Consider the following 288,358-nt stretch of genomic DNA (forward strand, 5'->3'; position numbering starts at 1 on the left):
AACTTTGTTAACAAATAAAAAACTGAAAAATTGGGCGTGCAAAATTATTCAGCCCCTTTACTTTCAGTGCAGCAAACTCTCTCCAGAAGTTCAGTGAGGATCTCTGAATGATCCAATGCTGACCTAAATGACTAATGATGATAAATAGAATCCACCTGTGTTTAATCAAGTCTCCGTATAAATGCACCTGCACTGTGATAGTCTCAGAGGTCCGTTTAAAGCGCAGAGAGCATCATGAAAAACAAGGAACACACCAGGCAGGTCCGAGATACTGTTGTGGAGAAGTTTAAAGCTGGATTTGGATACAAAAAGATTTCCCAAGCTTTAAACATCCCAAGGAGCACTGTGCAAGCGATAATATTGAAATGGAAGGAGTATCAGACCACTGCAAATCTACGAAGACCTGGCCGTCCCTCTAAACTTTCAGCTCATACAAGGAGAAGACTGATCAGAGATGCAGCCAAGAGGCCCATGATCACTCTGGATGAACTGCAGAGATGTACAGCTGAGGTGGGAGACTCTGTCCATAGGACAACAATCAGTCGTAAACTGCACAAATCTGGCCTTTATGGAAGGGTGGCAAGAAGAAAGCCATTTCTTAAAGATATCCATAAAAAGTGTCATTTAAAGTTTGCCACAAGCCACCTGGGAGACACACCAAACATGTGGAAGAAGGTGCTCTGGTCAGATGAAACCAAATCAAACTTTTTGGCAACAATGCAAAACTTTATATTTGGCATAAAAGCAACACAGCTCATCACCCTGAACACACCATCCCCACTGTCAAACATGGTGGTGGCAGCATCATGGTTTGGGCCTGCTTTTCTTCAGCAGGGACAGGGAAGATGGTTAAAATTGATGGGAAGGTGGATGGAGCCAAATACAGGACCATTCTGGAAGAAAACCTGATGGAGTCTGCAAAAGACCTGAGACTGGGACGGAGATTTGTCTTCCAACAAGACAATGATCCAAAACATAAAGCAAAATCTACAATGGAATGGTTCACAAATAAACATATCCAGGTGTTAGAATGGCCAACTCAAAGTCCAGACCTGAATCCAATCGAGAATCTGTGGAATGAACTGAAAACTGCTGTTCACAAACGCTCTCCATCCAACCTCACTGAGCTCGAGCTTTTTTGCAAGGAGGAATGGGCAAAAATTTCAGTCTCTCGATGTGCAAAACTGATAGAGACATACTCCAAGCGACTTACAGCTGTAATCGCAGCAAAAGGTGGCACTACAAAGTATTAACTTAAGGGTGTCGAATAATTTTGCATGCCCAATTTTTCAGTTTTTTATTTGTTAAAAAAGTTTGAAATATCCAATAAATTCCCTTTCCACTTCATGATTGTGTCCCACTTGTTGTTGATTCTTCACAAAAAATTACAGTTTTATATCTTTATGTTTGAAGCCTGAAATGTGGCAAAAGGTCGAAAAGTTCAAGGGGGCCGAATACTTTCGCAAGGCACTGTAAGTAACTAAAATATAATAAAGCATGGAGACATGGATGGGTGAATTAAATAGTATTTTTGGTTTGTGCTGCTCAGATGTAGTGTAGTTCCGCTTTAAGGTTTTAAAGAATGAAAACAATTTGCTTGAGCCAGAATGTATTGAGTTCATATGGATTGAGCGTGCATACGAGGTGGTATCAAAAAGTTTAGAGACTAGTTCTGTTTACAAGACAGTGCTTTATTTATCTACATTTACACATTATCATTCCAACTTGCTGTCCATGATGAAGTAGCAAAAATGGTAACAAACGTGGTCAGAATAGCACCAGTTGCACAGCTCCCGATGTACACAGGACAATGTCTTTTGACACACTGACTTATGAAGGTCGGTGCTCCCTGTGACTGTACGTCTGTGATCTGTTGCTACAAAACTAGTCTTGAAACTTTTTGATCTCACCTCGTATATGTGTAATAAATATATAACTTATATAAAATATACAGACAACCTGGCATCAGCAATATCTTAAGCTGGCCATACAAACATCAAGTTTTGGCCAATTCCTGCAGAATCATCTGCAATTCATTCCATGGGTGACCCTGTCTGCAAAACCCAGATCGGCAAAATGTGTTTTTTAAATCAACTTTTCTCGATGAAGCCAGGTAGAAAATTCTTGGACAAAAAGCACCTGGATCCAATCAAAAGAACAAATACAATTGTAAAGAACTTTAGATTGTCTATGAGATCTATCTATGCAGTTATCTGTAGTGAAGGCTAAAAAAAAAAAGTATGATAAATTGTGTAGATTCACTAAAAGTATAATGCCTGTCGTATTTTGGTAACCATGCCTAATTTCCTAATTTTTAAAGGTCTAATTATTTTCAGTTAACTAAAGGTTTTATTGCACAGATCAGCAAGTGGCATTGATTTTTTAGTAATTTATATGTAGAGGTATTTGTACACTTTTAACCACTTCCATACAGAGCAGTTTGACACCCTTCCTGCCCAGACCAATTTTCAGCTTTCAGCACTCTCACACTTTGAATGACAATTGCTCAGTCATGCTACACTGTAACCAAACAAAATTTTTATCATTTTTTTCTCACAAATAGAGCTTTCTTTTGGTGGTATTTGATCACAACTGGGGTTTTTTTTTTTCGTGATATATGCAAAAAAAGAGCAAAAATTTTGAAAAAAAAAACACTTTTTTTTAGTTTCAATTATGAAATTTTGCAAAAAATAAATTTTTCTTCATACATTTGGGCCAAAATGTATACTGCTACATGTCTCTGGTAAAATGAACCCAAATTAGTGTATATTATTTAGTCTGTGTGAAAGTTATTGAGTCTAGAAGCTATGGTACCAATTACTGAAAATTGATCACACCAGATGTACTGACTGCCTATCTCCTTTCTTGAGGCCCTGAAATGTCAGGACAGTACAAATACCGACCAAATGACCCCTTTTTGTAAAGTAGACAGTCCAAGGTATTTAGTAAGAGGCATGGTGAGTTTTTTGAAGTTGTAATTTTTTCCCACAATTCTTGGGAAAATGAAGAAAAAAATTTTTTTTCTTTTTTTTCCCACAAAGTTGTCAATTTATAAGCTATTTCTAACACATAGCATGTACACAGCAAAAATTACACCCAAAAATACATTCTGCTACTCCTTCCGAGTATGGCGATACCACATGTGTGAGACTTTTACACAGCCTGGCCACAAAAAGAGACTCCACGTCCAAGAAGCACATTCAGGCGTTCTAGGAGCATAAATACACATAAAACTTTCTTACTACCTATCACACTTTTCAAGGCCCTAGAGCACCAATACAATGGAAAAGTCCACAAAATGACCCCATTTTGGAAAGCAAACACTCCAACGTATATTCTATGAGGCATTATGGGTCGTTTGAACATATCATTTTTTTCCACAGGTTTTTGGAAAATGTGGGAAAAAAATGAAAACTTTTTTTTTTTACAAAAAGTTGTCAATTTATAGGATATTCCTAACACATAGCATGTACACAGCAAAAATGACACCCCAAAATACATTCTGCCACTCCTCCTGAGTATGGCAATACCACATGTGTGAGACTTTTTCACAGCCTAGCCATATAGAGGGGCCTAACATCCAAGGAGCATCATCATGCATCCTAGCCACTTGCCTAGGCCTATTTTTGACATTTGGTGTTTACAAGCTAAAATCAGTTGTTTTGCTAGAAAACTGCTTAGAACCCCCAAACATTATATATTTTTTTTTAGCAGAGACCCTAGAGAATAAAATGGAGATTATTGCGATATTTTTTATCACACCGTATTTGCGTAGCGGTCTTCCAAACGCAATTTTTTTGGAAAAAATTCACTTTTTTTAATTAAAAAATAAGAAACCAGTAAAGTTAGCCCAATTTTTTTCCATAATGTGAAAGATAATGTTACGCCGAGTAAATAGATACCCAACATGCCATGTTTCAAAATTGCGCACGCTCACGGAATGGTGACAAACTTTGGTACTTAAAAATCCCCATAGGCGACAATTTAAAAATTTCTACAGGTTGCCATCTTTGAGTTACAGAGGAGGTCTAGGGCTCAAATTATTCCCCTTGCTCTAACGATCGCGGCGATACCTCACATGTGTGGTTTGAACACCGTTTACATATGTGGGCGGGGTTTCTGTATGCATTCGGTTCTGCGCGCGAGCTAACGGGGACAGGGCGCTTTAATTTTTTTTTTTTTTTTTTTACTATTTATTTTATTTATTATTTTTTATTTTTACACCGTTTAAAAAAAAAATTGATCATTTTTATTTCTATTAAAAGAAATGTAAATATTCCTCGTAATAGAAATAGGCACGACAGGACCTCTTTTTTGTGAGATCTGGGGTCAAAAAGTCCTCAGATCTCACAAGTACACTAAAAGATAGAAAAAAAAATAATTATAATATAAAATGAAAAAAAAGAAAAAAAGGACCTTTAAACCGGTTGCTAGGCAACAACATTTTCCGTAGCTCCGGTCCTCCAAGACCATAGAGTCAAGTGAGGGCAAGCTTGCCCTCACTCGACATCCTGTCTGTGAGGATTCGGGACCGGATCGTTTTCCCCGCTGCCGGCGGGTCCGGTAAGCGGGGAAAAGGACCGGAACGCTTCGGGAGGGGGGGGGGCGCCTCTTCCGCCATCCCGGAAGGGTGATCCCACAGCGAATCCGCCGCTGGGACCACCCTTATCGGAAAGCCAACCGTCCACCGTTTAAAAAAATACCAGGGTTATGGCAGCTATCTGCTGCCATAACACCGGTATTTAGGTTTAAACGGAGGACGTATATAAACCTTTTTGGACTTGGACATGGTGGCTGTATGAAGGGTGACAGGTACTCGGGTACTTTGTTGGGCAGGTGACAGGTACTCTGGTACTGATGAGCAGGTGGCAGGTACTCGAGTACTCCGATAGGCAGGTGACAGGTACTCGGATACTCTGATGGGCAGGTGACAGGCAGGTGATAGGTACTGATGAGTAGTACTGATACTGATAGGTGATACTGTACTGATGGGTACTGATGATCAGTACTGATACGTGATAGGTACTGATGAGTACTGATAAGTAGTGATGGGTACTGATGAGCAGGCGGCAAGTACTCGGGTACTTCAGGCGTCAGGTACTCTGATGAGCAGGTGGAAGGTACTCAGGTAGTCTGATGACGGGTACTCCGTTGACAGGTACTCAAAGTACCCGAGTACCTGTCATCAGAGTACCCGAGTACCTGTCATCAGAGTACCCGAGTACCTGTCATCAGAGTACCCGAGTACCTGTCATCAGAGTACCCGAGTACCTGTCATCAGAGTACCCGAGTACCTGTCAGAGTACCCGAGTACCCGTCATCTGAGTACCCGTCATCAGAGTACTCGAGTACCTGTCATCAGAGTACCCGAGTACCCGTCATCAGAGTACTCGAGTACCCGTCATCAGAGTACCCGAGTACCCGTCATCAGAGTACTCGAGTACCTGTCATCAGAGTACCCGAGTACCCGTCATCAGAGTACTCGAGTACCCGTCATCAGAGTACCCGAGTACCCGTCATCAGAGTACCCGAGTACCCGTCATCAGAGTACCCGAGTACCCGTCATCAGAGTACCCGAGTACCCGTCATCAGAGTACCCGAGTACCTGTCATCAGAGTACCTGTCATCAGAGTACCCGAGTACCTGTCATCAGAGTACCCGAATACCTGTCACCAGCCCATCAGAGTACCCGAGTACCTGTCATCTGAGTACCTGATGGGCTGATGACAGGTACTCGGGTACTTTGATGGGCTAGTGACAGGTGCTCTTTATTGGGGGGGGGGGCAATCAGTGTGTTTAGGGTGCACTGTAGTTGGTAACTAGCTGTTACCACAATCTCTTCCTCACACAGGATCAGTGTGTGAGGAGGAGAACACGGTGACAGCTAGTTACCTGTTCTCTGTTGACATTTGTGACCGGCTGTGATTGGACACAGCCGGTCACGTGGTAAAGAGCCAATTTCATTGGCTCTTTACCTAGATCGGGGATCGACTCTGTCCGAGGGACGAGCCTCGTCCCCGATCGCTGCTCTGCGCGCCCCCGGGGGAGCGCATTGCAGAGAGAACGAGCGGCTCGTGCTGGAGCCGCTCATGTGATCGGCTGTGATTGACACAGCCGATCACGTGGTAAACAGCCAATTTCTATTGGCTGTTTACCTTGATCAGGGATGGGCTATGTCCGAAGGACGAGCCTCATCCCTGATCGCGCCGCTGCGCACCGCCGGGGGCGCGCAGTAGCAGCTAGAACGGGCCGACGTCATATGACGGCGGCCCGGATCTAGACAACCACTTTGCCGACGTCATTTTACATGACTCGGTATGGAAGTGGTTAAAGTCCAGGTTATCACTTACAGCCCATTTCCAGCTGGGGTAAATAATGAATATATAGATCTCCTACTGCAAACTTCAGTAATTTGTCCTGGTAAGCCACCTGCTTGAGTACAGTTTTTGAAAATATAGTAAATTACCTTAAAAACAATATATAATAATTATTTGTATATTACTTACTTATGATAATTAACCACTTGCCTACTGGGCACTTAAACCCTCTTCCCGCCTAGGCCAATTTTCAGCTTTCAGCGCTGTCGCACTTTGAATGACTTTTGCGCTGTCTTGCAACACCCAAATGAAATTTTTATGATTTTTTTCACATAAACAGAGCTTTCTTTTGGTGGTATTTATTCACTGCTGGGGTTTTTATTTTTTGTTAAACAAACAAAAAAAGGCCAAAAATTCTTTAAAAAACAAAGAGATTTAATAATCCATTATAAAATTTTGCAAACAGGTAATTTTTCTCCTTCATTGATGTGCGCTGGTGAGGTGGCACTGATGATTACTGATAGGCTGCACTGATGGGTACTAATAGGCTGCACTGATAAGATGGCGCTGAAGGTCACTGATGAGGCAGCACTGGTGGGCACTGATAGGTGGCATTGATAGGTGAGACTAATGTGTGGCACTGATGGGCACTCATGTGTGGCACTGAAGGGCACTGATAGGTGGCACTGATGGGCACTGATAGGCACTAGTAGGTGACACTGATAGACACCACTGATGATGAGACCCTGATTGGCAGCACTGATTGGCACTGATAGGTGGCACTGGTGGTCATTGATAGGTGGCACCGGTGGGCACTGATAGGTGGCACTCATGGGCACTGATAGGCCGCATTAATTTGCACTGGAAGGTGGCACTGGTGGGCACTGGTAGGTGGCACTAGTGGGTACAGATGAGGTGACAGTGGCTCTCTCTTCAGGACACTGCCAAAAGTACCAATACCTGGTTTAATTATGATGGTATCACTGTGCCTGATTGGCCAGCATACTCGCCTGACCAAAACGTCATAAAAAATCTGTGGGGTATTGTTGAGAGGAAGATGAGAGACACCAGACACAACAATAGAGAGGAGCTGAAGGCCGCTATCAGTAAAACCTTTCATAACACCTCAGCAGTGCCACAGGCTAATCGCCTCCATGCCAAGCCGCATTCATGCAGTAATTCATGAAAAAGGAGCCCCGACCTAGTATTGAGTACATACTATATTGTACATGGACATACTTTTCAGTAAGCCAACAAAATCTTTTTTTTTTATTGGTCTTATACAATATTCTAACTTTCTGAGATAATGAATTTTGGGTTTACACTAGCTGTAAGCCATAATCATCAAAATTAAAAGAAAGAAATGCTTGAAATATATCACTATGTGTGTAATGCATCTATATAAAATATATGAGTTTCACTTTTTGAATTGAATTACTGAAATCAATTAATATTTGATGATATTCTAATTTTAACAGATGTACCTGTATATATAGCCCCGACAAAGGGAAAGAGAAATGCGTAAGAACAGGCAGAGCTGATAAGAGGGAGATCTTTCCCATCTCCCTGCCTGCACACAGAGCAATAATGCTAATGCGCACAAGGTGATTTAGGTGTGCCCAGGCATACCCTGCACACCCTGTGCGCATGCCTATGTATGGCAGCATAACTCAGTTTCTCCGTTGCTTTCTGTATGCCTTTAATTTTCAGCCTGCCAGTTCTTTATATTCAGTCTTCACAATATCTCGCTCCTACATTACGGTCTTTAGGGTATCTGTTCCCCTGCAGTCACTCTTACACACATGCTCCTGGCAAGCTCTGCATCAAAAGCTACACTCCTACTCCTCCTGCAAAGATTTTGGCTAGAGTGGCTGCTGAGACAGCACTGAATGGTGATCATTTGCACGCTCTTTAACCACTTAAGCCCCAGAAGATTTTACCCTTTCCTGACCAGGGCCTATTTTGCGAATCGTCACTGCGTGACTTTAACGGACAATTGCGCGGTCGTGCAACGCTGTACCCAAATTAAATTGACATCCTTTTTTTCCCACAAACAGAGCTTTCTTTTGGTGGTATTTGATCACCTGTGCGATTTTTTTTTTGATCATGCGCTATAAACAAAAAAAGAGCGACAATTTTGCAAAAATAACTATAATTTTCACATTTGTTTATATGAAATTCCCCCCAAAAAAATGTAAAAATCAAAATGTTTTAACATTTTAGGCCAATTTGTTTTCTGCTACATATGTTTGGTAAAAAAAATCGCAATAAGCGTATTTTGATTGGTTAGCGCAAAAGTTATTGCGTTTACTAACTAAGGGAAAGATTTTTGTTTATTTTTTTTTTAACGAGTAATGACGGCGATCTGCGATTTTTTTTGCGGGACTGCGACATTGCGGCGGACAGATCGGACCCTTGACGGACATTTTTGACACTTTTGGGGGTACCAGTGACATTACTACAGTAATCAGTGCTAAAAATATGCACTGTTACTGTAAAAATGACACTGGCAGGGAAGAGGTTAACTTTATTGGAGAAGGAGGGGTTAAGTGTGTCCCTAGGGGTGTGCTTCTAACTGTTATGGGATGTGGCTGTTTGTGTAACTACAGAGATATACGATCCTACATAGCAGGACCGTATGATCTCTGCACTTACACAGGGGAGAATGACAGGCGGCTTTGTTTACATTAGCCGCCTGCCTTTCTTCCGGTCTAACGGACGATCGTGAGTGACATCAGGTCCGCCGGTCACACGCGTGGGGGGGTCCGTAATTGGAGAAAAATTTAGTATTTGAGACGTGAGCTAAACAAAGTTGAAAAAGTGCTTAACCACTTGCCTACTGGGCACTTAAACCCCCTTCCTGCCCAGGCCAATGTTCAGCTTTCAGTGCTGTCGCACTTTGAATGACAATTGCGCGGTCATGCAACGCTCTACCCAATTTAAACTTTTATCATTTTTTTCCACACAAATAGAGCTTTCTATTGGTGGTATTTAATCACTACTGGGATTTTTATTTTTTTGCTGAACAAGCAAAACATACTGAAAATTCTAAAGAACAAAAACAAAACAAAACTGTTTTTAGAGTTTGTTATAAAATTTTGCAAACAGGTAATTTTTCAACTTCATTGATGTTCGCTGATGAGGCAACACTGATGGACACACTGATAGGCTGCACTGATAGGCTGCACTGATAAGGCAGCACTGATAGGCACTGATAAGGCAGCACTGATAGGTGGCACTGATGGGTGGCACTTATGGGTGGCACCGATGGGCACTGATGGACAACAGTGAAGGGCACTGGTAGGTGGCACTGATAGGCAGCACTGATGATGAGGCACTGATAGGTGGCACTGGTGGGCAATGATTGGTGGCACTGGTGGGTGGCACTGGTGGACACTGGTAGCTGGCACTGACCTGCACTGGTACTTGGCACTGATGGGCACTGGTAGGTATCACTAGTGGGCACAGATGAGGTGGCAGTGGCTCTCCCTCTTCGGGACCGATGTCCCTCTGATAGCAGCTGGTGATCGACTTTTTTTTTCTCCTCACGGAAAAATAAGCCGATTACAGGCTCTGTTTACATCACGTGATCAGCTGTCATTGGCTGATAGCTGATCACATGGTAAGGGGTCGGGACCAGCCCCTTACTCCGATCTGCGATCAACCGAGTCTCATTGACTCACTGATCACAGAGCGGGCCGCACATACGTTCTTGAAATAGAAAGACTTGGTTAAATGACTTTTATTGTGGAAAAGTAACAGTCACACCCCTATGTGATAAACACGTGAACTTTTTGGTGAGGAAATTTTCATGAAATAAAATTATGAAAACCTTTAAAATATCGAATAATCGAATACACGCTTTTACATGTGCTCCTTTTTTTATTTTATTCAGCCTGTAAAAATACCTCTATGTAAATACGCCTGTGTCATGCACACAAATAGGCATTTACAGGCATATTGGAAGAGGAGTGTTTAAAAGCTGAAAAAAAAAAATCCCACCAAAGACGCATGCAGGAGAGGAGCTGAAGAGCAGAAAAGCTGCTAAATGTTCCCAAATTGCGTCTAACCAGGCCTAAAATCTTTCTGGCACGTATGAGTATTAATGCATTCCAATGGCCAGAATAAATTAACATTCTGAATAATGGAATCCATTAACGCTTAAATGGCCGATGCACCTAAACACATATGGAATAAGCGACTTTGGACACATTTTTTTTAAGCAGCTTTTCTCCTGTCAGTGGTTCTAATCAGACACTCTGGGGTGGGGGGGGGGGGGGGTACTAAAGGAAAATAAACTGTGCACTTTGTAAAGTGCAGTTGCACTTGGAAAGTGCTTTTGCTCTAGACCTTAGTAAATGAGGTAAAGCTTTGCAAAGAGTACCCAATCATGTGCAAGGAAAATGAAAAAACAGCATTTTTGCTTGCACATCATTGGATGATGGAAGAGCTTCTGCTCATTTACTAAGCTCTGGAGCAACTGCCCTTGCATAGTGCAACTGCACTTTGCAAAGTGCACAGTTTATTTGCCTTTAGTAAATCAAACCCTCTATGGGCATGAGGCCTTAGTGACCCTGCTGCCCGTGAAGATAGTGCTACTGAAAATGGGAGTAAAGCCTGGGAAGTCTCATCAGGATAATGTAGATGACATTGGGGCTACCAGTAACTGGAATTTTAGAATCTGCCGAAGCGAGGACTACCAGTAAATGGAAAGTGGACACTGTAAAGAAATCAAAGCTGTCCTTTTTCTGGTTTCACATGCATCACATTTAGGCATCTCTCAAACAGGCTACTGGGGGGTGGCAGAAAAAATAGGAGGTTGATCTGTATTTTTACCTCCCTAACAAGGTAAAATTGCTGGCAGACATGTCTGTATGAATTGCCATTATTGCAGTGTGGCACATTTTACACACCATGCCACTTTTGACAGTTGGTACTGATGCCAAATGCACCCCATTCAAGTAAATAAGGGCACCCATCTACTACACCCCCCCCCCCCCCCCCAGGAATCCAGGAGGCTAAATTTTGCTTCTGACCTGCTTGTCAACTGGCTCTGAAAAGTGATCCACTGTGGATTGCTTTTTTGGAGCTGCCAGAAAAAACATCCGCCAGTGTGACGAGGTCTTAGAATGGTAAGTGGAATTACATGGCAGGTAAAGTGGCAATGTAGACAGCAGTGTAGCTCCTACACATTTTATTAACCACTTTACCACCGGAGGATTTTGCTGTCTTCCGTCCAGGCCACTTTTTGCGATTCGGCGCTGTGCGACTTTAACTGACAATTGCGCGGTCGTGCGACGCCGTACCCAAAACGAAATTTACGTCCTTTTTTTTCCCCACAAACAGAGCTTTCTTTTGGTGGTATTTGATCACCTGTGCGATTTTTTTTTTTTGCGCTATAAACAAAAAATAGCGTTTATTTTGAAAAAATAACAATATTTTTAACATTTTTTTATATGAAATTCCCCCCCAAAAAAATTTAAAAACCAATTTTTTAAAAAATTTTGGCCAATTTGTTTTCTGCTACCTATGTTTGGTAAAAAAAATCACAATAAGCGTATTTTGATTGGTTTGCGCAAAAGTTATTGCGTTTACTAACAAAGGGAAAGATTTCTGTAATTTTTGGTGTTTTTTTTTTAACGCGTAATGGCGGCGATCTGCGTTTTTTTTTGCGGGACTGCGACATTGCGGCGGACAGATCGGACCCTTGACTGACATTTTTGACACTTTTGGGGGTACCAGTGACATTACTGCAGTAATCAGTGCTATAAATATGCACTGTTACTGTAAAAATGACACTGGCAGGGAAGGGGTTAATTTTATTGGAGAGGGAGGGGTTAATGTATGCCTGGTGCTTACTGACGTGTGGGGGGGGAGGGGACTGAGTGAGTCATAGACAGATCGGATGTCCAGCTATGCTGAACACTCCGATCTGTCACTCCCTGTCACTATGGAGATCCGCCCGCTCTGTTTACACAGGCGGGCGGATCTCCACACTAGATCCCCGACGATTGGGGGAAGAGCGGCGGCGATCGCCGCTGCTCCTCCCCTGGCCCGACTCCCGCTGTGACTGAAAACAGCGGGAGCGAGCCTCCGGCGGCGCGCAAGCGCCGCCCAGAAGGGGGAGTGTCTGACGACGTAGTACTACGTCGTCAGACGATAACGAGCCACTCTGCCGCAGTAATATTACTGTGGGCGGTGATAAAGTGCTTAAAGGGGGACATCCTATGAAGAAGGCACGCACCCAGAGCATCCCACCTAAAACATTTATAAGCTGGTATAACTTTTTCATTATTTTGTTTCCTTTTATTGGCCACCTCTGAACATTTGTGACTAAACTAAACTAAAAAAGAGTTGTAGGTGTCCAGGGGATGTTGAGAGGAGCCTTTATAGTTCAGGAGTCATGAAACCATCCCTCCTTTCTCTTGCTGGTCCACACAGATGAAAAATCAGTTCTGCATGTGGATCATGTGCTGCCTCCAACAGTGCATTCCATCACTAGTCACTTCTAAAATAATCACATGACACAAGGGGTGGAGCTTATATAAAAGGGGCGCCATCACTTTTAAATGCCAGGGGCAGAATGATGCTTACATAGATCTGGGCCTACATGAAAATGGAAAATGGTCTTAAAGTAGAAATATAAGCAAAACTTTTTTTTTAAGTTTTTGGATAGAGTGGAGAGGGATTAGAGCACCTATCAGACATTTATTGCTGTTTGTGCCCCTGTTTAGGAGATTCATCCCCGCTATTTGTCCTGTTTACTGTTATCATTGACAGTGAAAGAAAATCCTAAATTTTGGGTCATTACCAGAACAGTAACAGAGGGAAAATCTTCTAATGGGGACACTAGTTCTGGTGACCCCAGTGACAATAATGGATTCCCTCACTTTGGAGGGATTTCCTCTCACGTCCTGTTTTGGCTAAAGGACAGGAGGTGAAGGGTGTTTTCATTTTGGCAAATGGAAATAAGTATATTTTGGGACCAGTGGCGTACCAACGGGGTGGTGCAGTGGCAGCTCCTTCAATCCGTGCTGCTTGCGGGGGCGGTGGCCGGCGGGAAAAAGGTGAGCAGCCTCGTGTGTGTGACTGGATAGGAGAGGGGATGGAACAGCTGCATATAGAGGAATTCATCTTTCCGTATTCCTCCTGCTGCCGCTGAATTGCTGATTCTCCTCTCCCTTCTGCAGGCATTCAGTGGCTACAGGAGGAATATGGAAAGATCAAATCATCTATATGCAGCTGTCCCATCCCCCTCCTATACAACTTGCTGGCCCCCTAGTGCTCTCCAGCCCCCCCCAGTGCTCTTAACACCCCCCCCAGAGCTCTTAACACCCTCCCTGCTCTAAACACCCCCCTGCTCTTAACACCCCCCCCCAGTGCTCTTAACACCTCCCCTGCTCTTTACACCCCCCCTGCTCTAAACACCCCCCTGCTCTTAACACCCCCCTGCTCTTAACACCCCCCAGTGCTCTTAACCCCCAGTGCTCTTGCCCCCCTCAGCGCTCCTTAGCCCCCCTGTGCTCTTTAGCCCCCCTAGTGCTCTTTAGCCCCCCATGCTCTTTAGCCCCCCCCCCGTGCTCTTCAGCCCCCCAGTGCTCTTTAACCCCCCCTGGTGCTCTTCAGCTCCCCACAGTGCTTTTCATCTCCCCCCCCTATGCTCTCTGGCTCCCCCAGTGCTCTCCATCCCCCTGTGCTCCCTGGCTCCCCCCTCAGTGATTTCCAGTTCCCCCCCTTCCCCCGTGCTCTTCATCCCCCTGCTTTTCCCTGTCCCCCCCCAGTGCTCTCAACCCCCTGCGCCTTCCAGCCCCCCTGTAATACTTTTCAAACCCCTCTTAATTCTCTCCACTCCCCCCCTCCCCCCGCGCCCTTCAGCTCCTCCAGTGCTCTCTGCTTGCCCTGTGGTCTCCGGCCCCCCTAGTGCTCTTCTATCATGTCTGCAGTCTCTGACCTTCTTTTGTATCATGTCTACAGTCTCTGACCATCTCTTGTATCATGTCCTCAGTCTCTGATCATCTTTTGGATCATGTCCTCAGTCTCTGACCATCTCTTGTATCATGTCTGCAGTCTCTGGCCATCTCTTGTATCACTTCCGCAGTCTCTGATCATCTCTTGTATCACGTCTGCAGTGTCTGACCATCTACTGTATCATGTCCGCAGTCTCTGACCATCTCCTGTATCATGTCTGCAGTCTCTGATCATCTCCTGTATCATGCTTGTAGTCTCTGGTCATCTCCTGTATCATGTCTATAGTCTCTGACCATCTCTTGTTTGATACTGTGTGTTTTTTCAGCGTTTGCGGTGTGACACATGACTCAAAAACTGCACCAAAAACCACTTAGCGTGTGCTTTTTTGATGTGTTTTGGATGCTGTTCCCATTCATTTCAATGGGGAGGAGTGTTTTTGGTGCGCTTATCCTAAGTCACTAACCATGCTCCAAAAATGCAGCAAGCACAATTTTTTTGCACCACAATGGAAGCGCACCGCCCCAGTGTGAACACATACAGTATCATACAGTATCTCACAAAAGTGAGTACACCCCTCACATTTTTGTAAATATTTTATTATATCTTTTCATGTGACACTGAAGAAATGACACTTTGCTACAATGTAAAGTAGTGAGTGTACAGCTTGTATAACAGTGTAAATTTGCTGTCCCCTCAAAATAACTCAACACACAGCCATCAATGTCAAAATCGCTGGCAACAAAAGTGAGTACACCCCTAAGTGAGAAATGTCCAAATTGGGCCCAATTAGTAATTTTCCCTCCCCGGTGTCATGTGACTCGTTAGTGTTACAAGGTCGCAGGTGTGTTAAATTTGGTGTTATGGCTCTCGCTCTCTCATACTGGTCACTGGAAGTTCAACATGGCACCTCATGGCAAATAACTCTCTGAGGATCTGAAAAAAAGGATTGCTGCTCTTCATAAAGATGGCCTAGGCTATAAGAAGATTGCCAAGACCCTGAAACTTAGCTGCAGCATGGTGGCCAAGACCATACATTGGTTTAACAGGATAGGTTCCACTCAGAACAGGCCTCGCCAAAGATGTTGAGTGCACGTGCTCAGCATCATATCCAGAGGTTGTCTTTGGGAAATAGACGTATGAGTGCTGCCAGCATTGCTGCAGAGGTTGAAGGTGTGTGTTTGGGTGGGGGTCAGTCTGTCAGTGCTCAGACCATACGCCGCACACTGCATCAAATTGGTCTGCATGGCTGTCATCCCAGAAGGAAGCCTCTTCTAAAGATGATGCACAAGAAATCCCACAAATAGTTTTCTGAAGACAAGCAGACTAAGGACATGGATTACTGGAACCATGTCCTGTAGTCTAATGAGACCAAGATAAATTTATTTGGTTCAGATGGTGTCAATTGTGTGCGGCGGCAACCAGGTGAGGAGTATAAAGATAAGTGTGTCTTGCCTACAGTCAAGCATGGTGGCGGGAGTGTCATGGTCTGGGACTGCATTAATGCTGCTGGCACTGGGGAGCTACAGTTCATTGAGGGAACCATGAATGCCAACATGTACTGTGACATACTGAAGCAGAGCATGATCCCCTCCCTTCAGAGATTGGGCCGCGGGGCAGTATTCTAACATGATAACGACCAAGACAGGCACTGCCTTGCTAAAGAAGCTGGGGGTAAAGGTAATGGACTGGCCAGGCATGTCTCCAGACCTAAACCCTATTAAGAATCTGTGAGGCATCCTCAAACGGAAGGTGGAGGAGCGCAAGGTCTCTAACATCCACCAGCTCCGTGATGTCGTCATGGAGGAGTGGAAGAGGACTCTAGTGGCCAGTACCAAGGTCACCCAGCGCTCAGAGCAAAAATGCCAAACTGCGTCCCCCCCCTTTACCTTAGGGTTAGGATCAGGCCACCCCCATCCCTGCAATAAGCCATTGCGCACAGGGCAGCCATCCCTCCTGCCCACCCCTTGTCCCGGCCCTGTTAGTGGCAACCTCTGAAGCTCTGGTGAACTCCATGCCAAAGAGGGTTAAGGCAGTGCTGGAAAATAATGGTGGTCGCACAAAATATTGACACTTTGGGCCCAATTTGGACATTTTACCTTAGGGGTGTAATTTCTTCAGTGTTGTCAAATGAAAATATATAATAAAATATTTACAAAAATGTGAGGGGTGTACTCACTTTTGTGAGATACTGTACATTGAATTTAAAGGAAAGCATTTTTCTTGAGCTTTTCACGTGCTTTTTCTTTAACATAAAACTCCTTAGTGTGAAAGCTGCCTTGCTAAGCTCTGGAGAAACTGCACTTTGCAAAGTGCCCAGTCTATTTGCCTTTAGAAAATCAACCCCAATAGGTCCAGAAAGACATGATTCTGGGTGCAATGCTCTGCAGGCTCCAGTGAAATAAAATAAAAATAAATGCAGACTTTTTTTCCTGCAAAAATACGTGCATTTATTATTTTTTATTACAAAGGTGAATTTATCCTTTAATCTGATGTTCTGCCAAGTGCTACTCTGACCAATGCAGATGCATTTTGCATCAAGAAATGCATCCTCGCTGCCAACCTGCATCTCCTGCAAAGAGAAATGCAATGACTAAAGCTGCCCAAGCACTGGTAGATTTTTATATGAATATTTGCATGAAAATCTCACTGGTACATTTAATAATGCCCTCGGAGGCTTGGTGAATGTCATTAGAAAGTACTTCAAAATTTCCTTTGCTTTTAACATTCAGTTTTGGAATGAATGGAATTTTCTGAATGAAAACAACATTCACTGTTATAATTTTATTCATTCAAGAAAAATACTCCATCCTGCTCCTTCTATTTTCATCACGACAGTTGAAAATGATCTTCGATTTGACCCCAATAACTACAAATCCAACAAATGTTCTAAAAATGACAAATTTTGAACAGAATACTACTAATGTATACCCAGCTTAACTGGAATGTAACAAAAAAAGCATTGCAGTACTGTGATTGTGCAAACCCCTCAGGACTTGAAGGGATGCTCCAGTTATTTAACAATATGACGTTGTGCCATTGAGTTGCTGCATCTGTTCTGCTGCAGAAGCGAGCGCAGCGCTGACACTCGGTGGGATTGTGTGGATGGAGGGGATGCCTCCTCCAGTGTTTTCCTCCCCAGGATCTTCCTCTGTGATTTCCCTATACTAGTGCTTCCAGGGGTGGGACTTCTGCAGTCAGTAGGAGGGCTTGAATGAATGCAGTGTGAAGCATCTCCTCTCCATCCCCAGTGTGGTGGTACCCAGTGTAGAGCCCAGTCTGTCTCTGGGATGAGGGGGGCTGACATGTCCCCTGCCTGCTGGATCATGGCTGTGTATAAGAGGACCCATCCACACACACACTGCCTGTAACAAGCCAAAAGCAGATCTGCACTTTCATTATTCCTGCAGCAAACTCTCAGTAAGGTAAGGGGAGCCTTCCCTGACAACTCTGTCCTTCTTCCACCCAAAACATCGCTCACAACTTATAGTACATTGTTACCCAATCACACCGTCACCCTGTGTATGGATACATCATAGACATCGTCCCTTCCTTATATTTCCATGTCTACATGCAATGCATTGTTTATGTGTGTTGCCTGTCAACCTTTCATATGTATATAATATATGTGTATGCATGTGTGTATATTGTGTGTGTTATATGTGTGTGTGTGTGTGTGTGTAGTGCTTATAGTAGAAACTGTTATTTTTGTTTTGAAAAAATGAATTATGAATTTATAAGTATATATGTGTAAGTATAAAGTCATACAATATCCCTCCCTGACCTCCTTGTATAGGCATTTAAATAAGCGTTGTATGTATATTCAAATAGAAGAATGCAACTATTTAAATGCACTGTGTGTGTGTATACATGTATGTGTGTGTATACATGTATGTGTGTGCGTGTGTGTGTGTATACATGTATGTGTGTGTGTATACATATATGTGTGTTTGTGTGTGTATACATGTATGTTTGTGTGTGGATGTTTACATGTTTGCTTGTTAATGTGTGTGTGTGTGTGTGTGTGTGTGAGTTTGTGTCTACATGTGTGTGTATGCATATGTAAATAAGAGAATGCAAATTTGTATATGCACTGTGTGTGTGTGTATGCGTGTGTGTATACATGTATGTGTGTGTGGATGTTTACATGTTTGCTTGTTAATGTGCGTGTGTGTGTGTGTGTGTGTGTGTGTAAGTTTGTATCTACATGTGTGTATACATATGTAAATAAGAGAATGCAACTATTTATATGCACTGTGTGTGTGTGTTTTTGTGTGTGTGTGTTTGTGTATATATGTGTGTATATATATGTGTGTTTGTATACTTGTTTGTGTGTAAAGGTTTGTGTGTGTGTGCTTGTGAATGTGTTTGCATATATATGTGTGTTGTGTGTATACTTTTGTGTGTATACGTGTGTGTGCGTATACTTGTGTGTGTGTGTATATGTGTGTTTGTGTGTGTGTGTGTGTGTAGTTGTTTGTGTGTATATACTTGTGTGTATGTGTTTATAGGTGTATGTGTGCGCATGTATACGTGTTTCTTTGTTGGTCTACAAGTTTGCGAGTGTATATGTGTGTGCCTGAGTGTATGTGTCTGTATGCATGTATGTGTGTGTGTGTGTGTACACATACATACACACACACAACACACATACCACATACATAAACACACACACATTTAAATATACACATACATACTTAAACACACATATACAAACATACACACACAACACACATACTGCATACATACATGCATGCACATATACACATACATACACACACATACTTAGATATGCATACATACACACACAACACACATACCGCATGCATACACATACACATACATACACACACAACACATACCGCATACATACACATACACATACAAACACACACAACACATACTGCATACATACACAAACGCATGTGCACACACAACACACATATTGCATACATACACATATGCATGTACATACACACATTCATAAACACACATACATGCAACGCACATTTGCATGTACATACACACATATACACACAACATACTTCATACAAACACATATGCATGTACACACACACACATACACACACATATATACACACAACACACTTCATACAAACACATATGCATGTACACACACACACACATACACACACACATATACACACAACACACTTCATACAAACACATATGCATGTACACACACACACACATACACACACACATATACACACAACACACTTCATACAAACACATATGCATGTACACACACACACACACATACACACACACACACATACACACAACACACTACATACAAACACATATGCATGTACACACACACACACACACATTCACACACAACACACATATTGCTTACATACACATACGCATGTACATACACACACACATATATACACACACAACACACTTCATACAAACACATATGCATGTACATACACACACACACACATTCACACACAACACACATATCGCTTACATACACATACGCATGTACATACACACACACATATATACACACACACATACACACAATACACATACTTCATACATACACACATATACACACAGGCATACACACATACATAAACACACACTTACATACCACCACTTATGTATTTGTCTCCATTCATATATGATATAAGTATTGTCAGCGGTGTACAGTTTGTCTTTAGATCCCTAGCACAGGAAGTAAATCCCCACCATGACTGTGATTGTTGGATCAATCTGCTTCCCCCATATGTCACTTATCTATATAACCTCAGAAGCACTACACAATGTGTTGCTATTATGTAAATCAATAAACTATACAAGGAGAGACTTTATCTGAGATATTCTGTAGTGTGGAATTGTGTCCTGATCCATTGTACACTTTTGGGGGTCAGCAATAGTTTTTATCTTGTAAAGCAGATTGACTTCATAGAGGAAATCAAATTAAAAAAAAATAATTTCCCTCTCCTCCCTGGGTGTTGGATGCAGGGGAAATATCTACATTCTACACCTTATGCAGATTCTCCTGACTATGGCAGAATTAACTTGTAATATCCATTCCTGCACTACACATGGGGATATGAATCACATTGCAGTAAGGGATCCTTTCCTTTATTTGCTACAACTATCTAGGACTGCATTAAAACAAAGGGGGGGGGGGGGGGATTCAAACTCTTATATGTAATCACATCGACTGTGCTGGGCTGCAGTTACTAAGTTCAAACTTGGTTCAGTGAAGTTCTAATGAAGAAAATGGAAAGTTTTATCAGAGTATATTTAGTTATACATTTTGAAGGGATCCGCTTGTTGTGATTGATATTATGTTTTAATAACTGTGTTTCTATGTGTAGTTTGTAAACAAGTACAGCTTTGGGAGTAGCCATGTTTATACATTGCATAGGCTAAAAACTATGAGCTGCTTGTGCAGCTGATATCCCAATAAGAGCTCCCTCTGGTGGCTGATCTATAAATCTTTATATTTAATACAATCAGAAAATATGGACACGAAAGCATACAAAATGTGTAACTCACAGGAAAACTTCTTTATCCTCGTGGCGTGGGATCCCGCTGGCCCCTTAAGGGATTGTAAATACCCTTTAGAAGTTGCAGGCGGACTTCTTATCACTATGGTCATAAGTTTGAGAGTCCATCCCACAGTGATTTGGAGCTGACGGTAACAGCTCGGTTACTGTACTGGAAGTACACGATATTACCAAAAGTATTGGGACGCCTGCCTTTTACACCCACATGAACTTTAATGGAATCCCAGTCTTAGGATTCATTATTGAGTTTGCCCACCCTTTGCAGCTATAACAGCTTCTCTTCTGGGAAGGCTGTACAAAAGGTTTAGGATTGTGTCTATTGGAATATTTGACCATTCTTCCATAAGCGCATTTGTGAGGTCAGGCACTGATGTTGGATGAGCAGGCCTGGCTCACATCTGCGTTCTAATTCATCCCAAAAGTCCATAAAGACATGGATGAGCGAGTTTGGGGTGGCCTGCACAGAGTCCTGACCTCAACCCAATAGAACACCTTTGGGATGAATTTGAGGGGAGACTGGGAGCCAGGCCTTCTCACCCAACATCAGTGCCTGACCTCACAAATGCGCTTCTGGAAGAAATGTTTTACCTTAATGCATAAAATGCATTAAAGTGATAATTAAACATTTTTTTTTTAATAACAAACATGTAAGACCTGCTTTGTGCAGTTGGTTTTGCACAGAGCAGCCAGGATCCTCCTCTTCCCGGGTCCCACACCAGTGCTCCTGGCTCCTCCCTTCTGCCGGGTGCCACACAGCAAGCAGCTTGTTCTGGGGGCACCCAAGCAGGCATGCTCCTGACACGTGGTCTGTGTGTCCATTCCCTTAGAGAGCCCCGGTTTTGCACTGTCCCCTCCGCCTCCTGATTGGCTCACAGGCTGTGACTGACAGTAGCCGCAACCAATGGCTCCCACTGCTGCCAAATGCCAATCAGGAGTGCGAGTCCCTGGAGTTTCTTGTGGCCAACGCTGGTTAGAGATGGGGCTCAGGTAAGTAACAGGGGGGGGTCTGGGGAATAGAATAGAATGCATGAAGGTAAAAAACCTTGAGCCTTTAGAACCACTTTAACCTCTTCTGGACCGCCCCACGCAGATATACTGCAGCAGGGAAGCTACCTGCGCAAAATCACATATCTGTACGTGATTTTGTGCACTGGGTCTGGGGCGCGTGTGCGCTGCCGTGACCTGCTCCCGCTGTGACTGGACACAGCAGAAGCCAATCAGTGAGTCTGACGGACTCGATGTTCACCGGCACCTGGGGATCTTTTATATTAGAGGTAGAACAGCAGTCCGCCCAGGTAAACAAGGCAGACCGCCATTCTGTGTGAGGGGAAGATGGAGATCTTATGTTTCTGCTAAGCAGGTCTCTGTCTTACCCCAGTCAAAGCAACCCCCCCCCTACAGTTAGAAAGCACTCCCTAGGAGCAAATTTACCTCTTTGATCGTCCCCCTGATGTTAACCCCTTCCCTGCCAGTGTCATTAGTACAGTGACAGCGCATTTTCTTTTTTAGCACTGATCACTGTAGTGGTGTCACTGGTCCCTAAAAAAGTGTCACTTAGAGTCAAATTTGACTGCCGCAATATCGCAGTCCCGCTAAAAATCGCTGATCGACTCCATTACTAGTAAAAATAATAAAAAAATTAATAAAATTCCATAAAAATATCTTATAGTTTGTAGATGCTCTAACTTTTGCGCAAACCAATCAATATACGCTTATTGGGATTTTTTTTTAACCAAAAACATGTAGCAGAATACTTATTTGCTTCCTGATTGGCCAGGAGGAGAATCAGTGTGACAATAGCGAATATTCATCATTCGCTATTGTCATACAACTGGGTGGGCTCGAGGCGCAGTGCTCTGCGCCCAGAGCCCACTCTTTTTTTTTTTAGCTTATTAGAGCCTCTGGCTCTAATCACATGGTAAAAAAAAAAAAAAAGCCTCATTGAACTCCATGCGTCCGGCGCCCTGCATGTAGATTAGGGGGCCGGATGCATGGATGGGGGGCGGCGCCCCCAATTCACCAGCCGCCACTGGTATATACATAGTTACATTGGCCCACCCGTGAACATTATCCATACCTGGAATTCTTTAGGAAGCCTTTTGGAAAGTGTTGTCTTGATAGACCTTTAAGTACAGTAACCTACAACACCCAATCAGAAGTCATCGTTCATGAGAAATCATATCTGATAGTTTGCTATTAATATTTGGAGTTTATGAATTGCTACTGACACTCCTTTGTTGTGCCCTTTGTCCATGTCAATTTGTGTTTATGCCTTTGTGAATGTGAAGGTATTGAAGTGTTATCGCGGTAGACGGAAGGAAGCTCGCTTGTTTTGCTTGTGCTGTAGGAATCTGAGAACAGCTTACAACTGTGAGTTATATAGTCAGTGAAAATGTAGGTCATCCTGCTTGAAGGAAAAAATCAGAACACAAGGGAGCAATGTTTGGATGAACTGTGGATAAATGTGAGATATCTCAGCATACTGTAATATGTTAAGCTTGCTGCGGGCATAATACACATACCATCTTAGCCCACTCTGAGGGTCAAGAAAAACAAACCTGAGCATTTAACCATTTCACTATCAATGCCAGCAGCAAAACATTGTTGCCCATTTAAGGTGGTATTAAACCCAAAACCAAAAATGTAATATATTGCAGCTTACCAGTCATTAGATGTGGTGGCTGCATTCATTTTCTTTTTTTAGGCTTTTTCTTTCCTCTGCTTTTACCTGGTGATTTGGCAAGTAATACACACTCCCTATTAGAGGGACTGAATGAAGGAGCACAGGGGGAACAGTAGACAGCAGCATTTTCAGTCTGGGGGAGAAAGAAGTGTTATGTGTACAACCAGATTTTAAACCATTTAAACAATTTTAAACCATACTCCAGCTCACACTTTATAATCAGTTACAGCACATTTGTAAAAACACAAGGCCTGCGGGCTGAATCTAGCCTGCTAGGCCATTTCATGTGGCCTTTGCACCTCTTCCGCAGCTGCGCAGCTGGCTCATCTCCACCCCCATCTTGTCTCAGCAGTTAGCAGCAGAGAGGAGAACAGAATTCCTCCACCAGATCCTGCGCTTCTATGTACAGCCACAGAATCCCCTCATCTCCATCCCCATCTTGTCTCAGCAGTCAGCATAAGAAAGGAGAACAGAATTCCTCCACCAGATCCTGCACTTCTATGTACAGCCACATAATCCCCTCATCTCCATCCCCATCTTGTCTCAGCAGTCAGCATAAGAAAGGAGAACAACATTCTTCCACCAGATCCTGCAGTTGTATGTGCAGCCGCAGCACCCCCTCATCTCCAAACCCATCTTGTCTCAGCAGTTGGAAGCAGAGAGGAGAACAGAATTCCTCCACCAGATCCTGCACTTCTATGTACAGCCACAGGATCCCCTCATCTCTGCCCCCATCTTGTCTCAGCAGTCAGCATAAGAAAGGAGAACAGAATTCCTCTACCAGATCCTGCAGTTGTATGTGCAGCCACAGCACCCCCTCATCTCCACCCCATTTTGTCTAAGCAGTCGGCAGCAGAGAGGAGAACAGAATTCCTCCACCAGATCCTGCACTTCTATGTGCAGCCGCAGCACCCCCTCATCTCCACCCCCATCTTGTCTCAGCAGTCGGCAGCAGAGAGGAGAACAGAATTCCTCCACCAGATCCTGCACTTTTATGTGCAGCCGCAGCACCCCTTCATCTCCACCCCCATCTTGTCTCTGCAGTCGGCAGCAGAGAGGAGAACAGAATTCCTCCGCCAGATCCTGCACTTCTATGTGCAGCCGCAGCACCCCCTCGTCTCTGCCTCCCCTACAGCTCACAGAACTGTAACATAGGAAACATATTCAGCATGCAGATAATAAAAAACAAGTACAGTCCCAGGGAATAGAGAACTTCCAGAAAACAGGATTGATCTAAAGCAAATGTGTCAAACACAAGGGCTGTGGGCCAAATACAACCCACCAGGCCATTTCATGTGGCCTTTGCACCTCCCCTGCAGTTGCAGAAGCCCCCTTGTCTCTGCCCCCACCAAGTCTCAGCAGTTGTCAGCAGAGAGGAGGACAGAACTCCACTGTTAGATCCGGCACTTCTCTGTGCAGATGCAGAGAGGCTCATCTTTGCCCCCCACCCTCCACCTCAGCAGTTGGCAGAAGAGAAGAGGACATAACTCCTCCTACAGATGCTGCACCTCACTGTGCAGCTGCAGCACCCCCTCGTCTCCCACGCCCCTAATCTCAGCTTTTGGCAAACTTCTGCAGCTGACTCCAGCCCTCCCTTGGTCCTCCTCCAGACCCCGTACTTTCTGCATTCCAGCTCCACCTCCAGCTTCTTCCTGGCAGCAGCACAAGATAGGGGGGTGCACTGTGATGTTAGGGATGGTGGGGGACTCTTGACTTTTGTTGGGGGGGGGGGGTTCTTGACGTCTGATGTAAGAAGGAGTTGGGTGCTCTGGACATCTAATCTTACAGATAAAACTGGCCCTTAGAGAGCAACAATAATGTTGATGCGGCCCACGATTAAATTGAGTTTGTCAACATTTTTTTTTACTTTTGGTATAAAGGTTTTACAATAAATAAAAGCTGATCATTGTAAGCCAACCTGTCTGTGTTAAATGGTTTGTCCCATCCCTGTAAACTGATACATCTGGAAGAGAGCTTGTTCTTTTGAAAAACAACTGACTTAGTGGCTGGATCACCAGGTGAAAATAGAAGAAAACCTAAAAAAGGAAACTGAAGCAGTCATTGCATCTAAGAATTGATATGTTGCAATATAATAAATGTTTGCTTTTGGGTAAAATACCAATTTAATAAAGTACTGGAAAGAGTAATGGTGTGCAGTAAACCCAGTCATGAATCAGAACTCAGTAGCAATTTGTATTTGTGGAAATTGATCTATAGCCGGTTGCTATGGTCTAATGTACTCAATGCTCAGTAGTATGCTATTAAGGACCAATTTCACCTAAGGTTGTTCAGTCGTTGTGTACAGATGAATCTCTGCTGAGCAGATAACAGAAGCAAAGGCTGGGTTCTAGAGAGCCATAGTCTTTCTGTGTTATCCGGTTTGGAGGAGAGGGCGCTACAAACCTTTACTGTGGGGTCTATTTAATAAAAGAAATGCTGTGCAAATGACTGAGAATCACTCATTGAGAATAAGTCCCAATATGTGTCAATTGCCTCGTTTCCACTGAGCGGTACGGTTCACTTCGGTACAGTTCAGTACGGTTCGGTATGGTACACCTTGATCAGGCTTGCGTTTCCACCGCCAACAGTACCTAAGCTCAACAGTATTGCACCACCCTGTTGGTACGGTACCAATGTGCTTGGTACCTCAAGGAAAGGGTACCAAAAAAGTGGTACGGTACAGTTCGGAATTAGGGTACCATTTACAACTTTTGACAATGGAAACGGCAAAAATTACATACCGTACCGAACCGAACTGTACTGTACCGCTCAGTGGAAACGGGGCATAATATGTTTATTCTCTAGAATCGTCAGCTCCTAGGAAATCCTAGTCAGTGGCCATAATGCATTATTTGCCAGATTGAGGTATTTCAGGAAAATATCACATTATGACCACTAGATGGAGCTGATGAGCATAGGAACATTTTAAAGACACTACAGGGATAATCCGGGACACCTGTGCAAATGCCTGAGCAATAAACTCTTTATTTTTATAAATAGATCCCTTGTGCCTGGGGACCTCTTTAGCCAGAAATTACACTCCAGTTTATTTCAGTTCCCAGTCTTTGCAAAGGCAGGTAACCCTTATGTCATATTTGTTAGAGGACATGGACACGTGAGTAACTGGTGTCAGATGGAGCTATGCCAGTACAGACAATGCAAATAGGATTGCTACTCTGTACCTATTGCATTCCTTGCCTAGGAGCCAAAATCGCTACCTTGCCTCAGGCCCTGTTTTGCCCTAGTCCATATTGGGCCCAAGTGTGTTGCTGAACCAGCCACTCTTCGGTGTGTGTGTGTGTAAATATGCTGTCAGTTTGCCCACTAGATGTCATATTTTTTGCCAGATTTACAATTGGTGTGATGATCACCACCATCTCTTTACAATATTTATTAGTGTGCGCTGAGTACTTGTTACAAATCCATTGAGGGAGTGTTACACCATCATTAGGCTTTGTAATGGCCACCTCGGTTGAGCAGAAAAGATATTATTGTAGGGATATCCTGCTACTGGAATCCTGGAGGCATATAAGAAATAGGTATATTATCCTCCTTAGGAAACTGAGATATCACTTTTGGATATAGATTACTTTTATCTGTTCTGACAATGCTAAAGGAGTCTATTGGTGCTTTTCCACTGCATGGAACCGAACGGTTCGGCTCGATTTTGTGCTTTTCCACTGCTGGTACCGCATGGTACGGTGTAGGAACGGTTCGGTACGGTACGGTACGGCGGCGCTTTTCCACTACATGAAACCGAAGGTTCGGCTCGCTTTTGTGCTTTTTCACTGCTGGTACCGCATGGTACGGTGGAGGAACGGTTCGGTACGGTACAGTGCGGCGGCGCTTTTCCACTACATGGAACCGAACGGTACGGCTCTCTAAACAGTACCATAAACAGTACCACCTCAGTTGTGGTTCCAAGAGGGCCGTACCAGTACCATATCCCACAATCCTTTGCATGCAGCCTTGACTGTTTACACTACTAGCCACTGATTGGTCAGAGAATCGTTGTTATCCCACCCACTGACTTTAGTACTACTTTAGTGGAAAAGCATACCATACCGAAACCGTACCGAACCGTTCCAACACCATACCATGCAGTGGAAAACCAAACCGGGCCAAGCAGGGCCGAGTAGAGCGGAGCCGGTACTTGCAGTGGAAAAGTGCCATATGACTCCTGGTAGATACTGGAGCGGTATTTTTATACCCTCAGAATCTGGATTTGTTTCCAAAAAGTCAGAGCTTGTTAGCGCCAAAAGTTTGCCCAGTGCTTTAGAAAATAAAGGGAGACCGTGCAGTTACAATACAAGTCAAGACAAGAGGGTTTGGAGGAACTTATTCAAGAGAGCTTACATCTAAAGGGAAGGGGGAGTGATACCAAAAGGTAGTAACTGCGTGGAGTTGAATTGTTCGAGAAAGAAGGATATAGTTGCTAGCTAGAGGTGGTATAGGCTTCCCCAAAGAGATGAGTTTTTAGAGCTTATCTAATAGTAGACAACATGGGAATTCCAAGGGATTGGAGAAGCTTTGAAGAAGTTCTGGGTCTAGGAAGGAGAGAAGTGAACACTTTGGGTGATATTTTGAGATGATGTTGGTGATATAGCTGGGGGTAGTATTGTGGATGGCTTTGTAAGTTGTTAATATTTTGATTTGGATGGCCGATCAGAAGCCAGTTGAGGGATTGGCAGAGAGGAGTGGTGGACACTAGGTGGTTGGTAAGGTGGATGAGTCTGGCAGCAGCATTCACGATTCCTGGGAACCTCCATGAAGAGAGGGTGTTCCCTCTGTCCACTCGAGCTCTCCTTGTTTTTGGGCTGTTTCAATACAGCCTTCTTGAATTTTTTGCTGCAATCTTTTTCCATTTTGGGCCGTATTTTTTCACCTTGGATGTCTTTCCAAAAAGAGGGATTTGGTTATCGCCTTTCATCTTGGGATCTTATTTATCTGTATCCCGCGGCCCTACAGGAGAACATGGGACAAACCCGGTTCATGATGACCTGGAGTTTCCTTTTTGGGACATTTCTTTCCAGATAAAATGTTTATGTATGGTCTGTTTGGAGGAAAGTTTTTTGTGGATTCTCTCCCCTGTGAGTTGGGAATAGTCCCTGACGAAGAATAGAACTACAAGTTCATATCATGTTTGAAACGCGTTGGATCTTCCCTCTACTAAGGGGCTTTGCATATTGATGTGGTTATTGTCGATGTTAGGAGCTCTGTTGCTCCACCATTTTTAATACATGTTGTTTTTGCTATGTAAATTATTGAATAAAATTTATGAATTTTATATATTTATATCCTCTTCTTTCATTGCCCATAAAATCCCACCCAGAGGAGAAATCTTTTTTATTTCACGATGGACTGTATATCCCACCAGATTTTACCATTCACTTCCCCAATGACTTTAGGACTGAATTCACCAGCAACAGTAAGATCATTTCCAAAAATGGAATCACCACAAATGGACCTGTTGACATGCCACGTCTTTTAGGAATAGAAAGTAGGAGTACCTGATAGTCCTAATAATGTTCACAAAGGTTGAATAATGGAAAATAAGGTTGAGCCTCTCATGGCCTTGTGCAGCAGTCTTGGGTAATACTTTATTTTCTAGTCACAGAATTATGCTCACACCATCTTATTATCTTTCCATCTCACAGAGTGTCTATGGTGCAAGACCTTTCTAAGAATAATAGGCTTAGACTGCTGCTTCTTCACAGCAGAAAGCCTTTATATCTGCTGAGAAGACCACATATAGTATATTATAGGCAAGCGATGTCCAAGGAAAGTCAAACCTGCTTTCCACTGTTCCAATCAAAATTGAAAGACCTCACTACCATGCCAAAAGAAAAGCCAATAATGTCTTATTTTTTACTTGTAGAAGAAGCTGACTGATTACCAAATATTTCAAATGATTCTAAAAGATTTGCATACAGCCCAAAAAATGTTTTTCTTGTAAATGAGTTTTGTTTTTCACTACTGATCAGTAGTACTATAAAATCCCTTTATTTACCCATTCCGTTCTGATGAGCTACTGAAGACAAACTCAAAAGAATGCGTAGTTTCATTTAATAAGCAAGTCATATCCTTGGAGACTCTGTTGCTCGGGAAGACTCAAGCATACAGCAGCAAAGTGTGCCTGTAAATCATATTAAAGGTTGGCAGCTACTGTGAAAATGATGTCTATTTCAAATATACTGTATGTATAATAATGCTTGGGACTTGGTATTTTCCATTGTATAAAAGCGATCTAAACTAGTGATCGACCGATTGGTTTTTCGTTGCCGATACCAATACTGATATTTTGACCATTGCATATCGGTATCGGCCGATATTGGCCGATATTTTCGTACATTTAAAAAATGTTTTATTTTTTATTTTTATCACTTGACAGGTACTCTTGTGGAGGCATCTGGGGGTCTAAAAGACCCCAAACCTCTCCTCTGCACTTACAAACATTCAAAACGTTATGTTTGGCTGTTTTCAATGCTGTCATTTTTTTTAATCTGGCGCCGAGTACCCAGAAGTGATGTCACTTCCGGGTTTTTACATAAAGACCCGATCAGAGCCGATTGCAGCTTTGATCCGGTCTTCGGCGGCTGTGCAGGTTGGTTTCCCGGGTCTCCCGGTTGGACGGGAGACCCAGGCGAGCTGCCTTGTAATGACAGCCAAGCTGCTTCTCAGCCACATCGGTTGTCATTACAAGACAGCCGACCATCGACTATGGACGCCGGTACCGGGGTGATCACGCCAGTACAAGCACTTTCCTGAAATTTCGGCAATAACGATCACCTTGGTGGCCGATTCCGATATATTGTGGTAGGCATCACCATGTGCTTCACATATCAAATATAGTCCCTATATATCCCTATAAATTATTAGCGAAATTCTATCATATTTACAATCTTTCAATAATATTATATATGAACATGTAAAGAGAGCAAAGGACAACCTAAAACAATATGTAATGGAAAAAAACCAAAACAAATGTATACGTTTGACCCTTTTGTACGCTACCCCCGTAGGAGCCGCTTGGTAGTTTGGGCTCTTTGTTTTTTGCCTCAACTCAGGAAACAACCTTGTCCCATCTGACACACCAGATTAAGCGAATAGATACTGCAATACTCTTCAGAGCACAAACTTTAATACCCTTCCCACGGCTATAGTTCAGTGTTAGGAAACAAACACCAGATGATTAGTGGTAAAGGAAATCAATATATTGACACCGAATAAAGTGACTGTAAAGTCTTTTTTTTTTTTTTTTAAAACAAACATGTTATACTTACCTCCTCTGTGCAGTTGGTTTTGCACAGGGCAGCCTGGATCCTCCTCTTCCTGGGTCCCTCATTGCTGCTCCTAGGCCTTCCCTCCTATCGAGTGCCCTCACAGCAAGCAGCTTGCTATGGGGGCACCAGAGCCGAGCTGCAGCTCTGTGTGTCCATTCAGACACAGAGCTGCTGTTTGGCTCCGCCCCCTCTCCTGATTGGCTAACTGACTTTGATGTGTCTCAGCGAATCAGGAGTGAGAGTCTCGGACAACCGAGGGACTCGTGGACATCGCTGGACAGAGAGGGACCTCAGGTAAGTATTAGGGGGTGCTGGGGAGGCTGCTTCACACAGAAGGCTTTTTACCTTAATGCATAGAATGCATAAAAACTTTCTGAATTTACAACTCCTTTAAAGTAGATAGCAGAATAAACATTAATGAGCCAGTAGAGAATTAAATCAGTCACAGTTCCCTAGTTGTCCTAATCTTAATCTCTAGCCCTGGGGCCCAGCCTTTATGGTGGCACACATAGGTCCAGTCTTGGTAAAGTCTGCATGTAGTGGTAAAGGCTGCTAGTCAAATGTCCATTCTCTACTTATATGTCCATAGTAGCAGCACCAAGGTCTATGGCAGCAGTGCCCTCCCACCAGTCCCAGTAGTATGACAGCAAAGGTCCCTCTGTTCAGATGTTCTCTGGATCTGCCTGCAATGGCATAAGTCCTCTGCAGCAAAGGTCTGTGTCCTGCCAATAGCTCAGTCATCAGCCTCTGCCCACTCTGATCTGCACTGTCTCTGGTCTCCAGCGCACAGGACCCCACTCTCTGACTCAGGTTGTGGGCTTGTGTCAGGTGGACATGAAACCAGAAAGACAGGTGTGCTCAGTCTGGTCTTTGTGCAGCAAAAGAGGAGCCTCCTTGGTCGACAACCCGGGAAATACAGCCTTTTCTTCTCCCTCACAGGGTATCCTTGTGGATACTGTAGTGCAGTGGTCCATAGGATTCCACAGCATGGCTCCCATTCAGGTCTTTGAATCGAATGCGGCCAGTATAAATATCTATGGTGCTCCTTTACCTTGTCTGCTCCCCCTGCTGGCTGGAGGGAGACAGTGTTGCTAGATCCAACATGTCAGTTCAGTGAGGGCATAGAGAGCAGCTGCAGCATTGTGTTCTACTCACTATCTATTTAGCCAAGCACCTGACTACACTTTTGAAAATTTGTGACTGATAATAATTTTGAATTTCTATTAGGTTTGCGTCCACTGATTTTCCTTCATTTTCTATTCCAGTGACCACTCAGGAAGTGAGAGGGGTCTCTAAAATGGGACACAGATAGCAATAAAATCACCTTCCAACCCTTCTCCATTCTAGCTAACGTTGGTGTATATTTTGGGGTTATATTTTATTACTTTCTCTTGTGTCAATGGGGCAGAAAGTGAGGGTAAAACTTTTTCTATACTTCCTGTCCTGGTGACAGCTTAGAAAAGAAAAAAAGGGAAATCTAATTATTTATGGCACATATAGCAATATAAACCCAAAAGAGAGTCTAGTCCTTCCCAAAACTGCAATTAATTCCTGGCTGAGTTTCGCAATATTTTATTATATGTTACAATTTTTTTTTTTTTAATTATCATTAATTTTATCACCAGATTACTGTACGTACCAGTGTGCCAGTTATCTTTATGGCTTTGCGTACCACTTCCAGCATTGCAGGTTTCTGTGGGTAACTGTGCAGTACACATTATTCTTTGAATGTATAAGTTGTACCACGCTGCTTGTAAACCATGAAAAAGTGCCCAACATTACTAATCTGGTCATTTTTTCAGTCAATCAATACAGTTAGGTCACCTTCCTGTCCCCAGCCATGTGATTTTTTAGTGATGATGTGCTCTCCCCTACTCTCAAATTGTTCCTTGCCAGTGGCAGTTAGCACACCCAACTGGCCCCTGGTTCAGACCCTCTATGGGTCTGAGCTCTGCTGCACAAGGGGTTACGGAAGACTGGTCCAAGTGCTTACACTAGTCACATTTAAAAATACATTTTATGATTTTCTAAGAACTACATAACTGATTTAGTAGGTGTTGTTTCCTGTCTTAAATTTTAGGTTTTTAGCCCAGGAAACATTGCTGATCCTGTCGCACTGCATTGTTTACTGGTTTCTATGGATGCCAGTACTGGGGTGATGCCTCTAGCTGCAGGCATCACTCCGGTACAGCACTTTCCCTAAATATCGGCAATATCGGTAACCTCAGGCGCCGATTCCGATATATCCTGGAAAGTGCATATCGGCCCCCGATATATTGGCATTGCCAATAATCGGTAGATGCCTAGTTTATGGCATCCCAGTCTTAGTCTGTAAGGTTCAATATTGAGTTGGCCCACCCTTTGCAGCTATAACCACTTCAACTCTCCTGGGAAGGCTGTCCTTAAGGTTTAGGAGTGTGACTATAGGAATGTTTGAACATTCTTCCTGAAGCGCATTTGTGAGGTCGGGCACTGATAGAAAGTCTTCTGTCAGGTTGAGGTCAGGACCTTGTTTGTACATTGGTCCAAATCATTTGGTGGAGGGGGGGGGGGGGATTACGGTGTGGGGTTGTTTTTCAGGAGTTGGGCTTGGCCCCTTAGTTCCAGTGAAGGGAACTCTTAAGGCATCAGCATACCAAGACATTTTGGACAATTTCATGCTCCCAACTTTGTGGGAACAGTTTGGGAATGGCCCCTTCCTGTTCCAACATGACTGCGCACCAGTGCAGAAAGCAAGGTCCATAAACTCATCACCTCAACCCGATAGAACAAATTGCCATTAAAGAACATGTCATAAAAGTTCATGTGCGTGTAAAGGCAGGCGTACCAACACTTTTGGTATTATAGTGTAGCTTGTTAAGGAAATAGTTAAATTCCTGATAATTCTATTGTATATGGCAATAACTCAGTTTTGATACTCTAAATCCTAGAATAGTCTACCCATAAATCTCACTCTTGTGCCTATACTGCAATTTGCTTAATTGTACAGTATTTATAATCCTTTGAAATCAATATTTTACTTCCTAACAAGTAGCACTGGAGGTAATAGCCTTATAAAAGAAGGCTAATACTTTGTACGGATCATTTTGCTGGGAGCTCTCATACAATTCATAATTGTACCTGCACTGCTTTGGGCGCCTTCTCTAATTTTTATCACCAGAGCCCAGACACAGAAAGCAGTGGCTCTTCTTCCTTCACAGCAAGGTTATGCTTTTTAATCCTAATAAAATGCACATAATTGTCCTAGGCTCCATTCACGCCTGAGCATATAGTTTTTCGGGCGTTTTTTAAGGCGTTTTTTGCAGGTGTTTTGAGGCAGGCATTGGGATCTACAAAAACGCTTGTAATCTGCCAAAAAAGAAGCTCATGTACTTTTTGGAGCTTCAGGTGTTTTGCTTCAGACGATGAAATTAATGGGATTTTGCATGTTGGGCGTTTTGAGACTTCAGAGATGAGCGTTTTATGACCTGAAAAACGCTCAGGTGTGAACAGGACCTTAAAGTAGGAGACTACGGCATGGCTATGCTAAAGGTCAAAGAGATATCCATTAGATATCGAGGGAAAGAAAGACCAAGAAGTTTTTAAGTTTCTTATACACTCCAATTGCAACATTCTTCCATTCAGGTATATTTAGAAACTAAGCATACTGGCAAGCATAAAGATTCAATAAATTAGGTCAGTAGCGCTATCCAAGATGAATGTGAGAATGAAAACTAAAGACATTTAGTTAGCAGTCTATGAGCTCAATTCAGAAAGCTTTAAAGCGGAGTTCTGCCTCCCCCTCCACCCCCTCCAAAATATTAGGACACTTACCTGTCCTGGAGTCCAGTGATTTCGGCACCACAGCCGTTGTTTCCATCGGCTGTCGGGTGTTGCCACCGCCATTGCTGGTGAGGGAACCCGGCAGTGAAGCCTTGCGGCTTCACGGGCGGGTCCCTAATGTGAGTGCCCGAAGCGCGCTCCGCATTCAGATTGGTTCGGCGGCGGAGGAGGGGGCCGAACTTCTGAGGGACAGGGCCGCGGCACTGTATCCCGGAAGTGGGGAAGGGTACCTGTCAAAAACAGGTACCCGTTCCCCTTTCCCCCCTGAAAGGTGCCAAATGTGGCACCAGAGGGGGGGGGGGGGGAATAAAAGAGCGGAAGTTCCACTTTTGGGTGGAACTCCGCTTTAACACCAGCCTAAGGGACTTGATTTTCAGCTATGTGACTGTAATTTCTAAATTTCATTGGACTGAATTAAAAATAACTGTCACTTTTTTTTTTGAAAATACCAATCTCGGATTGTTTGCTTTCTGAATTGAGCCTCATGACTCTAGATGCCAAATTCAAGGATTCTCAAGAAGCTAAATGTTTAATTGTAGCGTTTTAATTTTTCTATCCATGTAATGTTTATAGATGTATAGATCTACCATATTCTTCAGGTTACTGGTCATGAACTTCATTTACCGGCTGCTTTTATATTTAAATAGAAACTATGATGGTTTTTGTCACTATTGTTTTTCAAATGAGGGAGTTCATACATTTATAAATGTGTGTTTTTAATCATTTTTAATTATTTGTTTAAATGTTTTTTCTTTACCTGAAAAATATTCATTACCTGGTGCACCCATGATACTCAGTTTGCAAAAATGCTGGGCTTTCCAAAAAGAAAGGCTTGCCTTTTGGGCAGCTTCTGCAGACTAACTGGGATGTTTCCCGCTGTGCTAGTGTATTGAGGGAAGTGTGTGTATCTTCTGATTCATTCAGCATTTGTTTTACAAATGTATGAGAATTGAACAATAAAAAAGCTAATATATATATATATATATATATATATATATATATATATATATATATATATTTATATATTAATAAAAAATTATTCAAATAAAAATCAACATAGTGACAATATTATAAACTGTATACACTGCTGGTTTAATAATGTTTCTGCTTACATTTCACGTATATTAAACTACAACATGAAAATACACTTTATTTTGGAACATTTCTCTGCAGTAATACAATTATTCCCCTGCATTTATTCATCTGAGATTATGTGCAATAACATTACGGCACAATCTCCTTAATTTAGATGGGACAGTGGTTCAATACATCCCCTGAGATAATGTCGTCTTGAACTGGTCCAGGGGTGACTTAGGAGATTTTGCATGCGTGGTAACGATGTCCGCAGCATTCCTGTTTTGTCAGCTAATCTCTTTAGACATTGTATAGATTGCTTCATCCCTCAAAATGTCATTTTCAAATACCCCAGGGAGTTCCGGGAGGGGGAGCTGGGATATACCTTCACAGTCATGCTGTGCATTGCAAAGCTTTTACTATATTGTTTTCATTAAATCCCATCTGTAGTATGAGTAGTAATTCACCATTATGCAAAAAACAAGCTTTGCTTTTCGGTCTATGAAACCTTCATGGATGATGTTTTTTTTTTTATCTAGCTAACATTAAATTACAACTGATATGCTGGAATGTTTAGTTTCTGTCATTTCAGATCTTGAAGAGATCTACAGTTGTCTGGCACTGTTCATCTTAAGCCGTTATACATGTGTACTCCACCTGTATTATTCAATACGTTTGCTTTGGATGATGTGATGCCGGCTATACAGGTACACCTAAAAAAATTAGAATATCATCAAAAAAATTAATTTATTTTAGTAATTAAATTCAATAAGTGAAGCTCATATAATATATAAATTCATTACACACATAGTTATATATCTCAAGCATTTCTTTCTTTTAATTTTGATGATTATGGCTTACAGCTAGTGAAAACCTAAAATTTAGTATCTCAGAAAATTTGAATATTGTGAAAAAGTTCAATATTGTAGACTCATGGTGTCACACTCTAATCATTTAATTAACTCAAAACACCTGTAAAGGTTTCCTGAGCCTTTCAATGGTCTCTCAGTCTGGTTTGATAGGTTATCAAATCGTGGGGAAGACTGCTGACTTGACAGTTGTCCAGAAGATAATCATTGACATCCTCTTCAAGGAGGGTAAGTCACAAAAGGCCATTACTAAAGAAGCTGGCTGCTCATAGAGTGCTGTATTCAAAGCATATTAATGGAAAGTTGAGTTGAAGGAAAAAGTGTGGTAGAAAAAGGTGAGCAAGCAACAGGGATAACCGCAGCCTTGAGAGGATTGAAGCAAATGCCATTCAAGAATTTGAGGGAGATTCACAAGGAGTGGACTACGTCTGGTGACAGTGCTTCATAAGCCACCACACACACACAGGTGTATCCAGGACATGGACTACAACTGTTGCATTCCTTGTGTCAAGCCACTCCTGAACAAGAAACAACATCAGAAGCGTCTTACTTGGGCAAAGGAGAAAAAGGACTGAAATCTTTCTCAGTGGTCCAAAGTTCTCTTTTTGGACAAAAGTACATTTTGCATTTCATTTGGAAATCAAGGTCCTACAGTCTGAAGGAAGAGTGGAGAGGCACAGAATCCAAGTTGCATGAGGTCCAGTGTGAAATTTCCACAGTCAGTGATGATTTGGGGAGCCATGTCAACTGCTGGTATTGGTCCACTGCGTTTTATCAAGTCCAAAGTCAGTGCAGCCCTCTACCAGGAAATTCTAGGGAAATTCTAGGGAAAATTCTAGGGAAATTCAATGCCTCCCTCTGCTGATCAGCTTTATGGAGATGCTGATTTCATTTTCCAGCAGGACTTGGCACCTGCCCACACTGCCAAAAGAACCAATATTTGGTTTAATAATGATTGTATCACTGTGCTTGGTTGGCCTGCAAACTCGCTTGACCTAAACCCCATAGAGAATCTGTGGGGGTATTGTCAAGAGGAAGATGAGAGACACCAGGCCCAACAATGCAGATAAGCTGAAGGCCGCTATCAAAGCAACCTGGGCTTCCATAGCACCTCAGCAGTGCCACAGGCAGATTGCCTTCATGCCACGCCACATTGATGCAGTAATTTATGCAAAAGGAGCCCGTTGACTCTTCCAGGAAATCTTGTCTGTTCATCTTAAATTCATCTGCAATAATGTACTGAATGTACTGCATTGCTCACTGAATGTACACTGTACTGCACACGCGCCAGAGGCAGTGAACAAGTAAATGTTGTCCAACTCTCTTGGATACTTGGCTCTCTAGCAGGGGCTGAGTGGCAACCTTCAACCCAGGGGGCAAGTACAACCCAGAAGCCCATGGCCCTGCTCCCACTATCCCTCTTCCCGGCCTCCTCCTGACCCCCATTTCAGGCTGAAGCTCTGCACCAGGTACTCTCTTACTCACTGGCCGAATCCGGGTTCCTGACCTGGCCAGCAGGGGGCGGTTGGGGGGAGATGAGACAGGTTGATCGGGTTTTGCCAGGGGAGGGGAGTCTCCAGTGGTGCATGAAACTGGCCTCTGTTCAAACACAGTTTACACTATCCATGCTGGGGGGGAGGCCTGCGCTCTGTCCTTGTCTTTATCCCGCACTCAGTAGGTCAGCGGTGGAGCCTTTTATACTTCTCTTCACCAGGAATCATTTAGGAATGTCTGTTGCAGAGGTGATGCAGCCTTTTTACAGGGCATCAGAGTGGCCCGGGGGGCAATTGCCCCCCTGCCCCCTGGCCCAGACCTCTCCTGCTCTCTAGCCTTTAGGCACAGCACCCTGTTTCACACCCTATGGCTCTCATTCGGAGGGCTCTTAGCTCGCTGTAAGTGACTGGGGCTATGAATCCTACTATGGCTTTGAAGCAAAGCATCGAGGCCACAGCAAGTGTACATCCTTGGCTGCTGCCTCTGCTGCTGCTGCCAAAGAGGTAAGGGTTGGGGAGGGGGGTCAGTAAAGGTGTGACTCAAATGTAGCATTTAACTGCCCCCCAAGCACCAGCATGAACAAGCCCAAAGAGATCACATTCATTGCTCCATCAGTGCAGAGGCCACTGTACAGTGACATGCACAGAGCAACTTAAGTTGGCTGCAGGCACACTGCATCAGCACTAGCTTTATTTCCTTCTATTTCCTGCTCTCCCCTGCTTACCCCCCCCCCCCCGACCCTGCCACTTTAACTCTATTTGTTGAGTTCCTGATATGCCACAAAACCCCATCACCTTACTAGGCAGCTTAGACTAATAGTGGCAATGCACTCCTATTCCGCCTACAGTTCTCAACAGTGCAGCAGGTGACATGCAGGCTCCACCTTCAACCCCACCTCCATATCGCTTCTGCAACCAGTCAGAGCAAGTGGAAACATGGAGGCTCCACCTCTGCGTCCCATCTTCAGCCAGCTCTAGAGTGCACTGAGTGGATGGTGAATTAGATTGCAGGGGGTGACAGGGGAGGGGGAACCTTGGCCCACTGGTGTATTCATTATGCGACAGAGGCAGAGACATTGTATTGTCACTGCGGACCTGATCTCAGGATACGGCCATGGCAGCAAAGCTTAATCTTTCAGGCCCGGCTTTCAGGCTGGCTGAAACCCGGACACATGATTCAAAACCCAGACTGTCTGGGTGAATCCCAGACAGGTGACAACCCTAGGGTTACCACCCTACTGCCTGGGACCAGGCAGGGCCTCGGTCGTGTGAAAATCAACACTATGGGCGGACCCTGGCTTAGAAGTGAGCCATACACCTTGTGCATACCTTGTCTTCCAGAATGTAGCATATAGAGGGGGACTCCGCTGAGCCTGTGTTCTGCTCCACCAGTCCAGCATTACACTGGCACCTCACTCCCAGTGACAGAATGGAGTCCTGCCAAACACTAGACGTAGACCTCATGTGTGCACTTCACAACTTTTTTCCCGTACTATGCAGCTAGGACCATGGGGTCTCTGTACCGCGGATTCAGTTCTTATTGCTTCTGGGAAACTGACCACTAGGGAGGGAACCAGAACACTGACCCCTTCTCATTCAGAGGACCTGTTTCCCATGCCTGGTACCACTCTTTGCTGTCTGGCTGCTATTACATTCCAATCAGTTTATGGCTACCCATAGCAACTACACTATTCCAGCCAACCCTGCAATAACAGTTCCTTCCTAACTAGCTAGATCCAGGCTGCCAGGTGCGTACCTTTCCCAAAGGTAAGAGTCCATCATGTGGAAGAGTCCTGTCTCAGGTAGACTTCCATAAGGCAAAACAGGTGTGTAGGCACTACAACCTTCCCACATTACAGCTCCGCTTGGTGCTCAGACCTCGAGGCTGCCGACATCCCCAACATACCAGAATAAGGGAAGGGATGGTTGGCACTCAGGATGACATCTAGAAAACATTACTCCTTTATTGAAAAGACTTGTTCAATGCTATGCATTTCTGACATTAGTCCTTAGTCACAGCCTAACATCCGAAATGTGTAGGCTATTTTTACACCATTGCACATGTCTTTGCAATAAAGGAATACAGTTTTTATGGATGTCATCCTGAGTGCCGACCATCCCTTTCCTTATTCTGAGACTTCCCTAAGGTGCACTCTGTATGCTGCTGGTGGTTACATCCTCAGACTTGACCTCTCGATTCCTTCCCATGCAGACCATGGTAAAGCGTGCCCAGGCCACACCTTTCATCTATTTATTGATAATAAAGGGTGGAGGGCAGAGCTCAGAAATGCCTGGGAAAATGCTAAGCCTAGCTTAACCCCTTCCCCTCAAGGCAGCCTGAAGAAACCAGCTCCATGCAACCAACCTGTAAGCACCTGCTTACTAGAAGACCTGACCGTATATATATACGAATGAGAATTAAGATGCAGCTATTTGGTGGGGGAGATATTCCACTTTCAGTAGAGTCTTTCCTTTCTCCTTTCTCAAATTTAGCTTATGAAGACTTAAGAACGTACATAAGAACGAAAATTAAGATGCAGGCATTTTATGGGAGAAGTTCTGCTTTAACTAGAGTTTTTCCTTTTTCGAATTTAGTATATGAAGACTTCCTCTGTACATGAGAATAAATAAATAAAAAATGGAGATGCAGCATTTGAAGCAGGTTGTGGGTTGGGGCTATGATTGAACAAAACTGTATGACTGAATCAAGTTTAAACCACTTAGCTGTACCTTTAGAGACTGCTCAGCTTTCCCTGTTTTTGCTGCTTCAGCTGCAGGATAATAGGATTTTCTTATGCGACTCTAAGAAGAAAAATGTCATTTTTACTGCCAGCACAATAAATGTGTACTTTTAATGGAACTGAAATAAGGGGTAAATGTACACTGCCAGATTTAATTTTGCAGTTGACAAATCAAATGTTTACTGCTACTGGTGGGAAACGCGTTTCATGAAGAACACGAGGAGGAACTATAAAATCCACTTATGTATTGTTACCATTGTACTCCTGCAAAGCTTACAGTAATCTCCACCTTTTGGGCAGATGTGGAAATGCATCTGCAATGTTTCCCTTAGCATTAATCGGTAGGTATTGGTGCCAGAAACTTGGCACTGGTGGATCGCAGCACAGGAGATAGAGCTTTTGGCTCAGAGACATTTAGCAGTCAATAAGGTAATTGTAGGTTTTTAGGGAATATAGTTAATGGATTGGATTCGTTTAAAGGTAGGGTTTGGGTTTAGGAGTTGTAAGTGTTAGGTTATAGTATAAGTATAACCAAAACTTCTCTTTTCAGTTTTGGATAGCTTATAGAAGAGTTAAACCCCTGTATGGTATTGTCCAGCAACGGATATTTCCTTTCACTTCCTGTCTTGGAGTCGTAATAGAAAGTGAGAGAAAATTTACCAATGAGGGAAATCCCATATTAGACAGTTGTCACCAGAACCTTTGTCCCAGTTGAATGATTTCTCCTTATCTCTTATTCATATAACTATTCCAACATGTAGCATTGCCCTTTATTTTCTGTCTTAGTGACAGTAGTCACTATCAGTAATCATGGATATCAAGGGACATGTTTTAATACACACATGTCACACCTATCCTCTACCTGTTCCCTAGCTGGGTGTTTTTGGTCCTGCACCTTCAGCTCCCAGACCAGACCTTTTTGCTGCCACCGGATGGAAGTGTTGTTTTGCTATCCCGGCTCTGCCGATTTGTAAGTATGGATCCCCATAATCGGGTCCTTAATTAGTTTTTTTTACCTCATTGGCCATCACGATGCATCTGAAATTGACATTATGTATATTTTCTAGATATGTCTATCCGCATCTACTTCTGAAGAAGTGAGCAGTGGTTCACGAAATGCATTGAGTTAGAAAGATGCTTCCATATCATCATGTAACATTATAATTGCAATCTGCAAGCATGTATTTTATCATGTATTTATTACTGACCGGTTTGGCATATGTATATATACTTTATGTATGATGACTTTTTTAATTTGCAAGAAAATTTGATATTACATTTACTCTACACCAAGTGGCCATCCCTGTTCACCTCATTCAAAGTCCCAGGGCAATATTCCTTTTCGTTTATAAACTATGTTGATAAAGGTAAGATGATCAACCACACAAACAGTGTGCATAGCTCCCAACTGTCCCTGATTTTGAGGGACTGTCCCTGATTTTGAGGGACTGTCCCTGATTTGGAACAATGTCCCTCTGTCCCTCTTTTCTCCTCTCTTGTCCCTCATTTTGGTCTGATCTATATAGTTGTATAAAAAAAAAGCACTTTTTATCTTTCAAAAAGTGTTTCCCAGTGCGAAACCTTTCATACATTTTCTAAATTGCTGCATTTGTAAATTTCAAAAGGCAGCATGAAAGAATAGTAGCAGTAAAAAAAAGCACTTGTGGGTTTAGCTAATAATTTTTTCTCCTTTAAGAGGGTGTGGCAGGGGGTGCGTCCTATGCATATGCCTACATACTTTTGCTAATAGGTGTCCCTCATTCCCACCTCAAAATGTTAGGAGGTTTGAGTGTGGTCATCATGCAATTACAATAATATCTTGATATTAGCTACCACCCAGGTTCTATTAGCACACCTTCATTACTCAAAACTTATGGCTGCCATCTTTCTATTTTGAGGGTAAAAGAAAACAATCCTTTCACTACAGTACAAAGTATTTACAAAGATGAGTTGATCTCACTGTTTTCCTTGTAATAGGTAAGACCTCTGCTCACATGTATCTGGCATAGAATTTCTCAAAATACATGTTAAAGAAAAGTGCATTTAGCACAAGGACAAGACCAGCTCCCCTCGTGACTGGGATCCATGCCACCAACTTGGAAGCCTTCAGGGTCTTCATGGTTGTGGGTGGCCTGAGGCCAGATAGCACAACCCATGTATCTCACTTTACACTTGTGGTATTCACATACCCAGCTACTGGTTCTGAGGGATAGCGCTACTTCTTTCAGAACAACCGGCACATTCCATAGGATATTCCCCAGTAAATATACAGTAGAGAGACTTAGTTGGGTCCTTAGCATTTATAGTACAGTTCCACATGCTTCCCACCCATAGACCAGGCCAGGAGTGGAAGAATCAATACTCTAAGTTTCTCATGGAGTTTCATGGCATGGACACTGGCTACCCCAGCCCAACTCTGCAAGTGTGCATACACTCTTAACACTCTTCATCCCAGCTCATTCAGATACGGAATGTACAATCAGATTAGCTTTCCATGAATGTTTTACTTCCATAGTGGTTTATTTAAATAGTCATAATACATGGTATCAATAAGTGAGCGATTTTTCATATATCAGCCTTGAGTGCTTCCCAATGGTCAGGTATTTTTTTAGTTGCTGTCTAGCTAAATGGTAATACAGTCTCTGGTCCCAAATGTGGAAATTCTCTAAATTCCCATAAATTCCCAACAGTGGGGTGAGTTTAGACCCATGATGGTGGGGATGCCGACATAGGGAAAATCTCTAAACTTCTTTCCTCTGTCTTAGACTCCTCCCTACCCCTATATATGAACAAGATGGGCAGGGGCAGCCACCAAAGACTATCAGCAACGAGGGTGGGAGCTTAACTAAAGTGGACTAACACTGCTACATTTGGCTAAGTGGAAGTTTTCCTCTTGTCGCCCATTATTCTCAGTGCAGTGCTAACTAATATGTGATTTCTTTGTACAGTAGGTAGTAAGAAAACTGAAAATTCATTTGGCGGTCTAATTAATTTCTAATACTCTATTGGCATTTCCAAAGTATAGAAAGGCTTTGTCGATTTTTTTGTCCTGCTGTTTGTTTGCTATTTGCTTCGCTTTGCCTTTTATTTCTACTTGAATTTTGATCATAGCAGGAAAGCACCAACACTCCTTTGGAGCATAAAATAAAGGACACACCCAGTGAAATGGTCCATTACTGTATTTTGCTCCTAAACATTCCAAGTTAGAGTCTAGTTTAAATTCAGGTCAGAATGTTTCAGCCTTGGAGAATTTTACTCACCCACACACAACTGAAAGAAAATGTCTCAGCTAAAATCTTGTTTTTTTAATTGAACGGAGTCTAATTAGATCAGCGCTGACATTTCAAGAGGATGATTTTCTGTACACAGCAAAACCACTGCAATTCTCTACTGGCCATTTTGATGCCAAATATGATGTTAAATAGAAAAATGTTATAGGATGCAGCATTTACATCTAGTGTGATGTGCAAAAATGTCCTGTGGCTAAAACCAAATAGGAAGAAAATGTGCTTTTTTTTACAGCTTATGTCAAACCTACAGTGCTTTTTACAGTTATAGTTACATGTTGGCTGCGTCTTCATGTAGTGGCAGATGTTGAATATACAGTATCTCACAAAAGTGAGTACACCCCCACATTTTTGTAAATATTTTATTATATCTTTTCATGTGACAACACTGAAGAAATGACACTTTGCTACAATTTAAAGTAGTACGGGTACAGCTTGTATAACAGTGTAAATTTCCTGTCCCCTCAAAACAACTCAACACACAGCCATTAATGTCTAAACCGCTGAGAACAAAAGTGAGTAAACCCCTAAGAAACAAATTGGGCCCAAAATGTAAATATTTTGTGAGGCCACCATTATTTTCCAGCACTGCCTTAACCCTCTTGGGCATGGAGTTCACCACAGCTTCACAGGTTACCACTGGAGTCCTCTTCTACTCTTCCATGATGACATCACAAAGCTGGTGGATGTTAGAGACCTTGCGCTCCTCCACTTTCCATTCGAGGATGCCCCACAGATGCTTAATAGGGTTTAGATCTGGAAACGTGATTGGCCAGTCCATCACCTTTACACTCAGCTTCTTTAGCAAGGCAGTGGTCATCTTGGAGCTGTGTTTGGGTTTGTTTTTATATTGGAATACTGCCCTGCAGCCCTGTCTCCGAAGGGAGGAGATCATGCTCTGATTTAGTATGTCACAGTACATGTTGGCATTCATGGTTCTCTCAATGAACTGTAGCTCCCCAGTGCCGGCAGCACTCATGCAGCCCCAAACCATGACACTCCCACCACCATGCTTGACTGTAGGCAAGACACACTTGTCTTTGTACTCCTCACCTGGTTGCCTCCACATACGCTTGACACTATCTGAACGAAATAAGTTTATCTTGGTCTCATCAGACTACAGGACACAATTCCAGTAATCCATGTCCTTAGTCTGCTTGTCTTAGGCAAACTGTTTGCAAGCTTTCTTGTGCATCATCTTTAGAAAAGGCTTCCTTCTGGAACGACAGCAATGCAGACCAATTTGATGCAGTGTGCGGCGTACGGTCTGAGCACTGACAGGCTGACCCCCCACCCCTTCAACCTCTGCAGCAATGCTGGCAGCAGTCATACATCTATTTCCCAAAGACAACCTCTGGATATGACACTGAGCACATGCATTCAACTTCTTTGGTCGACCATGGCGAGGCCTGTTCTGAGTGGAACGTGTCCTGTTAAACCGCTGTATGGTCTTGGCCACTGTACTGCAACTCGGTTTCAGGGTCTTGGCAATCTTCTTTTAGCCTAGGCCATCTTTGTGTAGAGCAACAATTCTTTTTTTCAGATCCTCATGGAGTTCTTTGTCATGAGGTGCCATGTTGAACTTCCAGTGACCAGTATGAAAGAGTGAGAGCGATAACACCAAATTTAACACACCTGCTCCCCATTCACACTTGAGACCTTGTAACACTTATGAGTCACATGGCACTGGGGAGGAAAAATGGCTAATTGGGCCCGATTTGGACATTTTCACTTAGGGGTGTACCCACTTTTGTTGCCAGCAGTTTAGACATTAATAACTGTGTGTTGAGTTATTTTGAGGGGACAGTAAATTTACACTGTTATTCAAGCTGTACAGTCACTACTTTACATTGTAGCAAAGTGTAATTTCTTCAGTGTTGTCACATGAAAAGATATAATAAAATATTTACAAAAATGGGAGGGGTGTACTGCCTTTTGTGAGATACTGTACCATGTGAGCTAATTTTTTGCCCCCTCTTACCTCATACTATTGCCCCAAGCAGATGCATGCTCTTTCAAGTGGCTTTAGACTACAGTCAATCATCACTGAGATTCCTACTTGTATATTGTTCTACAAGCTTTTGTAATGTGCATGGCCCAGCCTGCTATTTCTCAGGGCCACAGTATACTCCATCAACCTATTTTCTAACATTTTTAAGTGTAGCACACTCCTTAGCAAATTTTGTTTTTGCTTGTAATCAGCAGAGCATGGTTGTGATTGCTTTGGGCTGCTCTGGGTTCTGGAAGTTGCAGGTTTGACTGGTTCCCCTGTTTTCTGGAGATTTCCAGAATATAGTGAATAGGAGAGTCAAATAGGCATGGGCAGCCTAAATATTTTTGCAGCCTCAGGCAATCCCTTTAGAAGTGGGTCCAGATGGTGGTTTGGGGAGTGTATAAATAGTCTGGGGCCCCAGAGGCCAGGATTATTCCTTCCCTGAAGGAGAGGCTCCCAGTCAGGAGAGCAGCCTGCCTTCCTGCCCATCCAGCTGAAGGACAAAAACAAGGAGACAAGGAGAAATAACTTTTTAAATGACAATAACAATAAGACTATATGAGATTTTAGTGGTTGAGTTTACATACTGTATACTTAAGGCTATACCCAATCACATGCCATTAGAATAAAATAGTAGTTTTGTGGCACATGATTAGATGATTGAATTAAACATAGTTTATTCACTAAGCTAAGTAAACATTTTGCAAAGTAAAAAGTCTCTACTACTTTAGTACATTTACCCCCAAATGTAGAAAAAGTTTAGATATTTTGTTGCTCTAGGCACACCTGAACTGTAACACCTGAACCGGAAGAGTCAGTGAAGTGCGGGGAGAGATAGAGAAAGGACCGCTTTGTGGGGACCTTTCCAGATAGAGAGAGACTTTGCTGCGATACAGATCAGAGTTGCCCCAGGCAACCAAGAGTGAACAGACACCGATCCAGAGGGACCACTGCTGATATGTTGCTGGGTTTGGTGAGAGGCCCTTAACTTGTTGCTACCATTAGAAATTGAGCCCCTTAGGAATTAACTACACAGCAGCTTTACAGCTTTACTACTTTCAGAAGGCCTTTTTGACTGACCTCAAGAACTCCAACTGTGTTATTGGGCCCCAGCACTAGCCGGCTGAAGAGTCAGGACTAATGATTCATCTTTTCTGTTGCCAACCCATATCAATATGTTGAATTCCTCTACCACTAAACAGTCTTGTGTCTATTTTCTAGCATTTTCTTTGCTTGCAGTGGCTTCATTCAACCAGGTGTGCCAAGGGGCTAAGGTTGTTCTTGGAGTAGAGGTGCAGAACAGAGAACCCACAATTACCAAGCAGCTTTTTCGAGGGTAGCACTACACCAGGTGTTCTCTGATTGGACCAGATGTAGAGGTGAGGAAGTGACATTACAATCCCCACCTCATCCAATCAGAGACGCTTTGTTTCCATTGAGAAGGATACAAGATGTTCTGTGAACCACACCTGGGCCAACCGAGTGGCCCACTGTGGTTACTATGCAGCATGAACCCAAAAGACAGTGAGGATCACTGTAGTAGCTGCAACCACTACAAAAATTCTTTGCTTGCACAGCAGTCCCACAGGTATGACATATGCATGCTTACATTCAAGCTGGCCTAAGCAATACAACCCATACCTGGAGTTTAGCTTTAACTTTACAGCTCAACATACAAGAGAAAGAAAAGATTCACATTTTTCTGAACTATGCAGAGAATTTGACTACTCTCATTACTCTGTGAACTTCATATTGTTAGAGACAAAACAAAGCAAATAAGGTTGATAGCAGGTGTAAAGTGCCTTAATGTTGGGCCATTCCGATTCAGCAACGTTTTGGCAATTCCTTGTTGTGATGAGCCAAAAGGAATGGTGAAGTGGTGATAACCAGCAAGCTCCTTCACTACCTGGAAATGCTGAATTTAGCCACAAATTTCCAGAAGTAACCAAAACATGAAACATAAGATAAAAGAGATTATACTTACATGTAGAGGGTTTGTACTGAATCCTCTAACCCTTATACTCAAGCATTGGTCTTATGGTAAATGCAGCCCTGACTGTAGGGAGAATTCAGGACAGTAGAACTTTTTACAAATCAGAAGACTTATATTTCTAAACATTTTTCAAATTCCCTGAAGACGCTGAAGTTTATTTTAATGAGCAAAATCATAAGTCCACTATTTAATATTTAAGCAGGAGCTGTCTGTGCTTGAAAGAGCCATCTTATTAAAGTCACCAGTTTGGCTGCTGATTCGGCTCTGCATTATAATGGCTGGAGCCTCACATGAAACTCTCCAGTGGGTGAAAGAGAAGTATTCTAAGGATTAGCAAATTATACACAAGGGACGATCGGTGCTGTCACAGCAGCTTAGCAGTTTTAAACCCAAAACCAAAAATGTAATATATTGAGGCTTACTAGGTGTAGATGTAGTGGCTGCATCAGTTTTCTTTTCTTTAGCTTTTTTCCCTCTGTTTTCCCGGGTGATCTGGCCAGCATAGGTGTGCGCAGCCTATTGCATTAGGGTGTGCACCCCATAGCTCAAACACACATGTTTTTCACTGGTCAGTGAATGAATGGGAAAATGCTCTGTGCTGAGCGGGTTCCTGTTCATTTACAAATGGAAGCAAATTAAATGCAGTTTAATATGCTTCAATTAATGAATGAACGCCGTGAGTGTGTTTACTGTGGTCATTTAGAAAAGGAATGGTCTGGTAAATGACATATTGACTAGCCGTTTCCCCCACTCTCCATCCTGAAACATCCCCTGCAGTAGCAGGGGGGAGAGGAGAGAAGAAGAGGAAAGCCAGCAGCACTGTGTGGGGGAAGGGGGGGGGGGGCAAAACGGGGAGAAGCCCAGGCAGTAGGAGAAGTCACCACCGCACAGAGTGATTAGGCACACCCCCTGTGCACGCCTATGCTAGCCAGTAACACGCCTCCTGTATTAAAATGCCTCCACTATGGATAAAGAAGCAGAGGGGCACGTTTAGACAGCAGCACTGTGAGTCGGGGGGGGGGGGGGGAGTGTTAAATGTTAAATTGAACCATATAATATGACAGCTTAAATGCCCAACGAAAACCAAATAAAGGTATAAGCTATCCCAAGCGCTTCAAATGAGGACCACTCACCAATAAATAAATTGGCTATGCAGCTACTTAACTAAAACATATGGAGAAAGATATATAATAGATAGATACTCAGCAATATCCCTATATATATATAGTAGCGCAAACTTGTCAAGAAGCAAGTGCCAAAAAAAATACTGTGCCCACTGCACAAAAGTCCGAAATGCAATAAATGTCACATAGGCAGCAGGAAAAAGTTCAGAAATGACTCAAACAGTCCATAATCCTTCACTCTATCTCCTGGGATGATAATGTACGAAGACGTGTTTCTCAAAAGGATCACCACCACCACCGTGCTCCAAGGGGGGAGGAGAATTGCCCACTCACCAGATGCTGTGGCCCAACCCACTTTCGTGTTTGAGCATTCAGGCTTATAATGATGGTCACTGGTCCAGAGTATCCACAACAGGAATCGCACCAGCGCAGTCAAAAAAAGCTCAGCAGCATATGGGGAGGAGAGAACATAATCCCAATAGCGTGATACCGTTTAAAAGGGTTTTATTAAATAAAAATAAAACATAAGGTAACACACTCACATGTCTTGTATGTCATCAAACGCAAAAAAACAGTCACGAATAGGAGAGGGATGCCCTTCGGGAGATGATGTCCAGGCTCCACGCCGTGGACGCCGCGCCTTCTGGGTAATCTGAACTCCTCTTACACAGCCTGGTTACACCGCCTGGTCACGCCCCGACGCGTTTCGTGATTTCCACTTCTTCCCCGGGAGCGTGACCACGGCGGCTTGGCGGTAACCTTAAATACCCATGCCCATCAACCCACAGGGCGGGGCCAGGGTTGACATCATCGGCCATTGGTGGTTGCTCAGGTGTGTCAACCAATCACAGACTAGATTTACAGGATCACTTCCTCTCAATTCACTAATCTCTATGGTACATGGTACCCTATAACCCGGAAGTAGGGTGGTGCCGAGGTTCACACCATCGGTTATTGGTGGATGCCTGTAGAATACTGGCCAATAGCAGGCTAAGACAGCACAGTAACCCTCTATCTCGCCACTATTCACTACAATGGGCCGTCCTACGACCCGGAAGTATAGCACACCGGAAGTTAATTGCACCCTTATGCTGAAAGCAAAAAGACACCAACCACTCAACCACCAATGGACCGATAGTATCCATACAAAATCGCTAGTGTATATACATACTTAAAACGCTGTAAATTACATCACTTTCCATTGGTAGTGACGATCGTGCTCTGACCAATCATAGTGATTCAGCTTTACGCCCAATCAGCTAAAACTTCCTCCTTAATTGACATATGACCCGGAACAATAATAGCACGGATTCCCGGCCGGATGTAAGGTCTTCATGACCCGGAAGAATAATAACATAGAGTCCCGGCCGGATGTATGGACTCCACCCACCAGGAAGACCAAGAAGTTATTTATGTGTACTCAGTACACTATGCACAACAGCGCCATCTACCAATGGAAGTGTAACAGTGTAAGGAAAATTTGTATGGAAGTTTAATCCATATACCAAAAATATCATAATAATAAACAAAAACATGTCACACCAGAAAAAAGAACACGAATCTATTGGAAACTAATAGGCAAAACTAAATATATAAATAAGTAAAATCATTAAAATATTTAAAATAACCCTAAGCCCATAACCAACGCTAGACAGCATGAGTCACAAGCCTAGGGACATTTGTGTGTGCGGACACTTTGGGGGATCACGGTCCTCCCAACGCACATCATCCAAAGATGAAAGATCAAATAACAAAAAAGATCAAGTATAAAATAATATAATATAGAGTTGGGAACTAAAATCAATGATCACTAATAAAACAATTTAAATCCAACTCTATATTTAATCCTACAGGGCTCAAAGATTGGGTCTGGAATATCCATTTTGTTTCGCACTTTGATAGTTCCCTAACCCAATTGGCACCCCTCCACGGGGGTGTCACCCGCTCGACACCCCAGAATTGTAAACAACTGGGGTCCCGTTGGTGATGTGAACGGAAATGGGCTGGGACACTGTGCTCTGTTTTGCCCTTAATAATATTGCTGATGTGCTCCCCAACTCTAATTGTCAAAGTGCGTTTAGTTCGTCCTATATAAATGATTTTGCAGGGACACATTAAAGCATACACCACATGCGTGGTATCACATGTGATGAAATGCCTAATGTCGAAACTCTTGTCAATTGCTGCAACATAAAAGGACTCACGTCTCCTCTGATTTTGGGGGGTATACGAACATGACTTACATCTCCCACATTTGTGAAACCCTCGTCTACCCGGAAAGAAGGAAGTATCCGGGGGATTAAGGATCTTCTTCACCACCCTGTCCCCAAAGCTCGGGGCCCTACGGTAAATGAAGGATGGAACATCGGGCAACACAGGTCCCAATACGGCATCCATCTGCAAGATGTTCCAATGGGTTTTGAAGATGGCTTCTACTTTTTTGTGGTCCTCACAGTAATCAGACAAAAAACTCCATTGTTTATCGTCAGATCCATTTGTGGGTCTCGTCACGTTCTGCAAGCATGCAGCTCGAGGGATATCCAGAATATTTTCAATCTCTTTCTCAAGACATTGTTCGTCATATCCCTTTTGGATAAACCTCTCCTTAAGAACATTGGTTTGGGCGATATAGTCTTCTTCAAATGTACAGTTCCGTCGTACTCGCATGAACTGGCCACGCGGTATATTACGCAGCCAGTTCGGGTGATGTCCACTTTGAATAGACAGGTAACTGTTTCTATCTGTAGACTTGAAGAAGACAGACGTAGTTAGTCTGCCCGAACCCTTCTTTATATTTACGTCCAAGAAGTGGATATCCGTTAAACTCCAATTGAACTTGGGTTTGATGTTATTTGTATTAGTATTCAAATAGCTCATGAAGTTCAATAATGAGGACTCTGTGTCGTTCCATACAAAAATAATATCGTCTATGAATCGACGATAGAAAAGGAGTTCTGGTCTCTCCCTACAAAATACATGTTTGTCCTCCCACTCTGCCATAAAAAGGTTGGCGAGACTGGGAGCGAATTTCGCTCCCATGCCACACCTTTCTTCTGGCTGTAGAAGGACTGATTATACCAGAAATAGTTATGCCCTAGACAAAAGTCCAGGGCATTCCGGATAAACAACTTCTGGTTATGTGGTAAATCATCCCTCTTACTCAGGGCCCAATTAAGGGCCAATAGAGCATCATCATGTTGGATGATGGTGTAGAGGGATGACACGTCCGCCGTTACTAAGAAAGCGGACGAGTCATCCCCCAAGACCACATCATCCAACGATATAAGCAGGTCCTTAGTGTCTTTAAGGTAAGCCCTTGTAGTTACGACACTGGGTTGGAGGAAGGTGTCCAAATATTGGCCCAACCTAGCACACACCGACCCTATCCCGTTAACTATCGGGCGGGGCGGTGGGCAATTCGGATCCTTGTGGACCTTAGGTAGCGTGTACACTATCGGTATTCTGCACGCACTCGGGACCAGGTATTGTTTCTCTTTTTTTGTTAGCACATGGTTTTTGTACCCCTGGTCTACCAAAACTCTGAGGTCACTTTCAAAATCACTAGTTGGATCCATTGACAACAGTACATACGTGGTTTCATCTGCCAACATACCCTGTATTTGTTGGTGATAAAACTCTGGATCCATTATCACCACTCCCCCACCCTTGTCGGCGGGTCGGATGATAATGTCTATCCTTTGTTCAAGGGATTCCAGCCCCTCCTGTATGTGTCTACTTTTGTTCTTAACAGAATGATCAATCGGTAGGTGCTGGAGGTCTTTCAGAACTAAACTTTTGAATATTTCAACTGCCTGGTTGTTTCTAACCGGGGGATTCCATATGGACTTGTTTCTCAAACCACTATTCACCGCCATACCAGAATAAGTATTACTCACGGAATTAATGGGGTTACTAATAAGGTATTTCTTGATGTTAAGTTTGCGTATGTACTTATGTGTGTCAATATAAGTACTAAATTTGTTAAGGGTCCGTTTAGGGGCACACTTCAGGCCCTGGTCCAGTATATGGAGTTCTTTGTCTGTTAGAGTGACAGAGCTAATATTGTAAATGCCCTGTCCTCTCATTCCCTCTTTCTTTTTCTGGCGTTGTATTCGCCGTCCCGCTCTGACTCCTCGTTGTTGCTTGGATACTGATTTGGGTTGGGGTTTGGGTTTCCCCAATGTTCCCCTTGACGTCCCTGGGGTTGGGGTCGACTCTTCCCCCTCCCCCTGCCCCTGCCTCTCCCTAAAAAAGGTTGTCGGCGTGGGGTCCCATCTCCGGTTGCATCCTGTCCCACTAATGGTTGGTAGTAATTGTGTGTATTCACATAATTAGGCTGGGGATAGCCTCTAGTGCCTCCCCTTTGGTTTCCACGGGACCTACCACGTTGTTTATGGTGTCCCTTCCTTGGGGGTCCCGTCCACTGGGGTATTTCAAACGGGGTTTGGGGTCTAGTTGGAAACCTATTCACCACATTCGGTGTCCTGGGTTCATCTCCCTGTTCCATTGTTCCCGATGGAGCTCCGGATGCTCCCACTTCGGGGACTACGGGAACTGGCGGAACTGTTCCATATAAAGAGGGTTCAGCCTGCCAACAATAAACCTGATTTGTTTTGAAATCTTTAAGATCCCTGTTGAATTTTTTAACTTTCTTTAATTGTGTCTCCTTATCAATCAATAAATTGAACCAGTTCCAAATTGTCTCCTGTAACTGCTACAGTGCGGTCCCGCTTTACTGGATCACGTATATATACGTTATGCAGCATTTCTGGGTAGGGAGCATGGGTAGATTACAGTGTCATTTAGTCTTTTTCCACCCAGTGTCAGTTAGTGTTAGATTTTCCGCAGCACTATCACAGTCCCACTATATAATATAAAAAAATTCCAGTATACTGTATATACCATACAGTAGTTTGTAGACACTATAAATTTCATGCAAACCAATTAATATATGCTTTTTGGGATTTTTTTTTTACCAACGACTAGTAGGAGAATACATTATGGGCTAAATTTATGAAGAAATTTGAGTTTTAAAATGTTTTATTTGATATGTTTAATAGCAGTGGGGATTAAATACCACCAAAAGAAAGCATAATTGTGTAAATAAATTCATATACATTTTGTTTGGGTACACTGTTGCATAACTGTGCAATTACTAGTTAAAGTAGCGCAATTCTAAATAGCAAAAAAAATAGTCATGAAGGGGTTAAAACCTTCTAAGAGCATAAGTGGTTAGATACACTGATACACTGATAAACTGAAACCAAAGGCCAAAGGTTTTACATTCGGGGTCGTCAACCCTTTATTGCGATCTACCCGTCGACCACAGCCAGTTGACGGGTAGATAGAGTCTCTGCATTGCCGACCCTGGACTAAACTGCGTCTCCCCAGTGCTGTCAGAGTAAAAGCTGGAGGGAGCAGAGTCAGAAGTTCTGGAGCAGGGAGGAGAGAGCCATGCGAAGCAGGGGAGAAGAGAGCCTGGAGGAAGGCGCAGGGGAGGAGAGAGCCGGGCGGGCAGAGCAGGGGAGGAGACTTGCTTTAAAACTGAGCTTCCTATGTCAATAAAGCTGCAGGTGTGGGTTCACTGAAGTTCCGGAGCAGGGAAGGCGAGAGCTGGGCGAAGCAGGGAAGGAGAGGGCCGGGCGAAGCAGGAAAGAAGATAGCTGGGTGAAGCAAGGAAGGAGAGAGGTGGGAGAAGGGGAGGAGAGAGCCAAGCAGAGCAGGGAAGGAGAGAGCCGGGCGAAGCAGGGAAGGAGAGAGCCGGGCGGAGCAGAGAAGGAGAGAGGTGGGAGGAGCAGAAAATCAGAGAGCAGGGCAGAGCAGGAAGGAGAGAACCGAGCAAAGCAGGGGAGGAGAGAGACAGGTGAAACAGGGGAGGAGAGAGCTGGGCGGAGCAGGGAAGGAGAGAAGTGGGAGGAGCAGGGAAGAAGAGAGCCTGGCAGAGCAGGGAAGGAGAGAGACAGGTGAGACAGGGAAGGAGAGAGGTGGGAGGAAAAGGGAAGGAGAGAGCTGGGCAGAGCAGGGAAGGAGAGAGGTGGGAGAAGTAGCATAGACTTGCTCTTGCACTAAACTACCTCTCTCAATGAAGCTGCAGGTGTGGGTTCAAGTGTTTCTTTAAAGAGATTACATAGTTGAAACAGGGATGTGAACGATAAGTATTAATCAAAATTGTAAAATATTGTAAAATAAATTAATCATTTATTGAACCGTGCATGGCCACCATTAGATTTACTTAAATAATAATAATTAATAGTAATATAAGCACCTACCTAAACTGTCCAATTAATGTGTATTTAATCTGTCAACTACACATTTATTGGTAGGTCAAAAGGAGATTGTACAATCACACTGGATAGTACGTGGTGAACTTTAGGAGTTCTGCAGACTAATATCTTGAATGATATCAATTCCCCATCCATACTAAACAGTGTGGATGGAGGAATCTCCCACTGCCGGCTGATTAGATGCAGCTGCTGTTCGGCTGATGGTTGTCCATCTGGCTTCCCTCATAGTGAAAAAATATTCAACAGATCGACTTCTGTACAACTGCCATGTCAGCTCAGATAAGCATGTGGGTGGGGCCTACTCGCCTTGTAGATGGGAACTACGCCAGGTTGTGAGGCTGGGGCTAAACCACCCCGCTAATGGGGACCACTCTGTGGATGTGCTTACTAGTGCCTGGGACCAGCCAGGACTGGGGTCATGCGAAGATCAGCATTAGGTGGCACCCCGTACTTAAAAGTGAGCTGTCCACCTTGCACAGTAACCAGAGATGTATAGTAACGAAGTAGAACTACTTAAGTACTGTACTTAAGTACCGAAATGCGGTATCTGTACTTTCCTAGAGTAGAATTTTTTTCTCCTACTTCTACTTTTACTTCACTACATTTTTTCGATGATTTCGATACTTCTACTCAAGTATTTTTTTTTTGTGCTGCATAGTTACTCCTTACTTTTAAAAAAATTACCACTGCCAGAACAGTAGATGGCAGGTTGCATAAAGCTCAAAAAAATGTGTATAATGTCATTTGTAAATCAGCGCATACGAAAATAAAGGCTGTGTAATAAAAGCTGCTATACCAAATCTTTCCAATAAAAAGAAAATATGAAACAAACAAATAAATGGTGCTACAGCGCTTAAAGTGCATCAAGAAACTACTAACAAACACAGGTTAATCATTTGAATAAATCATTTGAAATAATAAAAACAATATGATGTTCAAACTTTTGACTTCTTTCTTTAATAACTACATAACACAGTACTTGTACTTCTACTTTCAGTACTTGAGTAGAATTTTTTTTTCAAAACTACTGGTACTTTTTACTTTTAGTACTTAAGTAGCAAATTTTTTGAAAAAACTACTTGCAATACTTAAGTAAAAAAAATGTTGAATACTTTAGTACTTCTACTTAAGTAACTTTTTCTGCAAGCACTTCCACTTCTACTCAAGTCACTTTTTGATCGAGCACTTGTACTTTTACTCAAGTAGAAATTTCGAGTACTTTATACAAGTCTGACAGTAACACATAAACATACAAATGTAGCATTTTAAGGGACACACCGCTGAGCCTGTGTCCCACTTCACCAGCCTAGCTCTCCTGACACCTCACTTCCAGTGGCAGATCAGAGATCCTGCCATGTACTAAGCCCAGACCTTTACAATTGCACAACTAACTCCAAACTCTCCAGTACCTGCGGCTACATTCATAGAGTCTCGATTGCTGTGGTCCCAACTGATGTGAGGCACCAACCGCTAGAAAGAGAGTAAGAGCATTGAGCCCCTTGCTACCAGAGGACCCGTCACCCATGCTAGGTACCACTTTTCCGCTGGCTGGCTGCTATAGCATTCCCAAATGAAAACACTATGTATCACTCCTGCGCTCAGTTGTTGAGATTGGGTGTAAGTGTATGTGTCTCTCTCTCTCTTTTCTGCTTGCCCGACTGTTGCATGTGATGCCAAAGGTCTTGCTGCCCACACAGGACTTGTGGGCATCTTTGCAAGCACTGAAAGCAACAACAAAAGAAAGGGCGCACTGACCTTGGCTCTGAGGAAGAGGGCTTGGCCCACAAAATGGGTTAACCTTTGGATGCTATGAGGGCTTCTCAGGCCACTGGCTTAGCACTTGAGCTTGAGGTGGTCTCCTTGGTACCATTTTACTTGCCTATGCTTGCTAAGAGTTTGTAAGTAGATTACTTTTTAATTTTCAATAAAAATGGTTATGTTGGTAATGCACTAGGTAGGTGCGCCCTTTCTTTTGTTGTTGGTTTCAGTGTTATAGCTCTCCCACCAGTCCTGGTTACCCAAAGCAACTGCATGTAGACATGACTTCCCACAAACTCCTCTGTATTGTTAACTCTTCCTTGGTGGCACTCTTGCTTTTCCTCTTCATCCCCATTGATGTTACAGGCTCTGTACTTTTGATACGCCACGTACCTTAATGCACCCCTTCAATAAACTTCAGACCAGGCATGGAACAGTTAATGAAACTTTACTGAAGCTTCTTTGCCAGTACAAGTTAATATAGCACAGTCTCTCGCAATTCTTCATACACAATCCTAACACTCAGGCTTCCCATGTTCATACCATGCCCAAAGGAAAGTCCATTTAGCTCAGCTCCATTACTGGCAGAGTCCTGGTTTCATTTGCTCCAGTAGGACTACATGGTGCAGCAGTATTTTCTCTGTAATCCCATGTGGAAGAGTGCTCTTGCTCTCAGCCCTCCCATTGTATTTATCTGGCTTACAACAGGGGGCAGGACCCCAGAAAACCCAGGAAAGATCTGAGACAGAGTTAACCCCTTCCCATCCTGGGAAGCCTGAACTAACTTAATAACTGCACAGTGCAATTAATATGACAGCAGAAAAACATTCAATGGTACCCCATAAGCACTTGGCTTACAAGCGCTGACGACTATGTAGCTGACTAATCTATTGGCTGTTTCAGGCTTCATTAACATGACCTCACAGCATGCAGAGCCTGCACGATGACATTCCTGGGACTCAATGCCTGTTGTGTTCAGCTGCATATTGAGATGCATTAGAAGAGGCGGATGTATGCAGATGTGCCCCAAGAGCTGCATAAAGCACTTGCATGCGCACTGGCGTATGCTCTGAATGCAGGCTGTGTGCATTTAGAGTTTACATAAGTGTGCACGTGGGTGCTTTAAGCAAACCCTGGCACACAACAGCCTCCCCTTCTAATGCATCCGAATGGCCAGATGCATCCGGCAGCAGTGGGTCCCAGGAATGTCATTACGCAAACTCTGCACAGAATATGGTCCTGAATTGCTACGTACATAAAGCCAAAAATGTTAAAGTTTATTCTGCCACAATGCAATTAAAAATGATACAGATGTTTGGTGTCACTTATGTAAAACTGAAAAAGTTTCACAAATGTAAAACTGAAAAATGTATTGCTTACATAGATCGGGACTCCTTGACAATGCCTTCATCTGCTTTCATTGGCGCTATCTTTGTTTAAAGCTAGCAACACTTTATACAATTGCCTTGTACAAATTTTTTTTAGATTTACCAAAACCATATAATACGAGGTCAAACTTAAATACTTTCAAATTGTATGGAATCAGGCAGGCCCTTGCACTACATAGCTGAAGGTAAATCTAAAGAAAATTTAACAAAAAGAAATGTATAATGTAAATGTGTAGCCAGGGTGGATTTGATTTAAATAAAGTCGATTTAAATCATGATTTAAATCACTAGAAAAAAGGCTTGATTCAAATCATAATTTTTAAAGAGTAACTGTCATCTCTGTCCTGCAGCGGCTCCTCCTCAGACCTGCTGTTAACTCGCCGACAGTGACATAACAAGGTGAGGGATGTGGCGGTAGCAGGTGAGTGGATGCCCGCTAACAGGCTCTGCTATGATGGACCTGAAATGACAGGTGCTCTTTGAATATAAGGACTCATTCATGCTGAAAGTTAGTGTGAAATTGTGTGAGTGCATCAATGCAGTGCATTTTATCTCAGCTTGCAGAGCTTGGATTCATTGAACGAGTTTACGAAAAATTTTAAATATTGCAGAATATACAGTCTAATGCTATATAACTAAGCTCCATTTCATGCTGAATAATCTAAATTATTATATGTATCCTTAATAGAAAACTGTCTTTAGATAGATGTTTACTCTAAAAGCATTTTATTAAAATAAATTTGATAACATTTAAAAAAATCAGATTTAAATATAAAATTATTATTATTTTTTTTTTTTAATCATCGATTTTTATCCATCCTGTGTGTAGCTAGCTTATAAATCCTCCAGAGTCAGCATCTATTTCCAGGATTGAGATGTTGGCTCAAAGATAACACAATCATAAAAAACCCTGATACCTATGCAGCTATAGGCTGTTTTTATAAATGTTAGACACAGATCAGTCCCCACTGCACACTCTTACCTGCTGCAAAGTTACAAAGTTGCAGTATTAGATTGTAAGCTCTTATGAGCAGGGCCCTCTTGTATTTTATTGTATTGTAACTGTACTGTCTCCCTTTTATATAGTAAAGCGCTGCATAACCTGTTTGTTCTATATACATCCTCTATAATAATAATAATATGATCATGGCAAAGAAGAGACTGAGAAAATGCTTCTTCCTGTCTGCAGCAGACCTATGACGTCATCCTCCTAAATTCCACCTAGGCAAAGTCATTGGACTGCTTTTTAACAATAGACAGGAAAGATTTATGAAATAATACAGTTGCTGTATATTGATATCAGCTGTATAGCATGTCAGGAGTTCCTTTTGCAGATTTGTAAAGCTACTGAGAAGTCACATAGTTACATAGTTGGTCAGGTTGAAAAAAGACACAAGTCCATCTGGCTCAACCAATAAAAAACAAAAAACAGTATTGAAAACCCAACCATACAATCCCATATACACAATCCTATACCCGCAGTTGATCCAGAGGAAGGCGTAAAACCCCCGGCAAAGCATGATCCAATTTGCTACAGTAGGGGAAAAAATTCCTTCCTGATCCCCCGAGAGGCAAATCGGATATTCCCTGGATCAACTTTACCTATAAATATTAGTACCCACTTACTGTATATTATGTACGCCTAGGAAAGGGCTTTTTTTTAAAGCAATCTAGCGAGCTAGCCAGAACCACCTCTGGACATTTTCGCAGCTCTTACAGTGAAGAAACCTTTCCGTATTTGGAGACAAAATCTGTTTTCCTCTAGACATAAGTCCACTTTAACGCAGCTGAGAAAACTGTATAATCCATTTTAGCAATCACATTTTGTTGGAAAATACCAAGTGATGAAAATATTGCACTTTGTTTTGATAGCAGAATGTACTCCTTTTCTCTCTACACTCAGGGACGGTTATTATTGTAAGTAGGTTAATGTGTTTCATGGGGTACAGTTATATTTTCATTGTCCACGGGTGGCTGGCATAGAGGAGCATGTTGGGTTTGGTGGTGCGTCTTTCACATCAGGCTCCAGTCTGTGACAGTATGTGTTTAGTCATCTATTCGTCAGAAGGATTTGGCTTAACACGGAAGATCTTATGTACTGTGCTCTTTTATAGGCAAGCAAAGGGCAATCTGTCATGACAATATTTGATTCAGTTTAATGTGATGGAACGTCTGTTGATATAAAAATGATTATTTTTACTCACTGTAGCTGGAAATCTGGGTGTTGCACGGTTACTGTTATTAGAACATCCACTTAAAAGCATTGAGTGCTATCGTTTTTCCATGTTGTTGGTGACTCTTCATAGAAGAAAAGAAATGTGCTATGTGTTTGTACTCGCTTCTCTGTCCATCCACAAAAATAATAATATCCAATGGGGACACTAGTTCTGGTGACCCTGGTGACAACCAGGGATCTCTACACTTTGGAGGGATTTCCTGTCACTTCCTGTCACACGCAGCCTATTGCGTTAGGGTGTACACCCCAGAGCACAAACACACATGCTTGTATATCAGCAGAGCAGTGGATGGTCTCAGTGGAGCAAATATTGGTGCCAGTAGGGCAGTAGACGGCATCAGTAGTTTTTTATTTTTATCATCTTTTAAAGTATTTTTTACAATATAATTTGTTTCATTTATTTTTTACAATATTCTTTTTTTATTACTCTTTTTTAGGAGCCCCGTTAGAGGGCATTGGTGATTTATCAAGGGTATAAACAGACCCCTAATGTCTCACTTTTGAGGCAGAGAAATAAAACTGAGGGCAGAGAATCCCCTTTCCTTTTCTCTGCAGCCTGCAGTAAACACAGTTTACTATGCTTCAGTTAAGAATGAAGACAGGAGCAATCAGTACAGATCACTCACTGTTATCATTCAGAAAAGGAAGGGCCGGTTAATTAAATATTTACCAGCCCATTCCCTGCTTCTGAGAGGAGCTACAGGGGGGGAGACAGGAAGCCGGAGGAATCTGCACCGCACAAGGTGATTAGGGGGTGCCCAGGCTGTCCCCAGGCTGTCCGCATGCCTATGCTTCCTGTTTTGGCTATGGGACAGGAAGTGAAGGGACACAGATGGTAAAAAAACATTACAGAGGTTAAGCCCTCCCTTACTCTATCCAAAATGAAGAGAAGTTGGATAGTCTTCAGTGGAGGAAAGGTCTGATAATGAGCAACTAATAAATTACTTTAAAGGGAATGAACAGTCTTTTCATTTTATAAATAGTAAATACTTGAGTTTGAGTTAATATCAGCATCTTACAATCTTCTTACAATCTTCAATATAGAAAAGACCAGACTGGGAGAAGGAGGGGCAGCACAACGAGCCAATCAGTTGTGCTGCAGTGCTCACGTACAGTGGTGTATTTAGGATTTGTGCTGCCCTAGGCCTGACAAAATGTGGACACCCCTAATTTAAATATGACCCACCCTTCCTGTAAAGGCCACACCCTTTCCTGTTTATGACCCGCCCTGTCATCTGTAAACCACAGACCACAACCACAGTCTATCATTGCCCATCAGTGCCCATCAGTGCAGCCTCATCAGTTCCCATAAGTTCAGCTTCATCAGTGCCCATCAGTGCATTGTTGGCCAAGATACAGCACTGCTCACGTACCAGCAAGGAATATGCCGATAGAAGGAAAGATTTGTGCTGTGTGGTAGAGCTGTGTAAATCTCATAACTAGACAGACAAAAGTACAAATCATTTGACAATGCAACTCCCTTAAAAGTTAATAATCTGTGTATTTAGCTGTTTGCCTGGAGTTCGGCTTTAAACATGTGAGAGATTAGCTCTCATGGTTAATATGTGTTTATTAAAACCAATGTTTTATTGCATGATTTGTAAGAATGTATATGCAAGCTCTGGTTCCTCCTTTGTGGTGCTACAAATTGGTTATGCTTTACTGCTCCTGCTCATAATGAAGAGCCTGGTGCACACAATGAGATTATCGTACGTTTTTTGATGCATGCTAGTCTGATATCGAGAATGAAGAGGTTACTCAATGACTTTAAATTCTCGTACCACAGCATACAACTTCGGAAGAGAGGTAATGTGTTGAATTGTCTAGTAATGTATTAGTTTATTTTCGAGCATGTGTAGTCTTGCACAAACGATTTTTTTCAGATGAAAACAGTACCAATTGAACCAAAATCAAACGCTGTATTCACTTACGTTAACAATTTTATAGTCTGCACATTCGGGTTTTGTCTTTCCAAAAGTCGGAAGTTGGCTGTCGAAAGCACTATACCTACGATCAGATAATTGGTCGATCATTTGTTGTACAAAATGTTACTTCAGTTTTCTTATCATGTGTACGGGCCTTAAGTCTGTGAGCCATCTGTCTAAAAAACAATGCCCTCCCAAGGTGGCTAAAATTGCATCTGTATCGTAGCGCGATTTCAAAGCCTCACTGGTGTGAACTGTTGGCTTACAGTTCTTCAAAATTGTAAAGAAACTGTAATAATTTTTCATTAGTCTAAAAAAACTGCCACATGACACTAAAAATGGGTATTTGTCATTGGTAATTGTAGTTGGTATCGGCGAATACTTGAGAAAAAGTATCCGTACTTAACAATGGTGCTTACTGCTTACCTAGCTTCCCTCGATGGGTACCCAACAGTAGCTTAAACCATAGAATACAGAAAAGAGTGTCAGTTCAAAATCATATATAAAAGAGTCCAAGATAATTTTAGTTGTTAATAAAAAATAGTTGTGTAAACATAGCCAATACGGGAGAAAACATTGACTTTACAGATCTATATTAGAACCGGTATTGAATGCTGCTCCTGGAAGAACAACTAGACAGCGGTTGCTGAGCAGCAATGGAGCTATGTAGCCATGAAGTAATGTAGCTCAATTAAAGTCAAATATTTATGTGCATGGGTAATACAAGATAATGGGTTCCTTGGGTTCTTCTTCCACCGTGGAGGATGCATGGAAGTACCAGGAGTCTTTTTCATACATGTTGCGTGAGAGTGTAGGAAAACACAAGACTACCCCGAAAAAACTGGACTGTGAACTTCCAACCATTTCTTATACCATTCTCTACCCACTGCATACTGACAATACTGTTATTCTCCTTCTTCTTCCTTCCCAACATAGTGAGCCTAATAGCCCAGACATATGGGGTAGATAAATTAGAATATACCATGAAGTCTTGGCTTTCCATTTTTTTTATTTTTCTGCTAGCTCTGCAACTGGTAATGTCACAGACTAACAGAAGCAGAATGTTTTAGGGCACTGGTGCCCAACCAGGGGTCCATGGGCTACATGTAGCCCTTTGCTACTTACCCCAGTCCTATGTATTGAGAGTGGAACCATTGATTTGTAAAAGGGTAATACCATTGATTTCTACTAGCCTCATGTGATATTGGCAAAAATGATCTTGCCATCAGCTACATTTCTCTGTGCAAACCCTCAGTTTTACTCCTTTAACTGCTTAGGTACATATTGCTTAACCACTTAAGCCCCGGAGGATTTGGCTGCTAAACGACCAGGGGGTATTTTGCGATTCGGCACTGCGTGATTTTAACGGACAATTGCGCGGTCGTGCGACGCTGTACCTAAACGAATTTGGCGTCCTTTTTTTCCCACAAACAGAGCTTTCTTTTGGCGGTATTTGATCACCTGTGCGATTTTTTGATCACGCGCTATAAACAAAAAAAGAGCGTCAATTTTGCAAAAATAGCAATATTTTTCCCTTTTTTTTATATGAAATTCCCCCAAAAAAAAATGTAAAAATCAAAATTTTTTAACATTTTCGGCCAATTTGTTTTATGCTACCTATGTTTGGTAAAAAAAATCGCAAAAAGCGTATTTTGATTGGTTTGCGCAAAAGTTATTGCGTTTACTGACTAAGGGAAAGATTTTTGTCATTTTTGTTGTTTTTTTTTTTAACGCGTAATGGCGGCGATCTGCGATTTTTTTTGCGGTACTGCGACATTGCGGTGGACAGATCGGACCCTTGACTGACATTTTTGACACTTTTGGGGTTACCAGTGACATTTCTACAGTAATCAGTGCTATATATATGCACTGTTACTGTAAAAATACACTGGTAGTGAAGGGGTTAACTTTATTTGAGAGGGAGGGGCTGTGTGTGTCCCTAGGGGCGTGATTCTTACTGTGATTGGCTGTGGCTTCAGCTGTATGCAGAGTGATCAACGAATCTACATAGTAGATCCATATGATCAGCTCTCATACAGAGGGGAGTATGACAGGCAGCTTGTTTACACAAGCTGCCTGACTTTCTCCCTCTCCCCCGCCGATCGCAGAGTGGCCGGCGGACATCGGGTCCGCCGGTCACACGCGCGGGGGGGTCCGTGACCACGCGGGAGCGCGCCTCCGGCGGCGCGCGCTCGCTCCCTAGACCCTCACAAGCTAGTGACGTAGCCCTACGTCACTTTGCCTGTGAGGGGCTGACCGCCGACGTAGATCGGCGTGCGGCGGTCGGCAAGTGGTTAACATTTATTGCATAATTATTTGTTTGGAGGGTAAATTATTATTTTTTTTATTTGTTTTTAGTATATGTGTATTTTCTTTTTCTTGTGTATTTGAAAATAGCTGAATTCCTGGCAAACAGCTAGATATATAGTTTAAATTTTTTTTCCTGGCAAAGGATTTGTACTACTGTTTGTTCGTTCCTGAGATTTACACAGCCTTGCCAGACAGCAAGCCCAGCTGGTGCTCTGAATTTTCTTTGCTCCTGTTGGACGTGCCTCAGTTGTGTATTAAAAATATCCATAGAAATGTAATACCTGCAAAGAAGGAAAGGAATACTTACCTCTTCTGCTAACTGGACCACTGAACACTGCTCTGATGCTACCGTGTTTCTCCAAAAATAAGACTGGGTCTTATATTAATTTTGGCTACAAAAAACACTATAGGGCTTATTTTCAGGGGATGTCTTATTTATTTACGGTATGTACAATGACGATCTTAAAGTGATTGTAACCCTAAAATTAATAAATATCCTGATCCTTTAATGCATGATAGGCAGCACAGTGCTCGTGCTGTGTTATTTAGCCCTCTCTATGTTCTAAGAAACCTGGAATAAAACAATAAAATGTTAAAAAAAGTTCTCTCCCCCGTCAGCACAGGAGTCAGCATTATGACATTCTGTAATCCCAGAAATAAACCTTGGATCATTGTAAAATTATGTAATTGATTTTGTAAAAAGAATATGTAATGTGCAGTGTGTCTCCCTTTTGTAACTTTATTGTGGAAAACCTACCGTTAGTTCACCGGTAACGGTCTTTTCTTACGAGCCTTTCCAGGATGGCCAACATGAGAGATGATAGGCTCCTCCTACCGGAAACACAATCAATTAAGCACATTTAAAAGGCCCCACCTTCCCCTCTAGCCCCAGCTGTAATAGAGTAACTTCCAACAACCAAAGTTTTTGAGGGAAATGTTTTAGACAATATTATAGGTATTATCACTTACACTCATGCATAACATTATGCACCCCTTTAAGATAGGGTGGGTAGGCGGGCCGTCCTGGAAAGGCTCGTAAGAAAAGACCGTTACCGGTGAACTAACGGTAGGTTTTCTCTCCTCACCTTTCCAGGACGGCCAACATGAGAGGATAATAGAGACCTGCCTACCTTAGGGTGGGACCACTGCCTGCAAGACTTTTCGGCCAAAGGCTATGTCTTGTTGAGACAGTATGTCAATGCAGTAATGCTTCAGGAAGGTGTCATGACTAGAACAGGTGGCTGCAGTGCGGATTTGTTCCCATGAGGCTCCTGCCTTCTCAGCCCAGGATGTGGCGATGTCTCTTGTTGAGTGCGCTTTTATCTTGTTTGGAGCAGGAAGGCCTGACAATTCATAAGAAGTGGTAATTGCTTGCCTAATCCACCTTGCTAGTGAAGGTTTTGAAGCCTGCAAACATTTCCTAGGCCCAGAATGAAGGACCAGTAGACGGTTTGATCTCCTGAAAGCTTTTGTTCTTTCTAGATAGGTGAGAAGAGCTCTTCTCACATCTATACAATGGAAAGTTCTTTTCTTGTCATTTTTTGGTCTATCACAAAAGGAAGGTAGATTTATCTCCTGTGTCCTATGAAAGGAGGATGCTACCTTAGGTAAATATAAGGGATCTGGTTTTAGGACTATCCTATCTGGGAAGACCAACATAAAAGGCTCTTTAATAGACAGAGCCTGTAAATCACCTATTCTTCTAGCTGTAGTGATAGCTAAAAAAAGGTTATTTTTAAGGATAGAAACTTTAAAGAAATTTCTTTTATAGGTTCAAAAGGATCTTTAGATAATGTCTCTAAGACCTTATTTAGGTTCCAGGGAGGGAACCTGTCTTTAATAATAGGAGTAACTCTACTCCTGGCTAACAAAAATCTCTTAATTAGTGGATCTTTTGCCAAACTGGTGTCTAGAAAAACGGAAAGAGCTGCAATTTGTACCTTAAGGGTGTTAACTGCCACACCCTTGTCTACTCCATCTTGCAAAAATTCCAAAATAATTGGAGTAGAGGTAGAAGCAAAATTCTTTTGTTTCTGCCAGGTACTGAATCTTTTCCATATTTTAATGTCGATTTTTCTGGTGACAGTTTTTCTACTCAGTAAGAGTGTATCTATCACTCTATCTGAGCATCCCTTTGCTTTAAGCATTTTCCTTTCAGTAACCAGGGAGTCACTGGATGGGACTCTGGTTACTGATGTTGTACTAATCTCTGGGATATAAGGTCCGAGGGAACTGGTTGATGCCACCGGCGAGCCATGGGCATTCGTTTTTGGGATAGGGATCCTGCTCTTTGGGGAGGTCTGGGAATGGACCGAATTAAACTCCATCTTCGATACCTGATCCGTTTGTGGGATATTTCTGGAATGGGTATCAGAGGAGGGAAGACGTTGGCTGGTTTGTGTAGCCACTGTCTGTTTCTGATTTGGTTGGACCTCCACGGTTCCTTGTGCAAGGTTTTTATTTTTCTTGCCCAGAGGGGTTTTTGGAAGGACCTTAGTTCTTCTGCCAGGGGTTGACCCCCTGAAGTGGCTGGGATGCTTCCTGTATTCTTTTGAATCCTGATCTGGTAGTGTCTTTCCGTGGGTCTTGGTGCCACTAAAGAGTGGGAACAAGGCCCTTGTAAATACTGGGTTTTTGGTGCTGGCATGATTACCAGTAACTTCCCTAGTTTTTGAATCCTTGGAAGCATCTTGGGTTTTTCCCCTGCCTTTCTTTTGGGGGTGTGTATATGGGTTGTTCCTGGAGGGACTATAAGAGCAGTTTTTGTATTGTAGTCTATTTGCAGGGAGTTGAGGGAGAAAGGGGAGATTGTCACTTTTTTTGTTGGGAAAAAAAGATCCAGTCCATTCCCTATTATGACTGAAAAGTCATTTTTTGTCCCTAACGGCTGCGGTGGAGGAAGAAGGAAAGTTGTTTCTTGTCTTATCCCTCCGGAAGCTCCAACTTTTTGTAGCTTCTCTCCTATTTTGCTGCTTATTATCCCTAGGACCACGAAAACATTTTTTATTAATCTGTTTTGTTTTTGTGGGAAATTTAACCCCTTTTTCTGAGGACCTAGAAAGGACTTCATCAAGTCCTAAACCAAACAAGAGAGATCCCTCGAATGGAAGACCACAGAGCTTGGTCTTGGATGTGATGTGTCCTTCCCATTCCTTAAGCCAAATGGCCCTTCTGGCCGAGTTCATAAGTGCCCCTGTTTTTGCAGTGGCTTCCACTGATTCTACTCCTGCATCTGCTAGATATGCTACTGCCTTGGCAATTGTTGCCAGGGCGTCTTGGATATCCTGGGTTTTTAGTTGAGTAAAACTTCTATTTAACCTCTCGACCCAGGAGAAGGCATTTCTAGCGACACAGGCAGCTGCTAGGGCTGTCCCCATTGCTTTAGCATTGGAATCCCAAGCTTTTCCCAGCAATGTCTCTACTTTTCTATTCACAGTATCTTTGATACTACCAGCATCTAGAAAGGAAAGATCTGATTTTCTGGAGACCTGTGCTAGGGGGGCATCTATTTTTGGCCTTTTAAGGAATTTGTTTGCATCCTCATCTTTAAAGGGAAACCTTCTTTTCCAAGAATTCCCTTTGCTTAACCTGTTTTCAGGCACTTGCCATTGGTGAAGGATTAGATTCTTTAGGGAATGATGAATGTGAAAAACTCTGGAAGGGTTTCTTCCTATCCCTTTGTAGAGTATGTCTTGTGCTGAGACCTCTTTAGGTAAATCAGGAATCTCTTCTGTAGCATATATAGCTTGAAGAAGACTCTGCATATTTTCTAATCCAAACAGGCTTTTGTAGACTCTATCTCCTCGGAGGTATCTGAATCCCTATTATCCCCATCCTCTGAACAGGATGGGGAATTTGAGCGGTTATCTTCTGGGAATATACTATCTTCATCTTCCACCTGTGCTGATGGAAGACCTTGTGTAGCTGCTGTAGTGGCTGCAGGTCCTGTTATACTGAGAGGGGTTTCTTGATAAGATGTCCCTGCTTTTAAGGAAGGATCTACCTGTTCCTCTCTGATAGCTGTAGCTAAACTAGACCGTACTGCTAACATAGTAGAAAGCATTTGTTCTTGCATATTGTTAAAAAGGCTAAAGTCTGAAGTTTTCCCATCCTGACAATTTATGAATACACTTATAGCAGAATGGTCTAGTGTGGGAACTAGGTAACTTATCTGAACAATAACCACATCTCTTATGCACAGCAGGTACTGAAGTAGCCTCTTGTGAACCGCTTTGGGACTCTGGAAGACAGGATACAATAAACATTTAAGTATCACCCTTCTTAAAAACAATATAAAAAAATAGGGACCATAGAAAGAAGGTAAAACAATCTAATAGGGTCAAGGAAATGAAATAGTTCCAGGCACATGTCGGTTACTAGCAGGCTTTCCCTAGGTCACTAAGGATACGAATTATCACTTACATTGTCCGACCTGGTTCTTGGCTGCCGACACCTGGGACTGTCTCTCCTCCTCCTTCCCCGGAGGTTGAGTCGTGGAGGACCTCATTTCCAAAGCAGGGATCCGAGCTGTGCTAGCTTTGGAATCTGCTTTACCGCTGTCTATCGGTTCCGGCGTCTCCTCCATGCTTCTTTTCCTTCCCATGTCGCGTTCCTCTGACGTCTGCGCCGGAAGTTCCGGTTTGAGAGCGAGGTCTGGAACGCCCGTCCTCTTGATTGCGGCGGCGGGAAATTCAAAATCTTCAAACGGAGGAGAGCTGCTAGCACCGGAGAACATGACCTGGAAACACTAGGAAGTGACCGAGGGCTTGCCAATGGGCGACCTGTGAGTTCCCTCGGGTGGGAGTGCAGGGACTGCTCCGCTCGTAAGGTGTCCCCCCCCCCTCCACTCCAGAGAGCTTCAGCGAGGGGAACCCGTGGCTTTCTGCCGAACCTGGCTCACAGGGTACCTTTTCGACTCCTACGAGTCTGCAGGCAAGTCTTTGTGCTGCATTTCTTTTGATAGGAAGAAACACAATCTAAACTGGGGCTAGAGGGGAAGGTGGGGCCTTTTAAATGTGCTTAATTGATTGTGTTTCTGGTAGGAGGAGCCTATCATCTCTCATGTTGGCCGTCCTGTAAAGGTGAGGAGAGAAAATACCTTATTTACACGTGACCCTCCGGAGCTCTACTTTTCCTCTCCAAATAATGCAGAGGGCTGAGATCAAGGATTTTGCTAGGGCTTATTTTCAGGGTAGGGCTTATATTGCAGACATCCCATGCTGTGTCTTATTTTCGGGGTAGGGCTTATTTTCAGGGAAACAGGGTAAGTAATCTTTGACTAAAATCTCAGACAGAATTCAGTTAAGTAAATGTGTGGGGATCCTCACAATGGTAAGTTTACAAAGATAATTCAGAATATTAGAAGTAGGCTAGAAATAATTGAAATACAATATGGAATTAAATATATGATTTTACATTTGACCATAGATACACTTGAAGGAATACAACTAGGACTTCTCCCTTCCACCAGCACGTGTTTGGCCAGTAAATGAGAAACAGGAGAACTGATCAGCTCATCTCTCTGTCACTCTGCTCTTTCCTCTTTTACCCCTCTTAGCAGGACAGCAGGATAACTGATTGACTTCTAGTACCACTCCTCTCTCTCCCAGTCTGAGCTCTGCAAGGGATTGCAAGAGGCCGATGTCATGTTGAATTAGGACTCTAGTTACTTTTAGAAAAAAAACACTTGATTTTTGAATAACCACATACCTGCATGAATTAGTACTTGTTTTATATCTGCCTGTCTGTTTTACTTTCTGTGGAAAGTAGCATAATGGAGAGAATGAATGTCTAAAATTATTGAAAAGAACTTGTGTAACAGTCATGAGAAATTCCAAACCTTTTTGCAACCTTACAAACCCTAGCCCACCCCCACACAAACATTTTTTGTATTGCCCAATTGACCAAAATGGCAAAATTTCACCAAAATTTTTTAAGTCTTACCAAATGTTTTTGCAAAAGGAAACATTCAGAATTTCACTCATCCTTACAGGACAGTATTGTTTGCTATAGAGGTTTGGAGCCTGAGAAAACAAACTAATTGCATGCATTTGTGTAGCCTACAGATGCATAATAGTGTAGGGACTCGCATCAAATGTGGAGCGTTAAGGACACTGCCACTCGCTTTTTCTTCTTTTTAAGGGCTAGGTTTGCCCATTTTTATTAAAATAAAGTTCAGTAAACAAAACATGAGTTTCCCTAACAGGGGTTTTCAGCATTCCTTTGCTCAGAGTCATCAACATAAACGTCATTCAGCCCTTTTGGCTCTCACTTGCAGCACTGCTGCTCTGGCCTTACATGTCAGGCCCGTGTCTGTCTCCTACAGATTGTTAGCTCACCACACAGATAGCAGCCTCTCGCTGCACTGACTCCCACGTGGAGCCCTTCTGACTCCTGGGCCAGACCTCCTGTCTGCTGGGGTGGAGCCTATAACCTTGGTCCTGTCTTTACTAAAAGACCCAGACACACCATCAGTGTCCTGGCTAATCCTAAACCCTGGTCCCAGGATTGGAGATTTCCTCTCACCCAAATCGCTGCGAAATCTCCAGGCTCCAGGTCCCTAACTGGACTTTACAAAACAATGACGAAACTTAAAAGCCAGTTTTCTCTGCATTAAGCTAACCCCTTGGAGCCCCTCAACCTGTCCGGTTGAGAATTCTGTGTCACAACTTCCTAGACCCTGGCAGGGCAACACTCTGCCACAATCGCTAAAGCTGGCCATATAGTGTTGGCTGTCCGAATGAGGTGGATGGAGGAATTCCCCCTGATGGGACAGTATATTCTGACAGCAGGTCCAGGCTGGCTGCAACAACTGATCTACAAAAGTTTTCCAGTTTGTCCCTGTCACAGTGGGGTTGATTTACTAAAAGCAAATACACTGGGCACTTTGCAAAGTGCAGTTGCACTCTGCAAGGGCAGTTGCTCCAGAGCTTAGTAAATGAGCAAAAGCTCTGCTGACTTCCATCATACAATTATGTGCAAGCAAAAATGCAGTCTTTGTTTTTTCCTTGCACGTGATTGGATTTTTTTTTTTTGCAAAGTGAAGCTTTACCTCATTTACAGTACTAAGCTCTGGAGCAATCTCACTTGCAGAGTGCAACTGCACTTTGCAAAGTGCACAGTCTATTTGCCTTTAGTAAATCAACCTTAAAAGTCGATCAAACAATTACTTTTTGTTGACTGGGGACAGCCACACACTGATCTAAATTGGACTGGTACCAGCTGAATTTCAATCATTGTATGGCCAGCTTAAGGATGGAAGGATCTCATTGTTGCCAAAGCACAATCAGCACATACAATTGATGTTACTTTCCGAACACAACACTTTTTACTTAGTGTAGGCGTGATAGATTTGACAATAATCTATTAAATGAGATGTCTATGATATCATTATGTGGCCCTCCAAACCCAATATCTATGGTAGTCTCTACCTCTATAAACACATCCAGCCCAGATACAAATATTTGCAATCACCAGGTCCTAGTCAATTTTCCATATCTGTTCTGCTCTCCTAAAATATCATAAAAAATAGAAAAGTAAAATTGTATTTTTAAGTACTATCATAATTCCCAACCGTCCTTCATTTCATTTGGAGGTGTCCTTCTTTTGGAACTGAATACATCTATTCCACATTCCTGCTCAGTGGACTCTTTATTTGGTCTGAAATTTAGACTTCAATAAAGAAAAAAATAATATTTAACTATCAAAAGTTTTACTAAACCCTTCATCCAACCTTTACATTATTGAATTTGTTACTCTGAAAAGGAAAATGGGTGGTAAAAAAGCAACTTGTGGGTTTAACCAATCAAATAAATTACCAATTTTTCCATCAAATAAAATACAAAATTAAAATAAAACACTCCATGGTTTCTACCAAGGCTTGTGTGCATTTCCTAATCTCTTCTGACATTTTATCAACATTCACTGCATTAGATAAAATAGCTAGCTTTACTTAGCACAGTAAAAAGCCCTGTACTGTAACCATTATAAGATTTACAGATTGTTATTGACTCTTGGAAAATGTTATTTTCGGCTCTGAAAAGAAGCTTCAACTTTAAGCCTCAGACTTTCTAAGCAAAAGGCCAGTTCACTGGCTTTCAGGCTTTCTCAGGGTAGACTGTGGCCAATGAGAGTAGAATATGCCTTAGCATCAGTGGTCAGTGGGAGTTAAAGTATAACTAAAGACAAAACTTTTTTTTTTTAGTTTTGGATGGAATGGAGAGGGACTTGGGCACCTATCAAGTTTTGATTGCTGTCTGTGCCCCCTGTTTGGGAGATTCACCTGCACTATTGGTCCTTTTTACCATTATCATTGGAAGTGAAAAGAAAAAGAAAATCCCAAATTTTGGTTGGGTTGTCCCCAGAAATGTAGTAAAGAGAAAATCTTCCAACTGGGACTCTGATTCTGGTGACCTGGGGGGCCCCAAGGAATTCCCTTAATTTACAGGGATTTCCTCTCATTTCCTGTTTTGGCTATGGGACAGGAAGTGAAAGTAAATCTATCCAACCGGACAGAGATAGCAAAAAAAAAAATCTAAAAGGGGTAAAAAAAAATGTGCCTATAGTTCTACTTTAACTTTAAATTTAAAATTAAAATAAAGGCCTCCTCATTAAAATGTTCTTTATTTTCCTATATATTTGCCCCAATCTACATACACATTAAGAAGTCAATACATTGAAGGATATACAGTAGAGGCTGTGCAGGAAGCTAGCATGTGTTAAAATACTGCAATCAGTATCTTATTTACCTCTTAGTGTCCATACACTGGTTGTTATGGCTAGATCATGCTTGTGAGAACACCATGTTCAAAAAGAATATGTTTTCCTCAAAATAACTGCCAAAGTCTACAGCTGCAACGACCTTTAGTCTATATGAGGGCTCATCTGCATTCTGTTGCAAATGAAGGATGTGCCACATGACCTCTGCCCTATCAGATCATTGGGGGTGTCCACTTACCTCGTACAGGCACCCCCCCCCCCCCACCAGTTTAGGAATCAATGGATTACACTTCTCTTTCAGAAAGGCATCTACATTAACCGGTTGCCGACCGCCGCAAGTACATATACTGCGGCGGTCAGCCCCGGCCAGGCAAAGTGACGTATGGGTACATCACTCGCCTGTCACTTGCATGTGAGCCAATAGTGGGCGAGCGCGTGCCAGCGGAGGCGCGCGCCCACCCCGGCTCATTCCCTGGGAAGTCCGTGCGTGTGACCGGCGGACCCGATGTCCGCCGGTCACTCGCGATCCTCCGCCGTGAAGGGAGAAAGGCAGGTGGCTAATGTAAACAAGCCGCCTGTCATTCTCCCCTGTGTAGGAATAGTGATCATACAGTTCTACTATGTAGGACCGCTGATCACTGTTCCTACACCAGTAGCCATGTCCAATCACAGTTAGAAGCACGCCCCTAGGGACACACTTAACCCCTCCTTCCCCAATAAAGTTAACCCCCTTCCCTGCCAGTGTCATTTTGCAGTAACAGTGCATACATATAGCACTGATTACTGTAGTAATGTCACTGGTAACCCCAAAAGTGTCAAAAATGTCAGTCAAGGGTCCGATCTGTCCGCCGAAATGTCGCAGTACCGCAAAAAAATCGCAGATCGCCGTCATTGCGCGTTAAAAAAAAAAAACAAAAATGACAGAAATCTTTCCCTTAGTTAGTAAACGCAATAACTTTTGCGCAAACCAGTCAAAATACGCTTTTTGCAATTTTTTTTACCAAACATATGTAGCATAAAACAAATTGGCCTAAAATGTTAAAAAATTTAGATTTTTACATTTTTTTGGGGGGGGATTTCATATAAAAAATGTGAAAAATATTGTTATTTTTGCAAAATTGACGCTCTTTTTTTGTTTATAGCGCAAAAAGTAAAAATCGCATAGGTGATCAAATACCACCAAAAGAAAGCTATGTTTGTGGGAAAAAAAGGACGTCAAATTCGTTTAGGTACAGCGTCGCACGACCGCGCAATTGTCCGTTAAAATCACGCAGTGCCGAATCGCAAAAAAAACCCTGGTCGGAATGGGGGTAAAATCTTCCGGGGCTTAAGTGGTTAAGGGGCAAATGTTTGCTGATTATTCACAATCAAATTGCCTTTGGTCTATTGAATACACATACAAATGCAAATTTGATGCTTGTGCACTCAGTGGACATAGTCTGGTTTGTCACGCATCTGGATTTTCCATTCTTGAACGGGTAATCTTGGTGTTAGCAATATATTAATGGTTATACTGTACAAGCCACCAGACCAGTCTGTTTTGCACATACCCATTTCCATTCTAAGGCTTCATGTACACTAACCTCCCCTGGACTCCTGGTCGCAGAAAAACGCTAAACACTGCAAACATATGTGTAAACCGGTACCGCGGTTTACACAAGTTTTTGCTGCGGCCAGTGGTCTTTGGCCAAAACTTTCCTCTTCTGAACCCAATTATTCCACTTTTAGGAGAGGGAACGCGGCTGCTCCTAAACGCTGCTAAAAGCCTATGTGTACATGGACACACACTGATCGAAAAGTTGTTTTTAGGGGCGTTGGCAAAAAAAACACCAAAAGCTCCTAGACCTGAGTTTAGAAGCAGCCAGTGTACATGAAGTCTTAGCCATTGATTCCTATAGGAAACGCTCTGCACTTGTGCCTGCTTTCCTTTACTTGTTCTCCATTGCTTGCAGTCTTTGCACATAGAATTTGTGCCAATCCTCATTTGCATTCTCCCTCTTTCTTCACTGACCAAGAGTACAGCATTTCTGAATGTGCACAGTGAAAACCTGCTTATAAAATATTTCTCTAAGCTGCTAAAAGCAGATTTTTTATTGGTTACTACGGGTAGTTGTACACAACAGTTTTCAACGTTGTTAAAGACATTCGCGTGCCAAGACTGGTGAAGATCATCTCATGTCATCAGATGAATAGATCATAACATGTAATCTATTATAATAAAATCAGATGCAGCAGAAGGATGCTCTGACTATGAAGCTCCCAGAGAGTGCTGCATTTGTTTCCGATCTCAGGCATGGAATATGTTTTCTGCAGCTACAACCGGGAAAGCTCAGGGTCAATAACCTGCTTTTAACCACAGCATGGCAAAAGGCCGGCTCACAAAGGAATATCAAATTGAAAAACTCATCTTGTTGTCATATTACATGTTAGGCAATTCACAAGAGCTATTAAGACTACCGATAAAAATCAAATGGTGCCATAAAAAGGAAAATTGATTGTACTAAGATGTCAAATGTATGATTTGCGTTTTAATGATGAATTTTTAATTGCCAAGTTATTTCAGTCAATGGTCTTCATAGCTTTTCGTTTAAGAGATCCAGATACAAAGGGGCTCGGCATGCAAACATATTAATTCCATTTTTGGTAGAAGATGGCATTTTGGATCAGGACATTCCAGAGTCAGAATCTCGGGACACAGCATAGGTACCAATCATTGTTTAGAAGCAGGATACGAGTTGTATGCTTCTAAAGGGATTAAGTCAGTGTTTTAGATTTGCTTACAGGTTACGTTAGTGTTAAAGAGTAAATCTGCTTTTGTAAAAAAAATATAGCAAATAAAAAAATAGCATATACAATTGTTACACAAGCCATATTTTAATTTAATGGTATGAAAATTATCTTTCCTTTTCAATCTGCAGCTGCCGTAATTTTATGTAAAATTCAATGCAATATGGCAACTTGGAGGCATTCTGTACATTGTTGGTGTACAGAACTCCCCAGGAAGTATAATTTCTTGCTTGTATGATTGGCCTACTGATTTTCCCATAAATCTGCACTGGCTGAATATAATGAACCAAACCCTCCCATTCAGAATCAGTATCCAAAGGACATAATGGAACAAACAGTTTTCTCTCCAGAGCAGAAAAAGTAGGACTCTACAACAACGTTTGTTAAAATCCATAGATCATCCGGATGGGGATTGATTTTGTCAACAAAAGTGGGATTACTCTTTAAGGCTAATATGTAGATATCATATTAGGGTTAGGGTCCAGGGTGTTAAGATCTATGTTAGATGCTGGGGGGAGGGAGTTATGGTTTACGTTTAGAAGTTAGGTTTTAGGGTCAGGTTAAGTTCAATGGGTAAATTTCAGTCTAAGAGAAAATAAAAAGTGGAGTTTATTTATATGTCATAGGCTGGGAAAGGTTGTGCAAAAAGTTGGGGTCTGTTTTTAAATTACACTTGAATCTACTTTTAGACCCTGGAATAAACAAGACCATAGTTGGCTCTCTTAGTTCCTCCACTCATCACTGACAAAGGCTATTTCATCTAGCGGCTTCCCGTCTACCTCTATGGAGTGGTTACAGAGACATCAGGCCTATCTTCCATTTGCTTTCTCAGTCCACTTTAAGATCTTAATGCTATCCCGACACTTTTTTTAATTACTGCTCCTACACAAGGACCCACAGATGCATACTATATCCCAGCTATTACTCCATTATCCTCCAGATCTCCCCACCTATACACAGGCTTGGGAAAGAGAACTCCAGCTTACTGTTAACAGACTGTGAAAAGAGCTTTATCATGACTCACAAATTATCCTTAGCTACTAAGACACAGGAAAAGGGGTTTAAACTTATAACAAGGTGGTACAAGTGCCCTTCCATTCTCCACTACTTCAATCATACGGTTCCCGACACTTGTTGATGGTGTCATACCACCAAAGGCACCATGTTTTATATCTGGTGGGAATGCACCTCTTCTCATCCTTTCTGGGTGTGAATTCTTACTCTTTACTGTAAGCTTATGGCTACTTAAATTCTCATCCATGTGAGCTCTCCTCTACATGATTCCAGGACCCCTTAAGTCTGCAAAAAAAGAATGTCCTCAGGCATTTCCTATTATGACCAGAACGGTCATACCCCGTCATTGGAAAATAACCTCTATACCTCCTCTTGTGGAATAGGACATTAACCTTGACTCCATCAGAGACCTGCAACATCTGTTGTCGCAGGAAAGCGGGAGAAGAAAGAAGAAAGGGAAGAACAGTTCAGTAAAACCTGGACCTTGTGGTCTATGTTCCGCTATTCTTCTGCATTTCAGGATTGGATTAAGGAAGTCAGTCAATTGATTTGCATCACTTCTTTGGTAAGGGAAACGGGCTTCACTGCTGGTTTCCCTTAACAAAGATGCCCGTTGCCTGTACCCGAAGCCAATTGAAGAATCGGCTTGGGTGCCAACATCACTGGATCCCTGTAAGTGTCCTTCTATTTAAAGCCAGCAGCTACAGTATTTGTAGCTGCTAACTTTAAATTTTTTGGAGGGAGACTGGAGCTCCTCTTTAATAAACTAAGATTGAACTAAATTACACTTAAAGCTGAAGTCCAGCAAGGGAACATTCCCCCCCCCCCCCACTCCCATCAATACCTCCTCTAGCTACTTGCCCCAGTAATTAAAAAGTCTAAATACCAAAAATGCTCAACTGAAAAGAGTTGGTTTGCCATTTTGCTATATTTGGGCTTTAAAGCCCAATTTCAAGCTTCTCCCCACCTTGTTTGCCCCTCCCAACTGAAGAGCCCCCACAACCTTAAAAAATATCAATAAGCAAACCCTTTACTCCAGGTTTATTCAGTCTGGTCAAGTGATGCTGAAGGTCTTCTTACTCCTGTGGTGGGTGGATCCTGAATAGTGCAGGAATTGAAAGGGATCTATGAAATTTCTTTACAGCAGTGGTGGTAAACTTTCTTGATATGGGGGCCTTAAGTGCAGCCCCTGACATCATCAAAGGGCTGCACATAAAATTGAATGAATATTTATTATCAGAGAAAGCAGACAGAGAACAGAATATAGTCAAAGAATATGGGCACAAAACAAGAGATGGTCAGAGTATGTGGACATGATACAAAATATTGTTAGAAACTGTGGTCAGAGACTGTGAACATCCTATAGAAGTTGTGGGAGACTGTGATATGCTTCAAGAGACAGTCATAGACTGGAGACATGTTCCATGAGACTTCTAGAAATCACTACCATAGCATGGCAATAATAAAACACAGATCAGTGTCTGCAGGGGCTCTATGGGCTGCAGGTTGGGCATGGGGGCTCTACAGCATTCTCCTGGGGGTCCAAATTAGGGGGCAGAGCTTTTATATCCTGGGCTCACAGGATGTGGGTTGAATGATGCTGGCCATCATTCAACCTGCAAGAAGAGTGATGCTGGATGAGCAAACAGGTAGATCTGTGGGGGACAACTCTAGAGATAGGGTGAGTTTAGCAGCCAGGACTTCTTTTTCTTCTTTAAATTGCTCCTGGGGATCCACCCTCAAATTAGGCTTTAAGGATAGTTTGGCACACCATGCCAAGAACTGCTGATTTAAAGACTAATAGAACCAGATTTACCTACTAACTTGAAGACAGGATAATATTACGTTCCTAACAAGCAGGAATGAATGTGAATAGCTTGTGAACAAAGCACTACATAATTTGCTGGTGCTCATACATGAGTAAAATAAATTATTATAAAACCGGTCAAAAAAATTGCCCCCCTCTGATCATGATGTTATCTTTTACACTGTTTATTGTTTTAGAAGGGCATGCCAAAGGACAGTAATGGACTGATTTAAAATTGCTCTCAACAACGCAAAAGGGTTCTCCCTATTTGAGTGATCTTAGATCTCTTTACAGCATCATTGTTATAAGAACAAATATTCCCATTGCCCCAGTGACGATGTCTCTTACGACGAAACATAAGTTGGGCGGAGGAAGTAGTGGTGACGTCAGCATGCCTGCCAGGGTGTCGGAGGATTTGTATATGAATGACTAATTTTTTTCTGTAAGTAGATGTCTTTTTAGCTAACAAATGGTTTTATCAGATGTTGCACAATGGGGATCTCTTCCTTCTCTTTCTATCTACTATGCCCCATGTGAATAGTCGTGAGTACTTTCTGGCAAAGTGTCATTGTGAAGGGTGACTAGAGATTGTGTCCATGGCAAGTGAGTATCCATTTAGGCTCCTCTGCTGTGATATACATCATATACCTACAGTGAGGGGGACTCACTAAAAGTGAGGTTAGACCCATTTAGGGTCTCATCTTCTGGTAAGAGGCCAGTTATGTCTGTCTTGTAGTGGGCCACTTTTAACACCAATTGAAGATGTGCACAATTTAATCACTATATCACCATATTCTGATCTTAAACATTTTTGGGGACTTTAATATTTCTCCTTTGAAATCATAATCCTGCGTGATTGCATTGAACTCTTGTTTTTTGAATATCTTGTTTTTTGAATACTTTGAACTTATATGATTTTTGTTTATTTATATTTTTCACATTACATTTTGGTGTAAAATTTTTATGTATACGATAATATTTTTATAATAACTTATATTTTGATGACAGCGCAACAAAACACCTTTTTTTTTATAAAAACAAATATACAGTATCATAAGGTTTCAGCAAAAACCACTGTATAACAAAGAATAAGCTGTAACAAAGAATTATCTATAAGCAATGGACTCTGACCCCCAATTAATCAATTTTTTTTTGTGGTAGGCATGATCATCCATCTGTTTACTAAAAGTGACCAGGTCCATAGCAGGGAAAGGTGTTCACTGGGAGGCTGGCCCTTTGACTTTTACTTTAAAGAAATATATAAATCTAAATGCAAAAGTAACATTCAGAACTATTTATATAAAAAAGTTCTCAATCCTGCCCAGAAAATATTATACAGCATATGGAATTTAGGTAATTTGCTTCACAAGTTCTCCATTAGCTGCCATGTTGTGCTAAAGGAGGCTTTAAAATGACGGTAGACTTCTCTATGAGAGATTGAGAGTAATGGTCAAGAAGTCACTTCTGTGTTTAAAAACAGGTCCATCTACTAGGCCATGGTATTTTTTGATAACTGCCTGAAACCTTGGCATATTCATTTATGCATATTGTTAAAACCTCTTTTTCAGAGACCAGCTTGCAATTTATGTTTAGTGGCTTTTCAAATCTGTTGAGATTATGTGATTATGATGTACTCATTTCATATTTTTTCTTTCTCATTAGGCAAAACCAAAATGAATGCCATGGAGAGCAGAATAATTGACTACCGTATTAGTGGTAGGTATTTTTGTGTTCCTAGAAGAAAAAAATAGTTTTTTTTTTTTGTTGTTAGAAAAAGTGCCAACAATAAGGACAATTCATGAAGTGCATGAGTTCAATTTAATTTCCTTGAAGTTGTATCAGTAAATAATTAATTTGGATTGATTGGTATATGTTTCTGCAATTTCACAATGCCCTTACAAGTATTGAAATATTCTGACAGGCCATTGGTTTAGGGCTTTCACACAGGTGGTCCGATCAGGTCCACCTGTCAGTTTTTTAGGCGGACCAGATTGGACCCTCCATTCACCCCTATGGAGCAGTGGATGTCAGCGGAGACTTGTCCACTGACACCCACTGCTATTTGATCCTATCCGATCCAGTCTGCCAAATCCAGACGGATGGTAACCCTATTTTCTGCAATTTCACAATGCCCTTACAAGTATTGAAGTAATCTAACAGGGCATCAGTCTAGGGTCCTTTCACATGGGTGGCCTGATCAGGTCTGCCTGTCAGTTTTTCAGGCCGACCTGATCGTACTCTCCATTCCCCCCTATGGAGCGGTGGATGTCAGCGGTGACTTGTCCGCTGACACCTGCTGCTATCTGATCCTATGAGAGCCTGTCCGCCAAATCCAGACGGATGGTGACCCTATTTTTTATCCTTCTGGAGGTTTGGATCAGATAAGATTGGGTGAAAACGGACAGGTGGTCTGTTTTCACCCAATTTGCCCATAGAGGTGAGCAGGACTCTATCCATCTCCACTCTGCACAGTGAGAGGAGACGTACCTGTCATCCGCCTGCTCAGCGGGGATCAGTGGTGTGACCATGTGAAAGAATCCTATAGGTTTGAAGTGTACCTGTGACTTAGCTATAAGTTTTAAGGTATTTGCATATTGTTAATAAGCTGTAAAACACTTTAAAACAATCCCTAACTGGCCTCTGAAGCTACAGATACTTTAGAGTAATAATTCATCCTTAAAGATCATGGCACTGACTCTGAAGTGAGGCTTCAGAACATTTCTAGCAGCTTTCAGCACTTGGTGTTTAATTACATTAGAAGGCTGGCAGGCTGCTAAGTCTCTACTGTAAGGGTGCTGATGGCACGGCCACTGGTATGCGCTTAGAAGAATCAGTACCAGGGCGCCGATCCTGACACAGCACACTCTTTAATTTTTCTTCCTTTTTTTGTTACAACTTTAAAGTGATATTTCATTAAAGTAGAACTATACCTCTTTTTGGTGTTGGACAGAGTGGAGAGGGATTCAAACCCCTGTCATTTTTTTATTTCTGTCTGTGCCACGTTAGGGAGATTCACCCTCTCTATTTATCCTAATTAACATTATCATTGAAAGCAGTGCTTTAAGTGGGCCGGTACGCACCGGTACTCAGTACCGCCACTTCTGCAAAAAGCTCTTGAGAGTACCGCCACCTCTGCCTGCGCCCAGAACGTGATTTTAACTTACCGGTACGCAGGGCCGATCCCCTGTTGAAAAGGGGGGGGGGCGCCGCTCTGCAGACAGAACAGTAAATCCATCGATGCTGGCCGCACCGCTGACCGCTCTGCCTGTGCTGTGCTTCCTTCCCTCTGTATCACTGGTGGTTGCTAGATCGCCTACCACTTGGCGTCTAGCAACCAGTGACGTCATACGCCCGGACCGCCGCCCCAGCATTCACAGCGGAGGAGGAACTCCTCCGCGCGCGCCTAAACAGTGCTCCATCCCCCACCCCCTCCAGCAGTGCCCTGCGCGGTGTGGTGTCCTGACTCCTGCGTCTGCCGACTCTGAGGAGAAAGTAAAGCCTGGCTGCCGCTGCTTGTCACCCCACAGTGCCCTAGCTGCCTGCCACCTGCCACCACAGCACCTGCCTGGCCTGCCAGTGCCACCACAGTCAGTGCCCTGCCGTGCCATCCTTCCTGCCACCAGCACAGCACATTAGGTGAGTTACCAGGCCCAAAACCAATGCCAGGCAGGAACTAAGATGAAGCCAGGTTGATAAATTATGTATCCCTAATATTTGTCAAAGCTTTGTCAAGGTCAGAATTTAGTGATAATGATAACCTGCACCTGATGGACACTTGACTGATTATATGGACTATTATTTATGAATTTAATACTTATGAATTTGGAGTATATTTAGTACATGATTTTAAAAAAAATTTATAGGCTATAAAATAGAGTACCGGCACCTCTTTTGGGCCACTTAAAGCACTGATTGAAAGTGAAAGTAAAAGAGGTATCCCCAGAGAAGTAATAGAGGGGAAATCTTCCAATGGGGACATTAGTTATGGTGACCTGGGGGTCCTCAAGGCATTCCCTTTATTTGCAGGGATTTACTCCCACTTCCTCTTTTGGCTATGGGACAGGAAGTAAAGGGAAATCTCCGCAATGGAACATGGATGGAAAAAAATAAACTGACAAGAGTTATGACCCTCTCTTACTCAATTCTAAATTAAAAATGCGGTAGTAGTGTGAACTGACACCATAAGACACACGGCACATTGCATTAACCTTGTCTTGACTTTGGATTGGGACTGCCCTGGGCAAAGGTGCCCACTATAGCTCAACGCAAGCGATGTAAATAAGCTCAATGCAAGTGATGTACAGAAGGGGAGAGGGGCTGCGACTTCTGCTGTAAACTTTGGAGATTAATTTCCCAACGGTTCATGCAGATACAGATATCAGTGATGCCTTGTTTAAAGTGATTTGACTACTTATTAGCAATATATATATACCATTAAGCCTGGGTTCACACTATTGCGAACACAAACATCGCATTTGATTCGCACCACATTGCTGTAGAGATCAAATTTAATGTCTGTGCGAAAAAAAATTCAACCATATAGTTTGTATGGCTGAACTTGCACCCCATTCGCACAATTCCCATTATACTCGCACAAGGCCCATTATACTTTACCTAGAACCTACCTTGTAGGGTGCTACATAAGTGTAAACAATTGCGGCTAGCACCAAGTGAATGTGACTCCACATTAAATATAACCAGGAAAGATGCTGTGCTCATACTACCTAAAAACACAGAAAATAAATGTGAAAAAAATTACATATATATATATATATATATATATATATACACAGTATATAACCTTAATTTCCTCAAGTGATTACTAAATAAAAGTATATAAATATTCAGTGCAGGTATTTCTTATGTGAAATATATCCCATGAATTATAACATTAATAAAATAAAGATAAATATATTACCTAGTCTTCTCATACAATACAATATACCAGTGCTCCAAAATTATATATAAAAAAACTACACAGTCCCAAATAGTGAATAAATTCTTCAGACCTCTTCACTCCATGCCATGATGAAAAAATTCAAATTGTGATTATTTATTTCTGTCACATTCCGTGTTTTACACTCTCCACCATCTCTCATGACTTTTAGTACATGGATGTCCGCTCACCTCAAAGATGGGATCTATACTCTCGTATAGATCAATCAAGCTTATTAGTACACACTCTCTTTTGTGCTGAGATCGCCATTAATCTATCCATGCAGTGTCTCCTGTACTCTTCCTCTCACACTTTGCCTCCCAGATTTTCAGCATATTACGCTTCCTCTCACACTTTGCCTCCCAGATTTTCAGCATATAAAAACAGAGAAGACTCCCATCATGTAAAATGTAACCATTTATTTTAAAAACACAAAGTAGCACTCGCATATAAAAACACGATCATCAGCTAGGACTCCAACCACAGCTTCCTATACAGACTCTCCCGGTCTGGCCGAGACACAGGAGCTCCACGACACCCAAAACTCCTCCCTACGCGTTATGTCCCTGCACACGTGACTTCATCACTCCTAATTTACTGTCAAATGAAGTCTGAGAGGAGCAGCGCACACAACGAGGAACACCCAATCTGATTGCAAGATCCACACACTGGTGCATGGGCTTAGTGTGTCCGTACACACCAGAACAAGACAAATGGTCGAACTGAGCCGGCAACACTGTAGACAATTTATTGGTAACTGGCTGACGCATTTTGGCGGGAGCCTTAGAATTTTTGTTTTATTGTCACTCCTTTGTAACCAGTCACCAATAAATTGTCCTTTAGACTTTAGGGGGAGCTGGAACAGTGGCCAGTGGGGGTAGAAAATGTCCCAGCATCAATGGTATCAGGTGTGGTGGTCAGTGGGAATAAAACAATTACATAGCGCATGTGATCAGTAGGAGGAGGAATAGTATGCCATCATTGGTGTTAGAGGAAGAAATAGTGCACCATTGTTGGTGGTTCATGTGAATAAAAGTGCTCAGTTGTTTATATCCATGGGAAGAATAATTCCCCATCCTTGGTGTCAGTGAAGCAATGGTGCTTCATTGTTGGTGTCAGTGGGAGGAATAGTGCCCCAAAGACCTGGTAAAGACAAGCAAAGGGCTGCATCCAGCCCACAGGCTGGAGACCACTGTTTGAAGTTAATGACAGTGTTAGGGTCCATACACTCTGGCTTAAAAAGCACTGCTTCTACAGGAGTTTTGTGTTCTGCCTGTAGAGGCAGCTCAATGTAATCCTATGTGTCTATGCACATTAGGACAATTAGAGGCATATTTTGAGCTCAAAGTTTAGAGGCAGTAAGAAAAACGAGTACAAATCTTCTGGTTTGCGTTTCTGATTGAAGCTTTTTGGCTGAAAAAACGCAAAACTCTCCTTAACTCGCCTAAACTATATACAAATATGAGCGATTTTTTCTGCCATGGGAACATACATTTTTTTAAAGGAAAAGGAATTGGCAGCAATCCAGGTTGAGTCAAAATCCAGATTTATGGACTGGACATCCAAATATGACAATCGTGACAAGGTAGGCGCCTTTCACACACTGACTGTGTGCTTAATCATTACTCAATCCTTAATGATTAAGCACACAGTCAGTGTGTGAAACGCGTCTACCTTGTCACGATTGTCATATTTGGATGTCCAGTCAATAAATCTGGATTTTGACTCAACCTGGAGTGCTGCCAATTCCTTTTCCTTTATCAAGTTTTCACGGAGGAGAGCCGGGGCATGCACCTGTGTGAGTCATCAGGCAATTACACCACCTTGAGCAGTGAGTTCTTGTCTCTTCAATTACATTTTTTAAGCCCAGTATACATGGAGCCTTAAAACCTGAGGGACAGACAGGGGACTCAAATTTGCTCGATAAGAAGTCAGCATTGGCAGTCTCAATATTTCTCAAATTAACGGTTTTCTTAAGGAGTCATAATCAGTGTTAATTTCGTTGACTAAAACCGACTAAAACTTTTTCGTCGGCTAAATTAACACAATTTTAGTCGACTAAAATACGACTAAAACTAAAACAATTCAGATGACTAAAATACGACTAAAACTAAAATTTCATTTTAGTCTTAAGACTAAAATACGACTAAAACTAAAATGGCATTTTAATCAAAAGACTATAACTAAAACTAAATCGAAATTTGCTGCCAAAATTAACACTGGTGCATGCTCAAAGCTTAATACCATAAATAATAACATATTAGATTTTTCACTCCAGGACCAGCAGTAGTATATAGTGAGTTTGGAAATTGTAGAGAAATGCTTAAATAATGCATTACAAATTACAACTGAACTACACCCATTCGATTATAGATTACTAAAATGAGTTATAGTCGACTAAAATGTAGGACGTTTTAGTCGACTAAAATGTAGGATGTTTTAGTCGACTAAAATGTAGGACGTTTTAGTCGACTAAAATGTAATGGAGTTTTAGTCGACTAAAATGTAATGGAGTTTTAGTCGACTAAATACGACTAAAACTAAAACACTTGCAGAAGACTAAAATGGGACTAAAACTAAAATGTCATTTTAGTCCTAAGACTAAAACTAAATTGAAATTTGCTGCCAAAATTAACACTGGTCATAATACCAGCTTTCACCAGCAAGTGGAGCAGTTGGTGACACCTAGAACTGCAACCCTGGGTATGGTAGACACCAATCAAGTGAAAAAAAGAGGGATTGACTGGATTGACTGTATTGGTTTCTGGGAGTTGACTAAATATGAAACTCCTAGATATGTCCTTCACAGCTAAAGGCACCTGGAATGAGTCACAATCTAATTATCTGATATCAAGTCTTGCTTTTCAAAACAATAAATACTGTCTGTAGAAGCAGAATAGGAAGCATATTATATTACTCCTAAACTGGATTGTTGATCTCATGCTGATAATCGTACACATTGGTTGTTGTCATTTTGTTTTATGTACCATTTATATTTCTTCATAAAAGTACTCACGCTTATTTTATGTGCCACTTTTACAGTCATCACAAGCCCTCCAGAATGGGAAATCGGAATATACATAGCTGGTGCGCTGACGCTGCTTGGTGTGGTGGGTTTATACCTTTGGAAGCTGTATAAATCTGGGGATTATCCATCACCTTCTCCGTTCCCTAACTATGATTATAGATATCTGAAGCAAAAATATGGTACATCGCACTCAGATGTTAAAAAGAAGGTGAGTAGAACTAATGGATCATGTAAACAATTTCCAACTTTGGGTGGATGGTGTTTGGTTTATTTATACCTTGTGAAGACTCTAACAGTGGGATTGTCCTGCTGTATCTGTGCCACCTTCCAAAACCCCATCATGATAGTGATAGTTCTGTTGCAGATAAAATCCACAGTAATTTCTTTTGCATTTTGGAGGATTTTTCCATTTAAATAGCACTGTGTAAAAATATTGAATCCTGATAAATGTATGGGAAATTATAGACCTGTCAGTCTGACCTGTCAGTCTGACATCAATAGTATGTAAACTTCTGGAGGGGATGATAAGGGACTATATCGTAGAGTTCGCTAAAGACAACAACATCATCAGCAGTAATCAGCACGGGTTTACAAATGGGCGTTCTTATCAAACCAATCTCTTAACATTCTACGTGGAGGTGAGCTGTGAGCTAGATAGGGGGAGACCAGTGGATGTGGTGTACCTGGATTTCGCTAAAGCGTTTGATACAGTTCCCCACAAGCGCTTAATTTATAAAATAAGGTCTGCAGGCATCGACCGCAGGTTTTGCTCTTGGATACGGAACTGGCTAAAAGGGCGTGTCCAAAGGGTGGTAATAAACAGCACATACTCAGACTGGTCTGAGGTGGTAAGTGGGGTCCCCCAAGGCCTTAACTATGAAGAGCGTCTGCAATCGCTTGATTTATTCTCCCTGGAGAAGAGACGCCTGAGAGGGGACATGATAGCAATTTATAAATATCTCAATAGTGATCTCAGCATAGAAAAAAAGCTATTCAGCCAAAAGGATTGCATGAGGACTCGAGGACATACAATGCGATTAGAGGAGAAGCATTTTAACCTCAGGCAACGTGGGGGGTTCTTTACTGTTAGGGCTACAAGATTGTGGCATTCTCTACCACAAGAGGTGGTTTCTGCGGGAAGTATGGTGGCTTTCAAAAGACTCTTAGACGTACATCTCAAGGATCAGAACATTCAGGGGTATGAGAGATGATTACGGCCACACACACCTACACAGGTTGAACTGGATGGACTATTGTCTTTATTCAACCTCACCTACTATGTAACTATGTAATATACTCTATGTGACGTGTTCAGTATATTTATTCCTAGTGGAGCAAACTGTACAGCTGAAAGGGGTATTAAACCCAAACCCAAAAATTTAATATATTGCAGCTTACATGGCATCGAGTACGAGATCCAGCACTTCTGGGTAGGGGGTGCACACGCACAGCTGGCACAGGCTTGCTGTGATTAGTCAGCGAGTGTATTATTGGCCAGTACCCGCTGATGATCGGTGAGGAGGAAGACAGGACAGAGCTCTGTCAATGTTAACAATACAGAGCTCTGTCCTGTCAGAGGGGATGTGCTGGTTTTTGTTTCCCTGCAAAGCAGGGAATAAAAGCCGGCACATGTCTTATTAAAAGCAACTCACAGTTCACACATACACACTAGTTAGGCACACATTTAACCCTTTGATCACCCTAGATGTTTAACCCTGTCCCAGCCAGTGTCAGTACAGTGACAGTGCATATTTTTAACACCGATCACTGTATTAGTGTCACTGTTTGCCACAAAGTTTTCAGTTTAGTGTCAGATTTCCTGCCATACTATCGCAGATCCGCTATAAGTCGCTGATCGACACCATTACTAGTATGAAAAATTGAATTCCAGTAAATTTACTATAGTTTGTAGACACAATAACGTTCGCGCAAACTAATCAATATACGCTCTTTGGGGTTTTTTAGCAAAAATATGTAGCAGAGTACATATTGGCCTAAATTTATGAAGACATTTTATTTTTTTAATTTTTTATTGGATATGTCTTATAGCAGAAAGTAAAAAATCTATATATATGTTTAAATTTTTGATCTTTTTTTTGTTTATAGCGCAAAAAAATAAAAAACCCAGTGGTGATCAAATACCACCAAAAGAAAGCTCTATTTGTGTGAAAAAAATGATATACATTTCATTTGTGTACAGTGTTGTATGACCGATCAATTGCTACTTAAAATAACGCAGTGCCAAAAAGCAAAAAAGGGGGGTAAATCTTCCGAAGGTCAAGTGGTTAATACTGCTTTAAAGTGGCTGTGACCAGGGTTGGAACAGACTACATTTACCTTCTATTCAAATGGCTTCAATCTTTTTAAAAAAAATTAACTGCAACTACTGCACCCAGGGTAGTGTTATGGGTTGTCTCAACTTCTTCTGGAAAGCTTGGTGCTGGACCAGGATGAGGGGCAGCACGCTTCAAAAGGATGGTGACGCAAGGAGGCCTTGGCCTGCAACCTGGCTGCTGAAGCAGTTCACAGCTCCTAAATAGGGGAGGTACTGTGTTTCCCCAAAAATAAAAACGGGGTCTTATATTAATTTTGGCTACAAAAAACACACTAGGGCTTATTTTCAGGGGATGTATTATTATTATACGGTATGTACAATAATCTGCATTTATTCATATACAGTTATGTCATGATCCTAAAGTGGTTGGAACCCTAAAAAAATAAAAAATAAATATCCTGATCCTTTAAATCATGATAGACAGCACAGTGCTTGTGCTGTGTCATTTACCCCTCTCTATGTTCTAAAAAACCTGGAGTAAAACAATAAAATAAATTATTTAAAAGTTCCTGTGTCCCATCTTCTCTCCCTCTCTCCCCCTGTCTGCTCAGGAGTCAGCATTATGACATTCTGTAATCCCGAAAATAAACCTTGGTTAACGCATTGTAAAATGATGTAATCCGTTTTGTAAAAAAAGATTATATAATGTGCAATGTGTCTCCTTTTGTAATTTTATAGTGGAAAATACCTTATTTACAGCGCCGCTGGGCGCTCACGTGACCTGCCGGATTACATGTTTTTACAACTGCTTTACCTGGGCTTATTTTTGGGGTGGGGCTTACATGGCAGCCATCCCTGAAAATAAAGTTAGGTCTTTTTTTCCGGGTAGGGCTTATTTTCGGGGAAATGGGGTACTTTGGCCTTGTCCCGACACTGTCTGCATGTAAAAATAAAACTAAAGGCGCCGTGTAAAATTTAAAAAGGAACTGATATACTGAATGCTATCATCACATGTATTAACCTATACTGTTATCAGCATACAGTCACCTTAACTACTCAAATTGATAGTGTTTTGCAAAAGTTTCCCCTCCAGAACCCTGATACTCACCTTTCTCTGTCGCAAACCAGTGCTTCTGGGTATAAGGGAGCATGTAACCTCCACCCATGTGAAGTCTCAGATCTATTAGTTGGTCCAAGCATTGTCAGCTGACAGAGGGATGAATGCCACCGTTCTGCCTAGCCTGCAACACCAGCCAACAATGCCTAAACCTGGTACACATTGGCCGATTACCCGCCAGTATCAGCCAGTTCAACAGAAACCGGCCAACATTCGGCCCATGTGTACACCAGCCTGTCCGACAGAAGCCTCAACGCACAAACATTGTCACTTTGCTCTGTATGGAGAAGGTGACAAGGTCTCTTTAAAGAGACCTTGTCACCAACTTAAACAATTACAAGTAATAGCACAAATAAATCAATATTTAAATACTTTTTTACAACCCATAAACCACTTTTCATTCACTTTCTATTTTTTTTAAAACTTACTAGAGAATTAGACCACTCCAAAAAGATTTGATTTCCTAGCGCATACACAGTTCCTCTCCCTTCTGCCACTTCATAGCCTTCTCCTCTTCTGTCGGAGTCTAATTACTGTCTGTGCTGTCCCAGCTCCTCCACCACTCCTTTGACCTTCCTACATAATCTTTTATATAGCTGTCAGGGGAGTGAAGGCGTATACCATGGTCATAGTGACGGTTCTAGATTTGCTGGAGCAGTTGACTTCACGTCCAAGATTCCAAGATGGCGGAAACCAGCACAGTCTTTGGCCTTTTTGGATGTCAGCAAAAAGGAGCAGCTATACATTTTATTGAAGATTATTAGTGAAATGAATGGTCTGGCAACACGTTATCTTTAACCACTTTACCACCGGAGGATTTTGCTGTCTTACGTCTGGGCCACTTTTTGCGATTCGGCGCTTTACGATTTTAACTGACAATTGCGCGGTCGTGCGACGCCGTACCCAAACTAAATTTATGTCCTTTTTTTTCCCACAAACAGAGCTTTCTTTTGGTGGTATTTGATCACCTGTGCGATTTTTACTTTTTGCGCTATAAACAAAAAAAGAGCGTTTATTTTGAAAAAATAATATTTTTAACATTTTTTTTATATGAAATTCCCCCCCAAAAAAATGTAAAAATCTAAATTTTTTTTAAATTTTTGGCCAATTTGTTTTCTGCTACCTATGTTTGGTAAAAAAAAATCACAATAAGCGTATTTTGATTGGTTTGCGCAAAAGTTATTGCGTTTACTAACTAAGGGAAAGATTTCTGTCATTTTTGGTGGTTTTTTTTTTAACGCGTAATGGCGGGGATCTGAAATTTTTTTTGCGGGACTGCGACATTGTGGCGGACAGATCGGACCCTTGACTGACATTTTTGACACTTTTGGGGGTACCAGTGACATTACTGCAGTAATCAGTGCTATATATATGCACTGTTACTGTAAAAATGACACTGGCAGGGAAGGGGTTAATTTTATTGGAGAGGGAGGGGTTAATGTATGCCTGGTGCTTACTGACATGTGGGGGGGAGGTGACTGAGTGACAGAAGGACAGATCGCATGTTCAGCTATGCTGAACCCTGCAATCTATCACTCCTTGTCACTGAGGAGATCCACCCGCTCTGTTTACACAAGCGGGCGGATCTCCAAACTAGATTCCCCGACGATCGGGGAAGAGCAGCGGCGACCGCCGCCGCTCCTCCCCTGGCCCGACTCCCGCTGTGACTGAAAACAGTGGGAGCGAGCCTCCGGCGGTGCGTGCGCCGCCCTCAAGGGGCGGAGTCCACTGACGTAGGTCTACGTCGCTGGGCGATAACGAGCCACATTGCTGCAGTAGCAGCAATGTGAGCAGTGCTAAAGTGGTTAATCGTTACACAACAATTTGGCTTTGAAATGCTTGGATTGGATCTGAGATAAAAGAGGTCACCAAAAATAATCCCATTTACCTGTGACCTTACCAAACTAAACTATCCTTAGTTTTAGATGAACTTACTCCTACATATGAAAGGGAAATTTGTTACAAACATGTACATCATTCAACAATATGAACAAGATACTACATCTTTCATACGACGCAGAATTTACGTCATATAACATTATAATACTCTTTATAAAAGTTAAGTCCTTCTACCCATGGCAATCGTAGTATCATGACAACGACCAACCAAGATGCTTTTTAATTTACATTTACTAGAAGTGCTGTGTGCATGCTCTACTGGCTCATTACAGTAATGGTCTTTTCTTGGTATGGGTCTATACTCATCTGTAATAGACACTTAATAGAATGTCAGTACTAGAAGCTAGCCGCAGTACAGAGCTTTCCAGTGCATCATCTCTGCAACATTCCAGTCATACAGCAATTACTTCCACAACACAGTGGCACTTATATCTCCAAATCACCCCACTATGTACTATCATTTTAAAATTAACTAGAACTAGGTAATTTCACTTGGCAGATATAATGATATTATAATATTTTCTTCAGAATTCACCACCAGATTATCTTTCAGTCTTCAGTGTTACCTAAAAAGCAATTTGATTTAAAGTATTCCTGTCACTAGATGTTAGCTGCACACAGCTGAGACGACTATTTACATAAAACAGTGATAGGCTACCAGTGGATGGACTTTTAGTTCAATAGCATATAGTGATCTACTGGTTACATAATACTGCTCTAGAAATAGGTATTTCTGTTCTAGATGTAACAGGGTTTTGAGGGCGCCCCCTAGTGTCTTTGGGGTCCCTGAACCTAGTTAACTCACTATGCCTGACAGGCGGATCCTGAGCCTCCGCTATATGGGAGCTGGGGTACATGTCTGCGGCAGTGCCTCCACCCAGTGGGGCATCCGGGGTAGGGATGTGGGGTCCCACTGGGAACATACTTGGTGCAATGAGACTGACACAGCCTAACTGGAACTGACTTTATATAGTAAGTAGCAAATGAACCAACATACATAGGAAAATACAATAGAGTAACACAGATAATAATGCAATGTGGATTTTCCTCACCCACCCACTAGCACACCTGCGTCCCACCCCCTTATATTCGCCCTAGTGGCCGTTGGTGCACATAGGAGAGTTAGGGCCCTTATAAGTCCTGCTCCGCAGGGTCACTGAAGCAGCCTGAGCTGTGCAATGTCTACTCTGGACCTCAGAGTCTTTACTGTGAGTGAGGCGACAGGTGCCCTGTGGTGATACAGGGAGAGGCTTGGCTTACCCTCACAACGCAATTAACCAGGTCAGTCCACTGCAGTCTCCTCTCACTGGATTCACCAGACGTCTGGACTCAGTGCTTGCCTTTGCCAGGGTCCCTCTCTCAGCTGGTGTGGTCTTGGGTAAAGCAAGTTCTCTCAGCAAGATTCTATCTCTGTGCTGCAGTCTCTCCCAGCTAGTAGCATGTCCTTTTTCTGGCTGAGCAATGAGGTAACCTCTAGAAGTCTTCCAGGACCTGCGATGATGTCACAATCATGTGACTGAAAAGGCAGCAAGTCCTGTGATCAATGCTCAATGTTTTATTAACAGCATACTGAGTCCATCTGCCATCTACTGGGCATTTCAGATAATACAGCCTGTGTAACTCCACAGGGCTACATAGAAATAAGTTATTATTACTTTAGTAATAGCTATTACGGCTCTAGAAATGGTTAGCTCATGAAGGGAGGCATAGGCGTGTGCAGGGCTTGTGCTGAGTGTGTGTGGCACAGATTCCCCCTGCTGATATTTCACCAAAGCCCCCAACAGGGCTCCTGAAAAAAATTGTAAAAAAATAATACGAAAGTAAAATATTAAAATTTAAAAACTATTGACAACAACCTCTACCCTACTGACATGTCCACTGCCCTAACATCGTCCATGTTTTAATACATTTTAACCAATTCAATACTGGGCACTTTTACCCCCTTCCTGCCCAGGCCAATTTTCAGCTTTCAACGCTGTCGCACTTTGAAGGACAATTGCGCAGTCATTCAACGCTGTACCCATATGACATTTTTTCTTTCTTTCCCCAAAAATATAGCTTTCTTTTGGTGATATTTGATCATCACTGGCTTGTTTATTTTCTGCGTTGCAAGTAAAAAAAAGACCGAAATTTTTGAAAAACAAAAAAACAAAAACGTTTTTCTTTGTTTTTGTTATAAATTTTTGTAAAAAAGTATGATGAGGCGGCACAGATGAGGTGACACTGATGAGGAGGCACTAATATGCAGCACTGATGGGCACTGATAGGCGACATTGATATGCAGCACTGACGGGCACTGATATGTGGCACTGATAGGCAGCACTCATGGGCATTGATAGGTGGCATTGATGGGCAGCACTGATGGGCAGCAATGATGGGCACTGATGGGGGCACTGATGGGCAATGATCTGCGGCACTGGTAGGCAGCACTGATGAGCAGGCGCTGACAGGCATTACTAATGGGCACTGACTGGCACTACTAATGGGCACTGATTGGCATCCTTTATAGGGACTGATAGGCATCTTTTATGGGTACTGGTTGGTATCCTTGGTGGTGCACCATTGATGTGTCTGCACTGCTAATCAATGCCCTGATTATCCGTGCAAACCCCCCCTGTCAGGAGAGCCACTGATCAGCTCTCCTCTACCCACGCCTTGTGAGCGTGAATGGAGGAAATCTGATACTTGTCACTTCCTGGTTACCATGTGATCAGCTATGATTGGACACAGCTGATCACATGGTAAAGAGCTTACATCATAGGCACTTAGATCAGAGATGCGGTGTGTCGGATCGACACACCACACCACCGATCGCTAAGCTGCGTGTCCCCGGTGGCGGGCACAAGTGGCTTATCCTACTGGAAGTCATATGACGTCCAGTCAGAATAATGTAACCACCCTGCATCTGACATTTTGCATAGACGAGCAGGAAGTGGTTAAAATGTTTTTACATTTATTTATAATAGTTTATGTGTATATATTACACATACATATATACATAGATAAGCACACAAGCACACGTGTTTGAACTTTGGGGTGCACACCCTAACGCAATAGGCTGTGCACACCTATGAAGGTAGGGGGAAAATACTGAGTATAAAACAAGCGGAGAAGTGGTGGGGCTGGATTGTTGAGTGATAAGTTTATTGGGTTATTTTGTAATTATACAGGGGATTGTCTGCTATACCACCATTTAGCTTCATTCACTCAACAATTAACAACCCTAACAGACACAATATCCTCATAAAGTACCATTATTTTTAACTGTAATACTAGATTTTAGCAGTATGTGGTGCATAAAACAAAATTTAGGTCCATGATCTCAAATACAGAAATAAATAGGAACAGACAAAGATAATCCTATCACTGATTACATGAAGAGGTTAAAGTGGAGTTCCACCCTATTTTTATACTTACCTCCATCTTCTCGCTCCGGGTCACCTGAAAAAGAAATGGATAATCGCATATTTTTTTTTTTTTTTTACTTACCTCGTAGCGAAGAAAAAATACTTACCTTACTTCCTTCTTCCTCCTTCCTCGGCCGCGGCCCGTCGTCACTTCCTGGCTCTGCAATGATTCCTGGGAGCTGAACGTCATAGCTCCCAGGAATCATTGCGCCTGCACCGGCCCCGACGTCAGTTCCGCGACCCGGAAGTGACGTCGGGGCCGGCGCAGAGCATCGTGGGACCAAAGAAGGCGGAAGAAGATGCCGAAGGGGATCTCGCTGGCTTCAAGCTGCCCACATCTGAGATGGCAGCGCTGGACAAGACGTTTGCAAGGTAAGTATTTGTCCTAACAGGTAAGTGCAACCCGGGACAGATCAGAGGCTAGCCATTGTGGAATGTACTAGCCCTGACTGTCCCGGGGGTATTAAAAAAAAAAAAAAATCCAGGGTGGAACTCCGCTTTAAGGAAAGTATATTACCCTTAAAAAAAACTAAAAAAAATAATCCTTTTAATAAAATGATTACACGACACCTACCTGTTACATTTTCCAACTTTTTTGTCCAGGAGTCCTTAATCCCAAGGCACTCTTAAATGCATGTGGATGGGTTCTCCAATGTCCTGGATCTCCTATTGGTCATTAAGACTGTCCATTATGTTTAACGACCAATAGAGAACAGGAAAAAAGAGGAACCCTCTACTTTTTTGGAGAAAGTTGGGATTTGTATATCAGAGTTCTTGAATGTAGGGCTTCCTAAGGTGGTAAAGAACCTGGAAAGGAGTATGTGGGGCCACCTGAGAGGTCTTCTTGTGTATTTAAGCTGTTAATGAATTTCTTTTAACCACTTAAGCCCCAGAAGATTTTACCCTCTTCCTGACCAGGGCCTATTTTGCGATTCGGCACTTTGTGAATTTAATGGACAATTGCGCGGTCGTGCGACGCTGTACCTAAACGAATTTGACGTCCTTTTTTTCCCCACAAACAGAGCTTTCTTTTGGTGGTATTTGATCACCTGTGCGATTTTTTGATCATGCGCTATAAACAAAAAAAGAGCATCAATTTTGCAAAAATAACAATATTTTTCACATTTTTTTATATGAAATTCCCCCCAAAAAATGTAAAAATCTAAATTTTTTAACATTTTCAGCCAATTTGTTTTATGCTACATATGTTTGGTAAAAAAAATTGCAAAAAGCGTATTTTGATTGGTTTGCGCAAAAGTTATCGCGTTTACTAACAAAGGGAAAGATTTTTGTCATTTTTGTTGTTTTTTTTTTAACGCGTAATGGCGGCGATCTGCGATTTTTTTTGCGGTACTGCGACATTGCGGCGGACAGATCGAACCCTTGAGTGACATTTTTTACACTTTTGGGGTTACCAGTGACATTTCTACAGTAATCAGTGCTATACATATGCACTGTTACTGTAAATTTACACTGGCAGTGAAGGGGTTAACTTTTTTTGAGAGGGAGGGGTTATGTGTGTCCCTAGGGGCGTGATTCTAACTGTGATTGGCTGTGGCTTGAGGTGTAGGAACAGTGATCAACGGTCCTACATAGTAGAACCGTATGATCACTATTCCTACACAGGGGAGAATGACAGGCGACTTGTTTACTTCAGCCGCCTGCCTTTCTCCCTCTGCACCGACGATCGCCGAGTGACCGGCGGACATCGGGTCCGCCGGTCACAGGCGCGGGGGGGGGGGGGGGGTCCGTGACAGCGAGGGAGCGTGCCTCCGGCGGTGCGCGCTCGCTCCCCAGAGCCTCACAGGCTAGTGACGTACCCATACGTCACTTTGCCTGTGAGGGGCTGACCGCCGCAGTATATGTACTTGCGGCGGTCGGCAAGTGGTTAAGGAAAAGGAAAGGTTCATGTTAAACCAGTTTGTCTTTTCTAGTCCATGAAAGAAGCAAACTGCTTAGGGCTACCTACAGCTATTTTTGGTTGTTCCTGGAAAGATAAACAACCGCACTAGTTTCTTCTATATTGTATCATGGAAACTCTATTGGTGAGATCTCTGTACCTGAGTTTCTGGGTTATCAAACATGCTGCTGTCATTATGGGGTGTTCCCACTCACCCTGCTGAACTGTTTACTTTACATTTTGAAAAATGCAAGAGGAGTGGCAGAAAGGGGCAGATGTGTACAAACCTTTGAAACAACTTTTCAAAACTATTTTTATTTTTAGTGCACCTTCATAGACAGAACTATGGGAGCTGCTACTGATGACAAATTTTTAAAGTTACGGGCTCTGGTACTCTGGGTAACATAAAAATGCCCCAGTAACGTTTTCCACCATGTAGCTGTGGTGCATGTTCACTGCCACCGGGTTCTCTGATCTGCACTGCCTCCCCAGTCATCTAAGTTCTAGAGGTGGGTTCTAACAGGGCTTTTTTTCTTGGAGAATAGGTGCAGGTACTCCCCCCTTCTGAGTCACCCCTTGTTTCCACCCACTACCCTCCTCCGAGCACGGTCCTTTGGTTCTACCCTCTACCACCCACCAGTACCCCCCCCCCCCTTTTTAGAGAATACAGAACCAAGTATGTTGTGGTTATAGGTAACTTGTATGGAATTTGTAATGATAACTAGAAAAGCAGTAAAAGAGATCCCCTGGAATCAGCAACAATAGACCCCTCCCCCCCAACAATAGATCTCCTCAGCAACAATAGCCCCCCAGCAAAAATAGTTCCCCCAAGCAACAATAAATCCTCCACTGCAACAATAGCCCCACCCACAACAAAATGCCCTCCAGCAACAATAGATTCGCCCCAGCAACAATAGATCCCCCAGCAGCCAGCATCAATAGGCCCTTTAGCTCACCCCACTGACCCAAGCACCCCTTTGCCCTTGCATACATTCAGACTGGAGGTGCCAGAACTGCATTCCCGCGCGTTCCCGCTGAAAAAGCTCTGGGTACTAAGAGCTGCAGAGCAATAGGCTCCTGCTGGTGTCAGTCTAATTGCTGGGAATAAGGAACAGGAGCGTGGCTTGCCAGGCACTATGTGTGTCTATGAACAAGCATCTGAACATATTAAATACACCCCAATCAATTCACCCCATCATAATTAACCCCCTGATAGTGAATGTGAACAGTCTCAATCCTCTTTGGGTGTTCCTACTCAGGTTGGACAGGAACATCCAAAACTCCTAAGTGAACAGAAAATGCTTTGGGAAGGCGATCTTGCTGAAGTTGTAACCAAAACACATCAGAAGCCAGGGACAGACTCATGCTACATCCATAAATTAAATAACATTTTGGGTGAAATTAACCTTTATACCAAATCAATACCATATATCAATACCATATAGCAGAATTGAAATTTAAAATGTTTAGCATTGATTTTAGCACAAGACCTAAAGCTCTAAGATTGGCTATTCGAAGGGAGATCATTTACCAAGATCTCATGTTCTGACCGGCTTTACTGAGACCTACAAAGATTTTACATTTTGTAGCCATAAACACTTTGCTGTACATTGGTGGCAATAAAGACCTTATTCCCTGTTCTATAAAGACTTGTTCACAAAAGTACCTCTGTTGTGAACTTTAAAGACACATTTCTTCACAGTGCTTGGAGCTACAGAGATCAATGATGGATTGTTTTAAAGCTCTTTTACTGCATGTTAGGAGTATGCAAACAGTTTGGTATCCATAGTTTGGGCACAGGTTCACCATAAATTGATAGAAAATCATTAAATGCATTTTTACATACAGCTAGTAGTAGTTGAATTGGTCTTGATGCTATCCTCCTGAAAGAGAGAGGTAGAAGTTGGGGCTCTATAACAGTCAGGGCTCTATTGCTTTGCACAGTGATGTACTGTATGTTACAATGTGAACACTCCTACAGGAGGTTAGAAGACATTGATGAATGTATTACTGTGCATCTGCCCTTTGTTATCCATTGATAGATTGCTGTTCATTGTCCATTATTATCTTCGACAGACTATAATGCAGATTTCTCTGCAGAGGGGCCAGGATCTGTTTTCTGGTAGATGATGGTGACAAGGGTGGGGAGGGGGGCTGCAGGGAAGAGTTATAAATTCTTTAGCAGATGACACACATATGTATTTTAACTGTGTTTTCTTGTAGTTGTACTTATAGTTGCCTTGTAGTTGTAGTTCAGAGTTAGTATTCACCAGTATTCACCAGTAGATCGAGCTTCTGCTATATCGGATGAAAATCTACCCAATGGGATCTGGAAATGGTCTGCAACGACTAATCGTGCAGTCTGCAAATGGCTTAAATTCTGTACGCGTATGGCCAGCATTAGAGCGACCACTCCACCTGGTATGAATAATAGTATTAGCTTTAAACCCTTTTTATGAGATGTTTGGAGTTGATCTGTTTCGTTGGATATGTGTGTTTGATCTGCTGGTATTTTATCTTATACTAACAATGTTGCTGATATCCTTACTGTGATTGCTCCTACTCTGCCTTTCCTTGCTATTTTCTTTGCTTATTGTATAGTTTAAGGTATATTGAAAATGCCTATATTCATTTGTTATCTAGATTTAATATATATGGTTTTGTAAAATAATATTTTTGCAGTCTGAGCTGATTGGTGTGAGTTTATAGATAGTCTGTGGACGGGCATATGTGCCCTGGATGTGTTCTTCACAGTGTGTGAGGTTGGGCCTTGGCTCCGCCGGAATGGTCTGTTGCTGCTTCAGCCTCCACCACTGCTCACTGCAATTCGTGCATGCGTAGTGTCGGGGCGCACGTCGTGTGATGTCATTTGGCTGCATCCGCAGCTGTGACGCGGTGCAACGGGGGTATATCAGGATGTGCGGGCAGGAAGAGTTAATGACAGTCTGGGGGGTGAGGCTCCTGGGAGGTTTGTTAGATGAGGTAAGCGCTAGGGTTGAGCGGACACCTAGATGTCCGTGTTCGACGGGTTCGGCCGAACTTTAAAAAAAAGTCCGGGTCCGTGTCCCGGACTTTTACCGAACTTTTCCCGGACACCGAACCCCATTGAAGTCAATGGGGACCCGAACTTTAAGGCACTAAAATGGCTCTAAAACACCAAAGGAAAGGGCTAGAGTGCTGCAAATGGCAGCAAAACGTAATTAAGAGCATGGCAAGTGCTCTGCAAACAAATGTGGATAGGGAAATAACTTAAAACAACAAAAAAAAACAGAAAAATAAAACAATGTTCTTCTTCATCTCTGAAGGACGAGGCCCATATGGAGTAGGAGGGAGGTTGAGGTGGTGGTGGATGTGGCGGTGACATAGGCGTGCGCACAGGGTGTGCTGGGTGTGCCTGGGCACACCCTAATCACCTAGGGCACATAGCATTGCCAGTGAGGAGATGGGAAAGATCTCCCTGGGACCTGCTCTGCTCTATTTCTCCTTGCCTACAGGTACATGGCCCCGATACATTACTCTCCCTGCTGGCAAACACATGCATGTGTATTTCAACTTTGGGGTGCACACCTTAATGCAATAGGCTGCGCACACCTATGGGCGGTGTAGGTGGAAGCGGCGGTGGAGGAGGACCAGGGCCGGATTAACAGCATCATGGGCTTGGTGCTGAGGATTTTGAAGGGCCTTAAGGGCCGTGCCTTGCCATGCACCCAGAGGAGGAAGGGTGCAGCCATGCATGCCTAATTCAACATGGGATGCTGTCTCTGAAGCCCATAAACACATCCATGCATCGCCAACTGTCCCTCCTTGTCCGGCCTTCACGCTGTGTGGGGAGGTTCTGAGGGTGCTGCCTGGGGAAGCGAGCATAGAAGCCAGACTTCTGTGTTTACAAGTGACAGAAGAGCGGTAACAGTGAATATGGCCAACCCGGGGCCTATATAAAAGGTAGGGGCCTGGAGCTGCAGCTCCAATAGCCCCTACATTAATCTGGCCCTGAGGAGGAGGACGAGGTAGCCAACACTGCTTCTTTTCAAAAATTTTAAATGAGGGTACACCCCAAAAGAGTGAGAAAGAGCAAAAATGGAACAATGGGTGGGTAAGGTCGGTATCCATTGCTATTCTGCATAAGGTACGGAAAAGTCCCGTGGGATCCATGCCTGGTTCATTTTAATGAACGTGAGCTTGTCCACATTGTCTCTGGACAGGCGGCTGCGCTTGTCTGTTATAACGCCCCCAGCCGTGCTAAATACCCGTTCAGATAATACACTGGCTGCAGGGCATGCCAGCACCTCCAAGGCGTAAAGGGCAAGCTCAGGCCATGTGCCCAATTTGGAGACCCAGAAGTTGAAGGGGGCAGACCCGTCATTCACTACATGTAGGCGTGTGCACACATACTGCTCCACCATGTTGGTAAAATGCTGCCTCCTGCTAAGACGTTCCATCTGAGCTGCTGGTGCTGCTGTTTGTTGTGGCGTGCTGACAAAGCTTTTCCACATTTCGGCCATGCTAACCCTGCCTTCTGAGGTGCTGGCGGTGCCCTGGTTGCGTTGGCGACCTCCTCCTCCTCCTCCTCTGCCTTGTGCTTCCACTGTGGCCCCGCTGTCAGATGGGAATGCCAGCAGCATGGCGTCTACCAGCGTGCGCTTGTACTCGCGCATCTTGCGATCGCGCTCCAGTGAGTGAATTAAGGACGGTACGTTGTCCTTGTAACGGGGATCCAGCAGCGTGGCCACCCAGTAATCAGCACAAGTTAGAATGTGGGCAACTCGGCGGTCGTTGTGGAGACACTGCAGCATGTAATCGCTCATGTGTGCCAGGCTGCCCAGAGGCAACGAAAGGCTGTCCTCTGTGGGAGGTGTATCGTCCGTGTCCTCTGTATCCCCCCAGCCACGCACCAGTGATGGCCATGAGCTGGCCTGGGTGCCACCCTGCTGTGAACATGGTTCCATCTCCTCCTCCAGCTCCTCCTCCTCCTCATCCTCCTCATCCTCCAGAACTGTGCCCCTGCTGGACAATTGCGTCCCTGGCGTTTGCGTGTGCAGGAACCCACCCTCGGAGCCCCTTGCGAATGACTGCCCTGAAAGCCTTGGAAATGTTACCTCTTCATCCTCCTCCTCCTCCTCATCCTGTGCCACATCCTCTTCCATCATCGCCCGAATTGTTTTTTCAAGGAGGCATAGAAGTGGGATAGTTAAGCTGAGAACGGCGTCATTGCCACTGGCCATGTTGGTGGAGTACTCAAAACAGCGCAACAAGGCACACAGGTCTCGCATGGAGGCCCAGTTAAATTAAATAGCGGAATAGAAAATATGATCCAAAAAAAGTGTATGTATATCACACGTACACAACCACACTAGGCCCCAATTACTATTGTTTGTACCCCTAAAAGGCTAGATGAGGAGTAGGGGGGGTATGGAACAGGCAGCACCCTCAAACCTTCAGAAGTATGAGATGAACCCCAACAACTTGGAAAGGTGGATCTCTCTCACACGTACCAACACAGACTATCCCCCAATTTAACTGATCCCCAAAGGTTTTTGATTAAATAGCGGAATAGAAAATATGATCCCAAAAAAGTGTATGTATATCACACGTACACAACCACACTAGGCCCCAATTACTATTGTTTGTACCCCTAAAAGGCTAGGAGTAGGGGGAGTATGGAACAGGCAGCACCCTCAAACCTTCAGAAGTATGAGATGAACCCCAACAACTTGGAAAGGTGGATCTCTCTCACACGTACCAACACAGACTATCCCCCAATTTAACTGATCCCCAAAGGTTTTTGATTAAATAGCGGAATAGAAAATATGATCCCAAAAAAGTGTATGTATATCACACGTACACAACCACACTAGGCCCCAATTACTATTGTTTGTACCCCTAAAAGGCTAGGAGTAGGGGGAGTATGGAACAGGCAGCACCCTCAAACCTTCAGAAGTATGAGATGAACCCCAACAACTTGGAAAGGTGGATCTCTCTCACACGTACCAACACAGACTATCCCCCAATTTAACTGATCCCCAAAGGTTTTTGATTAAATAGCGGAATAGAAAATATGATCCCAAAAAAGTGTATGTATATCACACGTACACAACCACACTAGGCCCCAATTACTATTGTTTGTACCCCTAAAAGGCTAGGAGTAGGGGGAGTATGGAACAGGCAGCACCCTCAAACCTTCAGAAGTATGAGATGAACCCCAACAACTTGGAAAGGTGGATCTCTCTCACACGTACCAACACAGACTATCCCCCAATTTAACTGATCCCCAAAGGTTTTTGATTAAATAGCGGAATAGAAAATATGATCCCAAAAAAGTGTATGTATATCACACGTACACAACCACACTAGGCCCCAATTACTATTGTTTGTACCCCTAAAAGGCTAGGAGTAGGGGGAGTATGGAACAGGCAGCACCCTCAAACCTTCAGAAGTATGAGATGAACCCCAACAACTTGGAAAGGTGGATCTCTCTCACACGTACCAACACAGACTATCCCCCAATTTAACTGATCCCCAAAGGTTTTTGATTAAATAGCGGAATAGAAAATATGATCCCAAAAAAGTGTATGTATATCACACGTACACAACCACACTAGGCCCCAATTACTATTGTTTGTACCCCTAAAAGGCTAGGAGTAGGGGGAGTATGGAACAGGCAGCACCCTCAAACCTTCAGAAGTATGAGATGAACCCCAACAACTTGGAAAGGTGGATCTCTCTCACACGTACCAACACAGACTATCCCCCAATTTAACTGATCCCCAAAGGTTTTTGATTAAATAGCGGAATAGAAAATATGATCCCAAAAAAGTGTATGTATATCACACGTACACAACCACACTAGGCCCCAATTACTATTGTTTGTACCCCTAAAAGGCTAGATGAGGAGTAGGGGGAGTATGGAACAGGCAGCACCCTCAAACCTTCAGTATGAGATTGTGTTCACTGTACCCCACAAAGATTGAGTTCACTGCACCCCACAATGATTGTGTTCACTGCACCCCACAAAGATTGTGTTCACTGCACCTCACAAAGATTGTGTTCACTGTACCCCCCAAAGATTGTGTTCACTGCACCCCACAAAGATTCTGTTCACTGTACCCCACAAAGATTGTGTTCACTGCACCCCAAAAAGATTGTGTTCACTGCACCCCAAAAAGGATGTTGTTCACTGCACCCCAAAAAGGATGTTGTTCACTCCACCCCAAAAAGATTGTGTTCACTGCACCCCACAAAGATTGTGTTCACTGCACCCCAAAAAGATTGTGTTCACTGCACCCCAAAAATGATTTTGTTCACTGCACCCCAAAAAGGATTTTGTTCACTGCACCCCAAAAAGGATGTTCACTCCACCCCAAAAAGATTGTGTTCACTGCACCCCAAAAAGATTGTGTTCACTGCACCCCACAAAGGATTTTGTTCACTGCACCCCAAAAAGATTGTGTTCACTGCACCCCAAAAAGGATGTTGTTCACTGCACCCCAAAAAGGATTTTGTTCACTGCACCCCAAAAAGATTGTGTTCACTGCACCCCACAAAGGATTTTGTTCACTGCACCCCACAAAGATTGTGTTCACTGCACACCAAAAAGGATTGTGTTCACTGCACCCCAAAAAGATTTTGTTCACTGCACCCCAAAAAGATTGTGTTCACTGCAGCCCAAAAAGATTGTGTTCACTGCAGCCCAAAAAGATTGTGTTCACTGCAGCCCAAAAAGATTGTGTTCACTGCAGCCCAAAAAGATTGTGTTCACTGCAGCTCACACACAGAAAAATGGATGTGGATCACTGACACCTGCCTATCTCCAATCCCACACCACACAGCAATATCGATTGTAGTTTGTAGAACACAGTTTCCCTAAAATTCAGCAGACTCTGTCCCTAACAGGATTGAGAAGAGATCGTAGATCAGGATTGAGTGCAGACCCCACCCCCCACACAGCAATATCGATTGTAGTTTGTAGAAGACACTGACCCTATATAATTCAGCAGACTCTATCCCTAAAATGCCTACAACTCGCCCTGCCTAAACACTCCGACCTGTCCCTCAATTCTATCCGGACACAAATGGTTTTTTCCTGCCTATCTTTCCCTAATCAGCAGCCAGCACGTTGATGTGTGCTCTGTCCCTGAATCTAAGCAGCATAATGACGCCGCTGCGGCTGCCTCGAACTTATAAAGACTTGGTCACATGCTTCAGACGGCCAATCACAGCTACTGAGACATTTGCAGGCATGGCTGGGATGGCTTAAGGCACACCAGTTAAACGATTGTTGATTGGCTGTTGAAAGCCCGCCATGAAAAGAGCGCCAAAGCATGCAAAACCCGGAAATAAAACGACCGAACACGGATTTTTACCCGAACATACAGTAAAGTGTCCGTGTCCGTGTTCGGGTACAAAAAATCCAATTATTCGGTACGAACACGAATAATACAGTCCGTGTTCGCTCAACACTAGTAAGCGCCATTCACTGTGGCTTCTGTGCCCTTATGGGACTACTTGACGATTGGAGCTTACGCTCCTGGCTTAGCTGCATTCTTTCATGCTCCCTCTGATGATTTTTTATTCAGGTCTGATGGACACATTTATGTGGATATTACCATTGTGCTCTTGTTGAATGGTCTATATCTTAAGTAATTATCTATATAGGTAATTGGCTTTAGCTACAGATATCTATTATGTATGTGCAGCATTGCTAATTAGTCCTTTTTAGACTTTTAATGCATTTTACTGGCTATACATATATTTTTGGCCATTGATACATCTGGCTGGCCTATATCTTAGTGTATTGTCGTGAATTGGTGTGCCATTTCTTGCTATTTCATTTTGCATTTGACCCAGTGATACTGCTACTGCTGACGTTTGACAATTTTTACCTTCTAACCTGAATTTTTTAGTAAGTTGCCTGGATAGTATATACATATTTTTCTATATGTCTCTCTGGCTAGTATATATACTAGAATTTTACCATACAATTTAGGGGCATGTTGATTTACAGGATTTATTGACATTCCTCCATTGACGTGTCCTCACCGTCTGTGTCCTAGGACCTGTTGCCCCTGTGCTCGCTCCCAAACTGTATTCTGTCCAACTCACACAATCCACTGCAAAAATTGTACGCATGTCTTAATAACCTAAATTGGAATTTGAATTATGATCTTTACTGGTATTTATATGATGTACTATATGAACACGTATTATCTTCTTCTTTTGTTGTATAATATTCTTAGTGGTGCTCTATCTTGCCATTATTGGGTCCTGAAGAAGCCGTCTTACCGGCAAAACGTTGACCGACCTCGCATCTCGGGCTACCGGAGGCACACAGTTATATGATATGTACTTATGTTCTTCCGGTACCTCAGTAGAGTCTATGTTAATGAATGTTGGTGGATCAGTTTTAGGCTTATATACCTTTGTTTTTTTATGAAGTTTGTATACTACATTGTTGTCTCCTTTGCTGAGCCTATAAAGTCCAATTAGTTATGTGGGCTCCGGCTTACCTGGTCCCACTTTTTGTATGCTATGACACAATGTGGCCCTAGTCAAAAAGTTTCTTCTTGAGAGTTAGTTTGCTGTTGCTTTGGTCCCATTTTCGAATCCTAATCTTTACTAATCACAAAATGGGTTTTTCTTTCTCTTCCCAGAGGACTGTTCATAAAATTTCTTCAAACAATGTGGCAAATCTCAATGACACCTACGAGAGCACAAATGAGTTTGGTCCCATGGAACTGATCAACAAGGATATGGAGATGACACCATATGGGATGTTAAGGAAATCCATCTCCACAGATTCTCTCAGCTCCATCTCTTCTATTGGAAATAACTTTGGCCAGGACTTTACAGTGGGACAGATAGAAGTGACAATGGATTATGATGTGAACTCCAACACACTGCATGTCATGCTAATTCAAGGAAAAGATCTTATGGAGAGGAAAGAGGATGGAAACTTTGAGTCTTGTTTTGTTCATATTTGCCTGCTACCCGATGAACAAATTGTTGGAATTTCAAGGGTATGTATGCACGGAATTTGTACCTTACATTTGTTTTTACAGTTGATCTTTGTACTTTGGTTTACTTTTAGTGCCAACATTATACAGTGGCTATTGATTTCCCTGACTTATCCCTAAAAGTTAAGTTAACTTTACCACTTCACAGTTCTCTATAACAGACTCTAACACCTATCCCTACCCTTTCGAATAAAGCCTTCAATCATAACCTGCATTCTAACACCTAACCAGAACCCTTAACCCAATCCTTATGCTAGATTCACACCTTAGCGTATTCGCAGCCCGCGTTTGCATGGGCATGGCAACCTATTCAAATGAATGGGCTGACATACCTGTGTTTCCACAAAAAACAGGTGCATGTACGTTTTTAGAAACACGGCCGCAGGGAAATCGCATGGTCTTTTTGGCCATCCAATTTCCCTGTGGCCCCTGCAAATGCGCTGCGGGCTGAGATGCATGACCCCCTGAAAGTTTTCTCAGAGCAATGCATTTTCACTGCGGATAGTTGTAGGTGTGGGAAGCGCTGCCACACACATAGCTATAGACCTAGCCTGAAATATGACTCTAAATATTCTAATTCTCACACATAACCCCTAACACTTACTCCTCAACCTGCACTCTAACCCTTAACCTATCATTTTCCCCTTCAACTCTAACCCAACCTTTAACTTAACTTCCTAACCCTTATACCTAGTGTAGCACTGTGCCCATAGGGCTTGCTGTGTGAGGACTTCCCACATCCATCCTTACTCCCAGTTGCTCGTTACTCAATAAACAGTCCAGGGGTTTTGGTTTTTGGTATTTATTGTGGAACTTGGATGGGAGAAGAGAATAGTGGGATACTCCAACTTGAACTATTTACAGTTGATAAGAACAACTCTCACTTGTCCTCACAAGATTAATTGTGTAAGCAGTTACTCTGTTTTAACCATACTGCCATTTGTATGGGAAGGGTTAAGTCTTCTTGCTCTCACTCCAGCAGCAGACTTGATGAACGACATTATCTTCAGGATACTCTCTAGCATCCCCTTTACTGACACCTGTCCGCTGAAGCTGAAGGGATGGCCCCCCTCAGGACAGGCCCCTTGACACAGATCTGTACTCATTGTATGTTAAATCAGATCCTTTCCAGTATCTCCCTTCCAGTCAGCTCTGCAGGACCTCCGGGTTCAGTTCCTCTCTAACTCGTAGGCCATCGGGTCGACAACCTGAGGCCGCATGGCGACTTCTACAGAGAAGGGGCAGCTGCCCCCCTCCCTTTGGGACTCTGTTCTCCAGCTGAAAGACCCAGAGAACATGTGCCCTTGGCATTTATACAGTATCCCAGAATGCAGCGAGGCACTTTCCTCTGCCAATCATAAGGTCTGTAGTAAATGCCTGTGCACTCATTTGTCAGGTTTCCTCCCACTGTCCAATATGCCTCCATATTGAACCAGTGTGAAACACTTCAGACAAACTGAACTGCACCTGAGCACCATGAGCAGACCTCATTAGCAGACCCTGCTGTCTGGTAGGCAGAGACCAATATAGATTTACCTGACAATCTTTCTGGTAAGCAGAAAAGATCCAAAACTATACTCTCTTTCTAGAACCTACCTAGGAGGGTGCTACACTAGCCCAAACCTAAACCTTTTTTTTTAATCCTCACAGTCCTGCAACAACACCTACCAGCACTAAGTCCTATTGGCTGAAAACCGCCTACCCAGAATTTGTATCTACTGCTTTAACCATACCTCCCAACTTTTTTAGATGGGAACAAGGGACACCTAGTAGCAAAAGTATGTAGGCATAAGACACACCCCCTGCCACGCCCCCTTAAAGGAGAATTATACAAAAAAAATGATTAGTTGAACCCACAAGTGCTTTTTTTTAAAAAATCACTATTGTTAATCACTATTGTTACTATTCCTTTATACCGGCTTTTGAAATCTGCAGAGCCAGCAATTTAGAAATTGGATGAAAGGTTTAGCACTGGGAAACACTTTTTAAAAGATAAAAAGTGTAGTTTATATACAAATATATAGATGAGACCAATATGAGGGACAAATGAGGAGGAAAGAGGGACAGAGAGACTTTGTTCCAAATCAGGGACAGTCCCTTGAAATCAGGGACAGTTGGGAGCTATGCATTTACTGATATCAAATATTCATATAAATAAGAAGAATATTGAAATTTAAGCACATTTCTATGGTGCCACTTTAGAAGAAGAAGTTGTAATACAAATATTATGTATGTCCAAGCTGATAACCTACTTCAGCAACCAGGAAACTTCAGGGGTGCATGGACAGTGGTTGTGCCTTCAGAATGTATTAAAGAAAAGGCCAGCACTTCAAAGCTAGTTTTACCTTTTACTTTACATGCAGTTATAAACTGACATCCCGAGGACACGAAGGTGCTCTTTATGAAGGTCGACAGCAGAGGAGGGCTAGCCCTTTCTTCAGCCATGAAGTCCTAGTGCAAACCCATCAAAAAACAAGAAAAAGAGTGTATGTACTCAGTGTATGAGTGTTGCTGCCTGCCTGAAGTGTGAATAACCTCTTTAAATCTTCTGGCAGGCGTATTATCTTATAGATAAAAGGTATTCACTTGAAGAATATGTGAATCAGTCAATGCACACAAAGAGCTTACCATCTAATGTCCTTACTGCAGCCATACAAAAACACATCAACACAATATACAAAGTACAGGAACCAATTAGATTTCCATTTAGTGGAAAAAGGCCATATAATGTATAATTAATTCAAATGATTCCTATGGGGTCCTGCAGTTTCCTTATTGCAAGCTGGCTACAAAAAGCCAGATATCTCCTTGAGAAAAAAGGTCAGGCAGATGTCCTTGATTGACCGCCTGCCTTAAGCCTCGTACACACGCAACGAATTTCCGTCGACCGGTCGTCCATCTTTTGTCCAGAGTGTTGTCTGTTGGTTGGAATGTGCTCTAGACTGCACACTGAATTTTCCTGCACGACAGAATTCTACTTCAGAAGTGATGTCATGTGTTGGATTGCTTTCTTTGTGTTCTTTCATCTCTGAGTATGTCTAGTCTTGCTCATAAGATTTTTCCCCATCGAAATCTGTACTAATGAGACGAAAATCGGACGTGTTTTGACGGTCGACAAAAATTATATAGCCTGCACACCAGGATTTTTTCAGCCGAAAAGTCGGAGTCGGTTGTCGGAAGCACCATACTAGCAGATCGGTCGTCGGATGAAATTTCCCGGCCGAATTTAGACTCGTGTGTACGAGGCTTTAAACCTCAACTGACATTGACAGCAGTTCAGTATTAGCAGTTGAAACCTCTCTCCATGAGATAACAAACCCCTCAGATTGCTGAATATGCCCATTATGACCCTCTACACCTCAGAAATAGCTTGATGCTCGCAAGCAACCCTTAAAACCTGGAGCATTGTTTGCTTTTATCAGCTCAGGCCTGGAAGGTATTGAATAAGCTGAAAAACATGGCATTCATACAAATGCACTGAACAGTAAAGATAAATTGGCCAAATCTTCTGTGATGATTGAATCTTCGGGACATCCACACAGTTTACTGGTTTTAGTTCTATTACATAACCCCTCAGCGTTGATATTTGTACTCGTTACATCTCCCCTTTTAATGGCACCTCCCTTCAGGTTGGGAGACACTGCAGCAGAGGAAAAGTTAAAAGCTACTGAATCGTTCAGACAAGCAGACCATCCTTGGGGGATACTGCTTGCCAGGCTTCCAGCCTCCCTGTGTGCTGCGTGGGTGTATGTGCTACAAGTCTAATACGGGAGATACTCATTAAAAAATGACAGCAGAAAATGTAGTTCAGCTCCTTCTTTGTGCTGCAGGTTTTTTATCCTTCTTAAAAATATAGCGCTTTCATTATAAGAAGTACGTCAGCACAAAGAACTACAAACCAAAGCTGCACGGTGTAGAAAAAAGAAAACAGATGACTTTTTTTGACCTCTTAACGTCATGCTACGCGCAAAAATCCAATTTAGATCTAAACCCAATCACTAAATTCTCAGATACTGTTAAACATGTTATTGTCATTTCGGAAAGTCTTTTTAATCTTTTTTACATTTGTAGCCTAAAGGAGAACTAAAAGCAAAATCTTTTTTTGCATTTTGGGTAGAGTAAGGGAGGGCTATCAGTTTTTTTCCATCTGTGTCCCATTGGGGAGATTTACTTCCTGTCCTATAGCCAAAATAAGTGAAAAGAAATTCCTCTAAGGTGAGGAAATCCCTGGTTATCAATGGGGTCACCAGAACTAATTTCCCCATTGGAAGATTTCTGTTCTGGTGGAAAACCCAAAATTCAGGATTTTCTTTCACTTTAACTCTTAGTGATAACAGGAAACAAGGCAAATAGAGAGGGAGAAGCTTCCCAACGGGGGCACAGATAGCAATAAAAACTGACAGGTGTTCTAATCCCTCTCCACTCTTCCCAAAACAAAAAAAGAATGGTTTGCCATTAGTTATAGTTTAACCACTTGCTGACCGCCAGCAGTACATACATCTGCAAGAAAAAGTATGTGAACCCTTTGGAATGATATGGATTTCTGCACAAATTGGCCATAAAATGTGATCTGATAATCATCTAAGTCACAACAATAGACAATCACAGTCTGCTTAAACTAAATACACAAAGAATGAAATTTTGCCATGTTTTTATTGAACACACCATGTAAACATTCACAGTGCAGGTGGAAAAAGTATGTGAACCCTTGGATTTAATAACTGGTTGAACCTCCTTTGGCAGCAATAACTTCAACCAAACGTTTCCTGTAGTTGCAGATCAGACATGCACAACGGTCAGGAGTAATTCTTGACCATTCCTCTTTACAGAACTGTTTCAGTTCAGCAATATTCTTGGGATGTCTGGTGTGAATCACTTTCTTGAGGTCATGCCACAGCATCTCAATCGGGTTGAGGTCAGGACTCTGACTGGGCCACTTCAGAAGGCGTATTTTCTTCTGTTTAAGCCATTCTATTGTTGATTTACTTCTATGCTTTGGGTCATTGTCCTGTTGAAACACCCATCTTCTGTTGAGCTTCAGCTGGTAGACAGATGGCCTTAAGTTCTCCTGCAAAATGTCTTAATAAACTTGCAGCCCCAAACCATGATGCCCCCACCACCATACTTCACAGTTGGGATGAGGTTTTGATGTTGGTGTGCTGTCCCTCTTTTTCGCCACACATAGTGTTGTGTGATTCTTCCAAACAACTCAACTTTGGTTTCATCTGTCCACAGAATATTTTGCCAGTACTGCTGTGGAACATCCAGGTGCTCTTGTACAAAGTGTAAACGTGCAGCAATGTTTTGTTTGGACAGCAGTGGCTTCCTCTGTGGTATCCTCCCATGAAATCCATTCTTGTTTAGCGTTTTACGTATTGTAGATTCGCTAACAGGGATGTTAGCATTTGCCAGTGGCTTTTGTAGGTCTTCAGCTGTCATCTTTACAGGACGGCCGCTTCTAAGGAGAGTAGCAGCAGTGCTGAAATTTCTCCATTTATAGACAATTTGTCTTACTGTGGACTGATGAACAGCACGGCTTTTGTAGATACTTTTATAACCCTTTTCAGCTTTATGCAAGTCAACAATTCTTAATCGTAGGTCTTCTGAGAGCTCTTTTGTGTGAGGCATCATTCACATCAGACAATGCTTCTTGTGAAAAGCAAACTCAGAACTGGGGTGTGTTTTTTATAGGGCAGGGCAGCTGTAACCAACACCTCCAATCTCATCTCATTGATTGGACTCCAGTTGGCTGACATCACTCCAATTAGCTCCTGGAGATGTCATTAGTCTAGGGGTTCACATACTTTTTCCACCTGAACTGTGAATGTTTACATGGTGTGTTCAATAAAAACATGGCAACATTTCATTCTTTGTGTGTTATTAGTTTAAGCAGACTGTGATTGTCTATTGATGTGACTTATCAGATCACATTTCATGACCAGTTTGTGCAGAAATCCATATTATTCCAAAGGGTTCACATACTTTTTCTTGCAGCTGTATACTGCGGCAGGTCGGCTCTGTCCCGCGAAACTAAATAATCGTACATCGCTTCGTGGGGGCACACCCATTCACCACATGGGAAGCTGATCTGCGGGTCCGGTGGCCGTGATTGTTGCCGGGCACCCGCGATCGCTCCCCGTGGAGACAAAACTGCGTTCTGCCGTTGTAAACACAGCAGACCGCTGTTCTGTCAGTAATGAACATAGGGATCCTGTGTTCCTCCTTTTTTAGGAACATAGGTCTCTGTGTTCATTCCATAAGTACATCCTCCACACAGTTAGAAAGCATCCCCTAGGCTCACATTTAACCCTTTGATCCCCTTGGTGTTAACCCCATCCCCTGCCAGTGTCATTAGTACAGTAACAGTGTATATTTTTAGCACTGATTACTGTAGTAATGTCACTGGTCCCCCCCAAAAGTGTAAAAAATGTCAGTTAGGTGTCCGATCTGTCCGCCGCAATGCCGCAGTCCTGATCGCCGCCATTACTAGTAAAAAAAAATGTAATGAATAAAAATGACATAAATCTTTTGTAGACGCAATAACTTTTGTGCAAACCAAGCAATATACACTTATTGGGATTTTTTTTACCAAAAATATGTAGCAGAATGCAAATTGGCCTAAAATGATGAAAACGTTTTATGTTATATAGCAGAAAGTGAAAAATATATATATTTTTTTTCAGAATCTTTTTTTGTTTATAGCGCAAAAAATAAAAATTGCACAGGTGATCAAATATGACCAAAATAAAGCTCTTTTTGTGGGAAAAAAATGACATCAATTTTCTTTGGGTACAGCACCGCACGACCACGCAATTTTTCAATTAAGATAACACAGTGCCGAATCGCAAAAAATGGCCTGGTCATTAAGTGGGAAAACCTTCCGTTCCAGAAGTGGTTAATAAAAAGAATAGCTTTCGATTCTAATCAGAACTTTCTGACAAAAAAGATGCCAATGATAACAGTGCTTTAGGGAACTACATATCATTCAGTTAGGGGTTAGATCTACTTTATCATTCATTCACACCCGATCGATGTGTCATGCGTTTCCTTAAAGAGGGTTGTACACCTCAAACATGAAATATGAACAAAGCATATCCCTCTATAGCAGCCTTTCTCAACCTTTTCAACACAGAGGAACCCTTGAAATAAATTTCTGGTCTCGGGGAACCCCTGCTAAAAATTAAAAATCTACAACTCATGACACATTAGTGACAGTCTGGGGAAGAATGCTCCTTACTCTTGTCATCATTGGGAAGAATGACCCCCTTACAGATAGCTAAAAGGAACAATGGTGTCATTGGAAACTTGTCTGAGAGGCAGAAATTGCCCATTTCTCAAGGAACCCCCCGCAACCTCAGGAGGAACCCTGGGGTTCCACGGACCCCTCGTTGAGAAACCCTACTCTATAATGTGTACTTGTCTCAATCCAGAGCACTAAGTGTCATTTCTGTCTGCTGCTTCCTTCCTCTGTAAGAATCACTCCTGACAAGTTCTCCTGACACCAAAAGAAAAATGGAGAAGGGGTGGGACCTCCAGCTGATTGACAGCCTCAGCTCTGTTCCTTTGTGCTGTGTGAAGTGGGGGGGGGGGGGCTTATCCCTCCAATCAGCTGTCAGAGCTTTCCTCACTGAGCTCTGCAGAGTGTAACTTCAGCTCTCTGCCCTCTACTTTTCAGAGCTGACAGATTCTGTGTAAATTCTGCACTTTGAATGGATGTAGAGAAGAGAACGTCTGCAGATAAACAGATACATCTTATGTTGGAGGATTTGTTTCATCTCTGTTGATCACCTGAGGATAGTGCCTTCACTAAGTATATGTAAGCGTTTACAACCACTTTAAGCACAAAAGTGCTTAACATGAATATACCCATCATATTTCCCTATTCATGCTGCTTCTTGTTGGTCCATAAAAGCTACATAAAGTTTTTTGTATTTTTTTTCAAGCAGAATCATTTGTTTTTTTTGTCTCATAGACCTCAATTTTAGCATCTAAAAACACACATCACAAGAGCATTTTAGAGCGTTTTTTGCATCGTTTTGTGCCTAACAACCAGTCCCCTCCACCTGTCAACCTTGGCCTGTGATAAAAATGAAGGATTTAGGAGTGCTGGATGTGGAGACTTTCATCCATCTGCTGGTGGCCCACAAGAACCTCTACGACCTTCGTGGTGTCCATTACAAAAACTGTAGTAAGTGACAGAGGGCCTGGAAAGAAACTGGCAATGTGGACATGGCTGAAAGACAAAGATAGCAAAAGACACCCAAACCCAACATTAAAACTAGGAAGCAGATACATGGATGAAGACAACATATGATGTCACATAGCTTTCTATTGGCCAAACTAAAAATGCCTCCTGAAGCTTGAAAACACATGAAAGATGCTTGTGCAGAAAAAGAATGTGCAAAAAAAGCTTCAAAATCACCTTCAAATTCTTGTGTTCAAGTGCAAATGTGGGCATAAACAGTCGATATGGATAGTACAGTCTACTTTAGCTATATCGATCGCTAGTGCAATGGTCTGTCTAGTGAATGTGAAATTTATGTAGGCCCTCACATTACATGGTTTTGGCCCATTATGATTGCAAGTCAGGTCATATGAGAGTTAAAGTTAAAGAGTAACTCCACTTTAGTGGATAAAAAAATATTCCCCTCTGGGTGATCTATGTACATCACAAGGATTATAACAAACTTTGTTGAAGATTCCTACCTTTTGTTGTTCTGAAGAAATCCCTGTGTGTTTTGTCTGTATCCATTTGGGAAAGTGAGTCTAATGGGAGTGATTTTATAATTATCAATCAGCTGTGCACCTGCAGGGCTCTAATGAAGAAAGCTGCATCCCTTTAGACAGGGAGTATCTCACCAAAAGTGACATTTTTGTTCCAGGGGATGCCTGAAATCTGACTTGTATTTGAGTGCAGACTTCTGGGAAAATCAATGAGCCAATCACACAAGGAGGAAATGATGTTTCGGGGGGGGGGGGGGGGTTTCTGTATACATTCTTACGTACTGTGTAAAGAACGCCTCCAGGTAGTCATATTGCATTGTATTTTACAAAAAGTTACAGAGCTGCAGATTGAAAAGGAAAGGTCCTTTTTAATAACATTAAATTACAATATGACATGTCGCAGTTGTATATGTTATATTATTTTTCTTTATTTGCTATTTTTTTCCTCCCTACGAAAGTGGAGTTCTCTTTAACCGGTTGCTGACCGCCGCAAGTACATATACTGCGGCGGTCAGCCCCAGCCAGGCAAAGTGACGTATGGGTACGTCACTCGCCTGTCACTTGCATGTGAGCCAATAGCGGGCGAGCGAGTGCCCGCTGAGGCGCGCCCGCCCGGTTTGTTCGCGGGGAAGTCTGTGCGTGTGACCGGCGGACCCGATGTCCACTGGTCACTCGCGATCGTCCGCCGTGAAGGGAGAAAGGCAGGCGGCTAATGTAAAAAGCTGCCTGTCATTCTCCCCTGTGTAGGAATAGTGATCATACGGTTCTACTATGTAGGACCGTTGATCACTGTTCCTACACCAGTAGCCATGTCCAATCACAGTTAGAAGCACGCCCCTAGGGACACACTTAACCCCTTTCTTTCCCAATAAAGTTAACCCCTTCCCTGCCAGTGTCATTTTGCAGTAACAGTGCATATATATAGCACTGATTACTGTAGTAATGTCACTGGTAACCCCAAAAGTGTCAAAAATGTCAGTCAAGGGTCCGATCTGTCCGCCGCAATGTCGCAGTACCGCAAAAAAAATCGCAGATCGCCGCCATTACGTGTTAAAGAAAAAAACACCAAAAATGACAAAAATCTTTCCCTTAGTAGACGCAATAACTTTTGCGCAAACCAATCAAAATACGCTTTTTGCAATTTTTTTTACCAAACATATGTAGCATAAAACAAATTGGCCTAAAATGTTAAAAAATTTTGATTTTTACATTTTTTTGGGGGGGAATTTCATATAAAAAAATTTGAAAAATATTGTTATTTTTGCAAAATTGACGCTTTTTTTGTTTATAGCGCAAAAAGTAAAAATCGCACAGGTGATCAAATACCACCAAAAGAAAGCTCTGTTTGTGGGAAAAAAAAGGACGTCAAATTCATTTAGGTACAGTGTCGCACGACCGCGCAATTGTCCATTAAAGTCATGCAGTGCCGAATCGCAAAAAAACCCCTGGTCGGAATGGGGATAAAATCTTCCGGGGCTTAAGTGGTTAAGCTAAAAGGTGAACTGTAGAACTTGGATGCCCAAAGAATACCTGCAGCTGTACAGATTGCTGTGATCAGTCACACAGACCTCCTCCATTGATTTGTACCACTAACGATGACAAATGAAGATGCCTCCATTGCCAGTCCTGAGACGTTTGCCTCCCCTGATCATCGACGGTGACATTACAAGGCAATGGTGAAAATGTTTGCAAGATTGATAGACTGTGTAGCTTAGAGTTAAACGTGTTCTATGACTGTCAGTGATTTGAAAGCAATTGGATGTCGTAGAGATGCGATGCATGTAAGATGAGCATGTATACCAGTCATTTGGATCCCTGATCATCATAATTTGATGGGAACCATGTGTCATACAGTTATGACATATGTTCTCTGCATGAGCATTGCATCTTTAAGTTTCCTGAGTTGATGATAAACTCAGTGGTAGGTCTCTTCACACATGGATAGCAAAAATATGTGAGGAAATAAAAAGTCTTCTAATAAAATTTCATTTTATTGAAAACTACTTGGATTAAAATGGCAACGGTGCAAAATCTCATATTTCCTCTCCTAACCATCTACTGATCCACAAGATTTTATGATAATGCAATGCTATAAGTTCAGGTTCAGATAATTGAGTTCAGATAATGAATGGATAGCACAGGGCTGAATAGTAGAGCCATTCAGTGACTAGACTGTATATCCCCTGAGTCATCTGAATGCAAAATGTTCATGTTTGAATGGAGTGTGCCTTGAAATCTGTATTGTGATGGCACAGAGACAGAGTCCATATCGAATTTGCTGTTTACAGTTTTTGGGATAAAGTCGCATTCCACTGTTTATATACTTACATACACAATGTCATGCTGCTGGTCTTTGTATGTACTGATCTGGGATTACCACAGCAGGAGTCACTGATCACTGCTTCATTACAAGCTTAGCCCAATCAATACAGTAAATGGACAAGCAGGCAACAGTAGCATTATTGCATAAAGCAGTTGATTCTCAGGGGAGGTTTAATTAAACTGACCTCGTACTCTGCAAATATCATGAGATAAGCAAAATTGCTTCTGATGCTTATGGGTATACCAGTGGAATTACACAGGAAGCCTAATATAGTAATACAGTTTGTAAAACAAGTGCTACCGTAAGGGATCAAGAGGGTTTTCAATGTTCAGAACATCTTCTTTCTGCACTGTTACGGCTGAGCTCCCTGAAGGTATGCTAGTTCCCTGTTTGTCAGGCTGATTCAGTAGTTACATAGTTAGATTGATAGAAAAAATAGAAAAAAAGAATTAAATAGAAAACCTCCATGTACAAAACGCTACACCCACAGTTGATCCAGAGAAAGGCAAACAATCCTACAAAGCAGTGGTCTCCAAACTGCGGCTTAGGGGCCAGATGCGGCCCTTTGCTTGCCTTTACCTGGCCCATGGGCCCCTGTTCCTCCCACTGATACGAGACACTATTCTAGAATAAAGCCTTCATTTCTAGCTCCACATCTTACTTGGTAGCCAGATCTTATTATTAGTCTATATAGTTGCCAACAGTCCTGATTTGCCCAGGACATTCACAGAATTCAGACCCATGTCCCAGTCTGAGCCTGTCCTGGGCAGAATCCCGGAAACTAGGCTTTGTCACGGGCAGGGGCGGACTGTGCCAAGGGTCTAATACCCCATAAAAAGGCCAAAATCGCTCTGCCGTCACCCGGTGCTATGTGCGCATAGTAGCAAATGGTGTCATCCTGGCCTGCCCACATAGATACTGGGAGGGATGTAAGAGCAAATTGCAGCTACCTATTGGCTGAAGAGGTAGCAGGAGGCAGGCTACACTCTGTCCCAGCCAATGGGTGCACTGTCTGGGCTTCCTGTGTTGTGGCATGGAGCTGCTCTGCAAGGAAGCTACATGAGGTGAGGAAGGAGAAACTCTCATATGTGACTGTAATGACAACTGGTGGTACTTGACTATATAAAGGTTGGCTTATGGTATACCGCCCGGATGGGTTGGTGGCCCACTAATCAACTCCTCCTAAAGACTGCAAAGTCTTGTGCTGGAAGAGGCCCCTTCTTGCACTGGTTCCAATGTGGTGGCCTTTGGTTTGTGGGTTCAGTAGGTCTGGCAGATGTGCTGGACTCACAGCAGCAGCCTCACTATGTTTACAGCAGCGACTCCAGCGATCCCTGCAACCTCAGGCCCACTACTCTCAGTCTCTCTCTCTCTCTCTCTCCCTCTCCCTCTCTCTCTCTCTCCATCCCTCTCCCCCTTTCTATCTCCACCCCCCTCTCCCTTTCTCTCTCTCTCCATCCCTAACTCTTTTCATCCCTCTATCTCTCCATCCCCCTCTTTCTCTTTCAATCCCTCTCCATCACCCTCTCTCTTTCTCTCTCTCTCTCCATCCCTCTCTCTCTCTCAATCTCCCCCTTCTCTCTCTATCTCCCCATCTCCCCCTTGTCTCTCTTTTCATCCCTCTCTCTCTCTCCATTCCACTTTCTCTCTCTCTCTCTTCATCCCTCTATCTCGCTGTCTACCATCCCCCATTTCTCTCTATCCCTCTCTCTATCTCTCCACCCCCTCTATCTTTCAAACCCTCTCTCTCTTCACCCCCTCTCTCTCTCTCTCCATCCCTCTCTCTCTTAATCCCTCTCTCTTCCTCCATCACCTCTCTCTCCAGCCCCCTTTCTATCCACCCCCCCCTTTTCTCTCCATCCCTCTCTCTCAATCTCTCTTTTTCTTTCTTTCTTTCTTTCTTTCTTTCTTTCTTTCTTTCTTTCTTTCTTTCTTTCTTTCTTTCTTTCTTTCTTTCTTTCTTTCTTTCTTTCTTTCTTTCTTTCTTTCTTTCTTTCTTTCTTTCTTTCTCTCTCCCTCCGTCCCTCTTTAGCTTTCTTTCTCTCTCCCTCTGTCCCTCTTTAGCTTTCTTTCTCTCTCCCTCCATCCCTCTTTAGCTTTCTTTCTCTCTCCCTCCATCCCTCTTTAGCTTTCTTTCTCTCTCCCTCCGTCCCTCTTTAGCTTTCTTTCTCTCTCCCTCCATCCCTCTTTAGCTTTCTTTCTCTCTCCCTCTGTCCCTCTTTAGCTTTCTTTCTCTCTCCCTCCATCCCTCTTTCTCTTTTTTCTTTACTTAAATATTACCACAAGTTCCACTATGTAAGTCATCTCAGACTCTATTTAACCACAGCCCTTTAAGCCACAGCCAATATTTTGCATTGTTTAGACTACACCTATTTTTTAGCACGATATGATTCGCATACTGCCTTTTTTTAACACATACAAATGAATGCCCCACCCCTAATTAAAATAATACTCCGCCTACATAAAAAAAATGTCCTCAAACATTTTTGGAGAATCTTACCAACTATGAGTCTCTGGCATCCACAGGCCTTTTTATATGTGAGCTGACTGATGCTCATGGCTTTCTCCCTGCTGTTTTATGAAAAGGCTGACTGCTGACAGGACACTAAAAAAAAGGTACAAGAGCTGTCTGCTAATGTTGAGGAACCCACTGTAGGCTGTTAGTTAGACTGACCTGAGTTTAGTTAGTGGCTCAGATGAGCAGATGTTTTTTTTTTTTTGCTGTATGTATGGACGTGCTGTACGAGGCCCTCCTGTATTAACACTGTGTTTGTTTACTGCCTTGCTGAATAGAAGTGCAAGGCCAACCTGTTTGGACTGTTCCTGGGTGTCCCTGTCTCCTGCATAGTTTACCACTACCAGTACCAGTCAAGTCTATCCCCCCTTATAATATAAATATACAGTATACAAATACAGCTATGTTACTTGACCATTTTCTAAGCCTTTTCATACATGTACAGAATCCATGAGAAAAGAAAGGGGCCAAACTCTAAAGGGTTTCTGCAAAGCCAATGTGACTCTTTTAATCTGAAAAGACACAGTTAATAAACATGGCTTTGTTTTACTTATTTAGGAACAAAAATTACATATTTTGAATCCTGTCAAGAGAATGTATTATTTTTTTGCACAATTTCCATTAAGCATCTTCATAACATATGCACACCATTTTTGTTTTGACAGATACAGAGAAATGCATATTCAGTTTCATTTGATGAGAGGTTTTCCATACCGCTCGATCCATTGGCGCTGGAAGAAAACAGCCTGAGGTTCGCTATTTTTGGAATAGATGGAGATGAAAGGAATGTCAGTACGGGAGTTGCAGAGCTGAAATTGTCAGACTTGGATTTGGTTATGCGACCGTTCAATACCTGGATATACCTACAAGATGTCAATAAGGTATTGTTTTACTGTATACTGAAAAGGTCATTTATTAAAGAAGTTGATTGCTCCCATTTAAAGTGGAACTCAAAAAAAAAAGTTTTCATGTGTTTATTGTTGTTTGTGTGCTAACTAGCAGAGTTGTATAAAGTACTCAAAACCCATACTTGAGTAAAAGTACAAGTGCTCGATCAAAAAGTGACTTGAGTAAAAGTACAAGTGCTCGATCAAAAAGTGACTTGAGTAGAAGTGGAAGTGCTCAATCAAAAAGTGACTTGAGTAGAAAGAACATTTTTTGTACTTAAGTATTGCAAGTAGTTTTTTAAAAAAATTTGCTCCTCAAGTACTGAAAGTAAAAGTACAAGTACTGTGTTATGTAGTTATTAAAGAAAGAAGTCAAAAGTTTGAACATCATATTGTTTTTTATTATTTCAAATGCAGCTTTTATTTATACATACAGTAGCTTTTATTTTCGTATGCGCTGATAATACACATGTTTTGAACTTCATGAAACCTGCCATCTACTGTTCTGGCAGTGGTAATTTTTATAATAATAACGAGTAACTATGCAGCACAAAAATAAAATATCGGAGTAGAAGTATTGAAATCATTGAAAAAATGTAGTGAAGTAAAAGTGGAAGTAGGAGAAAAACATTCTACTCTAGGAAAGTACAGATACCGCCTTTCGGTACTTAAGTACAGTAGTGAAGTAGTTCTACTTAGTTACTATACATCTCTGCTAACTAGTAGGATCTCCTTTGACTTTCTGTGTCAGAGACATGACTATCCATTGTAAGGTGAGGTTCCACCACTCACAGTTGTCCTCATTGGAAGATACCCTGGGGTTGATTGACTTAAACTAGGCAGTGCAAAATCTGGTGCAGCTCTGCATAGGAACCAATCAGCTTCCATGTTTTTTTCTTTTGTCAAAGCTTAATTGAACAAGCTGGAGTTAGAAGCTGATTGGCTACCACGCACAACCGCACCAGTTTTTGCACTCTCCAGTTTTAGTAAATCTAGCCTATTAAATAGCCAATAGTTTTGGGAAACCTGACCATTATACCTAAATGAGCTTTTTAGACATAACAATCTAAAACCATGGGCATTGATGTGGAGTTGTCCTCCACTCTAGAGTAGGTGCTTTCCACAAAAATGTAGATTATGTCTTTGGAAACTTGTGCCTATTCAAGCCGAAAGAGAATTTGTGAGGTCAGCTACTGATGGTGTATGAGTAAACTTGGCTCTTAGTGGGCATACCAATTAATTTCATATGAGTTCAGATGGATTCTGGTCCAGTCACTGTGCAGGGCAGTCTAATTCCTCAAAATCAAATTCATCACCTAGCTTTGTGTCCATTACTAGTATAGGAAATTAATGAGGGAGGAACCTAGACAGCCCATAGATGTTTTTTTTTTCCAACTAGTAAACCACATTTGACATGGATAGGGGATCCTCCCAGCTAAGCCTTTGTAATATGACAGCGGGGAGACATTGATCAGCGCTGTCAGCTATAGCCGGCGGCACTGATCGAGCAGAAGGTTTGTAACAGGGCGGTTGTACAGACGTTCATCTGTAGATTGACTTCTGTATAACTACCCTGCCCATATGTGTGAAGCGCAACCCCGCAGGAGCCACTTGATAATTTTAGCCAGGTCTCCCACTGTTTAATCTGCAGCCAGTCACAGGGTATTTTCTCACAGCCAGGTGCTCACACTCTTCTGCTCATTGTCTCCAATGACCAGTCTAGGGGATGTGTTTTTTTGTTTTATTTGGAGAACTTGGATAGGAGAAGGGATTTAGTATGATACTCCACATTAAACTATTCAAATGCGAGGACAGCTTTCTCAGTAGAACTGTGTAGCAGACTGTACAGAATAGAGCAAAGTCTAATTTTAGTAGAAGGGATTTGTTGGACCCTTGGTGCTTCTTCAAGTCACCAGCTTGTGTCCCCTTTAGCTTACACCCAGCATGCTGGCTTCTAGCACCCAGAGGGAGATTTAGCAGCACCAATCTCTAGGATCCCTTCAGGGGGTCTGTACTCACAAGGCTCCTGAAGCACCAGTGGCAGCCTTCCTCAGTGATACCAGAGAGGATCCATGGGCATCCTCCCTCAGTCAGCTCTCAGAGAGCTATGGGTTTCATCATCAATGTTTCAGGCCCTCGGGTCATCTACCTCAGGCCACATGGCAGCCTGTGCTGGGGAGGGGCGGGCCTCTCCCCACTTAGACCTCTCTCTCTCTGGAGGAAGACCCAGAGTCCATGTGCTCATCAAACATAAATACAGACACCCAGCATGCCTAGGGGCACCTCCCCTTTGTAATTGGCCCGGGCTGTATGAATATTCATGCCACCCACTGTCAACCACTTTCCATTACTACTAGATCAGTGTGAAACTTTAAGACAGCATAAGCAGCACCAGAGCACACTGAGCAGACTCTACTAAACAATCACAGCCTCTGTTAAGCAGACAGCACATACAATTGCCTTGCTGTCTCTCTGTTAGGCAGAGAAACCATAGTTCACTTACTCTATCACCTACCTAGGAGGGTGCTACACATGGCTTTAGAGGTCACAGAATCAGGGGCGTAACTAAAGGGGTTGCAGGGGTTGCAATTGCAACCGGGCCCCATGCTCCAGGGGGCCTGTGCGGCTTCCCTGTACACCTGGATAGGAGGGGCGGCGGGGGCAGCATGTAGAGAAATCACTATCCTCCTTTTTCCTCCTGTAGCTGCAGGAGGAAAATGGAGGAAATTGGGTCCTTTGTATGCTGCCCCCGCCACTCCTCCTATCCAGTTCACTTGTGTTCTGCTGTCTCTGGGCCCCTGTGTGCTCCCCTGGTCCCCCCGCCCCCCACTGTGCTCTCTCCACTCTAGTGAGAGAATCAGGAAGGGTTCGGTAAATATGTAATTTACCTGCTCATTCTTTTTGTGAATGGACAGAGTCATAGTCAGTGACATTGTAAAAAAATAAAATAAAATGCTAAAAAAATAATACAATTAAAATAACAAAAAATAAAAACTACTGACACCAGTGGGTGAACTTCCAGGATCGCAAAGGTCACACTTGCGACCGGGCCCTGGCATTCCACCACCGTGGGGAGGACCCAGGATGGCAGGAAGGGGGCCCACTGCAGAACTTGTGAAAGGGTCCCGCTGCAGGAACGTAATAAAGGGCCCTGCAACGAGAGTAAAGGGCCCCAGGATCACTGGGAAGAGCCCCAGGCTTGAAGGGAAGGACCCCGGCCAGGGGTTCGGGGGGGGGGGGCCTTCATGGTTTCTTGCACTGGGGCCCTGAAAGCTCTAGTTACGCCTCTGCACAGAATCAGATCAAGTCATATTTGTATCATAAGGATAATGCTTGTCTTGGGACAGGCATGAAATTAACCAACCAACATTACTGTAAACTTCTATACATGAGCCATGGTAGAAAACACAACTCCCTTGTTTTTCAGGCTGCAGATGCAGTTGGGGAGATTCTGTTGTCTCTCAGTTACCTCCCAACAGCTGAGCGTCTCACCGTGGTGGTGGTTAAAGGAAAGAACTTGGTGTGGACAGAAGGGAAGACCACAGCAGGTAAGAGATAAGTAATCCTTGTAAAAGTCACATTGATTAGCAAATGTATGTTTACTTTCCTGATATGGTAAAAATAGAAATCTTTGATCAGTAGATACAGTTATCTTTACAGGCACGTACATGTGTATGTAATTGTATGTAGAAAGGCTAATGCACAATTTAATATATATAAAGTCGAGGTGCATTAACCTACAGAACAATAAAGTGTTTGTTACCCCAACATTTCACATTCCTGATGTGTGCCTGTTGTGCCATGTACTTGTATGAGAAATTCTCCTGTTCTCTTTGTATTGTTTCCTTTATGTGAAATCTCTGGTGTTCCTGCCCGTCTCTCTGCTTTCCTATTAAAAAAACTGACCCCACTAGGCATGACAGCACAGCCTGATCCGTTCTCTAGTTATGCTGGGACTCAGCCTGCTCTCCTCCAATGAACAGACTTGTCGTGACAGCACCCCCTGCACAGCCATTCACTGGGAAGCTCAGTGTGCTTTTGCTGTTCCTCCCCCCCAGTTCTTGTACAGCTGAGAACAGAGGGTATGTGATCACTTATAAAATAGGTATTAACAATGTTTTTTTGATATCTATACACAAATTTCCTGCCTTGTATTTCTATTTTTAAACTGAATGGGTCGTTTTACAAGGTGATCATTTACAATCACTTTAATTTAATGTATTGGTTTAAAAGATGAGGCATTACAAAAAGAACATCATTTTGACCGCATGCAGTTAATTTTTATTCTTTTTATTTACATAAAAATACATCTTTAAAGGTACAGTCTGGTAAAGACCGAAGCTTAAACCTTTAGATGCACACGGGGAGTATGGCCTACCTGCTCAGTGTTAAAAGCTGAACTCTAGGTGGATATATAAGAATCAAATATTGCCACTCTTAATTCATTAAATTATCATTAAAATTATTTTTCGTTTAAATATAGGAAGTACCTGAGAATGTTTGTGTATTAGCCTGTAGTAGTTCTTGTACAGCAAAACTCAGAGTGAGAGATGAAGAAACAGCACAAGCAATCAATAAGTTGTGCTGCAGTGCTCATGTGATTAACAAGGGACATGCTGATAGGAGAAGATAGAAGAGTGACAGAAAGATGAGATCATTAGTATGCTCATTGCACTGTCCAGTCACAAGCTGGCGGAGGAGACGTGTTATTTAACAGCAGGTCTCCTGCACAGCCAGGCAGGATTGTGCTGTGCAGCAGAGCTGTGTAAATCTTAGAACTGGACAGAAATATAAATCTTTTGACAAGTATAACAGCTCTCTTACAGCATGCATATTTCATCTGTGTGGATAGACTGTTTGCCTGACATTTAGCTTTTACATTTTTTAACTAGCTATTGCTTCCTTTGTCAGAAATCTGGTGATCTGAGAACCCCCGTTTGTTGTACATGAGAATTATTTCCAAGCACTCCTTGCACTTTTTACGCCTTGCTGCTCTCATATACAGAAAACCTAAAAATTGTCAGGATTGGGAATTTTTTTCAACCATTGATTATATTCATACAGTATATGCTTGTAAGTTTGAATCTGAATGGTGATTCAGAAAACAGGGACTTACATAGTAAACACTTGAGAAAATAGATTCCCAGGGACCTGTTAGGTGTTATATATGGATTCTATGTACAGCGCAGTACATTGAACTTAGATTAAGGTAAAACAGTGAACTTTCTGACATTAGCTTGGTTGCGTTGTTTTATGGCTAACATTAGTAGCTCAATGGGTATGAAATCGGCTGGAATTGCTCTTTAGGTTATAAGCCATTCAGAACATCCCAAAGACAGAGCAAATCTATTTCCTGCAACCACAGGTTGACAGGGGAATCCCTCCCGTGGAGCTATTGTAATAGGGGGGACTATTGCTAGTGGCTATACTAGTTGCTAGTGACAATTGCATGTAAAATCCAGCAAGTTGATTGTACCTAAGTTGATCGATTGATCAGCATGTGTACATTCAGCCTGGACCTGGACTTTTCAGCACTAAACATTTATTGTGTTTATTTAGGACCACTGGATGTTATTGTAGTTTTTTCTTTATGAGTATTAGTACTTTATTTAAATAGGTAATTTCTATTCACTTTTTTGATGTGTGTATATATATATATATATATATATATATACATACAGCCCTCAAATTTTCCACTCGCATTTTGCGAGTGGAAAATTACTTAGGGCGAGCGTGGGGCTGCTCCGGGAAGAGAGTGGAAGAGGAAAGCCGATGGACAGGATTACCATAGGGCCGGGATCATTCCGCTGTAACAGCATTCATTGTAATTGCCGGTCACTCGCCGACACACACACAGTCCCGCCTCCTAGCCCGACTCGTTTGATAGACAGAACACCTGGCCAACCGGGACGTGTGATGTCTATCAAAGGAGTCGGGCTAGGAGGCGGGACTGTGTGTGTCGGCGAGTGCCCGGCAATTACAATGAATGCTGTTACAGCGGAACGATCCCTGCTCTATGGTAATCCCGTCCATCGGCTTTCCTCTTCCACTCTCTTCCCCTGAGCGACACCCGGAGCAGTGCCGGGCCATTCAAATTAAAGCTGTTACAGCGGGACGATCCCGCTTTGTGATTATCCGGCCAGACATCCTCTTCCTCTCCTCTCTCTTTTCTACACTGGTCAGTGCATTGATGGCCCAGGTAAAGCTGCATTGATGGCCCATGTAAAGCTGCATTGATTGCACAGGTGAAGCTGCATTGATGGCCCATGTAACGCTGCATTGATTGCACAGGTGAAGCTGCATTGATGGCCCATGTAAAGCTGCATTGATGGCCCATGTAAAGCTGCATTGATGGCACAGGTGAAGCTGCATTGATGGCCCATGTAAAGCTGCATTGATGGCACAGGTGAAGCTGCATTGATGGCCCATGTAAAGCTGCATTGATGGCACAGGTGAAGCTACATTGATGGCCCATGTAAAGCTGCATTGATGGCACAGGTGAAGCTGCATTGATGGCCCATGTAAAGCTGCATTGATGACACAGGTGAAGCTGCATTGATGGCACAGGTAAAGCTGCATTGATGGCACAGGTGAAGCTGCATTGAAGGGCACAGGTGAAGCTGCATTGAAGGGCACAGGTGGAGCTGCATTACGGGGCCCATGTAAAGCTGCATTGATGGCACAGATGAAGCTGCATTAAAGAGGGCACAGGTGATGATGCATTGAAGGGCACAGGTGATGCTGCATTGATGGGCACAGGGGAGGCTGCATTGATTGGCACAGGGGAGGCTGCATTGATTGGCACAGGGGAGGCTGCATTGATGGGCACAGGGGAGGCTGCATTGATGGGCACAGGGTAGGCAGCATTGATGGGCACTGATCAGGCCACACTGATAAGCTTCATTGATGATGCTGCACTGATGGGCACTGGTAGGCTGCATTGATGGGCACTGATAATGTTGTTATTAATATTTATTTTTATAACTTCTACATTAATACAAAAACATTTAACAGTATCATTCTATGAGATAATTTATCACGGTGTGTTTAGGGGCGGAATTAGGGGGAGGGTAGGAGTTGGGTGGGGCAACTGGTGGCGAGTAACACTTAAGGCCTGGCTAGTAGCTCAGGACTTAAAATTTTGAGCCCTGTATATATATATATATATATATATATATATATATATATATATATATATATATATATATATAGTATTTTTCATTGCAAACATTGATATATCACAGCAGGGCAGCACTCTTTATATATTTGTAGCTGTTGACTTTTAAATTCTTTTTAGCCCAGACTGGAGCTCCTCTTTAATATCACTTTAAGGAGGCAGGTGATGTATAGTGATTAACAAATTTCATTTGTATTTAGCTTAAACAATATGATATACTGTATAAGGATATATAAGGTGTATAACGTTAATTTTCTCATTTTTCTCTATGTAATATGCTGCATATGACTCATACATCCTCCATTTGTTTTTGCTTCATAGAGCAAGGATGCACCACATATATAGACTGTGAGACAATGTACGCTTGTTTCCATGGAACCAGATTCTAATGTGTACATTGTCAGCGGAGCCATCTTCTCCTCCTACCTACAGTGTCTCTTCCCTGTCAGTTGACCCCCATAAATACTTTATCGTATAATCATTTATGTAGTGATCAGGTTTGGCCTGTAGGAGGTATTCTCATGGAGAGTTCTCTCTCAAGAATACATTGTGGTGGTACCATGGTGGTTCTAGTTCAGTGCTTTTCAGCTTCGGTACTCCAAGTACTGCTTTCCTCAGTGGGAAAAGCCAATGCAAATACTGATCTGGGGAAAGAAATGTAATCATCCTATAGAATTTAAAAAAAAATAAAAATTTCTAGGCAACCATAGGCGTGCGCACAGGGTGTGCCGGATGTGCCTGGGCACACCCTAATCACCTAGGGCACATAGCATTATCGCTCTGTTTGCCAGTGAGGAGATGGGAAAGATCTCCCTCGGACCTGCTCTGCTCTATTTCACTTTGCCAGCAGGGAGAGTAATGTATCGGGGCCATGTACATGTAGGCAAACACATGCATGTGTATTTCAACTTTGGGGTGCACACCCTAATGCAATAGGCTGCGCACACCTATGTAGGCAACGTCTAGGACTATCCGGTAAACACAGAAAAAGAGAACTTCAATGTATATACTTTTGAAAAATTATAGAATATCTTTAACCAGTCTTTCATTGAATCAGTATGCCAGGTAAGTTCAAACAGTCTTCATAGAATCCCTTAAATAGAGTATAGGCAAGAGGTCTGATAATTTATTGATATTTATTAAAGCTAAAAGATTAAGGTAAAAGATTAACATGGTCTTTGTGGAATACCCTAGTTGAATAGATTTCAGAGAGTGTCTTCTTCTTTGGTACTGTTCAGTCCTATCCTGCACAGCAGACCTTCTCGAATTATGCTTTCACAGCCATATAATACTGCCAGTGCAACTATTGAACATTTGCATCTTCTATCCTACCTAAATGTTAATTGTGCAGATTACTACCAAGCCAAAATATCAGTGGGGGGCCATATAGATGCCAATTATATGTATAAAAGGTCTCAAACAAACCATCTGTTCAGATAACCTTCAAACAAATATAGTACCTTCATAGTGTGGCTACCTAAAAGATTTATTCTGTGGCCTTATTGAAGAACCCTGAACCACATCAGTCATATATGGGTGTTGGGTAATATGGATTAAAACTCATCTGTGGATTGGGATTTTTCCTGGCATCAAGGCTATGAATTTTAAAAAAATAAATTTTTTATTGTCACATATTATAATAACACATCAATTAAAAATGACATAGACAAGTGTTAAAATGAGGGATCATAGCAACTGCTTGGGTATACAAAAAATATAGTGCAGCGTTAAAGTAAAAAAAAAAAAAAAAACACAATGAATATAAAATCAATAAATTCATAAAATATGCATAAAAATACATATAAGTAAGTATAAGTGGAAGAACAATGTCCATGGAAAAAATAGATGGCAGAGTCTTGGATCATTGATCCATATGAAGAAACACCACCACCGATAGAAAGGGTGATGAATAATGTAGATAAAGTGGGCACAGGGAAGTAGGTTTCCCTCAAACCATGTACACTGGATTCACTCAGAAGACTCGATCAACTCTCAAAAAACAAAAAAGTCAAAAAGCGCTACCTAGCGCTACTAGTGCAGTATACATAATAACGCTTTATTGATGAAATAAAAGATTGCACTTACACGATCCAATAGTGCATGGCATCATAAAACCGTGTAGGCGAACATCTGAAGTGTGCTGCGTTCCTACGGGTTTGCCTTCGGGCTCAAACAAAGAACCAACCATTTGGGTAGAAATTGTCTCCGTCGTAGGCCCCACCCTACGCATGGAATCTATGACCACCGATGTGCAGCTAAATGATGGTATGCTTCCACTGAGGGAGGCTACCAAGCCAAAATATCAGTGGGGGGGGGGGGGCATATATTATATATATATATATATATATATGTATAAAAGGTCTCAAACAAACCATCTGTTCAGATAACCTTCAAAAAATATAGTACCTTCACAGTGTGGCTATCTAAAAGATTTATTCTGTGGCCCTATTAAAGAACTCTGAACCACATCAGTCATATATGGGTGTTGGGTAATATAGATTAAAACTCATCTGTGGATTGGGATTTTTCCTGGCATCCAGACTATTACTTCATAAAAATACATTTTTTATTGTCACGTAATATAACCCATCAATTAAAAATGACATAGACAAGTGTTAAAATGATAAGTGATCATAGCAACTGCTTGGGTATAGTATTCCTAAATATCAACACGTTTCGAGACACTCTCTTCTTCAAGGGAACAGAGAAGGTACAGAAGAAACTAAGAAAATAATTTTCATAGTTAAATGTGAAAAAATGTTCTGGTGCGCTAAATACAATAAATTGTCCTTATGTATGTATTAAACACAAGAGCAATTATTTTTTATATTGCAGCTTACCATTTCTTAGATGTGATGTGATTCATTTTCCTTTTTAGGCTTTCTTGCCATTATTTTCTGATCCAACCAGTAAGTCTATTGTTTTTCAAAAAAACAAGCTCTCCAGGAAGAATGTATTCGTTTTGGAGATGAGACAAACCATTTAACACTAACACGAGTGCTTACAATGGTCAGCTTTTATTTATGTAAAACCTTCAAGCCCCGTACACACGTACCGATTGTCGGCCGTAAATATTTGGCCGCCGAACGATCGGCCGATTGTCGGCTTGTTAGTATGATGCTTCCGACAACCGACAGCGACTTTTCGGCCGAACAGAATCGGGTGTGCAGGCTATAAAATTTTTGTTGGCCGACAAACAGCAGATTAGCAAGACTGGGCATGCTCAGAAAAGAAAAAACACAGGGAAAGTTAACCATCACATGACATCACTTCTGCAGTTGGCTGTTGTTGGCCGACAAAATTCGTGTGCAGTCTTTTGCACTTTTCAGCCAACAGGACAGCACCGGACAAAAGACGGCCGATCGTTCGGCCGACATTCGGTACGTGTGTACGGGGCTTTAATCCAAAAATATTAAAGTGTTAGCTGGAGTTTGACTTCAATTTGTTAGTGTATTTAAATCTGATAGCATATTTAACACTCCCCTCTCCCCAGATTGACAATGCTGCTTTCCAAAGGTACCCCTCTTTGCGCATTCATCCAGAGTTGTGCCCCACTAATAAAGGGGGTATGTTACTGGCCAGATCACCAGGTGAAAATAGAGGGGGAAAAAAGCCTAAAAAAAAAGAAAACGGATAAGACCACCACATCTAATAATTAATAAGCTGCAATATAAAACATTTTTGGTTTAATCGCTTTAATGAATAGTTGTGCCCCAGCTATTATTAAAAGATTGGGATTGAACTCCCTAGAAAAGCGCAGGTCCCCTCTGTGCGAATAATGTTTTTCTGCAGTAACCTAATTCTTCCTGAATGATTTTTGGACTCTTTCTCCTAATAGACCACGATGCGTAAACCCCAATGTTAACCACTATGCCAAATATGTGTTTTTATTTATTGCCATGACCGCCAACTCGTTACAGCTCAAGGCTTCAAAACATTTCAGCAGTTTAGGCATGACTTTGATATTGCCAGAACAATTTTCTGTAATTAATTACAAATCAAACAATACTACCAGGGCTTAACCTGGATCTATGAATTCTGGATTAACACACATTGCTAATTCTGCTCATTGATTTTGAGCAATGCTTTACTTTTCACAATATCCTGCCCAGAGGCCTGACTCTTGAGCATATTGGGCAATTTAAATAAGCTAAGCATATATTCTAAAGCGGAGTTGCAGCCCCCAAATCAAATTTTTTTTAAACTCTGCTGTAATTTGATCAACTTTATACGCCACATTTAGCTGGTGTCTATAGTGTATTTCTTTTTGTTTCAGTTTAACCACTTGCCGACCAGCCACTGCAGTTATAGTCGGCAGGTTCCCACGAAACACCGTACCTGTACTGCGGTCCGCGGAAGCGATCCTGGGGGCATGCGTGCCCACTCGCCAGCGGGGGGGCTGATCCACAGGGCCGGCGGCTGCAATTCGCCGGACACCCGCGAATGCTCCCCGTGAAGAGAGAACGGCGGTCTGCTGTTGTAAACACAGCAGACCGTTGTTCTCTCAGCTATCAACACAGAGCCCCTGTGTTCCTCCTATTTACAATCACAGGTCTCTGTATTGATTTCTCAAGCCCAACCCCCACAGTTAGAAAACACCCCCTAGGCTCACATTTAACCCTTTGATCTCCCCTGGATTAACCCCTTTCCTGCCAGTGTCAATATTTAACAGTAACAGTGTATATTTTTAGCACTGATTACTGTAGTAATGTCACTGGTCCCTCCAAAAGTGTCAAAAATGTTAGTTAGGGGTTCGATCTGTCTGCCTCAATGTCACTGTCTCTAAATAAAAATGACATCTTTCCCCTAGTTAGTAGACACAATAACTTTTGCACAACCCAATCAAAATACACTTATTGGGATTTTTTTTTTAACAAAAATATGTGGCAAAGTACAAATTGGCCTAAAATGATGAAAAAATTTGATTTTCAAATTTTTTTTATTGGGAATGTTATATACGTAGCAGAAAGTAATAATATTGATTTTTTTTTTCAGAATTGTCGCTCTTTTTTTGTTTATAGCGTAGAAAAAAAAATTGCACGCAAAAAAAAAAAATTGCACAGGTGATCAAATACCACCAAAAAAAGGCTCTATTTGTGGGAAAAAAGGACATCAATTTTATTTGGGTACAGTGCCACACGTGCAATTGTCCATTAAAGTAATGCAGTGCTAAATCTGAAAACAATGGCCTGGTCATTAAGGGGGGAAATCTTTCAGTCCAGAAGTGGTTAAATAAAGAACAACTACCTGTGATCTCAGAAGCTGGCAGGGTCCATGTCCACTGTGGGCATCTGAAGCCCTCTAGAATCTATTTCCAGGATTAGGTGCAGCTGGCTACCCACCCAGTATGCACCTCCCGTTCTCGCGCCTGCGCAGTAATGTCACCGCGCGGCTCGCCTACCTCCTGACACGTTGCCATAGCAATGACAGCGTCGGCGGAAGTTCCAGCCTTTTGCTATAGGAACATGTCAATCATGACATCCCGGTCCTCTCAAGCGTGTCATTTCTGGTCTGCAAATAACACAAAGTTTTGTCATTAGGTGATTCACAAGGACTCCTGGGATACATGACGCCACTATCCCAGAAACCCTTGCAATCGCCTAGTGACGTAATCGCCTAGGCAGAGGCACCAGGAAGTGCATCCGACAAAAGAAGAAAAAAATTATTTTATTGCAAAAATAAAAATTAGCATTTAAGAAAGTGCTTGTAATGCTTAAAACGCACATTATAAAAAGAAAAAATGGGTGGAACTCCGCTTTAAGCATTTTTCAGATGTTTTGATATTATGCCTAAAAATATTCTGAAATAGAAACAAAGCTATGCATTTACTTTCTCTGAATTCATCTCATTAAGGCGATAGTAAAGGTTGTTTTTTTTTAAATAAATAAGATGTTATACTTACCTGCTGAGTGCTATCGTATTGCCCTGAGCGATCCCTTACCTCCGTTTTTGGAAATCCCCTGCCAGCGCTCTCTGGCAGGATCTGGCAGGGGACAGGAGCTGGGCTGTGAGTGTCCATAGCCACACACACAATGCAGGTCGCCCACAACCTCTGCTCCCTCCTCATACGATTTGACTGGCAGCACCAGGAGCCCTTTGGCTCTCCACATTCTTGGTGTCTCCTGTGAGACGAGAAAGGGGGAGCAGCAGTGCTACAGCCGGGACAGCACTAGATCGGTGGCGGAGTCAGGTGTTTGGGAGGGGCACAACAAGTAGTGGGCCATTTTTAGCCTTAATGTAGGAAATGCATTAGGGTAAAAAAAAGTTTTAACTTTAGAACCACTTCTAGATTCCATTCACACTAGGTGTGGTGGGACTGCATTGAGCAGCTATTCCAGCACAGTCCCACCACAAGACAAGGCAAACACAGTAATGTTGTAATGCAGCAGCTGGTGTAAATGGACGCGAATTTGAGCTAATCCATGCATAAAATTACATATGAGATGCAATATTACCCCCAAAAAAATGATTAAAATGTATCTAAAGTTGTGGCAAGGGTTTAGAACCCTTGTCAGGTTTTTATTGCTATCTGTGTCTCTACTAGAGAGATTTGCCCTCTCTATTTGTCAGGGTGACCACTTTACCTGGAAATTGAGGGAAATGTTGCCACCAGAGCAGAATTGAAGGAGAAACCTTCCAATGGGGACACTTATTTCAGTGTCAACTGAAAAGGATACTTCTCACCAGGGCTTTTTTTCTCACAGAATAGGTGCAGGAACTCCTCTTTCTGAGTTAATTCCTGTATCTGCCCCCTACCTATTTCCAAGCACCATTTCTTGATTACACCCCCCATCCAACTCTCCACACTGGGCCTTTTGGAGAATACACAGCCAAGTATCATTTTGTGGTGCTAAGTAATTTGTATGGAATTTGTCAATGATAACAAGAAAGGCAGTAAAATAGATCTCCTGCAGCCAGCAGCAATAGACCCTTCCCAGCAACAATAGATTTCCCCCAGCAACAATGGACCCCTGAAAAAAAATACCAATCCATCAATAACAGACCTTGAGCAGCAACAACAGATCTCTCAGCAGCTGGTATCAATGGTCCCCCACCTCAACAGCAGATCCCTTCCAGCAACAATTGACCCCCCTAACATAAACCCACCCACCCCCAGCAAACCAGCAACAGTAGACCTCTCTAGCAACAATAGACCACGATGCAACAATAGATCCCCCAGCAGCCAGCATCAGTAGACCCTCCCACACACCCCAGCACCCCTTGCAATTACATACAGCAGATTCAGTACTGGAGGTGCCGGAACTGCGTTCCCCTGCGTTCCCGCTGAAAAAAAGCCCTGCTTCTCACACACCAGAGTTTAACTTTCATTTTCTGTTGTGGCTACAAGACAGGAAGTGTCCCCAAAGGGAGACCTGACAGGCATTAATGGTTAAGTGCACTTAAAACAAGGTGCACTTATTTATTTATTTTTTGCCCCCTTCCCATGACCTAACCCAATCTTGAGCAGATTGATGGACTTTATGGAAATAATTGATTTACCTCTAGGTGTTTCCATCTATAGTATTTTTATCCTAATTTTTGTGACTCCCGGAATTTTTAATGTTGTAAACACTTTGTTGACATCAGTGCAGACAGTGTTGCTGGTTGATAAAGGAGATCTATTGGTCACAGCGTATATTTTCATTTTTTAACATCAGCATTGTTATAAAGATACAAACAATTGTTTTTATTGACAACCTAATATAAGCTTAATAGAAAAATCTCTGCCTGTCTGCTTGCAATCTCTTTCCACAGTTTCCTGGATTCCCTGCACACTTTTAAGCTTCTCCTGCTATATACTTGTGATTTCTAAAGACTATATGTCCCATGGTACCTCACTGCCTGCAAGCAGTGATTCCTATACTGACTCTGCTTCCTAAAAGTGCCACCCTAACAGCATCATGTGTCCTTGGGCAAAGTAATGCAGTGGGGCTCTATGGGAGATGGCGACCTGCGGCAAGCATAGTCTGCCGTGGCACACAGTTGGTGTGGCTACATTATACCAAATATACTTTTTAGTCTGATTAGAAATTTTAGTCTGATTTTTACACATATTTAATTTTTTTTTTTTTTTTTTTACAATTTGCTTTTATTTAAATAAAGTCTCACTTTTGATATTCCCCAGTCCCTTTCTCTGTAGCCTCAGCTACACTGCAGGTGAACCAACAGGAGGCAGAGGTTGCTGTCCATTCATAAACTTAAGCATAGTGTCTGCAGCTGCTGTTGGTGGGAGAAGGAAGGTGGGAAGCCGGCAGTGCTGCAGGAGAGGGGAAAGGCAGGCAGCGAGAGAAATTCAGTTTCGGTGCACAGGGGACCCTTGCAGCCCCCCAACAGGGGGGATCCTGTGTGTAGTCAATACAGCAGATGATCAATGCAGTGGATGGGGGAAATAACTGAAATTGATCTTTTGTGGCTCTCAGTGCAGCAGTTTTTAGCTGCTGCAGTGAGAGCCATAAAGGATCGGTTCCAGCTATTTCCACCTCCCGATGCACTCATCACCTGCTGTGTTCACTACACACATGATCCCCCCTGTTGGGGGGGAGGGACTGCGGGCATCCCCTATGCACCTGGAGCCCCTGGGCATAGCCCAAGGATATGACTAAGCCCTGGTAGGTGGGGCAACATGCATCAGGGTGTGTGATTTGATGGAGACATGTAGGCTGAGGCCGCACCTTATCATTTATTCAGCTGGGCTGATCGGGAGTAACTCCTCTTTACAGCGGTGCTTACTTACAGGGCTTAGTGAATACGTGTCACAGAATTCAAGGAAGTAAATGTGTGCAGATCTTTAGAAAAAAGTTTACAAACTTTAAAATTATTCAAATTAATAGAAATAGGCTAGAAATAATTGAAACTCGATGTCAAAATAAATATATTATTTTATATTTTGACCATAGATATGCTTCAAATTCATACACTATATTACCAAAAGTATTGGGATGTCTGCCTTTACACGCACATGAACTTTATTGGCACCCCGGTCTTAGTCTTTCGGGTTTAATATCGAGTGGACCCACCCTTTGCAGCTATAACAGATTCAGCTCTTCTGGGAAGGCTGTCCACAAGGTTTAGGAGTGTCTATGGCAATGTTTGACCATTCTTCCAGGAGGCACATTTGTGAGGTCAGGCAATGATGTTGGAGAGTAGGCCTGGCTTGCAGTCTCCACTCTAATTTATCCCAAAGATTTTCTATCGGGTTGAGGTTAGGACTCTGTACAGGCCAGTTAAATTCCTCCACCCAAATCTCCCTCATCCATGTCTTTATGGACCTTGCTTTGTGCACTGGTGTGCAGTCATGTTGGAACAGGAAAGGACCAATGCCAAACTGTTCCCACAAAGTTGGGAACATGAAATTGTCCAAAATGTCTTGGTATGATGACGCCTTAAGAGTTCCCTTCACTGGAACTAAGGGGCCAAGCCCAATCCCTGAAAAACAACCCCCCATCATAATCCCCCCTCCTCCAAATGATTTGGGCCAGTGCACAAAGCAAGGTCCATAAAGACATGAATGAGCGAGTTTTAAAAGTATAAAACACCTCCCCTAAGTTTGGGATTTTAGGGGCAAAAATCAATAGCATATATTAAAAAAGCTTGTATTTTTTTAATTTATAGAAAAAAAGGAAAATACATACATATCCACATCATAGACATGAAGATTGAATTTACTGTTCAATAACATTTGTTGAGGTAGTATGGTTGTTTTTCACCCATTTGTGAAAAAATCCCCCAGGGAGAAAATGTTGAATGATAAGACCAGAACGGTCCGCAAGAAGAGGGAATGTCTGGACAAGCTTTTTTAATATATGCTATTGATTTTTACCCCTAAAATCCCAAACTTAGAGGAGATGTTTTACACTTTTAAAGTTTTTCAAGATTTATGGGATGGTGGCAACATACACCCTCATCCATCTGAGACTACATTATTAGTGGATGAGCGAGTTTGGGGTGGAGGAACTTGACTGGCCTGACCTCAACCAGATAGAACACCTTTGGAATTAATTTGAGTGGAGACTGTGAGCCAGGCCTTCTCATCCAACACCAGTGCCTGACCTCACAAATGCGCTTCTGGAAGAATGGTCAAACATTGTCATAGACACACTCCTAAACCTTGTGGACTGCCTTCCCGAAAGAGTTGAAGCTGTAATAGCTCCAAAGTGTGGGCCAACTCAATATTGAACCCTTTGGACTAAGACTGGGGAGCCATTAAAGTTTACGTGGGTGAAAGGCAGGTGTCCCAATACTTTTCATAATATAGTGTATGTTTAATATTTTCTGAACATCAATTAACATAATTTTTTTGGAATAATAGTTCTCATTTAAATAAAAAGGGATTATAAATTGCCAGTCATAATTAGCCCACGGTTTCCTCAATAATCAGCACAGCTATCTATCATTAAAGCTTTGGAAAGATGGTTGAGGTCACTGAGGCTCGGGTTATTATGAAAGCTTGTATTATTTAAAGGTTTATATATAGCTTTTATATATTTTGTACTACCGCATTGAGAATGAAGTCAACCACTTGTGGTCAAGGAAATCTTTTATTTGTAATATAATATATCTTCCCTCATTCAAATCTTTACAAAGGATTAGGTTTTGTGTTGAGATGTTTTCATTTTATAGTTCGAAATATGAGCGGCAAGGGTTAATGCTTGGGAGTTCAAGACTTCTAGAGCTAGAAAGCACAATACAGATGATAGAGACTAAATAGGAGCTCCAAATCCCCAAAAAAGGAGGTTGTATGGGATTGGTAGCCTGACAGTAAAGGTTTCCGAATGGAGAATAGAGATTATAGATTACACAGTGAGAGAAGAGCCACATAATCCAGGAACAGGCCCATAGTTTGACTTGTATATATTTTTTTCTGTATAATAGTTTGATTTGAACTAGTTATACATACTGATATGTAGCCCCCCACCAACTACGGTAATTACTGCACAACCAGCCCACCCAAGCCTAGGCAAATAAAGCTGTTAGGATATAGCATATGAAGGCAAAGTGAGCAAAGGATTGAAGGGTGCAGCAGGGGAACAAGGATAACAAAGACCAATGAAGGCAATGACAGAGATCAGATTGCAGTATGAGATGCCTCTGAGAATGTAATTGGAAGCACAAACTGGATAAAAAGGTTAAACCAGCGCTTCTTAATCTTTTTTAAGTCACCTTTTAAAATGATATACAACCTCAAGGCACCCCATTTTAAAAATGTACAAAACTAAACTAATATTTTTACATAATGCAGCAACATCTCCAGATGTAAGATACCCAACATTCGAGGTTTAGAAATAAAAAGGACAGGGGGCCATTGGGAGGCACATTGGGCAACCTCAATAATACAACAATGCCGTGTCCCAAAATAATTCTAAATGAATAAGTGAGTCGGTAGGGGACCTCTCGCAGGGTGGACACTCTTTCCAGGCCTTCCCATTTGTGCCCTATCCTTGGCCTATTTGTAGCCTCATTTTTGGTGGTTTCCCAGTTTGGGCATCAGCACGTATATATCTATCGTGCAGGTATTTGTGATTTTCAGGGGGCATACCGTGATGTATGACAGGTATTCTGTTGGGAAGGAATTATTGGAACAAGAGGATTAATTATGAGGGTCTTTCTTTACTTCTGTGTGTAAATTTACCATATTCTTACCTGATTTTGAATGGACCCTGGGCCGTTGATCCTCTGTTGGGCATGCTATGCCTAGGATTGTCCCCATTCGATGTTAGTTTTGCATTCTTTTTTGATCAAAACAAACTCTTTATTGTATAAAGAAGGGACATACATACTGTATAATAGTGCAATAGGCACCATATATAAAGTGTACACAGTGAGAATGTCATACAGAGCTGGTTCTTCGCTTGCATTACCAAGAAGAGAGTGCAGAGAAATGACAAGTATTGATGATAATAAACAAAAAAAATATCAGAAGCCTCAGTTTACATGATTAAACCCATATACCCATATAGAAGCTTACTGTAGGTGTGGGGTGTGTATGGGGAGCCCACAATGATTACACAGTAAAGTTTACAAGGTGGCTCATTCCTAATCTGCACAAGTAGAGACATTCTCCAGCTATCGATCCCAAATTTTATGATATTTGTTAGGGCAGCTTTCTGTGGATATATAAAGCTTTTTTTGTAAGGGAAGGTGGCATTGACAGCCAGGATCCATTGCTGGATGGTCAGGGATGACCCCCTGATCCAGGTCATAGCGATCAGCATTCTGGTCATAAACAATGACTCTTGTAGGAAAATATTGAGATGTTTATCCTGCTCAGAAGTGGAGAGGAGACACAATGGACATTGTTTGGGGAAGAGGGTTAGAGCGGAGCGCATTTGGTCATGCAGAAATTTGACCACATGTGTCCAGTACCCTTCGATGGAGGGGAAGGACCATAGGAAGTGGTAAAACTTGCCTCTAGGGTCGCCATACCTGGGTCATGCTGGATTGTAATCCGGCCGGTATTTGGAGAGGCGCAATTGGCATTAAGTAGGACCTGTGTAGAATGTATAAATGAGTAAGGCTGTCAGAAGGTTTGGGAGATACTATTTTGCAGATGTCTAAGACATTCTCCCCATCCTCGTCCGCTATTTCTCCTACGCCATTATGGTAACATTCTTATGTTAGCAACTTAGCTCCTGAAGAGGCAAAACTTGCGAAACATGTTGAGCTTTATATGAAATGGTGGAGGAGCCCCATATTATCCTTGACTTATAGTCTGCAATTCAATAGGACTTGTAAACATTTCAGTGTAATACATTCTACATGTTGGTTCACCACCTTTAACGATATATGGTGCATAATGCTACATTGGTTTTTAATTTGAAGTTTTAACCCTCTAATGTGCATCAATAAAACTTTGTTTATTTTATCCTATCTGGTGTGGTTGTGCCTACAAAGTCCTTGAACTGTGGTTCAACTTCTGTGATTATCCATTTAAAATGTTAGAGATTATTTATCGTTCCAAAGCAAATACACTTTTGTACACTGGAATGGACTAGTACTCCAGTGTGTCTCACTTAGCTAATGTGACCCCAGTGCTGACAGAGAGGGGAAGGGGAGGGACATGCAAGGATGTTGTGCAGGCACCTGAAGTCCTCCTTATCAACCAAAGATTTAATAGGATATTAGGACACTGGCGGTAAGGAGGTTGTAATGATGCACAATGAAAACTTGTGGCTTTGTGTAACTAAAAGGCAGGCTTGATCCCCCTGCTGGCTTGTATACATTTATGGGCAATTTTTAGGAGTTTTGCCAAGGCACCCCTGAAGGTGCCTGGGCACCCTGGTTGAAAAAGGGTGGGTTAGACACAGATAAAAACTGAAGAGTAGCGGAGAAGCATTGGGTTAAAGACAGAGTAACAGAACAGGGACTAGAATGCAGAAACAGCGCCAGGAAACAGGACAGGGTAGATGCAACCCAAAAGCAAAACTTGGACAAGAATTAAAGGCATAAACCTTATCTTAGTAAGGCAAGCATCTAAGTCTGTGATGCAGGGAGAATTCATAAAAATAACACACAATATTTAGGAAAAAAATTGAAACAAGGCGCAAAAAAAGATAGGGCAGAACCGAAAAAATAGATACTGTATACACCTATGGCACAACACCTACAGAAGTGTCACAAGATAACCGGGCTGAGGCTGCAAAAACCAGTCTGTTATGACCCACTAGGATAGACCTACATATCCTGATCATTTGTCAATCATCAAAGGCACTGACTGAATTATGATATAATGAGGCAAGGCATGGTGACTCTTAGGTTGCTCAACCTGAACTTTGGTTATCCGCTGATTTGTTTGTTCTTCCAGATTTTGGTTGTCTACAACCAAAAATACCATCTCTTTTACCTGAAATCCCACATATTGTGCTGCAAGTTTAAAAAAGGCTGGTTAACCTATTGTTAGACTTGCCAGGCTTCACAAGTTTGTTGTACCATTGCAGCAAGTCTGCATTGCATGACTCCAGATCAACTTTCTTTGCAAACCTTCTGCAAGTCTGCTGCAAGTTCTGGTTCAGGTATGTTGTGCAATAGTCATCCCACCACATGGGGTCACTGTGGCTGTAGACTTGCAGAGCTGTTGCTGTAGACTTGCAGAGCTGTTACTGTAGACTCAATACTGCAACTTTGCTCTTGCTAGAGACTTGCCACGCAAATTTGCTACAAATTGGAAAAGTGTCAACTAGAACTTGTGCTTTAAGTCATGTCAACAGACTTACAATTCAACACTGCCACAAATTTGTGGCAAGTTATCCTTGCTATCTGTCAGCCTTTAAATTCAAAAACACAACACATAGACCTAAAGCAGGGGTATCCATACATAAGGGGTATGGGAACCAAATAATGGGAATATGGAACTCTCTGAATAACTGAAAACAAAATCAAACCAGGATTCTGAATTATTGTACCTGAAGTCAAACTATAATGATGTGTTAGATGACACGCAGGTAACATTGTCAGTAACTATACTTTGATTCTATCCTTTCATTGTACAAAAACAGCAGTAACAATCTCACTAGTGGTAACTAAGCTGTGTATTTATGGTTAGCCATTTTAATATTAATAAATATGATAAAAGCTCTATGATTTACCTTCAGCTGTGCTTTTCCAAGCTTTCCATATGTAAAATAAAAGCTAATGACATATTTAAATGGCATATACTGGTATCTAATAGGACTAGTGATTATGATAATTTTGACAAATATGGCTAAGGGAATATGGAGAAAAATCACCAACCTTGGAGGATTGTAACCATTAAAAGGTTGAGAACCCATGATCTTAAAAACAATTCTGCCTAATAATCAGTACATTTAGTATATTTTTTCCTTTTTTCCTAGTTTTCAAGAACAAAAACGACATATTTTATGTTGGATGAGGCATGTGGAATTTTGTAGCCATAAAGATCTCTTTCTCATAGAAGGACGTAGAATAAAGCCTTTGTGGGGTGGGAAGAGGTCACATAATAGAAACCTGACCCTGGGTAGAATAGAAGGCCGCCATCTTTGGAACACCATTGACATAAGTTCTCCCAGATATATTTTCATTATTTGTATTGCACTACCGCAGCAATACTACAAAACTTGCCAGGCAGAAGAGCCAATAGGGGTGATATATGTGTCTAATGGCGTGTTCCTGAATATTAAGGTGACTACAAAAGTAATGATCTCAAGTGTTAGCATTAAGGAAATATGTTGGCTGGAAATCCATCCTAGAGCCCAGGCATTGTATTTATCAACTTGCAGAACTGTTTTTGGCTAGCAGATATATTACAGCTTGGCTTCTGGCATATTTAACATGTCACTCCTAGAATACCAATAAGCATTAAGAAGTTTTCTAAATGTGAGTTCTGGTTGTTTCTGTCTAGTTATTTATATTTAAGAGAGAACAGGCTGGAGTAAGAATAATGAGACTGCTTTGCTATGTAAGACAAATCACTTTCTATTAGATTTTCCTAACGACAATGTTTTCAACGGCAGCTGGTTTGACTGCAGGTTTCATAAAGTCTACTGGCCAGGAGAACAAAACCTTTTTTCTATATTTAATTTGGCTGTGCTTGGCCCAAAACTGATAGGAAAGGGGGTTTAGGGTGCCCCACTTTACTGTTAACCACACTAACCCCTTTGGCATTTTTAGAGCTGCCAGATGGCCCATCAACCTTAGAAGAGCAGAAAACAAAAAACAGAAACTGGCAAAATTGAACCATAGGGCAGAGATTCAGCTGACACTTTGAGCTGCCTAAACATTACAGTCTATTTGTACAAAATGCACATATTTTTTTTTTTTTAGATTTACAAAAACTATGTAATGTGAGGAATTTTATTAAATCCTATCACTTAGTACCCAGTGTTAGTGGCCATCATCCCGATAGATAGATACAAAAAGGGTACCCCCAATAGTTTGGGACTTTGTATGCCACTAAGACACTGAAAAAAAGAGACCTGTCCTGTCCGGTTCTTTCCACCAATGGTGCCTAGGAGTCTTCTGTATGGATACTGGTCTGTCCTTGCATGCAGGTTTTAATTTCACATATATCTAGTTGTTTGCTAGATATATACATGTCTATGTATGATTTTTTTTGATTTCTTATGTAATAAAATTGTAATTAATTTATACACGGTTGTATCTTTTTTTCAGTGTCTTAGTGGCATACAAAGTCCCAAACTATTGGGGGTACCATTTTTGTATGTAATGTGAGGATTTTCCTAAACAGCCCATCAGTTTATATAGAATCAGACAGGTTCTTTTCTTGAACTACATAAATAATGGTAAAGTAAGGTGACCTGATTTTCCAAATGAAATCTGGGGACACCCCACTGACCATGCCCACTTTTTTTGGGGGTGGAACAAGGATGGAGCATGGGGTGTGGATAACAGTAGCATTCAAAGCATGCTACAATAAATGATGGGTCTGGCCAAATTATGCAAAGAGTGTGAGTGTCTTAAAGGGGTATAGTTTATTAACATCTATGCCTACTTTGCTCTGAGTCAAAAGTGCGTAACATGCAAAGTAGTAGTAGAGTGTGGGGGCCAAAATGAAGTCACAGAGGGCCTCCCAATCAAAAATTCCTCCCTCCTCCTGCTCCAAGTGTTGGTAAGGCAGATTACCCTGCACCTGGCAGGGACACCATTATTAAAGCTGGAAAGATATCAGGAATACAATTAGGGACACTTTTTCCTAGGGACTGTCCCCTGAAGCGGGGACATCTGGCCACCCTATGGTACAGCAAAAGACAATAATACAGTCAGATGTATAGTCACCCAATACAAGTAACATACATTTTCAGCTTTACATGGAGATCAAAAAGAGTAAATAAAAAAGTTACTGTAAATTGAAAAATGATATTTATTCAAAAATATATTTTAAATTAATAAGCACTGTTCGTATTTATAATGGTCATGAAAAATACTGTATCTTTGGAAGCTTATATACTTCCAGACATTCGGGCATTTCAGTTTGTGCCTCCGCTACACTCTTTGTTAAGGTTTTGCAGGTCACAAGCAAAATCTGCTTTTTTGGTGTCAGCAGACAGTGCAGACAGACTCTTGATCCAAATGAATGTGTTTCTTTTTATTCCCAGATCCATTTGTAAAGGTGTACCTTCTGCAAGACGGCAGAAAGATCAGCAAGAAAAAGACCGCAGTGAAGCGGGACGACAGAAATCCGGTCTTTAATGAAGCCATGATTTTCTCTGTACCAGCCATAGTACTGCAGGTGAGTCATCACAATCATACGTAAAAGGCCGTACTCCTCTCAACAGAATCCTCAGAATAGCAGCTCCCAGGGAGCCTGAGATTGAAAATGTGGCTGTGAATACATTGTGCTATTTTTCAAAAGGAACATTTGTATTCCTGGCTTATTGTAGCTTTAGCTCATGCTCAACCCTCATGACATAGCTAGATAAATGTATTAAATTACATTTATAAGAAGAACAGGATAATACAGTTAACCATTTATTGCTTATCTACTACCGAACCCTCAATTCTATTTACAGATAGCTTTCTTAGAATCCTTCTGCTTCCACCATTGTCACCTAGGGGTTAATTTACTAAAGGCAAATAGGTTGTTAACTTTGCAAGGGAATTTTTCCCAGTGCTTAGTAAATGTGGTGAAATTTCACTTAGCAAAGAATACCCAGTCATGTGTAAGGGGGATTCAAAAAACAAAACAGCATTTTTGAGTTCCATCATGATTAGATGATGGAACTAAGCAGAGCTTTACTTTGCTCATTAGGCTCTGGGGATAATGCCCTTGCAAAGAGCAACTTTGCTTTCAAAATGAACAGCCTGTTTGCCTTTGCTTTATAGAGTTAAAGGGATAGATTTGTCTTTTGATTTTCAATATTTAGTTACTATATTGTTAATGTTAAAAGACAAAAACCACAAGCATATCTTTATATTTGAGATTCTACCTGTCTACCACTGGAGCTCCTTGAGGTTACTATGCAAATACTTACTTTATGATGTGCAGTACTTGCATAGACACAACCCTTGACACCCATATGGCATGATTGGGCTTGGAAATTACAGATCCCTTAAAAACCTGCCACTGCAATAAGGCATGATCTGGCATTGTTTGCCTACTACATCTTAGCCTTTTAAAGGTGCCCATAGACAGTAGGACAGTAGATGGCAGAAAATGTCTGGAGCAGATAAATGATCCATGGATCAGGCTTTTCATGCACTTAACCAATCATCTCTGGGAGGCAAAGAGGTTAGACATGATGGTTTTTCAACCTAATATTTTTCCAAAAATAAGTAGGTGTTGGAACCATTTGTGTGTGCTCTTTCTTCCTTTCTACACTTCCTAACCATAAAGCATTCCTGATTAGGATAGAAGCTGATCTGTCCCAGTTATTGTTGACAACTTAGCTCATCTCTTTAGCTTTTCTACTCTTCCATCACAGTGACGATCACAACTAACCAATAGTGGTGCTCCGAGGATAGAATCATGTAGGCAACGCTGGCTGCATGACAGTATACCCCAATATTTGGGGTCAATGGGGGTGTGATGAGAATGCCAAATGGGCACCCCAAAACTGGGTAAGAGATCAGGTATATTTTTTAAATAAGATACAGAGCAGCTGTAACCCTCCCCCCTTTCAGAACTAGCTATAATCCCAAGAGTGCATCTCTATAGGTTTTTAATTTCAGTAAACAGTTGCTAAGGGTCTGGACACGTCACAAGAATATTGGGATAGCAGAAACCATTCTGCTGACCATTACTTAGGAAGGCCATACATGGAGCAAATATCTATCCTGCAATCCATGGAAATTCGCACGATTGCCCCCATCAACACAGGCAGTGTTGGCAGGGGAATCTATCCTGCTGTGGGGGGGGGGGTGAGCAATCCCCACCGAGAGAAGACAGTGATTATCGCTAGCAGCTATAGCAGCCGCTAGCAATAATTGCAAGAGAATTTGGCAGGCTGGTTGTACCAAAGTTGATCAATGAATTTGGTACATTCAGCCTGCCCAATAACAATTTGAATCTCGGACGGTTCCTGCTAACCCAGGCCGAGATTCAACCATGTATGGGCTGCCTTATCAGATAACTAATAAACAGGGATTTGCTAAAGCTGTGAATAGCTAATCGAATGCTTTTGCAGGAAATTAGTAACAGACCACTGCAGTATGTCAGAGTTTGCCTATCATCTCAATGTCTGTTAGAAATAAAAATATGCCAAGGTTATCAGCACTTCTCACTGGGAGAAATAAGTCTTAGCCCATTGTAAACCTGTAAAAAAGTTAGTTTTGCCATGCTTTAAACCCTTAGGGAATTTAAAGCCATTAGGACTACATGGCGTGCAATAAAATGTTTTACGCAGGGTTCATTGATAACCTAAAAGCCATTTAGACCTGTATGCTGACAGATATTCTTCTTGACTCGCAAAAGAACCCTTCTCCAACTCAAAGTTTCAAAATCTACACATAAATAAAAACATACATGATAAAGTTACATTACTATTTATTATATATTCGACTGTGGAAGAAAATACTGAACAGATCAAGATCACACGTCTAGGCTATCGTATACAGAAAGCAAAATAGACATCTTCCACCACCTGGGTGACTTGCCTATCTGAGGGATATAATATTTAGTATCTCTGGAATGGAAATTGCATGCTGTAAAAATATGCGCTTTACCAGATCATGACAATAGATATACTTGAAATATTATTACATTTAAAAAAACGGTATCTAAGGGTGTGACAGCTGAATAATTGTAAATGCAGTGACATCCATCTGCAACTCCTCAGACCTTCTCACTGGTAAGATCATTTCTGTCAACACCCTCCTCAGGGACCAGAAAAGGGAGACTGTTGAGTATTTTGTAGCTCTCTTTAACCATCAAACAAGGAACATCTTAAAAAATTTTCAAAAAAACAAGACAAAAACAAGGAACATCAGCCACAATTTATGAGAGCCACTGATCCATCTTGCCCATTGGCTGGACTTTGCTAAACCAGGACTTTGTTAAAGCGATTGTAAAGTCTCTTTTTTTTTTTTTTTGTTCAAAGAAATTATAATAAACATGTTATACTTACCGCCTCTGTGCAAATAGTTTTGCTTAGAGCAGCCAGATCTTTCTCTTTTAGGGTCCCTCTTTGGCTCTTCTGGCCCCTTCCTCCCATTGAGTGCCCCCACAGCAAGCAGCTTGCTATGGGGGCACCCGAGCCGAGCCACGGCTCTGTGTATCTATTCAGACACAAAGCCGTGGTTCGCCCCCCCCCCTCCTCATTGGCTACCTGACTTTGATTGGCAGGAGCCAGTGGCCCCGCTGCTGTGGCTTAATCAATGAGGAGGGGAGCCCCAGATGGCTGAGACAGTCATGAACATCACTGGATCAAGAGGGGGCTCACATGAGCATTGGGGGGGGGGGGGGGACTGCTGCACACAGGTTTTTTTTTATCTTAATGCAGAGAATGCATTAAGATAAAAAACCTTCTGACTTTACACCCCCTTTAAGTATTTATTCATATTTCTTCTTAAACCTTTTTGGTTTTTCTGTTGCATTATTATTTTTTTTTCTTTTGTACTACTTTTTTCTTTCTGTAAATATTTTGTTTGCACCGTTTTATCTTTATGTTTTTTTTAAGCAGTTGGAATGATAATGCACTGAGACAGAATTAGAATTTTAGGAGTCCCAGTCTCTGAAGAGCGCTATTGTACTTTAAGGCTGGCCATATATGGTCAATGCTCTTGTACAATTTTCCTTTAGATTTACCTTAAACTATGTAGTGCAAGGGCTTGTCCTAATTGAACACAAATGAAAGTTGTTAAGATTTGAGCTCATATTATATGGTTTTTCTAAAGGAAAATTGTACAAGTGAATTGAACATGTATGGCCAGCCTAAATCTCTGGATACTTCTGCCTGTGGTGACAGTGGATATTACAGACATTTTTTAAGAGTAGTTCTTGTTACTGTGAATGTTGATATTTATCATATTTGGTGGCAGTGATTGATTTGGGGCATAACGGATTAGCTGGGTAGTTAACGAAATCCAACGATCGCTTTTAGTCTGCTGGTGCTTAAATTGTGGTTCCGTGAGCTGGAAAATCATTGTGCAGGGTGAGGCTGAGAGTGCCATCATTGTGTGTCAGGGACAGCGAGTTTGATCAGCCATTCGTCACAAGTTGGTGAAGGTGGCCGGTGGTCGGTGCGTCCTACACAGGGGCCCATCTTCAGAAAATCTGAATGGACATTCAGGCATCTCAAGATGCATTTACTACACAGGTATTGATGGTTTAGTAGTGGTTACATTCACAGATTTGCTTTAAGGGTAGTCCCATTATTGACAAATGTACAACTGAAAATAACCTTTTGATCACTGAATCCTTTCACAGTAATCTGATAGAAGTTCTGGAACTGCATGTGCATGTATTTTATCCTAAATTGTTTGTGTGTATGCTATATTTGGCTGAATAAACCATTATTCAGATAGATGGTGCTGGTCCCATGTGCTTTAGTTTATGCCCCTGGGTCATATTCACTTCTGTGAGGTTAGTCCAGTGAACTGATGTCTAAATTGCCAGAATCTATGATGTCCTCTTCCAGGTCCTGCTGTTATTTGCTGTCTGAGTGAGTCTGAGAGAAATGTAATCTTAAACGTGTAGGAGATGTTCTGACAAGAAGACTAAAGGACAGACTGTAGCAGATGTGGGAGAGAACAAATTTGTTTTAATGGTCAAAAGGTCTGCCATTATGGAGTGATAATGGAGTGTAGCCCCCCTCATCACGAAAATGGAAAATAGGGACATGAACACGTTTTACCATAGAATAACTTTTTCACAGCTCATACTTTTTAAAGCGGTTGTAAAGGCAGAAGGTTTTTTGTTTTTTTTCTTATCTTACTGCATTCTATGCAGTAAGATAAAAAAAATTCTGTGTGAAGCAGCCATCCTAATACTTACCTGAGCCCTTCTTTATCCAGCGATGTTGCAGGAGTTTCTCAGCTGCCTGGGATTCCCCTCCTCATTGGCTGAGACAGCAGTGAGACTCAATAGATTCCTGCTGCTGTCAATCAAAGTCAGTCAGCCAATAAGGAGGGAGAGGGGCAGGGCCGGGTTGCGGCTCCATGTCTGAATGGACACAGGGAGCTGTGACTTGGCTCGGGTGCCCTCACAGGAAGCTGCTTGCTGTGGGGGCACTCAACAGAAGGGAGGGGCCAGGAGCAGAGAAGTGGGACCCGGGAAGAGGAGGACCCTGGCCACTCTGTGCAAAACCAACTGCACAGAGCAGGTAAGTATAACATGTTTGTTATTTAAAAAAAAAAAAAAAGAGACTTTACAATCCCTTTAGGTCTTTTACTGTCAGAAAAATATGTAGCATAAAATTCATTGTAATGTAAGAAATGGGAGCTGAGCCCCCCCCCCCCCCCCCAGCCTTTTGCAGTAAATTTTCCCAAAGTAAAGATTTTCCCAAAATAGCCTCTATTATTTTCTATCATGCTGTCCTCAATGCTCTGGAAGTGTTTTATAGCATGGTTCTTTATTTGCTTTTAAAATCAGTGAAAAAATTATAATGTTCCTGAAGAAACCTTAAAATGAATTCAATTAAAGCTGGGTAGTCTTTCAGCTAATTTAATTTATGGGAAATGACTAAGCCCTTTCTTTTATTGTTCAACCATTTGCTCAAGAAGGAGCAAGTATTTGCTTTTTTTAGGAATACCAGTCCAGTTTACCTTTAGATTGCTGTCTCCCAGTCTACCCTATTAAATATCTGCTTAGGCCTGGATTAAATGGGATGGAAATTTTGACTACTACTTAGCAGGTATCTTGTTTTCAAAAGCATTTTTGGCACATAAAAATGTCCTGTTTATTTAAACCAGGCAAACTGTGGGATTCTGCTGGTTCGATTGTAAGCGCAATGCACTGTTTAATTAGTGTCAGTTTGTGTTGCCGTGACACAACTAAACTGGCCATGTTCACAAATATCAAATGCTCAACCAAGTTCTAGGCGTTCAATATAAGTCTGCCAGCTTCGGTGGCCCCAAAACTTTAACTTTTGGCCCACACATATTTGACTATCATTGTATGATCCGGTTGTTCTGATGGCCATCTTAAAGTGTATTTTCACTTTTGCAGCCAAATTGGAAGAACACCTACTTTATATCTGTTACTTGTTCTCATTTACATGTTGTTGTTGCTCTTGTTCAGTAATTTAGTCGTGTCTGACTCTTCATGACCTCATGGTCCATAGCACGCCAGGGCTTTTCTATCCTCCACTGCCTCCCGGAGCTTGCTTAACTTTGTTTATTGTTTCGATGATGCTATCTATCCATCTTGTTTCTGTCGTCCTCTTCTCGTTTTTCCTTTTATGTTTCCCAGCATCAGGGTGTTTTCCAATGAGTCCTCTCTTCACCTTAGGTGACCAGCATCAGGGTCTTTTCCAATGAGTCCTCTCTTCACCTTAGGTGATCAGCATCAGGGTCTTTTCCAATGAGTCCTCTCTTCACCTTAGGTGATCAGCATCAGGGTCTTTTCCAATGAGTCCTCTCTTCACCTTAGGTGACCAGCATCAGGGTCTTTTCCAATGAGTCCTCTCTTCACCTTAGGTAATCAGCATCAGGGTCTTTTCCAATGAGTCCTCTCTTCACCTTAGGTGATCAGCATCAGGGTCTTTTCCAATGAGTCCTCTCTTCACCTTAGGTGACCAGCATCAAGGTCTTTTCCAATGAGTCCTCTCTTCACCTTAAGTGACCAGCATCAGGGTCTTTTCCACTGAGTCCTCTCTTCACCTTAAGTGACCAGCATCAGGGTCTTTTCCAATGAGTCCTCTCTTCACCTTAGGTGACCAGCATCAGGGTCTTTTCCAGTGAGTCCTCTCTTCACCTTAGGTGACCAGCATCAGGGTCTTTTCCAATGAGTCCTCTCTTCACCTTAGGTGACCAGCATCAGGGTCTTTTCCAATGAGTCCTCTCTTCACCTTAGGTAATCAGCATCAGGGTCTTTTCCAATGAGTCCTCTCTTCACCTTAGGTGATCAGCATCAGGGTATTTTCCAATGAGTCCTCTCTTCACCTTAGGTGACCAGCATCAGGGTCTTTTCCAATGAGTCCTCTCTTCACCTTAAGTGACCAGCATCAGGGTCTTTTCCACTGAGTCCTCTCTTCACCTTAAGTGACCAGCATCAGGGTCTTTTCCAATGAGTCCTCTCTTCACCTTAGGTGACCAGCATCAGGGTCTTTTCCAGTGAGTCCTCTCTTCACCTTAGGTGACCAGCATCAGGGTCTTTTCCAATGAGTCCTCTCTTCACCTTAAGTGACCAGCATCAGGGTCTTTTCCAATGAGTCCTCTCTTTACCTTAAGTGACCAGCATCAGGGTCTTTTTCCACTGAGTCCTCTCTTCACCTTAGGTGACCAGCATCAGGGTCTTTTCCAATGAGTCCTCTCTTCACCCTAAGTGACCAGCATCAGGGTCTTTTCCAATGAGTCCTCTCTTCACCCTAAGTGACCAGCATCAGGGTCTTTTCCAGTAGTGAGTCCTCTCTTCACCTTAAGTGACCAGCATCAGGGTCTTTTTCCACTGAGTTCCCTCTTCGCCTTAAGTGACCAGCATCAGGGTCTTTTCCAGTGAGTCCTCTCTTCACCTTAGGTGACCAGCATCAGGGTCTTTTCCAATGAGTCCTCTCTTCACCCTAAGTGACCAGCATCAGGGTCTTTTCCAGTGAGTCCTCTCTTCACCTTAGGTGACCAGCATCAGGGTCTTTTCCAATGAGTCCTCTCTTCACCTTAAGTGACCAGCATCAGGGTCTTTTCCAATGAGTCCTCTCTTCACCTTAAGTGACCAGCATCAGGGTCTTTTTCCACTGAGTCCTCTCTTCACCTTAGGTGACCAGCATCAGGGTCTTTTCCAATGAGTCCTCTCTTCACCCTAAGTGACCAGCATCAGGGTCTTTTCCAGTGAGTCCTCTCTTCACCTTAGGTGACCAGCATCAGGGTCTTTTCCAATGAGTCCTCTCTTCGCCTTAAGTGACCAGCATCAGGGTCTTTTCCAGTGAGTCCTCTCTTCACCTTAGGTGACCAGCATCAGGGTCTTTTCCAATGAGTCCTCTCTTCACCTTAAGTGACCAGCATCAGGGTCTTTTCCAATGAGTCCTCTCTTCACCTTAAGTGACCAGCATCAGGGTCTTTTTCCACTGAGTCCTCTCTTCACCTTAGGTGACCAGCATCAGGGTCTTTTCCAATGAGTCCTCTCTTCACCCTAAGTGACCAGCATCAGGGTCTTTTCCAGTGAGTCCTCTCTTCACCTTAAGTGACCAGCATCAGGGTCTTTTTCCACTGAGTCCTCTCTTCACCTTAAGTGACCAGCATTAGGGTCTTTTCCAGTGAGTCCTCTCTTCACCTTAGGTAACCAGCATCAGGGTCTTTTCCAATGAGTCCTCTCTTCACCTTAAGTGACCAGCATCAGGGTCTTTTCCAATGAGTCCTCTCTTCACCTTAGGTGACCAGCAACAGGGTCTTTTCCAATGAGTCCTCTCTTCACCTTAGGTGACCAGCATCAGGGTCTTTTCCAGTGAGTCCTCTCTTCACATAAGGTGGCCAAAGTATTTGAGTTTCAGCTTCAGGATCTGTCCTTCCAGTGAATATTAAGGGTTTATAAACAATTCCTAGATGTGATTGCTGCATTAGTCTTCTTTTTTTTTTGGTTTTCTTTTGTTTTATATTCAACTGACAATCATGTCAGTAAGTCAATTGTTTTTTCGACAGAAAAAGCTCTCTTGCAAATGTATCAGTCAAGAGTGTTGAGACAAACCATTTACTACTGATAGGGGTGCTTACAATGATCAGCTATTCATTCATGTTAAGTGTGAGCTCGAGTTTGGTTTTAATTTGTTAGTGTTTCTATATCAGCTAGTCCATCTAACACTCCCCTCCCTCTAGATTACCAATGCTGCTGTCTTCTGAGCCCCTGTGTTCTTTCATCCAGGGTAGGGGTACACTAATACAGACGGTGTGTTACTGGCCAGAACACCAGGTGAAAACAAAGGGAAAAACTCTAATAAAAAACTATTTCAGTCACCACATCTAATGATTGGTAAGCCACAATATATTACAGTTTTGGATTTAATACCGCTTTAAAGTGGATGTACACCCTCACATATACCATAGTGAAATGAACAGCCTCAGATGATACACAGAGATATGGCAAATCTCCCTACATACATTTTACATGTATATCTGCTGTCTTCAGCTTCCTATATTCTTTCAAAAGTGCACATTTTGTTACAAATTTTTCTTCCAGCTTCAGTAGTGGGAGGGGAGTCTAGGTATACACTGAGTGTGAGCTGATTGGAGGAAAGGCACCCCCCCCCTTCACAGGCAGAGGTGGGAAGACAATGTAATAGAGCAGCACGAAATGCCAGCAGAATGCTTGGATGTATAGGGAGAGGTATAAGCAGTAGAAAGAGAGAAGTGCTTATGCCGCTGTACAGAACACTGGTGAGACCTCACGGAGTATTGTGCACAGTACTGGAGGCCATATCTCCAGAAGGATATAGATACTCTAGAGAGAGTTCAGAGAAGAGCTACTAAACTAGTACATGGATTGCAGGAAAAAACTTACCAGGAAAGGTTAAAGGACCTTAACATGTATAGCTTGGAAGAAAGAAGAGACAGAGGGGATATGATAGAAACTTTTAAATACATAAAGGGAATCAACTCAGTAAAGGAGGAGAGCATATTTAAAAGAAGAAAAACTACCACAAGAGGACACAGTTTTAAATTAGAGGGGCAAAGGTTTAAAAGTAATATGAGGAAGTATTACTTTACTGAGAGAGTAGTGGATGCATGGAATAACCTTCCTGCAGAAGTGGTAGCTGCAAATACAGTGAAGGAGTTTAAGCATGCATGGGATAGGCATAAGGCTATCCTTCATATAAGATAGGGCCAGGGACTATTCATAGGATTCAGATATATTGGGCAGACTAGATGGGCCAAATGGTTCTTATCTGCCGACACATTCTATGTTTCTATGAAGAAACTTGCAGAGTTGTGCTGTGAATAGACCAGTTCTCTGCTTAACTATTTCTAGGTCCCTTCCCCGACACAAATTTTCAGCTGCTTTTATCTCCTGTGTTGAAGAACTTGTCAGAAGTTATCATGCTGATAACAGAGGAATGGAGCAGCAGAAGGCACAGGACTTAGGGCTTTGAAGAGAGATAAGTAAACACTACAGATATATGTACTCAGGTCAGATTTCATGAATGGGGTTTACATCCAGGCTGCACAGGAGACATAGCAAAACTCTCTTGATAATCTCATCCATGTAACTACTTTGAGAATGGATTTTCCATGCTGCTAGAATGATATCCAAGACTATAGCAAATAGAACTAGTGATAAGTACATAACCTCTAAATGCCCATTAGTAGAAGCTCCAAACAGCAATTAGAGTCAACCTGTTCCTCCAAACAGGCATGTTATACACTGGTGGATATGCAGATTTCCAAATGCTGGGACATGATATAATGATTTTGTTTTTCTAGGACTTGTCTCTAAGGGTGACAGTAGCAGAATGTTGTGATGATGGCAGAACAGAAAATATCGGGCATGTGATCATCGGACCTTCAGTCAGTGGGATGGGCATGACCCACTGGAACCAAATGCTGGCTACCCTAAGAAAGCCTGTGTCGATGTGGCACCAGCTACGACAAAACTAACTGCAAAGTCAAATCATGATAAGAAAATTGTTGGTAATAATAATGTTACTGAACCAAAAAGCAAAGCATAAACTTATCTTGACTCTCTGTAAACATATTCATGTACAAAAATACTCTGTGTAAATATCTAGCATGAGATTTCTTTCCTAATATTTCAGGCTGTAAATTCTGCTAAGATTTTACTATGATTTTCTGTTTCCAACATAATTTAAATTCAGGCTGTATATTGCCAAAATAATTGCTAACATTTAAAGACTTATCATCAGTGTTTGCTTTGCTACACAAGATATTCTACTGAGAATTATGAAACAATTATATTTTGCTGACAGTTACAATATTTAGAGGATATAAAAAATACCTTGGGGGTTAGCTTGTTATTATGTAACAGCTACCTCTAGCCAAAGCCATATGTGTATTGCCACAGAAATATTAATGATCAGCTTCTAAACGTAAGAAGTAAATATTTTACATTTTTAAATCTTAAAACAAATTTCCATTCTTCATCATGAATAATAAAACAGAAAAAAAAAACTACATGAGTATAATGTTTATATCTTCTTAAAATGTTATTACTTATCTATTAATAAATTATGCAGCAGAGCCTTAACTGAGATTTGAAATCCAGCAGCTTGGGGGCAGGACATGAGAACTGAAATCCAGCACTATGTGGGCGGGGCAGCAGGATAGAAATCCAGCACCTCAAGGGCGGGACATTATTTTTCTCACTAAAGCAAGTACTCTGCCGCTCTTTCCGCCATGCATCAAGTCAAGCTAATCTCAGTGAGTGCATTTTGTCAGCACAGCCTACATTTCTTGTCCAATGTCCCCTTTTGCGGTTTTGTGATACATGCTAAGCTGCATAGATATGTGGCATATACAGATACGTATGTGGAGGGTGTTGATTTTAAATTTTTTTATGGGTTAAGATTGTATTTTCTTGAACCAATATAATTGAAAAGGTGATTTATTAGGTTAGCATTGCAGCTAATTTGTCTGATGGGGTTTCGTTTTGGATTAAAAGTAAATAATTGCCCCCACCCTGCACGCTATGGTGGTGCAGTTCAACTAAATTTTGTAATATACAGAGATATGGAATGAACTGAAATTTCTGCTGTTTACATTTTAACTGTAAAAAGCATCATATGTATTTGATGTCCCTGTTGCCCCTTACTCTCCTGTGATGTATAATAGAGAAGCATCACTACATTTCCATTGCTTTCTCACAATTTTTAGAAAACCAGTATATCTGGCTAATTGATTTATGTGCAAAGAGTCACTTACTGCATGCATTAAATAAGGTTCACAACTGAATGCCATTCATAGATCACAATTGTGTTACACCCACTTGCACCCTAAAAGAAGGGTTGATTAGGATAGTGAACAATTTCATAAATGTTTTTTTTAAGCAGGTGATAAAGGAATAATGTTAATAGAAGTTTCTGCTGAATTACTTGAGTAAAATAAAACTAAAAAAAATTACGATCCACAGATTTATAAAAAAAAGTTTTAACCTGTAAATAGTTAAGAGTATATAATGCAAAAATTTTCAGATTATCTTTTCTAACAATCATTGAATCTGCCACTTGTGACTTACTCTGAAGCAGGATATTGGTTAAAAAAGGGAGGGCTGAATCTCTGATTGGAAAATTCGTTTTGAAAGTCTGATATTCTATTGGTGTGTATTTTGTGTACACGCCCAGGCAGCTGACACATTTGTATTTTTCAAAATAAATAAAAAATCATAGCTGCAGTTCATTGTATTTTTCTACATTAACTTCCACAATGTTAGTGAATAGTGTTGAGCGAACACGGACTGTATTATTCGTGTTCGTACCGAATAATTGGATTTTTTGTACCCGAACACGGACACGGACACTTTACTGTATGTTCGGGTAAAAATCCGTGTTCGGTCGTTTTATTTCCGGGTTTTGCATGCTTTGGCGCTCTTTTCATGGCGGGCTTTCAACAGCCAATCAACAATCGTTTAACTGGTGTGCCTTAAGCCATCCCAGCCATGCCTGCAAATGTCTCAGTAGCTGTGATTGGCCGTCTGAAGCATGTGACCAAGTCTTTATAAGTTCGAGGCAGCCGCAGCGGCGTCATTATGCTGCTTAGATTCAGGGACAGAGCACACATCAACGTGCTGGCTGCTGATTAGGGAAAGATAGGCAGGAAAAAACCATTTGTGTCCGGATAGAATTGAGGGACAGGTCGGAGTGTTTAGGCAGGGCGAGTTGTAGGCATTTTAGGGATAGAGTCTGCTGAATTATATAGGGTCAGTGTCTTCTACAAACTACAATCGATATTGCTGTGTGGGGGGTGGGGTCTGCACTCAATCCTGATCTACGATCTCTTCTCAATCCTGTTAGGGACAGAGTCTGCTGAATTTTAGGGAAACTGTGTTCTACAAACTACAATCGATATTGCTGTGTGGTGTGGGATTGGAGATAGGCAGGTGTCAGTGATCCACATCCATTTTTCTGTGTGTGAGCTGCAGTGAACACAATCTTTTTGGGCTGCAGTGAACACAATCTTTTTGGGCTGCAGTGAACACAATCTTTTTGGGCTGCAGTGAACACAATCTTTTTGGGCTGCAGTGAACACAATCTTTTTGGGGTGCAGTGAACAAAATCTTTTTGGGGTGCAGTGAACACAATCCTTTTTGGTGTGCAGTGAACACAATCTTTGTGGGGTGCAGTGAACAAAATCCTTTGTGGGGTGCAGTGAACACAATCTTTTTGGGGTGCAGTGAACAAAATCCTTTTTGGGGTGCAGTGAACAACATCCTTTTTGGGGTGCAGTGAACACAATCTTTTTGGGGTGCAGTGAACAAAATCCTTTGTGGGGTGCAGTGAACACAATCTTTTTGGGGTGCAGTGAACACAATCTTTTTGGGGTGGAGTGAACAACATCCTTTTTGGGGTGCAGTGAACAAAATCCTTTTTGGGGTGCAGTGAACAAAATCATTTTTGGGGTGCAGTGAACACAATCTTTTTGGGGTGCAGTGAACACAATCTTTGTGGGGTGCAGTGAACACAATCTTTTTGGGGTGGAGTGAACAACATCCTTTTTGGGGTGCAGTGAACAACATCCTTTTTGGGGTGCAGTGAACACAATCTTTTTGGGGTGCAGTGAACACAATCTTTGTGGGGTACAGTGAACAGAATCTTTGTGGGGTGCAGTGAACACAATCTTTGGGGGGTACAGTGAACACAATCTTTGTGAGGTGCAGTGAACACAATCTTTGTGGGGTGCAGTGAACACAATCATTGTGGGGTGCAGTGAACTCAATCTTTGTGGGGTACAGTGAACACAATCTCATACTGAAGGTTTGAGGGTGCTGCCTGTTCCATACTCCCCCTACTCCTCATCTAGCCTTTTAGGGGTACAAACAATAGTAATTGGGGCCTAGTGTGGTTGTGTACGTGTGATATACATACACTTTTTTGGGATCATATTTTCTATTCCGCTATTTAATCAAAAACCTTTGGGGATCAGTTAAATTGGGGGATAGTCTGTGTTGGTACGTGTGAGAGAGATCCACCTTTCCAAGTTGTTGGGGTTCATCTCATACTTCTGAAGGTTTGAGGGTGCTGCCTGTTCCATACTCCCCCTACTCCTAGCCTTTTAGGGGTACAAACAATAGTAATTGGGGCCTAGTGTGGTTGTGTACGTGTGATATACATACACTTTTTTGGGATCATATTTTCTATTCCGCTATTTAATCAAAAACCTTTGGGGATCAGTTAAATTGGGGGATAGTCTGTGTTGGTACGTGTGAGAGAGATCCACCTTTCCAAGTTGTTGGGGTTCATCTCATACTTCTGAAGGTTTGAGGGTGCTGCCTGTTCCATACTCCCCCTACTCCTAGCCTTTTAGGGGTACAAACAATAGTAATTGGGGCCTAGTGTGGTTGTGTACGTGTGATATACATACACTTTTTTGGGATCATATTTTCTATTCCGCTATTTAATCAAAAACCTCTGGGGATCAGTTAAATTGGGGGATAGTCTGTGTTGGTACGTGTGAGAGAGATCCACCTTTCCAAGTTGTTGGGGTTCATCTCATACTTCTGAAGGTTTGAGGGTGCTGCCTGTTCCATACTCCCCCTACTCCTAGCCTTTTAGGGGTACAAACAATAGTAATTGGGGCCTAGTGTGGTTGTGTACGTGTGATATACATACACTTTTTTGGGATCATATTTTCTATTCCGCTATTTAATCAAAAACCTTTGGGGATCAGTTAAATTGGGGGATAGTCTGTGTTGGTACGTGTGAGAGAGATCCACCTTTCCAAGTTGTTGGGGTTCATCTCATACTTCTGAAGGTTTGAGGGTGCTGCCTGTTCCATACTCCCCCTACTCCTAGCCTTTTAGGGGTACAAACAATAGTAATTGGGGCCTAGTGTGGTTGTGTACGTGTGATATACATACACTTTTTTGGGATCATATTTTCTATTCCGCTATTTAATCAAAAACCTCTGGGGATCAGTTAAATTGGGGGATAGTCTGTGTTGGTACGTGTGAGAGAGATCCACCTTTCCAAGTTGTTGGGGTTCATCTCATACTTCTGAAGGTTTGAGGGTGCTGCCTGTTCCATACCCCCCCTACTCCTCATCTAGCCTTTTAGGGGTACAAACAATAGTAATTGGGGCCTAGTGTGGTTGTGTACGTGCGAGATACATACACTTTTTTTGATCATATTTCCTATTCCGCTATTCAATAAAAACCTTTGAGGATCAATTGAATTGCGGGATAGTCTGTGTCGGTACGTGTGAGAGAGATCCACCTTTCCAAGTTGTTGGGGTTCATCTCATACTTCTGAAGGTTTGAGGGTGCTGCCTGTTCCATACTCCCCCTACTCCTAGCCTTTTAGGGGTACAAACAATAGTAATTGGGGCCTAGTGTGGTTGTGTACGTGTGATATACATACACTTTTTTGGGATCATATTTTCTATTCCGCTATTTAATCAAAAACCTCTGGGGATCAGTTAAATTGGGGGATAGTCTGTGTTGGTACGTGTGAGAGAGATCCACCTTTCCAAGTTGTTGGGGTTCATCTCATACTTCTGAAGGTTTGAGGGTGCTGCCTGTTCCATACTCCCCCTACTCCTAGCCTTTTAGGGGTACAAACAATAGTAATTGGGGCCTAGTGTGGTTGTGTACGTGTGATATACATACACTTTTTTGGGATCATATTTTCTATTCCGCTATTTAATCAAAAACCTTTGGGGATCAGTTAAATTGGGGGATAGTCTGTGTTGGTACGTGTGAGAGAGATCCACCTTTCCAAGTTGTTGGGGTTCATCTCATACTTCTGAAGGTTTGAGGGTGCTGCCTGTTCCATATTCCCCCTACTCCTAGCCTTTTAGGGGTACAAACAATAGTAATTGGGGCCTAGTGTGGTTGTGTACGTGTGATATACATACACTTTTTTGGGATCATATTTTCTATTCCGCTATTTAATCAAAAACCTCTGGGGATCAGTTAAATTGGGGGATAGTCTGTGTTGGTACGTGTGAGAGAGATCCACCTTTCCAAGTTGTTGGGGTTCATCTCATACTTCTGAAGGTTTGAGGGTGCTGCCTGTTCCATACTCCCCCTACTCCTAGCCTTTTAGGGGTACAAACAATAGTAATTGGGGCCTAGTGTGGTTGTGTACGTGTGATATACATACACTTTTTTGGGATCATATTTTCTATTCCGCTATTTAATCAAAAACCTTTGGGGATCAGTTAAATTGGGGGATAGTCTGTGTTGGTACGTGTGAGAGAGATCCACCTTTCCAAGTTGTTGGGGTTCATCTCATACTTCTGAAGGTTTGAGGGTGCTGCCTGTTCCATACTCCCCCTACTCCTAGCCTTTTAGGGGTACAAACAATAGTAATTGGGGCCTAGTGTGGTTGTGTACGTGTGATATACATACACTTTTTTGGGATCATATTTTCTATTCCGCTATTTAATCAAAAACCTCTGGGGATCAGTTAAATTGGGGGATAGTCTGTGTTGGTACGTGTGAGAGAGATCCACCTTTCCAAGTTGTTGGGGTTCATCTCATACTTCTGAAGGTTTGAGGGTGCTGCCTGTTCCATACTCCCCCTACTCCTAGCCTTTTAGGGGTACAAACAATAGTAATTGGGGCCTAGTGTGGTTGTGTACGTGTGATATACATACACTTTTTTTGGATCATATTTTCTATTCCGCTATTTAATCAAAAACCTTTGGGGATCAGTTAAATTGGGGGATAGTCTGTGTTGGTACGTGTGAGAGAGATCCACCTTTCCAAGTTGTTGGGGTTCATCTCATACTTCTGAAGGTTTGAGGGTGCTGCCTGTTCCATACCCCCCCTACTCCTCATCTAGCCTTTTAGGGGTACAAACAATAGTAATTGGGGCCTAGTGTGGTTGTGTACGTGCGAGATACATACACTTTTTTTGATCATATTTCCTATTCCGCTATTCAATAAAAACCTTTGAGGATCAATTGAATTGCGGGATAGTCTGTGTCGGTACGTGTGAGAGAGATCCACCTTTCCAAGTTGTTGGGGTTCATCTCATACTTCTGAAGGTTTGAGGGTGCTGCCTGTTCCATACCCCCCCTACTCCTCATCTAGCCTTTTAGGGGTACAAACAATAGTAATTGGGGCCTAGTGTGGTTGTGTACGTGCGAGATACATACACTTTTTTTGATCATATTTCCTATTCCGCTATTCAATAAAAACCTTTGAGGATCAATTGAATTGCGGGATAGTCTGTGTCGGTACGTGTGAGAGAGATCCACCTTTCCAAGTTGTTGGGGTTCATCTCATACTTCTGAAGGTTTGAGGGTGCTGCCTGTTCCATACCCCCCCTACTCCTCATCTAGCCTTTTAGGGGTACAAACAATAGTAATTGGGGCCTAGTGTGGTTGTGTACGTGCGAGATACATACACTTTTTTTGATCATATTTCCTATTCCGCTATTCAATAAAAACCTTTGAGGATCAATTGAATTGCGGGATAGTCTGTGTCGGTACGTGTGAGAGAGATCCACCTTTCCAAGTTGTTGGGGTTCATCTCATACTTCTGAAGGTTTGAGGGTGCTGCCTGTTCCATACCCCCCCTACTCCTCATCTAGCCTTTTAGGGGTACAAACAATAGTAATTGGGGCCTAGTGTGGTTGTGTACGTGCGAGATACATACACTTTTTTTGATCATATTTCCTATTCCGCTATTCAATAAAAACCTTTGAGGATCAATTGAATTGCGGGATAGTCTGTGTCGGTACGTGTGAGAGAGATCCACCTTTCCAAGTTGTTGGGGTTCATCTCATACTTCTGAAGGTTTGAGGGTGCTGCCTGTTCCATACCCCCCCTACTCCTCATCTAGCCTTTTAGGGGTACAAACAATAGTAATTGGGGCCTAGTGTGGTTGTGTACGTGCGAGATACATACACTTTTTTTGATCATATTTCCTATTCCGCTATTCAATAAAAACCTTTGAGGATCAATTGAATTGCGGGATAGTCTGTGTCGGTACGTGTGAGAGAGATCCACCTTTCCAAGTTGTTGGGGTTCATCTCATACTTCTGAAGGTTTGAGGGTGCTGCCTGTTCCATACCCCCCCTACTCCTCATCTAGCCTTTTAGGGGTACAAACAATAGTAATTGGGGCCTAGTGTGGTTGTGTACGTGCGAGATACATACACTTTTTTTGATCATATTTCCTATTCCGCTATTCAATAAAAACCTTTGAGGATCAATTGAATTGCGGGATAGTCTGTGTCGGTACGTGTGAGAGAGATCCACCTTTCCAAGTTGTTGGGGTTCATCTCATACTTCTGAAGGTTTGAGGGTGCTGCCTGTTCCATACCCCCCCTACTCCTCATCTAGCCTTTTAGGGGTACAAACAATAGTAATTGGGGCCTAGTGTGGTTGTGTACGTGCGAGATACATACACTTTTTTTGATCATATTTCCTATTCCGCTATTCAATAAAAACCTTTGAGGATCAATTGAATTGCGGGATAGTCTGTGTCGGTACGTGTGAGAGAGATCCACCTTTCCAAGTTGTTGGGGTTCATCTCATACTTCTGAAGGTTTGAGGGTGCTGCCTGTTCCATACTCCCCCTACTCCTCATCTAGCCTTTTAGGGGTACAAACAATAGTAATTGGGGCCTAGTGTGGTTGTGTACGTGTGATATACATACACTTTTTTTGGATCATATTTTCTATTCCGCTATTTAATTTAACTGGGCCTCCATGCGAGACCTGTGTGCCTTGTTGCGCTGTTTTGAGTACTCCACCAACATGGCCAGTGGCAATGACGCCGTTCTCAGCTTAACTATCCCACTTCTATGCCTCCTTGAAAAAACAATTCGGGCGATGATGGAAGAGGATGTGGCACAGGATGAGGAGGAGGAGGAGGATGAAGAGGTAACATTTCCAAGGCTTTCAGGGCAGTCATTCGCAAGGGGCTCCGAGGGTGGGTTCCTGCACACGCAAACGCCAGGGACGCAATTGTCCAGCAGGGGCACAGTTCTGGAGGATGAGGAGGATGAGGAGGAGGAGGAGCTGGAGGAGGAGATGGAACCATGTTCACAGCAGGGTGGCACCCAGGCCAGCTCATGGCCATCACTGGTGCGTGGCTGGGGGGATACAGAGGACACGGACCATACACCTCCCACAGAGGACAGCCTTTCGTTGCCTCTGGGCAGCCTGGCACACATGAGCGATTACATGCTGCAGTGTCTCCACAACGACCGCCGAGTTGCCCACATTCTAACTTGTGCTGATTACTGGGTGGCCACGCTGCTGGATCCCCGTTACAAGGACAACGTACCGTCCTTAATTCACTCACTGGAGCGCGATCGCAAGATGCGCGAGTACAAGCGCACGCTGGTAGACGCCATGCTGCTGGCATTCCCATCTGACAGCGGGGCCACAGTGGAAGCACAAGGCAGAGGAGGAGGAGGAGGAGGTCGCCAACGCAACCAGGGCACCGCCAGCACCTCAGAAGGCAGGGTTAGCATGGCCGAAATGTGGAAAAGCTTTGTCAGCACGCCACAACAAACAGCAGCACCAGCAGCTCAGATGGAACGTCTTAGCAGGAGGCAGCATTTTACCAACATGGTGGAGCAGTATGTGTGCACACGCCTACATGTAGTGAATGACGGGTCTGCCCCCTTCAACTTCTGGGTCTCCAAATTGGGCACATGGCCTGAGCTTGCCCTTTACGCCTTGGAGGTGCTGGCGTGCCCTGCAGCCAGTGTATTATCTGAACGGGTATTTAGCACGGCTGGGGGCGTTATAACAGACAAGCGCAGCCGCCTGTCCAGAGACAATGTGGACAAGCTCACGTTCATTAAAATGAACCAGGCATGGATCCCACGGGACTTTTCCGTACCTTATGCAGAATAGCAATGGATACCGACCTTACCCACCCATTGTTCCATTTTTGCTCTTTCTCACTCTTTTGGGGTGTACCCTCATTTAAAATTTGTGAAAAGAAGCAGTGTTGGCTACCTCGTCCTCCTCCTCAGGGCCAGATTAATGTAGGGGCTATTGGAGCTGCAGCTCCAGGCCCCTACCTTTTATATAGGCCCCGGGTTGGCCATATTCACTGTTACCGCTCTTCTGTCACTTGTAAACACAGAAGTCTGGCTTCTATGCTCGCTTCCCCAGGCAGCACCCTCAGAACCTCCCCACACAGCGTGAAGGCCGGACAAGGAGGGACAGTTGGCGATGCATGGATGTGTTTATGGGCTTCAGAGACAGCATCCCATGTTGAATTAGGCATGCATGGCTGCACCCTTCCTCCTCTGGGTGCATGGCAAGGCATGGCCCTAAGGCCCTTCAAAATCCTCAGCACCAAGCCCATGATGCTGTTAATCCGGCCCTGGTCCTCCTCCACCGCCGCTTCCACCTACACCGCCCATAGGTGTGCGCAGCCTATTGCATTAAGGTGTGCACCCCAAAGTTGAAATACACATGCATGTGTTTGCCAGCAGGGAGAGTAATGTATCGGGGCCATGTACCTGTAGGCAAGGAGAAATAGAGCAGAGCAGGTCCCAGGGAGATCTTTCCCATCTCCTCACTGGCAATGCTATGTGCCCTAGGTGATTAGGGTGTGCCCAGGCACACCCAGCACACCCTGTGCGCACGCCTATGTCACCGCCACATCCACCACCACCTTAACCTCCCTCCTACTCCATATGGGCCTCGTCCTTCAGAGATGAAGAAGAACATTGTTTTATTTTTCTGTTTTTTTTTGTTGTTTTAAGTTATTTCCCTATCCACATTTGTTTGCAGAGCACTTGCCATGCTCTTAATTACGTTTTGCTGCCATTTGCAGCACTCTAGCCCTTTCCTTTGGTGTTTTAGAGCCATTTTAGTGCCTTAAAGTTCGGGTCCCCATTGACTTCAATGGGGTTCGGCGTCCGGGAAAAGTTCGGTAAAAGTCCGGGACACGGACCCGGACTTTTTTTTAAAGTTCGGCCGAACCCGTCGAACACGGACATCTAGGTGTTCGCTCAACCCTATTAGTGAATAAATATAAAGTCAAATGGTTTGCAACTAAAGTCAACCCATTGTGCTTTTCTCCCTATCAACACAATCAAGGACAGGCAAATGAGAAAATGTCTCAGATTTTCATTATTTAAATGTATAGTTTAAAAGGAAACCTGTTCAAAGAGAAGCTTGGAGGTGATATTTACTTGTTGCCTATATGTCATGCTGACCCTCATTCATCAATACTCAGAATAAGTTTTCAGGTAAAGACTTCTTATATGTATACTTTTTTCTGAATCAGTGACTAAAGCTGGCCACACTAGAAGATTTTCAAATGAACGTCTGTACAAACATTTGTACGAAAATCCTCAGTACATTTGACAGCTTGATAAATGTCTTTGGAAAGGACTTTACTTAACAAATACACTACATACACTGTAAAAGGTTTGTTCCATCTTGCTCTTGTGAATTTTCTAGTCATTGCCATTGAAATCCAATGTTGATTTGACCCCACTGATGATTAGGAAATTGAACAAATGCCCTTGTTCAATCAGGTTTTATTGGGAAAAAAAAAATACAGATAAAGGCTTATATACACAAAGTATAAGCAAAAATGTATTAATAAGGTAGAAAGAATATGATCTCTCAAATACAAAATCAGGCTCATATATTCAGATATTAGAGGGATGCAGGCGATTGTATGAAGCAGACAGAAACCAGGACAAAAATGAGGGTGCAAAGCGCCAACATTGGCAGCACATTCAACTACATTGAAACAAATAAGGAGTCTTGAACTACATTGAAACACAGTTACTTCTGAGAAAGGAGTATGCTGGAGGAATCACACACTGACATAAATGGACAATGTTAGTTTACAAAATGAGTGGTCTTAAGGCCTCTGAAAGGTACATAGACTAAAGCACTGTACACACGGGCCAAATGCTGGCCGACATCGGCCGGTTCAAAAAATAAAATGGCCGACATTCAGGCCATGTGTATGGCACCCTGTTCGACAAAAGCCGGCTGGCTCCTGTTGGACGAGCATGCTGGAAAACCAGCAGCTGACTGGCTCCAGGTTAGCGCTCTCAGCCATGAGTGGAGAGCACTGATCGAAGTGTGCTGGCGGGGGGGCCTTCTCCCTGTCAGAACACAACAGCTCAGAGTGGGAAATCACTGTAGTAGCATCGAGTCAATAGTACAGTGGCTCCAACTGGAGTTGACAGGTTTTTTTTCATTCAACCAAGCGGAAAAAATGAAGTGTGTACCAGGCATTAGAAAGAGGGAGAAAGCAGGAAGAGAAAAATGACATAAGTAAGCAGGAAAGGGTAAACTCCAACAAGGCTATAAAGGCGGTGGCCCCAGAGTCACCTTCAGCCCATGAGACAAACCCCAAAGAGTAGCGAAACACGGACCATGAGGTCCAGGTGAGGAAAACTGCTCTTCATTCCCAGCTTCCTGAGCCAACCGATTTTCCAGGTCTCTTACATAGTCCACCTCAATTGCCCAGTCCCCCAGGGAAGGTATAGTTGTCGATCTCCAGTAGCGGGCAATAACTAACCTTGCCACAGTCAGGAAGTGTCGTAAGCAGTCCTTCTTTACAGATTTGAAGAGTCCAGGAAGCATAGAACAAATGCTCCTAAAATGAAATTTTTTAAATTAAATTCTCCTAGTGTATAGCCAGCTTTAGGAAATATTATAGCCAGAGGATCAACTTATTAGTCCAGTAACTGTCATTTTAGAAGGAGGTTAGCAAATGCAGTATTTTTTTTTATACTAGGGTCACGCTAAAGTGATCGTCACAGTTTCTGATTTTTCTAATTTAAAGTGCATCTATACAGACATTCCTCACTTAACAACCTACCTGTTTAATGACCATTCAGACTTATGACCTGATCAGTCGGCTTTGTATGCTATATGAGAACTTTGGTTGATGAAACAGCAGTACACTATATATTTATATATACTTTATATATTTATAAACGTTATATAAAAAAATGGTGAAAAGGTGACAATAAAATAATATGGTTAAAGATGGTTGACACAAACCCTCTACCAGTCCAGTTATGCTTGAAAAGTTGGTAAAGGGGCGCTCCTCAATTAGTGACCAATTCACCTAATGACCTATTCAGATGAACAGAAAGGGTATCTGTATACAAAACCTTTTTTTTTTTTTTTTTTTTTAGTTTTGGGGGGAAGGGTTAGATTTGTCCGTTTCTGTTGCTGTCCATGAGCCGATTGGGAAGATTCACCCTTCCATTTGCCAATAAAAGCGAGGAAAAAGCCAACATTTTTAATTGTCAGCAGAACAGAATCAAAAGGAAAGTATAGCGATTGGAACATCTGATGCAGAGTCAATGAAGAGAGAATTTCACTTTGGAAAGGTTTTTCTTTTTTCCTGTTGTTACTACAGGACAGGAAGTGAAGGGACATCTCCACAGGCTTTTACCCTTTCCTTCTCTATCCAAAGCTAAAAAAATAAATAAAAAAGGTTTGGGTTTAGATATCTAAAACTTTTAAATGCTCCTGTACCAAAGCAAAAATTTTAATCTTTTTTAAATTACATGCATTCTGGGGAGTACCAGATCTTACTAACGCCCCCCCCGACACATGGCTATCTGCAAACCGCCAATACTAACCGTGTGAGCAGCTTGCATGTAGTTTCAGAGAGACTCAGCAGTTGACTCCTGTTGCAGTGGGTCCATGGAGCCTTGCCAAATGCCTATTCTAACAGTGGAAAATGTTTGCAGATAGCTGTAACTAAGGTTTTCTCATGCAGCCCTAACAGTTCCAGACTGAGTATGTGTAATGACAGTACTTGCATTATCTACATGCAGCTTCTACTGTCAGTATCACCTCATTAGATGGAGCCGTGACATAGCATTGATAGGTAGCAGCAATTAGTAGGATCTGACACCTCCACCAAAAGTGTTGATTCCTTTTAAACTTTTCAAGGCTTTTATTTATTAAAGGCAGCAGCGAGTTTTAAAAAAATACCAAGGATGTACTATTTTTGCTTTAATAAAAGCAGTTAAATAAAAATATCAGAAATGTTGGCAAGGTCTCCTTCAATGGAGTGTATACATGCATATAAACAGATATAAACAACTTAACTGTAAAACTGCTTACAATAAAATGGCTGGAATCTATCTAGCTCCAAAGGTTTGATTTATGTCATGCATAAGTGTTTCTGGTGACCTTTGTTTAAAATTAATTTAAATAGGAGTTTTCTATGTAATTGGCATCGGTGTTAATGCATTATTTTGAACCATACACACATTATTTGAAGGCTTTCCACTCTTGAAAATTTTTTTTTTTTTTTTATAGTTTTTATAGTTTATCCCTGGTTGCACCCAACAATCTTACAAAATTGCTTTGGTCTCTGTATGTTATGTGGAACTGAGCCTCACCACCAGTAACAAGTTTGATTTTCCTACATATTAATTTTCAATGTCTTAAATATTTTTAGGGTTAAACCTGTGCAGACGTTTTCTCTTGAGGTAGAAAGTAAAGGCGCACATCTCTTAGTTCTTCTCAGAACCATTATCATTGGTTTGAAAACACTGGCATACATCTTAAAAAGTGTTCAGACTTGAATCTCAAATTCATGTTTCAGTTACGATCTCTATGCTTGTGTAATGAAAAAGTAAGTCTTGGACCACTATCACCACCCTATGAATAACTGAAAACCCATCTCCAACCTAAATTTATATATTGTTTTGTTTTGAGTAGAGTGGCAAAGGATTCAAATTCTGATCAGGTTTTCATTGCTGTCTGTGGCTCCACTGTAAAGATTGTTGCTTGTTGTGTGTCTCATTGAAATATGGGGTCTGAAGGGATAGAAAGGCACAGAGCAATAAAAACCTGACTAAGGTGCTAACCTTTCCTTGTTGTACCAAAAAAAAAAAATGGATTTTTGTAAAATCTTACCGTAAAATCCTTTTCTCTTAAGCTCATTGACAGACGCAGTCCTCTTGATTAATATCAAATCAGGTTATACTGCCCTCTACAGGAGTAGGACACTAGGCAGAAGGAAAACGTTCTGGCCACACCTTAGGGGCAGTCCCAGAGGGTATATCCTCTCTCTCCCTGCTACAGGATGTCAGTTATGTCACAAAGCAGTGTCAGAGAATTTAACCCAATCCAACTCAAAAGTAGAGGGGCGGGTACTGCGTCTTATGAGCTTAAGAGAAAAGGATTTTACGGTAAGATTTTACAAAAATCCATTTTTCTCTGTCGCTCATTGACAGACGCAGTCCTCTTGATTAATATCAAATCGGGACGTCCCAAAGCAGTGCCACAAATGAGGGGTGGGATAACAGAAATCAAAAACCAATCTAGAAGGCCCAACTGGTGCCGACTAGAAGTCTTAAAGGCTCATCAGTCAAACAGATGAGACTCTCAACAGGAAAAACCCTCGAGGTAGACCAACGGTCTCCTCATGACTGACATCCTGTAGCAGGGAGAGGGAGGATATACCCTCTGGGACTGCCCCTAAGGTGTGGCCAGAACGTTTTCCTTCTGCCTAGTGTCCTACTCCTGTAGAGGGCAGTATAACCCGATTTGATATTAATCAAGAGGACTGCGTCTGTCAATGAGCGACAGAGAAAAAGTATTTTTATTGCAGTCCCTACCCTTATTGGAGAAGTTTTCCATCACTTCCTGTCCTTCTGAATCCCTATGACAGAGAGGAAGTGAAAGGAGATCTCCACAATGGGACCACAGAGGACAATAGGTCCTCAAGAAAAGTTATCATCCTCCACTGTATTACAAATAAAAGAAAAGTTTAGGCTTGAGATGGGCTCAAGTATTGTATAACAAGATGTGGCTAAACAACTTATTAATGTGTAAAACAAAAATCAAAATCAAACCTTTGGACCGTGCCATTCTTTCAATCCAATACACTCCTCTCAAACGGATAAAAAAAAAAAAAAGTAAAGGGTAATTTTTGTGATGCTGGAGGTAAATTAATATTTTTTGAAATATATGTTTATGTTGCGCATACTCAACTATTTGAAGTTATTTAACATAGATTTTTCTATAACAAAGTAGGTTGGACTGTCGTGACTGAAACTGAAAATTCAGCATTGCCACAGTAACATAACTCACAAATATGTGAAAATTGATGTGTATAAAACACTAATAAAAAATATAATTATATTTTGCATGTATTCAGTGTTTAAAATATATTTCTAATGAATATTTGAAGAATACTGTCAATGATAACAACAGCTTTATTAAGTGCAATAAAAATATTTTCATGAAAACATATTACGTGTCATGTCATCTGACCTTGGGCTTCAGGACGGGATTGTGGGTTTGACACAAACAGTGCAGCTTGGCCCCATCCCCCCTCTCCCTCCCTCTATCCAGGATTTGATAGACAGCAGCAGGAGCCAAGGAATCACTGCTGCCATTATGTCCAGCGCGTAGGGAGAGGAGTGCGCCTTGGTTCTCAGGCACAGTGCTGGATCAAGATCAGGTTAAGATAAGTATTTAGGGGGGCTGGGTGGAGCTAACAATGTAAGGTTTTCCACCTTAATGGAGAGGATGAATTAAGGTGGAAAAACCTTAAGCCTTTAGAACTACTTTAACCACCTCCCACCCGGTCACTGTACATATATGGCCGGATGGGAGTCTCGTCCTTCTGATCAAACGTTCCCGAAGCCCTGCAGAAGGAATGGGATTGCGCCGCCGCAGGCACGCGCAGCGGCGCAATCTTGATGTGCTTGTGTCCCTCGGACACATAGCAACAAGTTTTGGCAGGAGGGCCCTGTGATTGGCCCTCCTGATCACATGACGGCTGTGTCCAATCACAGCCGTCATGTAATGTAAATACAGCCGTTGTAACGGCTTTGATCTCTTCTTCTCCTCACACAGATCCTGTCAGTGAGGAGAAGAAGAGACGATCTGTGCTGCAGCCAGGGGATCTGTGAGTTTGAAGCATTTTTTTGCTAATTACTCACTGATAACAGGGGGGGGGGGCTGTGCTGGTAATCAGAACATTGATTACCAATGCAGACCCTGGGGGGGGGGGTGCCACTAGATCCACCAGGGATGCCCACCCATGATCACCAGGGATGCCCACCATGGCCACCAGGGATGCCCACCATGGCCAGGGATGGCAATCAGGGCTCAGGGAGTCTGCCAGTGGTGCCCTCCCTATCAATGCTGCCCACCATTGCCATTTATCAGTGCTGCCCACCAGTGCCCATCAGTGCTGCCTATCAGTGCCCATTAGTGCTGCCTATCAGTGCCCAACAATGCTGCATATCAGTGCGGCCTCATCAGTACTCATCAGTGCAGGAAAAAAACGTAACTATTTACAAAATTTGTTAACAAACAAAAAATTTTTTTTTTTTTTTCAAACTTTTCGGTATTTTTTTATTTGTGTACCAAAAAAGAAAAAACCTTGCGGTGATCAAATACCACCAAAGAGAACTCTATTTGTGGGGAAAAAATTACATAAATTTGGTTTAGGTACAGTGTTGCATGACCGTGCAATTGTCATTCAAAATGCAACAGTGCTAAAAGCTGAAAATTGGCCTGGGCAGGAAGGGGGTGTAACTGTCCTGTATGGAAGTGGTTAAAGAACAAAGGTTATCAGTTTATGGCAGGTTTTAAAGCATCCTCTACAACAAAAAATTCATTTTTGGTGAGATACTCTCAAAGGGTGAATCATTTCTAAAGGGATGCAAACCTTGCAACTTTCCTAATTAGAACAAGGCAAGTGCATCAGCTGATTAACAGTTTCCAACATGAGCCATTGTAAAATAACACCCAAGCGGGAGCCCTATAGTTCTAGGACGACGTCATATGACGCCCTTCCCAAAACATGCCTCACGCATGCCCCGTGCTCCGGCATGATCCGTCACCGGCTGTGTCCATCGGACACAGCTGATGACAGATTACTGTGCTTGCCCGCTGCCCCTACCATGTGATCACTGTGGCCAATCACAACAGATCACATGACAATTGTCCTCAACAAATGAGATCGGCCATCAGTACATCAGGATTGATCAGCTTTCATATATATATATATATATATATATATATATATATATATATATATATATATATATCAGTTTGTGGATTATAACCTTCCTACAGACTAAATAATAAACACGGATTTGGGTTATTTTCACCAAAGAAATGTAGCAGAATACACGTTGGCCTAAATTTATGAAGAAAAATGATTTATTTGCAAAATTTTACAGCAAAAAAAAGAAAAAAAAATTTTTTCTTCAACTTTTTTGGCTTTTTTTAGTTTATGAAAATGAAAACCCCAGTGGTGATTAAATACCATCAAAATAAAGCTCTATATACAGTGGGTACGGAAAGTATTCAGACCCCCTTAAATTTTTCACTCTTTGTTATATTGCAGCCATTTGATAAAATCATTTAAGTTCATTCTTCTTCCTCATGAATGTACACATAGCACCCCATACTGACAGAAAAACACAGAATTGTTGACATTGTTGCAGATTTATTAAAAAAGAAAAACTGAAATATCACATGGTCCTAAGTATTCAGACCCTTTGCTCAGTATTTAGTAGAAGCCCCCTTTTGATCTAATACAGCCAGGAGTCTTTTTGGGAAAGATGCAAAAAGTCTTTCACACCTGGATTTGGGGATCCTCTGCCATTCCTCCTTGCAGATCCTCTCCAGTTCTGTCAGGTTGGATGGTAAACGTTGGTGGACAGCCATTTTTAGGTCTCTCCAGAGATGCTCAATTGGGTTTAAGTCAGGGCTCTGGCTGGGCCATTCAAGAACAGTCACGGAGTTGTTGTGAAGCCACTCCTTCGTTATTTTAGCTGTGTGCTTAGGGTCATTGTCTTGTTGGAAGGTAAACCTTCGGCCCAGTCTGAGGTCCAGAGCACTCTGGAGAAGGTTTTTGTCCAGGATATCCCTGTACTTGGCCGCATTCATCTTTCCCTCGATTGCAACCAGTCGTCCTGTCCCTGCAGCTGAAAAACACCCCCACAGCATGATGCTGCCACCACCATGCTTCACTGTTGGGACTGTATTGGACAGGTGATGAGCAGTGCCTGGTTTTCTCCACACATACCGCTTAGAATTAAGGCCAAAAAGTTCTATTTTGGTCTCATCAGACCAGAGAATCTTATTTCTCACCATCTTGGAGTCCTTCAGGTGTTTTTTAGCAAACTCCATGCAGGCTTTCATGTGTCTTACACTGAGGAGAGGCTTCCGTCGGGCCACTCTGCCATAAAGCCCCGACTGGTGGAGGGCTGCAGTGATGGTTGACTTTCTACAACTTTCTCCCATCTCCTGACTGGATCTCTGGAGCTCAGCCACAGTGATCTTTGGGTTCTTCTTTACCTCTCTCACCAAGGCTCTTCTCCCCCGATAGCTCAGTTTGGCCGGACGGCCAGCTCTAGGAAGGGTTCTGGTCGTCCCAAATGTCTTCCATTTGAGGATTATGGAGGCCACTGTGCTCTTAGGAACCTTAAGTGCAGCAGAAATCTTTTTGTAACCTTGGCCAGATCTGTGCCTTGCCACAATTCTGTCTGTGAGCTCTTCAGGCAGTTCCTTTGACCTCATGATTCTCTCTGACATGCATTGTGATCTGGAAGGTCTTATATAGACAGGTGTGTGGCTTTCCTAATCAAGTCCAATCAGTATAATCAATCAAACACAGCTGGACTCAAATGAAGGTGTAGAACCATCTCAAGGATGATCAGAAGAAATAAAAAATATGAGTGTCACAGCAAAGGGTCTGAATACTTAGGACCATGTGATATTTCAGTTTTTCTTTTTTAATAAATCTGCAACAATGCCAACAATTCTGTGTTTTTCTGTCAGTATGGGGTGCTATGTGTACATTCATGAGGAAGAAGAATGAACTTAAATGATTTTAGCAAATGGCTGCAATATAACAAAGAGTGAAAAATTTAAGGGGGTCTGAATACTTTCCGTACCCACTGTATGTGTGAAAAAAATGATAACAATTTCCTATGAGTACAGTGTTGCATGACAGGGCTGAAAGATGAAAATTGGCCTGGGCAGGAAAGGGGTAAAAGTGTCTGGTATTGAAGCGGTTAATAATGAAAAAGTCACTCCCATTTAAATTTAACTCTGAACATTGACATAATGAAACAATCAGCTATCTCTTCAGAGCAGAAACAAAGACAAATCATTGCAATGTACATGGATCACCCAGAGCGGATTCTTTTTTTTGCAACAAAAGTCTATTTATTCTTTAAGATTGCTTTCCAGCTTTGGTTTTAAATAGATCTTTCTATACTTTCCTGGCACTGGGAGCAGCTGCAGCAACTCTGCAGTTATAAACCCGTATTTCTCTTTGTCCCTTTAGAATAATGGTACTATGAAAATGCTCATGCTGTGTCTTTTGACACCAATGATGAGGTGGGAACCCTCAATATCATTACATTAAGTGGTTCAAACCAAATCAGCTAGGTCACCGTTCCAGTCTCTGCCTGTGACTGGGCAGTGAAAAAGAAGCAATACATTGTTGAGATTCTCTCTGCTCTCCTGTCAGCATATGGCAGAGCAGAGCACCTGACTGGCCCCACAGAATACTGCAAGTCAAATTCAGGCATTTTAATTAGCTGCATTTAACCACTTTACAGGGTTCATACACATTTTCACCAATAAAATTCCATGACTTTACGTAAATATACATGACCTAATGTTTCATGAAATGTCTATGTATACATGTTAAATAAGAACAAAATCCATATCACACCCAGCATATTTTTACTAAAATAAATGACAATCTTTGTAGTGTACAGTACCTCTGCAGTTAGGGTTTCGTTTCTGGATACAGCGTGACTCAAAATGGTCCCTTGTTTTACAGTGGATGAGATGGAAGCACCGCTGCCGCAGCTGGGAGCCGGTGTCACTTCAGGCGCACGGGTGAAAAAGCCAGCGATCCGATTGGAAGCTGTCAAGCACGCAGCTGCAGACTGGTGCTTTGCACCTTTAGCGTGGCTAGACAGTGCTGCCTCTCCCATGTTCGAAATGTCAAACGTTTTATGACAAACACTGTACATTTAGCGGACATGATACAGGAGAAGGTCAGAGGCTGCGGACATGATACAGGACAAGGTCAGAGGCTGCGGACATGAAACAGGAGGTGGTCAGAGACTGCAGATATGATACAAGAGAAGGTCAGAGACTGCAGACATGATACAGGAGGTGGTCAGAGACTGCGGACATGATACAAGAGGTGGTCAGAGGCTGCGGACATGATACAGGAGGTGGTCAGAGGCTGCGGACATGATACAGGAGGTGGTCAGAGGCTGCGGACATGATACAGGAGGTGGTCAGAGGCTGCGGACATGATACAGAAGGTAGTCAGAGGCTGCGGACATAATACAGGAGGTAGTCAGAGGCTGCGGACATGATACAGGAGGTAGTCAGAGGCTGCGGACATGATACAAGAGAAGGTCAGAGGCTGCAGACATGTTAGAAGATAGAAGAGCACAGGGGAAGCAGAGAGCACTGGAGGAGCTGAAGGGCATGGGGGGGGGGGTACTGGAGAGAATTAAGGGGGGGTTTGGAAAGCATTTCAGGGGGGTTGGAAGGCGCGGGGGGAGCATGGAAAACCAGGGGGATGGAGAGCACAAGGGGTTACCGCCCCCTTCCGCGTTGTCATCACGTTCATGCGGCCGGCCCGCCCCCCAGTGACGCTTCCGCTGCCTCATTGCTTGATAATCTCCCGGCTGTTACTGCTTCTGCTAGCCAGTCACAGTGTCTCCTGGCAAACCGCGGCCGGCCCTCCCCGCTGCCTGATTGGGTCATCTCTTCGGCTGCTGCTGGCCAATGACAGCACGCGCATACCGCGGACCCGGAAGGACGCTAATACAGCGAAATGTAAATACAGTATGTGGCAATATAATTATCATAAAATAATTAAAATAATTAAGCATCCGCTCCCTGCCGCTCCTCCACAGTAATTTAATTCCATGACTTTTCCAAAACCTAGTGTGTTTCCTAATTTTCCATGACCTTTCCAGGCCTGGAAAGTGTCATCTAAAAATTCCAAAAATTTTCCAGGATTTCCAGGACCGTATGAACCCTGACTTTAAGACCGGAAGGATTTCCCCCCTTAATGAACAGGCCCTATTTTGCGATTCGGCACTGTGTTATTTAACGGACAATTGCGTGGTCGTGCGGCGCTGTACCCAAATAAAATTGACATCCTTTTTCCCCACAAATAGAGCTTTGTTTTGGTCACCTGTGCGATTTTTATTTTTTGCGCTATAAACAAAAAAAGAGTGAAAATTCTGAAAAAAAAAAAAAAAAAAAAAACAATATTTTTCACATTCTGCTATATGACATTCTCAAAAAAAAAAAATTAAAAATCAAATTTTTTTAACATTTTAGGCCAATTTGTTTTCTGCTACATATTTTTGGTTTGCGCAAAAGTTATTGCGCCTACTAACTATGGGAAAGATTTATGTCATTTTTATTGTTTTTTTTACTAGTAATGGCGGCGATCTGTGATTTTTTTGCAGGACTGCGACATTGCGGCAGACAGATCGGACCCCTGACTGACATTTTTGACACTTTTAGGGGTACCAGTGACATTACTACAGTAATCAGTGCTAAAAATATGTAGTTACTGTAATAATTACACTGGCGGGGAAGGGGTTAACAGTATTGGTGATCAAGGGGTTAAATGTGACCCTAGGGGAGTGATTCTAACTGTGGGGGGCGTGGCTTCTGAGATGACCACAGAGACATGTGATTCTATATAGAAGGATCACATGAGCTATATGATCATTTTAGGGAGAAGGACGGTCGGCTGTGTTTACAACAGCCGACCATCCTTCTCTCTCAGCGGGGCCCGATCGCGAGTGTCAGGCGGCAATCCGAGCCACCTGACACCCGCATCAGCTTCCCCGCTGACGATCGGGGGCGGGAGCGCACCGTCGGCACCGCGCGCTCGCCCCCTAGATCTACGTTGCTTTGCCTGTACGAGCCAGCCTGCCGCAGTAAATATACAGGAGGCAGTCGTCAACTGGTTAAAATAAAAAAAATTTAACCAATGCATATACATAACTGTATTCATTGTTGTTTAAATACCTGTCTAGAGTTCAGTTTTAACCCCTGCCCACCACCCATGCTCTTTAAGAGAATCTAAATGGCAGGAGGTGGAGGCGGGCATTCCAATTATGTGAACACTGTGATTGGCTGTCACAGCAGTCATAATATTGGAAATGCCTGATTGCAGGTATGCATCGGAAGCTTCCCATGACATTTTAGTCATTGTACTGGGAGTGCGCTCCCAGCACAGAAAACCATTCCCTATTGACGCACACTGTATATACATCCGCTCAGTGTTAAAGCCTTCTCGCCCAGCAGCCACATATATGTCTACAGCCAGCGGAAAAAGGTTAGGGCCCAAATGTTTACTGACCTTCTCTTTACACAACCACCACTTCATTAACTTCAAGGTTTGAAGACAAAAGTGTGGCAGCGTGTCACCTGCTCCCATTCCAGTGAAAGCACTGGTTCTTAGCAATTGGCCACTCAGGCCATCAAAGGCGTCATGAGAGGGTCCTCAGCTCTGTGTATAGTCAAACCAGGATTAACTTATGCAAGGCTACTTCTCCTTGTTCCCCGCAGTGGACAGAAAGGCAGGTGAGTAAACGTAAGCTACTACAGGGCTCAGCGCTAAAGTAAACCTGCTGCTTTTCCTTGCATAGCCAAAGCACAGGTTCACTTTAAAGCACCCTTCAGCTCTTGTCCAGGATGCATTGAAAACAGATTCAGACTGTGAAAATAATGTAGAAATCAAAAAATAATTTATTTTTCCTTCTTAACTTTTCTTTGACTTGACATTTCAATAATTTTTTTATCTAGTTTTCTCTGCAAGTGAGCTTTCTTTGTAGGGTCTAGGGAGTGGTCTTTGTGGCCGCTTCCTGCATAGATCACGCCTTCTCGACTGATTCTTGTCCGGGCTTGTGCTTTGGCTCTTTCACCACAACCATGGACCTGCAATAAAGCATTAAGAGTAATTGTTTAATTAGAAAAAATTAACAGTTGCAACGTCATACAGAACTCTACATTGCCTTTGGAAGAAGGATCTCAGGGAGGTACTTCTTTCAGACAATGTACAAAATAAGTTATCCAGAGGTCATCGAGGCCATGTATGAAATGTTATCTTTCCTGACTGTAATAAAAGGCTGGAATACTTTACAGTTCCAGAAAATTAATACTGTTGTTTCTGCCATAGTACAGCTCCCAGTATACTTCTGACCCACTCTGGTTATAACAGCTGTGTGTTCCATCCACATATGGATGCATTAGTGTAATTTCTGTGTGCTCCCCTCCACTTGGCCAATCACAGAATTTTGTGTAATCGATGCCCCATTTAATAGAAATTCTGGCTGCTGATCAATAATGCGAAATGGTAAATCACACCTGATTAAAATAATCTAGTCTTACACATACTCTAGGAAAGCATGTTTAATACTGGAGGGGGGGGGGGGGCATGTAACTATAAACCAAGCAGTAGTATAGCTGAGTAGGCAAGGATAACTATATGAACATATTTAACATCCCATAGTGAGGTTAGTTTGGCGGCAGTGTGATGTGGCTTGACCACTAGACCATGGCAGGAGGGGGAAGAAGAGGAACCATAGCATGGACATAAATTCATTTTAATGAGCTTATTTACTATTTGAACATAAGTTTCCTGTGAGCATTCGGGCAAGCATCCAAGACCTAAAGACTAATTAAAATACCGACTGCAGTACAATCAGTATATTATATTTAAAGGTTTGGCATGTGAACTTTTTTTGCCATGTGTACAAGTGGGGAAGAATGCATGTTCAACATCTTCTATAGGGGAATAAGCCTCTGGTTTAGGACAATTATTTCATAATCTAATTAAACCTCCAGTATGTTTAATCATGGAGGGAACCTAGAATATCCAGAGCTAAACCAATCAAGCAGTGGGGACTGCAAAAACTTTATATACAGATAGGGACCGGATTGGAAAATTATTGAAGGAAAATAGTGCTACCGACTGAACCATCTACTCAAGTTCTGATTTACAGTGTCTCACAAAAGTGATTACACCCCTCACAATTTTGTAAATATTTTATTATATCTTTTCATGAGACAACACTAAAGAAGTGACACGTTGCTACAATATAAAGTAGTGAGTGTACAGCTTGTATAACAGTGTAAATTGCTGTCCCTTCAAAATAAATCAACACACAGCTATTAATGTCTAAATCGCTGGCAACAAAACTGAGTACACACCTAAGTGAAAATTTCCAAATTGGGCCCAATTAGCCATTTTCCCTCCCTAGTGTGATGTGACTCAGTGTTACAAGGTCTCAGGTGTGAATGGGGAGCAGGTGTGATAAATTTGGTGTTATCGCTCTCACTCACTCATACTGATCACTGGAAGTTCAACAAGGCACCTGATGGCAAAGAACTCTCTGATGGTCTGAAAAAAGGAATTGTTGCTCTACATAAAGATGGCCTAGGCTATAAGAAGATTGCCAAAACTAGGAAACTGAGCTGCGACACAGTGGCCAAGACCATACAGTGGTTTAACAGGACAGGTTCCACTCAGAACAGGCCCCACCATGGTCGACCAAAGAAGTTGAGTACACGTGCTCAGTGTCATATCCAGAGGTTGTCTTTTGAAAATAGACGTATGAGTACTGCCAGAATTGCTGCAGAGGTTGAAGGGGTGGGGAGTCAGCCTGTCAGTGCTCAGACTATACGGCGCACACTGCATCAAATTGGTCTGCATGGCTGTCGTCCAAGAAGGAAGCCTCTTTTAAAGATGATGCATAAGAAAGCCTACAAACAGTTTGCTGAAGAAAAGCAGACTAAGGACATGGATTACTGGAACCATGTCCTCTGGTCTGATGAGACCAAGATAAACTTATTTGGTTCAGATGGTGTCAAGCGTGTGTGGCGGCAACCAGGTGAGGAGTACAAAGAGAAGTGTGTCTTGCCTACAGTCAAGCATGGTGGTGGGAGTGTCATGGTCTGGGGCTGCATAAGTGCTTTTGGCACTGGGGAGCTACGGTTCATTGAGGGAACCATGAATGCCAATATGTACTGTGACATACTGAAGCAAAACATGATCCCCTCCCTTCGGAGACTGGGCTGCAGGGCAGTATTCCAACATGATAATGACCCCAAACACACCTCCAAGACAACCACTGTGTTGCTAAAGAAGCTGAGGGTAAAGGTGATGGATTGGCCAAGCATGTCTCCAGGCCTAAACCCTATTGAGCATCTGTGGGGCATCCTCAAAACAGAAGGAGGAGGAGCGCAAGGTCTCTAACATCCACCAGTCCATGATGTCTCCATGGAGGAGTGGAAGAGGACTCCAGTGGCAACCTGTGAAGCTCTGGTGAACTGCATGACCAAGAGGGTTAAGGCAGTGCTTGAAAAAAAATGGTGGCGATACAAAATATTGAGACTTTGCCCCCAATTTGGACATTTTCACTTAGGGGTGTACTCACTTTTGTTGCCAGTGGTTTAGACATTAATGGCTGTGTGTTGATTTATTTTGAGTGGACAGAAAATGTACACTGTTATACAAGCTGTACGTTCACTACTTTACATTGTAGCAAAGTGGCATTTCTTCAATGTTGTCACACGAAAAGATATAATAAAATATTTACAAAAATGTGAGGGGTGTACTCACTTTTGTGAGTTACTGAAAATCAATAGTAAGCAAAATATGAGAACGGTGAATGTAGCAATAAAGTGTAATGATATAGAAGCTCTGTCCTTGACCTGCAGTCCCTCTATTCGTGACATTATGCTCAGGCAGATAAACTGATCATAAAGTTTACACTAAATCAATTCAATTTTATAGGTTTACTAAGTAATCCTTAAAATCAGATAATACAAATAATACGTTATATTGTGAAATAAAAAAAACAGAGTGTCAACTGGCTATATTTTTATGATGTTCAGTGCAGTTAAAGGGGGTGTATTCATGAAGGTTTCCTCACAAGATTCAAACAACTTTCTATCAAGATTCACAAATTTGGATTCAATTGGTACAATGCATAAATCCTGGGTTAAAGTTAAGTAAAAAAACATTTATAAAACAGACCTCAAAAAGGGCCAGTCCATCCAAAATTGCTATTGGTGAAGCCTTGCAAGTTAAGTCAGCCCCTGGCTTCTTGTAGGCCTTAGATAATCCAATTGCAAAATGTCATCAATAGAGTCCATTACAGACATTAGGTACTATCAGTAAACTGTCATATTTGGCAAAGCCCTCTGAGCACAAATTCATTCAAGCAATACATGGGTATAATATAAGTGTGTTGTCCAATTTAAAAAAAAGTTATATCAAAGGTCCCTGCAATAGAATATATTTTATTCTCACCTCTAGCTGACAGTGGGGGAGATTTACTAAAACTGGAAAGTGTAAAATCTGGTGCAGCTGTGCATTATAGCCAATCAGCTTCTAACTTCAGCTTGTTCAATTAACCACTTAACGACCAGCCACGTAGATCTACGTCGGCTGACTTTGAGTGGTTATACCGGGATGATGCCTCTAGCTAGAGGCATCATCCCGGTACCGTTGTTTGAAGCCGACGGTCGGCTTTCCGTCGGTAACGATCGATGCGGCTCGGGAGCCGCTCGATCGTTACCCGGGGGGGCGGAAGGGGACGTCCCCCCCTCCCACCGCCTTCCGCGGCTTTGCTCGGGGCTCCCGTCCCACCGGGAGCCCCGAGCACCCAGCCGGCGCGTCTGCCGGCTGGATGGAGTCCCGATGAATGCCGGAAACGGCATCGATCGGGTCTCCGATGACGTAACCCATGACGTCACATCCGGGTTACTGTGCTGCAAAAGGCGGCAGATTTGAAAAACGGCTGTATGCAAAAATGCCGTTTTCGGCGTTTTACATACAGGGAAGTGTAGTGGAGGGGTCTAGGGTCTTTTAGACCCTCGATCCCTCCATAAAGTGTACCTGTCACACATATTGGTGTCACAAGGGATGTTTACATTGCTTGTGACAGCAATAAAAGTGATCAGATTTTTTTTTTTTTTAAAAAAAACTGTAATAAAGTTAAAAAAAAAAGAAAAAATAAATAGGAAAAAAAAGAAAAAAAAAAATTTAGCCGCCCCCCGTCACCGTTAGCTCGCGCACAAAAAAAAACGTATACGCAAGTCGAGCCGCAAATGAAATCGCTGTTCAAACCACACATGTGAGGTATCGCCGCGATCGCCAGAGCGTGGGCAATAATTTAAAAAAAAGATCTACACTCTAACTCTAAACTGGTAACCGTTAAATAAATTTAAAGCATCGCAGATTGAGATCTCTATTGAGCGCAATTTTAAACCGTAACATGTTTGGTTATCTATTTACTCGGCGTGACATCATCTTTCACAATATACAAAAAAAATGGGCTAACTTTACTGTTTAGTATTTTTTAAATGCAGTGAAATGTGATTTTTCAAATTTTTTCCAAAAAAATGGCGTTTTAAAGACCGCTGCGCAAATACCGCGTGACAAAATTTTTGCAATGACCGACATTTTATTCTCCAGAGTCTTTGCTAAAAAATTATATATAATGTTTGGGGGTTCTAAGTAGTTTTCTAGGAAAAAATACTGGTTTTAACTTGTGAACAAAAAGTGTCCGAAATAGGGCTGGGGGTAAAGTGGTTAAGCTTTAACAAAAAAAAAAAAATGGAAGACGATTGGTTTCTTTGCAGAACTGCACCCGATTTTACACTTTCCAGTTTTACTAAATGAGCCCCAGTGTCTCCTACTTTCCCCCTCTATTCCAGTGTTAGCCATGGTCAGACTCTTCAGCATTCAACACCTCTGGAAGTGCTGGATGCCTGTGCCCCAGCTGCTTACCCGATTGACTCCCTACATCACTGCTGTGTCCTGAAATGACTTACGGGTCGGAAATTTGAATCACAGCAGGGAAACGGGCATCCAACACTTCCTGAAGTGTCATATGCCAAAGAGTCTTCCAGATTTCTGATTACCCTGGCAGGATCACTTTAAAATGTTAAAAGTGTGAATATAACATTAATGAGGTCCCTTTCTCTGGCTAGCAGTGCTGACTGCTAGGGAAATCATTTTATGTACTTGTATTTAACAGCTGCCCCTGCATACACCTTTCTTGCTAGTTATAAATTGATAAGCTGCTTGTCATTTTTTTTTTTTGCAGTGTTTTGACAACCACTTCATTAGTTTGTGCTCCATAAATGCAAAGGCTGAAGTAGGATTGTGCCAAAATCTCCTGCATCATGTAACATGAAATCCACAAGATATATGGTACTCTTATAAAAGTCACAAGGCTCGTAAAGACACTTACAATAATGGGAGCTATTATCTTATGCGTTCTGTGTTCTAGTGGTTACAATATAAGAAGTACACAGCAGGGCCACTGTGTCCAGAACAATGATTACCCATCATGCTGTGGAATATCAACTACAGATCATGCTGTCACTAAAATACAGGAATTCAGATAAAAATGACAAAGCAGGAGGCCATTCAAGTAGTTACTCGCTTCCACTCTGTTTGTCCCGCACATCAATAGAAGTGCTAGTCAATGTGTGATGTCTGTCAGTATATCGTGCTGATCTATGGATTGCTCAGCGGTGCAGACGTGCCCTGAATGGGAAGATCATGTGCAGGCTGATTCCTCATGATGACATCAATAATACTACTGAATGGGGAGGAAATGACAAAGCCACTATCTGGATATATAAATCTGAAAATATTACTACAGTAAAAGCAAATTCAATATTAAACAGACACTTTTATTATTAGGGAAATACTCAAAAGGAAATTAATTAAATCTCAGTTCTGTTCCCTAATATGATTATAAACAATGATAGGATTTAGAGAAGACAGAACTTTATATTAAGATTCTTCAGCTTTTGTTTAGCCCAGATCTCGAGTAATAATCATTTACAGGGGTTTCTTCCACCTGCTTTATGTCAAAGTCACCTCTCTCCCATAATGCATTCTGTCAGTACCTAGAACGCACACGAGGGGGGTCAGAAAGGCAGCACTGTAGGCTATTAAAAACAAACATAAAAAAAAAAAAAAAAAAAAAACTTACAGAAATAGTTTCTACTAAAATCAAACCCTGACAGATAGATGAGGCCTGTTTAAAGTGTATGTAAAGCCTAATATCTTTTTTGCTCAATTTTTCAAAATCAGTTGAATATACTATTTATAAGGGTTTTGTTACATCTGTTCGATAAGTGACGAAAATACCTGGTAATCCTTACAGAAATCCAGTGGGCTTCTAATTTCTGCCCATCATGAGGGGTGGGAAGACCATGCAAAAAAGCCATAATTCCCCAAAGGCTAAACTACCGACCAGGTAACACAACAGGAGCTCACCCAGAAAAAACATACACCCTCAAAGAGAAACAAAAAAAGATTCTCTTACAACAGCAGCCTGTAAAACCTTGCGGCCAAAGGAAGCATCTGAAGATGCCAACACATCAACTTTGTAGAATTTGTAGACCCTTCAGTGAATAAGGCTGAACCACCATCTGCCTGATCCATCTTGATGTGGTTGCAGCAGACGCAGCCAATCCTTTTTGAGGTCCTTCAGTAAGGACAAAAAGAGTGAGAGTTTACCTGGCGGCTACTGAATCTTTCCGAAAATCAAATTGCCCGAACCACATCCAAAGAATGCAAAGCAACTATCCTGCGGAGAAGCCTCAGCAGGACTTTCAGCGGAGGGAACGCATAGATCAGCAAATACTGACCAAGAAGCCACCATTGCATCGGCTAGAGGATCTTGAGACCTGGCTACGAACCACTGCACCTTCTTGTTGATATGAGAAATCTCGGCCACCTCCCTGGCTGCCAAGACGCTTTTGGTGCCTCCCTGGTGATTGATGTAAGCCACAGCCGCGGCGTTGTCCGATTGAATCCGAACCAGACAATCTTGCAGACGAGTCCGCCAGTGGCTCAGACAAAGCTTTATTGCTCTGAGCTCCAAAAGATTTATCGGCAGTTTGGACTCTTCTACTGTCCAGGTTCCTAGGACACAGAACTTCCCCAGTACCCCACCCCAGCCCGACAGGCTGACGTCCGTGGTCACCACAGTCCATAACAATGGGAGGAAGGACTTGCCCTGGCACCTTATTCGAGAATGGAGCCACCATAACAGAGCAGATCTCGTTTTGTGGTTTAACCGAAACAAAATGTCCAAGGACTTTGGATTCTTGTTCCATTTGACAAGAATCTCTCTTTGCAATGGTCTGGTATGGAACTGAGCAAACGGAACCGCCTCGAAGGGTAAAACCATCAGACCCAAGGCCCGCATGCAAGTTCGCAGAGAGGACAGATTGTTTTCCAACAACAACCAGATCGCCCCCTGCAACTTTTGCAGCTTGTCCGTGGGAAGAATTACCTTGCCAAAGCTGAATTCAGAGTCAGGCCCAGATAATTCAGTCTCAAGGAAGGTATCAGGGCGGATTTCTTGAAATTGATGTTCCATCCAAACTTCTGTAGGGAGCACACAGTAATCGTCAGGTTTCTCATCAGGGCTGAATGGGAGTCTGCTCTCAACAGGAGATCGTCCCCAGTACCACTATCCCCCATTGGCGCAATAATGCCAACACCAGGGCCAGTACTTTGGTAAACACCCTGGGAGCGGAGGCGAGACCAAAGGGTAACGCCACAAATTGATAATGCTCTTCTGCTATGGCAAAACAAAGAAACTGCTGGTGTCCAGCGTAGATAGGGATGTGTAGATATGCGTCCTTGATATCTATGGAGACCAAGAAGTCTCCCTGGTGTAGTGACGCCACCACCCTACGAATGGATTCCATACGAAACCTCTGAACCCGCATGAAGCGGTTCAGAGCCTTGAGAACCAGAATTGGACACACTTTGTCCTCTTTCCGAGGCACAGTAAACAGTTTTGAATAAAAACTTTGAAAGCGTTCCTGAGAGGGAACTGGCACAATCAACCCTTGAGACAGCAGATCTTGTACCGCCTCCCGTAGATCCCTTAACCAATCTGGAGATAGGCGCACATTGGACGGGAAGAATCTGTCCGACGGACCAAACTGGAATTCGATCTTGTACCCTGATCGGATCAGTTCTTGAACCCATTTGTCCAATCTGAATCAAGGAAGTCCAAGGTTCCGGATAGAAGGGAAGGTGTCCCCCCACCCCTGAAGCATGTGAGGGTGCCCCTTCATGCAGACAAGGATTTGTCTGCAGATCCGGACTGGCCAGTCTTTGATTTATCTGACCGTGGCTCCTTGAAACTCCCAGAAGACCTGAATGGCTTTCTTTTGTCTTGCGAACCAGAGGTAAAAAGCAGCTTATAAACAGTAAAAGAAGGCCCCTGCCTAGGACGCTGCACATTAGCCTTAGAGGATTTGAGAAGAAATCAGAGTCACTTTATTCAACCTGGAAACCGGGTGATCCACCTTCGGCGTTACAGTCCACCTACTGGACTGTAACGGCGTGCAAAACGCTTAGGCACCACGAGCATATGCTTAATGCGCCACCATTGTTCATCTACAATATTGTGAAACAATTCTGGACAAGGGGACACCAGCGTACCCGGCGCTGTGGAGTCATCAGCCAATTTTAAAGTTTCCCACACGGAAATTATAAGGGCTTCCACCAATGCATGTTCCCGCGCGGCGGCTGAGGAGCACAGGTCCTCTTCACCATCAGAATGCGAAGACACCTCAAGGTGGGCTATGTCTGCGGCAGCCACATCTCCCTCAGAGTCCGAGGACCCCGCTGATGGAGGCGAAGGCAGAGAATGTTTGCGGCTGGCAACACTTGAAATTACAAAATCCACCTTAGACATCATATTTTGCAAAAAAGTTGCAATTTCAGGCTGGGACTGTGACCCAGAAGGCTCCTCAGTCGCTCCCAGGGGGTCTGCAGGTGAAAATTTATCCTGGTACTCCATGTCACACTGATTTTAAAATTAGAGCAGTGTCCCTTTAAGAACCGCCAAAAGGCAATCCCACAGCAATTACAGCGGACCCTTAATCCCTGACTAATAGAACTAATAGCAGAGGGGATGAGGAAAAAACTACAGGGAACCCCAGAAAAATGTTACCAGACCGTTCAGGAGACTGCCAGCATGTGCTTATGCAAACCGAAAGTGACACTGATTGCACAGGAAGAGGAAAAAGAAACTATGCCTCTACATTTAAAAAATCTTGTGGACCTCTGGAAAATGGCCGCTCAATGCATTTTCAATGGGAAACTATAGAAAATGGCTGCAGCTGCAATACAATAGGAACAGAAACATACATGATCCACAGCAAAATGGCGGCCCCCCACAGCATGCCATATGGTCTCCAGGACCTCCAAAAGGGGTCCCAGAAAGTAGGCATCGGAAGGTCCCCAAACAAGGACCCCATCAGGACCAGCCACCCCCACCACAGCAGCGCCACAATGGCTGCAATATTACTGCCCCCCAAGGTAAACTGCTAGGCATAAGTGAGTGCTGAGGGGCATACAGGCCCAGTCCTCAGAGAGGCCAGGGGAATGGAGGGAGCCCCTTGGGTCCGACTATTCCAGGGGGGGGGGGCCCACGTCCACCCCGAGATTGTCAGAGGTTTTGGGGGGACAATCTACTCACCATACAATGTGGCGCTACACCGAAACAGAACATACCCCACCCGGAATGGGGATGCTGTCGGCCAGGGGGAAGCTGCAACACAGGGCGTTTCAGGTTGTCACGTCCCAGCGAGACGGTCCACTCACAGGCTTGTCCCCATCCGTCAGGACACAGTCATGACGAAGCCTAGTTCTGGACTATAACCTGCTCATGCTCGCTGGCCAGGCTGGAAGACCTTAAAGATCTAGATTATCCAGTGCGAAACCACAGCCCGCTGTTGCTTGCAGTTCCTCAGGACGTCCCAGCAGGGAGCTAGGTCCTATTCCTAAAACTAGGCAGAAACAAACTGAGTGTGTGGGGTTATGCCTGCAGGGACAGCCCCATAGGCTTGGTTAAGCTTTTTTCCTGCCTAGTGCCTTTTCCTGATTTGAGGAGCATAACCCTATAGTCTCTGAAGAGATGGAGGTGTGTCTGTCAATGAACGATAGAGAAATGTATAGATTCACTGATCAATGGGTCTAAAGCCTGGTACACACTAATAGTTTTTTTTTCATTCAATCCAACAGGGCTGAAGGAAAAAAAAAAAACTGACAGCTCAGGAGGAGCCACTCTATTAACTATCTGATGTTAGTACAGCGATCTCCCCTGCTGTTCTATTGTGTTCGGACAGGGGGTGGACCCTTCACCAGAACACTCTGGTCAGCGATTTCAGCCATTGACTGAGAATGCTGATCGGGAGCCATTCGGCAGCCTTTTTTCCTTCATGCCCCTGTTTCCAGTACATTGACTCCAGTGCACATGGGTCGAATGTTGGCCAGTTTCTATTGAACAGACCAATGCTGTCTGACATTCGGCCTGTACTAAGCTTAAGACTATCCCATCTAACACCACCTGTGCTCAGAGGCTGGTGTAGGCTCTTCTATTGATTGCCCCCTCTCTCTGAAACTGTAAAAATTGACTTAACCTTCAGAAGTCAGATATGCTGGATGGTAGAGTGTAACTGGGTAGTGAGTCTACAGGGATACAATGACATGGGGTTTCAAAAATGTATCAGAGAGCTATCAAGATGGCCATACAATGTTAGTTTTTTATTTTCGATCAGCCAAAAAACAGATTCCTCCATCCACACAAATGAAGGGGATGAAGAAATCCCCAGGACAATGTATTCTGACAGCAGGACCTGCCATCTGCCAAAACCTTTCCAGCATGTCCCTTTGACAGAAGTTGACCAAACAATAGACTTCCGACAAGTGGGGACAGCCACACACTGACATTTGGCTGGTCCCCGCTGAACCGGACAAATTTCAATCAGTTTATGGCTAGCTTTAGTGGACATAAACATGAGGGCTCCCCTGGGGCGTGCAGGACATGCACTGATACCAGGCATATAGTGGTGTCTGCTAGAGTGCGGGCAGCTTAACTTACTGTTAGCTGACAGGTTCATATTGTGTACTGGTTTACACACAACAACAACTGCAGAAATAAGATAATTTGGGAGGGTGGGGAATTTTAGTCTATTTGGGTGCATGCATGACAACCTGCAGTGGTGTGACTTCAACATAATTTTTGAGACAGAAAAAGAAAGGATTTAAAACTGAACTCAAGACAAACTATGCATACACCATTGAAATACATATATGGGAGTTTTTCTACCTGCCAAGGAATTTGCTTTTCTGTCATTCAATCTGTCAAACCTGACAGACAGCACAGCCAGCTTACTGACCTGATTTTTGTCTGCAACACAGCTAGGTCACCTGCTAATCCCTGCCTGTGAATAAACAGGAAATGAGCAGCGACAGAATGATGGGGACATTTATCTGCTCCCTCCTCCTGTAAGCACATTCCTTGTCTGCAGACCCCCGATTGGCACAGTTCCCTCTCCTTCTCCCTCTCCCAGTCTGAGTGCTCTTGTACAGAGATAATAAAAGGATGAAATTGACTCATATTCTGGTTTTTATACAAATTGCATTTAAATTACATAACTGCATTTCTTTTTACAATATCTGTCTGGAGTTAAATGCTAATGATTGGGCATCGTTTTAATGTATAATATATATTCATATGGTGTACAAGCATATAGGGGTCTATACTCTGGCCTTGAAAAGCAGGGTTCTTTATTTTAAAGTCAAGCTATTCTTTCTTTGAATTATTCTGCTCTGCATAGTGAAGAAAACAGCCATTACAGGAAAAAAGAACCACATTATAGTAATAAATGGAGAACTAAGAAACCCATTTGAGAGCTTTTGGTTTGCATGTTAATATAATATTAGTTAGTAATCCACTAAACACAGTCTAATTAGAGCTTCCCACAGGACAGCATGGGGAACAGCTGTGCTCTTCCAGAGCGTGTAGGCATTTATAGAGGTCATGTGATTTGGCAAATCGCACCCAGCTGGATCGGGAGGCATTTAGGGACATGTCCATGAACACTTTCTTGCACAGGGGCAGATTCTGCTGAGTTATCGGCCCCAGTACTTGGCAGGAACAGTATGTGCTATTGCTGCTCAGTGCTGTCCTCAGCTGCCTCTCACCTGACACTATTTAGCCTGGAAAAATATATCAGCTGTGTCACAAAAATAAATGATCCTTCTGCTTCTAGAAAGGATTTCTGCTTCAAAAATCTTTACATTAATTAAATGGCAGGGTTTCCTGATACTGTTATAGTACTGCCTATCATTGCATTGATTTTAAAGGTGAATGGAAATTAATGTATTGATTGTGTCTAATGTTGCACTCAAATCTAGGGTTTAACATAAAACATGGTCACAATTTGCAGCTACCCACCCCTAAACCGCCATCTCCACTAAAAACAGGGGGTTCTTGTCTCTGCAGGCTCCTGTCATTTTTAAATTCAGGGTAGCTTTGGCTCTTGTAGCTCTGTCCACACAGCTGCAGCATCCAGTCAGGGATCTGTGACTGGAAACATGACAAGTCCCATCTGCCAACATGGTGGAAGGACTCCTAGATCTCAACAGGGCACAAGTGCTGAAATGTCACTGCACTTGTAGTCAATTATTACGTAATCCAGCCCCACGACCTAAGGTCTGCACCTCAATATGGACCTGCAGCTGGAGAAATAGTCTACAGGAGCCTATGCATTGTACCTGCGAACAACTGGTCGCAGCTGCAATGCTTGCAGGCTCTAATGAAAAAAAATAAATGTACATTTCAATGTAGGTGCATTAAGAAATACTTTGGAAAAGTGGGATATGACTAAGTACAGTGTTGCTTGACTTTGTTCAGAGAATAATGCAGTAGAACTCTTTTTATAAAAACCTATTTATTGACTTGGGTGGCATGTGGCAGGACTGATCCTGTGCTGAGTATTTACCGCTTTTTGGCACAGGTAGATCTCTCTCCTTCTCTTGCATAGCTGTGAAAGGTTGCATTTGGCTTTTCACCTCAGTGATCGGTGTCTCCTGCTGGAATACAATCTTCAAAATATTCAACTGAAGACACCATGTGTAATAAAAAGTAGCTCCCTTAGAAGTGTGCATTTCCCTTGCAGAGCAAAGCATATTGTTTCCTTTAAAGGGGAACTTCACCCAAAAAGAAAAGTTCCGCTTGTCTGCCTCCTCCTCCTCTTTAAATTTGGAACCCCCTGTCCTTCCCCCACAGTCTTCTGGGACACGTCACAGGTCCCAGAAAGCTGCGGGACCATTCACAAAGCACAGTGTGGCTCGAGCATGTGCAGCGGGAAGCAGGCATGCCAGCGCCTGGACCCACAGATGGCCGAAGAGTCAGTTTGGGTAAGAACAGTGCTGGATTCCTGGATAGGTAAATGTCCTATTATTAAAAGTCAGCAGCTACATTGTATTTGTAGCTACTGACTTTGAATTCTTTGTTTCTAGGTTGAAGAACTGCTTTAATATAGACCTTCTCTGCAGCATATACTTGCCTTCCTTTTACTCCCCTGCTACTTCTATTAGCTGTCAGGGGTAAAGGAAGTTCTTGAGTCACTGGAGTTGTAGCTCAAACTACTCATATCACTTGGCCCATCGTTGCACCTTGATGTGGATCACATGCTGCTCCATACAAAGAAGTACCGGCTATGTCCTTTTTTTTCCTATTGCTGAACAGAATAATAGGGGAATGAAGGAAAGAAAAGTTTATGCTGGGAAGCGTTGATGGGTTAAATCAAACCTGTTGCATTGCTTTGAATGACAACAATTGACAATAAGACATCAGCTACTGGAACTCCTAAAACCATTCACAGCCTTTTCCCTGACTAATGACAACGTGTAGCATGAGGGGTGCAGGCCTTGCTTTTTTTTTTTTTTTTTCTCCAAAGAAAAGGGAATAGAAAATTAGCTATGCAGAGCTGTCCCAGCAAAAAACTATTAAATGATGAATATTTCCAGCTCTGCAATAAACATATCATTACTCTTCCTCTATTTAGATATGACCTTAATTGACCGAATCATTGCAAATGATGATGCATTATTTTGCATTGCTTGTTTTTTATTGGGTTGTGTATACCCAACCCAACATCTAGTTCAGCAGTACCTCAAGAAGACTGCAAAAAATGTTATAGAACATTACACCATTAAGGATTCTGATAGATTACTTCAAGAGAACAGGTCTAATAAATGTACTGAAAAGGCAGGAAGGCTAATCACAGCATTGATTACCTCTGGAATATGGTGACTGAGGCAGAAGCGTTTATTGCAGTGTATGCAGAAATCCCCTACTGTTACTACACTGGCTTTACATTTTCCAAAGCCACAAGTATTGTCTGCTTTCACGACCTCAGCTAGCAGAGCATCAAAGCTGTCCAGGCCTGATCTCTCTGGCTCGGGTTTATTTCCACCTTTACCTGTAAGTGACAAAAAGAAAACCACAAAATTATAGATCAAATATATGCAAAATAAGCGGAAATGTAAAAAGTTTTAAGTCTTGACTGAATGAGATTTATTTTGCTAAAGCATTATCTTCTTTTAAACCAATACTTGTTTTCACCTTATTTTCCTACGTTGTGGCACCTCAGTGTTGCAGATCTCATGCAAATCCTTTAGCCCCAGCTCATACCAAATAGCAATTGGAATGCGTTTTGCAATCTGCTGTGGGAGCATTTTTTCTGAACCAAATAACATGGGTATAAACACTGATCCACTGAGAGCCTGAGCCAGCTTCTTCTGTCCCCTCCACAGCCCAGTGCTCCAGTTAGTACTGGAGGGGAGAGCAGAGAGCTGCTGACTGACAGTCGAGGCTCTCTGCTCAGAGAGGAGGGGGAGAACCGAGCGATCAGTGTTGTTTGATTGCTCAGTTCTCACTGCAAAGCCAGCGGGGGACCTAGGCGAGTATAATTGTTTTTTTTTTAAATCCTGAACTTCTCTTTGAAAGATCACCTAAAGAAAGGTTGCCTCTGACTACTAGTCTCAAAGATATGGAGTTCAGTTTTGTGATGTCACTACTATGCTGCTCACTGTTCTGCATGCTGGAGAGAAGCTGTACCTGAGGACCTGCAGGTGCTAGGAGTTCTCTGCTTCTACCCATGTTTTTTCTGTGGATCTATTCTTTTTGAACATCTCCTGTTTCTTCTTGAATATTTCCCCCAGTGGTCATTAGGTCCCCAGTCATCATCAGGTCGCTCCAAAATTAACAATCAAAGCCCTACTCCTCTACCAAGAAGGCCCCTTCCACATAGAAACAGTGCAGAACAAGGCATAAGACATGAATGGAGAACATTTTAGCTGCAGTAATCCTACAGACAATACTGGTTTCTTATCATTTGCCTATTTTTTGGCCACAGTTCAGTTAACTTGCACTTTTTATAATATTCTGTACTGTGTTAGGTCTGTAGTTGATTCATATTGGATAATAACTATTATAATTTTCCACTTTCAACAACAAAGTGGTAACCCGTTTACCCACTGGCCAGTGAACAAAATTGTAGCTAGCCCTGCCAGGTGCTCAAACACCCAGTGGCGTAGCATGGGGGGTGCAGAGGGGGCAACTGGCACCGGGTGCAATATTTAGGGGGGCGCATTCCACGCCCGCCATCCGCTGGATCATAGTGTCCCTTTACAGACATCTCAAGTCTCCCGCATTTCGCCCTGCACTTACGGACACCTGCGAGCACAGGGCGATATCCCGGCAGGGCTGAGGACGTCAGTATCGGAGGCGAGCTCAGATGTCATGACTGAGAAGGGAGCCGCTATTTCCTCCGTAGTACCGGCTCACAGGGGGGAGTGATATGAAGTGCACTCCGCCTGTGGGAGGAGGAGCCAGAGGAAGCACGCGGCTCTGCTCTCTGCTGCAGCCATGTGCTTCCTCTGTATGACTCCTCCTCTCACAGGCAAAGTGCACTTTACATCACTCTACCTGTGAGCCGGTAATCCGCCTCTGTAGTCTCCCTCGGCTGTCCGTGCCGGCCGCCGACATGCTATCTCTCCCCTATGTTCTGGATCCCCTCCTTGAGTCGCCAGTGTCTGGACACAGAACAAGGTAAGTGATGTGCTGCCTGCCCCCCAGGGGGCCCAGGGAAGTAACATGGGGGGGGGGGGGTGTCAGTATAGGTGTCAGTGTAGGGGGTGTTAGTGTAGGGGTCAGTGTATGGGGGGGTCAGTATAGGTGTCAGCGTAAGGGGGAGTCAGTGTAGGGGTGTCAGTATAGGTGTTAGTGTAGGGGTCAGTGTATGTGGAAATGTAGGGGGGGGGGGAGTCAGTGTAGGGGGGGGGGTCAGTGTATGTGGAAATGTAGGGGGGGATCAGTGTATGGGGGGGGGTCAGTGTATGGGGGGGGGGGTCAGTGTAGGTGTCTGTGTATTGGGGAGTCAGTGTATGGGGGGTTAGTGTAAGGGTATCAGTATAGTGTAGGGGTCAGTGTAGGGGGGGTCAGTGTATGTGGAAATGGAGGGGGGGGTTAGTGTATGTGGAAATGTAGGGGGGTCAGTATAGGTGACAGTGTATGGGGGTATCAGTGTAAGGGGGTCAGTGTAGGTGTCAGTGTACGGGGGGGTCAGTGTAGGGGGGTGTGAGTGTATGGGTGTCAGTGTAGGGGTCAGTGTATGGGGGGGTCAGTGTATGTGGAAATGTGGGGGGTCAGTGTATGTGTCAGTGAAGGGGGGTCAGTTTAGGTGTCAGTGTATGTGGGAATGTGGGGGGTCAGTGTGGGGGGGGGTCAGTGTCGGTGTCAGTGTAGGGGGGGTCAGTATAGGAGGGTAAGTGTAGGGGGGTCAGTGTAAAAGGGAATGTAGAGGTTGTCAGCGTGGGGGGGGGGGGGGGTCAGTGTAGGTGTCAATGTAGGGGGTGGTCAGTGTATGGGGGGGGGTCAGTGAGGGTGTCAGTGAAGGGGGGTCAGTGTGTCGGATCAGTGTAAGTGTCAGTGAAGGGGTCAGTGTATGGGGGGGTCAGTGTAGGTGTCAGTGTAGGTGTCAGTATAGTAATCAGGTAGGTCAGTGTAGGAATAAGGTAGGTCTCTGTAGTGGTCAGCAAGGTCAGTGTAGGTGTCAGTGTAGTGGTCTGTGTAATGGTCTAGTAAGTTTCTGTAGGGGGCGCAAATTACTTACCTTGCCCCGGGCGCTGACAACCCACGCTAAGCCACTGCAAACACCAGGTCATTTTCGTTCTTTGGAAACCCACTAACACAAAACCACAGATCTGAAGAAAAAAGTAAACCTACGTTTCACATCCGATGGCTTCTTTTCAGCAACTTTTGGCACTGAAGCTTCCTTCTTTGTTTTTTCCTTAATCTTATCTTTCTCCCTCTGCATGCGTTCCATGTGTAAGTGCTTCAAATCAAGGGTATTGGAAGAAGCTTTATGTTGGATTTCTTTTTCCATTGGTTCTTTTTGTGATGTCTGTGCCTGAAAAGGTTTCTGTGCAACAGAATCATCTATTTTCTGCGATACGGCATCAGCTGAAATGACTTTGTGCTTGGAAAGTGTAATACATCTATTTCTGCCTTCTCCCGTGCTTACATGTTGTAGTCCATATTTCTCTGCTATCTGGTGAACCAGTAATCGGCCATGCGAAGTGAGTGTTGATGGGAACGTTAACTGGGTTTTATCATGGTCTGCTATGAAGTCCTCAATCTCTTCCTGTAGTTTTTCCTTGGCTGAACTTTCTGTTTGGTCATCTAAGTTCTTAGATTGTGGGTAGTACTTAGAGTTTATTGTCTTCTCCTTTGCCTGAGACTCAGTAGTAGTGTTGAGCTTATGACTGCTCAAGTTTGAATTTCCTGATTTTTTGGACTTTGCTTTGCTGTCTTTATTAACAGTAGTTTCTGGTTTACAACTTTCATTCTCATGGGAATATTTCTCGGGGATGATGTCATCAAGGTATTCAAAAGCAGTTCGGACCTCACCGTGTTCATTGAAGTAAGTCACAAGGTCTTTGAGAAATTTGCTGTTGCTGACTGTATGGGAATCACAAATAACAGTAACATGGCGACGAGCACGGGTTACGGCTACGTTGATTCTTCGCTCTTCGGCCAAAAAGCCCACTTCACCTACATATGACAGCAAAACAATTTTATGAAATAATGTAAAACAGCACATTTTCTTTAAACTTTCTCTGGTCAACTGTATAAGGTTGTACTCCCGGAGAAAGAGCTGAATGCACAGTTAAAATATATACAATTTGCTAAAAGATGTTTATTTCTGTCCATCCAGTCCTGTGATTATTACAGACTGTCAGACACCACTTCTGACTGACTACTGCAGTGACGCTATAAAATTCAGTTACCAGACCGGCCTTCCCAAAACCCGTCATTGAACAGTGAAGAAGCAACATTTTTTGATGGGCTCACCCCCTCCTTCTATCTGCATGTTCTTAGACAGCACATGTGCATGCAGCAGAATTGACTGGCTCCAAGCACTGTCCCTCTCTCGTCCAGTCTGAATTTTACTGTACAGGAGATTATATGAGGTGGACATCAAGACAATATTAAGCACGTCTGCCTAGACTTCAGCTTTATGGAAAGATTCAACCTATTCTGTGTTGTTGTTACATTATTTCACAATTACCACAAGTAAGGTAAATGTATAAAACCATTACCTGTGTTGTTCTGTGGCATAGAGAACGAATATGCCAGCTCTTTGGTGACAGTACCTGGTACACTAGTGATGTGAGGTGTGATCTCAGCAATTTAGTTTCTTCTCACAGCCCTAAGGAGCTCATACCTGTCTGTCTGTCTGTCTGAAGATTCACAAGATTTCAAAGGCAGCGACTGCAATATGATATAGAAATATGGCAGCTGCAGAGTACATGGATTGTATAGAGCTGACATTACCGACTCTTTCATGCACTCAAATTAATCAACTCACAAAAGAAAAGTAATGTGTGTGTATTATATTATTGGTTGATGTGGATTTTTGTTGGTAAGAGTCAACTCAAAAAATTATCAGATGGGTTTTGGATGCAAAAAATATTGCTAGTTTGGATTATACTCCAAAAAAAATGGTGAGTGTCTTAAGGGATAAACAACTGCTATTTGATAAAATATGGAACCCCTGACTCTCTTACTTACAGGTCCTGGATACCTAGAGTTAGTCCCCTTGGTGGGATGGTGTCGGACTCCTGGATCTTTGGACAGACATTCCGTGTTTTCCTTCTTCCCCTTCTTTTCTCTTCCTGCTTTAGCTTTTTTAAGATTTCCTTTCTAAATTGTTTTTGATAATAATGTTGAGATTTTTACCCTGACTTTTAAATCTATCGGAGGTTTATCACAGTACAAAACCTGTCATATTTTCAAATTTATATTGTTGAAATTTTTGATGGGTTAACTTTGGGTCTATATCCTTGAGCTAGTCCCTTGCGGCTGTTAGACTAACAGTTGCGAATAATACCTGCTCGAAACATGGGACTATACCGGTATCCCTTGACTTTTACAGTTCTTAACAGCCTCAGCAATATGAAAATGTCTACTAAATTGTATTATTCTCTGTTGTAAAACTAATAAAAATGCTTTTTTTTTTAGGGAAGATTAGCCTTTACTTCCTGTCCAGCAAATTCATCAAGAAAATCTCTTCAGCATGACCGGAATTCCCATCTAAGATTAGTTGTCATTGGAACAGGTGTTTCCATTGGAGGATTTTACCTTAACTCTTGCTCTGATGACAACTCAAAATATTGGATTTCCCCTCTTTCTGTCTAGGTGACAAATCATAAACATCTGTATCTTAATACAGTTGTGCTGTGTGTAGCCAGGATCGGACTACCAATATATATATATATATATATACATACATATACACACACATACATACATACATACACACACATATAAACACTTATCGTTGTTGTTGGAATTGTTCTTGTGCCCCTTCCTTTGAGACTAGACATCTCACAGGAAATGGATGGAAGAACAGGATTGTGGGAGACAGAGAGATGATCATTATCTGGATTATTGGGGGAACTATCTTCCCATAAAGCAATGGGGGAGCGGAGGCTCATGGGGGAAGATATAAAACTATCTGCTCCACAGTTTGAGAACTCTCTTGCTCCCAGGACCCATTGAGTGCACATCAGCCTGCTGAGTGTATGTGACTGACTGCAGTTGCGGCCTAGTGCACGAGGCCTGACCTGTTCTTGCAAATCTGAATACTAAAAGGCATCTTCCCCAACCAAAAAGGGCTCTACCAAAATGGAAGGGGAAGATGCCTTTTAGTATTCAGAGGTCAGTTGTTGATATTTCTGTCATCCTATGGGTGCCCTAGGAACTGCTGTATGCAATCCTTGATTAAGCAGGAGCAATCTAAGGTATTTATTCTTGATATCCTAACTATGAAAAAGAGATCTGGAAATTACCAGGCACTAACAATATTAAATTAAATTAAAAAAGCCATCAAAAGAGTCCTGTATAATTATTCCAAACCCTTTGTTTTCCCTAGGTGTTCAGATTCCGACCCCAAGTACTTCTTATGGTACACTGATATCCCCCTCTACGTGCACTTATTTGGTTAAAATCCTAATTGTCCTTCACCTGGTTCTAACAGCCACGGGCTGTCCTCTGAAAATTTGAAGGTGCAGTGATTAAGTGGGATACAACGTTTCCTGTATGGACCCAGTAAATGTAAGCATAACTGTTCTATTGGGTAACACAATTTGTGTCATATATGTGTGGCTGTTTGTCATGTGGACATTGTGGTAATTATGTAACAAGTAATAATATATTAATTTATCATTAGCTTATGTGGACAATATCCAGACAAAAACTCCTGAAGAAGCTATGAATAGCTAGCGAAACATGTCGAGGAAGTTTCGTTTATCGACATATGCAATTGACAACTGTTTTATGAGAGGAATTCTTAATATGTTTAATAAAGACATTTTTGTAATTCTAAACATTGTTTGTTTAAAAAAATCTTTTTGATAGCACCTTAAAAACCCTAAAATCACAAACTGCTTTATTTGTTACAAATCTCAGGGTGTGGTGCATGTAATCAAATGGGCCACTCATTCATCTAGCATCAATTGCTACATATTAGTTCTTAAAGGGGACACGTCTTATTTCATTGTAGTATTACTAGTGAGGGCAGTGACAGTATAGAGTGTCATAAAGTTCTTCTTTAATCTAAATATTGCCTCATTTTCATTGAGAGTATCAGTTATATTTCAGATAATAGAAAGTTGTCTCGCCTCCACTAACTCTTCCAAACAATCCCTATCAAAGTCCCCGCTTCCTTCTTCCAAACATTTAAACAAATCTGTTCCTTTGGAACCACAAACGCCCTAGACTCTCTTACAAGCTCTTAATCAGACCCAAATGCATTGGAGGAATTGGTTTACCAGATCTGAAAAAATACCACTGGGCGTACCACCCAACTAGAATAATAGACTGGTCCATCCACAAACACAATAAAGATTGGGTGGACCTGGAAAGTTCTCTATCTAATTTGCCCATACACACAACACCTTGGATAGCTTCATCCCATCTTCCACGTTCCATCCGAGACCATCCCTTAATAGGCGCAACATTAAGAATTGTCAAAGGATCTGCGGGAAGAGGTAGTTGAACTGTATAACACAGGAAAGATATCCAAGGAATTGAGAATGCCAATCAGCAATGTTCAAACTACAATCAAGAAGTGGAAAATGAGGGGTTCTGTTGAAACCAAACCACGGTCTTGTAGACCAACTAAAATTTCAGGCACAACTGCCAGGAAAATTGTTTGGGATGCAAAGAAAAACCCACAAATAACGTCAGGTGAAATACAGGACTCTCTGAAAACATGTGGTGTGGCTGTTTCAAGATGCACAATAAGGAGGCACTTAAAGAAAGATGGACTGCATGATCTGAGTTGCCAGAAGAAAGCCATTACTACGCAAATGCCACAAAGTATCCCGCTTACAATATCCCAAACAGCACAGAGACAAGCCTCAAACTTTCTGCCACAAAGTAATTTGGAGGGATGAGACCAAATTTAAGCTTTTTGGCCACATCAATAAACGCTACATTTGGAGAGGAGTCAACAAGGCCTATGATAAAAGGTACACCATTCCTAGTGTGGATCACTGATGTTTTGGGGATGCGTGACCTACAAAGGCACAGAAAATTTAGTCAGAATTGATGGCAAGATGAATGCAGTATTTTATCAAACAATACTGGAGGAAAATTTGCATTCAGCCCAGAAGCTGCGCATGGGACGTACTTAAACATTCCAACATGACAATGATCCTAAACACAAGGCCAAGTCAACCTGTCATTGGCTACAGCAGAATAAAGTGAAGGATCTGGAGTGGCCATCTCAGTCTCCTGTCCTCAATATCATTGAGCCAATCTGGGGAGATCTCAAACGTGCAGTTCATGCAAGACAGCACAAGAATTTACAGGAACTGGAGGCTTTTTGACAGGAAGAATGGGCAGCTTTACCATCTGAGAAGAAAAAGAGCCTCATCCACAAATACCACAAAAGACTTCAAGTTGTCATTGATGTTAAAAGGGGAAATACACTGTATTAAGAACTGGGGTATGTAAACTTGTGATCAGGGTCATTTGGATAGTTTCTGTTGTCATTATGATTTCAAATACTAAACACAGTTGATTGATAATAAATGGCTTCAGCCAAACACTAACTATGAGTGAAAGAAAAGTTTTTGTGGCATCATTAATTTTCTCTGCAAAATGGCCAAGAAATCATAAATTCTGCCAGGGTATGTAAACTTATGAGCACAACTGTATATAGTTTAGTAATTTTCTGCATTTTTTTACATTAGGAATTGTTGAATGTTATGTGTGAAATGTATCTGTTCCAATGTGTTGCTGTTAAACAGAAGGCTTTAGAGCTATTTTAAGCCTTACCCGCTGGTGCAAGCCTTACCCCCTACCAGTCAGTTGTCAACTATCAGAGACTCTGTGGCTAGTAGAGGTTCTGACATTTAATAGATGAATAGCAGCGGATGGAATTTAATGCCCTTATTTTGCGAATTGGCAGCACATACAGATGAAAGACAAATGAAAGAAGAAGGGTCTTAATTTATTGTAAATAATAAAACTAAACCACTGAATTTTGTGGAAAACAGAACCCTATTTTTTAAATTGTTAAGAACAAGCTGATAAATATCGAACAGATAGATACAAAACATGTTTTAAAAAAGAGTAGCTATCTGAAGGTATTTCACTACTCTAAAATGTTATATATAGTAAAAACAAAAGAAGAATACTGGTCACTACAGAGAAGGTGGTAGGTGAAGCCAAATAGAAATTTTATTCTAAGGCTCCATTCACATCTAGGCGTTTTTTGGTAAATTTTCTGCTCCAAGTCTCAGCTCTAAAAACGCCCAAGACAAATCCCATAATTTCAATGGCCCCTGTTCATATTTCATACGTTCTGTCGCCTTAAGAAAAAAGCCCTTCGCTTAAAGTACATGAGCTTTTTTTGGCAGATTACAGGCATTCTACTGCCTTTCATTGGTCACTTGTTAACTCAAAACGCCTGCACAAAAAAACGCTGTAAAAAATGCTGCACAAACGCTGCAAAAACACCAGAAAATACACCCGAAAAATGCCTCTAAAAATAGCAACTCCTAGATGTGAACTGAGCCAAACCTCTTGAATTTACTGAGGCCAAGAGCTGAAATACAGAGTTTGCATGAGAAATATAAGCGGATGTGTAATTTAACTTGACTATATAAAATAAAAAAATCTAAATGGTTGACGAGAACTCATAATAGTCACAACATTGTCAAGTGACTTCACTCTCCAGCAGCTACCAGTATAGGATGGACTGACGCAGGTGGACTGACCTTATAAGCAGATCTGTTTGCTGGTTTGAAAAGCGGCTCAGAATATAAAATACATCTTAAAATGCAGATCGTTTGTAATTAAAAGTATAATGTGCACAGGGGAAAGCCCAGCGTACACTAACAGACAGCTGCTAACAGCCACTGCTATGGAATGCCCATGAGGATGAGAAGCCACACTACACTATAATTTGATCTATAAAAGAACGTTCTCAGAGTCGCTGTGCACAGAGGCTCACAGCTCAATCAGAGTAATTAAACTGTTACCAAGATTAACTCTTAAGCATAGAAACTGCTTATGTATAACAATGGAAATGATCAAAGACTGAAAACTAGTAAAAAAACAAAAAATAAAAAGTAAAAAAAAAACATTTTTCTTGGCTGTGAGTATGGGACATAGGCATTTTTAATCCTTACAACTGGGGTATATGCAGCTACCTTCAGGGGTTCAGACCATGGCAAAAAAGCTGGTGGGACATCGCCTTAGATAACAGCTCCCACTTCCAGTTAGTCTCAGTTTTGCAGAAGGGTCCTCTGTCCTGTACTGCAAAAGAGGGGTATTTTACCGGTAGATTTAAAAATCCTTTTTTCCCTGATCACAAAGTACGGGACACAGGCTTCTTTAAACCTCACAACTGGGAAGTCCAAAAGCAGTCCAACTGAGGAGTGGGCAACATAGCGAACAATCCCAACAGGTCCGCATAACATCCAACAGTTTGAGATGGCTCAGACAGCAGCCTGTAACATTTTCCCCCGAAATTGGCATCAGAAGAGGCTTGCACACCATCTGGTAGAAACAAATGCATAAGCAGAAGCCCAGGTGGCAGTCTTGCAAATCTGGTATGTCACAGATGCCTGGTGCTGATAAGCCCATGAAGCACTGATAGATCTGGTTCAATGTGCCTGCCAGGCACTGAATCACACACTGAGAGCACTGGGTTTTCCAGATGTGAAGATGTAATTCCAGTGTCCGCAAGCACGTGTCTCCCAGTGGCCAGCAGATTCCAGCAATTAGTCACCACCTGATGCTTGCTGGCTGAGGATTTTTAGCCCCTCCTGAAGCTTTCCACAGTGCCTCAGCAGTTTTCCATGTGTCCCAAGCATTTTGATCCTGCTTCTGTACCTGTTACCCTGATCCTTGCGGCGTTGTACCTTCTACCCTGATCCTGCTGCCTCTAGCCCTTATACCTGATCCCCAGCTTTGGCCCTGGCCTGTCTCGCCCACTGTTCCTTGTACCTGCTGTCTGACCCTGCCTTACCTGATCTCTCCCCTTGCTTGTAAATAGTTAAGTGGTTCTAAAGGCCAGACATTTTTAAACTTTAACCACTTGCTGACCATATAACCTAGATATACGGCGGCAAAGCGGCTCGGCTGCTCCGGATTACGTACCTAGTACGTGACCTGACACTTCTGGGTAGGGGGCGTGGGCGCGCACTGCCGGCGACCCGGTCATGTTGTGAATAAACACAGCAGATGTCGATCTAATGCACATGCAGGGTTGGGAAGGGGTTAAAAATCTAGGGCAATAAAAGGGTTAAATGTGTGCCTAGCCAGTGTTTGTGTGTACTTTGTGTGGAGCGCTCACTAGGGGAAGTAGATTTTATTCCCCGATTTGCAGGGAAAGAAAATCTATTACTTCCCAGATGATAGGCAGAGCCCTGTCCTGTGTAAATTCATAACGATTGCCAGGTGCTAACAAACAAGAAGCAGGACTGGCCCTTGGGACAGGAACTCCGGAAATGCCCACAGAGTATTTGCCAAGAGTCTGAGAACGTTGGAGTACCAGGTCAATATCCGGCAAATTTAGCGTGATGACAAATCACCTGGACACTCTTCATTTCCTTTCTGGAAAAAAGGCAGTGAAGAATCTGGAGGGGTCAAATCAAAGATCTGACTGAACTGATCCCACAGAGTCATCAGATTGGCCACTGAGAATACTTAAAGGTCCCTGAACCTGGCGACAAATCTGTTCAGTTTATTGTTGAATGTCGATGCCAATAGATCAGCATCCAGCATCCCCATTCTGCTGCAAAGGCTTTGAAAGACCTGGGTCTAGACATTGAAGACTGACAAAGTCCACCAGCCAGTTTTACAGGCCTGGGATGTGGGCAGCAATGTGTTGCCCATGAGAGGATTAGGTCTGCTTCTTTTTGAGTGGTGTGGCTACTTATGCCCCCTTGATGTCTTTTGTTGGCCACAGCCATGGCATTGTCTGACTGGATTCTTAGTAGGTGTCCTCTCAGAAGGGGAGTTTAAAATTTCCAGAATGCTGGTGGGAAGCCAAGCTTACAAAACAGCACATATCCTGGACATACAGGGTGACAGGCTAGCACTTTTTGTGAGAATTTGCCACAAATGAGGGGGAAAAGAACTTCCTAACTCCAGTGCTGGGTTGTAAACTCAGCATGCTATGAAGAGCTTGGCTCTAAGATTTACATTTATGGGATGGTCCAATGATAACAGTTTGTTTATCCTACACTCCCAGAATCTTGCATTGCAACAGTCTGGAGTGAAACCGCCTGGGAGGAGGCAACCATGAGGCCCAGAACTGTCATGCAGGCCCAATCAAAAAACAGAGAAAAACAGAGAGGAAACTCACCTGCTGCCAACTCTAAAGTAAACAAATATAAAACCCAAAAGCTGCTGTAGACACCCCAAAAGTAATCCCAAGCCTTGAAAAACAAAACACAAATGGCACTGCTTGCTATAATGAATAATATGATCCTAGCAATGAACACCCTACAGAGGTAGTACCCCTGAGAAAATCAGCCATTCCTTTGTCACGAAATGTGCTTAGATGAATAAACAGTGACAAAATAATTAATAAAGAACAATCATCGGTGTAAAAATAAAAATATAAAAAAAGGTAGTATAAACCTTCCAGAAGGAAAATAATCCAAAGTGCATATGGATATATATATATATATATATATATATAGCAGGAAAAGGGACAATAAACACCCTCCATGGGTGTAATCACAAACACATCAACTCTAGTATTACTTTAAACATAAAACTTTACAAAATGAAGTAGTGCAAAATACAAATGAATCAAATGTCCATTATATAAAAAGTCCAAACGTGTAGATGGTGTTACTTCATATCCAATACCGGTGCTTCATATATCACACAACGTGACTGTGAACCTCCACCGGCCAGCACGCACTTACCTCCAGCAAACGGCCCCAAGGGTCACTAAACATTTTCTTAATCAAACTCCAATGCTCCCCGCTACGCTTGGCAAAGGATGGAATAAATCCACTCTCCTAATAGTCCCAGGGTGTTCAGCTCAAATGAATAAGAGAGGCGCTTCCATAGTGCAGTAAATGTATTAAAAGGTTAAAAACATAGTAAAAACTAAGCCACTCACATGGTTCGTCTTCTGAGCCCAGTGGGACAGAAGTTTGCCCTGGAGCCGAAAGATCCTGGATAGGGTCATATCTAGATACAGGCCCAGATACTCCAACCTGTAAGATGGGTGCAGTGATGATTTCCTTAGACAGAGTATCCAGTGGAAACCCTGCAGAATTTCTACAGTCTGTCAGATGTGGTCCCTCAGGGCAGGGAAGACTGGTCTTTCAGCAGCAGATCGTCCCCAACAACATGAATTCCTCCAAGTGCAGAGTGGATTTAATACCAGGGCAAGCACCTTGGGGAAAACTTGAAGGTCCGAGGACAGATCAAAAGGAAGGGTAACAAACTGGAAGTTCTTGTTGTCCAACACAAACCCAGATAAAGATAGATATGCTTGTTATTGTGATGTCCATTGGGGGCCAGAACATTTCCTGAAAAAAGGGGAAGCAATGACTGCCCTGGAATTCTCCATGCAAATCTTTTGCACCCATGGGAACAAGTTGAGAACCATAGGGAATAGGACCTGAACTAGATCTTTCTGGATGAAAGGTGCCAAAACACTTACTATGCTGGAACAGTGGCCAAACAATATAACAATATAAAATAAACCCTAAAAGGTAAGAAAATATACAGAAGAGTACAATGGGTGAATGCTTACAGACCTTCTACCCATGAACTTATCCATCAGGTGCAGGGACATGGGGGTTTAACCTCTTTAAGGCTTTGTCGTCCTGGATGGGCATACTCCTACAAGTGTCTTCAGAATCTGGCCTCTGCGCCAGGCAGATTGTAGACTCTGGACCTGTACATTACCCTGAGGAACACTCTACACGTTGCACTGCATGACAAGGGCAGCAGAATCCAGCGTAAAAGCAACATCACAGACCCCCCCCCACATTGTCAGTGGGGTGGGTTCCAGGTAAGGCTTCCCAAGGTGCAGCCGAGGAGACAGTTGATCCAGAAGCTGCCAAAATCGCTATGGTGCAGCCAAGATTCAGTAGATTGAAAAAAGGGAAAAAAACTAGTGTGGAGGCAATCTTCTGTTAGTATAAAAATGGGTTACATCACCTAAAGAGACTAACAAAACACTGATGCTAGCTGGGAGTGTGAGGGGTTAATAGGAAGATTTCAGCAGCTTTTTTCAGTGTCCAATCACCTAAAGGCAACAGCATAAAACCCAGTTGTAAGGATCAAAGAAGCCTGTGTCCTGTACTGCATGATCAGGAAAAGGGTTTATATATTGTTTAATGCCTAAATAACAGAAGTACTTAAAGTGGATTGTAAAGATTGATTTTTTTCTTAAAATAATAAACACATTATAGTTACCTGCTCTGTGCAAAGTTTTGCACAGAACGGCCTTGAACCTCCCTTCTTCTGGGGTCGCCCACCAGTGCTCTTGGCTCCTTCTCTTTTTTGTGTGTCCCCATAGAAAGTGGAATGCTATTCAGGCTCAATCCTGAGCCAGGCTGTGTGCATCTATTGACACACACACACACAGTGGCTGAGCCCTGCCCCTGCTTACTTTGACTGACAGCACCAATGGCTCCTGCCTCTGTGAGCAGAGAAAGAGGAGAGAGCAACTGCAGACAGGCACAAAGTTGGATCAAGATAGAAATCGGGTACATATTTAGGGGGGCTGTGGAGCTGATAATGGAAGGTTTTTACAACCACTTTAACTTCATAAGTGTTGGAGTTCTGGTTAAACAAGATAAGGCAAACTATAGGTCAGGGCAAGGTAAAAAAATCTCAGGAGGTGTTGTCTAAAAGCAGCATGGAACAAAGTTGGCACTTTGCTGCACTGTCTTAATGTACCCTGAGTGGGGAAATGCAAGCAGTGTACTAGTAAAAAAAAACATCCAGCTATAAAAGCCTACATTTACATAAGCAGTATGGAATCTTTGGGTAACATCCCTGCTGGCAGATTTTAACGGAATGCAAAGTAAAGTGAAAACCAGTAACTCAATGGTGGTTTGACTGTGGTGTGTGTACCACTAAGCTCAGCTGTCTTGGAACTGCCCAGCATACATAATTACCGTATTTATCGGTGTATAACACACACTTTTTCCTCCTAAAAATGGAGGAAAAAGTAGCTGTGTGTGTTATACGCCGATATAAAAAAAAAATGTCCAGAAAGCAGCGCCGAGAGGTAGAAGGGGGCAGGCGGCGCCGATGAGAAGGAAGGACGCGCGGTCATCAGAAGTCCCGCCTCCTATGCCGACGTCAATCATAGGCGCCGGGACTTCCGATGAGAGCGCGTCCTTCCTTTTCCTCGGCGCCGCCTGCCCCCTTCTACCTCTCGGCGCTGCTTTCTGGACATTTTTTAAAAGTGATGTGTATAGTGGAGCTGACGAGGCTGCAATAATGGGCGCTGGCGAGGCTGCAATTATGGGCACTGGCGCTGGCGAGGCTGCAATTATGGGCACTGGCGCTGACAAGGCTGCAATTATGGGCACTGGCGAAGGCTGCAATTATGGGCACTGGCGAAGGCTGCATGTATGGGCACTGGCGCTGGCGAGGCTGCAATTATGGGCACTGGCGCTGACAAGGCTGCAATTATGGGCACTGGCGAAGGCTGCATGTATGGGCACTGGCGAGGCTGCAATTATGGGCGCTGGCGAGGCTGTAATTAAGGGGACTGGCGCTGGCGAGGCTGCATGTATGGGCACTGCGCTGGCGAGGCTGCATGTATTGGCACTGCGCTGGCGAGGCTGCAATTATGGGCATTGGTGCTGGCGAGGCTGCAATTATGAGCACTGGCGAGGCTGCATGTATGGGCACTGGCAAGGCTGCATGTATGGGTACTGCACTGGCGAGGCTGCAGACAGGCACAAAGTTGGATCAAGATAGAAATCGGGTACATATTTAGGGGGGCTGTGGAGCTGATAATGGAAGGTTTTTACAACCACTTTAACTTCATAAGTGTTGGAGTTCTGGTTAAACAAGATAAGGCAAACTATAGGTCAGGGCAAGGTAAAAAAATCTCAGGAGGTGTTGTCTAAAAGCAGCATGGAACAAAGTTGGCACTTTGCTGCACTGTCTTAATGTACCCTGAGTGGGGAAATGCAAGCAGTGTACTAGTAAAAAAAAACATCCAGCTATAAAAGCCTACATTTACATAAGCAGTATGGAATCTTTGGGTAACATCCCTGCTGGCAGATTTTAACGGAATGCAAAGTAAAGTGAAAACCAGTAACTCAATGGTGGTTTGACTGTGGTGTGTGTACCACTAAGCTCAGCTGTCTTGGAACTGCCCAGCATACATAATTACCGTATTTATCGGTGTATAACACACACTTTTTCCTCCTAAAAATGGAGGAAAAAGTAGCTGTGTGTGTTATACGCCGATATAAAAAAAAAATGTCCAGAAAGCAGCGCCGAGAGGTAGAAGGGGGCAGGCGGCGCCGATGAGAAGGAAGGACGCGCGGTCATCAGAAGTCCCGCCTCCTATGCCGACGTCAATCATAGGCGCCGGGACTTCCGATGAGAGCGCGTCCTTCCTTTTCCTCGGCGCCGCCTGCCCCCTTCTACCTCTCGGCGCTGCTTTCTGGACATTTTTTAAAAGTGATGTGTATAGTGGAGCTGACGAGGCTGCAATAATGGGCGCTGGCGAGGCTGCAATTATGGGCACTGGCGCTGGCGAGGCTGCAATTATGGGCACTGGCGCTGACAAGGCTGCAATTATGGGCACTGGCGAAGGCTGCAATTATGGGCACTGGCGAAGGCTGCATGTATGGGCACTGGCGCTGGCGAGGCTGCAATTATGGGCACTGGCGCTGACAAGGCTGCAATTATGGGCACTGGCGAAGGCTGCATGTATGGGCACTGGCGAGGCTGCAATTATGGGCGCTGGCGAGGCTGTAATTAAGGGGACTGGCGCTGGCGAGGCTGCATGTATGGGCACTGCGCTGGCGAGGCTGCATGTATTGGCACTGCGCTGGCGAGGCTGCAATTATGGGCATTGGTGCTGGCGAGGCTGCAATTATGAGCACTGGCGAGGCTGCATGTATGGGCACTGGCAAGGCTGCATGTATGGGTACTGCACTGGCGAGGCTGCATGTATGGGCACTGCACTGGCGAGGCTGCATTTAAGGACACTGCGCTGATGAGGCTGCATTCGTGGGCACTGGTAAGACTACATTTAATTTTAAAAAAATATTCTGAGTTCAAAGCTGTTTATTTTAAATTTCAGCTTTTTTCCTGAAATTTCTGCCCTAAAATTTATGTGCGTGTTATACGCCTATAAATACGGTAGATATGAAATAAGTGGGACTAGCAGTAAGGAAATGGCTCTTTTTCAGGGATTCAGTAGCTGCTTGTAGCATCTATCGGATGTAAGCTGCTCTTGTGCCCACCCAACAGCGCCCTCATGATAATGGAAGCAGTTAGCTTGTGGTAATTCGTTTTTAAACTAGGTTCACCATAGTTTGCTTATTTGCTGTTTACTAGGCATTTTGTTGTTACAAATGCCATGAAATTAGTTGGGAATGAATTGAGCAATTTAACAACCTTCTGTGAGTACTGAAATTAGGATTGTTATCTTAAGCACTTGTGGATCTTAGGCATGCTATACACGTTAAAAAAAAAAAATTTAATCAAAGTACACAGGGCATCTGTAGTATGCTTTGCCCTTTTGCTGCACCCACCTTGCATTTGATGGAAATTTCTGGCTAACATTTTTAGGAGTTGCTGTGTAAAGATAGCAGCTGCGGTTAAAAAAATACTTTCTAAAACAGTCAAAAACATTATATATGTATTACTTTGTTAGTTGCTTTAAGCAATGACAAAGGTATTGCTAAATAAACAGGCCCATAGCAAAAATGTACAATTCTCTTGGTCCATGAGGGCGGGTATACAGGTGTGAGAGCCGAAGTGCTCCCCGCCAGCTTTTTGTGTGATTTTGTCCGGTTTACAGTCCAACTGTGCCCTCAATTATTTGCCACAAATACTACTGCTATGTTCACTTGATGTTTGCATTTGTACTCTGTACCCATGGATGTACCTTCTTTTGTATCTTACGTCTTTTGGTTTGATTACCTTGGAAACTGCCTTTTCTTAACACATTTGTGAAAAAAAAAAAAAAAAAAGCCTGAGATTGCCAATCTATGTGGGCCGTTCATATACAATTCACTGACCTTTAGAATTGGATCTCACAAAGGACAATATAACAGCTTCCTTCTCTCTTCCTTGAAAACCGTCCACAGACTTAATTTCAAGACCAGGATACCTGTGCTGTAGACACTGGCGTAGCAAATCCACCTGAGCAACAAAAGGCAAAAGATGATATATTCCTGATAATAGCCTAGTGGTAAGGACAGTACTTGTGCAGAGCTTTGGTGCAAAGCTTACCACAGCCACAATACACATGGACACAAAAAGTTCTTCATAAGCTTGTGTGTGTTTTTGTCTTGTCCTAAAACATATCAGATGATGATTTGGCTTTGACTACATTCCTAATGTGTGTAAATAGAGATGGTAGAATCAGACTTCATTTTTGTACTTTGAGGCAAGCAGTGTGCATTGACAAATCAGTCACAAACAAGTCATATTGTGTGTATGTATCATTAGATAAAGTGCACATCACATTTTTTCCTTCACTTCTCTTTTGATTTCTCTTACTATGTAAAATTATCTTGGCTTTATAGAACCACCATGTACTACATACTAAAACAGCTTTATTTAAATAAAGAATATAAAATCCACAGAAAAAAAAAAAAAAAAAAATCAAACTACATATAACATGTCTGGTAGTCGGACATAGCCAGATGTGTCCTCAGTACTCCACCAGAATATTTTTTAGTTCTTAATGGAGTTGATAGAGTTGCTTTTCCCATCAGCTCATTACAGTTTTCTGCAGTCATGGCAAGGAATATTTCTCCCAGCCCTAAATTGCACAAAGCGTACTGCTTGGCCGAAGTACAAGTTCCTGTTATCCCTATGCCTAGCTGATATCGCCATATATTCCTTGAGAGAACCCACTAGAGGGCGACTGGCACAGAAATGCTGCAGGCTTGCCTCAGTATATCAGCACCACCCTCCTCGTAATACCTTTTCCTCAGAAATATACACTACAGACAACTAATTCAGTTTGGCAGGCGAACACTCAGTTCAGCAGCAGTTATCGCCGGCATACCAAGAGTTGAGAGATACGAAGGTCAAGAGCTGCACAGACCTGGAGCGTAATCAAATCCTGACAGAATCACAGTTTGAGTGGACCCCTCAAAGAATCTACATTTGTAAAAAACAATATAATAGAAAGGAAACCTGCGCTAATGGGCACTGGTGAGGCTGTGCTGATGGGCACGGATGAGGCTGCGCTGATGGGCATGGATGAGGCTGCGCTGATGGGCACGGATGAGGCTGCGCTGATGGGCACGGATGAGGCTGCGCTGATGGGCACGGATGAGGCTGTGCTGATGGGCACTGGTGAGGCTGCGCTGATGGGCACTGGTGAGGCTGCGCTGATGGGCACTGGTGAGGCTGCGCTGATGGGCACGGATGAGGCTGGGCTGATGGGCACGGATGAGGCTGGGCTGATGGGCATGGATGAGGCTGCGCTGATGGGCGCGGATGAGGCTGCGCTGATGGGCACTGGCGAGGCTGCGCTGATGGGCACTGGCGAGGCTGCACTGATGGGCACGGATGAGGCTGCGCTGATGGGCACTGGCGAGGCTGCGCTGCTGGGCACTGGCGAGGCTGCGCTGATGGGCACTGGCGAGGCTGCGCTGATGGGCACTGGCGAGGCTGCGCTGATGGGCACTGGCGAGGCTGCGCTGATGAGGAGGCGCTAATGGGCACTGGTGAGGCTGCGCTGATAGACACTGATGAGGCTGTATTGATAAGCACTGATAAAGTTGTTGATATTTATTTTTGTAACTTAATTCTGCATAAAACATTTACCAGTGTCATTTCATGAGATGATTTAGGAGGCCGTGTTTAGGGCTTTGGTGGAGCAACTAGTGGCGAGTAACCCTAAAGGTCTGTATAGTAGCTCAGGGCTTGAAATTTTTAGCCCTGATTTTAAGTATACATAACTAAGGGCAGTTACATTTGCTCATTCAATGTACATGATTTTCTTCCAGCTTACTAATTAAGCACAATAATAGTTTTTTACTGGCTAGAACTCAGTAGCTTTGGTTGCTTTAGGGGGCCCCATTCATTTTAGTGAATGATCCAGGACTCAGATAAGTCATGTGAGAGGGATCTCCTCAAATTCTGGACTGTTGTCTTAATCCGAGAGCACTGTTTGGCAGATAATGTTCCACCTGGCTCAGACAATTTTTTAATCAACTTGTCGAGTCTAGTGGTTCTTGCGGCTTAAATTTTTGTTGACTCACACGGAATCAGCTGAAATTTGAGCTTTTTTTGTCAATTCAATCTTTTCCCAGTGCACACCCTGTAATAATACCATTGGCAGCAAGTTAGAGCTATGCCAAGTTTTTATACACCCTAAGAAATGCATCATCGTGGTTGACATCATAAAGCAAAGGAAGGATATCTACTATTGATACATAATAGTAGAGCTTCTTTTATTTTAATTATTTAACCGAATTCTGGAAGCTGTGCCCAAAAAGCAGTAATGTCTGTAGTCTCCCTGTAGCTGAATGTTCCCTATTACTTACAATGCCCTATAATACACTGTTTGAAGGTGGCCATCTTGGTAAAAACAGTAAAGCAGCACAGCAGTAACATCAATAAGTCCCACTCCAAATCTCCTGAGACTTGCAGACAGAGGCAGCAGTGCCCAGACACACTCACATACCAGGAAGTACACTGCTATTTTTCAGAAGGAATTTTAGACAAAAAAATAGATTTTTCAAAATAGTGCATTCCTGGCTCCCCCTACCTGCCGAATGCTGACATAGCAAGCCGCTTGCTATAAGGGCACTCGTGTGTGCTCGCTTTCAAGTCCTGCTTGTCCATTCCACACACAGAGCAGGTTTCAGCCCCGCTCCCTGTCTGATTGACAATGGCTCCTGCTGCTGTATCTGAGCCAATGAAGAACAAGAGAGCCTTGGCTCTCATGAACATTTCTAGATTTAGATCGGGCGCAGGTATGTATCTGGGGGGGGGGGGGGGGGTTGAATGCAGAAGGTTTTTTACCTTACTTTATAGAATGCAGTAAGGTAAAAATGTTCTGCCTTTACAACCACTTTAATTCTTCCACATAAGTTTGACTTATTAGAGTCATGAACATCGCTAAAAGAATAAAAAAAATACAGCTTTAGCAATGAGAACACAGTGTTCTCATTGCTAAAACTGTATTGAAGTTCTTGTAGGCAGTTCAGATGCAAAATAATGCTTAGAAGGGTTCTGCTTTTTAGAAGTGTCCTCACCTGCAGGTTGTAGGGGGATATTACGGCAATATCCCGAGCTTTCAAACCAGCACTAGTCAGTGCCTGAATGTGTAAGTCCACCAGCCGAACCTCACCTGGCAAGAGAAAAAGCAAGGCCATGAATCCTGCAATTCAAGTAGATCTGCACTCAGTCACTAAAATCTCATATCAGCTTTATCACGGTAATGTAAATAAAGTTGTTTTTAACTTATGTAAATCTGCAGCTTTCTTTAAAATATTGTCTGGTGATCCTACTGTAACGGTCCTTATTCAGGCACTTATTCTTCTGGGTGTCAGCTGTCCCTCAATTGTGCTTCGGTGTTGTCACCCTCTCACATGCATTCCTAATGAAGACTACAAGTAGCATTCTTTTGGCATACATTGCACAGGTATGGTCACAATTGGTAAACTAACCAGAGCAATGATGTGCAGCTAATGCAGGTGAAAAGGCGTATAGACAGGTAGTGGCTAAGCAAGACTGGAGGAGATCAGCAGAACCATGATGCAAAAGAGGATAGAACCTGTTTTTTATTAAAAAATGCCAATGTTTCATGTTGAACTCTGGAAAAAAAATATTTTTATATATTTGCTATGTACCAATAAATCACTTCTAAAGAGGTGTGTCCAAAAAGTGTGGATGGTTGCTACATTGGTTTCATTCAGTTGTAACAGTTCATTAAGTGCTGCATTTATGGAGCCAAGACTTACAATTCTGGCTTTCATACAACGCACACCATAAAGGCTATGTGGTTCACTCACACTCCACCTCCTCCATTCATAAAATGTTTTGTATTATTTTCACCAAATTAAATCCCACAGAATCCCTCTTGTTAATGTATTTCACCAAATTCAAAAAGCATTTGCGACATTTTGGTTCTGACAGCGACTCGTGCACCAAATTCAGGAAGTTCTAAAATGCGCCACTTTTACATTGTGTTGCACTGAATGTGCTAAATGTAAAAGTGGAGCTAATTAAGGCCAACTCTCTATTGGCGTTCAGATAAAAACGGTCTCAAACAGATTTTACTAAAGTGTCTCATGCACATTCTAAAAGTGGTGCAGCAGGAGCGAAATTTGAATAAATGTTCTGAACAGGTATAGGAATTTGGTAAAACCACGCCCCTGACGACATCATTGTTGACGAAACGCCGCGTCGGACGGGCTACGGAGCGTGTGACGTCATTGCGTCGGAGGACGCAGCGGCCATCATCTTGGAAGGAAATAACCCACACTGTTTATACGCTGAAGCCATCCTGATAGAATGTGAGTGTATTTTCTGATTTAATAAAGCACTACTTTAATTTAACTTACTGCACTATGAGCCTTTTCACTATTTTTGGAGCCATATGAGGATCTGTGACTCATCTGCCATCATGTTCCTGAGAACTTATGGAGATCTGTGGTAAAGTTTGGATGAACCAGCGTGGAGATTATTTATCTGGTGCAGTCTTATCAGCCTGACAGTAAGGGTCAGTGTGTTTGGTGACATCTGGTGGTGGTGATATGTTTAACCCAGCAATACCATCTTGGAATCACAGACATTTGCTGATTTAAACCGAATAGGGCTACACACGGATTTTTTGAAACTTTTATACGCTTGTTCTCTAGCGCTGCACCTATTACTTTATATATGAATTTGGTGCATTCTTCACCACTTTTAGAATGTACAAGAGACACGCGCAAAATCTGACTGCACAATTTTTTATGAATTCCAGAGTGTGTTCAGTGAAAAGAATACAAGTTGCTTTATGAATGGAAAAGAATGTGTGCGAGTGATGCAAAAATTCTCAATGTATCCGCTGTATGAGAGCCAGAATGGTAAAATTTGGCACTTACTGTACTGTCGGGGCTGAATGAAACTAATCTTTTTAAGAAAACGCACAGCCATCCAAACATGGAACACACATTAGAGGAGATTTATTGGTATATAGCAAATAGCCTAAAATACTTTTTACTGTAGTTCAGCTTTAATGATACACAGCGCTTTAGCAAGCAAAATGTTCACTTGAGGTTGAAATCTACAACAAGGACTAAGCTGCTTTGCAAAAGCATGATATGTGAAAGGACTGTTGCCAGGAAAAATGTTATCCAAAATGGCACTGTTTATTGTCAGTGATGTGCATGACTGCATATGCAACAAAAAGCATGATATATCAAGAAATGTCAGTTTTAGGAGAGAAATATTTAAAGGATTAGTTCACTTTTATCAAAAACCTTCCTATGCAGATAAGGGGTGTCTGTAGATATATAAACAGACTGTGCAGCTTTAACTAAAGTTGAATAATGCCCTTGCTGTTGGTGTAGGCCATTTACGTAGCTTATGAAACTGGACCTGAAAACTCCCAGGATATTGCTAGGACATTGTTAGGCTACTGCATCAGGGGAGAGAAAGCAAATGTGATGAGGAACAAGCTCACTCCTATGATGGTGAATGTAAACTGTAATATCTAGGCCTCGCTTAGCAACGCCCTGGGAGTTTTCAGGTCAGCCTTCATGAGGTACGTAAATGGTCTACATCTATAGCAGGGCATTATTTTACTTTAGACAAAGCAGTTTGTTTTTATCTACAGACGCCTCGTATTAGTTTAAGCCGTTTTTTGGTAAAGGTGAACTAAACCATTAAGAAACCGTATTACCTGGATTCCCTTTTGACTGCTCATCTTCAACTTCCATCTCAAACAGCCCGCAGTGTGCCGTGTCTATAAGTAGTAAGGGTATACTGGTCTCCTCAGTTAATGTCACCCCAGGCAAATCTCTAGGATGTTCAGCAAAAAAAGCATAGTTAATATCTCTCACTTTTTCATGCAAAGTTCATACATTATAATCTTCTAGGCCGATATCATATTAGTTAACCTGTTGGTGAGAGCAATTCACCAGTGACAGGATTGCAAACAGAGCAGGTAGAATGTTCCCCTTCTACAGCGCATCTCCTCTGTTGTCCAAGTTAGCCAATTTTTACTCCTAATCCCTCACTGGAGAGTGAGATTCTATAATATTTTTGCCAATTGTAGCAGCAGGTCATTAGCCTCTTTAGCAATTCTGTTGCTGGCAATTTGCTGCCAGATCTCCAGTGTGGTTAGTTATTATATGACCAATGACAATATTTTACAAGTTAACGAACCAAACTGCTGCTTCTATACAAGCTGCTATGATGTCACCATCTATAGAAGCCCTACCTTACACATAATACCTGTATAGATTTTGTTTGCTTGTACATACATATTTTATGGTTTACAATAATATGCAAAGTCCAGTCTAATTAACAAAAAAAACAGCATATTTATAAAAAAAAAAAAAAACAAATGTCTCTAGTTACAAATTACAAATGTTTAACAATTAAATGGTTTACCTTTTTTCCTTGAAATAGGACGCCAAGTCCAGTTCCTAAAATGTGTACAAAGGTTGTATCTAAACTCTCTCCCCTACACTGTAAGCTTGCATTGCATCAAGGGACTGAAAGGAAATTACTTGACTGTTTAGGGGCATTGGGATACCATAAAAAGTAAGTTTCATTCACAGGCATTGGGTACTGTTCACTAAAGGTTATTGCATGCGTGATGACGATCACGTGACCACTTAACGCATGCGATAATGAAATTGTAAATTCACCATCGCTCGTTTGCGGTATTTAGCACAAACATCAAAAACACTTGTTAAATACTGCATTCAAAACAAGTACACAGGAAGTAAAGCTGCTCTGAATGCCATTTTTGCCATTTTAGTTAGCAAAGGCAGCCTATGTTTCTTTTCGACAGGTTATACAAGTGCATGTGATGAGCAGATCGAATTACACACAGCGGTCTCGACCGCAATGGATGTCCCCTCCCCCTTCGAAGGGGGAGGGGCCGGTGACGTCACCCGCCATCCATTGCGGTCGAGACCGCTGTGTGTAATTCGATCTGTTCATCACATGCACTTGTATAGTGCTTTACAAGGTAATTTTATGATTTTATGCTATGTTCAATAAAGTAATTGATTGCGGTAATGCATTATGTCCGGACCTTTGTTTTCCTATGGACCTGTGACCCGCTTTATGGACCTGTGATCTGTTACCTGTGAGCCTTATTTTCTGATGAAGAGGAATACTGATCTGATCTATATTGGTGATATTCTTGGAGAAAGTTTTCATGTCTTACTAGCCCGTCTGAGGTGAGAGGCTAATGAGACTGGGTGGAAGATTACCAGCACATTGAAGAGCACTGAATGTTTATATCTTGTGCATGATTCACCATAACTTGCACCTGTGGACTGCTCTCCTCAATATCATCTTCATAATCCATATTTGATAGCGCTGCACTTTTTGTTATATATTTGTTATTGGGACTTTTGGTTTATTGATCCTTTAGTGCATAGCAGCTTTCTATTATTATTTTACACAGTTGCGCTGAATTTGTATTTATTATTACATAATCAGTAATAGCCTCCTGCAGCTCAGAGATCAGTGAAACTTTAGTTGGCATTGTCTGTAACAAGTTTGTACCCTTTGAGCACCAATCTTTGTTAAGCTGGTCATACATGGTTAGATTTTCGTTCAAACGTTCATAAGAAAAATCATTCTTTAGAACAGTCAATGTATGAAAATATGTTTTTTTACTAAATGAAAACCACATTAAAATTTAGTTTGTTCTAGCAAACTTTCCTATCCTGTTCCTTCAAATGTTCTTAATAAAGTGAAAAAATTGGCAATTTGACCCCACTAACAACTGGAAAATCAAATGCACATTTTTTTTTTTTAATTCTGTATGGCCAGCTTTACAATAAATTAGCTATCATGAGAACATGAGCAACCAAAATAATAAAAATCATTTTAAAATCTACTTTTCATCTTTTGCCATATACAAGGAACATGTATTTCCAACTTTATTAGGATGAGATATTTATTCTTGTATTTACTCATGGAAAGGGTTTACTGTGTTGAAAACATCTCTGAATAGTTTGCACACACCTACCTATAATACAACGGTGCCTTACCTACAAGAAACTAATATGTACATCACAACTTACTTGAGCAAATGGTGTACAACAGAAGAGTGCGCAGTCAGCTTGCCTCCATACAATGCTTGTGAAGCCCACTGCATTATCGAGTCATTCATACGATACTGCACTGTCAGCATTTTCACCAATCTGTCCCCATACTTCTCTATTAGCCGCTCCATCAAGCTGAGGGACAGACCCTTAGATGCAGCCCTGAAGAAAAATACAACATGGGTAAAGCATTATTAGAATAGTTAGTGCACTACACATGAACTGCAAGGACTTTCTGAAATTACAAGAAAAAAATAAACTTACTTCATAAATGTTCAATTCAAAACCAGAAATACAGAAGACTTACTGCCAGAAATAGTTAAAGTAGAACACCAGCTTGGGGACAGGTTAAAACACTAATCACATGTTTAGTGCTGTGTTCCTGCTGGGTATTATCTCCCCTAACTTAAGCTGGCCATAGATGGATAAAATCTTGGCTTGTTTACAAGGGACCAGCTGAGATTCGAACCATCTATGGGAAAGCTGGCCGTTCCACTGACCAACTTCAGTATAAGCAGCCTGTACATTTTTTTATGTGATCACTGCCGGTAGCTATAGCAGCCAACAGTGATCATTGTGTTCTGCTGGCAGGGAAGGCTCCCCTGCCAGCAGAACACAAGAGCGCTGAGGAAAGGATTCCCCTATCAACACTGACTGTGTTGATGGGGAAATAGAGCAATTTTCTTTCCCACAGTGGAAGGAAAGAAAATTGTATAATCTTTGGGCTGTTCTACTATATAGTGTAGGAAGGAGAGTGCCACAACTCTTTAGAGAGGTTGTAAACCGAAAAAAAATGTTTTTTTTTTTTTCACCCTGAAAGAGAAAGACAATGTGCTAGTATGCATCGCATACTAGCTCATTATGAAATACTTACTGTATTTTCCGGCGTATAAGACGACTGGGCGTATAAGACGACCCCCCATGTTTTCAAGTTAAAACATAGGTTTTGGGCTATACTCGCCGTATAAGACTACCCCCCTTCCGAAGCAAGGCAACACCATTGAAAAACATCAGATTTCTCATAGATCTAACGAGCAGGGCCCTCTAGTTCCTCCTGTTTTGAACTGTATTGTAACTGTATTGTCTTCCTTCACATTGTAAAGCGCTGCGCAAACTGTTGGCGCTATATAAATCCTGTATAATAATAATAATAATAATAATAATAATAGATCTCCAAGGTACCCCAAGTACTGTAATACATGTAATCTCTCATAATATCTCCAATGTACCCTAAGTATTACCAGTAGATGTAATTTCAAGACGCTGGCTGTGTGGGAATCCTGTACCGGTATACCGTATGTACCGTAGCTTCGGCTACATACAATATACCACGCTGAGCCAATCACAGTGAGCGATGTATTCTATTATTGAATGCAAAGCCTGCTCTGAGTCAAAGAGGCGGGCTGATGTTACTCCGCCAATCCGAGCAGGCTTTGCATTCAATAATAGAATACATCGCTCACTGTGATTGGCTCAGCGCGGTACACTGTATGTAGCCGAAGCTACGGTACATACGGTATACCAGTACAGGATTCCCACACAGCCAGCGTCTTAAGAGATTACATCTACCGGTAATACTTATACTTAGGTTACCTTGGAGATATTATACTCGGCATATAAGACGACCCCCCATTTTTGGGGGATTTTTTTGAGGTTCAAAAGTAGTCTTATACGCCAGAAAATACAGTACCTTAGAACGAGCCCCCGCCGTGCCGCCCGCTTACCTCTATGACGGGCGACATGTTCAGTCGCCCATCTTCTGGGATCCGGCCATCTGATTGGCCGGAGCCGCGGTGACGTCACTCCCGCACACGCGCGTGGGAGCCGACGGTCACGGCACGGGACTCTAAACGAACGGCACGAGCGGCCCTTCCTTCAGAGCGCATGCGCCAGTGGCGTCACTGGCTGCATGTAAGGTAAATATCTCCTAAACGGTACATGTTTAGGAGATATTTACAGTACCTATAGATAAGCCTTATCATAGGCTTACCTATAGGTACAACTTGCAGAGGAGGGTTTACTTCCTCTTTAAATAATAGTCCAGTAAATCCAACACATTTTAGAAGCTCAACTTTCCCCTTTTATCAGGGCTGATAACATAAAAGAACATACAAAATGACACATATTCTATCCAATTAATAGCAAAATAGATATGCATGTAAAAGCATACATCAGCATACTTTTACAAACACATTTTTTTTTTTTTTACTGATATTTGGATAGGAGTCATATTAGTTGAAGTATATTGACAAAACTTTTCTTTTTTTTTTTTTTTTTTTTTTTTTTTTATTAATATAAAGCAAAATGTGTTTAAAACCGGTCAGCTTTTTTTTCTTATGTCAGCTGTCCTATTGGGGAAATGTCACTTTACTTCTTATTCCAGACACACAAGAGGAGGTGAGAAGAATTCCCCTTTTAGATAGTTGCCATTGAAAGATTACTGATCTTGTAATAACTGTAAAGTTTTGACTTTAGATGTACTTTAACTACTGCAGAGAAAAACGGAGGTAACTGCCCTAAAAGGGATCACAAGACTGGCCAAGCACAATTACAAATCTATTGACTGGCAAAACAGATCACATATATCAACTGTTTATTTTGCTTTTGTAAAGCAATAAAATAAGTAAGATGTACTGGAGACGGAATGAGAAGACTGAAGTATTGACGATATTGAGACAAATGGAAATCACTGCAGTGCTTGCCTCCCTACTTGTGAGATATGATGGTGGGTGGTAGCTGTTTGTGATCTCCGGCCAAGATACACTTTCTGGCCTGCAGTAGAGCGATCCAGCAGCTGGCCTCTAATGCCTGAGCGCACTCATCAATCACCACCAGGTCAAAGTAATTATCAGGAAGCAGTTTCAGCGGGCCGTCCGGGGAAGCACCTGGCAAAGAAAGGGGTTTGGAAACAGATCAATGTGTATACAAGTCCGTAATTTCAGAATGAACTATTGGTAATTAGGATGGAAATCCACTTTCCTAAATGAAACACTGAAGTTGCATGACTTGATGCCAGAATTCTGAGATCCGACAATCTGTTTTGCAAGGATTAGGTGGGGGGGCGCCAAACTTGAAGCCAAGACAAGTCACCAATCTTATGGAGAGGACATCAGTCATGTGTAAAGACTTTGTGGGAAAAATGATCCACAAATCCAATATACAAGTAACCTTTACCTAAAAGGAGACACTAAAACAATTTCTATATATGTGTAAAACTTAAAGTAGTATTAAAAAACCCTCATGAACCCTAAAGGCGATAATGAAAGCTTTTTTTCTCTTTGAAACTCTTATTAATGTTCGCCTATAGTCTTTGCGCTATAGTAACTGAACAGAGGTAACAACAGCAGGCTTAAGTACAAAGCCAACGGTTTAAAAATGATAAACCCTCAGTTCTTAAAGGATACGTTCACTTTTTGGAAAAAAAATAAATGCACATTTTTTTGCAGGGAAAAAAAATGTGCATTTATTTTTATTTTTTTTGAGCCCGTAAAGCATTGCACCAGCGATCGGCAGATTAGCTTCACAGATTGAGCACATTGAAATAAACATTCCCCAATAAACTATTTGTTAAAATTCTTACCCCAGTGCTTGCAGTTTACAATGGTCAATGCTCCTGCCTCCTCTCTCATTGCTGCTTCTCTGAATTTATGCTCATTACAGGAAAGAGTTAACAGCGGGCAGTGCAGTCTCTAGCTTAGAGAAAAGGGCAGAAGAGAAGGAAGAGTAAGGGGTGCCTTGCTATCCTATACTAAGGTCTTGTATATTTCTATTGATGCACACAGTGTGGGGAGGGAAAGCTCTAGCATGCAAAGGTGGCTCCACAGGAAGCTGCAAGAGAAAGAAGCCACCCTGAAACAGGAAATCTGGTGCAGCGGTCATGGCACCAGCCTGAACAGGAACATAGGCAAGGAATAAAAGATAAAGAATCTGCATACTCAGTGAGTTATTAAATCAGCTGCTGAAAGTCCGTAAAAGCATAAATTCACCTTTCGTAACATGTTACATCCATACATATTGAGGAACGGCCCCACCACCTCCCTGATCCCTGCTGAGAAAGTTAGCAGGGTTCTTCTCACTCCCTGCTAGCTGTCACAATTTAAAATAGGGCTATGTGCATGGAAAACTACAAGGTCTGGCAGCCTTTGTGGATGTAGGCTTGTAGTTTTTTGAATGAACTACCATGGCGCTGTGGAGTGCTGTGGTAGTTCATTCATGCTTCCTGTCAGATTGTATCTGCTTACCCATACGGGATATACGGGGAAGTGGATACACTGGCAGATCTGCTGGAGACCTGCATGGCACCCGTGATCTGCTGATCTCTGGTGCACTGCTTTACAAGCTCCAAAAATAATAAAAATAAATGGACATTTTTTTTCCCTACAAAAAAATGTGCATTTCTTTTTTCCCAAAAAGTGAACGTACCCTTTAAGAACTGAGGGTTTAATATAATTTTTAAACAGTTGGCTTTGTACTTACGCCTGCTGTTGTTACCGCTGTTCAGTCACTATAGCGCAAAGACTATAGGCGAACATTAATAAGAGTTTCAAAGAGAAAAAAGTTTAACCTTTAGGGCTTTTGAACACTGCAGCTAAAAAAAAAAAAAAAAAAAATAGCTGCTTTTACAGTCATTTGAGCTTTTATTTCAGCTTGAAGAGTCTTGTACTTTTTTGGGCTCTTTTGCACCTTTTTTTGAGCTTCTTTGAGCTTAAGCATTTTTTTTTTTTTACAAACCCTCCCCTTAGTTCATTTTTACAATTTTCTTTTGTGCATTCTTTGAGCTCTTTTTATGCTCATTCATGCTTTTTAAACGCATTTTTGGGCACTAAGACATCTTTTCTGCTCGAAAGCTCCTCTTATAAATGCGAGTTTGGTGGGGTTTATTTTCTGCCTGTAAACGCCATAGTGTGCATGGACACATTGGCTAACATGAAGGGGAGATTCCAGGCAGAAAAACGAAGAGCTCAAAAAAGCTCAAAAGCCTGTAGGAGCCGCTTCTGTGAGCTGCAGTGTGCATGAGTCCTTACATTGTATGCATGTATAGTATATATCTGTTTAGTCGTATCCGACTCTTGGCATTTCTATGGGCCAGCTTTTTGGCCCCTGTGTCTGATGTGCTTGCGATCCTTTCCCATATTATTTTCTTGCCAATTTTTTTTTTTTTAAATGAGGTAGGTGGTAGGTCTTTCCTCAACTCTCCCAAATTGCTCAGCTTAGGGCTAGCTTGCAGAATGTGATAATACATGTACATGGACAATTTGTAGTCACATATTATGTCTAATCTAGACAGTGGCCAATTACCTTCCAGCATTTGGCGTGTGGGATGAAACTGTTATAACCAGAGGGAACCCATACAAGCTAGTATTCTGCATGAACCAAAGACCCCAGTGCTGCATGGCAAACGTTCTAGCCACTAAGCCGCTAACCTTCACATTATCACTTATAAACTCAAAGGAAAATTAGGATCCTTGGTTTGCCTGTAAAACCCTTTTCTCTGATTAGTGACCTGTGCTCTAAATAATCAGAATATTTTAAGTAATGTTGCCAGCTAACACCAATTAAGTTAATTCACACTCAATAACAACATAAAATGAATAAAAAAAGCAGTGTGGAAATCTGCCAAAATCTACCATAGACCAAAAAACTATACTACAAAAAATGTGAAAATTCCAATAAACTTAAATTATACTTCATACTCATTACTACTTGGGTTATGCTGCCACATTCAGGTGAATGGACAATGGGCAAAAAAAAAAAAGCAGGTTTCTACTCCCAGGCATAACCCCAAGCCTAATGCTTTCCAAACCTTTGAGAAAATAAGAGAACTGTTCCTGCAGACCAGAAATGACCACTGAGAGTTCAAAGGTAGCAGAGGACTGTGCCCCTGGAGCAAATACCAGATAAGGGAAAATATTCAAAGCTCATCTGACCTGTAGGTGATCCATTACAGAGCGAACTGTGTAGGGTTATCTTCCCACTAAATACAGGGTTTTGGGAGCCCACCCCATAGTCCTGACCCCTGCCTGAGCACCACCATGGCCTGTTACCCCAGGTACAAGAAGGTCACTCAGTTAAGAGGAGCCAAGACACCTAATGTGGCAAGAAACTTCTGCACAAAAAAGTTCCCCAAATACTTGCAGACAATGAGCTGCTGTTACTGTGTTGCTAGAGCTGTGCCTATGCCACTGTTGAAGGAGTTAGTGACTTGTGTGTATCAGGACACACCAAACCAAAGCGTGTTTGCCAGCACCAGCCAATGACATCACAGTGTTGTGCAGTCTGGTACCACCCCATTTAAACACCTCTCCACTGGCAGAGCAGCACAGCCACTCAAATTTGAGCCCCATGTCAGTATACAGCCAGGTACACCAGTACACCAGGGAACACTAAGGGGATTGCACACCACAGGAATCCACCTAACACGTACACTCCCAAGTCCCCATTCTATGGCCTTGGGCCCAAACTTTACCCATCACGGCCCGCATATCCAAAAGGGCCTTTAGGGACACAACTGTCCCACAGGGGATCACAACCTTGGACCTCTAAAGCACTTAGCCAGCATGCTCACTGGATTTCAGGTACCCTGAAGATCACTGAGTGCATAAAGGTTCCAGTGCCAATTGAGGACATTACAGGATGTCTCGGATCTACCATAACGGGGTCTGGGTACTGTCCATCACCCTAGGGCAGTGATGGCGAACCTTGGCACCCCAGATGTTTTGGAACTACTTTTCCCATGATACTCATCCACTCTGCAGTGCAGTTGAGCATCATGGGAAATGTAGTTCCAAAACATCTGGGGTGCCAAGGTTAGCCATCACTGCCCTAGGGCCATAGGCAACTGATCCAGATAAAGCCTTTCCACAGCAGGAGTGTACAGAGCAGGCTAGGAAGAAAACTACAGGTAAAAGCCACAAAATAAAACCCTCAGATAGACTTCACAGATGCATTCATCACCAAAAAACAGCACAAATCTGGGGTTTGGTGAGCAGCGAAGGGTTATGCCCGAGTGTGGACACCTGCCATTTTCTTGGCTGTGTCATTCAACTGAAGATGGCAGCATAAGCCAGGCAGCCATGAATATGAAGCCCTGTGTTCTGTGATATATGCCTACTGCAGTCAATAAGCTTTTCTCTTCCACACTACCATACTACTCTGAAGAATTAAAGGGAGAAAAGGATTGGTTTTGAAGGACAATACAGACTGTCAGAAGAAGTTTGATAACTGTGACCCCTATATATGTATATTTCAAAAAGTATTAAAGAGTTTTGCAATTGTAATTGCACTTGAGAAAGCCTTATTGTGTTCTAAGACATTGCCTTACTCCTGTGAGCTGTGTAATGCTTCAATAAATAGGATAACCTTGTAAAACTTGCTGAGCCTTTAGTATGGGTTTCTTCAGGTAATTTGCAGTGCCCCCTGCTGTTGGATCCAGCACTGGGACTTATTTGTTCTAATATAAGGGCGTTCTACATAAAAAAAAATATAATCAAAAGCAGGACGGTGACTTCTCTGTTGCCCACAAGGAAGGCGATAACAATTCTGTTACAGCTTGATGAATCAGATTCTAAGAAGATTGTTTTCCGTGCCACTGGAAAAAATGCAACTTAAAGGCCAGTCCACCCAAAACGTATATTTTATTTAAAGCTTGGGGTATAAACCATGCCATGGCTTCTTATACATTGGAGGGACTTTACTAGTGACATCTCTATGTGAGTTAAAATTTATGTCAAGTCAAAAACCTTTCCTCTACTTTTGGACAGAGTGGAGGAATGAAACTCTTGTTGGGTTTTTACTGCTTTCTGGTGCTCTATTAGACAGCTTTACTCTCACTTTCTGTCCTGCTAGCAATGGTTTTACCAGACATTAAGGGAAAGTCTGCTACGGGGACATGGACAGAAATTCCAATCTTACAGGGGTTCTATTCTTCCCCTACTCTAATAAAGAAAAGCTATTTTATTTTTGTTTGTGTTCCTTTAGGAGTTCCCCTTACTTCCTGTCTAGTAAAACATTGTCAGCAGGGCAGGAAGTGAGGGGAAATTCCTCGAACGCAGCCTTGCTCAACTTTTTTTAACATGGAGAACCCTTGAAATTATTATTGGGCTTCAGGGAACCCCTGGTATTAATTATTACATTTACAGCTCACAGTACATTAGTGTGATGGTCAGTGGGCAGAATGCTCCTTGCGTTGGTGGTCATTGGGAAGATTCACCCCCATACAGATATAGCTAGAAAGCTCAATGGTATCAGTGGTTACTCATCTGAGAGGTAGAAATTGCTTATTGATAAAGGTTCTAACTCTTCCCCTCTCTATCCAGAACTGAGACAAGTCCAGGACACTCTCTTTGATCATTTATTTATTTTATGTTGTGGAGAATGCAGGAAATGCTAGAACAAAAATAGAAACAGCAATATTATGGCGCTCTACTAGTATAGACAGGGCTGCAGGTATATGATATGGACAACTGTTGGGGATGGGACAGGTGGTACAAAAGTCCAAGACTGTAGTCAGATGACAATGGTGGTTATATAGTCCAAATAAGTGAGGCTGTACTTAGTGGCTGCCAGCAGGAGCGAGGAAAGGCTCTACATGAAAGGAGAAAGCAAAAAGCAGCGCTTACGGATGGAAGCTGCTGTTTCGATCAGCTAAAGGCTGTCAGCGTCTTCCACTGGAAGACGCTGAGAACCATCAGCATATCAACACAGCCGCTTTCATCTGTTACCAGCCTAGAGAGACCCTGCAGATGAACTATTCCACTTACTATGCTGGCATATCCTTTACCCTAGTGAGTGTACTATTTCTTTTAACCCTCATTGAACTGTACATGCTACATTTAGTAGGCGCTGCTTTTCTGCTTTCTTCTGGAACACACATAGGTGGATGGAACAGCCCAAATGTCCAAGTGGACACAAAAAGAGTCGGTAGTTATGCCATGGAGATCTCCCTGTTGGGATCAGCCACGAAACATATAAAGACAGGAGGTTGACTCAGCCCACCAGGCTTCTCCTATAACTAAAAGATCACTTTTTCGTATACATAGCCTTTGAATTAAGTCTTCTGCTTTGAAATATTTGCAAGGAAAAAAGGGCATATGAACCTTTCCCCTTAAGTAACATAGTGCAGGTTGTATATTGACTTTAACAGACAAACATATAAATGTTTCAGTATATCACCTTCACAGTCATTAAATAGAAAGAAGGCTTCTGCAGCCACGATATATCAGACACCTCTGTTAGGAGAGATATGAGTCATTCTGACATTCTATTTATATTCTTTAGAAAATATCTTTCACAAATGGTATATGAATCATAGGGCAAGAAGTCTATTTTAGCAAGGAATCAATAGCAGCTGTAGTAAGTAAATGTGATGGAAACAAGCTCATACATCATTATAGTATTGTGTGCTGGAAAAGGCTGCAGCCCTGACTAACCTGTCGTTGTGCAGAGGATAACATTGGCAGATTTCAATGTTTCGATCATTGCTGCCTCCTCGCGTTCTTTCAGTTCTTTCCTAAGAGCTTTAATTTCTGTTCTGAAGCTGCCCTTTTCTTCTTTGCGTGGCAGTTTTCTCATTTTTGCCTAGAAAACATAACAATAAAATGAATATGAAAATAAGTGTAATGCAAAATGAAAGCGAAAACACCTAAGCAACATCTATACATCAAAATTATGACATTTTATTGGAATTAAATTTATTACTAGAGCCATTTTTTCTGTTTTGGGTTGGAGCAGATCTTCACTGGATCTCAGCACCACAAACCAAAAACACTATTTAATTCATTTTGAATGATCAAAGCAAACTCCCCCATCCATCCATGTCTCCATGCTTTATTTTGTTGAGAAATCACTTTGAAAAACACCCCCTAGCATTCCTGGCTGTGGCCATCTCAAGAAAGGACATTTGCTTCCTGGAATACATCTGCCCTTAGCTTAAGCATGCATGCAGGAGGGTGTGCTTAGTTGAGAAAACCACTTCTTCTCTCCTAAGGACCCCTGGGAGGTTTGACATGATTTTTCTGGGGAAAGAAACCAGGAAGTAACTAAAGAAATGTAAAAAAAAAAAACAACAAGTAAATATGATATACTTTCTTGTCTATTTACTAATGTTAGCAGCATGAGTAAATAAAAATAGTCAATATTGATTGGGGGAGTGAAGTTCCACTTTAAAAGGATTGTAAAGTCTATTTTTTTTTCCCTATAAAAATAACAAACATGTTATCCTTACCTCCTCTGTGCAGTTGGTTTTGCACAGAGAGGCCCGGATCCTACTCTTCTCAGGTCCCTCTTCTGTGTTCCTTGCCCCTCCCTCCTGTTGAGTGCCCCCACAGCAAACAGCTTGCTATGGGGGCACCTGAGCCAAGTCACAGCCCCCTGTGTCCATTCAGACACGGAGCTCCGACCCCTCTCCGCCCTTTCTCTTCTGATTGGCTATCTGACTTTGACTGACAGCAGCAGCCAATGGCACCAGCTGCTGTGTCTCAGCCAATCAGGAGGGAGAATCTCGGACGGCTGACACAATTGTGGACATTGCTGGACAGAAAGGAACCTCAGGTAAATGTTGAGGGGGGGGGGCAAGGGGGGCTGCTGCACACAGAAGATTTTTTATCATAATGCATAGAATGCATTAAGATAAAAAAACCTTCTGACTTAACAACCCCTTTAGGTATGAGAAGGTGAAAATCCCTGTCAGTTTTTTTTCATGTCTATGTAACTTTGTTTGCTGTCATGCTGACACAACAGGAAAAGAGAAGAAATCTCTCCAAAGGGAGGGAAATTCTCCTTTAGAAAGTTGTCAATGCAACAAGTGTACCAACTGAATCATTTCCCCTCTATTGGTGTTCTGGTGAATTCCCTCATTTTCAGCCTGTGACAGTGGTTAGTAGGAAAAACAGAAGGGTTTAATTCTACCGGGGGGGGGGGGGGGGGGGGACACAAACCGCAATAAAAAAAACTGATGGGGTGGCCAAACCTTCCCTATTCTATTCATTTCTTTTTTTAAATAAAACAATTATGGTATAATCTATTATAACACTAAATCTATATGCTGTGTCCGTTCAGATTTTGAGTTAAAGTGGTAGCTGTAGGTGGCAGGTATGCCTTCTCTGAAAAATATAATTTAAGCTTATATTTCTGTGCCAAGAAAAAAAAAGACTTCTTTCAATTTTATGCACTTATATGCTGCCCGCACGTGGTCCAGTCTTCGTAAATGACAGCCATTGACTGAATCCTTTGTTATAAATGGGTGTGTATCAGTCTATGAAGTGGCTTCTACTGCGGAAATCCTTGTTCCTGCTCACACGTTCGAAAACGATTTTTTGTGAGCTTGCACAGTCTGTTCTTATTTTTTTAAATGAAAAGAGAATTTCACTGCGATAATTCACATTCATAAGAGCAGCATTCACTCATTAGCCAAGTCAGAGAAAGTTATGACGAAAGCCCTGTTCTCGCAGCATTGCCAGACAGAACAGGCAGATACAGTACCTCTATTTTCTCAATGTACCTCTCTATTCTCAATGCCTTTCTAGAGCCAGACTTAGGCAGGCCACACTTTATGAAATTTTCCTACCTTAATACACAGGTTAAAGGAAGAAAATTGCTTGATTTCCCCATCAACACAGTTTGTGTTGATGGAGGAATCCCTCCTGCAGCGCTTTTGTGTTCTGCCAATGGGGAGCGCAGAGAGCCTTCCCCACCGGCATAATACAATAATGACTGCTGGTGGCTATAGCTGCAATGTGCACAGAACAGTTGAACTTGCTTCATTTCCCAAATACCATGTTTGGGCTGTGGCTTGGCAATGGCTTTACACTGTCTCTCCTTAAGAACACCTGGATTGGCAGCAGAGTGTGGCCAAGGCCCTGGCATTAAATATTCTGCATCCAGCATCTGTGTATGCCAGGTCTGAGGCTCAAGCTTTGTGGATTTTTTTTAAATCAAGCAAATGCGCCAGAACACACTGATCTGATTAGCGCTTACAGCCATTGGCTGGTGTTCCAGCATTCCTGTTCAAAAAGTTGATTGTTAGACTGGCTCCCGTCAAACAGGCTGCTGTATACAAGGACCGAATGTCAGCTGGTTCAACAGAAACAATATTCGACCCATGTGTACCAGCCTTAAAAGTACTGCTGTGTTTTCCAATGATTGATAAAAGAAAATCAGTCACAAGTCACCTAACAACTGCATTGTCTTTCATAATCAATTGTGGAGTTAACCTGCTTGTATGGAGATATGAATTTTAGTAAAGCACAATCCCCTTGTTGTGGTGCTTACAAAAAAAAAATTCTAAAATCTTTGAAAAAAATAAATAAATACTTACAAACGTCAGGTCAATATCTTTGCGTATGTCAGCAACGATCTGAGAGTTATCACTATGTGCCAGCATAGCATCCAGAGAGTGATGCTGTAGGGATTCCAGAAGACGTGCAGGGTGCCCCAAACGTAATATTCGCTCTTTATAAGCAGCCAAGCGCTCAACTAGATTGTCCACAGCTACATTGGAAGGAGCGCAGCAAAGGACCTGGAGAAAAAAGTATGGGACATCTTAGTGCATACTGGCCAGAAGATCTGGCCTATGGTAGTGTAAGGCCACTCATAGCAGATGTCTCATAGAGAAAAGAGCTGGTTATTTATAATCGTATTTAGTGCAGCAGCAGTACAGCTTATTCAAGAACACAACAGTGATAATTCATCACTCTTTTTAACATGTTGTTCACTGTCATTATATGTGCAATCCAGCAGAGCATTACTTCTCCTATTCTAGCCTCAAAGCTGCTGTATCTAGGAATACAAGAAGCGAACATCAAGATTAAATGTACACTATAGTTGCATTTAAAATTCATTTAGGGCCTGTTAACACCATGTCCTTACGTTACGGCACCGTTTATTGCAATGCACAATAATTGCATTGGTGCGATTCTGTGTCATTATTTCTGAATGGCATCCCTACGCACCTGCCAATGGATGTGAATTGCAGTGCAAACAATATGCAGCGACGCACTATTGCGTCTTGCGATGCACTGCCAAAAAAATGCACCAATGCTTTGGGATCGCACATTAGTGCATTGGGTGAAATGCGCTGCAGTGCACATCAGTTGCCAGGTGTGTGGGGATGCCATTCAGAATGACATGGTGTAAACAAGCCCTTAATGATTTCCTAATAAATACAAGTCAGCATTTAGCTAGTCTTTTACAGCTCAAATGTAAAGCTGAATGCCAAGCAAATATACAGTAAATGACACATTATTGCAGCTCTGTAATTATTACTATATCATTGAATGTATTTTTTTAATGCAACCAATACCCCAGTTTGGCTTGGTATCAATATCTTGCAGCCTCCTTTCCAGCAAAGCTTAGTTGTGTTGCAGTGCTCATATGTGAATACAGGACATGCTGATAAGAAGGAGCAGAGAGACAGAGAGAGGACAGGGCTGTACTGCGAGGCAGAGTTGAGTGCATCTCAGGACAAAGTGGACAGAAATAAAAAATCTGCCTTATATGTATTTCTGTGAATTTGGATATTTGCTTAGAACTTGGCTTTAAATTAGAACCTTTCTGGGAATAACCTCTGTTGGGATTTTATTGGTATCTAAAGCCCTGTTGGGGAGACTTCCTATCGAATCCTCTCCTGCTGGCAACACTACCAGTAAAAGAAACTTAATTTAAAACTGAACGTTTTTTTTTTTCAGTTTTACTAGGCAATGGGTCTGTGCCCACACTGCACAGAGTGGGGTAACTGCTAGTTTTGGTCTAGGGCAGTGATGGCAAACCTTGGCCCCCCAGATGTTTTGGAACTACATTTCCCATAATGCTCAAATTCACTGCAGAGTGCATGAGCCTCATGGGAAATGTAGTTCCAAAACATCTGGGGTGCCAAGGTTCGCCATCACTGGTCTAGGGGTTCGGACAGACAAGATATACTCACAAGACCGGTTCCTTTGGCTCCTGCCCCTTCGCAGTCCAGTGGTCTGGGCAGTGGACTGTTCCTGAGGTCATCGCACTCAAAGACCATCTCTGGAACTGAAGACATCATTAATAGTATACCGCTGGACAGGAGGAGCGCCGTTTTCCACAGGATCGGGTGAGTATGGTCCACCTCTAGACAAAATGAGCAGTTATGCCATGCAGTGTGGGCATAGACCCAATGCATGGGGAAAAATTATATATATATATATATATATCTTCCTGGAGTTAGGCTTTGCCATGAATCACGTAGAATTTCATTAGAAAATGTTTGTTTTTAGAACGTTCATTCAGTTTTCTAGGACTTAATGGGGACAAATCAAAAAATTGTTTGACCATAGTGAGCTGGAGAATCAAAGGATAACAAAAATTTCTTGATTCTTATCTGAACAAATAAAAATTCCATTTGTGGATGTGGTCCCTAGCTGGAAAAATCAATTTGCATGTGTTAGGAAAACTTTAATCCGGTGGTAGAACTTTCGTGATCACGAACATTCGTTCATTTGTGTAAGCTATCGTATATGTTATAGGAATGTATGAAAGGTCAAAAAGGTAGATAAAATCTTCCGCGTAGTATATTGAGTTTATTCAAGTGCATTGAAGGATATTTTAATACATTTAGAATATTCAGTATTTCTGAATGTTAGAAATCAACAACGGTATGGCAATCAAACAAAGTATAGGAAATTTGTTAAGTCCACGATACCATTGTATGCTCCCAAGAAAGATTTTGCTGAACTTTTGTATGAATACCTAAAGTAGAAGTCCAGGCCAGGTAAACCTGCTCCTGTCCCCATTTCTCAAGCCTAGTACATATGGGCAGAATGTCGGGTGACATCGGCCGGTTCACTGGCCGACATTCGGCCCATGTGTATGGCAGCCGGTCTGACAGAAGCTGGCCTTTTTGCTGGCTTCTGTCGGACAAGCAAGCTGGAAAGCCAGCAGCCGAACAGCTCCTGATCAGCGCTCTTAGCCATTGGCATGGGGTCAGAACACAAAAGAACATCATGGGAGATCGCTGCACTAACATTGTGGGGTTAAAAAAAAAAACTAGTGGTGTGTACTAGGCTTAAGCCTCATACTAACTACTCTGTAAAGAAAAGATGTCTATACTTACCGACTCTGAGGGGGTTCCTGTACGATCCCATGATCCTGAAGCAGTCCATTGATGAACGGAGCCTTCCCGGCCAGCAGAACACAATAGGGTTGATTTACTAAAACTGGAGAGCACAAAATCTGGTGCAGCTCTGCATGGTAGCCAGTTTCTAACTTCAGTCTGTTTAAGCTTTAACAAAAAGCCTGGAATACAGTCGGACTGGATTCTAGGCAGAGCTGCACCAGATTTTGCACTCTCCAGTTTTAGCAAATCAACCCCAATGATTACTGCTCGCAGTTAAAGCAGTCAGCAGTAATCACATGTAAAATTTTCAACAGGTTGGTTGTACCAAAGTCGATCGATGGACTGATTGGATACAATCAGCCTGCCCACACATGGATCGAATCTCAGCTGGTCCCAGGTGAATTTTGATGCATATATGGCCAGCTTAAAGAGGTTGTAATCCTCAGAATTAAGAAAAAAAAACACCTGAAAGACAAACACATAATGAGCTAGTATGCATCGCATACTAGCTCATTATGAGATACTTACCTTAGAACGAAGCCCCGAAGTGCTGACCGCTCACCTCTCTCATGGGTGACATGTGTCGCCCTTCTTCCGAGTTTGCGGCATCCGGCCATCCAATTGGCTGGAGCTGCGATGACGTCACTCGCGTGCGGGAGCCGATGGCCACGGCATGGGGCTCTGAAGGAACGGCACGAGCGGCCGTTCCTTCAGAGCGCATGCGCCAGTGATGTCACTGGCTGCATGAAAAGTACATATCTCCTAAACAGTGCATAGGCTTACCTATAGGTACAAGTTGCAGAGGAGGGTTTACTTCCTCTTTAAGTCTATGAGTGACATCACCATCCAGGCATTGCAGCGGTTGTCGACAATCTCTCCTCTTTACTGAAGCTGGCTGCTGGGGAGATCATGTGACCAGACTGGGGCATCAACAAAATAGGTAAGTATAGACATATTTTGCCTTATTATGTACATTGCCTGTCAGTTTCCTTAGCGCTTCAACGTAAATAAGAAAATATAGAACAATCATTGACTGACAGATTTTTTTCCCCAATGTACTTCAGTATTTTTTCTTCCATAAACTGGTTTACTGGCAAGAACACAACATTGGCTTTATAATCACATTTTTAATTCACTGAAGACATGTCACTGCCTGCTAGTCTAGGCCCAACAAACAATATTTCTGTGGTAAGCAGTGGTAGGCTCAGCAGCAGGTGTCCTAATGAAAGTGATTGAATTTAGCATTGTAATATAACACATAACTGTTTACTGGGAAGAACAGAGTTCTGACAAGCATGACCCTCTTCTCACCTTTAGTTCTTGCTTCACAGCTTGTAGGATGATTTCCACCACCGTTGTCGTCTTACCGGTACCAGGGGGGCCGTGAATAATTGCAACTTCTCTCTGGTTTAAAGAAAAAACAACCGCCTCCTTCTGTGAATCATCCAAAGATGGATTGAGAAATTCCACTGGTCCTAGAGGCACAAGAGAAACATTAACTGAAAATGCCAAGTAAACCTAAAACAAAGGCTGATTTAAAATGAACCTGTGCTGATGCACACTGTAAACTAAGGATTTTCCTGGAGAGAAGGCAGCATAAGAAGTAATGAATGCTAGATATCCAATTCTCTTTAACTGCCTATTTACAATGCATAGCTTTTTTGTTTTTTAAAGGGACTCTGTTACTTTAAAACAAAACAAAAAAAAATAAATTGCCAACAGATGTAAAGTGCAGGCACCACACATGCTTACAGCAGCTTCTAGTCCTGCATGCTGTCCAATTGTCACACTGTTCTGATCTGAGAAACCTTTGGCACTTCCTGGTAGTGTCAAAGCATGCCCACCTCCTCCTATCCCCTACACCAGAGATCCTAAAACTACGGCCCTCTAAATGTTGTGGAACTACAAGTCCCATGAGGCATTGTAAAACTCTGACATTCACAGACATGACTAGGCATGATGGGAATTGTAGTTCCTGAACAACTGGAGGGCCATAGTTTGAAGACCCCTGCCCTACACGTTTCCATTGACCAGTGAGGCAGCTCAACAAAGTGCTGGGCTAAAAGAAATGTATGGGGGGATGGGAGGAGCAGTCAGGCTGTGACACTACCACGAAGTGTCAAAACATTGCCCAAGGGTACTAAAACCTTCAGGCGCCTTATATCCATCAGATGTTTTTTATCATTAGAGAATCACTTTTCAGATCTTTGCTGTTTGCCAAACAGCATACAGGGGTTGATTTACTAAAGCTGGAGAGTGCAAAATCTGGTGCAGCGTTGCATGGTAGCCAATCGGCTTCTAACCTAAGCTTGTTCAATTAAAGCGGAGTTCCGGGCACAAAAACAGTTTTTCAATAAACATACCCCCGGGACAGTCAGGGCTAGTACATTCCACAATGGCTAGCCTCTGATCTATCCCGGTTCGCACTTACCTGCAAGAAGAAATACTCACTTATAAAATTTCTTCTCCAGCGTTGCCATCTCTGTTGTGGGCAGCTGAAGCCGGCGCGATCCTCTTCTGCGTCCTCTTCCGCGTCTTCTTCTCCCAGAATGCGCCTGCACCGGTCCCTCTCGTCACTTCCGGTGCGGCGCCGCATTCCTCCACAGCTTCTGGGCATGCCCAGAAGCTGTTTAGCAGGGAATGCGGCGTCGCCCCGGAAGTGACGAGCGGGGCCGGTGCCGTCGCATTGATTCCTGGGAGCGATGACGTTCAGCTCCCAAGAATCATCGCAAAGAGGAAGTGACGGCGGAGCCGCGGCACAGAGGGAGGAAGTGAAGAATAGGTGAGTATTTTCTATCTACAATTACAAGGTGAGTAAAAAAAAAAAAATATATACCTAACTATCCAATTCCTTTTCAGGTGAAGAAGAGCCAGCGGATGGGCACAAAATCGATTAGGTCGATTTTGTGCCCGGAACTCCGCTTTAAGCTTTGACAAAAAAAAACCTGGAAGCTGATTGGTTACTATGCAGAACTGCACCAGAATTTACTCGCTCCAGTTTTAGTAAATCAACCCCACAGTGTCATGGCATAAGTTTAATTTTAATTTCCTATGCAGAGTGCTCCTGGAGCCTTGACTAAAGTGTCTAACAAAAAAGCAAAGCGTTGGCATACCCCCATGAGACTTATGAACAGAAGTTGCCGGTCATTTGGAAAATAGGGGATACATATTACTACGCAGAAGGGTCACATAGTGTGGGGGTTTTTGATGTAATTATGCTGGGAAATTACTGCAGATGGAACATGTCAGATAAATAAGAAGCTAGGGCTGACTCAGCTCACCAGGCTCCACCAACAACTAAATTATTATGTTTTGGTGGGCTGAATCTGAAAAGGAAGCTTCCACCAAATAGTAAAACAAAAAGTACGTATGTATCTGCCATAACGATACAAAGGTGATCTTAAAAATCTTTGACTTTGAAAAGCTCATCAAGCTGCCCCAGACTTTTGTGCGTTACAAAAGGATTACCATCTATACAAATCAAATGGTAATTTATTTAAAGCTGTTCTTTATTGGAAACGACTGACAGGAGCTGTGTTTTTGTGTCTATACACACTCATTCTGCCATATAGGTTTAGTTTACTTTATCCATGTGCTGTCTGCTTACTGGTTACATGTTTTAAAAGCTATTCCCCCAAAACTGAAATGCATATAGTGGGTGTATACCAATGTGGTTAAAGCTGGATTTGGGCTTTATGAACCACTGGAAAATACAAAAATACAATTTGCAAAACATTTGAATAAAAATGCAAACTGTATTTAGATGTTAGTAGTGATTGTACTGGCTGTTGAAGTGATCCTATGGAAGTCAACAGACGAAACATGTAGGGGTTGGCTTGTAGTGATACATAATTTCCTGTTTGCTGTGCTGGGTCTCTGATGTGTGCTGGGAGTTTGTTACTGCAGTTGGCGCCATCTTGGATACGAACATTACTAGTAAGATTGTTGGATACCATTTATAATTGAAGTCTGCTTGTACCAACAGTGTTGTGATGCCCATTTAAAATGTTAGTATTATTTTATTCTTTTGCTGAGCCAAATAAAAAACAATATTACACTATTTAGTTTCCTTTCTTACAACCCAAAAAAAAACAGAATGCAATGATTTTCTCATAAACCCAATTTTTATTCAAAATAGAAAAAATGAAACATTATAAATGTTTAAACTGATAAAATGTACCATTTTAAGAAAAAAAATAAGTTTTTATTTTTTTAAATTGATGACAGCAACAAGTCTCAAAAAAGTTGGGGACAGGACAACAAAAAACTGGCAAAGCACAACCCCAATTTCAAAGAAAGTTGGGGTAGGGCCATGTTTACCACAGTGTAGCATCCCCTCTTCTTTTAACAACACTCTGTAAATGTCTGGGAACTGAGGATACCAGTTGATGGAGTTTATGCTGCTCTAAAACCTGAATATAATCTTTCAGCACTGATGGTACCTTTCCAGAAAGAGTAAATAGCCCTGTTTTTTCATATTATCAGTTCAAGGTTCACTGTGCATTTAAAAGCAGCTTTTCAGAAGTAACATAGGCTATTCATAGACAATGATATATTTTTCGGAGAGAGAGAGAAGAGAGAGAGGAGAGAGGAGAGAGGAGAGAGGAGAGAGAGGAGAGAGGAGAGAGAGGAGAGATAATTAAGTTTGGGGGTTCTTGATCTTTGTTGAAAGGGAGGATCAGAAGTCAGACAGAGCAATCCTTCCCAACAGCAGGGAGGCCTTTGCTTTTGGTCATGTGAACAACACTGGAAGGAGAATGGAGCAGTATATTCTCCAGAAAAGGCAAATGCCTGAACCTTTCCATTACTTGTGTTTGCCCTTTAGCATCTCATGTGCAGATAATAACAAATGCATTTTTATGATTGTCTCACTTGCCAACCCAGCACTGCTCGGTTCAGATAACCCAAAAAGGACATCTATTATGGAAGTTGCAGGTCCTGTGTGGTACTGATTCAGTGTAATCAAAGCCCTGTAGAAAAATGAAGAAACAATATTTGAATGTAAAATGTAAGGTTAGTACAATTACCTGTCTGCTTATTTACTTTGAGATTAGTCTACATGCAATGCCTTGGACAAAAATAGGATTCAAGCGAAATAAAAAAATAACAAATGCCTCTTATAATAAAAAGTCCCTCCTATTGGTATTAATTAATCAGCTCTCACAGAGTATTCCTGCCCACGCACCAGGAAAGCTAGGGACAATGCCTAAAAACATTTAGGACTTTATTAAGCCTTGGTTCACACTGAATGCAGGTTTGAAATCTGAACTTGCACAATTTCAAACTAGCATTTCAGTCCGACTTTGGGGGTGATTTGAGAGACATTTTGTGCGGGTTTATGTACAGATGTCTATTGAAATCACCCCTGAAGTCGGCAAAAGTAGTGCAGAAACTACTTTTTGGAATCTGTGCAGCGCCACAAGGTAGGCATAGCACCGATTCGGACAGTGCTGGCATTAGGCTCCGATTTGACATGTGAACGGGGGCTAAAGTAAATTTGTTTGATGTGTGTTTTTTTTTACTTCTAGGAAGGGGTGGCTTCTTAGTGGCTCCGTCTATACTGCAGTAAATAGCTAAGCAGGGGTGTCCCAGCTTTTTTCAAAGAGGCCCAGCTCTGATGAAGTGAACATCCGTGAGGGCCGACCATTTCACCTGACATTCTTTGGACCATTCAAATTAAATACAAACAAACAATTTTATGCAAAGTTTATTGCAAACGGCATACTTTTCCTTTCATCACATGGATGACAAATCTAAACGGATGTTAAATCACTCTGCCTTTCATATCTGAAGGCCAGAGGAGAAAAAAATCCAGCAAGCTGAAATATACGTCAGGAACATTGTAAAGTACATTACATATTATTGGTAATAAAAGTCGTCTGTCAACTTTTAAGTTAAAAAAAAATATGAACAGGAACATAACACCAAGTATACATGTTGTGTTCAAATATATTGATAACTAATTTAGACCAACTGACGTTAACTGAGATGCAATCAGTCACACAAGGGTTAACCACATATAAGCGCTATATGAACCCACCGATGATGATTAATGATGGCAGCAAAAAAAAGTCATGAATGATGCCAATGTATTTTTCCAAATTACCTGTGGGGCCGTATAAAAGCAGCCCGGGGGCCACATTTGGCCCGCGGGCCGGACTTAGGACATGCCTGCGCTAAAGGAAGCACAAAAAAAAAGAATCAACTGATAGAAATCACCCTACTCTATGCTCCTATAGTCAATCTATTACTTCCATACTTCCTGGACCTAAAAAGCGTCCTGACTGCAATATAATACTGACTCCTGGCCACTGAGAACTACGAGATATGAGAGCAACCTAGAAATAAAAACCCTCCCCACCAACCAAAATACCATATCTAAACATGATTGTGCACCTAAACTCACTAAGAAAAAGAAAATACTCTACGGCTCCATGTACACGGGACGTTAGAAAAAACGTGCTGCAAAGCAAGTTCTGACGCTGGGAAAAAGCAGCTGTTAAACGTGCTTTCAGTAGCTTTTTCCATTAACGTTATTGCACGTTTGGCCACGTTGCTAGCAGCGTTTTTTCTGCCTCCATTCAAAATCAATGGTTCCCTATGGGAGCCTATTGATATGAATGGAAGTTGCACCGCAAGTCGGATCAGGATGATCCGACTTGCGGCGCGACTTGCGCTGTGAGAATCTTAAGGGGGAACTCCACGGCAAAAATGGGAAAAAAAAAGGCGTGGGGGTCCCCCCCAGGTTCCAAACCAGGCCCTTCGGGTCCGGTATGGAATTTGAGGGTAGCCCCACGCCGAAAAAACGGCGTGGGGTCCCCCCCAAAATCCGTACTAGACCCTTATCCGAGCATGCAGCCCGGTAGGGCAGGAAGGGGGAGGGGACGAGCGAGCAGCCCCACCCCCCCTGGACCATACCAGGCCACATGCCCTCAACATGGGGGGGTGTTGGTGCTTTGGGGCAGGGGTAGCTCTGCACCCCCCACCTCAAAGCGCCTTGCCCCCATGTTGATGAGGACAAGGGCCTCATCCCCACAACCCTGGCCGGTGGTTCTGCGGGCAGGGGGCTCATCGGAATCTGGAAGCCTCCTTTAACAAGGGGGCCCCCCAGATCCCGGACCCCCTCCCTATGTGAATGGGTATGGGGGTACACTGCACCCCTACCCATTCACCCCATAAAAGGCAGTGTGTGTAAATAATGACGAGACGTTTTGGAAAGTTTATTAAAAATCTTCATCCGGCCTTCTCCTGCTCTGGTCTTCTCCCTCTCCAGTCTTCTGGTATTCTGCTCTTTTGCTGTCCGCTCTTCTGCTGTCCAATCTTCTGCTCTTTTGCCTCCTCTGGTCTTCTTCTTCTTCCTCCGGTCCTCCTCCGACGATGTCTCCGGTGATTATGCCGGTCTCTGCAGCTTGTTATATAACATTGTGGGCGTGGTCTCCCGGTGACGTGACCGGGAGGCCCCTCCCCCTTATGTCACAGATGACGTCATCTGTGACATAAGGGGTGGGGCCTCCCGGTGACGTCACCAGGAGGACACGCCCACAATGGCTATATAACAAGCTGCAGAGACCGGAATAATCACCGGAGACATCGTCGGAGGTGGACCGGAGGAAGAAGAAGAAGAAGACCAGAGGAGGCAAAAGAGCAGAAGAAGATTGGACAGCAGAAGAGCGGACAGCAAAAGAGCAGAAGACCAGAGCAGGAGAAGGCCGGATGAAGATTTTTAATAAACTTTCCAAAACGTCTCCTGTCATTATTTACATACACTGCCTTTTATGGGGTGAATGGGTAGGGGTACAGTGTACCCCCATACCCTTTCACATAGGAAGGGGGTCCGGGATCTGGGGGGCCCGCTTGTTAAAAGGGGGCTTTCAGATTCCGATGAGCCCCCTGCCCGCAGACCCCCACAACCACCGGCCAGGGTTGAGGGGATGAGGCCCTTGTCCTCATCAACATGGGGGCAAGGTGCTTTGAGGTGGGGGGTGCAGAGCTCCCCCTGCCCCAAAGCACCAACACCCCCCTCATGTTGAGGGCATGTGGCCTGGTATGGTCCAGGGGGGGTGAGGCCGCTCGCTCGTCCCCTCCCCCTTCCTGCCCTACCAGGCTGCATGCTCGGATAAGGGTCTGGTACGGATTTTGGGGGGGACCCCATGCCATTTTTTTGGCGTGGGGATACCCTCAAATTCCATACCGGACCCGAAGGGCCTGGTTTGGAACCTGGGGGAGGGGGACCCCCATGCTGTTTTTTTTCTATTTTTGGCGTGGAGTTCCCACTTAAGATTCTCACAGCGCAAGTCGCGCCACAAGTCGGATCATCCTGATCCGACTTGCGATGCGACTTCCATTCAAATCAATAGGCTCCCATAGGGAACCATTGATTTTGAATGGAAGAAAAAAAACGTATAACGTGGCTGAACGTATGTTCATCACGTTCGGTCACGTTTGGTCGTGTTCGGCCACGTTTCTGCGTTTCAAACGCCAGGAAACACACGTTCGAACGCAAATAATTGTGTTCCAAAAAACGTCCCTGAACTCAACTGCCTGCAAATGACTGTAAACGACCCTGTGTACATGGGCAGATAAGATAAAATGTAGATAGGTTCAGGGGCTTCTAAAAAAAACGCCCAACTGCTCCTAAACGGCCATTTCCAACGTCCCGTGTACATGGAGCCTACATGTTTCACTCTAAGAAAGAGCTTTGTCAGGGGTGTATAAAATAAAATAAGTGCTCAAAATTAAAAGTGCTGTAACCACCACATGGCTAATGGCCAAATGATTAAAAAAATAAAAAAAAGCCTGACACTACAGTTGTTTACATTCATTTTTTTTTATCATTCATCTACACTCAATACCCCTATAGTGAAGTGAAAACAGAATTTTAGAAATGTCTGTAAATTTATGAAAAAGAAAACACCGAAATATCACATGCACTTAAATATGCAGACACTATATTTTGTTGAAGCACCTTTAGGAGCAGTTACAACCCTCAAGTCTTTTTGGGTATGACACAACAAGCTTTGCACACCAGGACTGGGGGACTGGTTGATTTTCTGCCACCCTTCTCTGCAAATCCTCTCAAGCTCAGTCAAGTTGGATGGGGAACATCAGTGGACAGCTATTTTCAGGTCTTTCCAGAGATGTTCAATGGGGTTAAAGTCGGTGCTCTGGACGGGCCACTCTAGGACATTCACAGAGTCCCTAAGCCACTCCTGTGATTAGGACCATTGTTATGTTGGAAGGTGAACCATTGAGGACATCTCTGTACTTTGCTCCATATAGCTTTCCCTCAACCCTGACGAGTCTCCCATTCCTTGCTGCTGAGAAACCCCTCCAAAGCATGATGATGCCACCACCATGCTTCACTGATGGGTCTTGGGAAGGTGATGAGCAGTGCCTGGTTTTCTCCAGACATAACATTTAGAACTGACAAGGCCAAACAGTTAAATCTTGGTTTCATCAGATCAGAGAATCTTGTTCCTCACAGTGCGAGAGCCCTTCAGGTGCTTTTTTGCAAACACTAAGGTGGCTTTCATGTGTTTTGCAGTGGATTTCTGTCTAGCCAAAAGCCCAGATCAGTGGAGGGTTGCAGTGATGGTTGTTCTAGCAGTGATGGTTGTTCTAGAACACAGCGATGCGACACCTTAACAGACACAGCATTGACAACCACTCTTTTGATTGAAACGAAGGTAAGCCCTGTAGATTCCACATACTGGGGATGTATATTCAGATTTAAACATTTATTTTTCTGGATACTCACATTTTTTTTTTTACAGGCTTTGCTGCTATACTTAACGGATATTAACTCTTACCCCTATGTACCTATTATAGGGATAGGACTGTGTGTGGGGGGCCGTTTATGAGCTGGAAATTGTACCATCCACCCCAAAGGCTAAATGCTGTAGAGACCTTCAGACTAGACCGCACAGGTTCTCACTGTTTTCACCTTGTTTTCTCACATCTATAACTCAATTTAAACTAACATAAGGACCAGATGTTCCCTTTACATATTATCATCTCTTACTAATTTAAAATTTCAAATATACACCCTGATACTAGGTTATAATACATCCCTGGTCACTTATGTCTCATAGAAAGACTCTTCTTGGGACACTTGGACACATTCGGTCCCGTTTTTGTGGGGACCTCCATGGAATGCTGATGAGGGTCTGGTGATGCTGACTCCCCCACCTCACGCTTTTGGCACGGTAGAGACAACTGTATCTTTCCCTTCCTCTCTTCTGGCACGGCATGTCACTATCTGGACTATCTCTGATGGTAGGCAGTAAACTATTTGGTAATTAAGGTCTCATTTGCTATACATTTGAACCATCATTTCAATGTCATATTTTTTTCTATTAATAGAATGTTTGAAAATTTGTATCTCCATCCACAATATCCCTGAAGAAAGGTTATACCTGAAATGCATCGGGTAGTTTGAAGAAAATTACATTCACAGATGCTCAACTCATTCAGATAATTTCTCAAATTGAGCCGTGATCTTTTTATACTTATTTGTTTGTATAGAAATTCTTTATATTTTTGTACTTTTGTTATTACCTCCTGCATTGAATTTTAATATGAACCAATAAATCTATGTTTTTATTTAAACTGACGTTTGGTTGCCTTCAAATTCCCACCTACCAATGGGGTTTTTTGCTTCTACATCCTTCTGGAATGTCGTAACATCTCCACTCAAGATCTCTGGAGCTCAGTCAGAATGACCATCGGGTTCTTGGTCACGTCTCTCACTAAATTTGACTGGGTGACCAGCTCTTGAAGAGTCCCGGTTGTGCCAAACTTCCTCCCTTTGATATTTATGGAGGTCACTGTGCTCTTGGGAACCTTCAGTGCAGCGGAATTTTTTGTAGACTTCCCCAGATCTGTGCATTGCAATAATCCTGCCTCGAAGCTCTGAAGGCAATTTCTTTAACCTCATAGCTTTTGTTGTGATACAGTATGAATTGTAACCTGTGCCATTCCAAATCCTGTCCAATCAATTTAATTTACCACAGGTGGACTCCAAACAAAGCGTAGAAACATCTCATCATTGATCAAGAGAAATAGGAGGCACCTGAGCTAAAATTTCAAGTGTTGTTGCAAGGGGTCTGAATACTTAGGCCCCTTTCACACAGGCGGACCGTTCAGATCCGCCTGTCAGTTTTTCAGGCGGCTCTGAACGGATGTCCCATGCATCTCTATGGGGCATTGGATGTCAGCGGAGACATGTCCGCTGACATCCGATCCATCAAATCTGGACAGATGGAAAATCTATTTTCCATCTGTCCAGTGGATCGGATGAGAACGGACAGACAGTCTGTTCCCATCCGATTCCCCCATAGAGAACAGCGGGACCTGACAGCTCTGTCTCCGCACACAGCGTGGAGACACAGCTGCCAACCGCCTGCTCAGGGGGGGATCAGCAGCTCGATCCCCCGCTAAGATAAAAAGAGTCCGCCGACGGACCGGAATGTGTGAAAGGTGCCTTTATGCCAATGTGATATTTCAGTTTTTCCTTTTTCATACATTTGCAAACATTTCTAAAATTCTGTTTCCACTTTGTCATTATGGGGGACCAAAGGCACACACGTACCGATACGTACACACGTACCGATTGTCGGCCGCAAATATTCGGCCAACGTCCGATCGGCCGATTGTCGGCTTGTTAGTATGATGCTTCCGACAACCGACTGCGACTTTTCGGCAGAACAAAATCTGGTGTGCAGGCTATAACATTTTTGTAGGCCAACAAAGAACGGCCGATTGTTCGCCAGTCAGTACAGATTTCGGCCGACAAAAAGCAGATGATCAAGACTGGGCATGCTCAGAGAAGAAAAAACACACGGAAAGTGAACCATCACATGACATCACTTCTGCAGTCGGTTGTTTTTGGCCGACAAAATTCGTGTGCAGTCTTTAGCACTTTTCAACCTACACGACAGCACCGGACAAAAGACGGCCGAACGGTCGGCCGACAATCGGTGCGTGTGTACAGGGCTATAGTGTAGATTAATGAATAATAAAAAAAAAAAATGAATGTAAACAACTGTAGTATCAGGCTACAACATAACAAAATTGAAAAAAAGTGAAGGGGGGGTTGAATACTTTATGAATGCACTATATATACATATATAATTTATTTCAGTAATTCAATTCAAAAAGTGAAACTCATATTTTATATCGATGCATTACACAGAGTGATATATTTCAAGAATTTCTTTCCTTTAATTTTGATGATTATGGCTTACAGCTAGTGAAAACCCTAAATTCAGTATCTCAGAAAATTAGAATATTACACAAAACCAATAAATAATGGATTTTTAATACAGAAATGTTGGCTTACTGAAAAGTATGTCCAGTACAGTATAGTATGTACTGAACACTTGTTCGGGGATTCTTTTGCATGAATTACTGCATGAATCAACATTTTTCCTTTTGAGGAGTTCGCATGGGAAAATGCTTGAGCTTTTGGTCAATGCATGGCACAGGGTGGACCCTGTAACAACACATTTTCTCCAGAAACGTATTTCAGCCCTTCTATTAGTGTTGGCAGTCCAAAAAGAGTGTTAGTTTTCAGCCCTTAGCTTGGGCAGATGAAAAGTTAGCCTCCATGGTAACATTACTGCTATTTCTGCTCCAACAGGAAGAGTATAAAAAAAAAGTAACAGCATCCACACCTAGGCCTAAGGCTCGGTTCACACTTGTGCGATGCGGGAACGCTGCTAATATGCAGTGTTTTCCCGCATCGCATCCGCACATCTGGCAGCTCACACTGCCATATGCGATAAGCAGGGGGTGTCAATTAAAAGTTAACGACACCCCCAGTTTGATTGCATATCGCAGTGCGATCTGCAAGTACACACAGAATCGGATCGCACAAGTGTGAACCACTGTGCGATCCGATTTTGATGCGGCTCAAAAAATGCCTCCTGTGCGTCTTTGGTGCGGATACAGTGCAAATTCAGCCATAAAAAGTGTATGGCTGAAATTCGCACCGCACATGAGATCGCATGTAATGAAGGAGCAGTGCGCTCCGAATTACATGCGATCTCCGCAGCCGCACAAGTGTGAACCGGCACTTAAAGATAAGGCTGCACTAACATACCAAATTAAGCAGAGAATCATAAATGTTTTTCTTTTTAAAATAATCCAGAAAATAAAACTCAATCCATGATTCGGGCTATTGAAAAAAAAAACAAAAAAAAAAATACGAGAAATGCGTAGGTTATAAAATAAACAAACGGCACTTACTTTTTTATTCTTTTATAAGTAACATCATTTGCCAGCTTCAGAAGCCTGTATGTATTATCGCTACTCAGATTTAAAGCCTCGCTATGACTTTCATCAAAGGCGACATTGATAACTTTTTGTGTGAGACCAGACACAATACCAGTAGCAAGAGGCTCACTTGGGCTGTTGGATTCATAAACACCCACAATGTCCCCTGCAACAGAGAAGTACAAGAATGGGATACAGCAGCATAAAGCATCTGTAAAAGGTAATCATGTTTTAAACAAAATAACAAACATGTTATACATCACTGCTCTGTGCAATGGTTTTGCACAGAGCGGCCCTGAACCTCCTCTTCTAGAGTGCCCCGCTGGCATTGTCTGCTCCTCCCCTTCTCCAGCTGCCCCTATAGCAAACTCTTGCTACGAAGGCAGATATGCGGGCTTGATCATGAGCTGGGCCGTGTGTGTCTATTGACAAACACAGTGCAGCTCAGCCCTGCCCCCCGCTCACAGGATTTGACTGACAGCAGCTTCTGCTGCCTCTGTGAGCAGAGAGAGAGAGAGGAGAGGAGAGAGCCAATGCAGATGGGCACAGTGCTTAATTGAGATAGGACTGCAAACACTGGGACATTTTTTACCTTAATGCAAGGAATGCATTAAGCTAAAAAACGTGAAGGCTTTAGAACCACTTTAAAATAAATAACTCACCTTACTCCCAGCAATCATTAAGGACTTGTTTACACAATGTGTGCTGATCTATAATGATCAATGCAGGCTCAATGCAAGGACATTGAAAATAAACTGTTCTCTATGTGCCTTGTTCCAACCATTCTAAAGTGTGGTGCATGAAAATGCAGCATTTCTGCAGTGCACAACTATGGCTTACGATGCACTACTGTGCTACAGTTAAATGCAGTATTAGTTAAACAGGGCTTGAGAAATTTGCTTTGAATTTAAGAGCCAGCCAGCGTGGGTTGTAAGCACCTGTGGCAAGTAGTTTGCGCCCCCTAATCCCTCCTACTTACAGCAGAGCCGCCAGCCACAATAACCCAAACATAAAGCTGTTACATCAGGGTTATAGGCTGGCTGCAAAAAAGGAGGTGAGAGAGAGAGAGAGAGAGAGATGGTGAGAGTAGGAGTGAGGGGGAGAGAGAAAGTGTGGGGGAGTGAGGGGGTGTAAGATAGAGAGAGGGGGGGAGAGAGAGAAAGTGTGAGAGAGAGAGGGGGTAAGAGTGAGGTGGGTGAGAAAGAAGGGGGGATAACAATAAAGGGGTGGGGGAACTGAGAGAGAGGGGGGGGGGGTAGGAGAAAAGCAGTGAGGGGAGGTGAAAGAGGGGGGGGGTGAGAGAGGAAGGGGTTCAGAGTAAGTGAAAGAGGGGGGTGGAAGGGGTCACGGGTATTAGTACTTGCACTTTGAGCACGGACACCGTTTTGTGGGACTATCGTGTGCATACACCACCCAACATGTGCTATTTCACACCGGGCTCATAACTACACCCAACCCTCGGGTTTGTGAGCACAATAAAACAAAATAAAATGTATTCATCACAATTTAAAAGGTAGCTTTAGCACTTTTTTTTTTTAAACTTTGTTTATTTAATCACTGTTTACAAGGCACTTACCACTTTAGGAGTGTATTGAATAGCCACTAAGAGCCTGTGTGGCCCACTGGAAGGTACCATATTATATATTCTATATACTTCTGGAATCAATCAAGCATACTGGCACTTTATTATTTCAGCACTGAGTCTTTTATTTGTATTTCAACTACAGCATTGGTTGAACACTGGTTCAGAAGGATCTGTATCCATTACTTAGCACTTTGACACTTTATTTTTATAGCACTGTGCACTTTTTATGGTTCAACGCAACTTAGTTGTTCTTTATATTTTATACTGCACACTATCTATGTGATTTTATGCTCATTATATGGGGTAGGACCCAATATTTTAGCATATTGCACAGTTTTTGCTCTATCCCACACATAGAAGACAGTTTATGATTTTATGAGTTCTATGCAGTGGTGTGCTGCTTTATGAAGTGGTAGCGCCATTTACCAACAACCCATCACCCCTATTTAGTGCACTGCATGTGTTTGCTGTGTGTTAAATGTGTAGACCACAATCGGAGTCAAAATATTTATATTTTTTGTATCTTGATAGAGGTGTTCTGTTGCCATGTGTTTTGATGCATTTTGATACAGGAAAATTTTACATGGCTACATTATATTATTATACAAGAATGTAGATTAGGAAAGTTGAATTTCCTCATGATGATATAGGAATGAATGAATATGGTGAGGAGGAAAAGGAACCAAAAACATTTGCAATGGTTCAGTGGAGGTTTTTTTTTATTTTTTTCCCCCTATGACCGGTCTTGGTGTACTTTCACTGATGATGGCCTAGAAGCCTGTAAGAGTTTTTTAACCACTTTACCACCGGAGGATTTTGCTGTCTTCCGTCCAGGCCACTTTTTGCGATTCGGCGCTGTGCGACTTTAACTGACAATTGCGCGGTCGTGCGACGCCGTACCCAAACGAAATTTACGTCGTTTTTTTCCCACAAACAGAGCTTTCTTTTGGTGGTATTTGATCACCTGTGCAATTTTTACTTTTTGCGCTATAAACAAAAAAAGAGCGTTTATTTTGAAAAAATAACAATATTTTTCACATTTTTTTATAGGAAATTCCCCCCCAAAAAAATGTAAAAATCAAATTTTTTTTAAATTTTTGGCCAATTTGTTTTCTGCTACCCATGTTTAGTAAAAAAAAATTTGCAATAAGCGTATTTTGATTGGTTTGCGCAAAAGTTATTGCGTTTACTAACTAAGGGAAAGATTTCTGTCATTTTTGGTGTTTTTTTTTTTAACGCGTAATGGCGGTGATCTGCGATTTTTTTTGCGGGACTGCGACATTGCGGCAGACAGATCGGACCCTTGACTGACATTTTTGACACTTTTGGGGGTACCAGTGACATTTCTACAGTAATCAGTGCTATATATATGCACTGTTACTGTAAAAATGACACTGGCAGGGAAGGGGTTAATTTTATTTTGGAGAGGGAGGGGTTAATGTATGCCTGGTGCTTACTGACGTGTGGGGGGGGAGGTGACTGAGTGACGCAGGGACAGATCGGATGTCCAGCTATGCTGAACACTCCGATCTGTCACTCCCTGTCACTATGGAGATCCGCCCGCTGTGTTTACACACAGCGGGCGGATCTCCAGACTCGATCCCCGACGATCGGGGCAGAGCAGCGGCAATCGCCGCTGCTCCTCCGCTGGCCCAACTCCCGCTCTGAATGAACACAGCGGGAGCGAGCCTCCGGCGGTGCGCGAGCGCCGCCCACAAGGGGCGGAGTCCAGCGACGTAGGTCTACGTCGCTGGACGGGATCGCGGCACTTTGCCGCAGTAGCCTCCATGTGAGCGGAGGTAAAGTGGTTAAAGTTTGAAGTTTGGTATAAATTGCTTTATAATATCAGGCTGTTTGTGTACACCAGTTTTTCTGCATGCATTGTAAATGGACGTTATAATATACTCATCGGAAGTCCCACCTCCTATGCCAACGTCAATCATAGGCGCCGGGACTTCCGATGAGAGCGCATCCTTCCTTCTCCTCGGCGCCGCCCGCCCCCTTCTACCTCTCGGTGCCGCCCGCCCCCTTCTACCTCTCGGCACTGCTTTCTGGAGATCTTTAGTGATGTGTATAGTGGCGCTGGCGAGGCTGCAATTATGGGCGCTGGCGAGGCTGCATGTATGGGCACTGGCAAAGGCTGCATGTATGGGCACTGGCAAAGGCTGCATGTATGGGCACTGGCAAAGGCTGCATGTATGGGCACTGGCAAAGGCTGCATGTATGGGCACTGGCAAAGGCTGCATGTATGGGCACTGGCAAAGGCTACATGTATGGGCACTGGCAAAGGCTACATGTATGGGCACTGGCGATGGCGAGGCTGCAATTATGGGCGCTGGTGAGGCTGCATGTATGGGCACTGGCAAGGCTGCATGTATGGGTACTGCAGTGACGAGGCTGCATGTATGGGCACTGCACTGGCGAGGCTGCATTTAAGGACACTGCGCTGATGAGGCTGCATTTGTGGGCACTGGTAAGACTACATTTAATTTAAAAAAAATGTTCTGAGTTTAAAGCTGTTTATTTTAAATTTCAGCTTTTTTCCTGAAATTTCTGCCCTAAAATTTAGGTGCGTGTTATACGCCGATAAATACGGTAAATACTCCTCAGTAGGTGGTGGTACATTGTTGGTTGGTACGATGGCTTTGCTGCTGTAAAAGAAAATGGGTGCATCTTACGTACCTGATCCGAAGCAGTTACTCGGCAGCACTGCCTCAGCGTCATACTTCCTGGGTGTGAAGGTAACCAGAAGGCGCCCGTACAGCCCTGTTTTTTGATTGGCTACCTTCAGTTTCAGCAGGCAGACTCCCTTTCTCTGTAATTCCTTTAAAGAGATATTTTCCTGCCAGGTCCTGCAGATACAAAAAAAAAAAAAAAGATACAAAAAGATAAGTTACTGTAAATGTAGCTGCTCTCACATATAAAATAACTGGGAACCATACTGTCACTGCAGAGGGCTCACTTCACACTCTCCATGACACAGGCTCTACAAGGCACTATGTGGCAAAATGGAGCCAACATGGCATAACTGCCTATGACTTAAAGCTGTATTAAACCCCAAAACAAACATTTACTATATTGCAGCTTACCAAATCTTAGATGCTGCAATCGTTTTCTTTTTAGACTTCTATTTTCATCTGGTGATCTAGCCAGAAAGTCTGCTATGTTTCACAAGCTCAAGCTCTCCAGCAGAATGTATCAGTTTACATGGATAAGATAAACCACTTAACACTGGCAAAGGTGAACGAGCAGCTTTTATTTATTAATGCAAAACTTCCCAATAGGCCAAAAACTGTTTTTTGTAACCAATTATAAAGTGCGAGGTGGAGTCATGTTATAATTTTTTTTAGAAGTTCTTAACCGGTTGCCGACTGCGCACAGTATATTTACTGCGGCAGTCGGCCCCGGCCAGGCAGAGTGACGTAGGTCTACGTCGCTCGCCTGTCACTCCTTCTAGAGCCAATAGCGGGCGGGCGCGCGCCCGCCTCGGCTCATTCACGGAGGAGTGCGGGAGTGTGACTGGCGGACCCGATGTCCGCCAGTCACACTACGATCGCCGGTACAGCGGGAGAAAGACAGAGCGGCTTATGTAAACAAGCCGCCTGTCAGTTCTCCCTGTGTAAAAGTGAAGATCAGACAGTTCTACTATGTAGAACTGTTGATCTTTGTTTTTACACTAGTAGACCTGTCCCTACACAGTTAGAAGCACGCCCCTAGGACACACTTAACCCCTCCCTGTCCAATACTGTTAACCCCTTCCCTGCCAGTGTCATTTTTGCAGTAACAGTGCATATATATAGCACTGATTACTGCAGTAATGTCACTGGTACCCCCAAAAGTGTCAAAAATGTCAGTCAAGGGTCCGATCTGTCCGCGGCAATGTCGCAGTACCGCAAAAAAAAAAATCGCAGATCGCCGCCATTACTTGTTAAAAAAAAAAACACCAAAAATGACAAAAATCTTTCCCTTTGTTAGTAAACGCGATAACTTTTGCGCAAACCAATCAAAATACGCTTTTTGCGATTTTTTTTACCAAACATAGGTAGCGTAAAACAAATTGGCCAAAAATGTTAAAAAATTTTGATTTTTACATTTTTTTGGGGGGGAATTTCATATAAAAAAAAAGTGAAAAATATTGTTGTTTTTGCAAAAATTACGCTCTTTTTTTGTTTATAGCGCGTGATCAAAAAAAAAAATCGCACAGGTGATCAAATACCACCAAAAGAAAGCTCTGTTTGTGGGAAAAAAAGGACGTGAAATTCGTTTAGGTACAGCGTCGCACGACCGCGCAATTGTCCGTTAAAGTCACGCAGTAAAAAAATCGCAAAAAAAACCCTGGTCTTTTAGCAGGAAAATCCTCCGGTGGTAAAGTGGTTAATCTGATAATACATTTAAAACTCCCCATCCCCCCCAGACTGACAATACTGCTGTCTGATGTGCCTCCTCTTCTCTTTCATCCAGAGTGGTGTCTCACTAATACAGGTGTGTTACTGGTCAGATTATCAGGTGAAAACAAAAGAGGTAAAAGAGACAAAGAAAAGAAAACGGATGCAGCCACCACATCTAATAATTGGTAATTATATACTTAATAATAATATATAATATATTATATTTTTGGTTTGGCGTTTAATACTGCTTGAGATATTCCATCGTTTTTGTAACCACAGTCTTTCCCATCTTTATATCTGACCAGATTTATTATAACATGGAGTGGAATATAATGACAATATATTTGGTTCACTTTTGAACATAAAGGCTGCATTCACACTTGAGCGTAGCGTTTTTTACCGCGATTTTTACCGCGATTTTTTCAGGCGTTTTTCATTGACATCTATCAAAAACGCTGGTAATCAGCCCAAAAAGAAGCTCATGTACTTTTTTCAGCTACAGGCGTTTTGCAAAACGCTCAGATGTGAACAGGGGCCATTTAAATGAATGGGGTTTTACTTGTTGGGCGTTTTGGAAGCGTTTCTTTTGAGCGTTTTTGGAGCTGAAAACGCCCAGGTGTGAATGGAGCCTTAATGCAGAGGAATATAAAAATATGGAGCATCTCCTTCATATGACATTCTCCTAATGAGAACACAGGATCACTTCACTGGATCTTACCTCACTTGGCACTTTAATGTGGAGCTCTGCTTTAAGCCCAAGGGGGAGGCAAACAAGTGGAGCTCTGCTTTAAGCCCAATGCATGCTATAGGTAAAGAAAACGATTGTGTTGTAACCTATAGATCATGTATATGGAAGTGGCAAGTGACTGAACTAGCATTCCTGAAGAAAAGATACTACATACAACTGACCCATTATTTACATCAGCTGAATACACCAAATGGAGTTTGCAGAGTTCCTCATAAGCCAAAGGCCCCTTTCACATGGACTTTCCTGAAAAACTGACAGGCGGACCTGATTGGATGCTCCATGCGGCCCTATGGAGCGGCAGATGTCAGCGGTGACATGTCTGCTGACACCCGCTGCTACCCGATCCGATCCTATTTTCCATCCGTCTGGATAATCGGATCAGATGAAAACAGGCAGGCAGTCCATTCGCATCTGATCTCCCATTGAGAGGAGAGGGGATCTGACAGCTCTGTCTCTGCAAAGTAAGCAGAGACGGAGCTGTCACCTGCCTGCTCAGCAAGGATCAGCAGATCGATCCCCGCTGAGCAAAGCGGAGTCCGTTGAGTGCACTGCTCGTGTGAAAGGACCCTTAGTGTGGACTGTTCTTGTCTGCAACTAACCAGACTCTGACCTTTTTGTTCCCTGTGCATCATGGGAAAATGATCAGAAAAGTACAGCTTCCAACTAGATCTTTCTTATTCTCCCATGATCCACTAGGAAAGCCAAAGTCAGAGTCTGCTTAGTTGTCGACAAGAACAGCTCTGCCTTTAGGACACTTTTAGTTATGGGAACGCAGTGACTAACACTGTGGGGCTGATTTACTAAAACTGGAGAGTGCAGAATCGGACACAGCTCTGCAGAGAAACCAATCAGCTTCTAAGTTTCATTGTCAAAGCTTAAAGTGCTTGTAAACTTGAATAATCACAATAAAATAAACAGTTTATCTCATACACTAAAGCATCAGAAGCCATCTGTCCCCAGTCTTGCTAAGAAAGGAGCATCCAGGAAACTGAAATCCTCTCCGCTTTCCTGCAGCAATAAAACCCGGCACATCCAAAAATTAGTGTCGCCACAACCCCGCTCTTGTGACTGACAGACTGTGTAGTTCTCTTATGTATGAGCATGAGAGAAGGGTGAGTGTAATCAGCATTTCATCACAGATCGCTCCCCCTACCTCCTCCTGCACACCCAGGATTGGCTGCTCCATGCTTCAGCATTATTGGACTATACCAGTGGTCCCCAAAACTGTGGCCCTTTGCTTGACTCCATCCAGCCCTTGGGATACTATTCCTCCAACTGACACCAATGATGAGGCACTATTCCTCCCGCTGACACCATTGATGGGGCACTATTCCTCCCACTGGCACCATTAATGGGGAACTATTCCTCCCACTGGCACCATTAATGGGGAACTATTCCTCCCACTGACACCATTAATGGGGTACTATTCCTCTCACTGACACCATTAATGGGTACTATTCCTCCCACTGACACCATTAATGGGGTACTATTCCTCCCACTGACACCATTAATGGGGCATTATTCCTCCAACTGACACCAATGATGAGGCACTATTCCTCCCACTGACACCATTGATGGGGCACTATTCCTCCCACTGACACCTTTAATGGGGTACTATTCCTCTCACTGACACCATTAATGGGGTACTATTCCTCCCACTGACACCATTAATGGGGTACTATTCCTCCCACTGACACCATTGATGGGGCACTATTCCTCCCACTGGCACCATTAATGGGGAACTATTCCTCCCACTGACATCATTAATGGGGTTCTATTCCTCCCACTGAAACCATTAATGGGGTACTATTCCTCCCACTGACACCATTAATGGGGAACTATTCCTCCCACTGACACCTTTAATGGGGTACTATTCCTCTCACTGACACCATTAACGGGGTACTATTCCTCCCACTGACACGATTAATGGGGTACTATTCCTCCCACTGACACCATTAATGGGGTACTATTCCTCCCACTGACACCATTAATGGGGTACTATTCCTCCCACTGACACCTTTAATGGGGTACTATTCCTCTCACTGACACCATTAACGGGGTACTATTCCTCCCACTGACCATATTAATGGGGTACTATTCCTCCCACTGACACCATTAATGGGGTACTATTTCTCCCACTGACACCATTAATGGGGTACTATTCCTCCCACTGACACCATTAATGGGGAACTATTCCTCCCACTGACACCTTTAATGGGGTACTATTCCTCTCACTGACACCATTAATGGGGTACTATTCCTCCCACTGACACGATTAATGGGGTAATATTCCTCCCACTGACACCATTAATGGGGTACTATTCCTCCCACTTACACCTTTAATGGGGTACTATTCCTCTCACTGACACCATTAACGGGGTACTATTCCTCCCACTGACACCATTAATGGGGTACTATTCCTCCCACTGACACCATTAATGGGGTACTATTCCTCCCACTGACACCATTAATGGGGTACTATTCCTCCCACTGACACCATTAATGGGGAACTATTCCTCCCACTGACACCTTTAATGGGGTACTATTCCTCTCACTGACACCATTAATGGGGTACTATTCCTCCCACTGACACCATTAATGGGGTACTATTCCTCCCACTGACACCATTAATGGGGTACTATTCCTCCCACTTACACCATTAATGGGGAACTATTCCTCCCACTGACACCTTTAATGGGGTACTATTCCTCTCACTGACACCATTAATGGGGTACTATTCCTCCCACTGACACCATTAATGGGGCATTATTCCTCCCACTGACACCATTAATGGGGCATTATTCCTCCCACTGACACCATCAATGGGGCACTATTTCTCCCACTGACACCATTAATGGGGTACTATTCCTCCCACTGACACCATTAATGGGGCACTATTCCTCCCACTGACACCATTAATGGGGCACTATTCCTCCCACTGACACCATTAATGGGGCACTATTCCTCCCACTGACACCATTAATGGGGCACTATTCTATACTCGTTCGGTTTAGTGTCAGGCCAGTCTCGGAGTGCAGGGATGACAGCCTCCTGTGCTTGCGCGGTTCATTTTACAGTGCCGGGTTGGTCTCTAAATGCAGGAATGATGACCTCCTGTGCATGCGCAGTTCAGCTTATAGTTCTGGACCGGTCTCTGAGTGCAGGGATGAAGCCTCCTGCATATGTGCAAGAGTGACATCACCCCCCCCCCCACCAGCCAATTAAGTAACCCGAATAACCAGCACTCAGAAGCAGATGCGGGCACAGGACCAGTGAACAAGTATGGAGACTTTAGTTCTGCACTGATGTGCGTTTATTTGGATGGGCAGCCAAATACACCAAAAAAGGGGCATGCACTATTTTTTGTAACTTGGCTGCAACGCGCCTGCATTGATGAGGTGCACTGGAGTGCCATTAACGTGTGCATGCACAGCTCAGTGTACACTGCTACAGATCACTGCAATCAGGCATTTAGGTTTATATTCATTTGTATTGCAGACAATGCATGTCTCTTCTGTAACAGGGAGCCTGCCTGCCTTTAGTTCCACTTTAAGAATGAATGGCACCGCAGTCCAATAACACACACGTCTGTGAAAACCTGGAGAGGATTTCCTTTATTTGAAGAGATTTAATGTCACTTCCTGCTGCTTTTACAGGACAGGAAATGTGAGAAAATCTCCCCAATGGGGGAAAAAACACCTGACATGCCATTTCACCCTTCATTACTCCATCCAAAGTGAAAACAAAGCTTTGGGGATTAGTTATATATTAATAATGATTATTGGGTGGGATAACTTTCCCACAGGCTTAGTACATATCTGCCCTCCCCACCCCACTGACGAGCAGTTACATACTGGTGTGTGTGTGTATTGTGTGCACAGGAAAAGTCATTCCTCTCATACCTGGCCTCTTCGATTTCAGCTTCTCTCTCCTCCTTCAGGAGCTCTAGATGGGTTTTAATGAACTCTTCCATGCCGGTCCCAGCACACTATTATCTCAGGGAGCTGTCTGCCTGCACCTTGTTCACTCAGACATATTCCATGACATTTCCTGTGTAAGCGGAACTGCCTGTCTGCTCCGTGTTTCCGGGGGTCGGTGTTTGCGGGTGCACGCTGTACGGAAGCAGTGACAGCGGCGCAGTGTACGGAAGGCGGAGTGGCATGGCACTGGCAGGGTGCAGAATGCTGGTGCGGAGTGTGCTGGGTGCAAGGGGTGTCGGGGCTGCTGCTGCAGCAGGTAAGGGGGAGGGGTGGGTGGTCGCAGGACTTGTAGCTGGGTAACTTTTACACAGTACACGGGGGTCATTCCCCTATGTCAGGGATTCTAGTAGTAGAGGGTCACCTTCCATGGTCACAGAATGCAGCCTCCTATTTCCCTGAATGAAGGATGCTGATAATTCACCTCTTCCCATCCGGCCAAGTCTGACACTTCACTCCTACATGGGAAAATTTACTCTTTTTTTTTTTTTTTCCAAAAAATTACTTAGAACCCCAAACATTATATATATATATATATTAGCAGAGACTTATGGCGATCATTGCAATTATTATGTTACACTGTATTTGCGCAGCGGTTTTTTCAAACGCACTTTTATTATTTAAAAAAAAAATATATATTTACCCCATTTTTTGTGAAGGATGATGATACACCGAGGAAATAGATACCTAACATGTTACGCTTTAAAATTGCGCTCGCCCAAGGAATGGCGGCAAACTACGGTGCTTAAAATTCTCCATAGGCGTTGCTTTAGCCACTTGCCGTCCAGCCGCCGTCAATATACAGCAGCAAGTTCCCGCAAATCGCCGCAGCGACCTTGGGGGCGCACGCCCCAATTTGCCAGTGGAAAAGCCGATTCACGGGGCCGCCGGCGGCCGCGATTGCTGCTGGGCACCCGCGATCGCTCCCCGTGGAGAGAGAACGGCGGTCTGCTGATGTAAACACGGCAGACCGTTGTTCTCTCAGGAATCAACACAGAGCTCCTGTTTTCCTCCTATTTAGGAACACGGGTCTCTGTGTTGATTCCATAAACCCATCCCCCTCACAGTTAGACAGCACCCCCTAGGCCGGTGATGGCAAACCTTGGCACCCAAAATGTTTTGGAACTACATTTCCCATGATCCTCAGCTACACTGCAGAGTGCATGAGCATCATGGGAAATGTAGTTCCAAAACATCTGGGGGGTGCCAAGGTTCGCCATCACTGCTCTAGGCTCACATTTAACCCTTTGATCGCCCCCGGGTTAACCCCTTCCCTGCCAGTTTCATTATTACAGTAACAGTGCATATTTTTAGCACTGATTACTGTAGTAATGTCACTGATCCCCCCCCCCCCCCCCCAAAAGTGTCAGAAATGTCAGTTAAGGGTTCGATCTGTCCGCCGCAATGTCACCGTCCCGCTAAAAATCACAGATCGTCGCCATTACTAGTAAAAATAAATAAATAAAAATGCCATAACTCTATCCCCTAGTTTGTAGACGCGATAACTTTTACGCAAACCAATCAAAATACGCTTATTGGAATTTTTTTTTCACCAAAAATATGTAGCAGAATACAAATTGGCCTAAAATGATGAAAAAATTAGATTTTTACATTTTTTTTATTGGGAATGTTTTATAGCAGAAAGTAATAAATATATATATATATTTTTTTTTTTTTTCAGAATTGTTGCTCCTTTTTTTGTTTATAGCGCAAAACATGAAAATTGCACAGGTGATCAAATACCACCAAAAGAAAGCTCTGTTTGTGGGAAAAAAGGAAATCAATTTTATTTGGGTGTGGCATCGCACGGCTGTGCAGTTGTCAGTTAAAGTAACGCAGTGCCTGGTCATTAAGGGGGAAAATCTTCCGGTCTAGAAGTGGTTAAACGCCTTTACAGGTTACCAGTTTAGAGTTGCACAGGAAGTCTGGTTCTATAATTATTGCTCTCACTCGGATGTTAGCAGCCATACCTCACGTGTGGTGCATTCACTGTTTACATATGCGTAACCTATGCATATGCATTTGCGCGTAAGCATGTGGGGGATGGGGTTGCTTTCATTTTTAGTTTTATACCAAACTTTATTTTTTATCCTTTTTTTTTTTTTTATAACTTTATTGCTATCACAAGGGATGAACGACATCCCTTGTGATAACATGGGCCGTGACAGGTCCTCTTTATCTAGAGATCTATGATCTATTGGACCCCAAATCTCTCCTCTAGCCTCCCATGCAGCCAATCAGACACAGATCAGTCTGATCAGCTGCTAAAGGCCAGGTAAACAAAGGGGCGGAACCGGAAGTGACGACATACTTGTTGATCCCAGGTTTCTGGGGTCACAGAGAGAGGAACAACGTCAGTTCCTCTCACGCTGCTCTGTGAAGCCATCGCCACCGGTCACATCACTCCCGTGCTCCGCGATCGGACGGTAGAACCCGGAAGAGGCGGTGGCAGAATGGGGGTGGGATCCCCTTCCGCCACCCGCAGAAGTGATCCATTGGCTATTTAGCCACTCATATCACTTCTGCTACAAAGGGAATCGCTGGCAGAAAAAATGAGATATCAGGATGATTCCTGTAGGTGGCAAGTAATTAAAGCGAACCTGTCACCAGCCAACCAGAACAGTATTAGTGTATTCCTTTATAATGTGGCTTTTTAAGAAAAAGTCATTTCCCAGCACAGTCCGCTTCCTCCTCACACATCATAGCCCCTCCTCTTCTGGGAGTGTCTAAATACTGTCTGTGTTGGCCCAGCTCCTCCACCTCTCTCCTCCCTACATAACGTATGTAGCTGTGGGGGGGGGGGGGGGGAGGATTGAGGGTAATATTATAGTGTGCAACTTAGGTGACAGCTCTGAGCGGGGCGGGGCCGGATGACATCACATCCAAGATGGCGGCACTCAGCAGCAGTCTTAGGGCATTTGGTTATCTACACAAGGGAAGATCTTATTCTTGGAACTCAGACCCCATTCACACCTATGTGTTGTGCTTATGTGCATCAGCATAGAGCAGCTCTTTTACTTGAATGGGCTGCCCTACATGCACCAAAGTAGCTCTTGCACCTTTTATTCTGCGGTGAGCTTTGTGTGTTTGTACTGCGTGTTTTAGCGCAACAAAATGCGCATCTGCTTGCCACCTTTGGAGTGCCATTTATAATGATACCACAAGCGCAATATGTTCCCGAAATAAAGGGTTGCACCGATACCTGTGTTTTTTTTTTTTTTTTTTTTATCAGCAAGTATGTGTACCAATACTTTCGGTCAAGTACTTGCCGATACCCGAGTACTAGGGCTGCATGATATTGGGGAAAAAAGAACATTGCGATATTTCGTTTTCAACTATAAATATCGCAATATTTCTCTTTGTGGAATGCAGAAGACGGATTAGGCAGAGTCGGGACTCACAGTGGTGGTAGGAGGTAGAAGAACACAGCCCGACATGACATCTGTCCCACACGTTCCCTCTGCCGCCCTGGAGCTAGTTCTCTGGACGGAGCGGTGAGCGCGGCACAGCGAACCAATCACGTGGTGGCGGCGGCACAGGGAACAAATCAGATGTGCAGGCATTATATATATATATATATATATATATATATATATATATATATATATATATATATATATATAATCAGCTTTTAACATGTATGTGAGAAATGTCAGAATTGGCCTGGGAAGAAAGGGGTTAAGAGGACACATCACTAGCTACAAAGGGAACACTACAAACATGCAAACTATCCCACATCCTTTATTCTTTAACTTCAACTCACTGTTCACACTTAGTAAGCTGTAGATTTAGATAATATTAGCAGGGGTTCCCTTATCTAAAAAATAAGTTTGAGAATGGCTGCTATAGACAGTCACTTCAAGTGGTTGTAAACCCCCGATATGAAATGTGAACAAAGCATATATCTCTATAGTGTGTACTTGTCTCAATTAAGAGCACTAAGTGTCATTTCTGTCTTCCTCTATCTGCATGAATCACCTCTGAGAAGTTTACCTGACACCAAGAGAAAAATGGTGACAAGGGAGGGAACTCCAGCACACAGCCTGTGATTGACAGCCTCAGCACTGTTGCTGCGTGAAGGGGGTGTGTCCCTTCCCTCCAATCAGCTCTTCTCACTGAGCTTTGCAGAGCATGGCTTCAGTTTTCTGCCCTCTTTCATGGTTGAAGGTCCACTTTAACCTGGGATACTCGTAGTAAAAATAAGAAGGCGATATTTGTAGAGGTTTAGGATTGATAACATTTAGAATGACATTGTGGTTGATGCTGTACAAGAAACACAAATGTCATATTGATGTTCAAATGTAGGTAGTGGACCTTAATTACGAAGAGCGTTTAGAAGTGCTTGATTTATTCTCCCTGGAGAAGAGACGCCTGAGAGGGGACATGATAGCAATTTACAAATACCTCAACGGTGATCTCAGCATAAAAAAAAAAAAACTATTCTGTCGCAAGGAATACATGAGGACACGAGGCCATACAATGCGATTAGAGGAGAAGTGCTTTAACCTCAGGCAACGTGGGGGGTTCTTTACAGTAAGGGCTACAAGACTGTGGAATTCTCTACCGCAAACGGTGGTAACTGCGGGAAGTATGGCTACTTTAAGACTCTTGAAAGTACATCTCAAGGATAAAAACATTCAGGGTTATGGGAAATGATTCACACCTACACAGGTTGATCTGGATGGACTATTGTCTTTATTCAACCTCACCTACTATGTAACTAGTGGGACTTGGGGATCGTTGTGAAGAGAGATTTTGTTTCAGTTGCTTCTTTTTTTTTTTTTTTTCTGTCCAGGAGCTGCTTAGTGATGAAGCAGACAGGAGGAGAGTAGAATATTGTGAGTGATTCTCACAACAGCAAGATTAAAGTGGTATTAAAGGTTCGGGTTTAAAAAAAAAAAAAGTCATACTTACTTGCTCTGTGCAGTGCACAGAGCAGCTACGATCTTCTTCTCAGGTCCACCGCTGACGCTCCTGGCTCCTCCCTCTTGACCAGTACTCCCAAATTGGTTTGTGCTTGCCCCTGAGTCCTGCTCCATGCGTCCTTAGGACACACACAGCCACAGCTCGGCCCTGCCCCTGCTCTCCCCTCATTGGCTCACTGGCTGTGATTGACAGCAGTGGGAACCAGTGGCTCCTGCTGCTGTCAGCCAGTGAGGAGAGGGAGTCCCGGGACAGCCGAGGCTCTTGTGCACATCAAGGTTTTAGGTGAGTATTGGGGGGAGCTGCACACGTTTTTTTTTTTTTCACCTATAGAATGCCTTTACAACCACTTTAAAGTGGAGTTCCACCCAAAAGAGTCATATGTGCTCCTGACCCCCTGAGATGCCACATTTGGCATGTCATTTTTTTGGGGGTGGTAGGGGGGGAGCGGGTACCTAGATTTGACAGGTAGTAAAACAAGATAACGCAGCGCTTGCAAAAAGACATGACTATCCAAACATGTGGTAAATTAACCACTTGCCGACCGCCGCACGACTATCTACGTCGGCGGTCAGCCCCTCACAGGCAAAGTGATGTAGGGCTACGTCGCTTGCTTGTGAGGGTCTAGGGAGCGAGCGCCCCCGGCGGCGCGCTCCCACGTGGTCACGGACCCCCCCCCCCGCGCGTGTGACTGGCGGACCCGATGTCCGTCGGCCACTCTGCGATCGGCGGGGGAGAGGGAGAAAGTCAGGCAGCTTGTGTAAACAAGCCACCTGTCATTCTCCTCGGTGTAAAAACACTGATCACATGGATCTACTATGTAGATCCCTTGATCAGTGTCCTTACAGCTCAAGCCACAGCCAATCACAGTAGAAAGCACGCCCCTAGGGACACACACAGCCCCTCCCTCTCAAATAAAGTTAACCCCTTCACTACCAGTGTATTTTTACAGTAACAGTGCATATGTATAGCACTGATTACTGCAGTAATGTCACTGGTAACCCCAAAAGTGTCAAAAATGTCAGTCAAGGGTCCGATCTGTCCGCCGCAATGTCGCAGTACCGCAAAAAAAATCGCAGATCGCCGCCATTACGCGTTAAAAAAAAAAAACAACAAAAATGACAAAAATCTTTCCCTTTGTTAGTAAACAATATAACTTTTACGCGATAACTTTTACGCAAACCAATCAAAATACGCTTTTTGCGATTTTCTTTTTACCAAACATATGTAGCATAAAACAAATTGGCCGAAAATGTTAAAAAATTTTGATTTTTACATTTTTTTGGGGGGGAATTTCATATAAAAAAAAGTGAAAAATATTGCTATTTTTGCAAAATGTACGCTCTTTTTTTGTTTATAGCGCATGATCAAAAAATCGCACAGGTGATCAAATACCACCAAAAGAAAGCTCTGTTTGTGGGAAAAAAAGGACGCCAAATTCGTTTAGGTACAGCGTCGCACGACCGCGCAATTGTCCGTTAAAGTCACGCAGTGCCGAATCGCAAAATACCCCCTGGTCAGGAAGGGGGTAAAATCTTCCGGGGCTTAAGTGGTTAAAAAGGTGCAAAATATTTCATGTATAAAATACAATATTTGATCACAGATATAATAACTAATAATAATGTCCAATGAATTTAAAAAGTCCGCAAATAAAATTCTCAGTGTAATATAACTATAATTATCAAAGTGCAATAAGGTGCTCCAGTGCAAAATATAAAGGTGCTGAAAGATGATCACTCGTGCCCTTGTGCCAGGTGACTTGAACCCCTTCAGGAACCCTACTCACCAGAATGGATGGACCCTTGTTAGGGGTCAAAGGCGCTTGTATATAAGTAGGGTCATCTAATCTGTATTTATAGTTGGTGAAGTAAATGGCATGCCAGACCTTCTCCTTGATAGGATGAGCTGTATGGTATCCTTTCAAATTTGGTGGCCCTGGATGGCTCCAACGAAATAACACCAAATGCCAGAATAGTGAAGCCCGTTTAAAAGATTTTTATTATTAATATATAGGCAGAGATATACTCATATATATATATTATAGTTATATTGCACTGCAGTGCACTGAAAATTTTATTTGCGGACTTTTTAATTCATTAGACATTATTATTAGTTATTATATCTGTGATCACATATTGTATTTTATACATGAAATATTTTGCACCTTTTTAATTTGCCACATGTTTGGATAGTCATGTCTTTTTGCAAGCGCTGCATTATCTTGTTTTACTATTTCTTCCAAGTTTTTACTTGGTGAGCAGCAGCTGCAACATGTGTTTATGTGTTTAAATGAGTTTCTATTGTTTTGAAAGTGTGTTTAAAGACCTTAAAATGCTTTTACACGTACAGTGACAGTAAAAAAAAAACATGCCTACAATGCATTTTAATAGGGTTTTTCTATTTCGCGGAATTTCACTTTTCACGGCTGGGTCCGGAACGTAACCCCCGCAATGGAGGGGGGTTTACTGTATATAGATTTGACCCGCTCCCACTTCCGCTAGGCGGCCTGAGCCGAAGTTCTCCTATCCCCCTCAGTCTCTGCAATCTTCTGGGACATGTCACAGGTCCCAGAAGATAACCGGCCATTCACGATGTGCTGCTCACGCATGCACGGTGCGCACCTGGCTGGGAAGCAGCAAGCTGTCACAGCCGGGTGCCCACACTAGTGATGCCGCCGCCAGGGAGAGCCGAGGGAGAGAAGTGAGGCTTCGAGTGGCCGCATTGTGGGATTGTGGGACAGGTGAGTGTGTGTTTATTAAAAGTCAGCAGATACACTTTTTGTATCTGCTGGCTTTTAATAAACACAAAAACGTCTGGAACTCCGCTTTAAGTGCCGGTTCACATTTGTGCGATGCGGGAACGCTGCGAATATGCATCGTGATCCCGCATCGCATCCGCACCCTGGCAGTTCACACTGCCATATGCGATACGCAGGGGGTTTCAATTAAAAGTTAAAGACACCCCCAGTTGTGATCGCAAATCGCAGGGCGATCTGCAAGTTTGCACAGAATCGGATCGCACTAGTGTGAACCACTATGCGATCCGCTTCTGCTGCATATAAAAAAAAGCCTCATGTGCGAGTTTAGTGCGGATGCGGTGCAAATTCAGCCATACAAAGTGTATGGCTGAAATTCGCACAGCACATGAGATCGCATGTAATTTAGGAGAAGTGTGCTCCGAATTACATGCGATCTCTGCAATCCCACAAATGTGAACCGGGGCTAATGGTGTGTTACAATGGTGAAGCTTTGTTTCATCCCAACGGTAGTGCCAACTGGCACAATGCACTTTACTGGTCTGAAAGCAACCCTTGGGATTGCTGAAGGCCATATTCAACCTGATCCTGGAATTTTGGTTTGATTGGGGATCTTTGGTGACACGTTATTAGGCCATATGTTTTTGATAGTAATGTAAGCGGAAACTTTCCTCTGTACATTGGTCTTTTCTTGTCTCTCAATTAGATGATACTTCTTTGTTGGAACAACGTAAAATAAATGCTTTCAGTAAATGGTGCCCCACTACAATTTGCTGATGCTGTTAGAAATGTTTTAAATCAAAGATTTTCATGTAAGTGGATTGGAAGTCTGAGGTCGAGTGATGCAGAACTAAGATGATGATGATTAGGGGGTAACTTCTCTGTACACAGCACAATGCAGAAAACGTTTTTTTACCTTAATTTTTTTTTATTTTTTTTTTTTCCAAAATTGCTTTGAATTTTTTTGGATTTGTGCTGGGTGTGCTGACTCATAAATACCCTCTTTACAGGGCAATACTGTACTTTGCAGATGTGATTTTAACATAATTTTGCTGAAGATAATTATGAGAAATGATTGTTCTAATTTAGACCTTTACACAACACGGTTTTAGGAATGGTGATGTAATGAGAGCAGTACTGTATATCTTATGGGTAGCATATGGTTCCATTTGCTTGAATGAATAATGAATTGGATTTTAATCGTTATATAAGCTAACGTCACATTATCACTTTCCTGCTAATTACGGATTTCTCCTTTTTCATTTCAGTCACGTTGCTCCGGCCATCTCTTAGATATCTCTGCTCAGAAAGCTCTTCTCTGCAGCCTAGGTAAATGTCACATCTTATTCCCTCAGGATTAAAATATTACATTTCATATAAGCATTGTTTGCCGCTGATAATTGTAATAGACTGGATGTATATAATAAACTCCATTTAGAATTGAAGATGTAGCTGTGAAATGCATACAGTTCATACAGCCTGCCTCTTCCTTCTGTTTTTTATTCGGGCTGTGACCATAAAATCATTTTGTTGCAGTGTTTTGGGAAGTCCATTGTTTAAGGTACATTCACATGGGCAGTTGCCGATGCAAATCAGTGGATTCTTGCTGGCAGAGCTAATGGATATCCGTATAGTTGCAGCGCCATTCCAGGAACAATATTGAATTGTTCAGAGAGCTCTTCAGCCATTCATAGGAAGCTTTGTATTTTTTGAAATCCCCTGATTGGTTGTAGTGGAGAGTCGGGTGGATAACGTCACCATCTCCACCTCAGCCAATCAGAGGAAACCTTATATTGAGTCTTAGAATACAAAGCTTCCTACGAACGGCTGAACAGTGCTCAGTTCGACTCAATTTTGTTCTGGGTAACGGGACGGGAGGTACTTGTCCCACTGACAGAATGCAGTACTGTATACCCACTTCAAGACCCCCTAATGTACATTTACGTTATGGGTTTGAAGTGGTTTATCGGGGGTTATGGCTGAAGCTATGAGCCATAACCCCAGTATTTATTTTTCCAGCCAGCGATTCTTTTTCAGATAAAATTCATACAAATGATTGGTTAGCTGCTGGATCGCTTTTAGAAGCAGCAGAAGGGGTCGTCTGCTCTGAGTTTTTTTTTTTTTTTGGGGGGGGGGCTTACCAATCTCACCGGCGAGCCTGGGAAACGATCAGGAGGTTTGTGCCTCTGGACACAAAGGTGAGGAGAGACCAGATCGTCTCGGATCACCTCTATGATCTAGGAAGACCAGAACAAAGTCATGATATCACTTCCGGTCTAGGGCAGATGTAAACAGATGTTTTATTTTTTAACCACTTACGGACCGGACCGCCCACCGTGTATTTATGTTGGTACTTTGATGTTAAATACCGAGGTTCGCTGCAGGAGCACTGTTATGGGGGGTGGGAGAGGTCCCCAACCGCCCATTAAAACAAACAGATACCGTAAAGCTAGAATTAGGCTTTAGGCTCCATTCACACTTGTGCATCTTGTCATGCAACTTTGGACATCAAAGTCCCTAACAAATTCCCAGTCAGTCTATGTAATATTATGAACCTCCCCTCATGAATTGTGATAGTGCAGCCTTACTCCTCTGGCATTACTTGATTTTTTAATTATATGCTTTCCCTTTATGTGAAAACATGTTACTATAAAAAAGTTGAACATATTACTTTTATGTGCTGTTTTGGATTGAAAAGAATGTTTCAATAAACGACTACACTCAAATCCTATTAACTACTTGCCGCGACCACCCCACGCAGATATACTGCGGCAGGGCGGCTCGGCTGCGCAAAATCACGTATATCTACGTGATTATGTGCACGCGGTCTCAGTGGCAGGCTTAGGCTTAGGCTGATTAGACATAGCGGAAGGCAGCCTGCGGGAGGAGAAGCAGCGATCGCCGCCGGCCTCCCAGGATCGTCAGAGAAACTGACAGAAGACCCGCCTTATGTAAACAAAGCAGATGAGTCTTCCTTCACACAGGCAGGGAGAGATGAGGAGTTTTAGCTAAGCTGAAACCCTGACCTCTCTGTGCCTGTCAGAGTCCCCCCCCCCCCCCCCCCCACAGTCAGTAAGCACAGTTAGGCATACATTAACCCCTTTGATCACCCCCAGTGTTAACCCGTTCCCTGTCAGTGTCATTTATACAGTAACAGTGCATATTATTTAGCACTGATTACTGTATCAATGTCACTGGTTTCCAAAAAGTGTCAAATGTCAGGGGTCCAATCTGTCCGCCGCAGTCCCGCTAAAAATCGCTGATCGCCGCCATTACTAATAAAAATAAAAAGTCCAAAAAGCTATCCCGTAGATTGTATATGCTATAACTTTTGCGCAAACCAATTAAAATACACTTTTTGGGATTTTGTTTACCAAAAATATGTAGCAGACTACAAATTGGCCTAAACTGATAAAAAAATGTGACTTTTTAAATTTTTTTATTGGGAATGTTATATAGCAGAAAGTAAAAAAATATTGTTTTTTCAAAATTGTCGCTCTTTTTTTTGTTTATAGCACAAAATCTAAAAACCGCAGAGGTGATCAAATACCACCAAAAGAAATCTCTGGACATGGCCTAGTCTGACTGATTGATGCTGGTCATGGCTAGGCCCCTTACTTTACTTTTCCTTTAACTGTGACAGAGTCCTGTTAGCTTCCTAAGGTACTCCTTTTCTGAGGTAGCTATACTTTAGTAGACTGTACTGCTGAGTAACTTCAGGTTAGGAGTAACTTTGAGGTAAGTGGAGATAACTTGCTGCTGGGTCAGTATGTCCGCCGGCCCATGAGAGGAACAAACCAGACCAGCCAAAAATGTTGGCAACGCATCAAAGACCATGTCACAGATATCCAAAGCGGCATAGTGGAAAAACTATTGATTTGGTCTTTAGGGGTTCTGAGGAAGCTGTTTGGCCACAAAACCTTTAGACCAGGCATGTCCAACCTGCGGCCCGAGGGCCGCATGCGGCCCGGAACCTCAGGCAATGCGGCCCACTGCCCCCTGACAATTTTTGCTGGGGAGGAAGGAAGTCAGGTCGGTGGCACGGCCACAGCAGCTTCCAACTAACAGTTGGCAGAGGCTGCCTCAGAGGAGAGGGGAGCATGTGCAGTGTTTCTGACTCCTACCACCATGACCACTTGAAATCACTGAAGTGGTCATGGTGGTTAGAGTGTTCCTTTATTATCATTTAGAAGAAGTAAACCTCTGTATACTGATTCAATTTCATTTGATCATCCTCTAGTTGTGTTAAATTAGTGCGGGGGCCGCGGTGGCGTGGGAAGGGCGCGTCGGCATTTTTTTACTTGTATACCTTAACTATAGTATATACTTTATATGCGGCCCGAGAAAATTTCTCTACACTCAATGTGGCCCAGAGAAGCGAAAAAGGTTGGACACCTATGGTTTAGACCCTCTATCTCAAGGACATACATCGAAAGTGTAATGATTTACTATAACACAAGCTTTTATGATGTCTTAAAAATGTCTTTTAATTGATTGTGAATAAAATTTGTCATTTTTTCACTAATTGGATATTGATATTGCTAAAGATATATTTAAAGTCCCACTATATTTTGCTCTTTCATTATAAATCCATGGGACATGGTCGTCAAGGAAGTCCAGACTTCCCATTAGGACTGGGCGATAAAACGATACCGATAGGTATCGCGATAGTCCCGTGCTCGATAGCAATAAAAGGCTTTGAACGATAAAACGAAAAGTCCGCTCCGACGGGTTTAAACTTTAAAAATGGCGCCGCCCGTCGCATACATGTCACCGCGCACGCGCCGCCGCCGCTCGGGAGAGGCCGGGAATAGCCGAAATTACACGAGCGGTGGCGGCGCGTGCGCAATGATGTGTAGGCGCCGGGCGGCGCCATTTTTAAAATGAAGGCGCCTCTGGAACAGGTAAGTGAAACAGCTTCACTACCTGCCATTATGCAGGGCTGCGGGCACACTACAAGGGATGCAGTGCTGCGGGCATGGTCTACCTGTACCATGCCCACAGCACTGCATCTCCTGTAGTATGCCCACAACCCCGGATCCTCTTGTACCATGCCAGTACCCTGCATTCTCCTGCACCATGCCAGTGCCCTGCATTCTCCTGCACCATGCCAGTGCCCTGCATTCTCCTGCACCATGCCAGTACCCTGCATTCTCCTGCACCATGCCAGTACCCTGCATTCTCCTGCACCATGCCAGTGCCCTGCATTCTCCTGCACCATGCCAGTGCCCTGCATTCTCCTGCACCATGCCAGTACCCTGCATTCTCCTGCACCATGCCAGTGCCCTGCATTCTCCTGCATCATGCCAGTGCCCTGCATTCTCCTGCATCATGCCAGTACCTTGCATTCTCCTGCATCATGTCAGTACCCTGCATTCTCCTGCATCATGTCAGTACCCTGCATTCTCCTGCACCATGCCAGTCACCCTGCATTCTCCTGTACCATGCCCGCCGCCCTGCATTCTCACCCTAGGGTCCTTATTTTAAATGGGTAATAAAAAATATCAATAATTATCGATATCGACCGATATGAAACACTGATATCATGAAACAGTTTTCAGCCATATCGCCCAAGCCCTACTTCCCATAGACATTCTCCAAGTATGTGTTTTCTCCTATTGTGAGTGGCTCCTGAGTTTATGAGCTTTTCCTGGGAAAAATACATTTATGCTAAAGTAGTGTTGGTGGTCTATTTTTGATGGAATTTTCTAGTAAACATTTTTATTGAATTATAGTTTTCTGTTTAAAACCACAGTTCTTGATCTCAGGACAGCCAACCAAGAACAGATTAAGGGATTTTTGTTCCCACTGGAAAATGTCTTTAACTATTTGAAGACCTGCTGTGTTATACACATGTTCTGGGGGATGTTACTTTACAGAACTACAGGGCCCACTAACAGGCCAGATTTGCAAGATAACTGAAAAAAATCCCAGGTGATATAATTTGCTGCTCTGTGATTGCAGTACTCTAGTCTGCATCTCCCCAAGGTAATACTTAAAATCTGGCCTGTTAGTGGGCCCTGAGGACCGGAGTTGAGGACCACTGTTCTAAACTATCACTAGAATACATTTTCTGCAGGGGCAATGTTTTATTCAAGTCATTTAGGTATGTTGGGTCATAAGTGTGAGAAGTCCAATGCTAGATTTTACTATACAGTGGGTACGGAAAGTATTCAGACCCCCTTAAATTTTTCACTCTTTGTTATATTGCAGCCATTTGCTAAAATCATTTAAGTTCATTCTTCTTCCTCATGAATGTACACATAGCACCCCATACTGACAGAAAAACACAGAATTGTTGACATTGTTGCAGATTTATTAAAAAAGAAAAACTGAAATATCACATGGTCCTAAGTATTCAGACCCTTTGCTCAGTATTTAGTAGAAGCCCCCTTTTGATCTAATACAGCCAGGAGTCTTTTTGGTAAAGATGCAACAAGTCTTTCACACCTGGATTTGGGGATCCTCTGCCATTCCTCCTTGCAGATCCTCTCCAGTTCTGTCAGGTTGGATGGTAAACGTTGGTGGACAGCCATTTTTAGGTCTCTCCAGAGATGCTCAATTGGGTTTAAGTCAGGGCTCTGGGTGGGCCATTCAAGAACAGTCACGGAGTTGTTGTGAAGCCACTCCTTCGTTATTTTAGCTGTGTGCTTAGGGTCATTGTCTTGTTGGAAGGTAAACCTTCGGCCCAGTCTGAGGTCCAGAGCACTCTGGAGAAGGTTTTTGTCCAGGATATCCCTGTACTTGGCCGCATTCATCTTTCCCTCGATTGCAACCAGTCGTCCTGTCCCTGCAGCTGAAAAACACCCCCACAGCATGATGCTGCCACCACCATGCTTCACTGTTGAGACTGTATTGGACAGGTGATGAGCAGTGCCTGGTTTTCTCCACACATACCGCTTAGAATTAAGGCCAAAAAGTTCTATTTTGGTCTCATCAGACCAGAGAATCTTATTTCTCACCATCTTGGAGTCCTTCAGGTGTTTTTTTAGCAAACTCCATGCGGGCTTTCATGTGTCTTACACTGAGGAGAGGCTTCCGTCGGGCCACTCTGCCATAAAGCCCCGACTGGTGGAGGGCTGCAGTGATGGTTGACTTTCTACAACTTTCTCCCATCTCCTGACTGCATCTCTGGAGCTCAGCCACGGTGATCTTTGGGTTCTTCTTTACCTCTCTCACCAAGGCTCTTCTCCCCCGATAGCTCAGTTTGGCCGGACGGCCAGCTCTAGGAAGGGTTCTGGTCGTCCCAAACATCTTCCATTTGAGGATTATGGAGGCCACTGTGCTCTTAGGAACCTTAAGTGCAGCAGAAATCTTTTTGTAACCTTGGCCAGATCTGTGCCTTGCCACAATTCTGTCTCTGAGCTCTTCAGGCAGTTCCTTTGACCTCATGATTCTCATTTGCTCTGACATGCATTGTGATCTGGAAGGTCTTATATAGACAGGTGTGTGGCTTTCCTAATCAAGTCCAATCAGTATAATCAAACACAGCTGGACTCAAATGAAGGTGTAGAACCATCTCAAGGATGATCAGAAGAAATGGAAAGCACCTGAGTTAAATATATGAGTGTCACAGCAAAGGGTCTGAATACTTAGGACCATGTGATATTTCAGTTTTTCTTTTTTAATAAATCTGCAACAATGTCAACAATTCTGTGTTTTTCTGTCAGTATGGGGTGCTATGTGTACATTCATGAGGAAGAAGAATGAACTTAAATGATTTTAGCAAATGGCTGCAATATAACAAAGAGTGAAAAATTTAAGGGGGTCTGAATACTTTCCGTACCCACTGTATGTGCTGTATTGAAGTGAGCAAGCCACCGTCAGTGCCTGCTAGGGAGTTTGTTCAGCCTAATGCACTTGGGGGTGGATGCATGCATATGCCCTTTGGTTTGCATTCTGACAAAAAGAAATGTATCAAACCCTTATTTTTCTTTTTTACATTGAAAGTTAATTAAAGTCCATTCAAAGGAAACGGATTGATTAATGCCTCTTTCACACGGGGCGGATCGCTTTTCACAGACTCTGCTTGCTCAGCGGGGATCGCTCCGTTGATCCCCACTGAGCAGGCAGATGACAGGCCTGTCTCCGCTCACTGTGCAGAGATGGACCTGTCAGAGTCCCGCTTTCCTCTATGGGGAGATCGGATGAAAATGTACAACCTGTCCGTTTTCATCCAATCCGAGCTGCTGGATGGATAGCGAACGTATCGCCGTCCATCTGCTTTCAGTGTATCTTTTCAGATCGGATGCCAGGCGGGTGTCAGTGGATGTCCACTGACATTCGCCTCCCCATAGAGTAGAATGGGTGGCCCGATCAAGTCCACCTGAAAAACGGACAGGAGGACCTGATCGGTCCAATCATGTGAAAGGGGCCTAACGCAGTGCACCTCAATGAATGAAATTGCTTGTATTGTAGTAAATGGGCCATCAAGTACTATTTTGCTATCTCATGTGATTGTTGATTCTGATTTTGAAATAATTCAGTGTGATTCTGCCTTTCAGCTATGTACCTAAAACTTCCTTATCTGAACCACCTTGGCCAAAGATCGAACTACCAGATCCCATTGAAGAGACAGAACATCATAGAGGTTAGAACACAATGTTTTCATATTATGATGCTGTCATTTTTTAATGTCATTTAAGTGTGTGTGATAATGAAATGGTGATTTCCATGGCAAACTGGGGAGAGGAGACACCTCCACCCCTTCCTCTTATCAAGGAGGCTGTCTTTATTATGAGGAAGCAGTGCGCTGCCAGAAAAAGTCATCTGAGCCAACTGATTGCCCATTAGAATATTGTACCTGGGGCTGTCTGCAGACTTAAAGTGGTTGTAAACTCTGTTACACCACTTGTACCTACAATAATAAGGGTTACCTTACCTGTAGGTACTGTGAATATATCCTTTGAACTGTGAACTTGCACAATTTAGGAGATATTCAGAGTGCATGGTCCCCGAAAGCCTGGCTTACCGTGCCGTACCTTCAGAGCCTGTGCTGTAAACGGCAGCTCCTGTGTGCATGCGCAGGAGTGGCTTTATTGCGGCTCCAGCTACTCACAGCATTGGAGCCCACAAACCCAGGAGAATCACCGGGAAAGATGTCAGCCGTCTCAGCGGTGAGCTGGCGCCGCTGGAAGGGCTTCGTTCTAAGCTAAGTATTTCATAATGAGCTAGTATGCATCATTATGCCGTTGTATTACAGGTTTGTTTGTTTTTTTTTTTTTTTTTTTCTTCTAGGCTTTACAACCTCTTTAAAGGCTGGTAAACATGGGCCGAATATTGTTCGTTATTGTCCGGTTTAACAGAAACCCTCTGACATTCAGCCACAGCAGGCTGTCTGACAGAAGCCAGTCTAATGAATGGCTTTCTTTGAACATGCATGCTGGAAAACCAGCATCCGACCAGTGCTTGCAGCCAATGGCTGTGAGCGCTAATCAATGTGTTCTGGTTGGGGGGGCAGCCCCCCTGTCAGTCTCCCTGTCAGAACATAATAGCACAGCAGGGAGATTGCTGTACTAACATCAGTTGTGTTATTTATTTTTGCATTCAGCCTGCTGGGTTGAATGAAAAAAAATAATAACTCCACGTGTGTACCAGGCATCATCAGTCTCTTTGGATTGTCTTTCTGATTGAGTTCCTAGATCTGCACACCTACTGTGACCATTCTGAGGGATCTGTGACACTTCTTGTTGGGGTTTTATTCATTTCATGTAATTAGTGCAGTAGACGTTGATGAGACATCCCCAGGGGGGACAGGTGTTGAAATACCCAGGACATAAGAATCCAAAGACTGGATGAATTCACCAGACCTCACTTGTAGCTAAAATATCACTTTTGGGTCGATTCATCTTTTAGTGTTTGTTGTTTTTATGAAAAAAGGGCACTCAAAATTCCTGTACAGGCCTGCAAAAATATACCTGTAAAAGAAGACTGTAAATACTTACCTTTCCTTTTGTCTGCACCACCAAACACTTCCAGGAGTGTCAATCTTGTTTGGTCCCCCGCAGCTCCCATTGGTTTCTGCTGCACCACCAAACACTTCCAGGAGTGTCAATCTTGTTTGGTCCCCCGCCGCTCCCATTGGTTCCTGCTGCACCACCAAACACCTCCAGGAGTGTCAATCTTGTTTGGTCCCCCCCCGTAGCTCCCATTGGTTCCTGCTGCACCACCAAACACCTCTAGGAGTGTCAATCTTGTTTGGTCCCCCGCCGCTCCCATTGGTTCCTGCTGCACCACCAAACACCTCCAGGAGTGTCAATCTTGTTTGGTCCCCCGCAGCTCCCATTGATTCCTGCTGCACCACCAAACACCTCCAGGAGTGTCGATCTTGTTTGGTCCCCTGCAGCTCCCATTGGTTCCTGCTGCTGACCTTCAAGTCACTACAGGAGAGATTAGTGACATGGAGGTCAGCAGAAAGACCAGAAGAGCCAGTGAGAAAGCCAACCATCAAGGTTCTATCATGAGGGGATTCCTTTATTGTGCGTTGTACATTACCATTGCTCAGTGCCCTGCTATATTGTGCCTATCTTACAGCAACGTATAAACATATTTATTTGTGAGAATTGCCTTTGCTTGCTTCAGTATTTATTCACTGAAAAATATCTACTGAAGAAAACAGATGTTATAGTAACAATCCTGACTGTGTTTTTTTTGCATTTATCATGTCCAACGGCCTTTTATTTAAGATGTAAATAAATAGTTCTGTCTTTTTGTTTTATTCAGTTCTTTTTTTTTTCCTTCTTCTTTTTGTAGAGTTAGTTAAAAATGTAAACAACCTCATCGCCACAGGACAGTTTGGGCGTCTTTTTGCCATCATCCATTTTGCAAGTAAACAGTGGAAAGTCACTAATGAGGACCTTGTTTTAATTAATGGCTCAGTTGAAGCACAGTGTGGAGACAAAATCCGGTTAGAAAAGGTATTTTTCTTCCACTCCATTTTTTTTAAAGAGAATCCGAATTGATTGTTGATGTTAAACCATGTGCAGGGATATGTCTGAACATTGTTTTATTTGGAACAAGTTCTGAGGACTGTTGACTGTATGCTAACCACCCATCTATCTTGAACCATAAACCATGCATTTGGATCATATGTTAGCAGACTGGGTCATAGGAGGGTCAATATGTTTATTACAGTAGTTCTAAAGGCTAACTGTTTTTTTCCCCAAAGCAAAACTAAAGTTCCTCTGTTGTTTGCTGTGATCAGGTGGGTTTTTATTGCAGAAAAGACATGGAATGTCTCTTCTGCAATAAAGTGCACTTACCTGCCTGTTTGCAGAGTCCCCCAGCATGTACACAGCTGCATATGCACAGCTCAGTTTAACCACTTAAGCCCCGGAAGATTTTACCCCCTTCCTGACCAGGGCCTATTTTGCGATTCGGCACTGTGTGACTTTAACGGACGATTGCGCGGTCGTGCGACGCTGTACCTAAACTAATTTGACGTCCTTTTTTTCCCACAAACAGAGCTTTCTTTTGGTGGTATTTGATCAGCTGTGCGATCTTTTGATCATGCGCTATAAACAAAAAAAGAGCGTCAATTTTGCAAAAATAGCAATATTTTTCACATTTTTTTATATGAAATTCCCCCAAAAAAAATGTAAAAATCTAAATTTTTTAACATTTTCGGCCAATTTGTTTTATACTACATATGTTTGGTAAAAAAAATCGCAAAAAGCATATTTTGATTGGTTTGCGCAAAAGTTATCGCGTTTACTAACAAAGGGAAAGATTTTTGTCTTTTTTTTTTTTTTTTTTTTTTAACGCATAATGGCGGCGATCTGCGTTTTTTTTCATCATCAGAGTGAAAGCAATAATTCTAGTAAAAGACCTCTTCTGTAACTCTAAACTGGTAACTGTTCAACATTTTTAAAGCATCGCCTATGGAGACTTTTAAGTACCGTAGTTTGTTGCCATTCCATGAGTGTGTGCAATTTGAAACCGTAACATGTCAGGTATCTATTTACTCAGCGAGACATCATCTTTCACAATATACAAAAAAATTTGGGCTTACTTTACGGATTCGTTTTTTTATTTTTTTTTAATTCAGTTAAGTGTATTTTTTCCCCAAAAAAATGCATTTGAAAGACCGCTGCACAAATACCGTGTGACATAAAATATTGCAAGGACCACTATTTTATTCTCCAGAGTCTTTGCTAATAAAATATATGTTTGGGGGGTTCTAAGTAATTTTATAGCAAAAAATACTGATTTCAGCATGTGTCAGAAATAGGCTTGGTCCTTGGTGGTTAAAGAGGAGTTCCAGCTGTGGGAAAAAAAAAAAAATCAAAGTTAGTAGCTACAAATACTGTAGCTGCTGACTTTTAATATAAAGACACTTGCCTGTCCAGGGAGCCCACGATGTCAGCACCCCAGTCCTGCTGCTGCTGCCATTCACTGTAAGGAAAACCGGCAATAAAGCCTTTCAGCTTCACGGCCGGCTCCCTACTGCACATGCACGCTGCGCATTCTGATTGGCACAGCAGAGGAAGGAGAAGCTGAATGGAACTTCCAAAGGACGGCGCTGTCTCCCGGAATTGGGGAAGGGTACCTGTCAAAAACAGGGAGGAAGCAAATGAGCGGAAGTCCTGCTTTTGGGTGGAACTCCGCTTTGTTAGCTTTTACTGTTTCTCTTGATAAGGTTGACAGATGACCTACAGTAATACCTTGGTTTGCAAGTAACTTTGTTTACGAGCATTTTGAAAGACGAGCAAAATTTTTTTAAAAAATCTGTCTTGATATGCGAGTACCTTCTTGATATACGAGCAGTTTAGTACACTATAAGCATGCCATCTCCTCTGTTAATGCCCTCTGTTACATACCATTATGTGTCCCTGTGTCTGTACTGTATATAAAGATGCTGATTTCTACTGTTTCAGACCGTCTCCCGGCGCTCGTGTGACTCCTCGTCTCTCTGCTCGTCTCCCTGCTTTCCCCGGCGGGCAGGGCCGATCACTCACGCTGACGTCATCTGAGAATGAGGGGAGGAGAGAAGCCGAGAGCTGAGGAGTCACACGAGCGCCGGAGACTCTCTAATACAGTATAAATCGGCATCTTTATATACAGTACAGACAGAGGGACACATAATTTTATTTAACAGAGGAGATGGCATGCTTATACTGTACAGTACTGTCATTTAGATCTGATGGTAGCATATCTTTATTCATAAAAGTGAGTGTGGAGGTAAGTGGCGCTGCCACAAGTTAAATAAAAGAGGATGGGTAGGGAATCCACATATGATTGAACTCTGGGGTCAATGAATAAGTAAAGTGCAAATAATGCAAACTAAGGTGCCGTTAGTGGTCTAAAACCAATATTAGTGTACATACGATAAAAACATAAGTGTACTATACTAGTGGTCATAAGTTAAGTAAATATGTGGGTGTAATCAATAAATGTTAATAATTATATGTGGATATGTGATATCAAAATACATAAAATACACAAATATAAAATTAAACAATACATTTGGTGTTCCAATTACTCAATCCGGCACCTGTTCAAGGTGATTCTAGGTAATCATATAAAGTGCATATAACAAAAACCATGGTGTTCCAATAAAGTGCAAATAGTGCTCAGACAGCATATAAATACGTGTATAAATCGAATGACCTCAGAAAAAAACAAAAAAAGTTAATAAAAAGTCAGCAGCAATAAATAGAAATATTAGCACATTTGAGTCCATACACCAAATAAATATAAATCCAGAGAGGGTGAGGAAAAAGTGGATCCCGGGTGATCTGTTAAGGTGGACCGGATGTGCGGCTCAATCACAGGGTAGCGGAACTGAAGGATCTATCTGGGATTAAGTGGATATCTGGCTGACTATTGGAGGGACCCCCAGGAGAGATAAAACACGCTGGTTACCCCTGTAGGGGTATTGCCCTCTGGTGAGTGCGGGATCAAAAGGAGGGGAGCACCTATTCCTTTATTGAGCACCGCCACCTTAACAGATCACCCGGGATCCACTTTTTCCTCACCCTCTCTGGATTTATATTTATTTGGTGTATGGACTCAAATGTGCTAATATTTCTATTTATTGCTGCTGACTTTTTATGAACTTTTTTTGTTTTTTTTCTGAGGTCATTCGATTTATACATGTATTTATATGCTGTCTGAGCACTATTTGCACTTTATTGGAACACCATTGTTTTTGTTATATGCACTTTATATGATTACCTAGAATCACCTTGAACAGGTGCCGGATTGAGTAATTGGAACACCAAATATATTGTTTAATTTTATATTTGTGTATTTTATGTATTTTGATATCACATATCCACATATAATTATTAACATTTATTGATTACACCCACATATTTGCTTAACTTATGACCACTAGTATAGTACACTTATGTTTTTATCGTATGTACACAAATATTGGTTTTAGACCACTAACGGCACCTTAGTTTGCATTATTTGCACTTTACTTATTCATTGACCCCAGAGTTCAATCATATGTGGATCCCCTACCCATCCTCTTTTATTTAACTTGTGGCAGCGCCACTTACCTCCACACTCACTTTTATACACTTGATATAGCTTTGCTATATTTTGAGGTAGGCTGCAGCCAGTTTCATTAAACCATAAGCGCGGAAATCTTTCATTCCTTTAATATCTTTATTCATACCATTAAATGCTTGTGGAACGAATCATCTGAGTTTCCATGATTTCTTATGGGAAAACTTGCTTTGATATACGAGTGTTTTGGATTACAAGCAAGCTGCTGGAACGAATTATACTCGCAAACCAAGATATTACTGTATTTGCTATTTATGTGAAGTGGGAGTTTATTAGAAGGTTACATTTAAACAGCCTTCTTTGTACATTTCTCTATATAGTGGACTAATTCTTAAATATTTTGCCTTTTTTCAGGTGCTCTTAGTTGGCAGTGATAATTTCACGCTTGTAGGAAAGCCTCTACTAGGGTAAGCTATTCAATGTCCTCATAATCATTTTTCTCTAAACCTAACCCTTAATTTTGGATAGATTGGGGAAAGGTTATAATTTCTGTCAATTTTTATTTGCGCTTTGTGTCAGATAGAACATGAACTTAGTGAAAATCTTCATTATAAGGAAGCCTTCCCCCTCATTTCCTGTGCATGTCGTGGGTGTCAGACAGAATAGGAAATATGGGAAATACTGAACTCGATGTAAGTAGTGTATCTGATATCTAGAGGGCCACTAGGGATGCTATGCTGTAAATCGCTGTAATTGGTGCTACATACCGTGAGAGCTTTGATCTTTATGGGTCCTGTTCCAAGCGGCTTCCTCTCTGCAAACTGACCATAGGGGTCACTCGCTCAGCCATGTGCCATTTGTAGAACACATTGTATTTTTTTTTTTTTTTTTTAGGGAATACATGGCAATCTCTGACTGGACAAGGTGGAGATGGGTACCACCACACCTCTTCCTTCCAATGGGAGATCACCTTTAAGTCACTAAAAAAATGGAAAGGCATTCCTATTATTGGAGGAGGTACCAAACAAATGACCCTCTGTTATCAGGATAGAGAGGGGAAGCAGACAGAACCTGTGAGATCATGACTCTCTGGCTCTCATTATATATAGTGCAAACCTACTAACATGCAATACTTGCATCAAGCCAGTTTGGCTTTCAAAAAGAGGGTATGGATTTCAACAGGGTGGCACACACATAATCTAAAACAGAGATTCTAACCCTTTCCTTACCTATGCAAATCGAAAAAAAAAAAAGGCTGGATTAGGCTTTGAACATAATACTTTTTATTAACCTGTAACTCCCCCCCCATCCCCCCCTGGCTGTTTTGACTGCTGTAATTTTTTTGAATCAGACAGTACACGGAAGTGATGTCACTCATGATATCACTTCCAGGTTTTTGCATGGAGACCCGATCAGAGCCGAATGCGGCTTTGATCGGGTCTTCGGCGGCTGTGCAGGCTGGTTGCCTGGGTCTCCCGGTGGGACGGGAGTCCCGGTCGAGCTGCGGAAGGTGGCGAGAGGAGGGAGATGTCCCCTCCTGCTCCTTGTAATGACAGCCAAGCGGCTTCCCACCCACATCGGTTGTCATTACAAGACAGCCGACCATCGGCTATTGACGCCGGTACCGGGGTGATGCAGGCATCACTCCGGTACAAGCATTTTCCCCAAATATCCCAAAATATCAGTCACCTTGGTGGCCGATTCTGATATATCGCGGAAAGTGCATATCGGCCCTCGATATATCGGCTTTGCCGATAATCGGTCGATCTCTAGTACACAGGACATTGTGGATGTCAATCACAGGCTGTGTGCTGGAGCTCTTCTCCTCATTACCAATTATCTCTTGGAGTCAGAAAAAGGTGCAATACTGTAATTGACTTGTGCATATAACAGTGGAAAGAGACAGCAAAGAGCAATCCCACTCAGTGCTTTGGATAGAGACAGGTACACAGTACACAAGGATGTGCTTTGCTCATATTTCATGTCTGAGGTTTACAACCACTCTAAGAACAACAGATTCAGCTATCACATTTTGGGGGATCAAGTTCCCCTCACCTTCTTTAGGACCTGGACAATGACTGGTGATATAATCTGGATGAAATGAAATCCTATGAGATGGCTCAAAACTAGCATGTCCAGCTGGTTGTTCACTTGTCATTAGGACATGTTAGGCTCTTTATATCATAATATCCTGATAATATCGCCCATCATTGCCCAATCTCTGAAGATGGGGAATTCCTATCCCATGAAACCTCTTGCCTGTTTTGGTATTCCTTTCACATAAAGATCTTAAATGCATTTCACGCGAGATAGATGTTTGCACTAAGCACTCCAAATTACATTCCTAGAAGTAGTGATGGATGGGGGGGGGGGAGGGAATGGTCAGAGCCAGTGAGCACATGAGGTGGTTTCTGTTTGCATGTCAGAGCTATTTTGTTATTTAAGGTTTTTTGGTACTTTGCAAAAAATTCTAAGTAAAATTAAATCCATGTGGGGACACAGCTCTCAGGCCATGCATCTGCACGGATGTCAGGTTGGGAGCAGCGTCTGTGTCTGCAGCCACTGTGTCCAAAGTGAAATCAGTGGGGCCACTTGAATGGGGATGCTCAGAACATCTGCGTACACTTTAGTACGCCCCATGTGAACGAAGACTTCCTGGTGATTTTATTTATTATTTTGGATACTTTTATATAGCGCCATCAATTTACACAGCGTATTACACACACATACATATATATATATATATATGTGTATATGTGTGTAAATATAATTTTTTTTTTTTCACATTGGTCCCCGCTCTCAAGGAGCTTACTATCTAGGTTCCCTAACATACATACACATACTAGGGCCAGTTTAGACAGGAGCCAATTACGATACAAGCATGTCTTTGGAGGAAACAGGAATACCCAGAGGAAACCCATGCAGGCACAGGGAGAACATGCCAACTCCAGGCAGGTAGTGCTGTGGTTGGGATTTAAAACTGATGACTAAGAAGTGCTAACCACTTAGCCACTGTGCTGCCCATTGACTGTAGCTTACTTTAAACAATTTTTAGTAACTATGACTGTATAAAAACAAGAAAAGATACAATTTTTTAAATGTTTTATATTATATGATAAAGAAAATTAGTAAAAGATGCAGTGGTAATTAGATAAAATCCAGGATAGTTTCCAAAGCGTTATGTCGGAAGTCTGTAAATTCGGAAACTATTTTTGCCATGTGTATTTTGACATTAACTTGTTTCTAGGAAAGATTTAGTGCGAGTTGAAGCCACAGTGATTGAAAAAACAGACTCCCATCCCAAGGTCAACATGAAGTTTTGGAGGCGACACAGATACCAAAAGAAGAAAAGTAAGGGCGTGCACTGCTATAAATAAAGCTGCTACAAACATTGGTTTTTAGCACAGGAAATTTGTGTGGCGTTGTTGTGACATGTTTGTGCGTTTTTAGATTTTAAATACCTTTAGGGCTAGTATGCACAGAGATTCATGATCAGTTAACGCCAGTTTGACGTCAGCTAATGCTTTGCTTGTTTTCCCCCTCCGTGCAACGCACAATATAAATAAAGGGAAAACAAATGATAAATGCAACACTCCTGTGTACTCTAGCCTTAAATGTGGGGCACAGTGGGTTCTTGTAAGGATTGCACAATGGTGGTCTGATACACATTATCTGCTCCGTCTGTTTAACCCTTTCACTGCCACCAGCGGAAGGCTGCTACAGCAACTGGGAGTGTGTATCTTTCACAAGCCGACTGTCAGCTTTCTCTGACCTCCAGAAATGTGCCCTTATGTGATGTAAATAAAGTTTTATTTAGGAAAAAACTGTCCAGAAATAAAGTTACATCCAAGTATTTAGCCCCCCCTAGAAAAAAAAAAAATGTAAGTCAGCCCTGCCCCTTTGTACATGCACACACGGACATTAACACATCTGTATGTCATTTGCGCTTCTTAAAGTAAGAATTCTAGGGCTGTTATTCATGGTTACCTCTATGTGATGACCCGCAGGGGCTTTTAAAGTGTCACCTATTGAAAATTTAGGGTACTGAAGTTTATCATGTTACAGCCATGCACAATTTCAAAGCTTGACCTGTTTGGTATCTATTTACTCAGTGCAACCTTATCTTTTATACTTTACCAAAAATTGGGTAATATATTGCGTTAGTGTGCCCTAAAATAAATTTGCGTTTATCTTTTACTGAAAATTTGCGCTTGATATACCATTGCACAAATATCGTATGACATAAAATTTGGAACCGCCACTGTTTTTCTGCTCCAGGGTGTGCACTTTCAGAAAATCTAAAATGCCGATGGGTTTTTACTAATCTTCTGGCCTAAAAAGATTTTTAAACAAGTGCAAAAAATGCAAAAACAGCTCAGGCAGCGGAAGAATTAAAAGCCAATATTTGGTCAATCTTACTCCATGTTGTGCTGCCAGTAGTTGTAGCAAAATAATTCTTTACAAACACAAATGAGGGTACTGCAATGAAATTTTGATGCTGCCTGATTACAGGAAAGTTGGTAAGTGTTCATTAAAATGTATTTCTGGGCAAAAAAAAATGTTGCAGTACAGCTCTACAGTACACAAACATTTCTCCATGTTTTTTTTTTTTTTTCTTTAAATACACTGCAGGAACAGAAATTATCTGACCTGCCAGAAATCCAGTGCTTTCCTGTTTGAGCTGACAACATACTGTCCTTATTACACTGAAATCCCAGAAAGATACCTTGAGCTACTGAGCACCTCCTTCATAGGTTATGGAGTGGGGGATGTGTTCTGCAGTCCACAAGAAGAGATTTGTGCGGGACTGACAACACTAGTTTAGGTTTTCAGTCCCTGTGTTGTCAGCTCAAACAAAGTTTGAAGCATACTTGGTTTCTTGCATGTCATCAAGTATTCTGTTCTTGCAACATTTTTAAAGAGACAAAACATGGGTAAATCAACATATAGCAGAGATGTACTGCATATGTTGTTTTTTTCCTCTGACATACACTTTAATGATTGCAAATGTTTTCTATTTTACAACAGGAACCTGCTATTAATGCAGAACTTGGGACAAACGCAAAAAAAAAAATACTTATATCATGCATTCTATCAGTAGCATAAACACCGCAGATTGGTTTTCCAGAGTCCCTGCTGTAACATAACATTCTTATGTTTTGATCCTACCAGTAGATCAGTTGATTGTACACTTTCTGTAATAGGGAGACAACGCTGTTTGTTCTGCAGTGAAATTACTACAGCGTTGTCAGCCTGTGAACAGTGTAGTTTTCAATGAACTTTTAGGAAAGAGAACAACAAATATTAAGTGTAAGTTCATTTTTTCAGAAAAAAAGGAAAAGGTGAACCAACCACATACACCCTCCCACCTCAATTCCAGTCCCCAGTGCAGCTGTCTTGGGGTTTGAAAACCACGCTACTCTTTCATCTCTTTCCCTAGAGATGCGGGGACAAATCAGAGGGGTTCTGATCGGTCAGCACTGGCACATGACTGTACTGACCAATCAAAACTGCTTTGATCCGTCCCAGTGTCCCTAGGGAAAGAAGAATAAAAACAGCATGGTTTTCAAACCCCAGGCTGTGTGCATGGTGAAACTACAGAGGTTGGACAAAATTATGGAAACTCTAGGTAAAAGAACGATATTGTTACCTAATATGGTGTTGGACCACCTTTGGCATACAAGAAGATGACCTGAATTATCCTGGGAATTGATAAATATAAGTCTTGGATGGTGAATACTGGACTCCTATACCACTCTTCATACAAAAATTGTCCCAGTTCTCGCAGAGATGCCGGAGGCGGAAAACGAGCCCGAACCTTGTTCTCCCAAATTGACCATACCAGGTCTATGATATTGAAGTCCAGCGACTGTGGCGCCCAGGGAAGGTGCGAGACTTTGCATGCTCATCAAACCACAATTTGGCAACACCAGCTGTGTGAATTGGAGCATTATGGTTTTGG

The 288,358-nt window shown here is 42.7% G+C and overlaps 3 protein-coding genes across 3 annotated transcripts in view; 2 read left to right on the top strand and 1 right to left on the bottom strand.

The window, feature by feature from the left end:
- The first annotated feature begins 17,331 nt into the window (after nt 1-17,331).
- SYT12 (synaptotagmin 12) lies at nt 17,332-158,012 on the top strand. Its single transcript, XM_082270719.1, has 8 exons — nt 17,332-17,707; nt 81,088-81,141; nt 87,404-87,597; nt 107,635-108,000; nt 122,225-122,440; nt 125,874-125,994; nt 146,693-146,826; nt 157,101-158,012. The coding sequence occupies exons 2-8, from the start codon at nt 81,099-81,101 to the stop codon at nt 157,272-157,274; spliced, it is 1,248 nt and encodes a 415-aa protein (XP_082126845.1). The 5' UTR covers nt 17,332-17,707; nt 81,088-81,098; the 3' UTR covers nt 157,275-158,012.
- A 22,446-nt stretch (nt 158,013-180,458) lies between these two features.
- IGHMBP2 (immunoglobulin mu DNA binding protein 2) lies at nt 180,459-260,315 on the bottom strand. Its single transcript, XM_082270244.1, has 15 exons — nt 260,187-260,315; nt 253,831-254,000; nt 249,537-249,729; nt 241,161-241,258; nt 237,600-237,763; nt 233,526-233,726; nt 230,641-230,788; nt 223,923-224,097; nt 221,192-221,374; nt 218,824-218,942; nt 216,188-216,282; nt 212,987-213,110; nt 197,937-198,764; nt 194,945-195,129; nt 180,459-180,735 (listed from the first exon to the last, which is right to left on the bottom strand). Exons 1-15 carry the CDS (start codon nt 260,255-260,257, stop codon nt 180,547-180,549), a joined length of 2,943 nt encoding a protein of 980 aa, XP_082126370.1. The 5' UTR covers nt 260,258-260,315; the 3' UTR covers nt 180,459-180,546.
- Nucleotides 260,316-260,372: 57 nt separating this feature from the next.
- The window catches only part of MRPL21 (mitochondrial ribosomal protein L21), a 29,350-nt gene continuing 1,364 nt past the window's right edge, over nt 260,373-288,358 (top strand). Inside the window, exons 1-6 of the mRNA XM_082270597.1 lie at nt 260,373-260,520; nt 269,208-269,268; nt 276,444-276,529; nt 278,692-278,855; nt 282,811-282,863; nt 285,644-285,747. Of these exons, the coding sequence (XP_082126723.1) occupies nt 260,445-260,520; nt 269,208-269,268; nt 276,444-276,529; nt 278,692-278,855; nt 282,811-282,863; nt 285,644-285,747 (544 nt within the window). The 5' untranslated portion in view covers nt 260,373-260,444. The remainder of the gene's footprint in view (nt 260,521-269,207; nt 269,269-276,443; nt 276,530-278,691; nt 278,856-282,810; nt 282,864-285,643; nt 285,748-288,358) is intronic.

This window comes from Pelophylax lessonae (genome assembly GCF_965119305.1).
Source record: "Pelophylax lessonae genome assembly, chromosome: 10".
In the NCBI taxonomy this organism is placed as follows: Eukaryota; Metazoa; Chordata; class Amphibia; order Anura; family Ranidae; genus Pelophylax; species Pelophylax lessonae.

Excerpts from the sequence above, each read along its gene's own strand:
- IGHMBP2 (XM_082270244.1), bottom strand. The coding sequence starts at position 260,257 with ATGGAAGAGTTCATTAAAACCCATCTAGAGCTCCTGAAGGAGGAGAGA. Across the intron at positions 254,001-260,186 it reads GCTGAAATCGAAGAGGCCAG|GACCTGGCAGGAAAATATCT; the intron begins GTATGAGAGGAA and ends TTGTATCTGCAG. Across the intron at positions 237,764-241,160 it reads GAGCAGTGCTGGGTTGGCAA|GACCAGTGGAATTTCTCAAT; the intron begins GTGAGACAATCA and ends TTGTGCCTCTAG.
- SYT12 (XM_082270719.1), top strand. The coding sequence starts at position 81,099 with ATGAATGCCATGGAGAGCAGAATAATTGACTACCGTATTAGTG. Across the intron at positions 87,598-107,634 it reads ACTCAGATGTTAAAAAGAAG|AGGACTGTTCATAAAATTTC; the intron begins GTGAGTAGAACT and ends TTCTCTTCCCAG. Across the intron at positions 146,827-157,100 it reads TACCAGCCATAGTACTGCAG|GACTTGTCTCTAAGGGTGAC; the intron begins GTGAGTCATCAC and ends TTGTTTTTCTAG.